General features: G+C 42.4%; 5 protein-coding genes across 22 annotated transcripts in view; 2 read left to right on the top strand and 3 right to left on the bottom strand.

Annotated features, from left to right (window-relative positions):
- Window positions 1-15,175, top strand: part of LOC104065246 (probable E3 ubiquitin-protein ligase HERC4) — a 24,725-nt gene extending 9,550 nt beyond the window's left edge. For 2 of the 6 annotated variants that reach the window (XM_054064326.1, XM_054064324.1), the window contains exons 12-22: window positions 1-157; window positions 488-666; window positions 2,202-2,300; window positions 3,880-4,182; window positions 7,558-7,695; window positions 9,286-9,455; window positions 11,085-11,151; window positions 11,356-11,429; window positions 12,460-12,643; window positions 13,008-13,107; window positions 13,785-15,175. The exon at window positions 1-157 is cut by the window's left edge and continues 27 nt beyond it. In XM_054064326.1, the coding sequence (XP_053920301.1) occupies window positions 1-157; window positions 488-666; window positions 2,202-2,300; window positions 3,880-4,182; window positions 7,558-7,695; window positions 9,286-9,455; window positions 11,085-11,151; window positions 11,356-11,429; window positions 12,460-12,643; window positions 13,008-13,107; window positions 13,785-13,999 (1,686 nt within the window). In that variant the 3' untranslated portion in view covers window positions 14,000-15,175. The remainder of the gene's footprint in view (window positions 158-487; window positions 667-2,201; window positions 2,301-3,879; window positions 4,183-7,557; window positions 7,696-9,285; window positions 9,456-11,084; window positions 11,152-11,355; window positions 11,430-12,459; window positions 12,644-13,007; window positions 13,108-13,784) is intronic. The other 4 variants (XM_054064327.1, XM_054064328.1, XM_054064325.1 and 1 more) reach the window with 4 other exon arrangements.
- On the bottom strand, window positions 5,808-6,631 carry PIGY (phosphatidylinositol glycan anchor biosynthesis class Y). The gene has a single exon (XM_009567434.2). It carries the CDS (start codon window positions 6,629-6,631, stop codon window positions 6,401-6,403), a length of 231 nt encoding a protein of 76 aa, XP_009565729.1. The 3' UTR covers window positions 5,808-6,400.
- On the bottom strand, window positions 6,661-7,297 carry PYURF (PIGY upstream open reading frame). The gene is made up of 2 exons (XM_054064330.1): window positions 7,110-7,297; window positions 6,661-6,802 (listed from the first exon to the last, which is right to left on the bottom strand). Exons 1-2 carry the CDS (start codon window positions 7,259-7,261, stop codon window positions 6,661-6,663), a joined length of 294 nt encoding a protein of 97 aa, XP_053920305.1. The 5' UTR covers window positions 7,262-7,297.
- Window positions 15,176-21,773: 6,598 nt separating the features above from the next.
- Window positions 21,774-75,455, top strand: HERC3 (HECT and RLD domain containing E3 ubiquitin protein ligase 3). 5 transcript variants are annotated; one of them, XM_054064312.1, is made up of 25 exons: window positions 21,774-21,906; window positions 27,414-27,671; window positions 43,803-43,962; window positions 45,382-45,458; window positions 46,040-46,261; window positions 48,642-48,733; window positions 49,733-49,863; window positions 50,459-50,619; window positions 51,142-51,218; window positions 51,976-52,100; window positions 52,649-52,708; window positions 55,048-55,159; window positions 55,865-56,054; window positions 57,527-57,690; window positions 58,180-58,293; window positions 59,573-59,596; window positions 59,682-59,771; window positions 61,596-61,766; window positions 62,371-62,514; window positions 63,954-64,120; window positions 65,255-65,321; window positions 67,110-67,192; window positions 70,405-70,588; window positions 71,337-71,439; window positions 73,662-75,455. In XM_054064312.1, the coding sequence occupies exons 2-25, from the start codon at window positions 27,446-27,448 to the stop codon at window positions 73,868-73,870; spliced, it is 3,153 nt and encodes a 1,050-aa protein (XP_053920287.1). In that variant the 5' UTR covers window positions 21,774-21,906; window positions 27,414-27,445; the 3' UTR covers window positions 73,871-75,455. The 5 variants fall into 5 exon arrangements, 3 of the variants coding, with proteins under 3 accessions (XP_053920287.1, XP_053920289.1, XP_053920288.1); XR_008449505.1 differs by lacking the exons at window positions 62,371-62,514; window positions 63,954-64,120; window positions 65,255-65,321; ... (2 more) ...; window positions 71,337-71,439; window positions 73,662-75,455 and adding an exon at window positions 58,658-58,806 and having other exon boundaries at window positions 61,596-61,610; XM_054064314.1 differs by lacking the exons at window positions 55,048-55,159; window positions 55,865-56,054; window positions 58,180-58,293; ... (8 more) ...; window positions 71,337-71,439; window positions 73,662-75,455 and having other exon boundaries at window positions 57,527-57,648.
- Window positions 75,456-79,859: 4,404 nt separating this feature from the next.
- Window positions 79,860-210,945, bottom strand: FAM13A (family with sequence similarity 13 member A). Of its 9 annotated transcripts, XM_054064315.1 has the most exons (23): window positions 210,893-210,945; window positions 207,868-208,057; window positions 204,852-205,061; window positions 196,371-196,551; window positions 188,228-188,387; window positions 159,955-160,127; window positions 132,701-132,742; window positions 121,738-121,782; window positions 119,983-120,162; window positions 116,988-117,174; window positions 113,994-114,070; window positions 113,234-113,276; window positions 108,340-108,490; window positions 100,421-100,634; window positions 99,912-100,050; window positions 98,740-98,821; window positions 98,380-98,600; window positions 96,967-97,050; window positions 91,893-91,988; window positions 89,761-89,844; window positions 85,688-85,884; window positions 84,619-84,720; window positions 79,860-83,607 (listed from the first exon to the last, which is right to left on the bottom strand). In XM_054064315.1, exons 1-23 carry the CDS (start codon window positions 210,917-210,919, stop codon window positions 83,481-83,483), a joined length of 3,012 nt encoding a protein of 1,003 aa, XP_053920290.1. In that variant the 5' UTR covers window positions 210,920-210,945; the 3' UTR covers window positions 79,860-83,480. The 9 variants fall into 9 exon arrangements, with proteins under 9 accessions (XP_053920290.1, XP_053920293.1, XP_053920291.1 ...); XM_054064318.1 differs by lacking the exon at window positions 119,983-120,162; XM_054064316.1 differs by lacking the exon at window positions 89,761-89,844.
- Window positions 210,946-240,756: the final 29,811 nt, after the last annotated feature.

Raw genomic sequence — 240,756 nt, forward strand, 5'->3', positions numbered from 1 at the left:
CCATCACTGTCTTCCTCTCCCATCTCACCTGAAAATTTCAGAGTCTACTTGATCTTGCCTGTTCTTCTGCAGGGAGATGATAACAGCTCTTACCGTTCTCTCAGGCTGCTAGCACAAGCCATCATGAAGCTCCAGCCAAAGGACCTGCAGACTCTTGGTAGAGTTTTCTGATGATAGAACTGAATGATTTGAACGCTTGGTCATTTTTGGATGCAGAGCATGAGTTAGTGTCACCAATGCAATTTGTTCCAGCGTTCAGTCTAGAAGAAATGCTTTTGGTAGAAGTAGAAACATAGGCACTACCCAGAAAGACAAAATAAAAAAAAAATCTCAGTCTGAGATTTACTGAATTTTGTAGTGCAAAATTAAGCATTTTTTAAATGTATTTAGTTCACTTGATAAAAGGAGAAAATGCAGTTTCATCCAGAAATTGCAGTTATTTGCACATTACCTGTGATGGATACTTCACTAGCTGTTTTCTTCGCAGAATGCCTGTGGTCAAATCTAGAAACATCCTTTTTCACGGAGCTGGTCATTCTATATCAGAGGGTTTCCCAGAAAAACCTGTCTCAATTTATCATGGAAGTCTGTAGTTGTCAAAGAGATCCCTTCGAACTGCACCCACATGAAACAGACGCTCTGCAAATACTGCAAATTCTTCACCGGGTGAGAAAGTGTTTGGATCCTGATTAGATAGGACCTATCAGTACAAGTTAAGAGTATTTTAACCCTTTTTAGTTGTTAAATTCTCTTGAGTTTCCTTCTTACAATGGAACATGGGGTCTTGTCATTTGACATTGCTTCAGGAATCTCTTTGGCTGTGCACCAGCATAGCCTTGAAGGAATCCTGCTCTTGAATTGTGCCTGGCTGAAATCATAGAATCACAGAATGGTTTGGGACCTTAAAGCTCATCCAGTTCCAACCCCCCTGCTATGGGCAGAGACACCTCCCACCAGACCAGGCTGCTCGAGGCGCAACCCAACCCAGCTTTGAACACTTCCAGGGAGGGGGCATCCATAGCTTCCCTGGGCAACCTGTGCCAGAGCCTCACTGCCCTCATTCTGAAGAATTTCCTCCTTATGTCTAGTTTAAATCTGCCCCTCTCCAGTTTATAGCCATTGCCCCTAGTCCTATCACTCCATGCCTTTATAAGAAGTCCCTCTCCAGCTTTCTTGTAGCCCCTTCAGGTGCTGGAAAGTCACTATAAGGTCTGCTCAGAGCTTTCTCTTCTCCAGGCTGAACAACCCCAACTCTTTCAGCCTGTCCTTGTATGGGAGGTGCTCCAGTACGCTACAGGTGCTGAAGCATGTTATGGCCTCTGACAGAGGGCAGGGATGTTTTCAGTGGTTTGAGGAGTGAATGCATTAAGGAATATAGAGCTATGGACGTGGTGTCCACTACATACCCATTCCCCTTGCCCTCACACCAGTACCTGCTCACAGCATTTAGAAGACAACCCACCTGCCCAACACATTGTGGCTGTCACAGTAAGGGTGTGGTGCTTTGAGAGTCTATTACCTGAGAAATTTTCTAAGACAATAGAATTAGAAAACCTCTAGCTGCATAAGAACAAGGGGAAAAAGTGGAGTAGTAACTGTATTCTTGACAACCATCCTTTCTCCTGCCAAGGTGTTCAAAGTTTAGAAAAGACAAGAGCTCAAGCATGCACTTAGTATGAATTAACGAGAGTCATTAAATTTTGTTTGGAATTGAATATCCTTTTGGCCAGGAACGCACATTTGGGCCTTGAAGTTTAGACCCTTGAATCTGTATTTATCCAGATAAAAAACCTCAAAAGTGCAACAGACCTAATTCTGGTTACAACATTTGGAGCTCTACATGTTCACCATCCCCTCAAAATCATATCTTTGCCAGGCAATAAGTATGAACACGAACAGGGAACTTCAGATTGTCCTGCAACACAAAAGGCACTCAAAGTGCAACACACCCTTCCTGATGGACTGCTGTAATGGGTCTTCATCGTAATGAAAATTGCTTTCATGCTAGTTTATACATGACTTTCTGAGACTTCCGTTGCATGCTGTGCTGTCTGTAGTGTTTCTATTCTTCCACTTCTGTGCAGGGGGTCTCAGGGCCCTTTCTGCAGAGCCTTGTTACTCCTTAGTTCTGTCCTGCCACGTAGACGCATAGCTCACTAGATCTGCTGACTCCCCTTATCCTATTGCATGTATGAACGCAGGTCAACTCCAGAACTGGTTTCAGAGTACAAGAAAACAACTTCTTTGTGCCTCAAGTGAAAGAGATTATCGGCTTGTGTTGGGTATTTAATGCAAAAGAAGTAAGTATGAAATCTGTTTTGCAGTGCAAAACACGTTTTTTTCCCTGTTTTATTTAAATGAAGTCAATTCTACACTCAGTACATCTCAAAGACAATGTATGTTCCCTAGTCCTCCAGCTGTTCTAAACAGTGCAAGCCATTTATCACCCCGGTATCTTAGCAGCTACAATAGTGCCTTTCCTGAGATGAGCCCCTGGTTCTGAGAGTCCAAGCTGCCCTCCAGCATCTTAAGCGGCTCTGTTTGCTCTGAACTGGTGATCGGTGTTGAATTGCACCATGATGGTTGCTATACTTCTTGTTGCTCTGGATTTTACGATGTTTAAATCAGAGAAATACTGTAAGGTCTCTTTAAACTTTTATGTAGAAACCATATGGAGCATTTCAATTCACCTACATCTGAAAAAAAAACCAAACCCAAAAATGTGGTAATAAAAAATAATCTTTGAAATAGTTCATTTCTTGATAACACGAAAGAGTGAAAATTAGCTGCCAAATATCATCAGTTTCACAGGAGCAGCACAAAATAGAAAACAGATAGTAGGGGCTTCCTTAGGCAAAAAAATGCAGTTTTCTGGCAACTTGGCTGGAATTTGCAGGGCGATTACCAAATTCCTTCTTAAGCTTTCATTTGCTAATATAGCAATTTTGTACCAGTTAACTAGAATAGAGGAGAAGGTTTGAGAAACAGTATAGGATCAGAAGCCAAACAGGACATTATCGCAGAATCATAGAATGGTTTGGGTTGGAAGGGACCTTAAAGATGACTCGGTTCCTACCCCTTCCCACCAGCCCAGGCTGCTCAAGGCCCCATCCAACCTGGCCTTGAACAACTTCCCTGGGCAACCTGTGCCAGTGCCTCACCACCCTCATTGTGAAGAATTTCTTCCCAATGTCTAATCTAAATCCCCCTTCCAATTTAAAGCCATTCCTCCTCATCGTATCACTCCATGCCCTTGTAAAAAGCCCCTTCTCAGCTTTCCTGTAGCCCCCTTCAGGTACCGGAAGGCTGCTATAAGGTCTCCCCAGAGCCTCCTCTTCTCCAGGCTGAAGCAACCCCAATTTCAAAAGTAGGTATCAGTATACCCCAACTCTCTTTGTGTAGTTGTTGTCTCATCTTACTAGAAGTGTAACATTTTGAATTAAGATTATTTTGTATACTGATACCTACTTTTGAAATTACAGATATTAAACCAAGCGGTCATTAACAACAAGGTACTATAATCTGAGTATCCAGGACATTTTCACTATATGTTTTGGTTTACCTGAATTATGGAAGATGCTATTAAAATACTATCTCTCAGTTTTGTCCTTGGGGCACTGGAACACGAGTGTCTGCCTGCACAGACAGATCAGATACCTCTCTGTCAGGGCTTCCCACTCACAGAAATGTTCAGAAGCAGCTTTTGGAAAGTGTACCTGTGTTGGTGTAGTCTCCATGTATGCAACAAGAGCATGTTTCAGAGATATAGGAGTTTGCCAGAGTAGAAGACTAGCAGTTCAGTCTGCACATGTAACCCTGAACTCTTGATTTTACAAAAGAAAATCAACACATCTTTTTCCTTCTTTCTTGTCATTTCAGACAGCCCTATGGAAGCTGACCAAATATCCATGTATCTTTAACATGCAAGACAAGGCCAACGTTCTTTATCTAGAACGGAATTCTCTGTCCAGCCCTTCTAGTGATGTAAGTATGGCCAATTTTTTTTACAATTTAGAAGCGATAAACACACTGCTAACAGACTGTTACTTCAATCTTCAGATACTCTTAATACCGATGGACCGGCAATGCTGGATTTTTCAAGTCAGAAGACAGTGTCTTCTGGAAGACATATGGAACAATTTAAATGGCGCAACAACCCAGCAATTCAGGATGGTCTTAAAGGTAAGATACTAAATTGTATTATTTGTTAGCTCTGAAGCGTTGTTTGTTTTTCAGCATTACTGAAGTATTGGCAGAAAGGTTTCAGTATTCACTAAGCATATAAAGAAACTACTCATCAAATTATTACAAAGCATGTTCTATGGTGTATGTAGAGGGCAGTATCTTACACTTGTATTCCAGGTAGACATCAAGCTTTGTTAGCATAAGTTAAATGCAAGTGCCAGCGCTAGTTACTGCGAGGTTGGTTTGGGGTAACGTAACAGGATTGCTCAGGAAACTGGTAATTGGCAAAGTCCATTACTATTGTTGCTAGATTGACTTTCAAGGCTCTAGGCTTGTTTGCTGTACATGAAAATCCTGGTGGCTGGGGAGCCAGCATTAGAGGCCAGCAAGCGACAGGCACAAAAGCCATTTCTCTCATGGAGATATTGCCTGAGGGGAAAAGAAGGATAGTGCAAGAAAGAGAGATGAAAAAATTACAGTGCTGCTGTCTCTGTGTGGTTTTAGTCTGTGGTTTCCACACAAACCCAAAGGTTCTGGCAGCTGTATTTTCTTCAGGTATTGCAACGCTAGCCCTGCCCTGCAGAAGCCATTAGATGACTGACGTAGGAACAGCGCACTTTTCCAGAGCGAAGCTTAGCACAGAGAGACACTAACACAAAGGCAATCAGAGTCTGGCAGCAGGAACTAACAAACCTAGCGCCCTGTTACCCAACTCTGATATATAGCAAGGGAGCCTTCTTGCCAGCCAGAGCTGTCAGAGCCTCTCCTTCCTATACACTTAGAAGATTTACAGATGGCTCTTAGAGCTACCTTTCCTTCCTCTTCCTCATTACATCAGCTGAAGGAGGCATTTATTTACAGAGGCAATAAGGCTCGTGATCTGTACTGTCCTCTAAATATAGTCTCTCTCCACTCATTGTACAAGAAGCCCTGACAAACAGCTGCACTTAGCTAAGAGTCAGCCTTCAAATACACCTTCTGCAGGCACTGCCTTTCCTACTTGTATCACAGCAGCATTTGCCCAGCAGCAGCCTGATCAATTTGACCGCATTATAAGCGTTCTACCAAGAGACATCGAGCTCTGCAGTGTTTACAACTTGGTGCTGCATCTCTGAATTTTTGACCAGGTAAAGGACATGCATGTGTCTGTGCTGCACATGTAAGTACATAAAACATAAAAGAAACCCTTGTAATAGATTATCGTAGCAGTAACTCGCCCCCTTCATAGCTGTCCCGTTAAGACATTTTGGCAGACAGTACTGAGAGCACAGTTTTTTTACAACTGACTGAGTGGTCTGTAACTCCATTCTCTAGCATTGCAGTAAATGAAGACAGTGCAGGTTCAGGCATTTCGCAGAAGTACCTTCTGTTCCCCCTCTACTGAGGAGGGGATAGCACTAAGGAGAAAGATACTCTGCATCGTTGAACAACATTTGTAGCTGCCGACCTGGCTACCAAATCCTGGATTCAGCTGGAGTTATTTTTCCTCTAACCTCTTGAATAATAGCCATGCTGGGTCATCTTTAAACTTGAGCACTCCGACACATTTAGCAAACAGTACAGGGACATACACCTCCTAACAAGATACTGGAATATATTTGAGGCCACTTTAACAAAACCCCCAAATGTACAACTACATCTTTTCTGCAGGGTTGTTATTTCTAGCAGTCACTGGATTATCCAAGTAAATGACTTCATGGGTATTATCCAAGCAAATGTCTTAATTTAAGTCAAGTTTTGTTATTAAATATCGGCCTAATTTATTTCACATTCTTCTGACAGGGAGACAAATACATTTCAATACACCCATTGGTTGAAAACAAACCCAAAGCTCGTAATTCAAAGAGAGATTCATATCTCCACATGTTGTCATTCCTTATTTAAGAGCAGTTATTTCAGTCAGGGTATAGTTATTCCTCATAAAAACAATCACCACCAAGAGAATTTTCATCAGTGCCACTACAAACGCACAACGCTCTTGAAAGGATACACTAGAAGTAATTAGTGCTTTGTTACTCCTCCTCTTTACCTGCCTTAGCAGTAATTAAGTACAGGCTGCTGCAGAGGACTTCACACAGTTCTAGATACCGCCAGAAAAATGATGACAGCCACCAGTGCCTGAGGGGAACTCCCTCATATCAACTGCAACACCTGATATTAAATGAACCGTGTTGCTTTAGAGAAGCCCAGGAGTTAACATTAGTGGGCACTGCACTTAGTTGTGCCTAAAAAGCTTAATCCCCATCCAGGTCCATAGATGGAAGAACACGTAAACCGGTATTGTAACAGGAAGGAGGAGACTGTAGAAGCAGAGGCTGCTTGTGCTGGTGCAGCCATGTGGGAAGTTTTCATCTACACTGGCTGAGTAAAACAAGCCTGCTAGGGACAGGAGGGGAATGAGTACAGTCAGTGTGGGCAGGGAGGGGAGCACCCCGCCCCCGGCCATCGGGCCCTTCTACCGCGCCAGGCACGTCCTCAGGGCTGCTGCGAGTGCTCAGCTGGAGGCTCCTTCCGAGTCGCCCTGGCAGCCTCAGGGATCATATGCGGGATGCCATCGATGATGGGGTACGCGATGCCCAGCTCCTCGTTAATGAGTTCGTTGGTAGCTTCTTCATACCTGTCCAAGCAAGTCATAGATTCACAGAATGGATTGGGTTGGAAGGCACCACAAAGCCCACCCAGTTTCAACACCCCTGCCATGGGCAGGGACACCTCCCACCAGACCAGGCTGCCCGAGGTCCCATCCACCCTGGCCTTGAATACCTCCAGGGGTGGGGTACCCACAACTTCGCTGGGCAACCTGTGCCAGAGCCTCACCACCCTCACGGTGAAGTCGGGTGGGGGAGAGGAAACGAAAAGTGGGCGTCAATGCCCTTGCTTCGCGCTTTGGCAGCGCCTCCCGCCGCCCGGCCCCCGCCCCTCACCTCAGTGGCCGCTTAGAGAGCGGGCACACCAGGAAGCGCAGCAGCGACGGCTCCGGCGCCTGCGGCCGCGCTGAATCCTGCTCTTGCCTCCCGCCGCCGCTCGCCGCCCGCCGCAGCGCAGCCGCCGCCCGGCACCGGCCAACCCGCAGCATGACCACCCCCCGCTTCCGGTGCCCCCGTAGCACCACCACTTCCGCTACCCCTGCAGCACCCCCCCACTTCCGGTGCTCCCGCCCTACAAATTACCTGCAGCCGCTCACGGTGACCCCTCTCAACATACCCCCTCCCACTTCCGGTACGTCCCGACCCCCACCCCGCAGCATGGGATTTCCCCGGCGCTTCCGGTGCTCCTGCCAAGCCGGCGCGGGCCGCGCCGAGGAGCGCGCACAGCGGTTCCGCTCGCCTTTCGCCGGTGTCCTCAGTGCTATGGGTGTCTTTGTGCTCGCAGGTGTGTTTCGTGGGCGAGGCGGGAGTGGACGATGGCGGGCCGTCCCGGGAACTCTTCAGCATCGCCGCCAGGACCCTGTGCCAGCCCAGCAGCGGGGTGTTCCACCGCCACGCCGAGCTGGCATGGTTCCCCAGCCAGGTACCTGAGCGCCGGCAGATCAGCTTGGTGGGCCTCGGTTGGGGGTCCAGAAAGCGAGGGGTCTTCATCAGCCCTGGGCAACGCGAGGGAGCGACCCCCATCAGTCGTGCAGTGAGGCCAGAGCTGGGACAGAATGCGTTTCCTACTTATATGCATATGGATACATTTTCCCAGAAATCTTAACCATCTTCTATCATTTCCCAAGGATTAATTTTAATGTTATTATGAGCTTCACAACAGTCAAAACTCTTGCTGATTTGGAGCTTTGGAACCAGGTCTTTGTTGACCTTGCCTTTGAGAGCAACGCTGCTACCAAAAATGCCAGCAGATCAACTCTCTAAGACTCAGTTTTGGAATTTCAGCGAATGTCCTTTATCAGCCCTGGGCAAGGCGAGGGAGCGATCCCCATCAATTGTGCAGCGAGACAAGAGCTGGGACAGGATGTGTTTCCTATTTATATGCACATGGATAAATTTTCCTGGGAACTTTAGCCATATTCCGTCACTTTCCAAGAACTAATTTTAATGTTATCATGAAACTTTGCAAGTCAAAGCTCTTGCTAATTTGGAGCTTTGGACCCAGCTCTGCTTGACCTTGGATTTAAGCTATGAAAGGCTGCAAACAGAGCTGGTCACAGAAGACACATCTCTTCAGCACAGATCACACTGCACACAAGACGTTATAATTTTCAAAGAGTGAGCAGTGTCTGGTGGTGCTTGAAAAGGCAAACTCAATAATCAATGCCAATTTGATTATTAAGGAGGTATCCTTTAATGCGGTACCAGGTACATAGGGAATAGCCGCACCTAATGTGTGTGCAATTATTGAGGCTGGGTACATGATTTTTATACTGGTTTAATATACATATTGATTCCGAAAACCACACATATTCATTTTTTTTCCTGGAATAGGTGTGTCTGTTATAATCAATTCTTGGAATTTATTTACATAAGTTTCCTCCCCTTAGTGCACGTGCTCAACCCTCTGAGGGTCTTCTTTGGGGGTCTCTAGATGAAGGCTGTAGGTCTTCCTCACAGCTGAACTTTTCAATTCCCCTTCTTGCATGTGCTCTTAGACTCCTTGTGCTCCTCTTCAAGGTTGCATCCAGTCTTAGTTGGTTCTTCTCCCTCTTATTGCCCTCATCCCTGTTATCTGGCTTAATTAGATACAGTCACATTCTTTTCCATTCTTTCCCATTCTTTTTAACTGCAGCCTTACTACAAGTCCTTACTTAAGCATAAATATCCAGGCACAGGCTAGCTAGAAGTTATTATTCAAGCTAATCCTACATTTTAGTTCTAAAATCACAAAATCTATACATAATATTCAAATATATAATAGGATAGCAACTTAAAATAGATAATTTCTTCTTTTACTGGGAAAACACCATTTGAAAAAAAACTTGCTATCAGAGGGACAAGTCTGTCTGACTTTCAAAGAACACAATTACTTAGAGGGACTTAACTCTACTTTAGCTTAAATCAAAATATTCCACTTTTTGTAATACTAACTGCTTGTATCGGGTGGGGGGGACACACCCTGCTGCCGGGACAGGCTGTCAGGGCTCTTTCTCACGTGTTTGTTTCTCAGCAGGTGCCAGGGGACAAGGACATATTCTCCCACATGGGGACTCTGTGCGGGATGGCGCTGTACAACGGCTGCGTTGTGCCCTTCCCCTTCCCCAGGGCTCTCTACAAGAAGCTGCTGGGGCTGGCACCCACCTTGGAAGACCTGGAGGAGCTGTTTCCTGCTGCAGGCCGGTATGAGCTGAGAACGGCCCTGGGACTGGCTGGGGAGCTGTGGCTGAGGCTGGTCACCGGGCTTGGGGATGCCCAGCACCCTGTGCGGTACTGCTGGGAGCTGTGGCCAAGGCTGGTCACCGGGCTTAGGGATGCCCGGCACCCTGTGCGGTACTGCTGGCACCTGTGGTTGCCCTTGTGGACTTGCTAAAAGCCACAGACTTTCAAGCTGGCCTTGGGCCAGAGTGTGGATGTCGTTCTTAAAGAGAAGCTGGCATCGCCAGAATAAAAAGCCAAGTCCCATGGTTCAGAAGGGGTCAGGTTTCTGCTCCACATGAGCTTAAGTCCACATAGTGAATATATAGTTCAAAACTACCTTTGTCACTGAAATTGGGAAAAGAAACTTCTTAACACCAAGTGGGGTCTTAAGAAGCACTGGATATATGGGGAGATCGATCCTCCTATGATATATGCTGGCGACTACAAGTAGCAGGTTTTTTATACGCTGAATCTATACATGTCTATTATATTTCTCACAAAAATCATGCATATTAATCACATTTCCCAATACTAATTATAATAGGTGTGCTCCCCCTCACGCATGCTCCCCACAGTCCTTTATTGAGTCTGAGGTCTGCAAAGCAGCCCCCTACTCTATTTCATTGGCATCTGGCCCCCTTTAAAATTTCCATATAAGGTTTGAAATAGGGGTTATCTTGACCTCCCATCTTCTTTGGCTCCTGAAGTGCTGGACACATATTGGTCTTCAGCAGCCTTCATTGTTTTATTCTTTAAATATCACAAAATGAGGACTTTTCTGTTCATTGATTTCTATGATTAGATTAGGCATTAGTACAGACACTGCGTTCTACGTAGCAGCTCGTACTAGTACAACACCTTGAGCTATAGTTTGGATTTGGAAGAACTAAGCACCCCATTACTAATGCTGGGGTTCTTTTCTGATTTACTAATCACCAGTTTCCACAATGATGTTGTGCATGAGCACAGTATTACTATATGCTGCAGATGTGCCAAATCTGAGAACCTGCATGCAGGGTTTCCACATCCTGGGAAGGGAGATTACTGGCAGATATAGCTGGGAGAGGTTCTGCCAGCACAGAGCTTCTAGGCCCTGGAAGCCCAGCATTCCATGGAATTGTTAGAAACAGCAGAGAAAGTGAGAACTCCTTCCCTGGAGACAGTGACTGTTGAGGTGCAAAAAAGCTTTCAGTGGCCTGAAACGTCAGGTTGCCTACAATACTTTGAGAGGTGCTGCACCCCAAAGCAGTTCTCCCAGATCATTCCACTGGTCCACAGTTAATTCCTCACTAGATAATGTTTGGAAGAACACGGCTATGGTCCTAGCCCGGTTGCCTCTGAACTTTGTGTAAAGTTATCCTCACAAGGCATGGGGATGGACTTGCCTGGAATCCTTTGTGATGAAGGCATTTGCCCTCAGCTCATTGCAGCGGCAGCACGCATGTGAGTAGATAAGTTTAGGGCCATATGTGCAAGTTCTGTGTGAGTATATGTGTTCTGTATGTATATGCAGTTAAATGCTGCTTGTCCAAGTGTGATTTTCAGTGGAACTTGAAAGTGCATTCAGTGATCACATTTCTTCTCTCTTTTTTCCACTTTGTTTTTTGAAAGGAATCTTCGGGGAATTTTGGATGAAGAATGTGATCATATCCTTGAGAGCCTGGACATGAATTTCACGGTAAGACGTTATTGTGCCATTCAGACATGCCATGTGTGTAGTCAGACAAGACAATGTCCTAGTGCAAGTGACAAAACTTGTCTGTAAACTCCAACTAGTAAGAATATCATGCCAGGGCATGCAGAAAGAAAGAATGATAGATGTAGCACATAGATATCTGTTGTATATAGCTATAGCATCCAATGTTTTCATTTATTTTTGCAGATAATGGAAGAAGAAGGTACCATAGTTGAACTTAAAAAAAATGGTGCCAACATTCCTGTCACTAAGAATAACAGGTTGGTTTTCATTTTTTATCCTGTTGTATTATTATTAGTGTATAAATATCGTATCTATGCCTGTATACTCGTAGAAATTATTGAAGATGAGCATTGTGCCACGAGTCTTGGTCCAACAGGTTGTATGCTTTTGGTTCTTGCTCTATGTGCTGCATGTATGCCAGATACTGGCAGTTTGTACAAGCAGTTGACACAAAGAGTATCCTTGGACATCCTGGCATCTGCATATACAGGGGTGCCAGGGAGATTCCTAACAAATGTATAAAATACCTATGAGCAATATTTTCAGGGAAATACAGACAACTTGGCTGGGAAATCCAGCTATAGGTCTACCTCTATAAGGTGGGGGTTTTTTTTATGAGCAAAATGTTTCCTGATAAGTTACGTATTTTGGATGTATCTTGTATGTAACAGAGGAAGAACAATCAATAAGGTATTGTGTCAATTCAATAAGTTATTGTGTCAATATTAGCCTCAGCACAGAGGACAGAGAGGAGTTCTGTGACCTGAGTTATGCAGATGATCTGATGTCCCATAGGGATGCACAAAAAGGTTGTTTATGGAGCTTGAAGTGTGAAGCATTTATATTGAGTTGATTGTACAAGCACAAATCTGCATCACAAACAGAGAGAAGAGCAAAACTGTACTGATTAACAGCTGTGCAAATTGATTTCAGTATAATTCTTATGCATTAAGTGTGAGTTTTGCTGAACTCACGCTATTAGGGTCTGCTACGTTCCGTCTTAATACTGAAGTATCTGATAGGATTTCATTGGAAAGTTCACATGAAGTACGAAGAGTATTATCAAAATGAATCCATGTTGACCAGCATTCCCTTTTATTTGTGATGATCTTCCCATCTTATTCAGTGAAGAAATAATTGGCCATTATGGCTGCTGTCAGTACAGACTGAGTCTTTACAGCAGAGCAAGTCACATGGAATAAAGGAATTAAGAATAAAGTTCTTTATAATTCTCCTTTTAGAAAAGCACCTATTGCATTCCTTGTTTGATTCAAAATATCTTTGCAGGGAGGAATTTGTTGACTTGTATGTGAATTATGTGTTCAATGAATCTGTACGGAAGCCATTTGAGGACTTTATGCAAGGGTTTTTAAGAGGCTGTCCAGCTAGGAAGTGGAAGATGTTTCTCCCCGTGGAGTTCCAGACGGTTCTTCAGGGACACACAGAAATTGACTGGCACATGCTGGAAAAGGTACTGGATACAAGAACAGTGTTCTTCTGCTATACGTGCTGAGCATAGGCTCCCCCTGGCCTGTTCTTTTGTTGAGTGCAGAGGTCATGAACAGAAAACCAGAAGCTCAAGAGCCTTTCTCTTTTCTTGATTTGTGTCTGTTTCTAATCTACATCAGGTACGAGAATAAGGGAGAATAAAAATCAAGTCATAGCTCAAGGACTGTCACATGAATCTTTGAAAAATAAACGTACAGGCAGATTCCAGAGGTTGAGGATTTGAATATCTATGAGCAGGGTTATAGACTTTATTGGATAGACTGTTGTTGCTTTAAATAAAAAATGGAATAGGGAAATGGCTAGTTTTATTGCTATCTCTTCGGCAGAACGTGGTGTACAGACAGTATACGAAGTTAGATCAAACCATCAGGAATTTTTGGACGGTGTTTCACAAGCTCCCAGAAGAAAAAAAGAAGATGTTTCTTGGTAAAGTATCAGGCATTTTAAACTTTTCATAGTCCTTTTCTCTCCCCCTACAACTTACATTTTAGATGCTTGCACGTGAATAATACTGTAGTTTAAAACTGCTTTTCGACATGTTTTCCCACCACCACATTTTCTTGTAAAAGTTACAAAAGAGTGACACCAAGTATTGTACAGACACAGTTCTGACCCTTCTCACATCTCTTGAGGCTTGCCCAAGTGCATCTGACAACCTGGAATCTTGCAATTACTTTATCCTTTAACATTGCTTTATCCAGTAACTTTATCAAGTTAACCCTAATAACCTACTTTTGTGGTTATCAGTTGTTGGTCAGAAGCTTCAACTTGTGTGAGCAAACTGTGCCGATGTAAGCAGTTTAGGTTTCTCAAAGGAACACAGAAGCTATTCTCATCCTTTTTAACTGTAGAAGATCAAACCCAGCGTGGCCTTTCTCATCCACAAAGTCTATATAAGAAAATAAAAGTAAAAGAGCCATTATAATTACAAATCAGAAAGAGACTTTATTATATTCAGTACAAAATCAACAATGCAGAATACCTAACTTATGGAAGTAGCCATATTTTTATGCAAATTTTCCCTCATGATTTTCCATCCTCTGATAACATTATCTTGTTTATTTTTTTTAATTTGCTAACATTTTTTTTTCTTTTTCATTCAGCTTTTTTGTCAGGATCTGATCGAATCCCTGGCTTTGGACTGGAGTATTTTCAGATTTTAATTGCAGATGCTGAAACAGAAAATCCAGATGAAGCCTATCCTTTTGCCAATACCTGCAGCCGTATTTTGTTCCTCCCCAGATACAGCAGTAAAAGAATACTCAAGAAAAAGTTGCTGTATGCCATAGAGCATAATGAAAATTTTGGCTTGCGCTGACTCTTGGTCAGAAGCAACTTCAAAGCACAAATAAGAAAATGAGTCTTTGTTTCACTTGCCATGTTTTCCTATTAATAATTCCAGTTTACTGGCTTCTACCCTGCCTTATTTTTACTGCACTTTATGAATACTTGAGTGTCTGTATTCACTGAGATTTTATATTGGTTTTAAAAATGAGCTGAGACCAGTTGCCTGGTTGTCAGATTATAAAGTTAGGAAAGAGGAATCCTATTTAACATGCTTCCAAGAAGCAAGCTGATAACCAAGTGTACTTACAGATAGGTGCATCCTGTCTGTGCTGTGTTAGTCTTGTTTAGTTGGTGAGCTTCCAGCAGCAGGGATTCTGTGATTTGTACATTACCAAACATACAGCCAGTATATGCTAAGCAGTTGTTGCACAAGGAAGTTAGGGCAAACTATTAATTAAGGATTCTTTTGGGGAGCAACTAATGCTAAGAAAACACGTTCTTGCAAACTCTGAACTGAAGGAACATTCTATGCTCACCTGAGTACAGTCTTTGACTTATCTGACAAAAGTTCTTAAAATGAGGATTTGATCACTCCTAGACTTTCTCAAAAGCCATATTTGTAGAGCATTAATGGTCTCATTATTTAGTGTGATAACACTGTGATATTTGTCATCTTTCTATCTTCTAAGGATGTTTGGCAATTAAATAAAACATAATTTTAGGCTTGCAGAACAGCTTTCTGTTTGGAACTCTGGACAGGAGGCTTGTGGGGCTGCCAGGCAGGATGTAAAGGCAGATGTGTATTTTTCTGTATATTTTGCTTTGTGTAAAAAGAGAGAGGCAATAATCATGATTTGTCAGCAGTCTTCGTCTCTCTACTTTGGTGTATTAAATTGCCAGTGAACATAGACGTATATAGAATTTTACTGTGCTAAATTAAATGATGATAGATTAAATTTCCATATCTCTAGTTGTGTTCTTCCTTCATTATGTAGCTGCCTATGCATGCCTATCTGTGTTTTCTGTCCTCATCGGTATGGGGAAGCCATTCACAAGAGGAGTCAAAGGCTGATGTGTATTTCAAATAGATGCATTGCGTAGGCTGAACAAGTCAAGGTCTTTCACTGTTGGTTCAGAATATATTTTAGGTTAATGTAAAACTTTTTACCTCCCATTCTGTCTTGACTTTGTGTTGGGTATCACAAGCACTCTCTCTTGCTTCCACCTCTTTGAAATGCCAGTAAATTATATAAACTTCTTTTGGAAGCAACCGTTAGGCTGGTGCTTTTTTTCCCTTTGATTTAGGAAAATAAATGTTTCCTAAAAAGGCATAGACATTATTTATGAATTGTCAGCTCAGTAAAAACAACATTGCACATTAAGAAGGAAGTTTCATTTTTAGTTACAGTATAGTAATCAGTAAAGAAAAACTTCAAGCACTCACCTCAAGCACCAGGGTGGTTGGTGTACAGGAAAGCCCGTGACACGGCAGTGGTGACAGGAAGAGGGGAACTAACGCCTAAGAGAATGCTAGCTGCCAGCCCAGGGGAGTGAGGGGACACATGGCCTGTGCGGAGCTAACCCTCAGCCACCTTGCCCACCTAGGGCAGAAAGGACACTGGAGGGATGCTTGCATTCTCTGGGAAAGGCACTACCTTGCTGCACATGGATTTTTGTGGAAAGAGGGAACTGGCAGAAGCCCAAGCTGTTGTGCCCATGGGACCAAAGGGCCCCAATCCCATGCCTGGCTGATGCTGCCACACCATCACAGTTGTCTGTCATGGCAGGTTAGCCTGCTGCTCTTTGCCAGCTTATTGCTGGCTGCTTGTTTCTTTTTTAATGTTTTTTTAAGCCTCTGTATTGTTTGGAGGGCAAAGGGAGCCCACGAGAGCTGGGCACTCTTAAAAAATGAAATCCTAGCAGCTCAGGAGCAAGCCATCCCTATGTTCCAGAAAAGGAGCCGTCGGGGGGAAAAAGCCAGCTTGGTTGAGCAGGGAGATCTTGAGATGCATCAAAAAGAAGAAGGTCTATGAGCTTTGAAGGAAGGGGCAGGCATCTTGGGTGGACTACAGGGAGGAAGTGAGATCGTGCAGGGAAAAAATCAGGAGGGCTAAGGCCCAACTAGAAATCAAATTGGCTAAGTCTGAAAGATAATAAAAAATCTTTCTACAAATACATTAACAAGAAAAGGAGGACTAGGGAGAATATTCAGTCCCTATTGGATGCAGAAGGAACAACAGTGACAGGGGATAAGGACAAGGCTGAGGTACTTAGTGCCTTCTTTGCCTCAGTCTTTAATAGCAAGGAAAGTTGTTCCCTCTGTGTACAAACCCAGGAGTTAGAGGAGCAGAATGAGGCTCCCATGATCCAAGAGGAGGCAGTTAGAGACTTGCTTGCCCAGCTGGATACCCACAAGTCTATGGGGCCAGGTGGGATCCACCCAAGAGTATTGAAAGAGCTGGCAGGTGTTCTTTCCAAACCCCTTTTCATCATCTTCCAGCGGTCCTGGCTGACTGGGGAAGTTCCACTAGACTGGAGGCTGGCTAATGCTGTGCCCATCTACAAGAAGGGTTGCAGGGAGGATCCAGGGAATTACAGGCCTGTCAGCCTGACCTCAGTGCCAGGGAAAGTCATGGAACAGGTAATCTTGAGTGCTATCAGGAAGCACATGCAAGAGAACCGGGTGATCAGGCCCAGTCAACATGGGTTTACAAAAGGCAGATCTCGCCAAACTGACCTGATCGCCTTCTATGACAAAGTGACTACTGGATGGGGGAAAGGCTGTGGATGTAGTCTTCTTGGACTTCGGTAAAGCCTTTGACACAGTTTCTCACAGCATTCTGCTGCAGAAACTGTCAGCCTCTGGCCTGGACAGGAGCACACTCTCCTGGGTCGAACACTGGTTGGATGGCCGGGCCCAGAGAATAGTGGTAAATGGAGTTAACTCCAGCTGGAGGCCAGTCACAAGTGGGGTTCCTCAGGGCTCGGTACTGGGTCCAACCTTGTTCAATGTCTTTATCAATGACCTGGATGAAGGCATTGAGTGCGCCCTCAGCAAGTTTGCGGATGACACTAAGCTGGGTGGAAGTGTGGATCTGCTGGAGGGTAGGGAGGCTTTGCAAAGGGATCTGAACAGGCTGGACCGCTGGGCTGAGGCCAATGGCATGAGGTTCAACAAGGCCAAATGCCGGGTCCTGCACTTGGGGCACAACAACCCTGTGCAGTGCTACAGACTGGGGCAAGAGTGGCTGGAGAGCTGCATGGAGGAGAGGGACCTGGGAGTAATCGTTGACAGCTGACTGAACATGAGCCAGCAGTGTGCCCAGGTGGCCAAGAAGGCCAATGGCATCTTGGCTTGTATCAGAAACGGTGTGACCAGCAGGTCCAGGGAGGTGATTCTCCCTCTGTACTCGGCACTGGTGAGACCACACCTTGAGTACTGTGTTCAGTTCTGGGCCACTCACCACAAGAAGGATGTTGAGGCTCTGGAGCGTGTCCAGAGAAGAGCAACAAAGCTGGTGAGGGGGTTGGAGAACAAGTCGTACGAGGAGCAGCTGAGAGAGCTGGGGTTGTTTAGCCTGGAGAAGAGGAGGCTGAGGGGAGACCTTATTACTCTCTACAACTACCTGAAAGGAGGTTGTGGAGAGGAGGGAGCTGGCCTCTTCTCCCAAGTGACTGAGGACAGGTCAAGGGGGAATGGCCTGAAGCTCCGCCAGGGGAGGTTCAGGATGGATATCAGAAAAAAATTCTTCACAGAAAGAGTCATTGGGCACTGGAACAGGCTGCCCAGGGAGGTGGTCGAGTCACCTTCCCTGGAGGTATTCAAGGAACGGGTGGATGAAGTGCTTAGGGACATGGTTTAAGGGAGTGATAGGAATGGTTGGACTCGATGATCCAGTGGGTCCTTTCCAACCTGGTGATTCTATGATTCTCTGTTAGGGCTTGAAAATCCAAGAGTGATCTCCTGTGCTGTGCAAGTGCACAAAGGATGTATTTGGTTTGGATTTCAGAATAACCCGTTAGAGATTAAATGATAATAGGTTTATTTAGAGCCTAAAGGAATTTCCTTCTCATCATGTATGATGCAATGTCACATGGGAGATTAAAGCCCAGAGTAACTTTCAGGGCTATTTTTAGTTTGTCCTCAAATAAGCCCTGCTTTTATTTAAAAAAAAAAAGAAAAGACCTTCAGAGGGAGCAGAGTAGAGTCCTCCTCTGTTTTTTTGTGGAATGAATTTGAGCACTGAGCTGTGTCTACATTTTCTTAAGCAGTGTTCATTATAAAATACGCAGAGGAATATAACATGAGTGAGCCTTGCACTAAGCTATGAGTTTAAAGGGCTTTATCTAGGCAGCAAAAGTCTATTGAACCTGCAGCAGGAATTTTTTTAAGACCACTCATCTGATCTGAACGTCACCTGTAGAGAGCTGCAAGAGCCTGGCTGGGCAGCTGATGTTACCAGGCTGGATCTGGGGTGACCAGGACTCTCCAGCAGCTTGTAAGCCATGAGAAATAAAGGAGGTAGCTTGGTGAAGTATGTTAGGGATAAGCTTCATCCTGCATTCGCTGCAGAGGACACCACACAGAAATACCACTTCCGTGGTAGCAGGACCTCGCCTTGGCTGGCTAATCCCTAGCTGAGCCTCTCTGAAATGTTCCTCCCTAATACGGGAAGGACTGAAAAACAAAAATCACAGAATAGTTCAGTGCTTCTAGAGCAACACTGATATTGAAAATGCTGGCAAATGAACTCTAATTAAGACTAATTTTGGAGTTTTACAAGGCAAGCATCCTTTATCAGGCCTGGGCAACAGGAGGGAGCGATCTCTACCAATCGTGTGCAGCAAGACAAGAGCTGGGACAGAATGTATTTCCCTCTTACATGCGTATGGATATATTTTCCCAGAAATGTTATGCATATTCTCCTACTTTCCAAGAACTAATTTTAATGTTATTTTGAACTTCACTGCAGTCAAAACTCCTGCTAATTTGGAGTTTTGGAGCCAGCTCTGCCTGACCTTGAATTTGAGATAGCGAAAGACTGCAGACAGAGGTGATCACAGAAGAAGACACATCTGTTCAGCACAAATCATACTTTACACAAGATGTTATGATCTCCAAAGAATGAACAGTGTCTGGAAAAACACTATCTGAAAGAAAGCATGCAATCAGAGGGACATCCTGTCTAACTTTGAAAAAATACAATTACTTAGATGAAACTTAACTCTACTTTAGCCTAAATAAAAAATATTCCACTTTTTGTAATAGTAACTACTTATTGTATCAACATAGACTCAGCAATGGCCATATAGAATGATTTTTTCTATTCACAACAGCTTTCTAGCTCAGTTGCCTGAAGCATAGATCCGTGGTCCACGTGGGCAGTTTCCCTGTGGTGGGACGCTTTGCAGCAGGCTTTCCTCCCCTCCTCATGCTGCCATATTGGTGAAAAGCTTTGACAAGAGGCATGACTTGCTAGGCATAAAGCACTACTACCTCTGCACAGCCCCAGTAAAAGTCTATGCCATGGCGCATTGTAGCAGAAGGCTACCAACAGCATGTAGTGAGGGACTCCATGGAGTCCTACTGGGAGGGTTCACAGGGCAGGTGAAAGCTGCCACCCTGTCTTCCTTTGTGGAAATAACTCTGATGACTAATAACTTGTATTACCACAACCTTCAGGAGACCTCAGCACACACTTGGCCATGTGGTTCTTGACTGGACTGCTGTTCAGCTGCTCTGGGGAGTAGTGCTTTGGAAATCAGGATGAGCTGCAGATTTTGGCATCTTTGGATATCTTCAGACCTGATCTCCAGATGACCTCACCCATCAAGGAAATGGTGAGCTACAGGGAGATGTGAACTCCAGCCTGACACCCCCCCAGGGGATGAAGACCCACGGTGCAATGAAACCTGGGCTCTTAGGAAGAGATCAGCAGAGGTAGTGCCCCCTCCCCCCCCCCGAGGGAGCTGTGCACAGTGGAGTGCAGAGACACAAATGGAACAGGTTTCTTTTGGTGTCTATATTTAATTTTATCTCTTTATGAATGATCAGCCTTGACAGTTGGTCCACAAACATGAAATCAAGCTAGTTATAAATCAGTTTCAACAAGAAACTCCTGTCTCTCTTGGGCAAATTCCGAGCTTTGCTCCCTCATCTAAGTCTTTATTTTCTGCTTTTTTTGTGTGTGTATCTTCTCCTCTTTGGATGCTCAATCAGAAATAAACAGAGGAAACAGTATAAAATGAAATGCTGACTATTTTGTAAAGATCTCCAGTGGCTGAAATAAATAAAAACAAACAAAGGGAAGACTTTATTCCTCTACTATTCTGGAAGCTGCTTGTAAAGCTGGTAAAGTAAACACCTTTGTCACGGGTGTGATTTTACACTGGAGAGTAGCTATTTTTAGGCTGAATGTTCCTGATCCATGCAAATACAGGTGAATTTTTCTCTGATACATGACTGCATGCAAGGTACATAAACACTGTAAACTGCCAGAGATGTAGTGGATGGGAGATGAATACTCTGTGCACAGGGCTTGCTTTAGGGACCTCTTCCCCCACCCTGAGCCCTTGCAGACATCTCTGTGTGTTTTGCTCAAATATTGCCTATCATTTTGATGGTCTGAGCGGGATCCAGCTTGTGCATTGCTCTTGTGGCAGGCAGAGTCTTTTTCTAATGGATGGCATTAAAATCAGAAAACGAGCACTAGGGAGTTATGTAATTGCTTGCTCATTGGCCTTCCCGCCTTCCCGCCCTCCCCCCCCCCCCCCCTTCTATCTCCCTCCTAAGGTTGAAACTTTGTATAAAATGTTTGAGTTCCTAAACAAACAAGCCTGTCAAGTGACTAGAAGTCATATAAAATGCAAGATGAAAACAAGGAGAGGGGAAATGAACTGACTATGAACTGACTATCATTATTAATACAGTGATATTTCATGCTGAACAAAACCAAGAATTTTAGGCAGTGGAAAGCTGGATTTCCCTTGAGATCCTAATTTAGTGTAGCTTACATTACAGAATCATAGAACTGTAGAACGGTTTGTGTTGGAAGGGACTTTAAAGATCATCCAGTTCCAACCCCGCTGCCATGGGCAGGGACACCTCCCACTAGATCAGGCTGCCCAAGGCCCCATCCAACCCGGCCTTGAACACCTCCAGGGATGGGGCAGCCACAGCTTCCCTGGGCAACCTGTGCCAGTGCCTCATTACCCTCATATTGAAGAAATTCTCCGTATGTCTGGGTTCAATCTGCCCCTCTCCAGTTTATACCCATTGCCCCTCGTCCTGTCACTACAAGCCTTTGTGAACAGTCCTTCCCCGACTTTCTTGTAGCCCCTTCAGGTACTGGAAGGTCACTATGAGGTCTCCTCAGAGCCTTTTCTTCTCTGGGCTGAACAACCCAAACTCCCTCGGCCTGTCCTCGTATGGGAGGTGCTCCAGCCCTCTGACCATCCTTGTAGCCCTCCTCTGGACCTGTTCCAACAATTCCATATTCTTCTTATGTTGAGGATTCCAGACCTGGACACAATAGTCCAGATGAGGTCTCACAACAGAGGAACAGATGTGCAGCACCACCTCCCTCGACTTGCTGGCCACGCTTCTTCAGACTCAGCGCATGAGCCGGTTGAGGCGGGGCCCGGAGCAGCTCCAGCGGGCGCGGCCAGGCAGGGGGCGTGACCAAGCAGGGCCAGGGGCGTGGCCAAGCGCAGCTCATGGGGGCGTGACCAGCTTTGCCTGGGGGCGTGTCCAGGCGGGGCTGTGGGCGTGTCCAGGGTGGGCTGTGGGCGAGACCAAGCGCAAACGCCCGTCGCTGATTGATTCTCCGGCGCCCACCCCGCGCTTCCCATTGGCCACTCTGAGCCGTCACTCCCCGGCGGCCCTGAGGGTCGGACTTCCTTGTTGCTGCGGCGGCAGCGGCGGGGCCGGCGGCAGCGGTGAGTGGCGGGGGGCAGCGGGGGAGGGCGAGCCCAGCTCCCCGGCGGGTCCTGACACCGAAGGGGTGCGGGGTAGGACGGGGCTGTCGATGCCCGAGGGGGAGGCTCTCGGGGTCATCGGTGCCCCCGGTTGGGGGAGAGGTCGGGGTTTTCGGTGCCCGGGGGTCGGTGTTCCCGCTGGGGAATCATAGAAGGGTTTGGGTTGGAAGGGACCTCAAAGCCCATCCAGTTCCACCCCGCTGCCATGGGCAGGGACACCTCCCACCAGACCAGGCTGCCCAAGGCCCCATCCAACCTGGCCTTGAACACCTCCAGGGATGGGGCAGCCACAGCTTCCCTGGGCAACCTGTGCCAGAGCCTCACCACCCTCATCATGAAGAAATTCCTCCTTATTTCTGGTCTAAATCTGCCCCTCTCCAGTTTATACCCCTTCCTCCTTGTCCTGTCACCACAAGCCTTTATGAATAGTCCCTCTCTAGCTTTCCTGTAGGCCCCCTGGGAAGCTCCAGCCTGAATATGGGAAGCAGGGAAATGCAGGAAGGCTATGTCTGCGGTGAATGCAGGGGGTTGTTCTCACCGGGGCTGCAAAACGGGAGTGATGCGGGGCTTGTTTGATTTTATTGATCTGTTTTTAGATGGTCTTGCTGAGTGTGGCTGCGCGGGGCAATGCTCTGCTTCTCATTTAACTTGTTCGCTGTCGCACCTTGGCTTGTAGTGATAGGACAAAGGGGAATGGGTCAAAACTGGAGAGGGGCAGATTTAGACCAGGCATAAGTCAGAATTTCTTCACTGTGAGGGTGGTGAGGCTCTGGCACAGGTTGCCCAGGGACGCTGTGGCTGCCCCATCCCTGGAGGTGTTAAGGCCAGGTTGGATGAGGCCTTGGGCAGCCTGGTCTGGTGGGAGGTGTCCCTGCCCATGGCAGGAGGGTTGGAACTAGATGGTCTTTAAGGTCCCTTCTAACCCAAGCTATTCTGTGATTCTATTATTCTTGCGTTTCTTTGCTTCATAGCCTGGTCCACTCTGGGCTTTGAGTTGGGGTAAAATGAAGGCAAAGGGAGAAGCAAGTAGGCTTGGAGGCTTAGTTGCAGAAAAAAGCAGTAAATTCCTTTGTTGTTGGGCAGTGCTGGTAGAAGGAGCAGATTGCATAGAACCGTAGAATCACTAGGTTGGAAAAGACCTTTGAGATCATTGAGCCCAACCGTACGTGTCTGTTACTAAGCCATCCCTGAGCACTTCATCTCCCCATCTTTTAAAATCCTCCAGGGATGGTGATCCAACCACCTCCCTGGGCAGCTGTGTCAGTGCCCCATAACGCTTTTGGTGAAGAAATTTTTCCTAATGTCCAGTGTGAACCTCTCCTGGGACAACTTGAGGCCATTCCCTCTCATCCTATCACCTGTCACTTGGGAGAAGAAACCAACACCCACCTCACTACAACCTCCTCTGAGGTTGTTGTAGACAGTGATAAGGTTCCCTCAGACTCCTCTAGGTTAAACAACCTCAGTTGCTCCTCATAAGACTTGTTCTCTTACTTGCTAGCTAAAATCTTAGAACAGGGAATGAAAAACCTTGTTTATTCCTGCCCTGCAAGCTGGTCGATCTCTCTGTTTAGAAAGAACCCAGCCTTAAGTGTTCCTTGTTGCGAGCACAATACTGACTTAACTAACTTTCCCAGAAAGGGTGCAGTTGTGGTCACAGCTATGGCTTTGGAATATGTATGATCATGTGAAGACATTGTGTATGTCATGACAGCTGTTAACAAAAGAAATAAAATAAAAAGGGTGAAATAAACCACATCCTACAGCGATTTTACATGCAGCATTATTATTTTACTGAACCACTAGGGCTGCTTTCTCACCAAAGGATATATACTTTGTATGCCAGCTGAGCCTAGCAGAGGGTGGATCTTCTGCCCACAATAAATTTCCTCAAAATATTCTCCACAGTATGACATTTTCCTACCTTTAGCTGTGCTGTGTACACCCGTCATTGTTCTGATGGTGAATTATTCCTGGAATGTCAGTATTAGAGGATGTTGGGTTATACCTTACCTGCCTCCACTTCCCGCCCGCCTTTTTTTTTTTTTGTTATGTATGGGGTGTCTCAGCAAATGACTAGCCTTGCTGCATTGCATCTGTTCTTAGCTCTAAAACATGAGTACCAAGCTGGCTGTGTTGTGATCTGTGAAGGACAGGAATAGGAGATGTGTTTGGATACTGCAACTCTTGTGCTTTTTGCAATCCAATTTTTAAAAGGGCCTGGGAACTTTAATGCTCTAACTGACTCATTTAAAAACACAAAACAAACCCACCACCTTTCCTAAGAGTTTATCCTCTGAAGATTAAAATTCAAGTTTTTTAAGGTGTATTGAGGTAGGCGCTAGGAATAATTAGTCACTTATAGTATTTCAAATAACTGAAGATAAACCCTATCTATTTTTATATAGAGATATGTGTCTGTATGTGCAGACACGCATCTGTGTTAGTGCCTGCCCACACTAGACTTATATATAATTGTGTTAGTATAAGGAGATTATGTAGCTTGTATAGGGTAGTTTGCAGTGTACCATGTGTTTTTACCTCCTCTGCTAATGTTAAAAAGGAATAACTGCCTTAGCAAGATCCGAAGCGGAGCGTGAAATTATCATTTGAAGCCTTGCTGTGTTCCAGGACACAGCTCCTACTTCAACACATCATGTATTAAGGCTGGTACCAGCTTCTCTGGGGGGAGGAAAAAAACTCAAACATTAAATCAGTTGTGGTTTAAAAAAAGTGCTATATCTTCAAAATAAGTACATTAAAAATGTCGCTTAACAGGCCAATGGAAAATATTTAGCAGCGCCCATACTTTCAAATGGAAGGTGGCTGTGTTGATTTTAGCTCTTGAGTGGGAAGTGCTGCTGTGTCCCCTTGGAGTAGAGTTGCACGGGGATTTATCAGCAAAATGTTTAGAGAATGGGATGCAAGGGAGATGATTTAAAAACAACTAACCAAGAATCTAGTTAAGACCAACTTTTCTACAGAGTCTGGCAGGCCTCATTGTCTGCCCTAGGGATTGCTAAAATTCAGGGTGCTTCAGAAAATCTGGCCACCAGCGTAAGTGAGGGTTGAACTCCTCTGAAATATTACTATAGTGTGCATATGAATTGCTGGGAATTTGAACTCTTCCAGTTTTAAATAGTATATTACCTGGAGGAAAAAAAAAAATCTCTTGCCAATCATGTCACATCTCCATACCCGTTACAGCAACTACTTTTGTGGAATATGAACACAAGGAAAGTAATTAAAGTATTTTTAGCATTTTAAATGAAATTAGCAGTAGGGAAGATGACTGTAATCTATGGGGAGCAGACTTTCAGGAACCCTTTTAGAAAGATATCCCAAATTAATATTTAGCTCATATTGTACAATGTCATTGTAGTTCAAATTGTACAGTGGTGAAATCTTTTCAGCTCAGAGGCAATATCCACTTATACTAGCAAGGAACACGGTCTTTGGATCTTCAGGTCTGCTGCTGTTGTGCTGCTTATATCTTCGTAACAAGGCAATTCCCTAGGCTGAAAGAAATGGCAGTCCCAGATTTCTGCTGTTTCAGATGTCAGTTTTGAAATGATTCCCTGCCTTAGTGTTGCCATCTTCAGGATGTTGCTTATGCTGATGTTTTTTGAGACAGAACATGAAGTTCACGATTAATATAGCAGTTGTGTAATTTAAAGCACACGCACGTGTTTCAATTGTACTGTGTCCCAGGGCATTCCTATTCTTAGTGTAGCCTGCACAGAGGGTATCTTACATCAGGCTTGTGCTGAAGGCAGCGAGCCCTCAGTGTGTGTACAAGGACTGATTTAACTAGACAGAGCCTTGTAACCTCCCACTTTTTCCTCTGGGTGTTTTGGAGCTGGCCAGTGATAAGCGTGTGTGTGGACGTGAATGAATTGAATTGTGCTATAAAGGAGAAAGGGCTGTTAGAGATAAACGGGATTCATAGCATGTTTTATAGCACCTAATAAGAGATCCTAGTAAATGGTTTGTGGTAGGAAATTGCACCGCTCATGAAGTACAAATGGAATTTGGAATTCTTTGGAATGGAATTCTTTTCCTCCACCATCCAGTTCAGCCCTGCCTTACTGGAAGGGATCACCCCTGACTGTGCCCGCAGCTGACAGGCAAGGATAGCAGGGTAAGAGATGAACACCCACTGCTTAGGGCTCAGATTAGGAAAAGCTTTATTAAAGCTAATACCTAGAGCCTGAATTAGCACCACGTTTTGGAAACAAACCAAATGTTTTCTATCCGCTCAGAGTGCGAGGAGTTTTCTCTCCTTGAGGAATCATTGTTGCTTCAAAGGTTACCTTTTTGCTTTTTGATCCTGCGCTAAGATAGTAAATGGTGCTGTTGTAAATTGCCTTGGTTTAGAACTTGGCATGGTGAGTCATAAGACTTGATGTCTCGGATATTTTTACTTCTTCTCTTCTTTTTCCTTCTCTTTGCAAAAAAAAAAAAAAAGAAGCTTTAATCAGTTTATGGTTCAAGCAGCGTAATTCTCAATGTCTCATTAGTATAGCATGTTTAGCAAATAACCCAAACCTATTGAGATTAGGGAGCATTACTAACATCTTTCACATGCCTTTTCTGGAATGTGAGCTGTTTCCCTTCCCACAGCTTCTATGCATTAGCATCCTGTTGTCATTATCAACATCAAGCAGAGTTATTCTTTGGCCCCTTTATAATTGCTAGGCTTTTTCCCTTCCCATGTTACCGCATTCTCTGAAATCCCTAACTTTCCCTTAGTGCAGCACAAAAGGTAACACCTGACTGCTGGCAAGCTGCATCAACATTATCTGTCCATAGCAATCAGGGCCAAGCTGTCAGCGTGCTGCTCCATGTGAGCTGCTGCTGCTTGGAAAACTCTTGCTGCAGTTACAGGGATGGGGGTGTATGTGTACCTGCACATATCTGGGTTACATGAATGTGTTTAGTTGAGCAAAATACTACTTAATCTGGATTTACTGGAAATAATACAATTCTGCTTTGGACAGTACACCATGAGTAGCTGGCCTGTTCAGGACTAGTTTGACTACCTTTGAGAACTTTTAAAGATTTCTTTAAGTAGTGGTCCCAGATGTGACAGTGTAAGAGTTCAGGTTTGCATGTTAGTCTAAAAAGCAGTACAGTTAGTTTGGGGAGTAGATTGATTTTTGAAGAAGTGTGATTTTTGCTAAAATAAAAGCTCAGGTCTCTTGGTTTTCAGAGCACTTCTGCTGCCTTAGTGGCTGGAGGTGGCCAGAGCATGAAGGTTCTGATTTAGTCTTTGACTTGAGCTGTCTTGATTCCTCTTTGTCTGTGTAATGCTAGAAATCCCTCTTTACTGGCCATTCACAAGGCTGGCAGTCATGCAGGAAATGCATAGGTTGTTTCCACCTCCTGTTTTGAGCAGCTTAACTCTGTAGCATCATTTGTTGAGTACTTGCTTCATTCACACTGCTTTTCCTGTTTCTCTTGTCCAGGAAGGATACATGACTTGCTGAAAAGAGAGAAAATGCTATGCTGGGGATACTCATCTTTTGGACAGCCTGGGATAGGTAGCAACCTCCAGGTCATCATTCCTGAACCACAGGTATATGGATTCATTCATGACAGAAGTGTCAAGGAGGTGGCATGTGGAGGAAACCACTCCGTGTTCCTGTTGGAAGATGGGGAAGTGTATACTTGTGGTTTGAACACCAAAGGCCAACTGGGGCACAACTGTGAAGGAAGCAAGCCAGGTAAATCCACTTTTTATATGTGCTTCAAACTGTATTGGGGCTGGGCGGGGCTGAGAAGATTATGGAAGCTGCTTTGTATTTGATTGCTCTGGAGGTGGAGCAGCTAACAGAGCTGAAGATCATGTGTAATAACACGCTAATGATACTGAATAATGTTTGCTGGCTCTGGAAAGCTAATGCTGAGCAGCATGGATGGGGAGACAGGTCTGCTCGGTTTGTTTGAGAAATGTATCAAAACAGAGATTAGCGCAGATGGCCTCAGGGCAGATTTTTGTTATTTGGCATTACCTTGCCTTTTTATCAGGGGGAAGAGAGGGCCATAAGTTACCAGGGTCTTTTGTTTTGTCTTAACAATCACACTGCATTCTTATGCCTACTCTTGTTCACTTATTATTGAGAATTTTGTCATTTACATCAAAGAGAAGAGATCTGTGTTAAGCATAGTTGTGGAGAAGGAACTTGGGTTTGGCCAAGAGGGTGTACAAATTCTGTTTTCTCCTCTTGGAAATCTCCTGTCATTGTGCCTTCACCCCTTCACGCTCTCGTAATCTAGAAGGTCATTATAGCCTTGTATTCCTTAGACTGAAAGTGCATTGTCTTGATTGTGTTCCAATGGGCAGATCACATGTTTGCAGAACCACAGGCAGCTAATACCTCTCCTTCTCAAGAGAGAATTGTGTATTGTTATTTTGAGAAGCCCTGAAGCCTTTCTTATAAACTTCCTTTTGAATGCTGGCTTTCCAATTCACCGTCTACTAACTTCTTGGTTTTGGCATTTGGTAAAGATACAGGTATTTCTATTCCCAGAATATAATGAAAATCTCTCCGTAGGTGATCAGAGCAATAAGACATCATCTTCCCTCAAAGTGCAGGCTAGCCTTTGTAGGACTTTTGGCTTGCATAGCATACCTTATGGAGGTGAGATGTGTACAAAATAGCCACAGTTGTTCTGATAGAATATGTGGAATAGTTCAAAGGGGAATATTTTGATTTAAGGTAAAGTACAGTTTCGCGTAAGAAGTTGTGATCTTTGAAAGTTAGACAGAATGTCCTCTGATAGCATGTTTTCTTTAAAACAGTGTTTTTCAGACACTGTTCTTTCTTTGAAAATGATAATGTATTGTGTGAAGTATGATCTGGGCTGAACACATGTCTCTTCTTCTGTAATCACCTCTGCTTGGAGTTTTCATCTATTTTAAGGCCAAGGTCAAGCAGAGAGCTGGAGTCAGCTCCAAATTAGCAAGAATTTTGACTGCTGCAAAGTTTCATACCATTAAAATTAGTCCTTGGAAAGTAATAGAATATGCGTAAGATTTCTGGGAGAATTTATACATATGCATTCAAGTGGGAAATATATTCTGTAACCAGCCTTTGTCTCATTGCACATGATTGATGGAGATCATCCCTGCCTGTTGCCCAGGCCTGATAAAGGGTGCTTGCTTTCTAAAACTCCAAAAACGAGTCTGGGAGAGTTTTATATGCTGGCATTTTTTGTATCGGTTCCCCACATAGTATGTCCAAATCTGAGCTGACTGATTCCACTGCTCCTGTCAGTGTCTTTTGCCCCTTTCTCTTAAAATGAGGTGGTAGATTTTTGGGATGTTTATGGTGCTGGATTAGAGGAGTTGACCTTGAATCTTGCCTTTCATGCTTCTCCTACAAGTGATTTCCAGATGGTTGCTAAAAGAGGTTGGGATTATCAGGGGCGCTTAAGCCCTTTGTGCACAACCACTGTTCATCTTCTGAGGACTTATAAATTTAGGCCTTGGAATAAATGAGATGCGTAGTAAAAATAAGCCAAGCCTGGTGAATATTACACCCAACCTGATGAGGATACTTCGTCCTGCACATTGCCTAACTAGCTACATGATTCTAGTACAGAGGCCCAGAAATTCAGTACTGTTCTGAGCGCTGTAAAGATGTATACTCTGAAAATCAACTTTGGCGTAGCCTGCTGTATACCTATAAAATAAAGCAAGCATCAGATGATCATCAAAATGGAGGCTTCACAATGATTAGGAGATCAGAGCTGGAAATGGAACTCGTGAGTCCTGAATGCCGAGGTGTAGAACTCTAGCAGCTGAGTAATATTACCGTAAGCTAGAGCTGTAGGAGGGGGTGGAGTTAGATTTGGAAATAGAAATAAACTTCTTTTGGGTTTGTTCCCAAGTATGCTGCTTCTATTCCTTAAATTAAGAGACTGTCACTATGGTGTGACACCAACTTCTACTTATCCTGCAGTTTTCATTTATTCTGGAAGAGGTTCTGCAGAGCTGCTCTCAGAGGAGCCTGTGATCATCCTTGAGAAATGGTTTCTGTGCCGACACAATGCTACCAGCTGTGTCTGCAATGGGGTTTCTGCTGGCTGGGGTAGTTGGGAGGGATGTGCTGTAAAGCAAGGAGCAGCTTCTCTTTTTAGCTTATGGTGAATAGTCACAGCAGTCTTTATGATAACAACAGTAAACTGAGGGAGAGTCCTATCCCATGCACTGCTTTGTGTGGGTCTGCTTTGGCTTGAGGCAATGGGAACTGAATTTCTTAGTTCTCCTTGCAAATAGGAGCAAGAAGGATCAAGCCCTCCTCTTCCACCCCCACCACCCCTGGGGATAAAGATGAATTAGACCACATTTATAGAAAGAATTGTCAAAAATAATCTTTCTTATTCTCCATTAGTTGTGGACCTATGAATGAAGCCATGTCTGATAGGATGCGAAGATATATGTGTGAGGCAGAGGGTCCTGAGCTGATGAAGATGATAGCGACAAGACTGTCAGGAGATGTGTGAGGTAGAGAAGAGTAGAAATGCCTGGGAGTCTTGCCGCTGCATCCCTCTGCCTCTGCTGAACAGGGCAGTGTGGGCTGAGGCCTCTTGGTTTTACTGCTGTATGGCTTGATTCTGCTTAGTCTGTGAGGGCAGCTAGAAGTGGCTGACCTCTGCCTAGCTCTGGAAGCGAGCTGCGTCTCCTGCTGCGGGAGGCTGTGACGCAGTACTGATTGTCCTCTCCAGGCAGCCCCTGGAGAGCCCTCTTGGGACTTCAGAAACGCTTACCGTGGCCTGCTGAGTGGGTTGGTTGTGTTTGAGGGTGACATCAAGCCCAGAAAATATACAGGGGGTCCTGAACCTTTTGAAGGCTAGATGACTTCAGAGGGGTGGAATGATCTTCCTGCTGCCCAGGTCTGTGCTCGCTAGAGAAGACACCCTTTTATCTCTCACACTTTGTGTGTGTACATAAGGCTTATGCTGCTAGCATGCTAAAAGCTTCAATTAGTGTTTTCAGAATGTATGGTCATGTTTTATCAGACATGGTTATTTCCCAGGATGCTTGTGAATAAAATTCTGGGACTTGCAATGCACTGAGCATGGATCTAACCCTGTTCTTGCAAAGCTTGCAGGTTTTGACTAATGACTTACAATGGGAGAAGAGTTATGTTTGCCGTGAGTGCTGCTGAAGACTGCCTCCCTTTCTTCCCTTATTATATATTATTTTTCTTGTTCAGCTGGCCATTTACACATCTGTAGTAGAAGGATTCAATTTTGCTTCTTATTCACACTTATCACAAAAATATTGAACAGTGGCACAGAGGTTTTCAGCGTTTCCTCTTACAGGAGCCCTTTAGAGACCACCTTTTGAAATGAAAAAATTTGTTTGTTAAAAGCTGTGTTTACTGTCACATTAGCTGAGGTTGTGGATGTAATGCAGAGACAGGACAGCGACTAGTGAAGTGATTTTTTTGCCTCGGGGAGTACGTGTCATTGAATGTGTCAGAGGTTGATTTTCTGGAAGTGCCCTTTCCTCAGATTTCACATTGTGATGGTGAAATGAAAATTTATGGTGTCTAAGTAGTTTATCCTAACTAAAAGAACATTCCTTTCAACTCAAAGCTAATGGCATGTGATTGTTTCTGACTCCCCACTTCTGAGCTAGGGTAATAATGTGTGTGCCTCTCCTATGGACTCCCCAATAGCCATCTCCCCTGCTTTGTCACATTTTATTTATTTATTGTTCTATTCCTTTAAATTGTACTTGGCTTTGTTAATGTTGAAATGATTGTTTTTCCTCACTTCTCCCCCAGCACCTCCTCTGAAACAGTCTGTAGTTTGTCTCTGCAATCACTTGGCAGGGATGCAGAGGGGAGACACTGTGCCAGTGCTCTCTCACCATGACCGTAGTTAATAAAGCTTCTGTCCAACCTGTCCTAATTTTTACTTGTATTGTTTTGCACTTCAAGACCCAAGAGTCTGACAATACCTTAGGAGAAGCAATTTGGCAATCTCTATTGTGAAGTATTGAGCCCACTGTTCTGCAGAATCATTCTGAGTTTGCATTAATTTCCTGAGCATCATCAGATATTAACATCCATCCTGTCTCTAGTGGGAAGTGATAATTTTCTGCTGCAATGGTTTTGGGAAACAAGAGACTTATCTTCTGTAGGTATGTCTAAATTTCTACTTCAGCCCAGCAATTTCATTTGGATTGATTTTTCTTCAAATCTGGCATGATGTCTTGACTCTCTGTGATGATTCTTAGATAAATGTTTTATCTGAATGCATGTGTGTATGTTGAGGGGCAAAAGACTGGCCTGGGTACCTAAGGTAAAGGCTCTTTTGGGGTTTGGGCTGAGTTATAGGGGAGTATGAATTAAGTAGCTGGTAGTTAGCAATTTATAAAGCTTTAGAAACATGCTTGAGTCTTAAATGTGGAACATATTTTCTGATCTAGAGATTTGTTCTCTACAAGTCATTCAGATTTCATTTGACTTCTAGTGAGAAAACCTAGGTTTTGGTAATTAGTGTCTCAAGGGAGTTACAGTAAAATGTCTAGTGTCAAATTTGTCTTGAACCTTTCCTCTGGTAACCTACAGCAGACTAACCCATGGTTTTTACCAGATTTCTTCTCTGGATGCAAGTGTGCAGAGTGCCATTGCTTCCATGTGCATTGTGGGATCCGTCTGCTTGTAACTGTAGGGCTAGAAATACCATCATTATGCTCATTCTCTTTCAAAAAGCAGGAAAAAAACCCCACTAAAACAACAAAAAACCCATTACATGATCCAGATCCCTTGGATCTTTCTGAACTTAGAAGCCTTTTCAAACATAGATCCGCTTGTCCTGAACTTCAGTGCAGGGTTACAGTGACCAGAGACCTTGGTGCTCACTGCAGCATGCCTGTTGATCATAAACCCTGTAACAGCTGAGAATTCAGATGCATGACTTGCTTGGAAGGACACCGAGTATGGATCTTTGTCTTTTAGCCTCTTCCTGGTGGCTGAGAAGTCAGCCAGGAGGCCCTGGTTGCTCAGGAGGAGGAGAGGTGGCAGGGCTTGTGTTTGTTGGAAGCAGCTGTGGAAGTGAGCATGTTGCAGGTGAGGAGGCATGGCTGCTGCATTGAACGGGTGAGAGCTGCTCACAGGTGGGGTGACAGTGGTAGGAGAATCATTAGTTGCTCCTGCTTTCCTTCTCTTTGCGTGGGGAGTGAAACAAGGAAAAACAGCTTACACCAGCAAGGGAGGTTCTACTAAGCTGGCTTTTCTCAAAGGATCTTGGACAGTTTTGACCTGTTTCAGCATGGAATTTGGGTTTAGCATACAGCTATTGCAACACTTCCTAAGTGCTGTGGTCTGGGAGAGTCCTGCTTTGCATTTATTACGCTTTCTCTACAACCCCAAGGCAGAGGCGGATGCCATAAAATGTGTGGTAGAGACAAGGCAATCCTCCTGATAGGCATTGGCCCTGAAGAAGCTTGGGAGGATGTGCTTGGAAACAAGCATGCTGAGCTGTCTGTGGGAAGAGGTGGGAGGCATCTAGGGGACAGAGGGGCCCTTGTGGAGCCAGGCCTTTGGTGCTGGCCTGTGGCAGCCAACTTTAAACTGGAAAAAATAATAAGGATTAGGACACAATGTATGCTTCGGCACCTACTGTAAATCTTACTTGTAAAAAGAGTCAGATTATAAAACGGCTACCCCTTGCAGAGTCGTGTATGTTCGTTGGTACTCATCCATTTTTCTCCTTTGGTTGCTTACAGGATCTAACCAATGTATTTGAGGATGTTATGCCTTCACTGGTGACTGCAACAACATCCAGCAATGTGGACTTCAGTTATGTTGTGTCCATCTCAGCTGAAGTGGTGCAAGTTGGGCTTCAGGATGATTTTCAGTTTCCACATTAGAAGGCTGTAATTAAAAATGACTGCATTTAGGACCAATATGTATATAGGTGAACGAGAAATAAAATCAAAGGAAGTGCTTTTCCTTAGGTATCTTAAATATGCATCTGTTGTGTTGAATGGGTTGGCTGAGGAGTTCTGAACACAACAAATATTTATAGTGGGCTGTTTGAAAGTTTGCGTGGTCTCGATCATGAGAACTGACCCCTAGCAATACTCTCTGAGATTACAGAATTAGGAGAGCCTAATTGAGGAGAGATGAGAGTCTTTAGGAGAGCCTAAACTAGTAGAAATCTGTTTTCTTGTCGGTAAACAAATTCATAGTCAGGCCCTGAAATGACTGTAATGTGTTTTCAAATGTAACTCTGAAGACCTGTTTCTAAAAATACATGTATTGTCACAATCACCAGATTTTTCTCTTGATTTTACTACAAGGCGTGAAAACAAGAGTGAGCCCAGGGAAGCAAGATACTGTTCTCTTAGAATTGGTACAGCCTATTTTACTGAGGCCACGAGGGACGGTTTTAGTGTCTCTTATCTCAAAAGGCAGCGTTGCAGTAGGAATGACCAGCTTTTTGCTCTTTAATTGGGGATTTGTGGGGCATTTTAGCAACCTAAAATTGCATTTATCTTGATTATATTTGTAATTCCTTTATCACGTGTACTATTCAGAGGCTGTCTGCATGCCTAGCTTGGAAGGAGCATGAAACCCTGAGACTGATAAAGACGGATGTAAACTTTTCTGTATAATTTGGTCTTGAGGGCTCGTTGAGAGTGTGTAGGGGCTTGGGATGAGTGTCACCTTTCCATCAGGGGGAACAAATTTGCCTTGGTTTTCTGTGTGTAATTATTATATGAAACGAGGGATGAGTGTCACCTTTCCATCAGGGGGAACAAATTTGCCTTGGTTTTCTGTGTGTAATTATTATATGAAACGAGTGAGTTTGATTCTGGCTCATGGTGTATGCTCTTGCTTGTTCTATCTGTAGACATCAAATCTGGGCAGAGGGTGTAAACTGGAGAGAGGCAGGTTTAGACTAGACATAAGGAGGAATTTCTTTATGATGAGAGTGGAGAGGCACTGGCACAGGTTGCCCGGGGAAGCTGTGGATGCCCCATCCCTGGAGGTGTTCAAGGCCAGGTTGAAGATGTTCAAGGGCTTTGGGCAGCCTGATTTAGTGGGACGTGTCTGTGCCTATGGCAGGGAGGTTGGAACTGGGTGATCTTTAAGGTCCCTTCCAACCCAAACCATTCTATGATTCTATGATTCCAAGATGGATAACTATGTGATGAGTTTGACTCGGTCAACATGAAACAGCCTGATATTCTTTCTTAAGCTGTATCATAAAGAAGAATTTATCTCTAAGATCTTTGTGAAACTTCTTTTTCTTCTCAGAAATCAAATATTTTTGACACAGCTGTTTTCTGCTTAGCAGCCTTTCCTACAGTAGAGCTGTGAAGAAATGTTCACTCTCTTAACACCTGACCTGCCCCTTAAACAGCTGCCTGCCTATGTAAGCTCATAAAAGAGTAATGTACAGATGCTCAAATCTCCTTTTCTCAGAATGCCCTTCAAATCTTACAGTAGAGAAAATGAATAAATAAACTTTTGTAAATGTTTAATAGGACTGCATTAATTACCTCCCTTTCCCCGTCACCATGCTTCTTTGCAGTGACGTATTTTCAAGCAGTGTTTGTGAACCTGATGGGGATGTCATTGAAAGCAAGGGCAAGGGTGCTGTACTTGCTGTACTGAGTTTGCACGGTGCAGACGTGGCTTTTCAGGAACTTGTGGCTTTGCCCTGCTCCCATGCAGGTCACTGCAGGATGGAAATGAATGGGAACAGAGTAGGGAGTACACCGAGTACTTCTGAAAGTCACATGCAGCTTTGTCAAAGCCTGGGACTGCCCCAAGTGAGACTCTGCCAAGCACAGCTGTGTAGAAAATGTAGCTTCCCTTCTAGAAGAGAATACAAAATGTCCATGTGAAGGCTAAATGCTTTATGTTGAGCAAGACTGCTCCAATAATATGAAAAGATGGCAAGATAGCAGTCCAGAGGCAAAAAGTGGAGTGAAGCCCTTGTGGCATGATTGCTGTGTTTATGATATACAGCAACACTGTCTTGCAGGGATTTGGAGGTGCTTCAGTTTGAACCCTCCGCTCAGACACTATCACCTGCTGTGGAAGGGCTCTCATGCAGCAGTGATCTGTAGGTTTGAGCACAGCAGATGGGTAATAGTAAACCCCTATCTCACCTCCTGGGGCAGCAACTTGCTGCCTGGAGCAACTGACTGAGTCACAAGGACAGACTGTTGATGTTCCTGGATCTTCGAGCCTCAAATCCATTGTAGTTTGCCAGCATGCATGCTAGAGGGGGCTGTGTGAAGGCAGCTGGGGAGGGCTGCAGGGAAGAAATGAACAGATCTCTCTTCCTTGCAGTGCTGGGAGGTGAAAGTACTGGGTTTTAAGCAGACCTTTAAATTTTATGCTGGTTGTCTTTTCTTTTGTGTTTGTAAGTTTGGCTCAATAGTTGCCGCTGGACTACATTAATCCCGCTGTGTGGCTCTGATGGAATGTAGTGAAGGGCCTAACTTTTGCTTTTCTCTGATCTGCTGTCCCTGCTTTATTGCCATCGACCTTTGTCACATCTCTCAAGGTTGTTGTGGCTTTGCTTGGGATTTCTCAGGCAGAAATATGGCTTTGCACTGTGTAGTACCAGCACTATTATTTGCACACCCAACTCCCTATTTCCTCCTTCCACCAATGATGTCCATCCTTGGCATGTGACCCTGAGATCCAGTGCATCCTGCCCGCATTGTATTTGTAGCCATGGAGCCATGGCATTTGCTGGGATGTGCATGGTGGGCCTTGGGGGTTTCTCAGAACCTGCGGCTGGGATGTGACTGGGGTGTGTTAATAGTGGCCAGTAAGCCTGGCCGACTGACCACCTTTACAGCTCTCTGCGGTAATCTGAAGAGGAAAATGGGTGCTGTGTAGGTTTCCTGAGCGTACATTTTTCTTATATTTCTTCCATGAGTCTTGGTGCCTTACCTGTCTGAAAAAAATGCATGTAATTGTTTACCTTCAGAGTCTGAATGTGGATTCTTCCCTCTGCCAGCTGATGCTTGTCAGAATGAAATCTTTTCTGCCTGCTCAGCTTTTTCAAAAGCCATCTCCAGCTGGCTGCCGGCTGTGCCCATGCCAGTCTGCCTCTTAGAGAGGCTGTTTGCCCTGTACAAAACGCAGTGTGATGTGTGGAAATAAAAGGCTTTCTATGACTATGCCTAAGGAAAGGGTTTGCTTTCTCAGGGTGAGTGTCTGCTTTCACAGCTGTGAGGGGAGTTGGTGTCAAAGTGTATGTGAAGTGACACCCTGGGATGCTATGGTGGCCTCTCACTTCTTGTTCTTATGTTCTTGCCTTGACATGACCATAGGCGGCTTTATAAGGTGAAGGCAGTGCCAATAACTAAACGAGCCTCTCCGATTTAAGCCTTTGAGTAGCCATGCTAAGTAAATTCATGAAGAGTACTGTATATGTTGTGCAAAGAAGCAGTCATTAGTGCATGAAAGGGGACTGCAGAATAGGCTCTGTTACTCAGAGCTTCTCAGTCTTGACCTGTGAACAGTGTTCTGACTCCTGTGACCATCAGTGTTCCTGGGAATGTCACCTGCTTTGGACTGACTTCCTCCCATTTAATGAGGGGAAAGCTCCTCTGTGTTGTTCACTCAGTCTACTCTGTTAAATTTTCCTCCTTTGTAACCCAATTATCAGAGCCTTATGAGCTCCAGTACTGCTGTTTTCAGTCTCTAATCAGGCTGCTCTGCTTTCTGCTGCAAGTGTAGTAGCTGTTCACAAAGTTAATGAAAGGAAGACCTCAAGATTTGGGAGTTGGACTTGTAAAACCCAGCCTCCTTGATGGGTGTAGTAAACTTCAGTTGTCAAAAGAGGAGGTTATGTGCTGATGTAAATGTTTGCTTGCTCCATATGTCAAAGCTTTTGCCCCATACTAAGAGAAGTTTGAGAAAAAGGTGAGCTGCCAAACATGAGTGAGAACAGCAGGCAGAAAGCCTGGGTAGCCATTGTACAGCAGGAATGTGATTTCCTGTGGTGTTTGCTCTTGTAGTCTAGTGCTGTGCATATGCAAAGCACAGTGTTTCCCACACCTTTGCATGCAGTAGTCTCACCTAGTCTGAATGCTAGACACAACAAGTGTGTAACGTGTTCTCAGAGAGGCTCAGCAAGGAGGAGGAAGGTAGAGGTGGTGAAATTGCTGGGCAGGACCATTCCAGCTGCCTACGTGTTGTGCGTGTGATATGCCTGGCCATGCCAGAGACTGTCTGCAGTCATGAAGGTGTGTTCCTGAAACTGTCCTTCAGCCCTTGCTGCCTCCTCCCTTTGAGTCTTCCTCTGGTGTTACTGCTGACAAACCATAACCTGCAGAGGTGGTGTGAGTGAAGCCACAGGAGCAGTTCTAGCTAGCTGGGTTAGACCCTTTTCAAAAGCACCTGATGGCTTCAGAAAGTCTGTATTTTGCTTAAGTGCTTGATAGAGTCTGATTTCTTACTCCCAGTCCCACTCTCCAGTTGTTGTCTATAGCAGCACAAGATGCCTATGTGATTGGAGTTTAAATTTTGCAGAGGGAAATCAGAGGCTCGTTTGTGAGGGCTTTAAGGGAGAAAGGAAGAGGCAAAAAGGCCCTGACAAACAAGTAATTTTCCCCTCCCAAGTTACCAATTTCCAAGGGGCAGAATCACACTTCCACTGGGGATGATGTTTCCTCAAAAAGTTGGCAAGTGTGCTCGTGCTGCTATAATACCGGTAAAACTGTTGAATAGCTGAGATGCTGTTGAAGTTATGCTGAAAAAATAAAGAAAAACCCTCATAAGAGGAGGAAGAAATCTTGGGTGTACTTCTTAATGCACTTTGGGTTGCGAGCATTTCAGTTGTTGCACGTTGTTTTTCTCTCTATAGTGTAATTAAAACCCTCAGATGTGTTTTAATGCTCAACTGACTTCATTAGGACTGAAATCATGAAGCTCATCACAACCTAGAAATACATCCAGGAAGTCCATGTGCCGAAACATCCCCAGGATGTGCTGGTGGAGGCTGGGAAAGTGGCAGTCAGCTGAAGTTTCCTACTTAATGTATAAAAATCTTGTCAGGGAGTTTGGTGTTCCACTGTTATTTACTTTCCTTGTGTTCAGTGGTTTAATGAAATTCTGGTGACTGGTAAATTTGGGCCACAGTGTTTCTCATTTTCGTGTAGTACCCTTTGAAGGCAGTAGCAAGTTTTTCATAGAGGTTTTTGGCTGTTGGATCAGGCTTCCATAGCGCTAATGCTGTTAGTGTCACCTTGCTGGATAGTTTAATGTGTTAGTGTAATTCATCTCCAAAAGGAGAGAATGCAGTTCCTTTCCTGTAAGAACTAAGGCTTTGCAGTACTCAGAGAACAGGAAGACCATATGGGTGAAGTTTAGTTTGCTCTTGGTGTCTGATAAAATACTCAGCTGCCTCGTGCAGTAAAATGTTGTATGTCACATTTGATCGTGGTCACATAATGCTCAGGGATTCTCAGTGTGGACGAGGCATGGGAACGTGAAGAAATTGGCTCATCCAATCTATCCTCAGACTTGCCAGCCACTAACACTTAACCCAGAGTAACTTATTGCCAACAATTGTTTCTCCCTTGCCTGTTTTTTTTTTCTACCACCAGCTCTTTCTTATCTGGGCAAGCTAGTAAGAGGTCTATATTAGACAGTCTGTGAGCACTTTCCTAGCAGACTGCAACAACCAAGATAAGCAGATGCTCTGAATTGCTTCTTGTCAGGATGGGGAGGCACTGAGGAGTCCAGGTGTCAAAGCAGACTGAAATCACTTGAAATTCTTCCAAACCACAGCTGGTTCTCACCAGGGAAGACATCCAGATTTTGCCACTGAAGGTGTAACCTCAGGGGTGGTCGTTTCTCTATGTCATTTTCAGACAGTAGAAACCATCTGGTGCTGTTTGTATACATCCCTGTGCACATATGGCTGAAGGGTTCTGCCATGTCCTCTAGCAAAAGCCTGTCTTGTGAGCAGCTGGAAGCTATGCATGGAAAGGGTGTACCAACTCTCTGATACTAGGAGTAGAAAGGCTAATTGATCATTCATTGCAGGTGCATCCTAATCAGTGCAGTATAACTGAGTGCTTTGTGCTTCCAGCGGTTGCAGACACTGAAGATCTCTTATAGCCTTCCATCACTGTGGGGACAAAATATAAGCCCTGTTTTATAAATAGTGAGGCTATGGGCTGAATGTGGGCTTTTCATTCTTGGCCCAGCTTTACTGACATTTCCAAACCTTCAACTTACATGCATTGACTGTCAGAATGTGGAGTTATAGAAACATATAGAACCTGTCCTCAACTTTTGCTGGACTGTCCCTGCAGACTACAGACAGGCAAGAAAACATCAGGGCAGTGCTGGGAACCAGGCCTGTCACAACTCAGAGAGGGGATGTCCTGAAGGTGCTTTGGCTGGACCTCATTCTTTAGTCTGATGTGTATTTTGTATAAAAATCTAACAAGGTTAAGAACCTTGATTGATATCTGTGTTTGTTGAGGTCCATGAGTTAAAGTGGACAGAAGAGAAATGAAAACTGGAACTCCACCAGATATGAAGAACTGATAAGTAACTTCTGAGTATTGGTGCTGTTTTGAGATACTTAATGGCTTCAGAAAGAAAGGATTGGATCAATGTGTATTTCTTGGAACCCGGGTGGTCGTGTTGTTTGTTTGTTTTTTGAAAGTTTTATGACATGTTGAAACACTGTATTGCATAACTCCTTCAGCCCTTCTGCTTAGCTTTGTATACAACTGTGTTTATTAAGGTCCATCGGACTGGTTTTATTACTGAAGATACAATGCTAACAATAAACTTTACCCTTTGCACCCTTCATCTCAGTGCATCTCTTCTAAGGAATGAATAATGCTCTGGAAATTAAAACAAATGTATACCAACCACTAAAACACCTCATACTTTGATGTGAAGAAGAGATGGGAGGTCAACAGAGAAGTAATTGTCAGATGTTTTTGATTTCACTACCCATGCTAGCAGGGAGACGGTACATTCAGTGGCTTGGCAAGCCTGACAGTGAACTCAGACCCTTGCTGGACTGCCCGGGCAGTCTGTGCCTGAGGGAAAGGCTGGCTTTTTTCCTTCTCTGAAAACAGATGTGTGAGCATGTGAAACCTAAACTGTTTGGCCTTTACATGTCTTCATGACTTTGCAGGCAAGCAACGTACTCTGGGGAGATGGGTCATAAGCATACATTTCTAAAGATAAAGGTCTTCAGCTCCAAGACAGGCACGTTTTTTAACTTAGTTGTCCAGTGAGCCAAGATGAGGCTGTACTCTGCTGCTTGGGTGAGCAGTGCAGTCACTGAAGGCTTTCAGTGACACAGGGCAGCCTTTAAAAACAAGTTGGTATTTATTAGTCCCCTGGGATGGTGCATAGACCAAGGTCAGTTTTGTATTGCCAAATTAAACTTAAATGGAGTCTGTGAGGACTGAAGCAACCACTCTGGATTTCTAAACCTTCTGGATGTCCTCTCTGTCCCAGTGTGAAGTCCTGGTTATGTAGTTCTTTCCACAGCCTCCTGCTACCTCAGGGCAGTTTTTTTCTTCAGTTGCAGTACTGCTGCGGTCAGAGTCCTGCCTCCTCCAGCTGCTGATGCTGATCTCTGGTCCTTGGAGTCTTCTGTCACCTCACCAGGGTGCTCTGATGTCTCAGGGACAGCTCACAGTAGTTTTTTTCACAGCAAATGATATATATATATATACTTATGACAAATACTGGTTTCCAAGGGGAGGAATTAGCTCAGTCGTGTCTGCAGGTAGCAAAACACATCTTCCATTATGGATGCCCCAGCTTCCCGTGTTATCCACATTTGTCTTTTTGTCAGACTCATGTTGTCCTCTGGAGTTTTTGGCAGGTGCAAATGGACCAGCTTTGGAAGAGAAGCAGGCTCGTGAGTTTGTGACCGTAAGGGCTCAAGTCCTCTGGATAGCGGCCAGTGTCAGTGCACGCTGGCAAGCAAGCTTATAGTAAAGCGATGGGTTCCTGAATCAAAGAGTCTTCCTGTGGAGATGAGGATGGCTTCATCACTCTCTTCTTTTGATGGTGGTATCCTCTCCAGCAGGAGATTTAGTTTTGGACCTTCAGGTCCCAGTACAGAAACATACTTGGCTGAACTTGGATGGTGTGTCAGGCATGTTGCAGTGGGTTGGTTTTTTTGTGTTGCTGTCTGAGTGAGAGAAAGACACTATAGCCACGTGTGTTGCCAAGATAACTTGTCTGTTGTTTGTGATTGACCTTAATTGAGCATACAGCTGCTGGTTGTTTGAAGCTCATGGATAAAAATAGACTTCTTCAATTATATATGCAAATGAACATAAAAAAAGGCTGCCAAGTAATGCTACAGTTGGATGCTTGTGGTCTCAAGTGTGGAAACTGCATGTGTAAATAGAGTTACTGCCCTAAAAACCTGTCTGTGTCTGTATAGGGTTGGCAGTAGGGTTGGGTGCAATTAGTTCTGCCGTTAAGACCTGCTGGCCAAAGGGTGTTATTAGATGGTGGGGCTAAAGTATGGCTGAATAGCAGGCAGGTCCAGTCCTTGAGCCCTCCTAGATGTTTCCATGCCTGTTACTTGTAAACTACACCTCCATTGCCGTTAATTATTTCAAGTGAAAGGGAACACGTGTTCAGGTAGCATTTTTCTCTGTTAGAATATGTATTTAAATAATTGTCACCTTTCTTTTCCATAACAACCATTAGGGATTCTTCTTCTCATTTTCTGACTCCCAGATTTAGAAAGCAAGCCCTTCTAGGGTATCTTACTTTTAAATCCATTTAGATTGATTGGTATGCAAGTTTTGGTGCTAAGTAGGTTAATGATTTCTGGATGCTCTTGATGCGGGGTATCATTTTCATGGAACAACATGTAACTACCCTTCCCTCTCATGTCACAGGCAACAGGGATTTTAATAAAGCTGATCACTGCCTTGTAGCTTACAGGGTAAAATCTTTCTTCATCTACCTGAGACATCTGTATTTATTCAGGGAAGGAAAAAGACCAACTTCTGTTTGGCTTGTGGGGAATTTTTCCGTTAGAGGTGTGGCATTTCCAACATTTTTGTTGCAAAGCAAGGCTTTTCTGTAAAACCTCTTCTTCACGTATAAGATCTGGTTGTTGGTGTTGTAAGAGTAGCTGTTAAATCTATTTCACTTGCTTAACATGACGTAATGATGGAATTGTCAATTGTGGGTAATCTTCCAGAGGACTGAGTGATGAGTTTTTTTCCCTTGTATTCCTCCGTAAGGCCTTCCTATTTTGCTCCTTTTTTATAGGACTTTTCATGAATGCCTGACTGTGGTGGTAACAGATTGATAGGTTCAAACCTGTTCCAAGCCAAGCACAGGGGATATCATAACGCATAGACTTCCATGCATCAAGCAATAAAGCAAGACGTGGGTGGGTTGATTAGCTTTGTAGATGACCCATCCTCACTTGGACATGACAACCGTGGAACGTCAAATATATTCTACAGGGTCCACCTGCTTCTGGGTCCTGGCTGATCCCCACATCAAAACTGAATGAGAAAACATCAAGTCTGGGAAGTCTGGTTGTTCTGAAGTAACCTGATAGGTTTCCCTGTATCTGTGAAGCTGTCTGTAGACTGTCATTGTGCTTGGGGGTATCTTCCTGCCTTTCTCCTGTGACTTACCGACTAAGCTTTCAGAAGAGCTCGGCAGCTATGTGTTTTTAATAAAACCCAGTGCTTTCCTCTTATAGGAAGTGTTTTAAAATTAAATTGTGGATCAGTGCACCTACCTGTATGATTTTCCAAAGAGACTTGCCTAGACCTGATGTCTGCATGACACTGTGAGGTGAACCCTGTGACTGAAGGGGTTTTCTGTTCTCCTCAGAGCAAATTGGAGCCCTGGCTGGGCAACACATCGTGCACGTGGCCTGTGGAGAGTCTCACAGCGTGGCGCTCAGCGACCAGGGCCAGCTCTTCTCCTGGGGTGCTGGCAGCGATGGACAATTGGGCCTCACCACTATGGAAGACTCAGTGACAGTACCAAGGTATATTTAATGGGTTCAGCTTTCCTTAAGGTGGCTCCTTGGAGGCGATGTGTCAAGGGATTCTCGCCTTCCAGCTTGGAGTTGGTGAGAGCACTTCTACTCAGAGTCAGTAATTGGGGACTTATGTAGGGATGCAAGCGTCATGATTCCTCATTTTCCAAATTGTACTGGTGCATCCTGAGCCCCTGTGGAATTCAGACTAAGTTCTTGGGAGGTTTGGACAGGACAGGCCTTCTGCCTGTGAGTGCTTGGGGCACAGAAAAGAAAATCAGTGTGCTTGGCTTCCTTAATGAAAAATGCCACTGCATTTTGTACAGAGCAAGGAGGTACAGGAGGGAAGACCTAAGAATAGAAATGCTGTGTGTGATACCCATCTATTTCAGTCCTTAGGAAGTCTGCTGAGATAGGAGATCCATTTCAAGAACAGGGAAAAAAAATATATGGCTGTGTGAACTGGCACTTCAGCTTTGAAACTCTTGTGCAGTGTTACCTGTTAGCAGCAAAACTACTAAGCCAGCTGACTGCAGTTCTGCATAGTGAGTGTTGGTTAGAAACTCTAGGGCACTGTTCAGTTTTCTTCATTTGCTCACTTATTTAATGTATCTTGCCCGTATCAGAGCGCTTATAGGGTTAAGTGCAAGGACTGTGGATGAAGGCAGTGGCAGTCATCAGGACACCACCATCCAAAGCAGTGCACAGATGATAGGTCTCAGCTTATCAGCATAATAAAGATAACTGGTCTCTTTGTACTTAATGATGTTGTATCATGCTATGTTAATAAGAGATGTAGTCTGTCTCTTACTGAGTGTGCCAGCACAGATTAGAAGTTGGGACATTTGTCTAGGGTGGCTGTCATTGTTGAAACAGTATTTAAAGGACAAGTTTCCATCACGAACATTAATACTTGAGTGGAAGGGCTCTCTGGGAAGACAGTTCTTTGCTTGCAAGTGGCTGCAATGTAAAAGAGACAGACAGGCTCACATCTCAGTATGATGGTGCCATTTTAAAAATAACATTTCTGTGAAATAACTTGAACCTTTAACATGCTTTTCTGTGTACAAATCATTGAAGATGTTTTGTTGCTCTAACTCATAGGAACTGCTAGGCCCCTGACAACATCTTGATATGTGAAAAAGTAGTGAGAAAGACACCAAGAACCAGCTATTTTCACCATTTCCAGGTAGCTGGATTCAGTGTTATGGCAGTAAATGTAGTTGGAGTTAGTAGTCAAGCGTCTAAGGTTTCCACAGATTTGAGTCTATTATCTATGGATCTGCATCACCTTCAAGATTCCATCCCTCAGTCTGAAAACCACAGGTTATATATGTGTAGAATGAATATCTGAATGGAAGTCATAATTTTAGTCTAAGTTGATACTGTATTTTTGGACACTTATTCTAAAATACTGTGTCATTTTAGGTTAATAAAGAAATTGAACCAACAGACTATACTGCAGGTTTCCTGTGGAAATTGGCATTGCCTGGCTTTGGCAGCAGGTAATTTACCATTCATTATTTATTACCAAGATTTGTGCTGTATTTTGCACAGTGTCAAGATTGTATATTTCTGCATAACAAACCAGGGACATCTCTGTCCCAGCTGCTTTCAGGCCAGATGGGAGGCTGTAAAATGGATCAGGTACCATGAATACTGAGAGCTTTGCCAATACTGTCAACAAAGAAGACATTATACACAGGCCACCCAGTGTCTGACTTGTAAATGATGGCAGCAACACTTAAAAGCTTTCCATCTTGATGCAGAAAAATGCGTGTTACTGATTTTGTGTTGAAATTATCCTTGGCTGTTACTCTTCTGTGTGCAACATGTTGACTGGTCTTTGTTATGCTCCTTAAGTTACAGCAGTTTGATATTGTGTTTTGCACTTAGTTGCATGTCTGTTTGTTTACCCAATGACTTCAGTTTGTTCTTTTATTTTGGCAAAGAATGTGCTGCTTGATTTTTCCATCATGAGGCTTAGGTGGGAGCGAAGCCCCCAGCACTGCTTCCTGTTAATTTTGTCAAACTTGCTTTTCCGTTGACTAGCTTTTACTAACTGTTCCTTCTTTCCTTATTTCAGATGGCCAGTTCTTCACATGGGGGCAGAACAGCTATGGTCAGCTGGGCCTGGGTAAAGAATGTCCCTCCCAAGCCAGTCCACAACGTGTGAAGTCTCTAGATGGCATCCCTTTGGCTCAGGTTGCTGCAGGTGGAGCCCACAGTTTTGCCCTCTCTCTCTCAGGAGCTGTGTTTGGCTGGGGGAAGAACAGCTCAGGGCAGCTGGGACTAAGTGATGAACGAGGTATTACAATTATGTTCTTAGGTGAAAGAAGGATGGACGTTTTGGACTAGTGTCTCTGTTCGCATTGACAGTATTTTTACTGAGCAGATAGGTAACCCTCAGTAACTTCGCTCAGGAGGACAGGGCAGCAGAACTGTCTCTGGACTCTACAGGCTTTTCATACTTATCAGGAACAGAAACATGTTTGTCTCGTTTTGGATGCTAGTGGAGGTGAGGAAGGTCAGAAAGAAAGGTCTTTCAAATGTGTCAACATGCAGATATCAAAGGAAGTGCTCATATTCTTTCTTTCTCTTCTCAAAACCGCTTTGTCTGTAATTTGTTTGAAGTTGATGTGGAGCAAAGGCTCTCCCTGCAGAACAGCAGGCTGAACTCATCCACTTTTTGGCCAGCGTGGTTTTGACTGTGAGCAACTGAACGCTACAAAATGATAGCAACAGAATATTTCAGTATTGTAAAACGTTGCCTAGTTTGTTGGTTGCAGTTTTGCAGACAGACATGGCCAGTGGTAGTTTTTTTCATGTAGCCATGTTCAGTAGAGACTAGCCATCAACAGGCTTGAAGATAAGTTTATAAGTGAGGCTGAAGAGTCTCACTTATATGACATTGCCACTAGTCTGAAAAGCTCAGATCTCCCCTGCTTGTTGTTAACACATTCTTAACTTTTTTTGCAAAAGTGAGTGAGTGAAAGATTTTCTTTGGGGGTTTAAAATCAGCCTCTTCATAGTTTTCTGCATAACTTTAAATATCTAGGTAAGTTACTGAGTGTGGATGTGATACCTACCATGCACAGATAATTTATTTTTGCATGAGCGAGTATATATTTGTAAATGCTAGGTTGCATAGTGTAGCAGCAATAAACACTGTATGTTGCAAGAGAGAAGCATTGCCTCATGTTTTGTGTGCCTATAATAGAATGATGCATTTTGACAACCATCCTGCTAACTGGAACATATATTTAAAGTACTTACTCAAAACCAGCCTGTAGTTTAGCAAAGGATGCTCAAATGTTTTATGTATCATTTTGTCTTGCTTTACACTTTTAGGAATATGAAACACAACTGTAAGACTTGTTGCATATCTTTTATTCTTTCAAAAATGCTCCAGGTCTATTCTCTTGTACTCTATGTAATCTAGAGCTGACCTTATATACGAGCAGCCATGTTCTTTCCATGTAGACTGGCAGATAAATGCTTCTAATTTCAACAAAGCTGCTGTTTATATATGAGAGGCTTACTTTGACATGGGAATAATCTTAGATGAACATGTAAGGGGCATTTACTTGTGGGGTTGCGTTGACCAGAGATCATACTCTGCTTGCCCTCAATATGCAACACTAGTAAATACTTGGTATTTGTGGTAAGTGAATCATGGTGAGACAGCGTGAATTATATTTGGTGTACGTGAACAGCAAAGTCTACAAAAATGAGTAGTCTACAGTGCTATTATTTAAACAATTATGCTGTAGAGATAAGAAGTGTCATTCCTGTCAAAATAAAGATCAGAGTGCTAAAACGTAGAACAAAGTAAATGAAAAAACTGTTGTCATTTCTAAATCCATGAAAATATGACCATTTTCCTTTCACTACCCAGAAAAAAGGACCTGTCAAATCCTTGTGTGAGTGTCTTTAAAAAACAGACAGCTTCTATAGTTAGGAATCTGTTTTTTTTGTTGGCATGAAGTAAGCAGCTACTCCTCTTAACACTGCTGTTCTGAGATGCCTACTTCTCCTTGAAATGCTTAGCTTTTATTTTTACATCAATAAAACATATAAACTTGCTTAGTGTACTCATCCTTAGGAGATCCACTTTTAATGATTAGAATGTCAGGGTGAATGAGAAAAGCATCATTTAATGGTTGGCAGAGATTAGCCTTTGGAAGTAGGAGGATCTTCTTAAAGGATGACAACAGAAGGAACGCTAGGCATTTAAATACGCATCGGGATTCAGCTTGTTATGTGTGTTGCGGTGGTAACCCCCACATCTCAGAATTGTTCTCTATGGAAAAGATTGAAGCAAAGTTTTGAATACAAATGTTTGCAGTTGTCAGTGAGGAGTCTGGAATAGAGCATAAGGCTGTTGGTGTAGCGAGGCTGTGCTCATCATACCTCCCAAACTGCAAATTCATGTTGAGTTTATACAAGATTCTTAATATTCGCAGTCTTGCTCTGGACAATTTTGTTTGAACCAGGACAAATCTTTTAGGAACTGGAGCAGGAAAGTAGCAGTGAAGTACTAAAAGGCATGGGTATTTTCCCACAGTTGTTAAAGCTTCCATTACACGTATAGACCACATGTAAAAATCAGACTGTCAGTGGTTTTCTGAAACATTTAGGTTTGTGTTTATGAGATGGTTCCTTTATTTCTTTTGTCTTCAATGCAGACCGAGAATCTCCGTGTCATGTGAAACTGTTGCGATCTCAGAAGGTTGTTTACATCAGCTGTGGAGAGGAACACACAGCAGTTCTGACAAAGGTAAAAATGCTAACCTGGGAACCCTGGCTGCCTAATGGTTTCACATTAGTTTTCTGGGTAATGATAGAAAAAAACAGATTGACTTACTGTATTCTGTCTGACTCCTCTACAATAAACTAAATGGGAGTTATAGTCTTATTGTAATTTATTCTGAGATTCATTACCAACACGACCCTTTGTTGTTTTTAAAGGTGTAGATGTTAGTAATCCATGACAATGAATAGAAAATCTCCGGTGAATTGTTCAAAGAAATTATCTTTGAGTGAAAAATTAACAAATGTGCATCCAAAGGGGTGAAAATACCATTTTGTTGGAAGATAAAAAGTGAGTGATATTGTGCCCTAGAATAAAATGCAAGTCAAAATGAATGGGCATTTAAATGAAATATTAGTAGTCCTTCACAGCATTTACAGAAGTTTTCAGTTGTAAGCTTGCTGTTTCCAAGTGACATATAGCTTAGTGGACAGAGAACAGGGCTAGGATTTGGTAGATCACTGCTCTGTTCTTGCTTTGTCTCTGCCGCTTCGGCTGTGTTGCTTCCGTTTTTTGGTGCCTCAGTGTTTTCCACTGTAAAATGAAATAAAACAGCTGACATTGAGATTCCTATGGGAAAAAATACTAGAAGATCAGTTATGTTAGAAGCTCTTGTTCAATGAGGATGGTCACAGTCCTTTTGATAACAGCTGATGGAGATGGGTGTCAAGTACTGTGGAAATGGGCACTACTCAGCCATATTTAAACCTGCTGGGATTTCGGACTCGTTTAGTGATGGTGGGGGAAGCTGGACTAGTGTAGGCATACCTAAAGACAATTCTGTCAGTCTCTGTGTGGCAAGGTAGCTATTTGGAAGCTGCATTAGTGAAACCCAAGTTGCTTTTCTGAATCCTTTGGAAATCCCCAGCAATCTCTGCCTAAGCTTAGGCTCGTATTGAAACTGGAGTCGGAGATACTGGGTTATAGGTCCCTAAATGGAGAATATGCTGTTTGATTTGCTAACAGAGTGGAGGGGTGTTCACGTTCGGTGCAGGTTCCTGTGGGCAACTGGGACATGACTCCATGAATGATGAAGTGAACCCCCGAAGAGTTCTTGAGCTAATGGGCAGTGAAGTATCCCAAATTGCTTGTGGCAGGTGAGTCCTGTGTACAGTCAGAATTTTTTTTGGTAGAGGTTAATGCTGACACTGAGCCTTTTAAATAGGGGAATAGCCTTGCTTCTGCATCCTGTGTCAAAACTAAATTAACTTTATTTTTAGTTCCTATGAGATCTTTAAGACCCTCTAAAGGTTGTTTTTTAATTGGGGTTGTTCACTTGCTGTAACATGGTAAAGGTTACTTTTTCATCTTTATAATTCAGCAAGACTTTCGAGCAGCAGCCCCTTTGGTCACAAATTTCCAGCATCTTTCATGATAAGAGAGTTAGTAACTCTGGTGCTGTGTGGTTGCCTTTTGATATGTACAGGCTTAGCAAATGACTAAGCTAATTCTGTGTGTGAGTTTGATACCAGCTGTATGCTGGCATCCATGGCTCTTTGTCACTTCTGCCTAGCCCATAAACTGGTGCCATCAGGTGGCAAAAACTGAGCATTGGTGCTAGAGTAAAGATGCTGCTTTCCACGAGCTTCTGGCTTAGAGGAACCAAGAATAAGTTTTAGGCTGTCTTTTTGTTTGTTTTTTTCCTTGTAGTTGTTAAACAAGGCCCAAACTTTGTACTCATCTCTGTTACAGACATCACACTTTAGCCTTTGTGCCTTCTTCAGGAATGATCTATGCATTTGGCTGTGGAACAAGAGGCCAGCTGGGAACGGGGCACACTTGCAATGTTAAGTGTCCCTCTCCTGTCAAGGGTCACTGGGCAGCTCACAATGGGCAACTCTCAGGGAAACCTGGTATGTACTATGTGTGATTTGGAGTGGCAAATGGATGTAAATAACTTCATTTCATCTATGGCTGTCTGAAGAGATCTTGACATTGTTCTGTGAAAGTTCTTGAAACAGCAAAAGAAGCCCCTGCTCTTGTCCCAAATACACTATGGAAATTACTGGGTGATCTCTTGCCCTCTCTGTTAATGTGAACCCTCTCCCTTTCTCTTTTCACAGCAGAGCTCAACATTTGGCAATCTTGAGCCTACATAAAATTGTACTAATATTGATTTCCAAGGGCTTTGGTTTCTCTTTAAAACACCCATAGCAGTTTAAACATTACAATTTTTCCCTCCTGCCAGGCTATGTATATATCTCAAAGTGCTACAGAGCTTGAGTTCCGACTGATTTCAGCCTGGCTTTTGAGGGACCTGGGTGCTTCTTGCAGTGTAAAGCCTGAGACATTGGCAGTGAAAATATGGGGGAAAAGGCACAGTAGGAACTTGCATTCATCAGCCTCTAACACAACTGCATCTCTTTGTTCAACAGATGCCTGTAAATATCACGTTGTTAAACATATATTCTCTGGAGGAGACCAAACATTTGTGCTTTGCTCCAAATATGAGGTAAAGTGAAGTATTTTCTCAAGTGCCCTGTCCCAGCCTTCATAATGCGTCTTTTGATTTTGGTAATAGTCTTGAAAATTAAGCGTTGCTTTGGAGTCCATTCTGCCTTACAGACCTTACCAATGATGACCGTTGTTACATGGATTAAGAACTTTGTAGGAGTGGCTGAAAGTTGCCTCCCTTTAGAGGCATGTCAAAGAGCCATTGGTAAGACATCGATTTCGATTTGATCAGCAGAGCGAGGAGTCCAGTTCTCCTTTGCAGATTGGGAATGAGGGGCTGCTTTCCTCCTGAGACACTGGGGTCTGCACGTAGTGCTGTGAACGATGTACAGTAGGGCTTTGTCAGAATATACTGAATGGAGGGCTGAATACTGAGTTGGATTTCCGGCTTCTTTATTCTTGTTTCTTTCAAGGAGTGTTTGACATACACATCTAAGGAGTGGAAATAGGTCTAGAATAAGTGTGCGAAGTCTATAGTTATATATGGTGGCATTTAAGAGGCCTTTGGTATGTTTAAGGAAATGATATCTTGTTTTTTTTCTTCTTTTTAACAAAGTATTTGGTGATGATCTTGGTTTTTTTCCGTACCTTTCCATGCCATCCCCTTTGAACTTCTTAGTAATGCCACAGCTTCCTAACGAAACCCATTCAGAGACCACACTAAGGAAGCTGTCTGTTATATATAGAGAAGATTATGAATAAGAAGAAATTGTTTTACAAGCCTTGTCTTTGCTGAAATTTGTATCTTCTCACAGAATTCCTTGCCTGCTGATGATTTCCGGACCATAAATGAAACACGTTACACCTGTTTAATAAATGATGAAACTATAGATGTCTGGAGGCAAAAGCTTTTAGAAAAGAACAGTTCTAATTCTGTCAAGTAGGTATTGTGGCACTGGACAAGCCTTTGGTTGAAAGTTTTTAAAAATAATGTTGTTGGCTTCCGTGCCGTGCTTTCACTTGAAATTTAGCAGCCTTTTCAAGTGTGGTTTTTGGTTATATCCAAGGGGAGGACGTTTACCAGTCACAAGGCTGCCAGCTTAGAGCTTCTGAGCAAAACTGGAGGAATTTGACACTACCTCAGAACAATGTAAACAGTGGGTGGGAAATGAATATCAAAGTTGTCTTTTGTTGTGTGCTTAGAGTCAGTGAAATGCAGCAAGAACTTATGAGCAGATTGATGAAATTTCTTCCCCTGTGTGCCTGCAATGAGAAGCACAGAACAGGTGGAAAGGAGTCACCGCTAACATCCCTCCTTTCAAAGAGGGATGTTACATGATCCTGAGTGAACCACTTACCCTCTGTGCCTCTGAAGGGGTGATCCTGACATTGTTTCCCATAGAAGGAAGGAAAAAGAGCTGAAGAGCTTTACTGGGACATCTATTCATAACATCCATCTCTTTTCTTTTGTGTTCCTGCTGCAAACAGTAACGTTGTTCAGATACTGTCCTCGGCTGCCTGCTGGAATGGAAGCTTCTTGGAGAAGAAGTAAGTGGCAAATAGAGTACAGAAGTGTGGCTTTCCTTTGAGGCAGACTGGAATCCTTTTTCTTCAGTCGCTGCTGCAGTGGGATTTGGTTTTTCTGATCAGACAGGAAACAGGGCGGACGGGGTCCACTAAAGAGATTTGTGGTCAGAGCTGAGTAAGGAAGGCAAGTGATCTAAGAAAGTACATGATGAGTGTACTGTAAGTGGCACGGATTCCTTGGAGTTGGCACAACTGTTTTTTTTCCTTATGAAGTTCATGTCACTGTCTTTAAAAGAATGGGATAGGAATGCAACATTAAGGGAAGTGAGTGATGCTAGATAACTAAATAGTCTCTTAACCCAGCTGAGCTGGCTGTTGGGGGCTGGTGTCTGCGGAGATGTACTTCGACACAGGCTGCTCTTGAAAAATATGTTTGGGGCAGTACTTTCCTCTTAGGTGACATCAGTTGTGGGAAAGTTTTGTGCTCCTACTTATAAAAGCAGGAATTCAAATGGGTGTAACCCACAACAGGTGATGACAAGGTTGTAATACGCATAGCTGAGTCAAAGGCTGTGGGTTGGAAAGGTCTGTGGATTGTGTTTGCTGTGTCTGTAAATGTTGAGGAGATAACAACATATGGTGAGGAGGAGGAGAATTTTTTTTCTGGTGATGTGATCAGTAAATGACCTGTAACTAGGTGAAGAAAAGCTTGGTTATTCTGAGTAGTCTTTGAGTAATGTTTTCCAAGAGCAACTTAAACCCCCCCCCCTCAATTTACTCATTATTTTGGCATTTTTCTGCTTGTCTAATGGTTTCTTCTGTAGTGTTGTTTGCAGCATGTTACTGTATCAGGAGAATTGTGTCATGTTAGTTTAAAAATTGTTGAGACATTCAAGTTGTTGAATCACTGTAAATAGTCCCACGTCTCATTTGAATGTGGAAATTAGTGAAGTTTGACTTCATCACACCAATGCAGATATCCTGCCACTTTAATAATTTCCTGGCTAGTGCAGGACATAACTTTTACAGAAAATCTTTGACCAAATGAATAATAAAATTTGAAGGCACTGTACACCGAAGTGAGGCTGTATTTAATCATATGTGAAGCCCTATGCTACAGCACACTTGATAGAAATACCCTAGTATGACCCTCCAGTATCTTTATGCCATGTAGACCTGTTTGCGATACAGCATTGTGGTACACAGGGTTAGATGGAAAAAGCAGCTTTTCTATGGCTATGTGACCGTGCACGCTCCAGTACTACTTCTGCACATCGCAGTTTGAAGCGCCCTGTACTTCGTGACTGTGACTCTGAGGAGCTATTTCCAGGCTGGTGCCCGTGTTGTTATGGAAATAGCTATTCTGTTACAGTAGGACATGTTTAGCTTCTGGTGTAGTTATTGTCACACCAGGAAACTGACAAATACATCCCATCTTTAATAGCTACCTTTTCTTCAGTGTCTAATACAGCTCACTCTCAGATGAGTAGTGACAGACTTGGGAAATCCTTGAGGTCAATGGAATTATAACAATGATCTTTTTTACTAGCAACTGCAGTGTTTTATGTGCAGCTTTACTACTACAAATGCTGATTGTGGTCTACACACTGAGCTAGGTAGCTCACCTGCTGCCTGGACATTCAATGTTGCTAGATTTGGCTGTTAGGCTGTTGTCCTCTGCAGGTTTGCCTTCATTATCCCTCTTACACAGATAGCTGAAGGAAATTACAACCTCTCCAAGCACAGCAGAAAGGACAGTGCACATTTGTTGCAACTAAAGACCGTGTGAAGATTGTTCTCAGCTGTGCTGTTTTCATTGTGGCCTTTGTTTAGTTTTAGAAAATTTAGTGGAATTGCCAAGAAGTTACTCTGAATATCTTCCTCGGTTTTCTTTCGAAAACCCTCGTCTGATGTTCCCTTGTGTAGCAGTCACTATATTATGCATAATTATTCCTTTTCTTACTGGATGTGATTAAGCAGTTTTTGTTGTAAAAGTAGTGTATATGAAGACAACACAGAGGATCCTGATACATATCATTGATACATATTTTATAGGTTTTTAAGCAATCTGGCCTGTCTAGGCATGCTCTTAGGTCAGTGAAAGAGTCCGGGGGAAATCAAAGACTTCGAGAAAGAATTTCTCTGCAAGAATCCCAGCCCTAACTGAGGCCCAGAGGAGTTCAGAAGGGAGAGTTGTCCATCTTGTCTTTCGCAAGAAGATTCCAACTTCTGCTTTGTTTCTAGTCTGATTAATTCCTTAGAGGTCATTTCTCCATTGCTTGCTTTCAGGCCATGCCAGCACACAGGTAATGGTGTTTCTTCCTTAAACTTAAGCTTGTCTGTCTGGGATTTTTTTAAAGAATTGATGAACATTTTAAAACCAGTCCGAAGATCCCAGGGATTGATCTGAACTCCACCAGAGTGCTGTTTGAGAAGCTGATGAACTCTCAGCACTCCATTCTTCTAGACCAGGTATCGCACTTCTGGGGTTTTGAGTACTGAGAGGGGAAGTAAAGGCTTTGTCCCTCTATAACATGCAAGTAACAGGAGGTTTTGGGGGAAGGGTTGTATTACAAATCTGCAGGCCAGATTCTTCATGGTCTCAGTGGATACTTCTCTGTTGACCTGGACTGATCTTCACCTTTTCAGAATGTGTCTCTAAGATCTGTTTTCAAGAATTTTCTTTCACAGCATTTGAAATGGCTGCTGAAATAAATTCTGTGTATATTGTACTTCTAAATAGTTACCATGTGCTCATTTATTGCCTGTCAGCAGTTGAATACTTTTGATTGTATCATTTATTTTAACTTGGAGGATTTCTTTCACAAGTATAGAGCTGTGAGATAAAATAGTGTGTGCTCCCCATGCCATTTTTAGCTATAATTTTTATAGGTTTGGGTTATTTACTCTGGGTTTGATGTTTAAAACAAGGATGTGACCTTAACAAGAGGGGTTAACTAACCTCTAACCAGCCCTGGAAAAACCTATCCAAACATTTATGCATTTTGGAAAAATCAAAGTTTAGTCCTGTCCTATAGAGTGTTAAGAGATCATCAGCAAAAGCTGCGAAGTCCACCCATGATGAGTGTACTCCATTTACTGATTTCTTACACATCATCTACATTGTAGGCGCTCTATCACCCAGGGTGTGTTGCCTTTTATCTTGTTTCCCTCTAGATACTGAAGAGCTTTGAAAGTTTTTTGATTCCTCAGCTGTCCAGCTCACCACCAGATGTCGAGGCAATGAGGATTTATCTGATTCTCCCTGAATTCCCTCCTTTCCAAGATTCAAAGTATTATATCACGTTAACGCTTCCTCTAGCAATGGCTATTCTGCGCCTCGATACCAACCCCAGCAAAGTTCTTGGTAAGAGGCTGGCATTTGAGGTGCATGCTGCTCTCAGTGTTCTGCTGGGACACAAAGTGTTGCCTTTAGGTTTTTCAGTCATGTTTTTGTGGTGTTTTATTTTTTCTATTACAACAGCTGTAGTGATACTTGAATATTATTTGTGGTATAGTATTTTTATAAAGCAGTCACCTCTAAAAAGCAGCTGGGAACCAAAAGCATTCAAGGAATCCTTCCTTCCTTCAAAACCAACATTCTCATGTAAAAGAACTGTAAACATAAGATTTTAATTTTAAACGTGAACTATGGGGAAATGAATAATGTGCCATGCAGATAAGATGTAGGAAGTTAGCTATAATAGTATAGCTATTTATATAGTTTAAATGATCTTATTCTATTAGATTTGTCCATATTAGAATATCCTTTCTGAATAAGGTAAATAAAAGAATATAGTAAACATAATATAAAGTTACCTTGTCATATATCAGGTGCAGAAAAAGCTATTGGCTGGTCTGTGACCAAGCTGAACACCTCAGCTTTTCTCCCACTTCTGAATCTTCTGATTTCTGCTAATATTTTGTATGAGTTCATTTTAAGCTGAGGAGAACATATGCTGCGTAATGATTGTTACTCATAATTACCACCTGTTACGTTTCTTGTTATCTTAATCTGTTTCTTAAGGTTATCTTATACTAACTCTCATTATCATGTAAAATGCTGTGTAATGCATTCAGATGTGCAGGAGCATTACTCCAGGGAAATTTATTTTGAGCTTTAGTAATTTATTTGTTTTAATTCATAAAGGCTTTGCGACAAAGTTCCCTTCTCTGTTCAGCTTCATGTAGCCTACTGATTGTTAGCATACAGAAGTCTAAAGGTTTCTTATACTTTTGCCTGCCAGAGTCTATTGTTGTGCTGACACTTGAGAGGATAAATTGGAGTTGTTTTCTAACAGATGACTTAATGATTTCCCAGGCTTCAGCTTCTATTTTGTGGGTTGCTCGGTTCTATCAAAGAAGCTAATAGTCAGAGTCCCTTTAGAGGGAAAGGTAAGCATTACTTGCCCTTGGCAAGAAAGAGATCAGCCTTTCTAAATAGGTGGTGATCGAGCCTTTTGGGCAGATGTGCCAGGAGACTGCTCTGAGCCTGTTAGAGAAGTATGTGGTACTATGGAGAATTGCCCAGGCAAGTGCTTTCTTATCACTCAGGAAAGACATGGTTTGTTCACAAGATATCTGAAACAGGTTCTCACACTGATGAGGAGCTTGGTAATGTTGGGGATGGTTCTATGATAGTGGTAAAGGAAGAGCTTTTGGTTCCTGGTATCTAGCTGACTCTTTGATCACTCTCCTGTTGCTGCAGTTAGGAAAAAAATAGGGAACTTTTTGGAACAATCTTTAGATGTGTTTCCCTATTTTCAGCTGTAACCCTTTATTTAGGGGTTACTCTGTCCTTTAATTCAGGATTTATATTGATGTTCCTCTCCTTTCCAGATAACTGGTGGTGTCAAGTGTGCCCAAGATATTTCCTCAGGCTAGTGGACCTCTATAAAGGCGCAGTGGTTTACCTCCTCAGTGGAAGAAAGACACTGTTGATCCCAGTCCTGTTCAGTAGCTACATTACAGCTGCTCTCAGACTTCTGGAGAAACTCCACAAGGTAAGAGGGAAATCTGGATGCATGTTGGTTCAAGATGATTCAGTCTGTCTGCCCTAATTTGTGGGCTGTGTCATTGTCCACCAAGACACCACATAGGGAAGTGTTAGTGGTTTTCCTGAATTCAAGGTACTTGAATATTGTTTAGTCTTGTCTTAAAACACTAAGAAAAACTTGCCCTAAAGAATGATGCTGCCAAGCCACTAGACTGTGTACACTGTGGCATGAAGCATCTGTCTCGTGATGCTCTCAGCTCCTACTGTGTTGATTGTGGTTAGTCTGGGAGAGGGGAGGCTAAAATAAGTCAGAAGGAGGTTTATCTCTATTCTTGGTTCATACTAAAATATAAGGGACTGTTGTGTTTATGCAAGACTTTCTGGAGCCTGTTGTTGCAAGCTGCTGTAGTTGGTTTTATGAAAGCAAACCTGTGTGTTCTAAGAAAAAATGCTGAATGTGTATTTATTTAAAAAAAAAATCTATTTTCTTCACTAGGTAAATCAGAAGGTTAAACACATAGAATATGATAAGTTTTATATCCCTGAAATTTCCAGCTTGGTGGACATTCAGGAGGATTATCTCATGTGGTTCTTACATCAGGCTGGAATGGTAAGAAGCTTTATGTATAGTCATGAAATAGTTGTCCACGTTTGTCTCTCTGGTTGTAGAGATATGTATTTTTAATAACTTTAATGAGTGTAATATATACAGTATAGGAGCATCTATATATTAAGTCTCAGTTTTGGGTACTCAGTGGCTTGACAAAATTGTCTTAAAATAAGGCTGTCAGAAGAGATGGAGCTAACAATATTTACCTAACACTTGCAACAATCTCTGTGACTATTCATGTGAAGCTCATTCAATCCTTGCACAAGGGGATTGATTCAGTCACTGGACCCTTTTAATGTAAACAAGACCTCAGGAGCCAAATCTTGTATTCTAAAATTATAATTTTTACCCTTCTGCTGTTTAGGCAGGTATTGTGAATAATATAGCCAGTGGTCTTAAAATGTTCCTCTGTAAGAGGAGGCAGTGTGGCGTTCTGGCTAGGGGACTGAACCAAGACTCAAGAGATTGGGGTTCTGTTCCTGGCTCTTCCAGTAACCTGCTGGGTGATCTTGGGTAAGACCCTTCACCTCTTTTATGCCTCACTTTCCCGTCTGTAAGAAAGGAAATAATTAAACTGAGGGCTGGAATGTGCTGTGTGGGAACCCAGTGAGATTACTTAATTATAGCAGGGAAAGGAATCCCAAGTCTGAGAAAATGCCAGAAAACATCCGCTGAGGGATGTTGCAAGTGTAAAACCTGATTGCAGCAAGAATTTTTGTGTGTTTTATGGACTTATAAATGTTGCGTGTACTGTGTCCTCTGCTCCCCCCTTTCCATCACTCAAATAGTGCTGCTCTGTGCTTACTTTTAGTGAACAGAGCAATAATTGACTCAAATTTATGTAACAGTGATAGTCAAAACTAGATAAAAATATATTGATGTGGCTAATGAGAGGAGTGATTTTCATTGTGAGAGTTGGTCTTACATTGTCATGTTATGGTTTTATGGTCTCTTCTGTTGTTTCCTATGGTCTTTGTCTTGGGAGTAAGAGTAAGTTTTGTCTTCCTCATAAGAGTAAATTTCACTTATGGCAGGCTAGCACAGGCCTCTGTGCTGGTTAATCCTTTTAGTCACCTGTGATGTGCAAGTTTTGTGCGTTTTCTTAAGAAGGAAGTTTCTGTGCTTTTCTTTAGAAGGAAAAAAAAAAATAGGTTGTTGGTCCCAGGGGAGAAAAATTTTCTTTTTGTCACCTTTGAACTAGTCATCCAAAAAAAATCATCCCACAAGACACAAAATCAAAAGAGTAAAAGATTTTCATATTTCTCTTTGTCATTCACAGAAAGTAAGACCATCCATCATGCAGGTAAGAAAATGTTTTTCATGACTGTTCTTTAAAGAATTGCTATGGAAGCTGTAAATAGGAACTAACCTGCCTGCCTTTCTTGCAGGATGCTGTGACACTCTGTTCTTATCCTTTCATCTTCGATGCTCAGGCTAAGACCAAGATGTTACAGACAGATGCAGAACTACAGATGCAGGTAATACTTTTCTGTCTGAATTTTCCCACCCCATTCCTTTTTTCCTGCCTTTTGCATTGGGCTTGCAATGAAAGGAGTTCACTGGGAGTTAGGTTATGCAGGACTTTATTTCCATGATATGGGAGAGCAGAGTAGCTGGAGAACCTTTTTGTCATAGCTGTTACAGAGGCAGTGCTTGGTGTTGTTTACTTCAAAATGTTTGGAACATCAGAACTGCCAGATGTGTGGGTTATGGAACTTTAAACTGTATAGGGAAGGAGTGCTTGTGCGTTTATAGTAGTCCAAGGATAAAAAGTAAGGTGGGGTTTGTGTTAGATGAGCTGTAAGGCTGTAAAAGCAGACAAGCTTTCAGGGAAGTGGGCACTTGTTTTCAAGTATCTGCCTGATGAAAGAGGGGTGAATGTCAGAAGTGAGAGTTGAAGACCAACTCCTGACACTGTGGTTGCAGGCAGCAGCTGTTGGTCAGCAACTTGCCCACCCAACTACAGCGAGAGACACAGACTCCCAGGAGTGTGTTCTCAGCAGGTAGTTAGCTGCAGCAGCATTACCCTCTAGGTGGCAGTCAAGCCAACTCACAGGTAGGCTGTGACAAGGACAGTTGTCCTCTGCCAATCTAAACCTTCGAGTGCTAGGTGTTGCTCATGTGGATGGCTTCTACAGGGGGCAAAGCGTTAGGGGTTGGTCCCTCATCCTAGTGCAGCTGGGGTCTAACACTAGTCCCATCCTCTGTGAAACAAGTTTGCTGAGGTCCTTGTGTGTCATGTTCCTTCATGGTAGAAAATTGGCATCACACTTACTCATGGTCATGGTGTTAGTTTCCTGTAATATCCGTCTCTTAGCTTTTCTATGGCTGCTTGAACACAGCCTACAGCAGGGCAGAGGCGGCTCGGCCTGTGTTCAGAAGCTGGAATCACCTTCTGCTTTCATTTTGCCACCCTCCTCTGTATATTTCCAGCTCCCCAGTTTGTGAGCAGTGCACTGCTGTGTGGAGGGCATCTACCTTATCTTGGCAGGACAGCAGGCTGATAAAGGTTTTGTTGCCCCGAGAGATAGGTTCTTTATGAGGGTGACCACTTACAGGTCAAAGAAAGCAGTGCTTTTGTGAGGGAGGAAGCCTGGTTTCCAGTTGACTTTTCTCTTAGGGTCAAGTGACTTTTCAACTGAATTTACAAATGTGAATTAGCCACTTAGTATGAATGATGCATGAGAATGAATATACTATGTGTAATCAAAGCTTTAACTGGACTTTGTGCCTTACCCAATGTCAGAAAATCCATCTAGGTGAGAGCTTTGATTTGCATGCAGTGGGTTCCCTTGTGCCTTACAAGGCGCAGTTATCAACTGACTCCTTGCCTGGTATGTTAGTAACACTACTCTCCCTTGTGAACTGTGATTCTTACCAAGGTTGTGTTCACATAGAGTTTTTTGAATCAACAAGAGCATGAATAAACTGTCTTTCCCATCCACCTGCTTAATGTCAAAATGTTCAGGAATTTATTGCTCTGTTGCTCAAATTCAGTGAATCGATCAGTGGACTCAAAAGGTGTTGGTATGGGAAATGGAGGGGGGGACAGGTAGGCACGCATGCCCACACACTTGTAGAGTGGGCACGTAGTCCTTGGACCCTGGGGAAACCACACTAAAAGATCAAGAAAGAAAAAAAAAAATCAGGCTTATATAGTTGTTAGCTTGGGAATCATAGAACGGTTTGGGTTGGAAGGGACCTTAAAGATCATCCAGTTCCACCCCCCCCCGCCATGAGTTTTCCCTCCATAGCAAGAACGTTGCTGAGCAGTGGCTATTTTTCACCTCTCTTATTTACAGGTTGCAATAAATGGTGCAAATTTGCAGAATGTCTTCATGCTTCTTACTCTGGAGCCTTTGCTAGCCAGAAGCCCTTTTCTGGTACTTCATGTTCGCAGGAGTAATTTAGTCGGTGATGCTTTAAGGGAGTTGAGCATCCATTCGGACATTGATTTGAAAAAGCCTCTTAAAGTAAGTTTTTTCCCACATCTTTAGCATCCCTTCATCCAGTTGACATTTCTGAAGTGTTTCACTTTACCACTTCACCAGTGTGCACTGGCTTCTCCTCCATGGGTATAGCACACAAGGACGCTTGATCTGATTTGGTGTGGGAATTGAGTCTTTCTCCTCTTCAACTGCCAGAGTGTTTTGGCAGTGGGCAGTTTACAAGAAGGCAAGCAGGGGTTTATTCTCTTTTCCTGGTGTGGGAGAGGAAACATTTCTATGATATTGTTAATTCTCAGTTTTGCTCCTCTGCAGGAACAGGCCTCTTTATAACAGAACACACTTTATCTCTGAGAGGTTGCTATAAAATGTAGCAACTGCTGTCATGTTGCTTTTCTCTTTGCAAAGGGGACAAATGTTTGTTTATGATTTGCACAGGAGTTAAACATTTTCGAAATTTCTGATTACCCATCCCCTGTTCCTTTTGTCTCCTTGCAAGCAGAGCACTGAAACATGCTCATGGGTTGCACAGGGTTGGGCATGTTAGGCAGATTGCTTTATGTGGCTCACAATCAGAAAGATGTCTGATTCATGCAGTCTCAGCTCTATTACTCACCTGTGTTTTCTACAGGTCATCTTTGATGGCGAGGAAGCTGTTGATGCTGGAGGAGTAACAAAGGAATTTTTCCTCTTGTTGTTAAAAGAACTTCTCAACCCCATCTATGGCATGTTCACTTACTACCCAGAGTCAAACCTGCTGTGGTTTTCAGACACGGTAAGCTCTTGCCCTTTATACACACAGGTTGAGAAAATAAGCTGCATTTAAATGACAAGAAGGTTAGTGGCAAACTGTGGGAAAGAAATTCTCTCTCATTGTTCACACATGATACAATATGAGCTCTATTTTCAGTCAGTGGATGTTAGTACAGGCCCAGTAACTTCAGCATAATGGTGATGATTCTGCCTATTAAGGAGTTGTTTCTTTTGCTTTATCATAAATTATTTCTTTATCATCATTTACTCATTATTATTTATCATTATTTATTATTATTTATTATTATTATTTATAATATTATTTTTATTATTTATTATTATTATTTGTTATTTTGCATAATGAAATTTGTATTAAGTATCAGATGACAGTTAATAGAACTCATTATCATAAATATCATAATAGTGCTGTTTCACAGAACCAGAGATTTCGGATATAATGGCATTGGAATTCTGTGCTTTTTTGCTGTTCACATAATTCCAACCAATTCACTTAGTCCATGCATCCCTATCACCTTCAGAGTCTAAACTCGTTAATGCCTTATGTGAGATGGCAAGAAACATGGTTTATAGTGAAAGCTGGTTGGTTTTGGAAAGGTAAGGAGTGCAAGTTCTGTAGCTGTCATATCTGATTATATCATATTATGCCAGAGATGGCGATTTATGGCCTTTTTTCTTCACCTGCATAGCTAGCAAGATGGAAAATGATGATGTCAGCCTTCCCTTAAAGTAGCTGCCCTGATGGAGGTTCTTTTAATTTATTAATTGTATTTTCAAGGAAGGAAATTACATGGCACCTTTTGTAACTTGTAAACATTATTACAAAGCAAGTACTCCTCATGTTAACACTATAAAACCAAGTCTTTTGACACTAAGAATAATGACAGTGTAAACACTGAAAATGAGTCACGTATTTACAACATTTAACAAATCTAGGCAGCCAGTGTGTAACTGATAAACCAGTGTAAGTTTACATATGCGAAGGAATGAAGGCTGGTATATCAACACCTACGTTGGTATATTTGCCTGGACAGCACTGTGGTTATGCATAAGCTTTTAACAGAAAATAGGATGAGTGACAGGGAGAGAATTGTTAACACGTTTTCTCGCAGTACGTAGACAGCAAACGTCAGAGCTCTGTTAATGTCTAAATGCAGAGGTATGTAGAAAGGAAATAAAAGGCAGATAAGATGGAAAGCAGCTGTTGCTGTTTCCACAGCTAGTTGTGGCTTACAAAAGTAATAGGGTTTGGTTTCCGAATCTTGATTTCTGTGCCATGCACCAGCAAAGGAATTCAGAACCAAACTGGGACCTGATGAGAGCTTTCTGATTTTGTTCTAGTTGGAAAAGCAGGGGCTGTTTGCTTTGTGCATGGGAGGAGAGGCTACTGTGCATTGCAGCTGTGACAGTGTCTCATCAGGATTTCTTTGTGTGGTTTTGCAGTGTTTTGTAGAACACAATTGGTTTCACTTGATTGGCATCATATGCGGTCTTGCAATATACAACTTCACAGTTGTAGACCTTCACTTTCCCTTGGCTCTGTACAAGAAACTCTTGAACGTGAAGCCCTGCCTAGAGGATTTGAAGGAGCTATCCCCTACAGAAGGAAGGTATGAAAACCAAAGTTTGCAGCCTTTCTGTGAAGGGAGATCATCCATCTGAAAAGAAATGCCAGACTGGGTAAAAGCTGTTCAATAAAACACTTCCTGATCCTTTTGAGCAACTGATTCATTTGGAGGGCTGTGATCCTAGCAAGGTTCATAAGCCAGGGGTGAATTTTGTGTAAAACTTCTCCCACAGGCTATCAGATCTATGTTGCTTAGATTGTAACGTCTATACGCACCTTCCCAACCCCCTGAAACTGGATATCAACAGACCCAAACCATACTTTTGAAAACAAGGGTGGGCACCTGTCCCTCTACTGTGTGATTGCATCCATGATCCCAGATTCTAGTCTCAGCCTTTGCCAAGCCATGCTTGGGTTAGCAAGCAGATCCACTGCATGTTTTGTGACAAAGCCCAGGATGGGGCTTGTGCGTAGGATTTCAGTTGTCCCTTGCCTGAACCAGTGTAAATCTGACCTGCTCCTACACCAGAAAGAAGTTGAATGGAGTGAAAGTATGAACTTTTCTAAACAGTGTTAAGAATCTTTTCTGCCTAATTGCATGGGGATATTGGTTCCCTCTGACACTGAGAGCCTAAGATCCCACTGTCTGCTGTGGTTTTTGTCTTCCGAGTTGCTGTCTCGTGTATCTGTAAAAAGTGATGGCTGTATTTAACAATAATGAGATAAAATGCCAGGAAGACAGCAGCAGGATTTTGAAGGATAGGAGAAGAATATTTTCTACATGATGGGGATGCAGATGTAATCCACCATCCTCTTTTCCTCCAGTCTCTCAGACTTTTGTGTGGTGGTAGCATAAATATCTAGCAGTTCTTAAGGACTAGAAATGTAGTTCTATTCTAAGGCCAGGATCATTAAAGGGGAATCCATGTGCTAGGTAGGCATAAACTATGTTTGGTAACTTGTGTGGACTGGCATTTATCCTGCTTCTAACAAAGCATCTCTCTATTTGAGGTGTATTTCTTTCTTACCCCTTCAGGTGACTTAGATTCTCTCTCTTGCAATCCTGTTACCCTGATGTATCATGCTGTTTACTGTTGCTGAATTTCTTTTTCCCTTTGATGTGTGTCTTTTTGAATCTGTGAATTTTTTTTCACATCTTTCCTTTCTTGTTATGTAGGAGTCTTCAGCAACTTCTGGATTACCCAGGGGAAGATGTAGAAGAGACATTCTGCTTGAATTTTACAGTAAGACACATTTAAGATATCAACTCTATGATTGTTATGGTATAGTTGAAGCCCATCTACTTGTTCATGTGTATTATGGTTTATTCCAAATATGCCTGTAGCACATACCTCATGTTAACATTCAATGGTAAAGTTAAAATATTAAAATTCTTTGCTGTCAACTCCCTTGTTCTTTTCTATGTGGTCATGAAGATGAGCTAGTAAGTAGATTAAGCAGATTGGTTTTCAAAATAGCTTGGTTGTCACCTTGTTGTCACTATGGCATGTGACTTAAATGCTGATGTCCAACTTCTCACACTAGACAATCCTCCTTGAAAATGGAAGTTAGGTTTTGCCATTGCTAGGTTGATTTTTTAAATGCTAACACAATTTATAACTTTCCTTGCTGTCATAATATTAATACTTCTTAACATAAAAAAAATATAGGGAGTGTACTTGGTCATGCTTTCTTAGAAACAAAATGCTGGAGGCTATTGCTAGAAGACACGCTGAGATAGTCAGCTTTCCTGTGCTGCTATGGCAGTAAAAGAATTCTTTTTCTAACTAGTAACCTAAAAGTAATAATTTCTCTTACATAGCAGAGATTCCCCAAAAGTAAGAGTTGGATCTTGATGTACATTGGGGTATCAAGTACATCCCTTGACATGTGCAAACATTTAAAACCTCACAAAGAGATATGGCATCATTATACTCTAATCTGTGTTTTCCTCTAACTCAGGCAGAGTAAAGATTTCCGTGTTTCAATGTCTTTGCTTTAAATTATTGATGCTCTAACAGGTTGTGAGTGATAGGCTCATCTTGAGCTTGATCTGGCTCTGTACAGGGCCTGCTTGGGGTGAAAACAAGATAACAGGAAATTCTGCTAGATACTGTGAAGAAAATCCTTGTTGAGCTAAGAAAGTGTTGTTAATTTCCTTGTTTCATAAGTGAGAGCACATAAAGCCTCTTAGATCACACATACCTCTGGAGTGAGTCAGACCTGGCTCTGAGTGTGTCTCATGCAGGTCTGAGCTGCAATTCAGGATGTGATAATGAAGCCATAATGATCATAATGCAGACTGTATAATAAAAAATACCTTTGAAATAACACAAGAGACGTTTCTCCAGATTATCTCTTTACACAAAAGAGCATTGTTACTCTTTTTCTTGCAGTATATACTTGCGTAATAAATAGACATGCGGACACATCTGCTAAAACTTCGAATTAACAAATAGCTGATATCCCAAAGCTTGAAATTAATAACTCATCTTACATATTGAAATCTGAACCTCTTTTTTACGTGGCGACTTGAAAATTGAACCTTCTGCATTTTCTTCACGTGACCGATTTTGTATGTACAGAATGTATGTTTGTACTGCTGCTATCAGGCAAAAGCAGGAGGCTGTATGTGATCACGCCATCTCTCAGTGAGAGTAGATGAATTAACCTACTGAGCTACTATTTTAAAAAAGGGAGTACTTTTTATTGCCAGAGCATGTGGGCTTAGTTAAATACAGTCTTTTAGGTATTGATCTCTTGTTTTGTTTAAAGGAAATTTACTGAGAAGAATAACTTCTTTTTTTCCTTTCTGAGTTTGCATTTGCACTTATTAACAGTCCTACAGCAATTGTAAATGATGGAAGGTGGTGAAGCATACAAGGCATTTAGAGCAGGGAAAAAATGTTCTGCATGCACCCTTTTTCTCTGGCACACCCTTCACATGCCAGTCATTAGCCTTGAAGAAGAACCCTCCAGGCATATGGCCTGAAAAGTACTTCTGGTAAAATTATTTTTCTGGTTTTGTATAGATCTGCAGAGAAAGCTATGGTATAACGGAGCAGAAGAACCTGATTGAAGATGGAGATAAGATTCTGGTGCAGAAGGACAATAGGTAAGTGGGGCATATGTGGTGAAGTCGGGTGCAATGCCACAGAAAATTCAGCAGCAGTGAAATGTTGGGAGAGACATAGAATTCACTGTGAACAAATTCTAAGACCGGTTGTTTGGAAACTGCTAGATGCTAATGACACTTAAATAGAAAGCAAGATTTTATCATCTTTCCACCAATGTTTGAGATATGTCCCACATCCTTTTGGATGGACATCTTCCTTATAAGAGGCCTTCCTATAGACTCTTGGTGGTTTTCACATGGTAGATGGAGATTGCAGCATGATATTGGCACTTGAAGGTTAATCTCTCAGATGGATTAGAGAGGAACTGTATGTGACCGACAAAACTGAGCCTAGCAAACTTGTTTATGCTATTAATTCTGGAGCCGGAAACACTTTCCCTTGAGTACGTCTGATAAAGGACCACCATCCCTGATTAGAGCCATAAGGCCTTACTGTACATAGATTCCTTTCCGTTTGACTGAACACCCGAGAGTTATTACCAGCACAGCTACCGTTTCCTCCCCCTCTTTTTTTCCAGTTGCTAAGCTATTTTCTTTTCATAATCCTGTAATTGGATTTCTACAAATGCCTTTGTTACTTGAAGCAGCATTCAAATTCTTTCTCTGCTGGCAAAACAGTGTGATCCAGTGACTGGTCAGGAGCATGGTTCGGGGCTTGTGCTAGGATTGCTGAAGACCTTGCTGGCAAGCCTGGGGATGAAGTCATTTCCTATTAATCTGATTATTTAAAAGGGTTCTGATTGTGTCTAAAGCCATCACTGTAACTAAAGCTTTGTCTGTGTAACCTTCTCTGTTACCGCCCAAAAAAGTGCAATTTTACAGCTAAATATCTGTCTCCACACAAAACCTTTGTGGGGATGGAACAGTGCAAGTCTGTCTCCTGGCAAATAAAAAATGAGCTTCAGGTAAATAGAGGAGAGTTTAATCTGCACCTGTGACACTGAAGTAAAGATGAAAGTGCTGGTGATGGTACCCTTTAGGATTTTAGGCTGGGCACGTACACTTAAAAGGAAAATAACTGTTTTCCTACTGTGTGCCATTCTGGCCCAGGGAAGGAACAAAGATTTTAGCTAAACAAGTGTTTTAGAAGAGCATGCAGGTTAGCTCCTGCACTTGTTTGTTGAGTGAGGACAAGAGAAGCAGGTCCTTAAGGGCTAGTCTGTGGCTGCACTGACTTAACACATTCCAGAATGCAGTTGCTTCATCTTGACCAGAGTTTTGAACTCGAGCTAACCTCTAAATCCAAGTCTAGACGTGACTGTCAATTCACGTGACTTCTATTCTGCATTTAGAGGCCAGGGACCAATTTGCTGCCCTCCTGGCCTGAGTAGTTTGCTGTCTGCATGTCTTTGGTCACTGCCCTTCCTGCCTGAGGAGCATTCACTGGGAACTAAAGAATGTACAGTGTGTCTTTGACTGAAGAATTCTGAGTAGGAAATGCTTCCATTTTCCCTTTCTGCTTTGGAGTTCATATTGCATGTCAGGATATAAAATCTTCTTGATAAAGGGTTCATGACCGTAACAGCCAGAGAGGTATTAAGCAACAGTTAAGTGCTTAATGAGCTTGGATTTCCCTAATGGTCAGGTGACTATCAGGAAAATGACAATAATACAAATGCATTGGAAAATAATTCCCCTTCACTGTATGATTTCTTATTCTAATTTTTTATATTTTGTTGGTCTGCTTCCTTATTTTTCTTTTGTACTTTCTCACTCATCCGTTGCTGCTTTCAGATAGCATAAGCACTGATAATTCCTCCACCAAAAGGTCAAAATAGTTCTTTCGGTTCTGACCGCCTCAGCTACAGTTTGGGATATTGGATTCCGTGGTGTTCCCTGATCTGCTTATCCTTCTGAGTGCAGGTGTGAGCTGCTCTCAAATGTCAGGCCAAAATGCACCTCTACTCACAGAACAGCTTTCTGTTCCACTTTGCCACAGTGGCTGGTGCATTATTGTCAGGTGACAAAAAAAAAAGTCGGTAAATATTTTAAGTCACTGCACAAATAAAATTCTAGCGCTGCACTCAGGTGATGGTGCTTTGAGAATAGGAAAGAGAGAGTAGAATAAAGATGCTTAACCTCCTAACAAAATCCAGAGATGGGGTTTGGCCAGGAGATGCCATAAGTTTCTTGCCAATGACTACAGAATGTTGTTTTTATTTTTATGCTGTTCTTGGGAACCCTTGAAGCAAAACAGGGTTGTCGTTCTGAGAGGAGTTATTCTCTTTGCCACGTAATCTGCATGCACAAGTCCTGTATTTATTAAACTGGAGTGTGAGGCTGAAGAGGAGGTTTCCTAAGATTATTTTCTTGCTCTGTAGTGAGGGGTGTTTCTTATTTCTTTTGGTTGCTTTCTCTTTGGAGCCAGGAGGGGAGGGAGTTTCCCATGCAGTTTCAGATCAAGCCTTTTCAGAGCAGGATTTCTTCAGTCTGCCCCTAGGCTACAGCGTTGGCTTTGAAAGCGCTGAACCACTGGCAGGACTCACTGGCGACTGAGTCAGTAGTAGCTGAAAATTCAGAGCGTGCCTAACTAGGTCTCCGGGAGGCTCTTGGTTTTGGAAGTGGTTGTCTTCTGGGCACCGTCTGTTTGATTTGGTTCCCTCTGCGTGGGTAGAGTGCTTACTCGCAGCAACCTGACAGTCTGAGGTCGTTGCAGGTAGGCCCAGAGCCCTGTGCTGAGTAACCCCAGACACCTGCAGACTGAGAAGAACTGGAGATTATTGCCTGGACTTCCTAAATGTGGGTTTGCAGGAGCTGGGCCAGGGGGTGGACACGCTCCTCTGGTGAATGAATCCTGATATTTGCTTAACACAACCGCTGTGTGGTCACAGGTTCCATAGGGAAGAGGGCTCCATTCTTCCTACTACCCCAACTCTTGGTATTACCATGGCTCTGTGGGCAACTGGATGCAATGCCGTTTGTTGGGTTTGTTGGTAGAACAGATCCTGGGCTGCTGGGGCATCTCCTATACTGCTACTGTTGGGGAATAAGCAGACATGTGGTAGTATTTGCTGTCTAATACTTTGTCCATGTTGCAGTGACTCAGCTTCTTGAGAGGAGGGCGGTGGGTTGAACCTGTTGACTTGTGTTTGCAAGACATTGCAGGCAGAAACAGGAAGAATTAGCATTGTTGCTGCTCAGGCGCATCATTAAAAGTGCTTTCCTTTGCCTGCTCTTTCTCAATGTACTAGGAAAGAATTTGTTGAAGCCTACATAAATTACATCTTCAACCTCTCCATCCATGAGTGGTACACTGCCTTTTCCACTGGCTTCCTGAAAGTGTGTGGTGGGAAAGTCCTGGAACTCTTCCAGCCCACAGAGCTCAGGGCCATGATAGTTGGAAACAGTAACTACAACTGGGAAGAATTGGAGGAGGTAAATCTTCCCTCTTGTTGTATTTTTATTTTTCTCAAGTACTGGGATTGCATGGTTGCATGAGGTGGGCACTGGCCTGGGACGTGAGATGTGATAAGCCACAGATGTAGGAATGGTTTTTTATGCTCCTTGTACACTTTGCCATCATTCACATGAAAAGTTTATTACTAGGTTGTCCTGCTACAGGTGAAGCTCAGGGAGGAAGTTCATGATGAGAAGAGACAGGGGAGAAGGACTCTAGTCTGTTCTTTCTAGGAATGAAACTAAGACTGAGGAGAATAGACAATGTCTAGACTGTCTTCACCTACAGTAAAACTCACTCCACTGCACAAACACAAAAAGTACACAGCTGAAGGTTCAAGAGGGGATTCTGGACACAAAGTAAGAGTTGTATCCTCTCAAAATGCACAGGTCAGCAAGTTACTTGTTCTGTCTCAGCCTTAGCGGTAAAAGTGGCTTTGCAGTGCAGAACAGACAATCCTGTTCATTCAACAGGTACTCTAGTGTTCCTCATGCCACATAATTAGCTGAATAGCTAGAAGCCAAATACCTGCCTTCTGCATATCACTAGGAAACTCTTTGCTGGGTCTTTGAGCCATGCTATTGCCCATGACCCATCCCATGCTCTGTTTCCTAACTGTCAGATATTAGTCTGATTTCAGTTACAAGATGAGATCAGGTCTGGTTTCTGCTTAGTCTTTGCTTTCTAGTGCCAGATGAAGTGATGTGCCTTTTTGATTTTTAATAGAGTGCTGTCTATAAGGGAGACTACACTGCAACACACCCAACTGTGAGAATGTTTTGGGAAACCTTTCATGCATTTCCCTTGGAAAAGAAGAAGAAATTTCTCTGTAAGTATCTTGGAGTGGTGCAGACAGGGTGCTGAAATTGAAGACTCATGGAAGTGTCTACAGAGTTTGAGGGCTATGGCACATCTACGTGTTAGAAGATGATCCAGCATGAAGGGCTGTCTGCTAGTCAGACCATCTTTTTCTCTCTCTTGTTTGTTTTGTTTTTGGGTTTTTTTTATTCCTTTTGTGTTCATTTTTATCTTCAAAATCACTGGGTGGTATCGGCAGTGCAAGATCCAATGCAGTCTCTCACAAGTATCCATCTGTGTGAGCTGGCACAGGTAGGATGCAGGAGCACCCACAAAACCACGGATGAAATGCAAAGAGTAAATCTAATATTTGTTACCTTGATAAGCAGGTGATCCTCAAAGCAGCACCCGGGCACAGGCAAACAGGGATGCAGGTGCCTTAGAGCTCGGCCTGTGTTAGAGGATCAAGGACCCTGCTGTTTTCACCTGTATTTCAGGGATTTGCACGGGCATAGTTTGCCACTGTGCTTGGATTTTTCCCACAGCAGGGCAGGAATCTCAAGCATGTTTGACAGGGTGCCTCTTAAGTCTATCATGGGCCATGTTATCTAAACATAGATGTTCTACTTGTCCAGCACACAAAGTTAAATGACAATTAGTACCACGTATGTGTTTTTCTACACCCCAGCTGCAAATTTATCTTGAGCAGATGCTGCCCCTCCTGATGGTGGTCTTGTGCTAGTAGGGTGGGTGGGTGGTGTGCTGAGACGGAGAGGAGATCCCCTGCAGAAGTGGCCTTGGGAAGTGTGTCTGTGTTTCTTCAAGTGTCCCAGCCACCCACAAACTGGAGCTGCTGTGTGGCAGTCACTTTACATGGGGGCAAAAGAGAACATGAGAAGTACATAGTTTAAGAGAGGGTGGTTCCAAGTTTGCTGCTACAGCCAGCAACTTTTGCTCTCCTGGGAGCTCTGGTGGGCAGTAAGTTGACCATGAATGAATAACGTGTCACTGCTACAAAGATGGCAAAGAGTATCCTGGGCTCCATTACACCGAGTGTTGCCAAAGCAGGTTGGCAGGGGTTGATCTTTTCCCCTCTCGCTGGAGTACTGTGACCAGTTCTGGACTCCCCAGTGTACAAGAGACACGTGGACATACTGGAGAGAGACCAGCGAAGGGTTGCTAAGATGACTCGGGGTCTGTTGCTGTTATCCTCTGAGGAAAGGCTGTGAGAACTGTGACTGTTCAGCCTGGAGAAGAGAAGGCTGACGGAGGATTTAATTAATGTACATAAATACCTGAAGGCAGGGTGCATAGAAGGTGAAGCCAGACGCTTTTCAGTAGTGCCCAATGACAGGACCAGAGGCAGTGGGCACAACCTGAGACATAGTAGGTTCCCACTGAATATGAGGAGACACTTTTTACCTGTAAGGGTAACTGAGCATTGGCATAAGCTGCCCAGGGAGGTTGTAGCATCTCCGTCCTTGGAGATACTCAAAAGCTGTATGCAGTACTGGGCAAGGGGGTGGCCCAGAGGATCTCCAGATATCTCTTCACCTTCAGACATTCTGTGATTCTGTGACTGCTGGAAAGTGTTTTCATGTGAGTGTGTTTTCCCCTGAAGAAACAAGCAGTCAGCTACTTGTCCTGCATATTTTGACTTGGAAAAATGACTTGGCCAAAACTCTCGTGCTGCAATTAGCAGCTGTGTAGAGAGGGTCCTAGGAGTGCTAGTTCACAGCAGAAGCTTTCGTGGAAACTCTTCTCTTGCCCCTGCTAAAATGGCTGCGGCAGAAATGGTACACAAGGGTCACGCTCTGGGGGAGCAGGAGTATGAGGGGCAGTAGCAGGGAGGAACCAGATCTAGTCCTGACATACAGGTGCCGTACCTCTGAGTCTTGGCTGCGGGGAGGGTGGTGGGGCCCCTTCTGCCTCTCCCCAGGGGTGCGACCCCTGCTGTGGGCATCAGACAACCCCAGCTTTGCTCCTTTTTATCCTGCCTAGGCATAAGAGACAGCTTTTTACTGAATTGGCTTTATTTACTCATCTGCATACCTGACAGTGACCTTGCTTCTTGCCTCTGCTCTTCTGCACCTCCTCTGGGAGGCCAGCTGTGCCCTGAATGGAGTTTATTCAATGTCTTGGCCCCTTTGGGCAGGATCCTGCCATGCGGTTGGGGATGAAGTTTGTTTTAGGCGCAGTCCTCAGCATGGGGTTGCCTCCCTAACTGTCCAACCTTCCCTCTCCTTCTCGTAGTATTTCTGACGGGCAGCGATCGCATTCCCATCTATGGCATGTCCAGCCTGCGCATCGTCATCCAGTCCACTGCCAGTGGGGAGCAGTACCTGCCTGTGGCGCATACCTGCTACAATCTCCTGGACCTGCCCAAGTACAGCAGCAAGGAGATCCTCAGCGCCCGCCTCGTGCAAGCTATCGATCACTACGAGGGCTTTAGCTTAGCTTGATCAGTGTGGGAGAGGCACAGACACTTGGGTACGGAGGAAGAGAACCATGGACTTGGCTTTATTTTTTTAAGGGAATGGATCAGGACATTTTGGGGAGAAATATAAGTAGTAATAATAATAATAATAATAATAATAGATTGAGATGATGCAGTCTCAGTCTGATGCTGCCAGCGTTTCGTGGGGCTTCAGCAGGGAGAGGCTGTCACTTTGAATTCTCATCTACTGAACAAAATCTGTTCAGTGGGCACTTTTGTTGTTTCCCTTCCAACTTGCCATCATTGCCCTCCTGGCAATTTCTTGTCATTTGCTTTCAATGCCCCTACACACACACACATACACACACACACTTACCTCTCCTTTTAATCCAGTTTAAATATTTTGATGTTCCTTGCATTTAGGCTGTGGTGGAAATGGAGGATGAAATAGTCACCTCCTTTTTGAAAAGCTGTGATTTTCCCCCACCCATTTTTCTTCCCCTTTTAAAATGCAAGCTGGTTCTTGCTTGCTTTGAATGCAAATAGCTCCTCTGCCCTTTGGTCCTGAGCGAATGGTACTGGTCTGGGACATGATTTGTGACTGCCAGGGCTCTGTGATGGTACATGCTCTGTCTTTTTGCACCAGGAGGTCTCATGGAGAAAATGATGGTTCAGAGGGGTTGGCTTGTTTTTCCTCACTTGTCTTGAATTTTGTTTACAAGCAACGTTTTCTTAAAAGAAGCCTCAGACCCCTCTGGAGTGGGATTTGTGTTCAGGCTTGTGGAAAGACAAACCCTACCTATAGTAACGGGTTTCTCAAATTGCATCTCTCCTGTGTTGTGTTTTTATCTTCATAAGTCTACACGTTAGATGGGTGGGCTTTGCCAAGCCATATTTTTCCACCTGAACAGACCTGTTATTCCAATACAAGGTGAGGTGGCTGCTTTTACCACTGCCACCTTTCTCCATAGGAGTCACACGTGAATGAATGCGCGCACACCTGTGTGCATGCAAGCTCTCCAGTCTCATCAGGTCAGAGAGCGTGAGATCCACATCTCCTCTCTTTGGAGATCGGTTTTATTTTTGCTGTTAGGGTTACTTTATTTTGCTGCTTCAAAGGAGCCCTTAACAACTGCTTTTCCAGGGGTGAGGATGAAAGATAATCTCTATAAATTAGACTGGGAATGTACATTAGGATTTGAGTAGACAAAATCAGTACCTAAATTTATCCTGTAAGATGGGAGGGCATTTACCCTCTTTTCACTACTCCCCTCCCTCCCCCCCATTAAATGATAAATTTTGAATGATCCCCTCATTTTTCAGGTCTTGTTGTAAATCTTATTTTAAGCCTGGGGTGGTTTTGACATGACTTGTTCTTAGGACACAGTATTTATGCACCACGTTCAATAGACAGTATTGAACTTTGCACCTCTTAACAAAAGGTTTTAGGCTTTCTTTTTTTTTAAGACAAGCTGTGGGCTACACAGAGAGCCCTCCAGCCTCTTTCTAATGCAGCGTTGAAGACAAATATACAATTATATCAAATGTTTATTTTCGATGTGTATGTACGTAGTACAGTATTATGCAATAAATTTGATGTTTAATTCTGACAGAGTGGTGGATTTAGTGTCGGGAAGCAAAGGAGTGGTTGCTCCAGGCAGTGGGGGTGCCTCTCCCACTGGTCTTATCGTACCTCTGAGCAGCTGGAAGGAAGGTCCTGCGTAATACCTCTGCCTTGGCCCTGCTGCTGGTGAGCGCTCCAGCCTCTCCCTTGGTCACTCATCTTGGTCAAATCCTGCCCCTCTGCTTCCTCACCTGGATTCAGCCCTGGTATACTGGTTGCAAACGAGAGCAAGGCAGCATCGAATGCCAGGGAAACGCTGTCTTCACAGACAAAATTGGGAGTTTTATTTGCCTCTCCTGGCTCAGCCAAAGTCAGGCAGGACCTCTGGAAGAGCTGGGAATTGAGACCTGATCTGAGTCTATTCATGCCCATCGCTTCATCCTCATGTGCCTGGTGTTTTTCCTTTCCTCTCACCTCGCAGCCAGCAGGTCGTAAAGCGTTGCCTTTCCTCACGGCACAGAAGGCCAGCAAGGTTTCTCCAGTCCCGTGGCCTCTCCTACCTCGACCCACAGCCCTGCAGGTATAAACAGGTGCCCTGTGTCAATGTCCCTTGTGGCAGCCCAGCGCTTTGGTGGCAGTTTTGGGGTAGAGATGTTCCCCCAAGTGCCAGAGCCTGTTGTCCTGTTTACTTGGGGAACCCATACCAACCTACCCCAAAATGAGCACGAGGAGGGGGTGCTCAGCACCCACCCACCCATCAGCCTGCAGCCTGGGGGATTCAACCAGCAATGATGTGGCCTCGTGGTGCTCACCTGGCTTCCCAACATGGTGGGACATCTTTAATGTATGCAAATACACTTCATTTACTGGTTTAATATGGGATTTCCAGTGTGTGTGTGCTTACGGCTTCAACTTCCCTGAGCTCATGAAGGAGGGGCGCTGCTCTCTTTTCTTTAGCTCTGTGGGTAAACACAAAGCACTGAGGTAGGGCTAATAATGAGGTACCATGTGCACGTGTATATGTATATATATGAAAAATGGTCCTATATATATGTTTGCAACATATAATTTGTCATTTATGTTACTGCATCTGTTACGTTTATAATCTATTTACAAATAATTTTTCTTGAACTAAAACTATTCAAAGTATTTGGGTTATATCAGCTCTGTGGGCAAGCTGAAGTGAAACGAAAAGACGACTCCAAGTTGGGCTGCTGGGTGTCACGGCACTGGCAAGCAGTTGGTGGCAAATGGTGGGAGGAGGGGAGGAGTGGAGTGGCAAAACCAGACCCACTTCTCCTCTCCTGGGTGAGATGAAAGGTGAGGGCACCAGGTGAGGGCTGCCAGGACACTGCTGCCCAGCCCGTTGCTCACCGAGCAGCACCAGGCACCTAACAGAAACTTGACCTGCAGGCAAAATAGTTTTATTTTCTTGTTTTACACAAAATACCAAACGTACCAAAATGTACAGATAATGTTTGTCCATCCATTTACATTAAAAAAGACACCATAGAGTTGACCTAAAGTTGCTTCTATGTGTCACATAAACATAGACCCAAGCCCACCTTTCCTACGGTTTAATCGGCTCTGGAATACACTGGCTGCACGACAGAGTTACGTGGTTGCTTTCATAGAGCAAATGCAGTCTGAAAAAGTCTTAGCACTGATTTATTTTTTTTTTCCCAGCCAGGCACCCCTTCTCCTCCCCTCTCCCCAGTACTCGCTTCTGCCCCTCATTCAACCTAAATATTCCATATATACCAAATTATTTGCATAAATATGTCTCGTTTCATGTCTATGCATATCCATGCACTAGGAGATGGTTCACTGCTGCCTGCAGGTGTCCAAAGGGAGGCACAAGGACTGCTCTGATCATAGGAAGCCCAGCACCCCATGCTGTGAGCAACCCTATGAGTTGGTGACTCAGTTGTCCCCTCACTAGCTGGAGGTGTCTGGCCACTCCTATCTCCAAGGGCAAAAGCTTTTACAAGTTTCACATGACTCATCTTAATGTGGGGCACTGAGACACACGGGGTGGAGGTGGGCAATTCACCGTCGGACTCTGGGAGACGGTTTATGTGTCTCACACCCCAAGCAAAGGGCCCGAGACACTGCGTACTGTGATGGTCAAAGGCAAAAAACACCACAGCAACCCCTGAAGAAGAAAGAGATCAGGAAATCCTGCTTAACAGTCAGCCCGGCTCACTCTCATTGTGCACCTCTGCTTGTTGCCTCTCTGTGATGCAGCCATCACAGGTAATGAACATTAACAAAATTAATTAAGCTAATGTGATACACCAGCTGCATTCTGCCCCACTTGTTCCCCTTCTACCTGCTGTAGGTCACTTTGTACTTTCCCAGGTATCTAAATCTGTGCAAAATTTATTTTTCACCTCATCTGTGACAATTTCAGTCCCATTTTTTTCCCAGAAGTGGTAAGGAAGAAGAGTTGGTCACAGCCAGTTGAGGCTGGGAACTTAATTACTCCTTTCTTATAAAAAAACAGGAACACTGTTGAGCACTACTGGAAACCCAATGGCGGCATTTGCTTGCGGTACGGTCAGGATTTCAACCACTGGGTTTAAGAAGAATAAGCTCCCTAGCTTTTTCAGTCGTTGCACTCTCAATTTACCATGTTATGGTTGGAAGAGGGGTTTTGTATGCATTGTTTAAATGTTTGCAAGGCTAATCCCCTGAAGAAATCCATCTCTTTTGCCCCCAAACATTTCCCTCAACTCTGCTTACCAGAATGTCATTGCATTTAGTATCAATACATCTCATCTCCTCCTAAGCAGGGACTACAGAGGCAGGAAATAAACAGCTACTCTTCAAGAATCAAGTGGAGGATTCAAGTGGCTCAGACATGATGGGAGATTTCTCTCTATGCACATAAATTTATGGTCACACCGGTACTACAAAATGCACAGCAAAGGGTGTGGAAGACCTGCCTCATGCCAAGGACTGTCCTCCTGCTGCAGCCCAAGAGGAGATGGCTGTTAGCTCCAGCAGCAACAGGATCAGGTTCTGACATGGTCTGTGCACGTGAACCGTTTAGACAGCATCCCAAGGGCAAACAAACAGCATCACTCTCCGTGCACAGCTATGAAATCAGCCCAGACCATGAGGCTCTCCAATGGGATCTGAACAGGCTGGACTGCTGGGCTGAGACCAATGGGATGAGGTTCAACAAGGCCAAATGCCGGGTCCTGCACTTGGGGCACAACAACCCCGTGCAGTGCTACAGACTGGGGGAAGAATGGCTGGAAAGCTGCCTGGAGGAGAAGGACCTGGGGGTGTTGATTGACAGCGACTGAACATGAGCCAGCAGTGTGCCCAGGTGGCCAAGGAGGCCAATGGCATCTTGGCTTCTATCAGAAACGGTGTGACCAGCAGGTCCAGGGAGGTTATTGTACCCCTGTACTCAGCACTGGTGAGACAGCACTTCGAATCCTGTGTTCAGTTCTGGGCCCCTCACCACAAGAAGGATTTTGAGGCTCTGGAGCGTGTCCAGAGAAGAGCAACGAAGGCGGTGAGGGGGCTGGAGAACAAGTCTTACCTTTTTCACAGAAAGGGTCATCAGGCACTGGCAGAGGCTGCCCAGGGAAGGGGTTGAGTGCCCATCCCTGGAGGTATTTAAAAGACAGGTAGACGAGGTGCTCAGGGATGTGGTTTGGTGGTTGATAGGAATGGTTGGACTTGATGATCCTGGAGGTCTTTTCCAGCTTAGTGATTCTGCGAAATAGCCCTGGTTCCGCTGATGCTCTCAGTGCTAACAGCACCTTTCGTAACAGCACCTTTTGTAACATGTGCAGAGGACATGGCTGGAATCTACATCCTGTCAGACCTGAAGGCACTTTGCAAGTTTACCCACTGAGATAAGGTTCTTTTTGCCCTTCAGGAATATGGCAGCTTCCAGAGAAATGAAAGAAGTGAACCACCTTTTCCACTGAGTTATCCCACACTAGAGGGTCATGAATGCATCACCTGTTACAGCTTCCAAATGTGAAATTAACTTCTCCCTGTGCTTATGTCCCCACCTATGAAGCCCTACAGGCTTAGAGAAACAAGCCTGGCCCCAAATTCCCTCCCCAACAGCCAGAAGTCCAGCCTCTGGCAGCTGTGCTTCTGTGCCTTTGCCTCCAACCAGCCGGGCCACCAGTGGCAAGGGCAGCAGCGCAGCACAGGGGTGGCCCAGCTAACCGGCCAGCGCTTCAACCCTGGCATGGTCCCCGGGCAGGACAAGCTTCATCTCTGGATACTACAGGGACAGTTGCAGGCTAGGGACTGGCTCTCACCTTGGCAGCTCGTTTCAAGCACCGGTGCCCGGCTAATTTGTGAGTTATCTCCAAAGAGGAGTCGGGAAGCACCACAGGATGGAGGAGGTCTGGCAGCACTTACCCTCTGAAACTAACAAATACCAGGAATAACAACGGATGTCTTAGCAGACTGATTAAAAGATAAGATGCTTTAATTTCACTGCCTTTAACATAAACATCCATTACTTGACTGTTTACTCAGGAGTAAACAGAATAAAACCAAATGCAACTTGTAAGAATGACGGGTTTTTCCTCCGCCTTTAACTCTCGCAATCTTATTTTGTCCACAACCTGTTCAGCATCATCATTTAAATAAACCGCAATGATTTATTATACCACAGTGTGGTAACACACAGACATGCGTGTCTGAAACGGCCCCAGCAGAGGGGAAGCCCAGCTGACTGTACTGCCACCCTACAGCAGACAGTTTGTTCTAGGACACGGAAACAGGTCGTCTTGTACTAACAGCTTATTTATATCACACAAAGTAGATTTTTGTACAGTACTTCACACCTTTTAAAAACACAGTCGTGTATTTAATGCTCTTCAGCCAACAGTCATCAATGTTGGCATAGACAAATATCAAACGAAGCACATTGATGTTGCTTGGATTGACTTAGAGGAGTGTGCTGTGGGGTAAACATAATTTCTGGCTATTTATGGTTAGTGGGAAGTCAAATCATCTGTGGGAGATACAAAGACAACATTTCAGTGCTCAGGTCTTGGAGCCTTTCTCCTGGGCAGGCTCGGGAGAGGGGAGTCACAGCATCTGCAGGATGAGAAATTTGAGCATTTGTATGCGTTTCTCCAGGACTGTAATTTTAAAATTCACTTTTCTACAACAGTCTTTCCTAGCAGTTACCTTTGCAATTAAGTGAATGATGAATTTTTCTTCCCCACGGAGAAAGACTTGATAAGAACATTTTAAAAAGAGAAATGGGCTGGTGTGTTTTTTTTACTTTTAATGTACAATCTCAGTTAACAGGTTTTTGTATCTTTTAGCTTTCAAAGTTCAAAAATATAAACTCTCTAAAGTGCATAATCGTACTTACATTTCATATAAACTATCTGAAATTCTAGCAATATACCATGTAAACAGCCGTAACTAAGCATCAGAAAATGCTACAATCTCATCAGTTTAAAAATAAAATGGACTGTTCCCTACATATCATTTATCAAGATTTGTCAGGGGCAAAACCCAGCAAAACAGATAATTTCAGTACACAGTGCAAACAGGCTTTTAAAAATAAGCAGAGAAAACATACTCCTGGGAAGCCTTGGCCCACTGGAAAAAAATGTATGACTATGAAGAAAGGACAGAAACTGCTTCTCTCATTCATATAAAGACATCTGGACCCAGATTCAGCAAAGCGCCAACTTTCAGTCCATTGTAATTCAGCAAAATCCCAAAGGCAGACCAGCTTGAGGCACACACTCACCACACACATTTTTGCTTTGCTGAACTGGGTATGAACAATACCAAACTGAGGCAGCGCTAAGGAATTTTTGGTAACACAAATCCTTTCTCATCCTATCCTTCTACTACTAGAGTGACATCACAGACAGTTTGGCTCATCTATTATACCTAAAATAATTAGGGAGAGCTGACTACAGACTCTTGAGAGAAAGAGTCCGTAAGAGCAGGCTGAAGGATAAAGGCACAGCTCATTTCTGGGCTGCCCTGTGTTCAAACAGCGGTTTACCCTGGTCAAGCTTCCCTTCCAGTCAAGCATATTGAAAAGCAGTTTTTGAGCCCGTTTGCAGAGGCACAGCCCCACATCTCTCAAGCAATGGAAACTGAGCATCTCTGAGAAGCCAAGCCCCAGGTCAGTATGCAAGTCCTGCAGACTCTCTGGAAATAGGAAATTCATTTTTCACTGATTTTATATATATATATAAGGGGCAATTCTGCAATCACTAAATACCCCCAAAAATCTGTGTGTTCCCTTCCTAAGTGCTTTCACTAATGCTCATCACTGCCTTACCTATCCAGACTAATAACGGGTATGCGCAAACCCACCCACTTTGAAGTGTTTATGGGATCCTAAAGAGACCAAAACACTCTCACCATCAGTTTTGGCAAGTTTCCACAGCAAGTGCAAGGAGGTAAGTCCAAGTACCACAACCCAAACATATCTATTTGTGAGCCCGCTTGTCTATACAACAAAGGAAGGGGGAGAAGTTGTTCTTGGAGTCCTCTTCTCGCCTCCTCCAGCATGATTTGCACGAGGCCTGGCTGCACCAACTGGCACTGCATCTGATCTCAGCCTTCTGGCTTCTGCATGTTAGCTCTCCAAGGGATCAACGCAAAAGAATGCACTATAGAAATGCTCTCCCTGGGACGTTAGGGTCAATCCCTGGCTTGGGGCAGAGCGAGATGGTGCACTCAAGTCTCTGCACTGGGAGAGTGAGAGCTGGTGGCCTGAAACTGCAGAACTGTGAGCCCTCAGCTGCTTGATGCATTCCCAGACTCGCTGCCTTTCACTCCTTCAGGCAGCATCTGTCTGACACAAACAACTGAATCCAGCATCCCAAGACTTTCTCTTCCAAAAGTCATAAACATTGTTGAAAATGTTGAATTGCCAAAACCCGCACCTGAGGCACAGGCCCTTTTTACAGGCAGAGCATGGCTCTAGACTTTCAGTTCCCTGCAGTATCCTCTGTGCTGATGTACCACCTATACACACCGTGAAGAAAAGACCATCCTCTGTTGCCACTGTCAGTGTCATTGCCGCAGACCACATTTAAGTCTGACCATGTACATAACAGAACAAAATTTAGGCTATTGAGTATGTACAACACCCAGAAGGACTCTTCAGCTTGGACTCTTGAGTTTGTATCAGATCATGAAGTACACGTCCTAATGGTGTAAGTTTTCCCGGTATCTTCCTGATACATCACACCAGCCATTTAATCAATCAGCTACCAGAATCCCAAGGGACTCTGACTTAAAGCTTTGAAAACCTTTTTTTCCTCCCAGTTGCCCAAACATGGTCATAATGTTACAGTAACACCTTTGAAGCAGAACAAGCTGGCAAGAACCTGGCTGCATGAGTCATTTCTTTTTTTTTCGCTATCCCAAACAGATGTATGTACTTTCTTCTACTTTGATTGGCCACCAAAAAAATGAGAAGAAAACTCAGCTCAAGCCTGGGCAAAATCGAAACTCAAACCAGCTCTCAGTGATGATTGTGAGATTCCAACAGCATTTATCTAGAGCAACAGAAGATGCTGGACTCCAAACAGTCACGTCAAAAGTCTGAGCGAATCTTTACTGTAGCCACAAGAGAACAGTCTATCAGACATGTGCCTTCACATGTGATCAGTCAGGACACTTGTCTGTTAAACTAAAGTAGAAGCTATTTGATGATTTCATCACTATTCATCCTACTTTGCCTCTTGCTATGATATGCTGTGAAAAAAAGAATAGCATGGCTGGCTTAGATATTCTAAATATTACAGGATCTGTAAGCAAATCAAAACAGAAGGATCCCTTCAGTGCAGTCACTCAGCGCAGCTCCATATCTCCTACACTGGCAAACTCCATTTTGGGCATCAGGCCTGGAGAAAGAATAGGCAACAGCAAGTGCAGAGAGTGATGGAAAGCCATCCTGCCTCCCACCTCTGAAAATGGCCCTTCAGTTCTCAGGGAGCTCCTCAGCTCTCCCCAGCCAGGCTCCCACTGCATCCACTTCATGCATTTGTCCATTTGGTGCTCTCTCCTCTTTGTTTACTGCCAAACTCAATCTCCTCCTTCACATGATCTTGGAGCTAATATCTCTTTTACTGATCAGAACCTCCAGCAGCCTCAGCTTGGCCTTAATCTGCTTGTATTCATTGTATTCTTCAGCCATAGGAGTGCGGTCTTCTTTCTGCACGTTCCTGATGGGAGTGAAAGCAGACCATGAGGATTTCTGTAACAGGATGCCTTCCCTCAGCAGCCTCCCTCCGTCCCATAATAAAATCTATAAAGCAGGTCCTCTCCTTCTCTCCCCATCGGGGAACAAACCCAAACTTTCAATCTTTGAGATTAAAAAAAGAGGGGCAAAAAACCTACACCAACAAAGCATGGGACGCTTCCATATCGAGGCTGAACACAATCGCATGGTTCCAATTCAAAGCATTATTTGAGGCATGCCCTACTTCTCTGAAATTGTCAGCCTCCATACAACAACTGAAAAACTTTTTTTTGGCTTTTGTCTGAACATCAGCCTGCTAGCATGGTGAAATAAAATACACCTTCTCCTGGCTTGGGACCACATTACTTGCAAGAACAGACATTTTCGTGATAAGGAAGAAGAGATCTGGTTAGATTTCTCTTTGCTTACACAAACCTCTCAAGATTTCAGTGATTTAAAAAGAACCTCTAAGGATGACGACTGGTGGAAAGAAACTAACAAGATAATTTGAGAGTCTAAACACATTAAGGCATTCTATCAGCGCATTAATGAGGGACATTTCTGAAAGTGATAAACTAGGCTACACATACGTGTTAAACTAGTGTCCGAATACCTCAGACAAGCAAGAACAGCACAGAAATCTAAACATATATGATTAGGAAAAACTCCAATATTCTATCACTGAGAGACTCTTCCACCATTCCCATCAGCTGTGCTACAGGCAGTTGGATTTTCACAATCTGTACCTTTGTTTGCCATGGATTGTCCTAAGAATAAGTTTTCAAGGAGGCTGTGGTCTCTGAAGTTCTTTGTGGGAGGTAGAGGAGTAATTAATTTTAATGGGCAACTATAATGAATGTGAGTAATACACTGATGATGATGATGAAGAAATGAATAATAGTGAATCCAAGGAACCTTCCATATTTGTACCTCTTTGTAGATGCTAAATATTAAAAGTAGCTAAAGGACAGAGAAACAGCCGAGAAATTATTACCTTCCATTCTGTCGGAAAAAATTATCTTCAAAGTCTCTCAATTTTTTTCTGATTCGCTTTTTCTCTTCCCTGACATCCTGGAGCTGCTCTAAGAGTTCAGGGCTGTTGGGTGTAAATATAAAAGAGATCATACACATGTACACAATTATAACAGGAAATCTACAAATATACGGTTGCACTTATGCCAGGCAATGGAGCTGCTTCTGAAAGCAGCTCTGGCAACTCTGTGTTACTTGCAACAAAAAGTTCTCTGAATTTAGTTCAGCGAAATGATCACACACTTAAGCTGAAGCACACCTGACAACCTCCTTAGAGGCATTTCACAGTCCACCACTAACTTCTATGAAACCTGCTTGCTGAAGATGGGGCTGGTTCTGGCCGCTTTCAAAGGATCAAGATTCAATGGTCATGACTCAAGGCTATCACCTATATGGGTCTGCATTAGACCTAGGTGCTTGCAACCATCAAAGCTAGTTCAATTTAATCTCTCCAAAACCTGGAAACCCTTTTAGAGTACAGGATTGTTTTCAGGAAAAAGGCTTGCCACTGGTGAAGTGGAGCTACTGCTTAGTGCTAGCATCCAAAGATGCAGAAGTCAAATAGCAGTATCAGGACAAGGTAGTTTCTTCCGAAACTCTTTCCTATGAGGGTCTACTGCATTTGAAAATAAAGAGCAAAAACTTCTGACTCAGACCATAAATGGGAAAAACCCCCCACAAACCTAGACACTTTTCTGCCAAATAAAATGCAGACTTAGCAAGAAATACCTTTTTGAAGTTCCCTATGAATTCAACATAGAATCATTGAACAGAATCATAGAGTAGTTTGGGTTGGAAGGGACCTTAAAGATCATCTAGTTCCAACCTCCCTGCCATGGGCAGGACACGTCCCACTAAATCAGGCTGCCCAAGGCCCCATCCAACCTGGCCTTGAGCCCTTCCAGGGAGAGAACACCACTACTTCTGTGGGCAACCTGCTCCAGTGCCTCACTACCCTCATCGTGAAGAATTTCTTCCTTATGTCTAGTCTAAACTTGCCCCTCTCCAGTTTATACCAGTTTATAACATACATGGATGCTTCATGGAGATTGGAAAGCCCCATATCCTGGTTGCTCCTAGATGACATTTTATCATCCACCGGGGAAACGAAGCCGTCAGCATCATCTTCTAGTTGATCCAAGAAGCTACGCACGTTGAAATCTGTTTTCATGGTAATTGTGAAATCTGGCTTCACATTGCTGTCCTCCTCAGACCCCTCCTCTTCCTCCTACAGAGAGGGACAGAGCACCCCCATAAGAGAATAGGTTACTGCTTCCAGTCTCAGAAACGGGTACCTCCTTTCACCACATGCATTGGGGAACAGATATGAAAAGAAGAGGATAGGCAGAGTAAGCACTTTAATTGCTGAGCAATACAGGACACCAGAAGACCATCAGTAAGACATTATACACAAAGCACGTCAAAGAAACTACAACCATCAACTCAGATTGGTTAATTAGACCCAAGGCAACAGAACTGAGTGAAAAAATACCCAGCCTTCTTAGCAACCCTTGCTTTAATTTATGTATTCTGATGTAAATAAAACCAGTTACAGTCATTATGGATACTGTCTAAAGCATACTGGCCATCCTCTACACTTCCTTACAAACACACCTGGTAGCATCCAGACTGCCAGGTCAAAATTTGAAATATTATCTCAGTAGATGCAGCTCAACAGCTCTCTCTAATGGCTGAATTCAAGACCTCAAATGCTCATATAGTGATATCAATGAGCTCAGATCAGTCTTTCAATGGCCCAAACGTGGGATATGATTGACTGTAAAAGGACTGCTGTTGCTAACATGTTCCGGATGTCAGCTTTGTACCATTTAGCTGGAATACACCAAAAATTGGAGAGGAAACACCGTGCCCAGTGCAATTTCCCCAAAGTATGCTGATGAATTTGTCATGCTAAATTTTTTTTTGCAAAATTTATAGGCACAAGATTTGACAGTCTCTGCTGCACTTGCTACTTGCTAATTCACAGCATTCTTAAATGCAGGACTTGTCCTGCAACAGTGTCCACAAAACATTTGGATTATCAGGGAACAGGGCCCAGTACTTGGAGACATTTCCAGAAGATGACTTTCAACCTTAATATGAGGAACAAAGCATGAGCATTAGAGGAAGATAATAAATGCCAGCGTGGACTGCATACGTGTATGTGTGTATGTGTATATTTATTTTACAACCACGTAACTCTGGCCAGGAAGGATCCAAGCACATGCATATCTTTAAAAGCTTCTGAGGAGTAATATCACAGAAGTCTTCAAATCTATGCAAAAACATATTGTTGCACTGGGTATCAAAGAAAGCCATTTTCTTCACTTTTTTTTATGTGACTCCTTGTGAATAATGCAATTATTCCTAAGACACTGCTCCCATATTTCAAGCAAAAAGAAAGAAAGTAACACTAGGACCTGGCATGGTCCCTTTAAATCCTCAAAATCAATGATTTATAAATGCATACATTTACATGAAATCAGAGAGTTTGCCCAGTTTTCTTTTTATGTTAGAGCTCTAGGCCATAAAAATGCATTGCAAGCCACAGGCTGAGAATTGCAACCACGATGGAGGCTTGAGGATGAAAAAAAGATTAGCTGGGGAGAAGTTTTCAGTAATAATAAAAGATACAGAGAAGTCTGAAAACATCTCAGAAAAATCTGCAGGGAACTTGTCAAAGTTAAAGCAATATTTAGCATATGATTAGCTAAGACCATTTCTCCAGGGTCCTTAAACCGTGCGAACAACTTCAGGCTAGGCTGGGAGGGGAGACCATCATTCACTACCGTTTACCAGTTCCCAGGTATTGTATCTTGCCCTGCTGGGTAAGGCAACTAGGCCTGAAGCAGGAGAATGCCGATCCTGCTGTAGCATGGAGGAGGATTTGCTAAGTCAACCTAAGCAGTAAAACCGGTACACTTTATTTTAGGGAAATCTCTCTGGCACCAAAGGAGGATCTCCAGTGCGCTTTCCTGGAAGAGGGAACTGCTTCCAGAGAAAAAGGAAAAGGACAATTTTCATAAGCAATGTGTTGAACTGCTCCTGAGGACAGATGCAAAGTGTCTTCCCACAGACACTCGTGAGCCTGTCTCGCTTGCCTCACTACAGGGCACCAGCGCACTGCCCAAGCCAGCAAGGATTGCTCTGGCCCAGAGTTCAGCAGCAAGCCTCCAGCCAACGGAAACCCATGGGAGGAAAAGAAAGTGTAGAAATAAACACTACCTCTGGCTGTCACAAAACCTCTTAAAACACTTCGCTGTTTAAAACAAAGGAGCAAATTAAGAAGACTCTTAGCAAGAACTCGAATGGCTGTCTAAGGCCTTTGCTTTAAACAAGCCTCACATGGGAATCTTCTTTTAAACATACACTGGCATTTACATCTTGAATCAGAATGATCATCATTGACTAGATCCATTTGGACTCTACCTGCTTGGGTCTTTAGGCAATCACGAGGCATTTACATTTTCCAGAGTTACAAATATAAAATCTCCAGAGCATCCCCCCACCTTCAGCACTTGCAGCAAACAAGCTTCTCAATGATTTTTTCAACACAGACAATATTCAAGATACTGTACTCAAATGTTTGGTAAGGTTTCACCTCAAATCACCTTACAAGCTTTTAGCCAACTCTCCCACGTGCTTCAAAAAAACCCATCAAAATAAAAAACCTCAGGGTTTTGTCAGGGGCTCATCAAGACAGGGAGTGCTCTGCCCATAGCAGACCTATGCAGGGGTTAAGTTTTGCAGCCTTTTGGCTCTTTTCTCTCTTCAGTTCAGTGCAAAGCCGCCACACGCAGCCTCTTAGGGTCCCATTTAAATTTTAATAGGCATATAAGTGTTAAGAGGGTCAAGACTGATCTTCAGTCAGAAACCTCTCAAGGTCTGTATTCCCTGCAGGACACTGGCTGAGCTTGTGTGATGCTGCCTTGCTGCAGCACCAGCCATGCTGGTCATAAGAGAGCACCATAATTGATAGCTGTAAGTTTTGACTCTGGGTACAAGCGTAAGTTAAAAACAGAAGACACACTAAAAGAAAAAACCAAAACCAAACAAAAATACTCCCCCCAACCAGATCTGATCGTACAATAGCGAGCTCAGTGATGATTAACCAGTTTCCAAACAGCAGCTTAACACCTTCAGTCTGCAATCTGGCTTTAATGAATATTTGCCTTGAATAGGCCATTAATATCCAATCTACTGTAATTGCCCAGTAATCAAATCGCCTTGGGTGCCTCGGTCATCAGTATTTACACTGTTAACCAAACTCTGGCTGGATAACACATAAAAGAACCAAGTATGCTGAAGCACTTTTGTCCCCTGTGACACTGCGAGAGAAATGAAAGCAAGCCAGGGCCCAGCTCCATGCTGTGTGCCCTGGTCAGATGCTGGACTTCCCCTCCTCTCAGGGGAAGAAGATCCAATATTGTAGCAGTCTTCACCATTTAGAATTACTACTTCACAGCAACATGAGAAAGAAATGTGACAATCCCACCACCTGAATCTGACCAGATGTTAAGTAGCAGAATTGAGTTATTCTTACTTCAATTCTCATGAGACTTGGTTAGAAACACCCTTCATGAGGTAGTGACAAAAGGCATTGGATAAAATAAGCACGTGAATGGGAGTGGGTAAGGATCTCGTAAGTGCCCCAGCTGACTCCACGTGCGAGTGTTAGTTTTGTGAGAACTCATTCCTGCCACAGTGCTGTGTGCAAGCCACAGAGCTTTGGAGTGAGAGAAACTACTGCAAAACAAGTTAGTGTCACTAAAAAGAAAGAGGAAAGCAAGGGGAAAAAAGCAAGGTACAAAGGTAATTGTGTTTTTGTTTTTTAAAACAAAATCTATTATTTGCCGGTAGAAGGGGAAGGAAAAGTTTGGGAAAGAATGCAAAGCCAAGGAAATACTGTAGTCTTATCTACAACAAGGGAAGAATTTGATCAGTACTGGTGAGGCTTAAAGCAGCTACTGATTTTTCACGAGGACACTGCAAAAAATCAACACTGATGAAAAAAAAAAATCAATCAATCAATCATTCTCTTTCATCGGTATAAGGGGAAAATTGATGCAAACTGAGCAATTAGTTAGCAGCTGGAGGTCTTCACCTTTATCTCCTTGAAGAAGGAAGCTGTTTCACCCTCGATAATTGGCTGCAGCAAAGGGCTTCTCCGCTTGCTGGAGGGGGAACCCTGTGACAGGTGTTAACAAGCACGTTACATTATGAACCCCTTTCTCCTCCACCACCTGCTCTCAGCTCATTCTCACCCACACATTCACTCTCAGCTCAGTGTCTGACCATCAGAAGAAATCTGTTTCTTAAAAAAGAAAAACATGCTTGGCAACCCCCTCAACCTTGGGCTGTTTTCCATCAGGATGTTGCTTAGCAAGGGACATCACTACCATACACTTAAGAAAAATGCCTGGATGCTGGAATACTAGCTGGGCAGGAACTACAAAGTAAAGGCTGGGGGAAAACAATTCCCAGCCCAAGGCCCATATGCACAGATTTGGTTGGCTCTCCAGAACCACGGCGTAAACCCAGCTAGACGCTCTAGGCATGCTTTCCAGGAGCCTGATTTCCCACTGAACTGTCTAATGATGTGAAGACGGATTTTCAAATACATCCTGCCCCTGCACGAGCCTCTCACTGTTCTTAGTCAAGGGGCTGGGGAAAAGTCAGTCTTGTTTCTCCTCTGCTAGCCACCATGCAATTTCAGTGTCGTGTGAAAACGGGACTCAAGTTTTCTTTTGAACGCTTTGTGCTAAACTGTCCATGCAGAGCTACATGGTTTTCTTCCTCCTTGATTGTCAGCACTGTCTCACAGCACACATTTTGGGGAATACTTTGCATATTCAAGAAGAAACAACTCTGTTTTGTTTTAAATGCAGGACCACCTCCTACTATTTGCAGAAAGCCCCCCCCACTTCTCAGTGCGACTGCACTGAGTAATACTGTGCCAGTCCATTCAATTCACTGACCTATGAAAAGTGGCCAGGACATGAGCGCTGCTTGGGAACAGCAAAAAAAGTAAAGGATAACAGACAGTGTAAACAGGAACCATGATAAAACAATTATCTTTCCACAGACAGGCTAAGTGTTCTGTGAGAGCCTCTTAGGTCATATAACTTTTAATTTTCAGTGCTGGTGAGACTGTACCTCGAATCCTGTGTTCAGTTCTGGGCCCCTCGCTACAAGAAGGATACTGAGGCTCTGGAGCGTGTGCAGAGAAGAGCAATGAAGCTGGTGAGGGGGCTGGAGAACAAGTCTTCTGAGGAGCGGCTGAGGGAAGTGGGGTTATTTAGCCTGGAGGAGGCTGAAGGGAGACCTTATTGCTTTCTACAACTACCTGAAAGGAGGTTGTAGAGAGGAGGGAGCTGGCCTCTTCTCCCAAGTGACAGGGGACAGGACAAGAGGGAATGGCCTCAAGCTGCCCCACGGTAGGGTCAGGCTGGACATCAGGAAAAAAATTTTCACAGAAAGGGTCACTGGGCGCTGGAACAGACTACCCCGGGAGGTGGTGAAGTCACCATCCCTGGAGGTATTTAAAAGATGGGTGGATGAGATGCTCAGGGGTATGGTTCAGTGGTTGACAGGAATGGCTGGACTCGATGATCCTGGAGAACTTTTCCAACCTGATGATTCTGTGAAACATTGCCTACATATACTGTCTAAAACTGGAGATTGTGCATTTACTCCCTAGAGGGATGCACTGGATCTCTTGCCGGTGGCGACACCTCCTTGCCATATTAAAGGAGGGAATATCCATCACTTGCAGGATCTCTTTAATACAAATGAAGTGTTAGGAGACTGTTGGCCCTTTCTCTGAGCAAGGAGACTCCTGTGGGGCCCCCACAAGCCTGTGGTCCTGACATACAATCCTGTGTAACCATGAAGTATGGAAGACCTACAGCTCAGAGTGGACTGGTAAGGAAAGGGAAATGAGGCTGTAGCCAAACACAAGATGATGAAATAACAGTAGCAGCCCAACGGAAAGAGGAGAAACAACAAAAAGTGAGATATGCCTCATGGCTCATGAGTGGGAACTAAAGTCTCTTGACCAGCTTCATCCAACTTCAGTTTATGGTGTATCATTGATTCACTCATTTGCTCGGTCTTTGAGTGATAAAGGAGGCTGGGACTTGGCCTTAGTGATTATGTTGTATTTGAAAGTGTAGTGATTCCTGTTTCCTCAGCTTGAAATGAAAGAAATAGCCCCCAAAGGAATGCTCTACTCACAATGATAGGGATGGCGTTGGCTCTGGAGAGGATCTGCTTGACCAAGCGATACCTGTCATACAATGGCTTCATCACTTGTCGTTCATTTTTGGTAACCTAAAAAGGAAAAACTAGTGAGATCCATGTAGCCTTCAGCAGACACTCCACTATATGATGTGTGTGCTGTGATCACTGTTAGTTAGAGGGGGCTTGAAGGGAATTTCATGAGGAGTACAGCAGCTTTAGCCCCGCAAATGGTAATGCAAGTGCTCATGTATGTCACTGCATCTCCTGTCCCAGATGCCAGATAAAGCAGTACCCGAGCTGTGGTGCATCTTGTAATGTGGTTGGATGAAAAAGGTGGTTTAAATTACAAACTTGGGTATCATATGTCCACAACACAAAATAACCAATACAGGCAGCATCCTGTGCTTGTAATCACGTCTACCATTAAAAGCCACAACGTGAAGTTCCCCACCCTTATTCTTGTGGCTAAGACCTCGGAGGCAGAGTTTACGACCCAGGAAGAGAGAAAGGAGTTGCAATGACCTGATACTGTAATGAAAAGAGACTTTCCCAGTACATTAAACTACAGATTTCACAAAAGCTGACTTTCTGGCTTCTTATTCCTCTTAATTTCATGTGCAAGTGTTGCAGCCCACTTTAAAAGAAAGTGAGCTCTTTTTTCCCGTCACGGTGCCCAAGTAATTCAAAATCACTCAGAGGTATAGGTGCACACTACATCTTTTATTAAATAAGACGCATGCCCTTAAAACACTGGATTCAAATGATCAAACAACCCGTACGGGCCAGAACACAGACAGGAAAAGCCGCAGCCACAAAAGTGACCGAAACAGCCCATCAGCAATGCTTCGCAGCAGTGTAACAAATTGCTTAACTGAGCCTGAAGAGTATGGAGAGTCCTAATGTTTCCTGGAGTCACACCTGAAATCAAACTAAACCTGCTTGCTACTGCTTGCTGCAGCTGCACGTGTTGCAAAGAGAAAAGGAGAAAAGAAGAAAAGGAGAAAAGATAGGAAAGGATAAAAGAGTTACAAGAGACAAACAGTTGCAAGAGATGAGAGACAGTCACCACCTTAGGAACTATACGTGTAGCAGCACATGTTTCTTTGTTGGGCGGGTCCAGAAGATGAGTGTCCACACACAACACACAAACACAAGATGAGACAAACAAGAGAGGGACAAGAAGACTCATAGAGAGAGAGTTGCAGAGAGAGAGAGAGAGACAACAGACAAACAGAGAGAGACAAGACAAACAAACAAACAAGCAGAGTTGCACAGAGAGAACTTCAGGTCTTTGTGGGTGTTTTTAAACTCCCTGTCCCTCACCTGATCAGGTTAGGGAAGGACAGGTAACAGGCTCACTCATGTCCCTTCTCCCCAGACAAGGCCACACATGCTCCCCAGCACTTCTGGCCTTGCTACTGAGGCTGGGGTCCATACACCTGCTTTGAGCCATTCAATTCCTGCCAGGCCAGGTCCACACAGCAAGCCAGCGATTCTTCATCTTTTTAACAATCTAATCTTCCCTTCCGCACCTCCTCCCAGCAACCTTACTCTGGAGAAGTTGCTACAGAGTTGAGAAGGGATGAACGCACCAAGGCTGGGCGGACTAGAGAAGACAGAACAGTGCAATGATGTCCACCCCATTGCTCTGTCCCTAAGTCCACTCCTCCTAGCTGCATGTCACACTCCCTTCTCATTTCGAGTGTTGTAAACTACAATTATTTGTTTCTGTTTTTCTTTCAAATCCAAGCTAAGCTGAAAATCTTGGTCGTACTGACAGTATAGGAGAAGGGAAGACTTAACAGACAATATTTAGTGCAGGAAAGCAAAGGTCTGTCCAACCAAGTACTAGCTGTAAGGACGCTGGCTCTTTTTTCTTCAATGTTTTGTTACAGCAGGGTCAGAAAACAAACAAATAAAATACTTAGCAGAATCTACCCGATCATCATCTTTGTATTCAGCACTGTCTGACCCACATCCTATGACTATCCTTCCATTAAATTTTTTGTCTAATTTTAAATTATAAAGATCATGTGAAGGGTAGCTTAAGGTGATTTTGATGCCATGTGTACCTTTCTCAAGGCTTTTTACTGCTGCTAATCACCAGAGCATCTGAACAGCTGCCATATAAAGATCAACATCAACAATGTAACCCCTAGCAGCCTTTGTGTAGTCTTCTGTTCTACAACAGAAAGAGGAGGACAGGGTATACAGCTAGAGACAGGGAGGAAATTTTAAAATAGACAGTCTTTTATTTTGTCTACAGTTGACTCTCACTGGATTAAGCTTTCCAAAGCTTTCACACCTTCCCTCCACAGCAGGAGGTGCTGTTGGTTTGCAAGGGGCAGAACAGCTGTGGAGTGGGACTGTCAGGGATGAACGCTAAGAATCTGGAGGTAGCATCCTCCTCTTGATAACTGAGCCTGTTTCCTGTGCTGGGGGCAAATGAATAGGGAGAAAGAAAAAGCCCTTTTTATTCCTTTCTGGGTTCAATGCAAACATCCCCCAGCCTGATAAAAGGCACAGAGATGGGCAGTCTGAGATCTAGGGTCTGCATGTCCCACACCTCCACAGCACAACTGGGCTCCTGTGGCTGGCAGCCTCAAGCTGGCTGTTTGTTGAGTAAGCAGCTCCCAGGGATTAGAGGGATGTGAGCAGCACCAAGCAATTCACTCAGCCCTCTCTGTACTGAGTTTTGTGTTGATGTGTCTGCATTCAGTTGCACTGGCTAGCAAGCTGCCTCCAGCTTTGGATGTTTCTCTGCAACCTATCAAGCATAAAATTGAAGAAACTGGGTAGCCTATATATATTATATTATTTCTAGCTTTACTAGGCTAGCAGTTAGTACAACAGGAGGCACAGCACTACTGTTGGCTCAGTCTGTTACTTTAAAAAAAAAAAAAAGACTATGCTGAGGCTGAGAACCAAACCTTCAATTAATGACATGTTAAAGTCAATAAATAGCACTATTTTGTACAGAAAAATAAACATAAGCCTCGGAATGGGCAAACAATCCTTAGGTATGCTGAAGAATGGAAAAAACAAACATCATGCTTTGGTGTCTGAATATCAGTATGAAGGAAGAACACAATTAATTTAGGAGTTGAAAGTGTATGGGGCCCAAGTCAGCACTGCAGATTTACACCACCACACTTAAGAGAAAGCAGATTCTGAAAGAAAATGTTTAGCACATGGGTAAACTGTCTCTCTAGGTAAACATAAGTAATACCAGCAAAATCCGTGTATATTTTGGTAGAACATCAAAATGCAAAAAGACTGCTGAAATAACGAAGCCTTTGACACAACTCTGGGGCACGCTCCACATGGCAAAAGAGCGGCAGCCAAGGAACAGATCATTGCTTGCACTGTTAAAGCAGCTCGAGAATTTCTGGAGAGATGGACTTCTTGGCTTAACTAAAACAGCATAGTTCCCTCTTCACAGGTTCATCTATCACTGGTGCAGAAAGACCCAGTTGCACAATAAATCTGAGCTCCATTGTTTTTCTTGTTCAGTTAAACATCTTAAGAAGAAAAAAACCCAACAACTTGGCTGAACTATCTCCATTCTCCTCAAGCTCTCAGTACTTTTCCACTGCTGCAGTGCCAGGAGCTGTGAACAGCAAAAGCTGATCAGCTGCAGTCTTCCTTGCCATGCAGTTCAGCGTTGCTAGGTATAGGCTGCTTACTTAAGCCCAAATAAATTAAAAAGCAGTTGCATAAATAAAGCATCAGAAGGGGGAGGTAAAAAAAAAAGGTACGCTGACAAGCTAGGCTCTGGGCTTGTTCTCTTTTTACACAGATATGAGTTTGCTTCACCTGTTGATTTATACCATTACAAAAGCAGCAAAAGCAGGCTCCATCCCATGGAGAAGACAGAGAAGGTTAAGTGAACTCCCTTGGGCTCGTTTTTCTTATTTTTTTTTTTACACAATAACAGAACTGCACATCCTGTCATGCAACTATTCTGTTTTCAGCTTCTAGTGTATGTGACTGTACAGTATTAACACTTTGTGAAGGCATTTAAACAAATGAGTAAGACTTTTTTAAAAACAATAGATGAAGGAGGAAATAATTCAGGAGCAAAGGGAAGGAAGAGATCAGGAATCCCATGCTGCAGCAGAATGACAGATTTGTTAGCAGTGCTAATCAAATACTCCTTATAAGCAGTAATTTGCTGCTCCCAAGCTGCTGCTCAAGGGATTAGCACCACTCTGATATTAAGTTACTTTACCTATACAGCTGGTAGCAAAGATTATAATGTCATCAGTGAAAGATGAGAAGGGATTCATACAAAGTGAAGTTGCTGGCTTGGAAACCACTGTCTTTCTACCATGGCAGGGATCAACAGTACATAATACTTAATTCTCTGTCTTCACAAAAAATTTTCCTTTGTTCAGATCAAGTGTGCAAGAAACCTCATGCCCTCCCATTCCACTGGCACATGGAAAAAAAACATGTGTTTCTCAGGGGAAGAATGAAATCTCCTCTCAACTGTGACGCCCAGGAGACAAACTATTTCATGAATCCTTTGTCACAAGAGGATTGTGCTAAAAGCTAGGTGCAAGTGACTTCCTGCAAACAGCAAGGTGCTGGGAGAAATACGCTGTAGCTCCTCTAAAAAGGAGCAACGTGTGCATACCTGCCTTTCCAGTTAGCCATTAATACTAGCAAATGGCAAAATTCCTGGCTGTGTGGAGGACTGTACACAACTATTCCCACACAGACTGTATCCCCAGCAATGCCAGTGAGTCAGCTGGGCCACAAACTGGATGTCCGTGGATCCTGGTGAGTATGATGCCAAATTAATGCGTGTTCAGCCTCATTCATTCTGTAGGTTTGGTCCTGGAGGTATCTGCCAAACTCAGTGCTGTATGCAGACATCACCTCGCTAAGAAAAGATTCTTTTGTAGCAGCAGCAGTGAAAGATCATGGAGGGGGATTAGACAATGCATGCGTGGTTTGAACAGTGAGAAGTTCTAGTGACTGTGACATCAGAAGGGCATTAGGAAGATAATTTACCACAAAGACATATAAAGATGCACTTTTTTCAAAGTGCTGCTGTACATACCGGTCTGCCATGAATGTTTTCATAATACAGCAAAGCTTTTTGAAGAGCCACTTTTTCAGCTGCTATCTGATCTCTTGTCATGTCCTATGGAAAGTGGCACAGAGAGAGGAGAAAGAAAAAAAAGTCAGGTTCCTAGACTCAAACAATATTGATACGTGGCCTGACCAAAGCCATGTCATTCTGCCATTAATGTTTTGGAGACTTAGCTCCTCATTCCAGTCCTCTTTTTCCAGCTATATTGCCAAAGACTGTTAACATAACTGGTGCCCCATGCACAAAGCAGGCAGATTAAATCCATACAAACTTTGCATATTAAGATATTTTATGTACAAAGGGTGGATTTATTGATTATCAGCATGCTTTGAAAAAAAACAATGGTATGCAACTTTCAATAACAGAGGCTTTTAAATTCTACAACAAAATACACGTTCTTTCTTTTTCTCCAAAACCAAGACAAGCTCCAGTACCTCTTGGAAAGCTTGCCATCTTTGCTTTGTCTGTCACAAAACACTTTACCAAGAACTGAAGTGCAGTCAGGCTCTCTCTTTTGCCAACTCTGTTACGGAGTGAAAAGCACTGGCAGACAGGCCAAGGCCACCAAGCCAAAAAAAGGGCAGACAGTTGGAGATGACTTGTCTCATTAAGTTTGCTAGAGTTCCCCCACTGAACTTGCCTGACATAGCCTTTTCTCTCCCTGTCACAGCATCAATACCATCACAGGCCGTCTTCAAAAGGCCAGGCTGTGGATTCTTGCTAGTGTAAGAAAACAGCCAAACACACACTGTGTATCACCTTCTGCAGATCTAGTAAACAAAGATAACACTGTCTGCTCCTCTCTTACGAAGTGCAGCACTATTTTCACGTCAGCAGATTCAAGGACTTCATGTACAAGGCTGCCCAAATCTCAGAACTAATAACATCAGACACAGAGACTTCCCTGCTGATAACCCTCAGAGATCACAGGAGCCAACAGAGCTAAATGTAACACTCTGAAGAGCAGGGATAAAATGCCCTGAGAGAAGAGCATTCAGCTTCAGAGTGAACTAGAAGAAAACAGACGATCCAACGCCCAGAATACTGGAAGACTCAGAATTTGCCAAAAGCCTTTGGACATCACAACAGAAAGAGACAAACACAGGGCAGGAAATACTGCAAGAATTCAGAAATATTACTTGGAATATAGAAGTATCAGAAAAAACCCATACAATGACATTCAATAGAAACCAAGGTCTGGAAAAAACATCAGACACTACAGGTAGAGGGAAAGAAACTAAAGCATGTGAACCAGCCAGGTGGAAAGGCTGTAGACTTTGTGACAAAACATAGAAGACTACAGGGCTTTCGCAAGTGGCTGTACAGCCACAACTTACCTACTTTACTTAAAAGCCTAAATCTCATCTGTCTACATTGTACCTTAATATCTTCAGGTCGGTTTGCCTCTGTTCGTTTTTCTTGCAGCTTCTTCTGGATAGAATCAAGGGTTGCTTCCACAGCAGGCTTGGCAGATTTATCTGACAGGTCTTGCTTCTTATCATCATCCTTTTCGAGTTGAGACCCAAAGCTCTTGGGAAGCGTGTTGCTCCGCTGACGCACAACAGGTCCAAGGTCTTCCTCCGATATCTTCAGTTTTGACTCTAAACACGGACATTTGAAATAAGACGAATAATTTTTCTTTTTTAAAATGTGATAGTGACAGGACTGCTACCTAACATCAAATCTAAATGAGGCAGAGTCTAGCTGCCCCCTGAAGGTGTACCAGTGGTGGTTGCTCACCTTTAAGCTGCTTTCGGAATTTGGCCAAATCATTTGTCCATTTGAGCACTTCAGGGTTGGCTGCTTTGTCGCTGTGGGAAGGCTGGGAGGAAAGAATAGTCAGGTTCAGTCTGTGTTAAACCAACAGGAGAGACCCACTGAAACAAGCATGTGTCAGAAAAAGAGGTACAACAGAGTCTGGACCCAGCACAAAGCATGGGCACTGGCTTCTGGCTGACTCCTGCATACTTTCGACCAGCTCATTTCAGACCTTGATTTAATTTCTCCTCCCTGTCATAATGCTGTCTCTCAGGGCCATCACAAGACTGATTTTCTTTTTAGAAAATACAAAACTTTTGACAGCAACCATTAAGTTGTAGGAGTGGTTCAAATGGCCACATGCACATTGGAATCCTTGTGCCTATTGCTTCCTAACAAGAGGGCACCTCCAAAGTAGAGGAAGCCTAGTATGAACAGTTTGAGAAGTGTTAGTATGCATTTATCCACACCAAATTTGCCTCACATCCGAAGACGATAAAATAACCCAAATGCTAGGCTACAGCAAACTCTGAACATTTATTTCAGTCTTTTCTACTGTGGGCAAGATCATTTCAGTACAATCCTTTGTGGTTTAGATCACCAACAAAGATACACACACGCAAAGCTTTAGTTCCTTAAAAAGCTTTCTGTGCATCGGAAGGGCATGTCAGGAATAATTAGAGTACAGTACACTGCTGCTGCTCAACAGCACTTAACTGTGGTTTCTTGCTTAGGAGTAAAAGTGGCTGTTCTCTCTCCTCTCCAATGCACTGGTGTCCTGGGATTACCATCATGCAAATGAGATGCACAATTTTGCTTCCCATAAGCTGAACTTGAATAAATAAACAAAGAGAAGTTTAACATAGTTATTCCTGCACACTGAGTGTGTGATTTCGGCACACTGTCTTAAGCAGTGATCAAAATCCCATGAGCTCATTAGGTTATTTCTTGTGCTGCACTGATAGTATGTAATTTGCTTGGTATGGATTCATGTTTTCTTTTTTTTGGGGCAGCAGCTTTTTCCTTTTTTCTTTTTTAAAAAATATTTTAAAAGCTTTTGAGCCTGTATCTGTTTGACAGACTTCCCTAATGTCCCTTCCCTTTGTTGTTAATGCATGTATCTCCATACAAATGTTTAACTCCTAGAGACTCACTCTGTATTTCCTCTCCTCTTCGAATTTCTCCTCAAATTTCCTAATCTTCTTCTTCAGTCCTTGAATCCTTCGGGTGAGTTGTGCAGGGGTAAGGTCTTCTCTGTCATCTTCGTAAGATCCCAAAGATGAACTCCGCCTCCTACCAGAGTAGAGATTGCAGGAAGAACTTATTCAAACAGCCACAGTACATCTTCACGTAGAGAAGGCCACTTAAACTTTGTGTATGTAAAGCCAAATTCCACAGAAGCGAGAATGCTATGTTGCTACTCCATAATGACAGATAGAAAAAGATGCTGTAACAGCCCCTTTCGGCAACAGCGACTCCCTAGATGTTAATTCACAAACCCACAAATGATTAGTTTCCAAGATATTTTCCAAAAATATCAGTTTCCTGTCAGTATGACCAGAAATCCCACACAGCACAGCTGTACAGCAGATGTGAGATGTTGCTTGATGCAACTGTGCAAACCTTTTACAACTGAGAGTCAGCACAGTAAATCACAACCCACCTCATGAAGGAATGAGCATTGGGAGGGGAAGGAGGCACTTCTGTATCATCCAGGTACTGTTGGCTCTGTCCATAGGCATAGAAGCGAGGGGACAGCATAGGATCGCTGTCTTCATCCAGAAGCTGGCGAATTAAGCGACCGGCCTGCGGGGAAAGGCGAGCCTCATCTGAGTCTAAGCTGTCTCGCTGCCATGAGGAAAGAGCAGGGATGGGCTCTGGGAACAGTAAGACAAAGGCTGGTTTTACTGTTTTTGTTTTACATGTACGACAGACTCCAGGCAACTTTTTCTAATGAACCCTGACCCATCTGTCCTGGACCACTACTCCTTGTTGTCAGGCATTCTCTGGGTCACTACTCGCATCTGCCCAGTGGGCAAAGCAATTCAAAACATTGCCTGGCCATAGTGGAAACTACACAAACATAAATATCTCCTAGGTGCAACAGAAAACTGCGCCTAAAAGCTGGCCAGTAATTACTACAGACTGACAACAAACGAGGCTATCATCAGCCAGCACCTTTGAGGAAAAAGTTATGCCTAACAAGAGAATTATTGGCACACGGCAGTATAAAGGAGGCAAGAGGGTTACAGGAGGATTTTTTTTTCAGTTGCAGGATGTACAAACGTAAATGAATAGCCTAGTAATTGTCTTCCCCTAGCCTCCAGCACTCCAATACGATGCTGCCACCTGCTATCAGAAATTCAAAGACTAAGAGGAAGCATAGTTCTTCCAGCCTGCAAGGAAAAGGTGTCTCACATTAATGCCTGTTCCACAGGGTGCCTAGCCTGTAAATTAACAATGATGGTATATGGTCTAAGGTTCCCCATTTCTCTTTCACTTGCAATCCTGCTGCTTAACAACATGGTAGAAAAGTGAGGATATCTTCAGTCCCCTGGATGATCTAATCAGCCAGAAGTAAAAGAAATGTTCTACAAGGAGGTGGTGTAGTGGGAGAGAAAGGGAAACCCAACTTAGAATTGCTGATTAGTATAGTGGCACCCACGGAAAGTAGTCACCTCAGTCTTGTGATTACTACCTCCAGATGCCATATTTTGTGTTCAGATAGTTTATTAAGCTGATTTGCATGCTCCTACTTAGCACCACAGGATTAGACAGTTTAAGAGCTAGGCTTTGAACTTCTAAATCTAAAAAATAGTTCTAGAGTCAAGTAACAAAATCAGCATCTTATAGAAAACTCACAGACCAGTCACAGAGCAATGGACTCCTTACTTCCCATGTCTACTGCATCTACTCTTCTGCCATGAAGAGAAGGGACTTTTGGAGTTACCAATTTTTGAATAAAAAGCAGTATTTCCTTTTGCCAAACACAGTTAATATTTTCACAGCCGGAACAGATTGCAAGAGTATTCCCTTACAGAACCTATGCATTGTTTAACGTTGCTCCCATGTACGATTTAGACAGTGCAAGATCACCCACAATTCAGTAAAGACAGGTTTAGTGGTATTTAGCCTATATCCAACATCAAACAATGCTCTCCTCCCTTCCCTTCTTCCTTAGCTCATGAATATAAACAGCGCATCTCTACTTAGAGACTGGTGCTGCATGCAAACCGATGCATTGCTCTGAAAGGGATGGCTGGAGGTTTTTTGCATAAAAGCCTCTCTCAGGTGTTGTGATAAGCAAAGCACATTTTGTACACAGAAGCCTGGCCTGCAAAGGATACTTTGATGAGGGATGCAAGCCCCAAGTGTATGTAGGCTGTTTTGTGATGGATTGGAAAGCTTAGGCAGCTTACACTTCTCTCAGTTAATTTCTGGAACAATAGGTTTTTCTAAGCTATGTTCAACCTTGGCAGTTCTTAATACCTGAAGTATTTTGCTCAAGGAATCTGATAAGAAGGCAGGTGAAATGAAGGGCAAACCCTTCAGCCAAACTGCAACACTTCAGTGTCACACAATTCCCCAAATCACTCATGATTTCAGGAAGGTCCTCACAAGATCTCTTGCAGCAAAGTAAAGGCTAATAACACAAAAGAAATGACTTTTATATATCTGAGTAGCAGGAATGACTAAGTGATGCATATAATTCTTCCAGACATCTCTTCTTTCCAATTTTTGGAGTACACTCTCACCTGACAAGCAGAATTTGCTCTCAGAAACTGTTAAATCACACCCCCATGGGATTTACATAGATGGAATAAATTTATAAGAAATCAGCTGCATATTCAGCAGTAACCAAATTAAGCTCCTACCACGCTAGCTAACAAAACCATTATTAATCATGCATGATGCATGTGACTTGTCCCAAGGTGGATTTATGTACCAGATAGCATGCAACATTCAGGGACTGCAATGGCTCAAAGAGCTTCTGAACAAACTCCAAATGACAGCAAAGCACTTTATGCAAGCTAGTGGAGACTGGGGTTTGTGTACTTTCTATTTTCTTGATTTCAAAATACTGCCCCAAAACAGAAAGTCACATTCCAAAGGAGCAAGTGTCAAAAAGGAGAAGGAAAAAGGTTCTAAAAGAAAAAATAAAATTTGAGCCTCGACAGAAGAAATCAGCGTTATAGAAAATCAGCTGGTTTTAACCCTCACTCCTGGAAGGCCTCTATGGGTAACTTGCTTCCCTTGCTGATTGTAAGCACTTATAACAAAAACCTCATCTGGACACAAAATAGATAATCTCCCCAAAAGTAACATGGCAATTAATTAGGGAGCATATTTAGGTATTTAAAATTATGGATTTTATCTACATCAGATTACAAAGTGGACCAGAGCTGTAGTCCGACTGCCTTGCTTTTCATAGTGGCCAGGCGCTCCAGCTGGAAGCACTGGAATTGTTAGATTGCATAAATGGACAGAAACCTTCAAAGGGTAAGCTGCTGCTTTATCTGACAGTGCACAATCAATTCCCATTTAACACAAGATATAATATCTTCTGTTATTAATTTCTCCAAAATAGCTATGAAAGTGCTGAGTCTTTTCTGAAGGCTGCTGGATTCCTGGATTTAGTGGTTCACGTTTTGAAGTATCTGATACCAGGATTAATGTTGTCATCCTTTCCCCTTTCTGCTATTTGACAAATAAAATCTCAGTAAAGAATGTAAATGTTCTAAATATTCTTTGCCATTGACTTGACAGAGCAGTTACCCTTATTGACCTTCTGTCTTGAACAGATCTCTCTTCCTCAGAAAAAACTCTCAGTTTTTCTACTCATCTCCACATTCTTTCTACACACTACTTTGCCCCACTTTCCATAATGACATCTTTTGTACCAGGGCACTGTACCAGTGCAGAAAAGGGGTGAACAAAATTTCTTGGTCACACTCTCAACACATTTCTTCTAGGTACGCCTTTTCTGAGTTGGTGCAGAAGCAAAATATGCTGGTATTGAGCCTGCAGCCCTTCAGAAATGCTGCACTCTTTCTCAAAATCCCACAACCAGCTAGCTCATCTTTCAACAAAGCTGTCACCCATCTGCCAGGTGTTGCTCTGCAGAACTCTGTAGGCACACGTATGCCTATGGCTATATAACCTCTCTGCCAATCTGCTGCATAGAGAGCTGGAGATATTAATAAACCTACATCATGTGAGAAGAAAGAAAGATTATTTGCATCAAACTGGTCTATTATTGGTGAGCCATAAGCTGTCATGCTCACAAAAACTGACTTGATCATTATATTGCGTATTTGCCACAGCGTTATTGGGGGCTGCAAAGCTAACACAGTGCTAGGTGCACACATCCCACCTCAGGTCCAGCCAGCAAAATGCTGTGGGCATCTCCTGTTTCCTTCTCTGCAGCCACACAGTTGATACCTATTTCAAACATTGCTTTTACACTCACCTATCTGACAAACAAGGGAGGCCAAATCTTAGCTACTGTAAATCAAAGTAGGTCCAGAGGAATGAAAAAGCCTAAACTAATTACAAACACCTAAGGTCCTAGCATTAAATTCCACTTGAAAGATCCCCCAAAGACCTCTGATCATTAAGTGAATAAAGCATTTTAAAACCCCAAACCAGTCATCAGGTAAGTAACAACCTATTTTACCCATCTTATAAATAACTGTTTGAAAACATCCTCCTTTGAACACATCAGGTGGCATTCTTCTTAAGTAAACCAAAAAGCATAGCCCAAATCACTATCATGCCTTTTCAGCTAGTGAGATGACACACTTCTCAACCAGTAAGCCAACTTTGTAGCCTGTTTATGTTATAATAGACAACGGAAAAAAGAATTTTCAAAATATTGATGTTACAAACTAAAATAAGCGAATAATGTATTTCTTTTCTATGTATAGTAATAAAAACGCAGTGTGTTTCATCACCTTCTGATTTCTTATGCTAAAGATTGTTACACACAGAGAGTGATGTATCTAAGTCTACAGCGCTGAAAAAAAACCCCAAAATCCAGCTTCTGTGTTGCTATACTCCTTATATTTTTTTTTTCACATTACTCCGTTTTTATTTTTCTGTGGAAAAGTATCAAGGCAGCATCAACACTATTTGTAGATGAGCTTCACTCTCAGGGTCTCAGTGCTGTAATACTTGAATTCTCAACAATGAGAACTCAAATTGTGTGTTGAACTCCTGCTTTCACTTGTTTTTTTTTTTTTAAGCTTAAAAGATGTAGAAAAATATCTGCTGGTTGTTTCCTAAGTGCTCATTCCTGTAAACTCTGCTTGAAATCTCATCTACAGAACTTTTTTTAAAGCATTAGTAACCAGGTGACGTAGGTGGCAATCACACACGTCGTATCAATTTACTGAGCTCCCTGTTCAGCTCTAAGCCACTGCCAGGGCCAAGCCTCCGTTACAGAAAGCAACGTACTTTCAGATTTTCCTTGAGGGCGGGATAGCAAGTTCTGGGCCTGAATTAGAAACATTTGGTAAGAAATCTGAACAATAATCCTGGACTGTGGGAGAACACACTGTCCCACTTGATTCAAATCTAATCCACAATTAAAAACCTGTGCTATGCAAGTAGCTCCGAAAACGCTTGCTCGCAAGCTGTCTCAGCTGGCAGCGCAGAACAGCTTAGCAGGCAAGCCTAGCAGTCAGGCATCCCACTTCAGAGACAGCTCGACTCACACCCAGACAGAGAATAAAACTATTTGATCTATATCTGTCAAATGCACACTGTAAAACACCTCTCTTGGACCATGGGTATCTAGCCTAAGAGCTGAGCACCTGAATTTGGCCAGGGCATTTTCACATCCTGCATACTACATTAACAGCCTGACCATTACTACACAAATACCCCCATACATAGCAGGCAAGGTGGACGCAGAAGGCAGGCTTGTGGCAGAGTGTGAGCCTATGCATTGGAGGAAATGGGAAGCAAATTTCTCTGTCACCGCTCCGCTCAGCTTTAGGTAAAGGGAACATAGCCTGGAGAAGCACAGCATGTCTCTCCTCTTGTGTACACAGTTAATCATGCAGTGAGCCTTGCCGGGGGCGGGGAAACTGGTAAAAATGAATTCTAGCATAAGATAAAAGGCAGTGGGTCCTACTAGTTCACCTGGCAGCAGTTATCACAGTTCTGTGCCCCTGAATGAGGGTTTTTAAGGCAGCTCTGGTCATAACACGATGGAGAGTCAGCCTGAATGACAAATAAAGATTAGTCAATGGGCAAGGTTTTCTTGTATAATTTAGTGCCCATTCTTCAAGGCCCTTTCCTGACATTTGACTGGAGACAGTGACAGCAATGGCTGAAGGCAACCCCTGAACCTGCTGTTGCTCTCACAAGCCATTTGTGAAAGGCCTAACAGTTGCCCTGGGCACCGGATGCTCTGCACCTCCTGCAGTACGATATAGAGGACCCCGCCCCCCAAAATCAGCTCAACTATGTTCCAGAGGAATGGGTAACTTCCTGAGAGGTGGACCTACTGCATTTCCTAGAGCAAATCAATAAATAACTCAGCATTGCAGCATCTCGAAGCACAGCCCTTTCCCTTTTCACTGAGGATGCAACCAGAGCTGTAGCACAGATCTCAAACAGACATGTGAAGGTTTGAGTGACACACGCAGGCAGGGGAAGGGAGGATGCTCTCATTGTTAGAGCTGTGGATGGGTGGTACAATCCTGCCTTGCAAAGCCAGTCCGAATAACAGGACTCCGCTGTTAGCTCCAGAAGCAGTCCGAGAATTGATGTTAACATCTTCCCTCCCTGGCTGCTGTGAGCTTGATTTCACATTCACAGCCAGGAGAGACTTGGCCTCTCCTTGCTGTGACACACAAGGCACCATTTTGCTGCTCTTCCATATGTGCCAACAAAATGGTGATTCTGGAATGTAAGAATTTCAGATGACATCTCTCTCACCTCAGATAGCTAATTCCGCTGCAACTGTCCACCTCCTGCTCTTGTGGAATACATGTGAGCAGAACAGAGGAAGGAAGAATCCAAGAGAAGCACTCTCCAGGCACAGCCATATGTGCTCCTAAGCCTGTTTCATATTTGCAGGGCAAGAAAGCCAGAATCCAAACATAAGAGCATGCCCATGAAGAGGGAGTTGTACCAAACATGTAAATTATTTCACACAATGGGAAAGTCTCTGGCAGACAGAAAGAAGCTGTGTTCTCCCCTTCATGCATTCATATGACTCCCATTAGTAACCCAGGAAGGAAAAAAAGAGTCCTTATTTCTGAAGGTTCACATGACGGCTGAAGCCACACATCAGCTCTGAGAACACAGACATGCTCACCCTGGCTCGAGACCCTGCAGGGCAGTGGTAATTACCATCTCAGTAAACACATAAGGCAGCCAGGGCCTCCTGGGAGCCCTTCAACAGTGCTTTGATCAGCCATGCTGCACTTACGGTGATACCACCCAGGGAATCCCTGCCTAGCAAGCAAGTGGAAAAATTCTCTCCCATCCATGGTGACTAGTTGCCTGGCTGAATCAAACGCAGCCACAGCTGTGGGTTTTCTTTACTCATGTCCAAGTATCATAACTACTCCCCCCTCCTAGAGGGAAAGGCAAAATATACTAGGTCATGTACACTGTGGAGGCATGAGCAGAGAACTTAACTTCTCAGTGTTCCTCAGAAATTGCTTTTTTAGAAGAATGAATTAGTTACATATTTTCACTCTCTTGCTTTATTAAAATACCATATTGGCAGGTTCCTGTTTCTTCCCTGTCAAAGCCTCTCTTTCACTCCTAAAGCACAAACAGAAAGAGTTCTTCCTTGTACACAGACACATACTCAGTAATTGGAAAAGGGTTTGATCCCAGATGTACTGGACACCTTCAGTTCATCTCAATTTCAAATGAAATTGAGATTTGTGGCATCCACAGAGTTCCCCCAGATTTCCCACTTTTAAGTGAGTCAGTGCAAACAGCCAAGCAAGGACACGGTCTGCAGACGAGTTAAGAAACAGTACTAAAACAATTTAAACCATATGCAATTTGACACCGCTGTTTGAGCTGGTGACCAGATTTTTATTCATGGTATACATAAAAAACCAAAAAATTGTTTGGAAGAGCCATCAAAAGAGACAGACAGACAGTCTTTTTTCCAGCTGTGCTTTTCAAATCCAAATCATCATTTCCAAACAGTGACTGAAGTGGAAGGAAAGGGAGAAAGAAGTCCATTCCTTTTAGGCTGTGAAATACCCAGTTTCTTTGAAGTGCAGGGCAGTCTAGCTTAATACTCAAGTGACCAGCCACCAAGAAATAAGTTATCCCGAAACAGCCAATCTTAACAGTACTAAACAGCACATGGAAGCAACTTTGTGCACAAAACAACTGATTTTCTTCCTCTAAGTAATAGTTAGAATTGGTACCCAGCCAGTATTTAGCTTCCAGTTTCTCCAAACTTTCAGTTCCCCATTCAGGAGAAAATTGCTTTCCTGTTGTTTTTGGCAAGGGAACATGATCACATAAAGATACACCCAGCTCGCTCAGATTTCGTTCTCTCTGGTTTCACTCATACAACCAGCCATCACACAATCTTACCTTCCCAGTTGTTGTCATCACACAGCGCTGTCAAATCCAGCCGAGGCACTTCTGACACAAAGCTGTTTTCCTGATCATCAGCATCTTGATTTCTTTGCAACTTGTTTTCTGGAATGCTTGGATGCTCTTGAATCTTCATACTTGAAGTCAGCTATATTCCCATACACGCACAGAGATGAGAGAAAGAAAAAAAAATTTTTCAGGAGGCAGAGGAAGCAAAAAACCCCTGCAGTGTCAACAGCAGTAAGCTCATGCTTTCAGCTAAAAAGATCCAAACAAACAGACCCGGACATTTCCAGCTCCAAATCCAAGTCCCCTGCTTGGTGATCCCTATGTACCAACTGCTCACTCACATCAGTGAAAACATGCATCCGACTGCCTTCCCTGAATTTTTCCTTCCTTAGAAAGCCGCTGTAAGTTCCCGAGACTGCCTGCCCTGACAACTGCACGCAGCTGAAATAGCCTCTAGTAATCGACTGGGATGCAAGGGGAGGGAGGAAAGCAAAGAGAAACAGGGAGAGAGAGAGGGTGGCCACGTACACTTCCTACAGGAGTGCAGCTCCTCGGAGCAACAACAAAAATGCTGCTACTGTTGTAAGGCTGTAGCAATATGGTATCTTCTAAAAAAGCAGGCACTGGAGCTCCTGAGGTAGCAGCCGCAGACAGCAAGCAGTGCAGGTTACGTACATGAATGCTCTCATGCAGGCTGTGCTGGCTCAGATCAATTAGTGCCAGCTAAGTTGTGCTGGCTGCACATTCCCCGATTTCCTGTGGTTGTTTTCTAGCTGGGCGTGGGGAGAGCAGAACTATTTATGGAGGAGCTCTGGGTAGTAAAGCAGTGTTGCGCAAATCCAAATGGCAGTGGAGTTTGGCATCTCAGCTGGAAGCAGTGTGGACTCTGGGAAAAAGCCAAAAAATTCACACAAGCATCGAATGACTTAGGAAGAAAAAAAAAAAAAGGCTTGCTGTCAAGTAAATGATTCATCCTTTAGCACTGCCTAGAAGCAACCGCTGTTTGTCTCACCACTCTTCACCCCTGCACATACCACACATCGTATGCGTTTATGCAGAAATCACTGCCATCCCCACAATCCAGATGCAGTGTGCCTGGGTGTAACAGTGCCTGATGACACGAGCAGTTTTGTCACTCTAAAGTAAATTAGCTGTAATGCCTTGCAGAGGGCAGTAGGAAGTGTAAAGAGTGAGCAGAAACATATACTGTGATATGTACAAAGCCCCAAACAAACACAGAGCTATCTGAATAGGCAGCACTACATTACTACATAAATTATATGATCTTTGTAAGAACAGTTTAATAATTATCTCAAATACAGTCTAGCAGGTAGTCAACACGCAGATTTTCCCTCTGCAGGTATTTTGATAATCTAGTTAGCAACCTGCATATGCTGATGTGTGAAGAAAATGAGCCTAAAGAAAAAAACTGGCATGTTTGGATGTATTTTACTTGCAAATCCAGATGTGCGGTCAAACTGTGCAAAATCAATATCCTTAGTACATACCACTAAGGCACATTTACTTTTTTTTCATCTGCATAGAGCTAATTACGTATATGGTGTTTTTCGTGGTTTTTTTTTTTGTAAAGAATGTCCTGCATTGCATGTTTGTAAGGTTTATATTTCCTTTTCATCTCAATAAATTGCCTTTTTGAAGCAATCTAAAAAAAGGAAACATTAAACGACAGTTTGCCAAGCACTAATAACTTGTACAGCTTGATACTAAATCTGATTACAAACGTGTTTATTGTTAGAGCTGTACATGGAAAAATGCTAATTCACGTTCAATATCCTTTAAGCTGCTTCCAGGTTGGGAAGACTTAAATATTTCTTTAAGGTCCGGTAACAAATTTCTTGCCAGGCTCTAAATAGTCAGTGTACGTTACAAACAAAAAAATTGGTCAGTGGCCAGAAACAGCCCGTCTTTTACATTTACTAAGGAACAAACTGTACCAGTTGATAAACCACATTTAAATTGCCAGCACGATATTCTAAGGCTGAAAGGAATAAAGCAATAACTTTAAAAATAGGCCTTATTTTTAAAAACATCAAACAGTGTGAAGAGAGGAACTTATCTAGATTTTAACAATTTCAGAGGAAGCAACATGTAAATACCATCACTGATAATAATTACAGACTTAAATGGCTTCGTATGAACATTGCACAATCTCTTGACTTACGAAGACTCTTAAAAGATATAAGAGCTCTTCCCAGATGGGTAAACATTTCCATCATGGATATGTTAGAAAGATCACATAAATGTCTTCTTCCTTCTAAAGTCACTTCAGTTTCTGGAAATATTTAAAAACTGTTTAAACAACAAGCCTGTGCTGTGCCTGCAGCCAGTTTCTCTCCTTTCCTTGCTCACTGATGTAGACTCTAACACAATGAATAAATCATTAGGTGTTCTGAAGAACAATGGTGATACAAACCCAGGAGACACAAGAAAGCAGATATTAAACTTTCTTTGCATTAACACTCAAAATCCATAGACTGGTAAGTAATTCAATACTCTCAACACTTATTTTCCCATTTGGTTGCCTGATGCCACCAGATGCCAAGCTCCAGGACAAAAAACAAGTAAGGGAGGACTACTGTGCTTTAGGTAGGGATGTGCCACAATTTCTTACAAACCAAAGGGGCAGCAAGTTGCTGATTTTCACAGCAGTTGGCAGTCACAGAGTGCTGTGGATATTACACTAATGACCACACACAAAAAAAGTCTTAAAAGTACACACCCGAATTCTGCTTTTTAGAAACTGCTTCTGCAGCCGTACCTCATAGGTACAAGTAAATACACACCGAAGTAACTTGGGATAAGTCAGCTGCTTTCATTCTCCCTGCTCCAAAGGAGATTCAGCATAAAGAGTAGCTCAATCAGCTACGAATAAACGGCAAAAGAAAGATCTTTGAATTCTGATCAGGAAGTTTTAAGACGTTCAATTACATGTGGATTCAAATACATTTTACTTAGAAGGCTTGCTTGCTTCACATCTCATCATCCTTTACAATCACAAGCAGGAAGCATCCCCGAGCACCTCTTAGTAATAAAATCTGATGCAAGAACGCAGTCATTTGGCTGCCTTCCTGGGTACTAGAAACCCGTGTTTTTCAAATCACAGTCTACATCCTGGAACTTAGCTACTTCCAAGGGCAGATTATGAAGGCTACAAAAGCACTGAAAATTCATTCAGGACGTGTTTCAGGGTATTTTTACTGCCTAATGAACATCTGACTCTGCACAACTGGCAGCTAAGGCAAATTCTAAACACCCTTCCTAATACGTTCTTACTGGAGACAACAAGGGTGAGAAAGAAGAGTACCAAAGTCTCTGTCTCTTTCTGATTCTAAATGAGTTGTTTGTTCCAAAAAGAATGTCTTTAAGCTGCCCTACGGAGAAGGCTTATAAGGGACAAAGAATGTAAAACTACCCTGCAGGAATGTAACATTTTCTTGACCTTCTAAGTCCTATATAAAACAATCTCTGGGTTTAGGTTGTGTCTTCTCCTGCAGTTAAAATTCTAAATCTTAAAACTCTTGCTACGGAGAAGTTTATTTTAAGATTATGATTTCATATGCAAATATACATCCCCCAGACTAATTTAAAAGCTTAATGGGAGCATGGGAGTATGGCATGGCAGGTGACAGCTCCTTTTCTGCATGCAAGCAGGCACATGACGAACAAGGTATTGCAAAATCTACGCTTTGGAAAATGCAACAGCTCATGATCAAGTGAAGGACCACAGGGAATTAGTGACCCTTTGGGAGCAAACAAGGAACATGTAAACTAAGTCAAAGCAGTCAAAGTCAGCATTGACCACCCCTTGCAAAGGTTACATATTTCAGTGTCCCATGAACTTCTCCAGCTACAACACAGCTGGTCAGAACTGTCAGCAAACAATCTCTTCTACCTTTCCTGCTAAATGGAAGTTACACCTACCAGAAACGAAGTCTTTCAAAGGCAATAAATGCATAGTGGCTTTCATTAAAAAAAAAAACCAACAACCAAACAACAAAACAAACACAAGAGGAGACTAGTTTAAAAATATTGTCGGTCCTCAGTTCACACCAGATGGCCAGAGACGCCCTACACTGTCCACAGCTATTTTACTGTGCTCCTCTAAAAAAGGTGCACAACTGAGGGGGAGATGCCTCAGATAACTCTCCCAGGTATTTTAAATGCTTAGCTGTCTAGAGATGTTTCAGGCAAACCCCAAAGTACCAGGGACTGCAAAAGTGTTTGCCCAAACCCAATCTTTGTTTTGCTCAACAGTTAGATGAAAAACACCATAAAATGATTGCACCAGGTGGGTGTTGGCCAGACACGGGATGTCAGAGAAAAAGCTTTGCCATCAATGTCACACCTACTCTCCCAACATCCATCCCAACCACCTTCTCAGAGAGAAGCAGGAGATGATCCAGTTTTCTGAGACAAATGATCAGACAAGTACTTATGTTCAAAGGCAAGAGGCTGCATTGTGAAATCATAAATAGAAGACCAAAATAATTTTAGAGAGACCAAGAGAGCTAATCTTACTACCCTAGGAGATAACCAGTCACACACCCTGTTCACCATGATTAATAAGGGAACTTAGCGTCACTTAAACCAAAGTGCTGACGACTTCAGTGACGCTTCCCTTTTTGGCAAGGAGCAATTGAAGGGACGGAAGCAGATGCTTTCAGACTCCTTAGTAGTTGAGAGGCTCCCTATATTATGTAAATAAAAAACAGAAGGGAGGGAGAGAAAAATCAAATGCTAACTCAATTTCTCTGGGAGAACCAAATTTCACAGAACTATGTGCCTAACTACTTGTTTCTACTCAATAAAAAGCTGATTTAGAGCCCACAAAACTGAAACACAAGCCCCCCAAAATACCAACCTGAGAGTGCCCGAAAAAAACCTCATCGTTTTCGCTTTCTTTGCTACAAAAGAACAAAAAACAAACCAGCATATTACAAATACAAAACTAGACTTGTGTGGTAACAAAAGCAAGCAGGGCTTCTGCACACATAGATTTTTCTTTTAGATTCTTGCTACTGCTGCACACTTGCTACTATATTCAGTAAATGAAGGCACACTGGGCTCCAGCACTTCAGGCTGCTACACTCTGCCTTTTGCTTCCTCTCAGAGCTATTTGTGAAAATTATAACATCATTCAGTTCCAGTGCCCTTAATCCAAACCCTTACAGCTCTCCCAATAAACATAACTGTGGAGAGAAATAGTCATTTCAGGCAAACAGAATGGGGCTGTACAGCAGAAGAGCAAACCACAATGAAGAGGGCTGGATTTCCAACTCAGAGGCCAGGTGAGGGAAATTCTGTTGTTCCCTGTGTGGAGTGTGATGGTTCAGGTGCTTCACAGCTGACTTCTTTTCAAGCTTCCACCATCAGCATCTTCAGTGCCATTACTAACAGGCTGAGAGAAGAGTCTTGGTGGCGTATGGTGCTGGGTAGAGCCCATACAACATACACAAAGCCTCCATACAGTTCTAATTTGAACTGTTTCTAATTCGGTGGGTAATGCTTTTCTGCACCATTACTAAATGTCACCCTCAGCCTGTGACACCTCTTAGGCTGTACCACAACCACAGGCAAAATAAAACATACACATCTAAAAAAAAAAAAAAAAAAAAAATCACCTTTCTTCAGATAAAATTTCCATGTCATCAGGTCCTGATCTGTCTATAGGCCTGGACGAGCTAAAGCTTTCCATACTCTGTAATACAGTAAATGTTAAAGCAGTAAGATACAGAAGAGAAACAGATTCAAGCTGCAGGCCATTAAACAGATCAAATATAGAAATATCCAACAAGACTTCTAGAAACAAGACAACAATCAGACTACTGCCCGCTGCACATTTATAACAAAAGAAATTCCACACTTTATTGCCAGTAACCTGGAAAAAACCCTCCAATAACTGCTCACTGCTTAGTTTCTTTCATCAGATGATCTCAAAATGACTAACAGAAAAATCTGCATGGTATCCTGACAGTTCCCATTTCACAGACAGACAAGCTGAGCTTGAAAGCAATTCTGTGCTGTGTACAAGTCCTGTAAGAGTAGTTACCAAATTCCACAGCATCTTCCCAGCAGGACTCGTTATGCTCATCTTAGAAAACACTCCCTTTTCTCAGCCAAACCCTACCCTAGTTTCTTCTTAAATGGGCAGAAGAATGCAAAGAGACTGCACAGGGGTAATGTTGAATTGTGCTAATATGAATGCAGGGCAAGAAATTCAACTGGTTAGGACAACTTGTTCTGAAATTTGTCTTGGCTACCACTAGGAATATTAAAACTGCTGTCTTCTAACAGCTTGAGAAAGTGTTGTGAAGACAAGCCATGTTGCCACTTTGGGCACATGCCCAGGAGGCTTTCTAATCTATTTTTTGGGGGGGTCCCTCTTAAACAGGAGCAAGTCAGTCAGCAGACTGGAGCAGGGTTCTTGCCCTAGCCCCGGGAACTACATGCACAGACTCCTTGGCACAGTCACAGCCCTTTCTCACCCTGGTACACGTCCAGCCCCATAAGGTGACACAGCACAGTCATTTCAGCCTTGCTTAATGTGATTCTTCAAGTCCTACTGGTACCTGGCTACCACGTCCCTGAAACGCAGCTACAAGCTTTTAATGCTTCATGGTTGGTTTGCTCGGGATAGTAAGTGGAACTGACAGGTTTTCTACTGCTGACTTACACTTTTGAGTCAGATGCAATTAGACAGCTAAGTGGAAAGCTTCCACACTGTCCTACATACTCTTTCAGGCTTTGAAAAGCAGAAAGGCTCAGAAAATAGTGGCTATGAAGATACAACATTGTGAACTTGTTTACATGATGAAGGTAAATGCTAAGGTGCAAGTTATGCCCCTTGATATTCCAAGCTGGTCGTTTAATTTGATTTATTATTTGAAGGGTAAAGATGTAGCCAAAAGAATGCTAAACCACCACACATCCTGCTGGTAGTATCTGAAATGCAAGCATGAAATAGCACACTCATGAAAACTTAAAAAGCAGCCTTGGCTCTTCAAAAAACGAGCAGCACCGTGCTCTCTGCAAGCTGTTTCATAACAATACTCCTATACTCCCAGCTGACAATTCCACTGCAACATCCCCTTGAGCAACACAAGCAAGAACCACACTGATGGTCATCTCGGTTGAACTGTGTTTTCTGCAAGGTTAGTCCATTTTATTTTCCTTTCAGCTTTTGCCCCTCAAGAGATCAAAAAATGAAGGGCTGGGCAAAGTCCAGTGGACACAAGTAAGTTTGAGGACATTTCTTCTGGGCACTTTTCAGGACTTAACGAATGTTTTTCAGGCCCACAGCAAAAGTGGATACTTCTGTCAGTCTTCCCTTCTCAGACCCTGAGTCAAATTCTCACTTACATTTAACCTGCTTTACACTCCACAGGTATAGAGAAGAGATGCAGAAAAAGCTTAAGCACTTGACTTTTGCCTATCTTAAGTCCATCCCTACAAGTAAAGACGCAGAGTTAGAGTGCGTGGATTGCACTGTGCTCTTTCATGAAGTATCACACGAGTAGGTTATTGATATTGAGCACTAAATCTAAGCACAGCCCACAATTTTTGGTATCTTGCCTTCTTTTTATCACAAAGAGAAGTCCAATCTGCCTCTTTCTAAAATCTCTGCATAGGGTAAAGAGCATCAGATCATTGCAATTTTGTGATGTAAATGAGATGAGTCCCAACACAATGTTACGTTAAGAAGGAACTCACAGCAGGCTCTAAATCTTAATCAAGTAAAACTGAAGGAAATGCCCTTTAGCTCAGAAGGACAGTCTTTTCACACAGCTTTCACTGTTACTAGTAACTGCCAGGCACTGGGCTGCATAGCACTTCTGTCACTGTAAGCAGACCCTGCATTGAAGCACAGCAGTTCCTCAACTGCTGACAGAATAATCACTGTCTGGTTCCCCTGTCAGTGCAGGAAAGGAAGGTGCATCAGTTTTATTCTACAGCTTGTACAATTCGGCCAACTGTTCTCTGCTGTTAAGATCACACAACAACATGCTGGGCAAATTCTACAGTAATCCAGATTTTTAGGATGTTCTATCACTGTCATCTACTGCCTCAGTCAAAGGTAGCTAGAGGGATCATCTTTGGACCGACACACTCCAAAGTGGTTTGCAAGTTGCAAACACCACAGTAATGCACAGACTTTAGGGAAAAGGCATAAAACATCTCGTTATCAAGAAATCACTTGCGATCTAGTGTTTCAGAACATAGCAGGAATATCAAAATAAACTTGACCTAAACATGTGCACCTACACCTGAGCTTCCAACCTCTTTGCAATACTTTTGAAAGATGGGAAAAAGATTTGCTTCCTTTTTCTCTTTCCAAAATGTTTCCCTGAATTCAGAATTAAAAAGCAGTAAGTTGTGGGAAAAGCAAATAGCTATGGACAGAGTAAGAGAATCATAGCAGAAATATGGCTTCTCAGCTGTCTCGTCTCAAAGGTTACAAGTGCTAGATCTAGTGTTCCCTGTAGCCCAAAGCTGCCACTGATGCTTGTACTCTAGTAAAAAATGGCTACCCAAGGGAAGGGATTTGCATTGAAATTTTAAAAAAGACTTTTTCCACCCTAATACTCCATGTCAAATAGCGCAGCATGCTGGCTTACCACAGGGCTGTCCTGGTTGTCATTGAGCTCTGAAAGCTTGGTGCTGGATTTCTGCCGTTTTGGTTTACTCCTTTCACTAATATATCCGGAGCTGTTGTCTTGTAATTTTTCTACTTCTTGAGCAGCTAGAATACAGTCTTCAAGATTGCTGAATCCAGAGGGAATATTTTCTTTGTTGACAACTTCCCTAAAAAAGAAAAGGGACATCACAACAAGAGGTTATTTAAAACACTCTCCCGCTACTTCATGGTAGCAATAGAGAAATGCACCATGCCGACTGGTGCCGTTCCGGCAACATCTCCTACACCCTACAAAACCAGTATCTCTGGTTTTTCCTACTGCAGCAAACACACTGTGCAATGCTAAATGCTAAAGCCAGGTGTATGCACCTCAGGTGAGAAAGCAGTGAGAATTAACATTTGGGACTTAGTCTTACTTCTGACTAAAGCCAATATAGAGAATCCCATTGACTTCACATGGAAGATGGACTAGTTCCTGACTGTCTGCGGTACTTTTATAGAGAATATGCAGCATATTTTCCTTTGAGATACGTGCTTTTAATTTAGAAAAGTGATTCACAGCTGCGGTTGAAGGATCTCCTTTGGTGCATGACACCACATAATTGCCCCTCTGACTCATATTCTCAAATGCAAGAGCAGGACTGTGGTGCTTTAGCCAAATGCTTGATCCCTATTTGGGAACTACACAAAACAGAAAAGGGGATGCATCTCTGAATGGAAACACAACTGCTAGGACAGTGGACTGTTCTGCTTTGTTGGGAAATGAATGGGATAGCTAGCTTTAAGTCAACACGTTATGCGCTAGCTGGTACTCTCCAGGCTAGCAGGGTTTCAGCATGTTTTCCAGAAGCCTGGCATATGGTTTATCTTGCCTTGCACAATTAGCCTGCTGGGTCCTTCAGCGTGCAGTCTTCCCTCTACTTTGTGCTATAATGAAGATGCACATACATGGCAGTTCACAACAGGAGAAACACAATGTATCTTGTTTTTCACCATCCTACCTTGCCAGAGGCTAATGGCAGGCCGCTTACACTTGACACTGAAACTGGCATGTTTGCTAACTGTATTGTATGTGCATCTGCTTTATACAGTGCTGCGTGACTCCAAAGCCTGCTTTCATAAACAGCAGGAGAATCTCCCTGGGCTTGCTCTAATGTGACAAGAAAACAGTTACTCTCTAGTATCTGGACAGTAACAGCACAAGAAGGTATTCAGATCAAAAACAAAACCAGAAAGTTTCAGTGATTTTCTAGATGATGATTCTCTAGGTCTGTTGGTAACAGAGCTACACATCTACGATTAAACTTCTAAGATAACACATTTGCCTTTGTGGAATTTTCTACAATCCCCTGAGCAGACCAATTATGTATAATATAGCATGTAGACCATGTAGTCTGCAAAGCGTGGGAGTTCCTATATGTGTTCTGCAATACACACTGTTCCTAGCTGAAGTCCCATCTTGTGACATTACAAATCCTCTTGTGATCCACCACAAGGAAAGGGATGAAGTCACTGACCATCAAAACAACAGCAGAAAGAAGTTTTGAAAGGAATTCCTGGATTTTCATATTTCACCCAAAGGAGTTCCAGCAGTCTGACCCAAGTGAATCAGGGAAAACAATTTGAACCCTAGCAGGTATTCAAAACTTCCCATGTGCTTTAAATCCTTGGCTCTAGCTTTATGGTCTGAACCTGAACAACTCCGTCAACCCTGTCTAAAGGCAGGTCTGTCAAACAATGTTGAAAAAAAGCCCCGCAGTACTATATGCTTCCAAACACGTACGCTAGCCAGTCTCTGACCTACTTACCTGAGAAGCCAGTCAGTGGGGCTACTAAACAAGAAAAACTACTTCAGCGCTGCCACCATATACTTCAGTGACTTGCAAATGCTAATTTCCAGTCCACTTTCACAGCATTTTTTCAGTAACGATTTTTATTTTTGGAACTATGGATTTTTTTACAGAAGTAGCCTTGATGCATTTCAGGAAATAGCATGGCTGCAATATTGACACAACATACTGCTGGATATGCACTTGTATAAAAGTAGCTTTGTATAAAAAGGTACTGATCCAACAGCATTTGGGAAATTCAGCACCCAGGAAAAGATGACGAGAGACTAGTGTGTATTTCAGAATCTAACTTAAAATCCAGCAACGCAATACTACATCAAGTACAGACATTCTTTACAAGAACTAGTGCTCTGTTAAAGCTTGACATTATGTGTAAGCACTGATTCAATCATGGCCTTGAAAATCTGTAGTTACTGCTCCTCAAAGACAGCTACGCCTTAGGCAAGTGTTTGTTAAGGCTGTAGTGGTAAATAAATTTGTACCACACAATATATGGTACAAGTAGAAGAGTATGAAGGGAAAAACAGTTATTATTATTTTTACTCTTTGACAGACATTTAATGAAATTCACCAATAAATCATCTTCAAGCTTTGTGTAACAGGGTAAATAAAAATTCTCAAATTCCACTTAATCAAAAGGATGACTTTTCTACTTTCAGAGAAACTTCCAGGGCTTCTCAATAAACCTGAACATATGCTGTGTCTGCACATAGAAAAGAGGAGGACTTCATCTCATTTTTTAAGACATTCTAAATTCAGAGAAGCAACTAAACCCCATGTTTTTATCTAAAGAAAGTACAGGCAATGGAGTCAGCTGCTTGGGGATTTCCACTAAAGCAACAAACGCTGTAATTGAACAATTGCAAATATTGTAGCCAAGAACTCTAGGCATAAAATTAATGGATTATTATACTTTGCCCCACTCCATGGCCTCTAAATAAACTCTACATTTCCTGGCTCTACTTGATGCAACGGAGCTCTGCACAGGCACTGCAGTCTGTTCTGCACTTCCAACTTGGGACCACTGCATTTCATAACAGAAATAAGTATGGCCCTGATAAGAGGACATGACTAGGGTACACTTAAGCAAATATATTTTCCAAAACAAAGAAATGAGGCTCGTACATGTCTCTGTTTCTCCGGGCTTCCTCCTGCTCTTTGTGGTGTCGCCTCCTCTGCCTGGCAGACACATTAGAAGAGGCTGAAGATGTTCCCGATTCAGAGTCCTCTGAACTCTGGCCGCTTGAGCCATGAACATCAAAGAGATGCTGCTCCACGGCTGAGCGGATTGTCTTCTCTAAATACCTGTCAAGCCGAAAAATAAGGTCAATTGAGCTCAAAGACTCTGTGGAGCTCTCTCTCTGCAACAATAAAGCAAAGGTATCTGAGATTTGCTTTATTTTGATGGCAAGGCAGTATAAAACGTCCTAGGGCTGTGATATTTGCAAAGAGGTAAGACAAAATCTTCGGACCCCAACATTCAGGTCCCTCAGAAGAGCTGAGCTTCCCAATTCATCTTGCTCTTTTCTATTTCTAGGGATGACTGAACCTTCAGTAAGTTGTCTAGTTTTACTTACTGCAGCTATAGACGCTGGTGCCTAACTTTCACCCTTCACTTTAACAGTCCTTGCCCTAATAAAATTGTATTTGATAGCCAGCCATGCTGACACCAGTCAAGTCTCTTGTGCAATCCAAGCTCAGTAAGGCAATGGATCATCTGCATAAGGTGATTCACTGTTGTCTCACAGAGGGATGAGAATGCTTAAACAGTACTTCACTGCAAACAACTCATGGGCTTAACTCGGTGACCAGGCACAGGTTTGGTTCTGAGTTCATGTTGTTTTCTCACTGTTGTTGCCACGAATGCACCCCACAGGCACCCTTGACTTACACTAGTGCGAGATCACCATCACGCCCGCCAACTGACAGTAAGAGGGCATGAACTACTACTTGAACTTTCAGAGCAATCAGACCTTCATTTTGGTACTGACATTTTTTGTAATATTTCCTTCCTTATCAGAGGGAGTTTTTAATCTAAATCTAAATCAAAAATCTAAATCTAAATCAAAAATCTAAATTTAATCAAAATCTAAATTTTTCTTTTGTGAACAGACCATTTGGAAAAATTTTTCTACATCCCTGCCCCATCCCTGTTTCTTGCAATGCTTTAAGTAGCACGCTGAAGAATGAGTTTTTCAAACATGCCCATCCAAAATCCATAAATAGCTTCTAGTGATTTTTCTATAATTAAAAAGAGTCATTTGCAAGATTTGCTGTTCAATTTTCAGCTCAGTGACTATGAGTATAGGAACCTGTGCCTGGGTTGACTTCCACAGAGAATTTACAAAAGTCATTGCTAAGTTGCTATAGTTGCAAGTCTGCCGAGACTGGAGCTCCCAAAAAAGTCAAAAGATCTTAGCAACTGCAAAAACCCACACAGTTTAATTTGGCAAGCATGTCTGTGTTTTGTGCATTGACAAGAATTAGTTTTGCAAACCCATCAGCCATTGGGAATTTCCAGCTCCAGTGAGGGAACCAACTCATTAGTTCTGTTGCTCCCAGTTATGGTTGGGGGTCCATAGCCCCATCCTCTGCTTAAATGCAACAGGGTGCAAACAAGAGCAAGAGGATGACACAGTCCGAATAGCTTCTCTAGATATACAATTCTGTCTAACCAAAACATCACAGGCACAGTGCTAGGAAAGAACCAAGTGCCTGAGAGTTTTTCAGGAGGAAGTGATTTATTATCATTGCAGATGCTTTGGTTTGGGAAACACTGTCTTGTTTTGTTTGTGTAAGAACAAACCTTAAAGAGAAATATCCTCTAAAAAGCTCCAATATACAAACAAATAGCTACAAAATTGTAAAAGAGACACTTACTCTCCTGTAGCAGGAATATTACTACTGACTTGTGATACGTGGGCACTGTGTAAAAGAAAAAAAAAAAAAGGAGAAAGTTAGATCTAATTATCACAATAAGGTCTTAAAACTCTTGCTCTTTGCAGCAGTAAGATTTAAAGGACTGAGCTGTCTCAATAACAGTTACATGTGCATGCCACAAGCTTTTCCCATAAGGCATTTTCTCTCCCATGGTGATAGGGAGCATTTGCACCATGCAAATATCCTCAAGAATTAGTTTCCCTGTCATTCTCTTGCCATAGGCCAAGGTCTAACAGAATGTACTTCAACTTCAACACACTGCACATCTTTTTACTTTCTTCTGAAGTTTCCTTCACTGCAGGTTGTTTTAGTCTGATCATGGAAGTCCTTGCCTTCTGAGGCCAACTTGAAAACGTATACACTGTGAAAGGGGACTTAATATAAAAATCTTTAAATAATACCAGAGGACAAAGGCAAAATACAGTCTTTGCACAGTTCTCCTCCTGCTGCTCTCTGGTATTCATGTCCTTCGCTTCATATTTTTAAAAATAAAAGCCTATGCACTCTTCCTTCTCTTTTCCTTCAATCTGTTTTCAGGCTCAGGAAGAGCTGACACGATTGTAGGTGTCACTGCTTGCTTGTTATAGCCCTTGGAACAAGCTGAGATGCCACCTTGCACAGCTGTCACCGCTTTCCTCCCTCTGCACATGGCTAGATTCAGCCTGTCCAGAGTTCTGTCCTGGTCACTCTTCCCTCTGCTGACTTGTCTCTGCTGATAAGGTGACGCTTTTTGCCTATTCATCACTCCTGCGGATCTTCTTTACATCAAATAAGTCACAGTTCTAGGGGTTTCATTGGGATTTATCCTCATATCAGCAGAGGAATTAGCTGTATGATCAGTTGCTATATCTCTATAAAAGGGCACTGTGTGGCCAAGGTACGAGACAAGCTGGATGCAAGATTTGCTTCCTGCCAAAACAGTCAGTTGTTGCTTTCAGTCTTTACCACTTTCTCCCAGTTTCAAGGCAGAAGAATCAACAACAGCTGACTTCCCTTTACTAACCAAAGGCTTCCTCCCCGCTCCCCTCAAATATTTTGCATTTAATCATACAGATCTTGTGCGAGCTAAGAAGCACTCTCAACTCAGAAGCACTCTGTGGCTTTGCTTTGTGACTTTGTGGTTTGAGTGCCACTTGTGGTGGAAGGAAGGTGACAGAGGAAGAGAAGGGTAAATGAGGGGCCACTAAAGCCAGTTTAACAAAATCAACGAAACAGCCTAACTCCTGTAGTGAAGTACCAACCCCACAAGCTCCGAGCTGCAAATCAGACTCACAATAATCTTCAGCTTCCTTAGACTGAGCCAGCACATTCACCTTGCTGTTGGTAAAGCAGTGAATCCCAACCACACACACATCCCTTCTAGTCCTGGCTTCACTCAGTGCTCATCTCCAGTCCAGGCACATGTCACTGCAGCGGTGACACAGCATGAAAGCAGTTGCAGATTTGCCAGTATATCCCACATTACTTGAACAGCACCTGAGAAGCTGTACCATCCAGACGATTTCATGAACAGAATGTTGGGAAATGGTTAAGTGAAAAAGGACATGAGAATGTTGAAAAATGGACTGGGAAATGGTTAAGTGAAAAAGGACATGATTCAATAGAAAAGCTTTGTGAGACACGTATTGTATAAATGGAAACCTTGTTAAACTCTGAGTGTGGATATGGACTAAAAGAACAAGAAGGCATGCAAAGAGGAATCTCTAAGAAGAAACTTCTGAAGGACAAGTGAATCTTTCTCAAGGGAACAGGATGGAGCACCGAGCCCAGCTGCAACTGTAATATAACTGCAAGTAGATAAACTTGCAACTATGTTGCAAGTAGCAACATAGTATTAATGAATTAACAAAGGACAATGAATCAATAGAGAACAAATAGTTTTAAGTAACTAATCATGTATAAGGTGTAACAAATTATAAAGCACAAAGCATCTTTTGAATGTTAGGGTATATAATCCGGGCTGATTTTGAATAAAGTCGAAGCTTGCTTTATCACTCATATTGAGTCGTCCGCTTGCTTCCCTCGCCGTCGACAACAGAAGACATACAAACAACTATTACTGTATTTATTATTCCAGACATGTAATCTGCATATAGGAAAAAAATAAATGCAAGATCCCTCTCTTCCCACATGTAACATCTTGACTACCAATGATGGATGGCTTTGCAATTTGAAGTGCACATTTCAAGCACCCTACTTGCTTTCCTGTTCACTTACATAAACTATTTGACCTCTTGCCAGCCCAAAACTGGTTTTTAAGGCCTTCCATAGGATATGGATTAGCAAGTAAGATGCTAGTGCGGTAGGCTAAACAACAGCGTAAGACATGATTCATGTGCTGGCTACCGGAGCAGGAGTGAATTAAAACAATATCAGCTTTCTATAACATTTACATGCAATCCATACTTAGCAGGGGTGTTTTTCATGTCACACCTTTCCTCTGTTTTCATGTCAGGGCAGTGGTAGTGGAGAGGGAGACAGAGTTGTTTGGATTCTAGTTATTTTTTTTTTTAAAGATCTCTAGGATGTAGGTGTACCTACTTGTCACACAGGACAGAAAATTATCAGGAAAATAGCTCTTCCCTCTATTTCCAGCAGGATTAATACTGTGCAAAAATGCAAACTTTTGTTTCACACAAACCTAATGAAAGGCTAAATACTGCATGTGAGTAAGACGACATGCTGTTAACCTCATCTGAGGTGCTCAAGGCCAAGAGTCGCTATCTGCAAACCACTCACATCATTACTCAAAACATACAGTCTTCTTTATGCAAAAAGTAGTGAAAAGAAGAAACAAAAGATAAAGCTGCCAAAATATCTAAGTAAAAAGCAAAAAATTTTTGTAATCACCCCCGCCAAGACATTGTGTATTTGTCCAATTATCAGTGAACTGTGTGCTTTGCTAACACCTATTCAGTTTTAAGTCCATCAACCTTGCCAATTCAAGTCTGTGTAACAGTTACTTTGTGCTGTCTAGAAAAGACCTACCCAGACAACACAGATTCTGTCATATCGATATAGTGATTTTCAAAGTACTGACAAATAACAAAGAAACACATATACAGACATCTACTACCTGTGTGGATGACTATAAAATGAAGCTCTGACATTCTGATTTTATTTCCCCTCCAAATACTGCTTCCTTGTATACTGCATATAACTTTATTCTAGGCCCTGGGATATTGTAATGCTCTTTTATTAGCACTTCTCAATAAGGCTGAGATTTTAAAGCAGAGTTTTAATAGATACACTACATTTCTTTTAATTCCACAGCTGGTAGCTTTCCTTGCTACTAAATTTTGAAACTTAACTTAAACACATTCCTAAATTGCTTGATTGCTAAATTGCTGCACCAACCTTTTTTTACTTCAATGAAGTTCATATCCGTAAAAGAACAGTGTGAGGCAGAGAGTTATGCAGTGGCTTTAGGATACCGGCCTGCCCTGGGACAGAGTGGGAAGTGCTTGGGTGTGTTAGCAAACTCAGGGAAGGCACAGCCCTGTAAGGATTTCACAGCCCAGAAGAGCAATCAGGCAGCCGGGTGGCATCCTGCACGGTTTTCCAACTTTCTTGGGTGGCAGAAGTGGCTCTGCCATTGGATTTATGCTTCATGGAGCAGGTGAGGTGAGCCGTGCCCAGAAGAGCCCTCTTGACACGTGCCTATGCAGGCAGCTGCCTTGGAAGGGTTGCTTTGCTCAATAAATTATCTGGACAATGGGAACTCATGTTCTGCTTTGGTTAATTATTTTCTCCTCATGTCTGCTCCACTTCACTAATATCTACGGGTAATTATCTCCACAACTAGATTATCTTTATTAAATTATGCAGTTGCTGCAGAGCACGCTGAGAATAGCAACTTTTAATAGAAATTAAAGGTTATCCCTGGGCAACAGGAAGCAGGAGCAGAACTTCCAAATGCAAGGGAATTTTACTTGCAGAGAGCCAGTCACAAAACCTGCACCATGGCACACAGCTGTTTTAAGTACTACAAACTTTTTAACTGGCTTCTTATGACTCTCACACTTTTCCTTTAGGAAAGTCTGACCTGTAGCACTTCCTACCGTTGTCCAACTTGTTCACCAAAGTCTGTTGCTCACTTTCAGAAGTGCCCCATCAGCTCTGGACAACATCTTCCTTGGCATGTAAGGTAAACTCTTACTGCATGGCCTCTTCTCAAATTCTGTTTCATCCTTAAGAACGGGAGGCTGGTGTTTTCTGCTGGCTTTAAGCACATTTAGTCTCCCCTGCCTGCCCTCCACTGAGTTAGCACTCTATAGGCTTGAAGATGTGCATCAGAGCGAGAATTGTCTCATGTGCTACCTGCACTCTGTTTGGTCCGTCTTGGGCATCTGGCTATAGCATGCAAATAAGTGAGCTGGATATTGAGCAAAATCTGTTAGCATCCAGGTATTAAAAGAGCAAAGTAAAAACATCAACCAGATCAAACTGACTTATGGGCATAGTATTTTCCTAGACTGAGTTTTCTTCTATGAAGTCAATTAATTCTTGATCATATTTAATGGCCTAAATCATATACTTATACTTGCAATCTGAACTAAGAATGCTCATTGCTGAAATGTATTCACAATCCATCTACTACATTGAGGAAGCAAAGCTATTTTTTTGGTTTTGTTTTGAAAACAGTACGAAAGCCTTAAGCCAAAGGCAAAAACTTTTTGCCATTCCAGCAAAGCAGAGGATGTTTAAATGGCTATGACATTTCAGATGGGAAACTTTTGAAGTCCTCTCAAAAATACATTATTCCAATGTGTGACCTAGGAAATTCCTTTTCCATAGGTGGTTATATGGTCTAAACACTGCTCACTCTCTGCAACTGTTGCACACTGCAACATGCAATACCACAGACTCAGACGGAATCTATTTTAAGACAGTACTTCATTTGACATACATATCCCAAAGGGAAGTACTGTGTCTGCATATAAAATGTGAAAATAATAGTTTAAAACCAAAGAGATGTACCTTTAGTTACTAGGATGTCCCATCACACAGCACACACTTCCAGTGTTTTTTTCAGCACCTTCACAAGCTTGGATTCAATTATCCCTCCTTTAAATGCAGTGCATTATATTTGACACTACCTTCTTACTGTGCAGAAACTGAACCTCACTAAAAGCAAGTGTTTTGCCTTTTTCAGGATTCCCGCTGTTTTTCAGCGGCACTAGGATCGCCCTGTATGATGAGTGCACACTGACACCTACTGCTTGGAGCAGAGAGAACCCTGAAGGGGATTCATACATGCCACCCAATTTAGTCTGGTGAATTTGGATGGCTGTGTCTGCACAGGTTCCTCTCCAGTGAAGGGAAATGCTGCCCTGGGAGCCTCAGACGTGCACAGTAGCTGGACAGTGCGAACAGGGGCGCCCAGCGTCCTAGTGTCTGATTTCTGCCAGTGCTGACGTGACACAGGGCATCAACATGCATCACACAGTGTAATCATAACACACCAAAGGGCCCAGTATGCCTGTGGGCCTCAGGAGCTCCTATGACATGTCCCACCAAGGAGGAAGTGTCCAGTGGGAAGGTGGCTGAGCAAATTTCTGAGCAGGTGTGAAATCTACAGCAAGATTTTTTCAGTTTCTTCAGAAAATTGACCTGAGAACAAATAGAGTAAAACATTTTACCCAATATTCTCCAGGCTAAGAAAACCTGACTTAAAATAGATTTTTATTGTATGAAAAGACTTGTCTCAGATGACAACTGTTAAAAAGAGAAACTGGACATTAGAAATTCAAAAGAAGTACAAAAACTACCAAGAAGAGAAGTACTAAAACTGTCCAAAGCCTTGCCCCGCACTCATGGGTATCTAATGCAATTTTTGGTGACAGCTTCTGATGTCAGCTCTCATCCCAATTTCACTTTAATACTCTGCACGTTAACAAGGAAGCTCCACACTACAAAGCTTTTGCTTTCCCTCCCCGTAATATTACTCTGGTTTATCTCAGGATGCAATCATCAGGAAACTCCTCTGAAACCTTCTACGTGACTAGTGTCAAATGTAAAGCATACACGCCAGCATGAAGCACATCTGCAGATTCCCTGTCTTCTAAGAACTTATTGCACACACTAAGTAGAAGTGTGCTTACTGGGGATTGCTGTTGCCAGATGCTGCTTCACTACCGGAAACTGCACAGTGAGTTTCAGTACTGATTACTCAGTGCAGCTGGCATTCACCATCTTATTACAGAATAATACAAGGAGCAGTCCTACCTTTTTTTTTTTTTTTTTTTTTTTTAAACACTTTTAGCTCCCTTTACCACAGGGTTTTGTTAAAAAAGGTTTTGGAACATAAATGCTCCTCAGGGTCTACTCACAATCGATCAGCCAGAGAGGTCTTTCTCTTCCTTTAACAGTGCAGAAATCTCGAGGTGCCTGGTATTGACCACAGCTGAGTCAACAAATTGTCCTTCTTACCATGAAGTACAGAGAGGGACAGGATAACCCTGGTCAGCAGCAGGTGAATACATTCAAACCCCATATCTCGCAAACTGGTTAAACCCATCTTGTCACAGAATCACAGATGGTTTGGGTTGGAAGGGACATTAAAGATCATCCAATTCCAAATCCCCTGCCACAGGCAGGGACATCTCACTAGATCAGGCTGTTCAAGGTCCCACCCAACCTGGCCTTGAACACCTCCAGAGATGGGGCAGCCACAGCTTTCCTGGGCAACCTGTACCAGTGCCTCGCCACCCTCATCGTGACGAAATTCTTCCTTATGTCTAGTCTAAATGCGCCCCTCCCCCATTTAAACCCATTCCCCCTAGGATTATCACCCCACGCCTTTGTAAAAAGTCCCTCCCCAGCTTTCTTGTAGCCCCCTTCAGGTACTGGAACGTTGTTATAAGGTCTCCTTGGAGCCTTCTCTTCTCGAGGATGAACAAGCCCAACTCTCTCAGGCTGTCCTAGTACGGGAGGTGCTCCAGCCCTCTGATCATCTTTGTAGCCCTTCTCTTGACCCGTTCCAACAGTTCCATATGCTTCTTATGTTGAGGATTCCAGAACTGGACACAATACTCCAGGTGGGGTATCACAAGAGAGGAATAAAGGGGCAGAATCACCTCAATCGACCTGCTGGCCACACTTCTTTTGATACAGCCCAGGACATGGTTGGCCTTCTGGGCTGCAAGAGCACATTGCCAGCTCATGTTGAGCTTCTCATCAATCAGCATCCCCAAGCCCATCTCTGCACAGCTGCTCTCAATCACATCATCTCCCATTCTGTATTGGAACCATGGATTGCCCCAACCCAGATGTAGGACCTTGCACTTGGCCTTGTTGAATCACATGAGGTTCACACAGGCCCACTTCTCCAGCTTGTCCAGGTCCCTCTGAATGACATCCTGGTCCCTCATCCTTGTGATGCCCAATGAAAGAGGGCTCCAGCCACAAATTTATTTTTTCTGCCCAAATTTATTCATAGCCTGCTTGTACATATTTTCTCTTGCATTGGTATTGTTAAGTAATATAAACAACCTCTCCTATCTGTCTAAAACCCAGAGGAAATGTGTGCACTCTGGTTCATTTCTTACAGTAAATAAGCCTTCCCTGCTCTTTCCTCCATCTTGTAATAGGGTCTACCCAGCTCTTGAATCACCTTCACAAATCTAACATCATTTGAACATGAGTTACTGAATCTGTATGATGCCTCACCTGACTCCCATACAAGGGTACCCACACTTCCTCTAAGTATACTGAAAATACTTTCTATATCCACTGTCATGTGATTACATCCACTTAAATATTTCTATCCCATGTCTTGCCTCCCCTCCCTTCCATCCCTCCAAAACCAACTATGCAAGCATACCTTTCTTCCTGGCATTTCCAAATGTGAGGAATCCCCCTTTCATGTCACAGATTTTCACTATTAGTCCTCAGATGTATAACTTTATTACCTGTGTCATTATTCTTCATCTTATATAAGCACGAAATATATGTACATCTATTTCAATCATCTTGTATCATACCTTACTGTCATGTTTTATCCCAGAAGACTATCCCATCTCATTCACCTCTTCTAAATTTCTGCTATAAGCCCAATTACGTTTCTATTTTATTATGCCAGTGGCTATTAAAGAAAAAAAAGTCTATGACACCAAAGGAGCAACACTAGCAATTTCCTTCCTCTCCTACCAGTAATACCTATAAGTCTCACCTGCTCCCTACAAATCTCTAAGCTCTAGTATTAATGTTCATTTTGTCCTCACAGATGGCACTATAAAAAGCATTTTGTGGATGGACAGGTTAGGTATACTCCTCTTCTTCCTCTCCCTGAGAAGTTTTATCAAAAATCGGTTGTATCTACCAGTTTCATCTTTCTTGATGAACCTACATCACCTTTTGTGTCATTCACCACTTACTCTCATACTGTTAATGGCTGCTTATTCCCTTACAGAGCATTAGAGGTGATTAATTCCATACTTGGTCATGACTTGTGAATGTCTAAAGAAAAAAAAAAAAAACCCAAAAATTCACAACTCTAAATCAGTGCCATTTTCAGATATAGTGTATTGGTGGCATTTTAACAGCTCAGATGTAAAGTTAAGACCTTGAGCATTTGCCTTACTGCAAAAAGTAATACTCAGGGAAACATCTTCATCATGAGCTGATGTGGCACAGCACTGAAGTACTAAGCCTCTGGTTTGATCCTAACAAAACCAGTTTACAGATGGACACAATGCTCCTTCAGTCTGGCAAAAGACAAGTTGTTATGCAACCTTTAGAAGATAAAGGGCTCCTGTTCCATTTAATTAACTTGTTGCATCATTATCTATATGGAACTACTGTATAATGCAGCAGTGACCGCTCTGTACATACACATTCATGATTCACTTGAAGGACTACTTGAACAATATTTCAAACTCTTTAAGTGTGGCTGGTAGTGATACAAAGAGATCTGACCATCAGATGGCTAAAGCATGCGGCCTCCCCTTCCTTTCCCATGCTGTGAAACGCAATTCCTAAACGTCATGCACAGCTCTGGGGCAACAATTAGAACATTTAAAGTTGCACAGAAAAAACTGGTCACCCACTCAACTTTTCAGTTGTTGAAGCACCATGAATTGCCCAGCCCAATCCAGTTCTCCTGCCAAATTAACTGCACTCAGGAGTACACATTTTTGATGTCTGGTAAATAGCAGCAAGACTTACAAGCCGTTAGCTTTATTTAAAAGTAATTGTGTCTCAGCAATGTCACAAAAGACACAAGCTTGGCATGAAGCCTTATGTTGCAAGGCGTGCTGTCCCTTCTCTGCTCCTACTAGCCATTTCTTTACTTTACAGCTACATACTTATTTCTGATTCTTCCCTTCTTATTTGTAAGATATACTCCCACTGAAAGCCACCCCTTCACTCCAATGGACACACTCATTCTTTGTTCTCCATCCTAATAAGCCCACATCTCTTCAAAATTTCCAAATATGCTTCTTTCCTCTCAGAAATGTCCTGCTTTGACATCAGTTCCCTCAAGTCCAGTCCTTGCTCCCCCTGTCCTCAGTGATCCTGAAAAGGTCAGCAGAAGTTGATCTCCTTTCTGGATCATTTTTCCACAATCCAGGAAAGGGTTTGGAAGAACAGTTTTAAGCAGTAAGACAAACAAAAACGTAATGAAAGTCTACAATCACTTGAAGGTCACATCTAGCCAGAAAAAAAAAAAAAGAGGACTATTTTCAGTGGAAAGACAGGATGAGGATTTAAACTGGGTAAACTTGTGACGGGGGAATGAATGCAGATACAAAATCTTCTCCCAAAGGAAAAGGCAGAAGGTCTTTGAACAGTCTGGAGCTTCTGAGGCACAGACTAGGCAACATCTGCACAAATGCACTGCAGGGAATGATGGTTAATCAACAGGAAGGCAGACAAGATCATGCAACCAGGCTATTCCATGAATCATTCACTGACCCACATTTCTGCAGTTTTAATGTGAGTCTTCATATTAAGAGTATGCATGAAATGCACAATTTCTGTAGTTTATGTTAGAAAAACTCCCTAAGAAAAACCCCAAGCAATGCAAGACAACTAACAAATTGAAGAGATCACTGTAAGAATTCCAAATATCACTGCTCTTGCAAAAAACACCACAGGGTTTTCTTTTTATTTGTTTAAACTCCATAGAGATCAAAGAACCCAATTATAATATCTGGCCCTTCCTCATCGGCAGCCCTCCACCGTTGATTGCTCTGGCTCCTGTTCATTCACTAAGTATAAATGAAAGCACTGGAACTGAGCCTGCTACTGAACCAAGCAGAGCAAACTTCACTGGTGTCAACAGAATTAGGCCACTTTTACAAGCAATGACTTTGCTCTCCAGTTGGCAAAACAAGAAACAAAATTTGTTTAAATGCAGTGTGAGTGCCATTCCCTCCAGGCAGGCACGCTGTGGACCCAGGCACTCTCCTGCTTTTCCAGGCTGCAGCAGAGGAACGGTTGCTGTATGGGCTGCTGACTCACCATCTGGTTCTTGGTTTCCTTCTGAGCAGCACATGCTGCTAGTTCCTCAAAACTTGTGGCAAAAATCTTTCCTGTACCCACAGATTATGAGCTACTCATAACGGGCATCTAAGCTACATAATGAACTGAAAAGTGGAAATGAATGTCCACCTTCTAATTCAGATATTACGAGACTGGCATTAAACCCTGAGCCCTGTCTCTAAATAATAATAATAATAATAATAATAATAATAATAATAATAATAACAACAATAATAAAATTGGAGTTTATATCTCTGAAGACTCATTCATCCCACTAGTTGAGCAATAATTATGAACTTAACATTAATCTTCAGTTGGGTTACAGTCTGTTCAACATTTCTGGTATCACTCCCCACATTTAATTCCAATAATGAATCAATCGCAGAAAAATAAATTAAAACAATTGAATAAATACCTGACATAGAAGGGTGACATAGGCCGCTCATCTTCTTGGGAGCTAAAAACAAAACATATTTTCAAAAGTTAGTAGACAGCCTTGTCTTATATTTACAGTTCATTTACAGCAAGATACTCACTCTTAAAAAGTGGAGATAACAGAAGTAAAACAGTACACCTGTTACAGAGATAATGTGCACATCTGTTTTGTCCTCTGGTTGTGCTCACTGAAGAGAGCTCTAAGTTACATTCCTTAAATCCTGAGAATCCAACTTCTTTCTCAAGTGTCCTCAAACGTGGTGTAACAGATTTGCTAGACAGCCAGGAGTCAGTTCAGCAGTGCTAGGACTATTCCCATAGCAACAATAAAGTATTTTGCCAGCAAAACCACCAAAGCCTTCTGCCGTCTGCTCTTCCAGAATTAAACCACCTGCCTATTAAAGCAAAAGTTGAGGATAAAACCAAATGACATCTTGACAAACCAAGGAAATGGCCAAGGGTATATGCATGATGCTTATGAACTCCCCAAGTTTTACTTCTTCTGCCAAAAGCTGATTTGATGCTGCTGAAATCTCCCTAGGCTTGACATCAGGGACTGTCATTGGCTGGTGTGGAGCTCCCCTCTAGAAATGGCGTTTCATTGGCCAGCTGACCTGGCCCAAATGTAGCTACCTGGTGTGTGGCTGACCAGTTCCCTGATCCAGCTCATCACACCTATGCTAGCACAAAGGTATGGATGAGCTGCTGGGGCACCGAAACTTAAAGGTGTTGTGGACTCATTGTTTAAGTCAATTTAAAACTATGCTGCTATAAGATCTTCAAACAAATTTCATCCAGTCATTCCAATCAGATAAATGGTTGGCCTTGCAGGTCATTTAAGCCTTGTAACTCCAGAGCAGGACACTTGCCGCCTTCTAAGTATGCAGGAAATTACACCAAGGTTGATTAATCCAAAAAGGACTTTTAATTGGGTCTGCCAAAGAGCACACCAAGTTCGGCAGAAAAGATTGGAAGCTGCATAAATTACTTTAAGAAAACCAGAAAGGATAACATCCCACCGGCACTATAAACTAAGCATTTCCCTGCTGCTTTCCCACTGTTCCAGCAGCCTGGGACTGCATCAGCACTCAGTAATTTGCCACACGTACTCAACAATAGGTCCTGGGGTACTGCCATGCTGTGAAGGCATCCATCACTTCCAAGCTTGTTCAGAGGATGAGAATACAGAAGAACACTAGGGGAAGCGAGCTCAGCTTCAAGCTCTGTCACTGGAAGCCTTTGATCGCCCCGACACCTCAACCAACTTCAACAGGGATGTGAAGTAGATCAAGCCTCAACAGTTTTTGAAAACCCAGTCTGAGTCCATTAATCTCTTATTTTGAAGGATTTCATTTGTCATTTTATGAAAGCTTCCCTGAGCGCAGAATAAAGGGGAAAGGAATATCTCCATGAGTTTTGTAGCTAGGAGATCAAATACGCACAGATACCTTTTACAGCTTCCACTGGAGCCAGCAGGAAGCTCTCACAGCAAGACGACCTGAAACTGGCCCTAAGCCAGGTAAGCACCCTGCTCTCACACCGAATATAGCCAGAGGCAGATTTGGCCCATTTTGAACTCAGCCAGTGTTAGAAGAGAGCCACAAATACAAACACCAAATTCATCTACGTGGGCAGAAGCATAAAGGAAGAGGCAGAATGCAAAGGACTCAGAAAGGCCACAAAGGCAGGCAGACAGACAGACAGATGAGCAAGGCAGTGTGCCAGGAAAAAAAAATAAAAAAATCACAGGGGTTTAATTCTGCACCACTTCAAAAACACTACCACAGTACGCAGAAATTCATAAAGTGACAACTATACACATCTAGAGGGAGACCTTCCAGTTGTGTGGGTAGCCCAACATAGTGATTCAAGGGTAACACGAGGCTGGAAAGGATAGAAGCCACTTCCAAAATCAGCACCATCTGCCAAAACTTCCATCACCTCTGTAACACAACAGTGACTGGGCAGTTTTCGGCAGCTCCCCAAGAAGAACAGAAGCGCAGTGGCTACTGGAAACTTTGCTGCCACTTCCACAAGCCTGTCTTCAGCTGCTTGAGCAAGTTACAGTTGGCCACTGCTGTGGGACTGGCAAACACCACTGCCGTCCTCCTCTGAGACCTGTCGGAGCCCAGAGCAGCACAAGACTGGCTGACAGGGCTCATCTGCAGCAAGGGAACGCAGCTGTCTATGTGTGAACTGAGACCAAGATCACCTGAAGGGTCTTTGCAAGAAACTGCAGTGGCTTTGAGAAAGGCTAGAAAAAGTAGAAGGAAACACGGAAGTGTCCACTGTTGCCCTTCCTAGAAGATGACCTGCAATAAAGGCACAGGTAAGAACCTCTGCCAGATACAGGCTCCTCTCTCCCCTCTGACAGCATGCGCAGTCTCTCAGCTTGCATACATAAGCTATCTCTTTATTTAGCACTTTTTTTAAAAAAAAAAAAAGTATATTCTGTGAGTGTAAAGAAGCTACTTTAAAGTTAGAAAGTTACTGGTAAAGTTCTTTGCTATGCGCAGTTCATTGCCTTAATGCCTGTACTTGCAATCTCAATGCAATCAAGTCTTGGTGGTGCACACAAAAATTGAAAAGTGTTTTGGTTTTTTTTTTACATAGAGAAAAGTTCACAGTGCCATCAAGATTTCTCTGCATCAATGCAACTTCAAATGACAACACCAAATGCTGTGTTGGGCACAAATAGCAATTGTCAAAGCCACACCAAACGTACCTTCTTTTCCAACATAAAAACCTTTTCTCAGGGTCTGTAATTAACTTCCAAGTCACAGAAGCACAATGATACTGAAAAAGCCCAAATAACTTTCTTATATTCATACTCCCACTAGTTGCTTTGACAGATCAGATTGAATAGTAGTATTCAGCAGGGATGCTGAAATCTCTTGCGTTTCCTTCCTTCCACAGCAAGTACAACTGCTGCTCCACAAGTCTGAACAAGTTTTACATCTATACAAAACCCCGTTATCCACTCATACAAAGTGACTCAGGAGAAACAAATATTTAAAAACACTAGCTAAGAACAAGGAAGAAAGAAGCTCTAAAGAAACCAGAAATCAAGCAGTAGTTTAATTTAGATCATCATGTTCAAAACTTCACATGGTTGATGATAATTGTAGCTGTGCATAACTCTTTCATCCAATATTGCTTTATAGTTTTAAACGTGCAGCACTGATCAGTAGCTGCATCTGGGGAAGAGCTACAAACTAACTAGTATGAAAACTACACTTCTGAGAAAACCATAAAAATCTTTTAAATTTCAAAAGATCCCCTGCATCGGAGTAAAGCACATGTTTCCCATCTGCTAATTATTAAAAACAATGTATCCCAAACATCCTTCCCTAACTTCATGCACCTGAGTCATCTGTGTGCACTGCAAGATAAGCTCTGTAAAATATGAGTAGGTTTAAACCAGCTATTCCAAATAACTCAAAATCCTTTGAATTAAATGTGAGACCACCAAGCCTCACTGCAATCACTTAGTGCACAAGGATTCTGTTTTGGTTAAAATACTTGAAGTAAGAATGTGTTATTAATGTTGTAAGGTAATAAACTGATGTGTTTGTATTTTACACGCAAACAGATCAGTTCAATGAAAGCAATGAAAACTGTGTCAGAGGTTTTAATTCTGTGTATACCTAACCACATGATTCTGAATATAAGAGAGGCAAGCAAGAAAAACGTATGAAATATGAATCATAAATGACCATCGGTTGATATTACACAATAAACAGGCTAGAATTTGGTTTAAATTAGTTCCATATACGATTCTTTGTCACTATCACTCACACTATGTCGATTAAAACCCAATTACTTGCTTGTTTTTGAATTACCTTGTTCTGAAGGGTTTATTAGTATTGCTGGGAGGCTCCTTCTATCATGTATCCTTTCAAAAGAAAATGCTACAAGTCATTAAGACAAGTTTAACATTTAACTGTACCGTACTTTGGCTGCATAATTCTTAACTGGTTAAAGGGATACATGACCCTTCCACAAAGAAAGGAAAGCTTAAAAGTGACCTGGCAAACCAAGTCAGCCATCCATAGTATGGATGGGCAAGTTATTGTCTTCTCAGACACATACACAGCTCCCCTAAGAGAAGAGATTAACAGAAATGAATTGCTCTTTCATGCAATACTTGGGAGAGCAATTTCTCACACTCCTAAAGAACATCCAAGTATGCGATCACTTCCTTCTTGCTAAAAACCAAAACAAATACCCGCCAAACTGAAAAAACTTGTTCTCTTTACAGCTAAAGAAGTAATACTGTTGTGTATGTGACCTCCACTGAGCTAATAAAAAAGTCTGTCAGACTGGAAGGAACGCCAGTATTGCCCACCAGGTAGCTTAGCACATCTTAGGATGTTTCAGGCATATCTATTTTACACCATTGATGCAAAGTATCCTTTTTCTGTCCCTAAAGAAGGAAATAGGAAAACTTGGATGAAGTCCAACTGTTAAAGGATAAATTTCCATTACAGAACCACAGTTACCTTCTTTTGCCTCTCTCTTTTGCAAAAGGAATGTTACAGGCAACAATTCACTCACTGGATTCTCAAATAAGCAATGATGGTTTTTCTTTTTTTTTTTTTTTGGTGACATTTCATCATGCCCTTCAGAAAGAATAAGGGAGCTGTTGAGCCTGTTCCAGAGCTGAAGTTTTAAAGCACCAATTTAAATTGAGAGTTCTCAATTTATTTACATGCATATGGGACACTCCATATGGTATATGGACACCCCTGGTCAGAGGGTGCTTCAGGGGCCTTCCTCCATGTTTTATTTGCACTTAACTATCAGCAGTTCTCTCCTGGCTTGCTGGCACTGGAACCTCCATTGTCGAGCTACCACTGCTTTCCTACTCCACACGTCTTTACATAAGTTAAATGGGACATTATGCCAATTAAATAATAATTTTCAAAAGTTTTTTTTTGTTTTTTTTTTTTTCTTTTCTCTTTGTTTTTTTAACAATCATGAAAACGTACTTTGACTCAAATGTCAACATTTTGCACCAGAGATGAAGGGCCTAGACACTGGCGGGGTCAGGCTGCTCAGCCAAGGTCATGTTTTCCTAATGTCTTGCCATAGGTTCTATTTGTTCCGACTCAAAAGTTAGATAAAGAAATGGCTTGATTCCTATTCCACCACAAATATTCTGGACTTCAAAACCCCCCTATTTTTTAGTGAGAGTACTTTTTGCAGGCATTGAAATTGGCGTTTCTAATTTTAATACAATCAAAACTAAAAGGCACTGAGAATTCAGTGGCATCAAATGACTAATGATATCTAAAGTTAATGAAACTTTTGGGGAGAGGAAGGCTGATCTTGGGTGACTTGTTAAGACTTCAAAGATATCTCTTGTTTTCTTCTCTCCACTTTTTTAGAACATCATGCCACCTCAGATTAAACATCAGGCTGTTTTCGCAATTATGGGGGATTTTAACAATGTTGTTTATTTACTTATTCTGACATTCAACATTAACTCTAAAATCAGCTTCAAGGTAACCCCACTTTTGAGGCCACAGTAATATTTTTTGCTGAATGTCTTGTTCTATTCACAAATTTTCAGCACTTCTTTTTTCCCCTCCAAGCCATTTCCCCATAAAAGTTATTTCAAGCTTGCAACAAATGCAAGATTGAAACTGCTCATGAAAATTTATCACATAAATATTTTCTCAATAGAGTGATTTACTCATAGTTTGTGCTTCACACCAGTAGGTAAAAAGTGATGTTTCTGCAAATGGGAAATAGCAGGCAATATAAACGTCTTCCTTCAAATAAAGGAAGTAAATTGAGGTATGTTATGCAAAAGAAGAAAGAATAACATCATCCTTGATGCAAGAGTAATTGTAAATTTAATCTAACACAGTAACACTGTGGTGATACAATGGTCACCATTAAAAGCCAGCACTTAGCGTCAATTGTTGAGCAATGCCACTCTTGCTCTATACCCTTAATCAGAGGAGGAGAGAGGAGGAATACAATTCATAGTAACTGTCTAAGAAACAAGTGTTTAACAGCTATTTCTCTGTTACAGTTATTTCCATCCAAACATTTGTGTTTTCCCTGAAGAATAATTTTTATAGTCAAAACCATAACATGTAATTTCTGATATTTATCTTCAGTCTTCACGATAGGGACACTTACCTAACCATGCTAACCACTGAAACCAAGTTAAGCTCATGCTTAAGTACCTGTGGTTAGCTACTCGCCAAATGAGCCATGTGTCAAAATACTAGGTGGACAACCCAGCTTCTTTATTCTGAATTCATATACTCTGCAAAATATCTCAAATAACTTGGACGGGGCTGGATTGGTATTGGTTTAAACGTTAATGTCCAAAGGATCCCATTGTCTTCTCTTTTCTTCAGCAGTATTCTTCCGAAAAGTCTCTCAACTAAATCTTAAGCTACATATTAAACCTGTGAGATCACAGTGTGCACCAATGTAACTGTGGGGCTCTGAAAAGCCTTCCAAAAGCACAAGTTTCTGCATTCAAAATGTCAATATTACTATTTCATAGAGACAAGCTGAGATGAATATGAAAGATCACTCTGTCACATATCTATTTCCTGTTCTATTTCCTACAATCAAGATTAAGGCACAAGTACCCAAGCTTAGAACAGGAGTCTTTTAATTCCAGGAAAAACTAACATACAGCACAGACATACACATTGGGAATATACTGCACGGCCCACAGGCATAACTGTGTGAGAGGGGTCACTGAGATTGAGGCATGTTGCCTGAATGGAATAAAAAAAAAAATAAACTGAAGCCTTTTTGTACATGTCCTCCCACTTCAAAGTAACATCAGGGAAGTACAGGCTATCCCATGGCAAGCTGAAATGAGCTGAACTTCTTGTTGATTAAATGCCACTGTGAGTGAGAGGCTGATTTTCCATTAATATTAACATTTCCGAATCTACTGGAACCCTTGAGAGCATAATTTTGTTATAATTATTTTCTATTCACTGTGCTCCTGGATTGCAAATATGTTTATGTTCTATAAAATGACATCAATGTTAAACAGCTTGCTTTGTCATTTTATTTCTGAAAGCAGCTGGGGCTTAATATTATGAAAGATGGTGTCTTGTCTTCTGCTTGTGGTTTGGCAGTAGTCCTCACTTGGATAAAACTAGAAAATGGGTCATAAAGAGGTGGAATGAATGTACTAGCCAAAGTCTCACCTCTTCTCAGAATTTAACAGTGTGAAGTTGCATAACGCACACATACCTGTTCCATTACAATGGTGAAGAACTGTTACTAGGTAACCAGCAATTTTGATTTCAGGATTGTTTGTTACAAGTTCACACACTTCAAATAAAGTTATATAAGAGCTCATTTTTTTAGACAAAAATTCATATTTTCTTGCCTAAATCAGGTGGACACCCCAGAAGCAATCACTGCAGAACATTTCCACATCGATTTCCTCTTTTAGTCAAAGCCCACCCCATGGTACCCAGGAAGAGCTTCCACAGGCTTCTACACCCATCACGTCAGCTCTGACAAGACCAGGTACCCAGCTTTGGGTCAGATGTGAGCCTGAAAGGCCAAAAATTCACATAGCATTTTATAATAGGCTATGATTACAGCTTGAGGAATATAAGAACCACAGGTTTGAATTTCTCTTCATTCTTCTACCAGAAAAAAAGAAAAAAACCAAACGACCAAACCAAACCACACACACACAAAAATTAGATAAAACTTCTCTCCTCCCTCAAAGAGCATACGTCACTTCACATACATATTCCTGAACATACTTCACCAAGGCTTGTCAAGCACTCCCAGTACCTTGCATAGAAAGTGATAAAGTCCAAGGGATCAGATTTATTTACAATATAAAGTTACATACACAAAGGCTCACTGACCCCTTAAACAGAACACAGCAGCCATTCAAAAAAAAAAAAAAGAAGAAAACGCGTTGGAATATAAATGGTGTTCTCAAGCTATAACACTGAGTATTTGTGAAAGACCCCAAAGCAGACCTCTGCCTTGATGTGTTTCAGCAAAATGCAAAGGTGGCCATGACAGGTTTCAGCTTTCCACAGCTTTTACTAAATCTGCAATAGACTGAGCTTAAATAAATGAATTAAAACATACATTAACGGCATTAGTAATGCTCTAACTAGGACTCCAGGTTACTAAACTAAGCTAATGCTACTCAGAAAACATGTTAGCCTGTTAGCAACAGAAAAGACAATTACTGGTAGGAAGGCTGTTGGAAAATCAGAAATATAAACCATGTGACATCCACAGGTAGCTTTTACAGTGCTTGGGCAATACAGCACCTATTGCAGTGGAGGTTTTCACCACCTTCCACCTCTTCCCATGCAACGAAACACAACTCTGATGTTCCTATTGTCACTCCCTCGCAGCAGGCCACCATATCCCATCATGTGCCATTCCACAGACATCTATATATAGAATGAAACGACACCACAAAGTACATATGTCTTCTATGCAAGCACATTATATCATTTTTAGGAAAACAGACTCAGCTTACAGATACCTTGATAGCTACAATACTTTGGTGCCCTAGTGACAAATGCTATTTAAATGTCACAGCTTCTTAGAGCTTTTCTCCCTCTCCCAAGTTTTATACACCAGTAATTCAGAGATGCATTTGTATTGCTTCAGCACAGGAGGGTTCCTGGGGCAGATGCAGCACAGCCAGCTTGTGGCCCAGAGAGAGCACAGAGCACAGAGAGAGGACACCTGCAGGAGACAGGCAGAGGGGAGTTTTATCTGCCCAGGAAAGGAACCAAGTGTGATTGTTGCTGGCAGCTCATTCCCTGTCTTGAGAGAGGAAGATGAATGCTCTCACCTTGGGAAGTGCCCCAAGTCAGAGCACCTGGAGGTTGCCACTACTCTGTTTCAAATCCCAGCAACAGAAATCATACACTAGAAATTCACCATGCCCTCAGCTGAAACACCAGCATCAGCCTGTCCCACCTCACAGGAACAAGCATATTGCTACCTGTGCTGTTTACTGACCATTATCATGCATCACCTTTCCTGAAGCTGAAAAAAAAAACCCATCCAAAGCCAGAAAGATCCTCTTCCACAGCAAAACTGCACCAAGAAGGGAGAAGACAATGCTCCAAGGAGAAGAACAGGAAAATAAAGGTGCAGCCTAGAGAATGTTACTGTTAAGAAATCAGGAATCTGTGCTTGCCAGCCCCTAGGTCCAAACAAAATTAGATGCTAGAAGTGCAGTATACACATCCTAAATATAGATCAAGGAGATGGAAAAGAAGCCAGAATTTCATGATTTTTTTTTTTTTAACTGCAAACCTCAAACAATTCTGTACCATGCTCAAGGTTTAAAGGGAGCCTGAAATATTGAAACGCAAAGTGTATTTCTAACTGACTGAGAGTTAATCCTTGCAGCAACAAAAAAACAAAGTCTAAATAGAGCTACCTTGCGAAACCTGTCTTCCCCTGGGGTGAACAGTCAAGGGCACCGCAACAAGCACTTTTTATGACCTCTGCTAATACGGTCACAGAACCTTGGGAACACAAAAGGGTTAAAACCATTACGTGACAGCGGTCCTTGAAGCAGGAGCACACACTATAACTACTTATAACTACTTAAGACACTCAAACTGCATTTTGATGTCTCTGCAGTCAACATGGAACCCCAAGGACTGCATTACCACAAAAGAGACTTCCTTCACATCTATCTGCAGAGGACCTCATGCTTTATCAAGACATTAACAGTTGGGGCAGCAGTTTCGGTTACTATTTCATCGCGCCCAAGCAAGCAGCGACTCTGCAGCTTCTGCTGAAACAGCACCACACAGCACTGAAAAGGCACGGTAAATTACTGGTTTGCAGATTAAATAAAGATTAATAATCAGGTCGTTTGGATAAGGCTAGAGGAGTTAAGGACTGCTTACTTTGAGAAATGAAAAAGCAATTACAAAAAATAATTAATGACTTAAAAGGGCTGTAAAAGGGCTGTGTACACTTCCCTCCCTCCCTTCCCTCCGCAGTGGGTCTGTGCCCTGCCATTTCCAAAGCCTGCCTGCAGCTATCCCTGCCGGAGCACAAGCAGGCACAGGTAGGCGCTGGAGGGAGGTGTGTCCCGACACCCTGGAAACCGAGGAGCCCTTCTCCCGGGAGCCTCCCGCTGCCGCAGAGGCCACGCCGGCTCGGCTGCGGCTCTGCCGGGGCGCAGGGAGGGGATGGACCCGCAACAACTATAAACCCCTGCAAAGCGGAGCTGCTCCCACCCCGCGGTAGGGTCCTGGCAAGGAGAGGGCTGCCTGGATTTCGAGGAGCTACATCGCGCTCCTCCCTCCGCTCGAGGAAGCCAGAGATCGCCGCAACCCCCCGAGCCCCGCTAATACCGAGCCGCTACTGCGCAGCCCCGTTAGTAGGGAGCCCCAATTAACGCGGAGCCCCATTAACGCATAGCCCCAATTAATACACAGCTCTATTAAGGCACAAGCCCCACTATTATTGCGCACGAGCCCCAAATAACTCACAGCCCCACTATTTAATGCACAGCCCCACTATTAACGCACAAGCCCCATTAACACACAGCCCCAATTAATGCACAGCCCCACCATTTAATGCACAACCCCACCATTTAATGCACCAGCCCACCCTATTTAACGCACAGCCCTAATTAATGCACAAGCCCCACTATTAACGCGCAGCCCCCCTATTAACGCACGAGCCCCACTATTTAACGCACGGCCCCAATTAACGCACGAAGCCGCACTATTTAACGCACAAGTCCCACTGCCAAAGCGCAGCCCCATTGCTGCAGCGGGGCAGCCCGGCACACGCACCTCTGCAGGGGCAGGACTTCGCAAGCCATGCTGGCCATGGGGCCGTCTCGCCTCGTCGGGGCCGCAGCGCCTCCAGCTCCTTCGCCGGGGGGGAGGAGGCGGCCCGGGGCGGGGCGAGAGGCGGAGGCACCGGATTGGCGGCTGCAACACCCCCCCGCGCCGGGCACAGCGAAACCTAAACGGGGCACGATGGGTGGTGTGACAGCGGCAGGGGAGCATCACCACGCTGTACCTTTAACCAAACCCACACCTTTTAGTAACCAGAACCCGCCGCCCTTCAGCAGCTTCGTTGCCCTTCTATAGAGGAACTTCTTCCCCCAGGAATGGGCAACGAAGCTGGTGAAGGGGCTGGAGAACAAGTCACACGGAGAGCAGCTGAGGGAACTGGGTTTGTTCAGCCTGGAGAACAGGAGGCTGAAGGGAGACCTTATAGCCCTCTGCAACTGCCTGAAAGGAGGTTGTAGGGAGGTGGATGTTGGTTTCTTCTCCCAAGTGACAGGTGTTGGACAAGAGGGAATGGACTCAAGTTGTGCTGGGGAGGCTCAGATTGGACATCAGGAAAAAATTCTTCACTGGACAGGTTATCAAGCACTGGAACAGGCTTCCCAGGGAGGTGGTTGGGTTATCATCCCTGGAGGGGTTTAAAAGATGGCAAGATGAAGTCCTTAGGGGATATGGTTGAATACTGGACAGGTATGGTTGGGTTCTATCTCAACTGTCTTTTCCAACCTAGCAATTCTATGATTCTCCTTCAATGTCACCAGGGTGCAATCATGTAATTACTGAGGTTGGAAAAGACCTCTAACATCATCATGTCCAACCATCAGCCCAACACCACTGTGACCACTAAACCACATCCCCGAAAAGCCACATCTACATGCCTTTTTTAGCACCTCCAGGGATGGTGACTCCACCACTTCCCTTGGCAGCCTGGTCCAATGTTTCCCCACCTTTTCAGTAAAGAATTTTCTCCCGATATCCAACCTAAACCTCCTCTGGCACAATTTGAGGCCATTCCCTTTCATCCTATCACTTGTTACTTGGGAGAAGAGACCAGCACTCACCTCGCTACAACCTTCTTTCCTGGAGTTGTAGACAGTGGTAAGGGCTCCCTTCAGTCTCCTCCAGGCTAAACCATCCCAGTTCCCTCAGCTGCTCCTCATAACGTTTGTGCTCCAGACCCTTCACCAGCTGCATTGCAATTTTCCAGACATACACCAGCACCTCAGTGTCTTTCTTGCAGTGAGAGGCCTAAAATTGAACACAGGATTTGAGGTGCCGCCTCACCAGTGCCAAGTACAGGGGGACAACCTTTTCCCTACTCCTGCTGGCCACACTGTTCCTGATACAAGCCAGGATCCTGTTGGCCTTTTTGGCCTCCTGAGCACACTGCTGGCTCATGTTCAGCCAGCTGTCGACCATCACACCCAAGTCCTTTTCTGCCAGGCAGCTTTCCAGCCACTCTTCCCCAAGCTTGTAGCACTGCACAGGGTTGTTGTGTCCCAAGTGCAGGACTTGGCACTTGGCCTCATACAATTTATCTAGACCCATCGATCCAGCCCGTCCAGTTCTCTCTGTAGAGCCTTCCTACCCTCAAGTAGATCAACATCCCTGTTCAATTTGGTGTCATCTGCAAAAATACAAAATATAGTCACCCCCAGACTCCTTGCCCAGAGGTGCGGCAACACTGGGTCCTCCCAGGGTGGATGGGTGGCCACAGCAGGGCACTGGGCAAGCATCTGGCCCAGCCCAGGCTCCTTGGTACCATGGTTGGGCTGCTCCCCCTCTGCAAGCCGCCTACACCATGCCTTCCCATATAAAGTGTCCACAGGTGCTAGCACCACCAGGCCTTGGACCTTGCCATCCCTCTGCATAGCAGTAGATGCTACTGCGGTTCAGAGGGTTTGTGGAGCAGCTGGCCAAACCATTTGGACACACAGTGAAGAGGAACTCTTCCTTTGACACTTGAAAATGAAGAGGTAAGTGTTGCAGAAGCCAAACTTATTTTTACTTAGGTTCCCAGTGGGACACCCTCAAGTATTCCTGCTTCTACATCTGTGGCTGCTGACCAAATACCGCTCTGAAACAACAAATCACACCATTCCATTCAGTGGAAACTCACGGCTGGGAAGAGTGGTAACAAAACAATCCCACACAATGGGTGTGCCACTTCCTAGGACATGGCAGCCTTGGAAAAGGAACAACACACAATCTGTCAGAAGGTCTTGCACTGAAATGTTTAATAGCTGCTGAAGGAGCTAAGTTCAATCTTTTTACCTCTGCACTTCCTCTGCCCAGAACACCAAAGGAATCACCTTCAGCTTCCCCCGACACTGGACAGAAACACGTCTGCTACTGCCCTAGATGTGAATGATATTACTGCATGGCACACTTTATGCGACGGAGAAGGGGACAACATCAAACTGAGAAAGGGGCGTGAAAAAATGGATCTTTTCGACATTTGAGGTGGTAAAAGCCTAATGGCTAATTCTGGCACAGCCAGACGTGACAGTTTTCAAAAATTCAGGTCAATATTAAAAGCTCCACCACCTTCGACCTTGGTGAGGACTGGCACTAGGTTGGGAGAAAACTGTGGCAAGGGCTTAGTACCTATATATTTAAGACTTTCATACAGATGTAGGTCATGTGAATTAGACACAAGCCACAGCTGCCTTCTGGAGAAGCAGCAGATACTCACAGGTTAGCAGAAGGATATCAGACACTTCACAGGGATGCCTAGCAGATCCTGGCCTTTCTCTGCAGGAGATGGTGGTGTTTTCTATCTTAGAAATAAAAGCAGTGTGCAGCTGCAGCCTCAGAAAGTGGTGTCATGGAGTAGAGATGCAGAGGTCAGTTGAGAAGTGGCTCCGCTTCAGTACACTGAACTGTTTAATATTTGCTCCTGTCAGCAGGCTGACTGGAAGAGGTGCATTAGTAATGCTTCTGCCCGTTGCCTCAGCACAAGCCTGTTCTGCTGCGCCAGAGTCACGCCAGGCACAGCACAGAGCCCCTTTTTAGGAAAGTCAGCACTCTGCCATCTCGGAGCTGGACTGCTCTTACCTCTGGCAATTAAATGAAAATCCTGATGACTTCCTGTTAAATTAAATGTGCTGTATGTGCTTTTAAGCAACTAAAACCATGCAAGAAAGATTTTACTCTGATAGATAAAACTTCTTCAGTATAAAATAAAACACCATTTCACAATCTGACGAAAATCAAATTTCCTGTTCCTGGCCTTTTTTTTATACACACAGAATTATTAATAGTTTATTACACTTCCATAAACTGACTGTTAGCATCAGGATGCCAAAAAAAAAAAAAAAAAATTCCACATGTCTATCTACATGGGAAAGGAGTCAGGGTTCTCCATAGCAGCTTGCTGAATAAACAGAAGTGGAATAACTCAAATAGCAGTATTCTGAATTTACACCCTAGCTATTTTGTTGCAACTTCCATGGGACTTGCCCATATAAATGAGCTTAAAAGTACTAAGATCTCTGACAAAGAATTCACTAACAAAACCAGATGCTGTAACAATCAGAATAATTAGTCTACGAGTTAGCATCAGTGAAGAAGGTCAGTTGGTTGCACTATGCTAAAATCAACCAGATGCCTTGGGAGAACATTGAAATTGCCTAGGGATCCCTGTGCCCTCAGGACCTTCAAACCCACCTTCTGTTTCCATTCTCTTCTTTCAGAGTCCCCTCAATGAGGTACCGGTTTTCTCCTCTCCTTCCTTGCCTGCCTTTTTAACTGCCAAAGACATCACAAATGAGAAGAGGTACCCTAGCTCACGTTTCCCTGTACACCCACAGGTCTGCAACTTCAACACGTACTAAAATAAAGGAGATCAAAGATGAAAAAATGCAGCTGGTGGACTTTTGCTAGCACTGTTGGTTTCCTAAGGTTTAATTATTTTTGGAGCAGCTGCAGATATTGCAATAAAAGATTTTAACATGTAGAGATGTCAGAGTGAAATTTCCAAATGTGCTTTGAGGCACAGTGGTCAACTATCGCCAAGAGCAGTAGCACCTGCTACTCAAACAACAGGAGACTGCCCCATATTGTGGGTCACCTTACTTCAGTTCACATCCTCTCAACGGGCCCTTTGAATCTGTCACCCTGCTAAATGAGCACGTAGCTCCTTAATTCTTCACCTCCCGTGTTCACGGGTATGGATCACAAGCAATGTGTTTGTGACACAAGGCAGGTAGACAAAAGCTGCCAGAGAACTGCAGTCTTATTTCCAAACAATTTCACTTTCTTCTCACAGATGTTTATGTTAAAGCCAACTTGCTACTTGATGGAGGGAGGAGTTCCTACCCTCTACTGCCCTCTTCCACCCTTTTTAACTTGCATAATTCAAGTTGGGGTAACATGAATAAAAGCCTGGGACTTTATAAGATCTTGTTTTGGATTTGTTTGTACTCGTTCAATTTGTTCTCTCACTTTAAACATCAAAAGCATGTTTTCTGCAAGCATCACACAATTCTTGCACTCCTATTGCTCAGAAAGACCAAACTCATCTGTTGGCAGTAACAATGCATGGCAGCGGCTATTTATGGTACCACCAAACATTTGTACAGAGAATGGAGGAAAAAACCTCTCTCTCAGCACAGGCGTAGCATCCTCTCCACTAACTGTATGCTTTTTAGTGTATTGCAAATACTTCAGAAAAATAGACAGCAAGTAATAGTTAAATAATACAGTTCCCTAAAATACCAACACATTTCAGTACCTATGCCAGGGCAACACCTGCATTCAAATTATTTGATTTGCAAATTCTGTACTGAGGTTCAATAAAGAAAGCTGGAATTAAATATGAAAACCCACCTTTCTCCATCACCACTGACATTTAAAGAATGAACACACATTTGGAAATGAAGTCTCCTGTCAGTCATCATTACAGAAGTGCTTTCTCCTCTTTCCTTTTTATTCTTAGTTGCCCACCAAATAATTTGTTCAGCGTATAAAGGAACGAGAGAAGATGATCTGTGAACTGCACTAAAGGATATGAGAGGTAATCTAGATAATGGATTTTATGATGTTGTGGCTGTGTCTGCCTCCTGTAAAGCAGTTATCCCTTTCCTCACTGACTGTCATACATAAATTATGTACCTTTTTTTTTTTTAGAGAAAAAAAGATCTTGCCTGGAAAACATCCCACAGGCCAGAAGATTTGTGTGCACACATGAAATAAGCAAGTTACATGTAAATAGAAACCTTATTTGGAAACTGTAGCCCTTCACTTACAAACAAAGCTAACAGATGACTAAATAGGCCCTGTCCAAAAGAGCTCAAGTAGGAAGAATATATCAAAAAACTAATTTAGTAAAATGGGAAGCCTCAGAAAGTGAGTACCAACAGTGACTTTCCAAGGTTGGTACTCACCGCTGTATCACTTAATGCTTTTTCATCAATGACCTCAAAGGAAATGTAAAATAATACCAGGGGTTCTTTTGTATGCTGTGTGAAGCAAGCATTAGAAGTTTCAGTACAGTCACAGGAGAGTCAAATCTGGGAAAGATATGCAAGATGATGGCTAGTACCAAGGGATACAACATCACACCAGATCAGCACTTCTACACAAGCTCTTAGTGACTGTGGTTAAATGATTACCATGGTCCTCAAGCCATCAACATGGATATTGCATGGAAAAGGAGTATTATGTCTGTATTCCCTACTGGGGTGGTTGCTACAGAAGACACTGATTAGTTCAGGAATTCCCATTCTCAAGGAAGTTATGAGAAACTGAAGAGCACTCAGAGACAACCCATGAAGGGAATACAAGAACTAAACACCATGTTTAGTGCTTTTTAAAGAAAACAGCCTGTGCTTGCAGGAAACATTAGTATTTGACCTAATACAAGCTGAAAAAGATCTAATGGAGGGGAGTCAAAGATGGACAAATTATGACTAGAAATGAGAAACTTTCAAATGGTGAGGGTAATTAACTGACAATTAATCAAAAGACAGTGTTGAATTTTTAATGTTCGTAAAACTTACTTGACTCTGCTTAGGAATGCCAAGCCTTAGACAATCTGCCTAGAAATAATTTGCAGGATGTCTTACTAATTTTCTTAACTAATATTCCTCTTGTCCAAAAGGGAAGCCTTTTGCTGTCAGTTGACTGCATTTTACCCCTTTTATTTTTTGCACTGGCATAGAAATACAAGTATTGTTGTCATATCTGTGGGGAGTATGCTGGTTTTTTTGCACTATTGCTCTTCTGTTCCTTCCTGCAACCTGCAGGCCAAATTACCTTTCAAACAAAGCGAGTTAAAATCTATTAAGAAGGAAACATATTCCAGAAGTGTTCCTTAAACTTGCTGGGACAGGAGAAAAGTAAACACCTAGCTGAAAGCTTCTCAGAGCTTAAGGTTCTCAGAGTTCCTGATCTCAGCCAACAGATAAGCATGTGAAAGCACACTTGCCATCCAGACGGACACCGCAAGCTCCCAGGAGGCCTGGATTAGCCGCTGTGGCTGCTCTTCATTAAGCAGCGGTGTCCTTTGCAAGCACTGCCACACCCATTGTCAGCCGCTTTAACTTGTTCCAAAGGCCTCTTGCCCCATGGGATAGCCCAGAAATTATTTCTTGGCCTCCCTCCTGAAGAAGGGGGAGGACTGGGAGTAGGTTCCGAAAGGGTTTTCTGGGAAAGCCTCAAGTAATGAATGGTTGTGCCAGTTAATCTGCTGTGGGAACAGGGTAAAGCATGCTGTGCAACAGGTCACTAGGTTCTTCATTTGCACCAGTTAGTTCAAGTGACAGAGCATAGGAGAGCAAGCAAAGAAGGAATCTGGTCGCATACAAATTATTTTCAAAGCAGGCTTTTTCCAAAGCTGTGCTAATTCTAATGAAATTCCTAAATGTAAGTGTCTAATGAAGCTTCTCCCACTCCTCTAAACTGTTATTTTTATAAAACAGTCTGCACAAAGACTCCTTAAAAATTCAGCTGTGTCCAACCAATGAAAGTACTTGCCATATGAAACACTGGGAAAAAAAAGCATTTTTTAGCAAAAAGATTCCAAAATTTTTAAATGAGCCCTGCCCATATTCCCTACCAAAAATGTCACTGGTTTCATGCTTTCTCACCCTCCGAAAACATCCTTCCAATCCTTTACAAAATTACTGTCATTTGAACCCCGTGCCTCTGCATCCACTGTGCTTCCTACTCTCTAAAGAATCTTCAGCTGAAATGCTTGTAGTTCACCCTTAGCCTTGCAAAACCAGCAACCGTATCAAGAGGTGCTGAGCAGAGCAGAGGAGCACCACACCAGTCACGTTTGGTGCATGCAGCTGTTACTCCGTGAAAGATAGACTGCCGTCTGTGTTGGCAAAGAAGAGACTCTGACAGAATTATCCTCCAGAAAAAATCTCTAGGAATAGCTCCTCTTTATCAGCTAATGATGTGACTGAAAGGAGTCCTCATTTTGCCCAAGTGCCCCAGCAGCTGGCCTGGCTCCCAGGAAAGGTGGTGGGAAAAGATGACTCGATGGGAGACTGACTCCAACTAGAAGGCACTAAAAGAAGAGTGAGCTGAGCGAGAGTAACTCCATCTCTCTACATAGAGCTGGAAGATGCATCTGACACGGAAGCAAGGGAGATCCTGACTAAAAGACATGTGTGTCCAGATCTCTTAAAAACCTGATTGTTTCTGATCAAAGCACAGCCCTCTCAGGCCAGTCCCAAGGCTTTCTCCTGCACCTAGCTGGGCATACATCAAGAAACACCAATTATTGCTTATGCGCAGTCAGTTACAACTATGCTGGGCTCAACTAGCACGGCTCATTGCTGTGCCCCTCATTTGCAACATCAGCTTTGAGACTAACCACTCCATACGTGTCCAGGCTGCACAAAGAAGCTCCAATCCTGCTGCAGGCCAGTCTGAGCAACGTTAGGAGTGGTACAAGTGGATACTGAAGGGGAAAAAAATTTCAGCATAAGCCTACATTTAGTTATCAGGAACATTCAGAATGACAAGAGAAAGTTCTATAACCTTCCAACTTCTCAACCTACCTCCATGGTCCTGGGAGAAATCCAAGTTTTAGCACTGCAGGGGCATAAAATCAGCAAAAGCTATCAAACAGTTTAGAGGAAAACTTATCATTTCTGAAGCTCAGTAGCCCTCTCAGAATGGTGGTCACTTGACTTCTTTGCAATATGACACTTTCTGGAAGCTCAGGGTGTTTTTTTTTTTAAGGAAACATGTATAAATTTTATAAAACACAGTGCACTGTTAGCAGTGCTTCCAAGAGAGTAATAATTTCATGGTGGTTTTGTGGTTCCTAACTGTAATGCAGCAGGAAAATAAAAACGTTATTTTATTAGATATTAATTCCTCCCCTACATGACTCAAACTTTCTGAATGCAGAGAATTTGGAGACTGAAAGGGCCTGAGGAATCGGTGGAGGAATCTCTTGTTTCCAGGAGTCCTGTCAAAACCTTAATGACTGGAAGTCATTACCATCCAAGCTGCCCTTAGTAACTTCTTCGAAATTACCTAGTGGCCTCTCTTTGTAGTGCAAATCCACTTCTTGCAGCAGGTGAAGGATGAAAAGGAAAGCTTTGGTACAGAAAGAGGACTATCTTCAGCCTTTCTGACTGCAGACCTGAGAATGCCTGGAGGAAGGCACTGAACCAAGGTGAGAAAGTGCAATTTGCAGATAAGCAGTCAGCTTGGGATCACTTTCCTCACAACAGATAAAATGAGAGGAAATCTCATGGCCACTGACCATGAAAGAAGAGGATTTTACAACACTGAAACAGCTCAAAGACAAACAGATGCAAGCAAAATGACAAGAGTACTGAGAGACAACTTTGCTCTGCCACCTCCAGCCTTTTCTTATTAGACAGGCAGTTGACCACTTTGAATAAAAATATACATGTGTGTCATGGGAAGTCACGGCAACGTGCTGAACGCAACGTCCAAATGAACAGTTCTTTCAGCTGAACTGGGAAATTGCAGCAGCAAAAAAAGCCTGGCTGAGAACTCAGTGACCTCTGCCCACTGATCTTCCTGTGGACTGCCTGCAGGACACCAGGTCCCTTCTGGGAAGCTGCACGGGAAGGAGTACCTCACAGCTTCAGGTGGTAGAAAACTGCTTGCTCGGCAAAGCAACCGGAAACAAGGCACGCTGTGCTGAACCTCCTCAGCTGAACAATGCACCAGGCATTTCAGGAGAAAGGCTAAGGAAGTCACAGGAGAGGGAACTACTCTTTTTTACTTGGCAGTAAAAACAAGCCAAGTCACTGTGCAGAGGCTCCCTTTTCCCTAGTTGCTGGTAAGAAAGGTCAGTGATAGGTGTCTTGTTTTTTTTGTAAACACAAGTATTAAAATACAAAGATTTCCAAGGCTGGTTTAAATTCCTTATTATCCACTGTGCTTTCTCCCATAAAGGGTTACCAGTTCTTTTGTTTGAAAATTAATTCAAAATGGTCACAGATCTTTGCAGCTTATTTCCTACAGCAAAAACTATTATCTGACCCGGTTGGTACCAGGAAGACCTCAGCCTCAAGAGATGAAATGACCTTCTTCTCACAGCAAAGGAGATTAAAAAAAAAAAAAGAACAAGATGACAAAATAAAGAATCCTTCTAGCTGAGAGGGCAATGCTTGAGATACAGAAAGGGAATAATTTTTTTTTCAGCTTTATTGCTCAACTGCTGTGAACTTACTGTAGTCTCTGGTTTCTAAGGCTGCTGGATACTGTCCCAGGAAAGAGGAAAAGCTAATATACTTGGCTCACGGACTAAAAGAAGAACTTTTGTTTCCATATGCATGGTAAGGCATTAAAGTGCTGCTTTCTACATCAAACAGTCATCAGATCTGTGTTTTCTTTATGGTTCTTGTTGCTTCCAAAATGAACTTCACTTCTGTGGCACAGGTCAGGGTATAGATTCAAAATGCTTACCATCCCACAAGCGTTAATTTGTCACCAGGTAGATCTTGCATAGAGAGGCAAAGATAAGATGGCTAGAGGTAAACAGGAAGGTTAGAATGGACAATGCCTAATCTAAAGGAGTAGCCTGTACAGTGTGGAAGACAGAGGGCTAATACTTGGAAAAGTAAACTGAAATCCACCCAGATGACTTGCATGGAAAAAAAAAAATCTACATAATTACATGTTCCTGTGACTGTCATTACGTCTTGGCTACAGACAGCAAAGAAGAACCTAGGAAGAGCTGAGACTACACCCTGACTCTCCATTTACAGTCACCTGCATTGGAGAGACACAGAAATCACATGTCTTTGCGGCCGTGTTTTTAAAAAACTGAATGCTTTTCTTAACAACTCATTATGTAAGGCAGTTCCTAGTGCCAGCATCTCACAATGCAAGAAAGAAGGGAATTGATTGCATAGGAGGGTGGAGACAAACGTACTCTCAAAGTTAAATGAGTCAGCTTGGAAAAACTAACTCAACACAACCTAAAGAGAGAAAGGGACAAACAGCAACAATATCCTACATGAACTGTTCCCTCTGAGGGCTCAGAGAAGGGCCCACCAGAGGCTGCTACTGAACAATGCACAGGGCAACCATCCTCACCACTTCCCCACTGACTTCACTTCAGACCTTTGCTCCTTTCCTGAGCAGTTTTCTCGAAGAATCCATGGCTGTTGGAGGGCAACTCTGCCTGCTGGCTGGCTGCAATCCCTTATGTAAACCTGGCAGCAAGGCTCCTGAGTGATAAGGCAAATTATTACTTTGGATAGGGACTGAATGTACTGCCATGACAGACTTCAAAAACAAAAAACCCCAAACCTAAACAAAAATAGTCAGCTAAGCAAACAACACCAGCCCCCCTGCTTGATTTGTTCTAGCAACAACAGGCACTAAAGTTCTTGCCACATGCCAGAGGAAAATGGTAAGTTTTGGCCTGCCTTGGTTTTAAACTGCAGCTGCTAAAAGGAAAGACAACAAATAGGGAAAGTGTTTATAGTAAGCACAAATTTCTCAGTGTACAAATATATGTGTTTTCATACCTCAATAATTAACAGTGAGAACATGCAGTGCCTTTAAGAAGATGGTGCAGCAGGGTACATTAAACCACCCCTCACTTTAGGGAGGATACTACAGCATGTGATCACTTTATTTGCAGGATATATGCCAGATATAAGGATCTTTGTAAACAAAAGTTTGATATAAACAAACCTTCTCTTTGAGAACGTGCACGTTAGAAAGCCAGCACGGGGTATCTGTGCTGGCAAATCTCACTGCAGCTGTGACTGCAGCCACAAACAGGAATTTATGATCTTTGGCACACAAAGACATGGCTAGAAAGTACTGGAGAAGGCGGCTTGCTTACTGAATGACTGCTGTGGTTGCTCTAAACTTTGGCTCTTGGAAACTGCACAATGTTTTTCACAAAGTTTGGCTGCCATAAACACACATTCCTCAGCACCTGACCACCACTAGCAAGGAAGTCTGCATATCTTTGATTAATATTTCCACCTTGGGACATGCACTGACCCTAACAGCACCACAAACAGCAGGGTGGGTATCCTCCCGCTCAGGGATCCTCATTCAAAACAGTACCAGCACTCCAAAGAGATGCAGCTCCAGCAAATGCTAAAACAGTCATATACAACAAAGACCACTTCGGCACCCTTTCCTGGGCAAAAGATCCAGGATGGTGACAACTAAGGTCTGCAGACAGCAGGCATCTCTGCGTCAGCATCAGGTAAGACATTTCTGCTCCCCATCAACAATCCCCTGCCTCACAGTTTGGCTGCAGGAAGCATTTTGGCCCTGTGGGCCTGTGTGAATCTCATGAAGTTCAACAACAACAAGTGCAAGGTCCTATACCTGGGTCGGGGCAATATGCAGTTTCAATACAGGATGGGGGATGAAGTGATTGAGAGCAGCCCTGTGGAGAGGGGGGTGCTGGTTGATGAGAAGCTCGACACGAGCCAGCAATGCACGCTCGCAGCCCATAAAGGTGAGCGAGGTGATTCTGCACCTGTATACCTTTCTTGTGAGACCCCACCTGGAGTACTGTGTCCAGTTCTGGAATCCTCAATGTCAGAAGGATACGGAACTGTTGGAACGGGTCCAGAGGAGGGCTGCAAGGATGATCTGAGGGCTGGAGCACCTCCCATATGAGGACAGGCTGAGAGAGTTGGGATTGTTCAGCCTGGAGAAGAGAAGGCTTGCAGAAGACCTTATAGCGACCTTGCAGTACCTGATGTGGCTACAAGAAAACTGGGAAGGGACATTTTATAAAGGCATGGAGTGATGGGACTAGGGAGAATGTTTTGATACTGGAGGGGGAAGATTTAGACTAGACATAAGGAAGAACATTTTCACAAGGGTGGTGAGGCACTGGCACAGGTTGCCAAGGGAAGTTATGGATGACCTACCCCTGGAAGTGTTCAAGGCCAGGTTGGATGGGGCCTTGAGCAGCCTGATTTGGTGGGAAGTGTCCCTGCCCATGGCAGGCAGGGTTGGAACTAGATGATCTTTAAGGTCACTTCCAACTCAAACCATCCTACGATTCTCTGATTTTCCTTCCTGCCTGAAGGCTGCCCCTTTTCTTTGCTTGTATATGAAGTTTACAACAACAGGCTAAAAGCACTGCTTGCAAGAGGCCCTCCTACCTTTGTATCCACTTAAATCTTAGTATATCCTATCACTGAAGTAAAATCCATTTGAATCCATTAGCACCTCTAGGCACATCCAAAATCTCTCCAGTTCCTACTGCATTTATGTATGTCCTTTCTGAATCAGAGTTTTGATCAGACTTTTTGCTTCTAGAGAATAGAAAGAGGTACCCAAACCAGGACGCTGAGCTTCACAGAGCTGCAAGCCTACTTTAGACCCTCTTGCCAAGGGTCTCTGAAGGCCCAGGAAGCCCCATTCCCTCCTGCCAGTCCCAAAGCTACTGACTCACCTGGCTCCTGAGGTCTGTGGTGTGGGTCATGAGGCTCCCAACCAGGTAGAGCTAAAGTATATGTGTGGTTCCCAGGGTCAGGAAGTTTGGCTGCCCTGCTCTGACACTCTGCACAGGAGCTCTTGCAAAAATGAGATAAGCCTCACAGAAATAGCCTGTGTATTGTCTGCAGACTTTCATCCTTCTTTCAGAGGACCAATTGTCTTCTCTCTTGCCTGCCCCTCTCTCTCTCTCTCCTTAATTTTCTTTTTTCCTCCCTTTCTTTCTTCTCTTTCTTTCTCTCTTTCTCCTCTGTTTTTTAATTTACCCAAAGACTTTTGGATTTACCCAACATACCTGCATTACAGGTATGTTTTTCTGCTACTGCATAATTAGCAGTTTACACTTGGCATGCAGCCATAATAATGAAGCAATTTTCAAGAGAACACACACACTATGTGCTCGTGGGGATTATGAGTACATATAGTTAATCCATCCATTTGCATAAGAAAAAAGAACATATCATATATCAACTTCACAAATACCATTTTCTTAAGGTAACACTTGAGAACAGAAGGTGATACAGATGTTACGCTCTGCAATATGTTTTGACTGCAACTGATATTTCATGTTTCAAATGACAGTAGCCCCTTCAAAAATTCCTGCAATGAGGAATATTATACCTGTAAGAAGGCATAAAGTGTCTTTCAATATTTAAAAAACTAGTAAGCCATTCTAGAAGACATAGTCACAACCGTAGCTGCTGGATGAAGACACATATTAAGAGGTGTTTTATATAGTATAAAAAATCACTGATCAACCAGAAATCTCTCATTTCCTTCCTGAAGACATCTGTTCTAATGTCAAATGAAACTGACTGAAGAGTTATTAAAGGTTACAATCCTTTCAGGGGGTGGGAGGAGGGGCTTATAGGCTTAGCATGTGGTTATTTTTTCACTGTTACACTTGTGAGTCTGTAAATGGTGGAGTTCTGCATCTACCGTTCTGTGTAGCCCTTTGTTCTCTTCTAATCCACCCATATCACGGCATCTGAGCATGGAAAGTGAACAAACCACAGGCGTTTCCATGAAACAGCAAATAATTATCATTGCCAAGAACAACCTTCATTCTTTTCTAACAAAGATCATACGATAACTGAGCAGATACAGTCATTTCACTAAAATGTATCTGATAATTACCTATAATTAATGATAACATTTATTTAAGAACTGTTAGTACTTCATGACACAAAACCTCTCCACAAGAATAGCAGTGTGTTTGCAAAGCACTTTATAGCCTCGGTCAGATGTCAGAGTCCTGCAGCTGAAAAAGGTGAAAACTTCTAATGTAGTTTTGCACTGAGATAAAACCTGGTAATACCTAACCGTGAGCTTAGATTACACAGGAGTGACACAAGGCTGCCAAAAGCATGTTCAAAACAACTCCTGATATATTAGAGCACTACATTAATGCCAAGGAATCAGGATTTCTGACTGTCGCACAGGCAGCTGTCCCTCAAGCGTGCTAGGTCTACTAGAGACCTCTCTACCCTCTTCCTCTTAGTGGTGGTCCAGGTCCTCCTTTCCATCCCATCCTGCCCAACAACCTGGCATCCTGGAGCTGGGTAGAAAACAGCAAGCGCTACCTACTCCTCCAGCAGCAGCGGTAAACCACTGACAGAAAAGTACTGGAAGCTAAAAGCAGTGCAGACACTCAACCCAATTAGGTAAATATGTACCAAAGTGTGATGAGGGCAGAAATCTAGGGCATTCTTGAACAAAATGCGATTACAAGGGAATTCATTTCTACAGCTTATTAATTTCCCAGATAAAATTAGAGATGCAGACATCTTTCATCTCAAGGCCTGAGCATGGAGATTAGGCTTCTGCCTAATTACAAACATATCTCATTTGGTGCTTGATGTCCCGTGCCAGCATTGGCATAGCTGTCCCATACTTCAACAGTAGTCTTCTGAGGAATTACAGTGACAGGAAAGCATGAATTCCTACAGCAAATAACTAATGCTTTTTGGGAGATTTTCTCCTAAAAGAATCAAATTTTTTGGGGCACCTCATGCAGTTATCAACTGCACACACCTTCCCAGACACAACACTCCAGTCCTTTGTTTCAGCCCTTGAGCAGTTCATTTCCCTTTACACCTTGCAACATGTAGTGGAGTGTAGGCAAGGGCACACTCTTTGCTAAGCTCCACCATACCAGTTCAAGAGGCCACAACTTCTGACCCAGCCCCACTTGCATGGCCCTGTCTAGCCAGTAGAACTGTATTGCCTTCTCAGTTTTGTCAGCTGACCTGCTTTGGTAATTGTTTCCTAACTCATCTCAGTCAAAAGGAGCTGGATCAATGAAGACGTGCAAATGAACCTGATGTCCTCTGACTGCAACTTTAGGAGCAGGCTTGGGGACAGCAAACTACACAGCTGACACAGTTAGAGAACATGCGTGCCTGCAAAGGGTAGAAACTGGATTTGACATCTATGCTTAACCACCATCATAACTCAAAATGTGGTGTTAGTGCATAATTTGCTAACTCATCTCATAAGCTGAGTGCTGTCTGTCTGTCTGTGCTAGTGCTGAGAATAGCACTCGTCTCCTGCTTACCCAGTGAAGTCACTCAGTTACGTGTCTGGCAGCACTGCCTCTGCTTTGTGTTCTGCGTTGGTATGCAAAGGCACTGCAGTGTCATGTTTCATGACATGTAAATAGCACTATTTCCCACATTAGGCCAGCTCCATATTTCAGTATACGGCAATTTCCCACAGTAACCTGAATCCTTCATGGGCTGTACTAGACACAAGAAGAAAGGGAATGACAGACTCAATTTAACACACTGGAAATGAAAAGACACTGGTTCATTCTGATGTTCAGGGAAGGACTTTCGAACAAACCAAACTGCCCATTACCTGTCCACCTCACTGACAAAGTGCCAGTAATCAAAACTCAAGGTACTCTTTTAAATAGATACTCTTACAGATGCTCTAGACAGACAAACTCATAGATAAATTCAGACAAATACTCATACTGATACCTTATAGATAACTCTTTTATTTTCTATCTTGTCTGAACAAGACTAGTACTATCATCATTCCTGCTGGAAAGATAAAACCTGTGAAAAGTCCCTTTCTTTTTGTATTGAGAATGGGACTAAAGTCAGACATCTGTTAAAACTTGAACTGGACAGATCAAATAGGACTAAACACTCAGAGGGGACACTACATTTTGGTTGCATCTTTTACTCAGTGTAATTCCTAGTGCCTAATCTTAGATCAGTCCTGTCCATCTGCACTGGTTCACCAATCACGCCACCTTCATATGCTTGAAAATTTATATTGGAAAGGCAAACTAAGGCACCAACTGTTTTTTTAAGGAACCTGTTGGAATGCATGTCTTCATCAGGGATTAGGCACACTAACTTGCCTTACACCCCAGAATTCTGACTTTGTAAGTGTTAATGGAAAAAAAGCATTCAAAATGCTCAGAGCTGGAGGTGAAGGCATAGAACAAAGAAACAAACAAACACAATTACAAAAAAGGAGCACTAACCTGGAGAAAAATGTATCGTTCTTAATGAAGGAGAGTTCATCTGTTAAATCCATCTCCTTCCAACATGAACCATCATCTGTTAATCGGAGGCTGACTTGAGGTACTCCACCTGACAGGCCTGGTTGTGGCACTAAGCACGTTTGGCTGGATCCTTCCATTGTGGACTTTGCCATCTACAGAAGCAAAGAGAGAGAAAAATCAAATGCGAAAGGGCAGAGCAGCCTTTTCAGATAATCTGTAACACAAAGACCTTCCACACCACTGTACAAACAGCAAGGGACATAACAAAGTGCAAAATAATAATATAAATACATAATAATATAAAATACATATCAAACATTCTGCTTGATAAAGACTATTTGAAGAAAAATAAAGGTTGACTTAGAGGTTGCACCTGGTTTAGTGTGTCTAACAGCAAACATTGAACATAACCTTTGTGATTGTGTTCACTTCTATCTTTAGCCTTTGCAAGATCTGGGAGTTTCGCAACATTGTTACACATTGATTAAAATAAGAAAAAAAAGTACTTCTATTTAGATATGATAACAAATAATCCTACTCTTGTTTTTGAAGATGAGAATTTGCAAATAACTGTTCCTTACCCATCTTCCCTGTACCATTCTTGACTTTATACTACTCCAGCAATAGCGACCAATGAGACAGAAAAGTCTCAGTTTATATAAACTCTCTTTACAGAAGTCACTCTGATGTGTTTGGTCCTTTTTGCTGCTTTTCTTTACACCTTTTTACCTTCTACTAAGTATCTTTTGAACTGTAGCCAGAACTGCAGGCACCACAAGCTTCTAATTAAGCTCTGAAGAGAATAAACTGAAAAGCAATATGTGTATCAGAGGCAAAGGGAAACAGATACGTTGAGAGAGTTCCCTGCTTTCAGCCTCTGGACCGCACGCTCTCGGCAAGATCCTGCCTTCATTGATGTCAACGGGCATTTTGCCTGAAGTCAAGATCTCACCTTGGGACCACCACTGTTTTCCAGCAATAATCTGTTAACCTGTCGCCTGCAGTGGTCATTGACTGCTGACACCACAGGAACAGGGCACACAGCACGTGGACACCAAGCTGTGGCTTTCAGCAGCTGCAAAATGGCAGTGGTGCTGTGATTTAAAAGGGGAAGACCATGTCTGCAGAGAGAAGGGGAGGCAGGGAGCTACACATCGGCAGCATTATAGGAGAGAAGCATAATGGGAAGCAGCAGCGTCTGGGATCTGGAGGCACTGACTTGCTGTATTCTGCTGGAATGGCTGTTAAGCCTTTCTTCTGCACTGAAAACTTGCAGTTACTCATTTAGATTTTTGCAGCTGGAAGCGATCATTGTCTGTCATACTTGCACAGGGACGTCTCTCACCAGGGCCTTTTGGTGCTACTTCAACACCACCTGCTAGAGCTGATCCTGTGCACACCAGAAAAGCTCTCCACCAGAGTAACAAGGAAGAGTGACGATAAATATGCACAAGCCTCTAAAATAAAGCAGTTCCTACACCGTCTTACTAGAACTTCACAGAAGCACATATTTGTGCAAGCAAAACAGGCAACTTCTACAAGGTACCACACACAACAGGAGGGAGCAAAGCCTGGAAAGCAGCAGGAAGCCAGCCTTTCCACCCAAATATATCGTTTGCACGCTGATTGTAAGAACACAATTAACAAAGCTAAAAAATTTTGCTATCAGATGCTGCATTTGTAGAATCTGCCTTACCTAACAAGAAGCGCTAGGAAATGGGCAACATCTGCCATACAACAAGTATCATGTTCCCCCATGAACAATGCAAATTGTTCATGAACTTTACACTGATGTATAGAAGCTGCTTATACTAGGGGATTCCATAAAAAAATCCCAAATTACTATTCTGGTGCTCTAAAAGGGAAAAAAAAAAAGCTTTGGCACAGTCTTCAATTCTTCTGCAGTCACTTCCAACAACAGGCATAACAAACAGATGAGATTTGTAGGAAAATTCTGTATGAAACAACCAATTCAAATTTAGTATTATTACTGCTTTTTAGGGCACCTGAAAATCACTAAGAAGTGGAAGGAAACAGTGTTCTCCATCCTCTATTTAAGATGATCTATATCAGTATCTTGATACCTTTGGAACACAGTATCATAGCATTTTAGTTATTTCTTTAGCAATATAGCCTACAAGTAATGGTAATTTGTATCTGAATTAAACTTATATTTACTTTCTTGCTGTGCAAAACTGGTTTCAGTTGCATTGGTATAAAAATGCATGTAGAATAAAGTATTTCTTGAACTCATACGTAGTGAAAGTTAAACAAACTTTTCCATGTAAGTAATATCTTTAGTCCTTATTAACAACACAAAGAAACATGGTTCACTATTCCATTCTACAGTTGTTAGCAACCTTGTGAAAAAGCCACCTGAACAACTACTGTAACAGCAACACTTCACCAGAGTGCCACTGAGATGAAGATATGCCTGTGGGCAGACAAAGACTTCTGTAAATTGAATTGCTCACAAAGCAGATTAGAAAAATCTGGATAGAGGCACCTTAGAAGTTTTTGAGTGATGGCGCTCTCAAGAGAAAAATTTTGGAAGATTTCTTTGTTCATGCATATTTTCCATGCAATGAAGTTTGAGAGAACAATACCATACAAAGTGAGGACAATACCTTGCAAAACAGCAATACCGTTAAGTTATACGTTATCAAGACAATATCAAAGTATTTAGTTCTTAAATGATAGAAAAGAGAAAAAAAACACCCAAACTATAATTCATGAAGGATATTCTAATTTTCTACCATGCCCCCCGATTCCTGATCAGCCTAAAGTGTAACCTTACTTTCTGGAGGGGGTGTGGAGGATGGCCAGAGAAACCCCTGGCAGGGCTATTACAAAGGCACACAAGAAATCCCTAAGACGCTGAGCATTAGTTTAAAAGGAAACAAAAAAAGGCCCTTATAGAAACTTGTTGCATGTTGTAACACATTTCTACAGGCTGTACCCTGTTACACTCCATACCAAGTACATTGCAGGAGTTTCATAGTTACCTGTGCAGCACTTTCATTTGCCTTTTGCCTCCAGAGTAGGAAACACACCACACCACAAACAAAGATTCAAGTGAGTTTATAAAGGTCATGAGTGGAAGAATGCCTCTGTTCTCCAGGTAAGGACCACCTGTAGCTACAAGGCAGTTGTTTTCAGCTTATTGTGTACTTGAAACTACTAACAAACAGAAAACAAAGCCACTGCCTATTCATTAAAATGCCATCTTGTACAGCAACTGTTTTGCTTCTCTGAAGAAGACTTTTGCAAACAGTATCATGCTTTGTGTTTTAGTTTACAGCCATTCACATTTGCTTTATGATGCTTTTAGTGTTTTTTTCTTTATATTTAACATCATATCATCAAGCAAATGTTAACCTGACTGCATTGCTTATGTGTTTGATCACTGTTACAAAGTCTAGTTGGAGGCAAGTAACCAGCCTCAGTGATGTGGACAACTGGGCAGAGCATATCATCAGCAAGTTTTGAATGACACAAAACTGGGAGGAGTGGCTGATATCACAGAATCATAGAATGGTTTGGGTTGGAAGATCATCTAATTCCAACCCCCCCTGCCATGGGCAGGGACACCTACCACTAGATCAGGCTGCTCAAGGCCCCATCCAGCCTGGCCTTGAACACCTCCAGGGAGAGAGCAACCACAACTTCCGTAGGCAACCTGTTGCAGTGCCTCACTACCCTCACAATAAAGAATTCCTTCCTAATATCTAATCTAAATCTCCACCTTTCCAATTTAAAGCCATTCCTTCTCATCCTATCAATCCAGGCCATTGCACAAAGTCCCTCCCCAGCTTTCTTGCAGTCCCCTTCAGGTACTGAAAGGTTGTTATAAGGTCTTCCCAGAGACTTCTCCAGGCTAAGCAACCCCAGCTCCCTCAGCTTGTCCTCGTATGGGAGATGCTCCAGCCCTCTGATCGTCCTCATAGCCTCCTCTGGACCCATTCCAACAGTTCCAGATCATTCTTATGTTGAGTATTCCAGACTTGGACACAGTACTCCAGGTGGGGTGTCACAAGAGAGGAATAGAGAGGCAGAATCACCTCCCTTGATCTGCTAGCCACATTTCTTTTGAAGCAGCCCAGGACACAGCTGGCCAGAGGGTTGTGCTGCTATCCGGAGGGACCTCGACAGCCTGGAGAAATGGGCTTACAAGAAGCTCATAGAGTTCACAAAGGGAAATTACAAACTCCTGCACCTAGGGAGGAACAGCCACTACACAATGGGGGCTTCTCAGGTGGAAAGCAGCTTGACAGGGAAACACACAGGAGTCCTGGGGGACAAGTTGCCTGTAAGTGAGCAAAGTGTCTTTGCCACAAAGAAGACAAATGATGTCCTGAGCAGCACTAGAAGGAGTTTGGCCAGCATGTCAAGGGAGGGGATCCTTCCCCTCTACTTGTCATTGGTGAGGCCGCACCTGGAGTTCTGGGACCAGTTCTGGGCTTCTCAGAGTTGTACAAGAGAGACATGAACAGACTATAGAGACTCCAACAAAGGGCCATGAAGAAGATGAAGGGACAGTTGCGTCCCTTCTCTCAGGAAATGCTGAGAGAGCTGTAACTGTTCAGCCTGGAGAAGGAAAGGTTCAGGAGGGATCTTATCAACGCGCACAAATACCTAAAGGGAAGGTGTAAAGAGAACAGAACCAGACTCTTTTCAATGGTACCCAGTGACAGGATCAGAGGCAGTGGGCACAACCTGATACAGAAGGCTACCTCTGAACATCAGGAAACACTTTTTCCCTGTGAGGGTGACTGATCATTAGCACAAGCTGCCCAGCGATGTTGTAGAGTTTCCATCCTTGGAGGAAAACTCTTGGAGATATTCAAAAGCTGTCTGGACATGATACTGGGCAACTGGCTCTAGGTGACCCTGCTTGAGCAGAGGAGGTTGACAAGATGACACTCAGAGGTCTGTTCAAGCACAACCCCTCTGTGATTTTTATTTCCCCTTTGACATTCTCATCTATGCAGCAAACAAACTGAAGATAAGCATCTCAGTACACGCAGTTTATAACGTGGTGTGGCTTGTGCCAAAGAAGCACTTTGCCCAGGCAAAATCTAACCTATATATGGTCTACCTAAGAGAAATCTATAAATCTTTGTAAATTCATAAAAAAGCTTCACTTTGAAAGATGACACCAGCGAATCCTAGGACAATCCCAAAGAATAAGGTTGTTTTGGTTGAAGAGCAAATAATACAATATTTGTCTCCTGGAAGTTTTTTATCTGGTGAAGCTTAACCTCAAACTGCATTTCACAAAGATCAGATGCAGTCTGAACCAGGTAGGTTGTGGGCTGCTACATTATAGTTACAGCATGTACCCGCTGAAAGCACAGGTTGCCAGTCTGCTACTCTGTAATTTAAAATACACCTTCATTCTCAGCTAAATACAAGTAAAATAGTATTAGATTATGAAGATTAAAGAGATCAACCCAATAAAGGACAATCAAAACACCAAAGAGCAGACAACTGTGAGGAATAATTACATTATTCATCCCACATTTGACTTTCAAGTTTTGCTGTTTCAGAAATCTCAGATGAAAGGAACTGCATTTGCAGTTCAACAGAGACCAGTCAGTTTTTATGACCAGTATAAACATATATCATGATGGGAGTTGAAGAAAGTGCAAGAAAACCTTTCCCCTAGAGGCACAAGCCAACCAGTCAAGGTGGTGTCATCCCACACAATGCCACCACCAAGATTCTTCATAACTGACTGGGTGCATCATAAAGATGTTTCACCTCCCAGGAGTTCCTGGGTTCAAAGATCAAAGATAAATATGCCATATATTCCAAAGATCTGGTCTGGCATAGTGACTCTGATCTTTCTGTGGTTTTGAAGAATAGGGACTGCTCCACACCAAGATGAGCCTGGAGAGCTCTGCGCATATGCATCAAGATGGAGTAAAGATACAGATCCTTAACACGGATCCTCATGCTTTTCCAAGTACCTCACTCATCTTCTCAAGAAGGAAAACAGAAAAACTTCCACTATCCCAAGTTATGCACGAACATGCAAATAATTAGGGCAAATCATGCTCATTTAAGTAATTATGAAGTCTAGATGCAGAATTTTTGGATGAAGCTAGCTGTGAGTTTACATTTAAATGTCATAATTGAAAGGATGATAATGATGTTTCCATAAGGTCATAATCAAAAAACCCAGGAGGTATTCAAAACATACACAGCATATTCTTTCATTTAATATGCATGAACATAATACCCTTCCAGACAAAAGAAAACCTCACTCAAAAACTTCCTTAATAAATAAATTGTACTCTTCTAGTTGTCCACTACAACAAGGAAGTCCATAGTTACCCTTCAAATGGCTTCTTATTTTATCAGCCTAGGGCTCTTTCAGCTTAAAGGCTGTGTATATCAATACAAATACTCTGCAGAATAGAAAAAAGGCACATTTCTTTGCAAAAACCTAGGCACAACTGTGCAATGCAGAGAAATTTAGAATATTTTCTTTCTCACTCTAGTTGCAGTTGGTTATGACAACACAGCTAGCTATCAGCAGAAACCTTAGGTGTCAACCCATCCTTCATCAGCATTACTCCTGCTTCATGAACACCATTAGCTAAACGTACCTCTTCCCCAACAGCTAGCCAACCTGATTCAACCAGTTCTGTCCAGTCAAGTAGCCAGAGAATGAGCTACTTGCCAAAATGATCGGACTTTGTATTTGGCCACTGATACATCTTGAAAGAAATATATCACATTCACTCCATTTAAAACACTGTTTCAATGGTAATAATAATCACAAATACACAGAGCTGTAAGCTCTCTACCAGCCTTATGTAACAGCAGTGACAGTGAATAAATATCAGGCCTTGTTTGGAGACACAGATACTAGCTGGAGGGTTAGCTCATCCTAAGTTGTCCCATGCAATCCTGCTGAGAGAGCAAAGCCCTTGAAGTCATTCAGACCAAGTATTCATGCTGTGCTTGCGTTGTCCTCCAAAGCTTCATTGTGCAGCCAGGTCTCACAGTACCAGCTTCACCCCTGCTCTGTTGCGATCAGTGACTTCTGGGATGAATCTGGAAGGCATGAAACTCCTGCAGCTTTGAGGATTGCATATCAACCAGGTCCAAAGGGCGTTCAAAGACAATGATAAACTGGTAGCAACATTTTTCAGTTACAGTCCCTTCACAGTTCTTACAATAGTCTCTTACTTTCTAGTCCTATGCCCCAAAGGAGCGCCTGAGTCATGTTATTGGCCATTGCACAGAACTTCTGTTTAAGAGAAAGCAACTGCCAAAGTCACAGTGTGAATGCTATGTGTACTACACTAGCAGGTGACAAAGATGTCAGAGAGGCTGTGGAACAACATCATCTAAACATACCTGAACTATGCTGGCATTTTTGTCCATAATAGCAGAGTTTAAAAGTCCTTAAGCCTGGACTGAACTTAAATTTTAATTTAAGAAAAAATCACCTCTAGTAAGACTGTTGTACGAGCTAACAATGGGCTTGTGCTCAAACATTTGCTGAAGCATAGACTCAATTCAGAAAGTAATAAAACGTAAAAAAGTAACTAAAACCCACACTCCTTCATCACTTCACCTACCAACTACAACACTGATTTTAAAACCACATAGGCATATTGCAGCTGAAAAGTTCTTCTCAGAGAAAAAATGCCTCTTCATTTTAAATTACACTGGGAGACAAAGATCAATAGTTGTATAATTCTTACCAGGTTTGGCAGAGTCAGCACACATAACATAAGCTATAATGTGTACTTGCAAAATCCAGTTACCATCTCTCTTCCCTATCCAGAACCAAGCCCGAAATCCTTCCTTGATTAACTGCCACACTGAAATCATAAAGTCATGATGAATGCAGTCATCCTTACAATCTGTGCAGCTGCCACTGCCAAATTTGGATTTCTCTTACTCTATCTGTATTTTTAGGCATTAGATCACTAAAACACCTCTTCTGTACTCCACCCTACTCAGATATCAAAGTTATAAATTCGATGTGATCCTGAAGTGTGTGAAGCTTTAAAGTTCAAGCAAGTTCTGATGTTTCATGCAAATTCTTGTGTCTTGATGAGGACAAGACCATTTGGATTGAAAGAGATGAGTATTATCTTCCTTTAAAGCACATTACCACAGCCTCCATACTTGACAGAAGCTACTGCAACAGCAGAACTGCTTAAATGCTTTGAAGTAAATACACACTTAAAAACTTTGTTAACACTGCACAATTCTAGAGGTAGAGAGTTAGCAAATCCTCTCAGAAAGCCTACAAAATTCAAGCACAGCTATGCAGATACTGCATTTCTAGCTCCAGAGTTAGTTCACTTGTCACTGGCTGTGAATTCCATAATTTTGTTTTAGTAAAGTTTCTCAGAGTTAAAGTAATGTCTGTTACAGATTGGTGAAAGCTCATGAACTTCAAATAGTACAGGAATTACTTGTATCAGACTTAGGACCATTTTTTTGTTTGCAACCATTTTATGAAGTTTTGTTTGTCTTCAATGAAGTTTTAAATTAAGCTGTAACAGCAAGATAATTACTAAGTGCAGCAGATATCCAAATCACAATAAACTCATTGTCTCCAACTGCACCAGATTCACAGAGCCAATCTAAATGAAGAGCTGTAGACACTTTCTTGCTTATTAAAGTGAACAGACTGGATTCTGAACGTAGACTGAGATTCACCGAGTCGGTAACAGTTTTCCCCAGTTACTTCTATACCAAACCAAATTCCTTAAAACTTTAGAAATGCTGCTGATAGAAAAGTCTCAAGAAAAAGACATCTGTACAATATGGTTGATTCGGGTCTCAGGCCACGTGAAACTGCTCTAGGAGACTGCACCAATGGTTCATCAGAGCTGTTTAAAGTATGATGTCTCAGTGGACGTATTTGAGCTTGCTACTCACTGTTCTTTGTACCAGGAAGATGAAAAGCACATGCACAGAGGAATCAGTTCCAGCTACTCTCATCTTTACACAAGTCTACGGAAATGGGACATCCCAGAACTTGCATACTTTGGCTACATAATTCAGAACCCTGCATTAAATTTTAGGCATCAATTAACATGACTATAGTGGTACCTACCCTGTGGACCCATATACTGTTACCCCTGCCTCCAGCTGCGTTAACTGGAAAATGTTTGGTCAAATATATCTTCTTCCCAGACTCCCTTCGCAAACACTAAGTCAAATCAGCTTACTTGGTGAATCCCCTGATAGAGAAAGGCACAGGAAGGGAGGAGCCTCATATGTGCTCACTATGTGTCTTCCTTTCCCAGTGTTTACCCATGCTACCTGTGCTTCCATATTTTCTTTAGGCAGTCACTGTCTTGGGTTGAACTGTCTGTATATGACTAAGAATGCTAGACTTAATGACAATTATAAGCTCCCTAAAAGACTTCAATACCGACCTCATTTCTTCCCCATAAGCTCGGTTCTCTGAGACACATCATATGAATTACCAAATTATTTTGCCACCAGTGAAAAAGGCCTTTTAATGTAAATATATTGCTGCATGACACATAAAAAAAATAAATTCAATACAAAATACTTTGATAGCAAAGTGACCATTTATTATGATCTGGGAAAACACATTATTGATATTTAAGGAAAACAAGCTTTGTGTGTTTTCTCTGTGCAACTGGCAATTCCAAATATTGAAGACGTTGATTAAGTGCTTTATCAAAAATAATTGGCACTCTGGTGTTCAAGTAAGGTCTGGATGAACACTAGAAACACTTCCACTAAGGTAGGTACAGTGAAAAAATCCCAAATTCCCCCTGAAGGCTAAACATAAAAAATGTCCACTCCAGGAAGATATAATTTGAATGCAAAAGCATTCCTGTCCTAAAAACATCCAAATTCAAGAAATAACTCAGTAATAAGATTATCCTCAAACCTGGGATTCTCCATGGTACACAACGGGAGGTTGTTGGAGTGAACCAGCAACACCTTAAGGCCCTTCTTCTGCAGGAGGTCAGGTGCGTTTTCCTAAAGGAACCCCTCAGCTTCCTACCCTGTGCAGCTCTACAGAAAGCTTTGTCGAAGTACTGCGTGTGTGTTGAATGCATGGGATGGAGGCCAAAAAGCAACAAGATGTATGGGCCTCTAGCCAGAAGACACAACGAGCTCCCAGTGATCACTGACTGCTGTGTGGCATGTTTGCAGAAGGAAACCTAGCACAGGCAATGTTCCGAAGCAGAGTGGAGAGAACTTTTTCCAAGAAGAGAGGAATGAATGTGACTGATGTAGACCTTGCAAGTCGGGGGTCTGCAGATGTGGCAGAGAATAGCAGCCTGCAGCTGAATGCATAGCCACTTCACTGAAAATTGAAATGAAATGTTTAAGTCTCTGATTTGGCAACTGCACCCATCAGTGGATTCCTTTTGCTGAGGAATCTCAGCAAAAGGTACATTGAGGACTCCCTGGTGAACAGGAAAAAGAAAAAAAAAAAAAGCTCAAAAGCAAAATAAACATACATGCCTCTCATCAGGGAGATATATTGTCTGGTTTCAAAGTAATATTAGGGGAAAAAAACCCATACAACAAAAATACCTCCTTCTTCTTGAGGTAATACCAAATTCCTTAAGTGTATGTTATCTGGGACAATATGAAATAAATCTCTCTTGCTCTTCTCCTTGCTGGCTAACGATTTGTGCCAAAGACTGCTTAATGCACTGAGAAAGACTCTAGCCTTTGGTAGGCTTTCAACCTAAATCTGGCCCACGTATAAGCATGGTTCCACATACTCAAGCAAAATCACTCACAAGTATTTTTTTAACTCCAAGGACCCCAAATTCCCCCTTCTCAACTCCTGTGTTTGCACCCCCAGGCAATGCACTAACATATCAGACAGGCTGTGTTTTTTCTCTTACGCTCTGGGATTGAATCTCTGTATGTGTGAACATCATTACGTACAGAGCAGAGACAAACCAGTCTCATAAGTAAAACCAGTTAATGGATTATAAACAACATCCATCTTTTCCCTTTCATTTCTGTTTCATATATGGAGACTGGAAAGATGGATCTACCATTGCTTGGCCGAAGCAAGTAATAACTGAGTATTTCTCACAACCTTTGTTCCATACTGGTGGCTATCTTTCAGCTTCGGTATTTTTAAGCAGTACCAAACACAGCAGAAATGTTGATGAGATTACCAGGCATCCTGCTTATCTCAAATTACCACATGAAGCTTTGGTAACAAGTCCCAAGGTTGCTTTCATAAGCAGACACCATGCACCAACCAGGAATTCTATCACAGGCTCCAACAAAAGCAAGTGGACACTATAAGTGTCAAGAATCAGTTTCATCCTCTTTTGGGCAAGCTTAGGTGCAGACAGCACTACAGGTCAGGAAACTAGTGCTTAACAGTCGGGTCTGTAGCAGTTCCTTGTGTGGACATATCTATCCCACAGTCAGCATGCCTCTGTGCAGCAACAAAACATAAAAATCACGGCTCAGTCAGTACCCTGAATGCAGAGTCAGAGCATGCCTGCAGACAGCAAGGATTACATGAGTATTTGTACCCAAATTTCAGAGTTGTCACCTGACTACAGAGACACTGTTCCCCTAGGAGTCACTTCTGCTTTTCATTCATTTGGTTTCTTTGGACTCTCATAGCTTGAAAAGATGATGAATCAAGCATAAGAAGCACAAATATGGCCAGCTGATCACACTCACAGGAGAGATGTAGGAATGAACTTTTAAGGTTGACTATAGTGATGATTTCTGTTTCCAATTTTCCACAGGGTAAACTTTCTGCTCATGTTTGTTTCCAGATGCTTCCAGTGATTCTCCCCCTCTACTCTGCTCTCGTGAGAACCCACCTGGAGTACTGTGTCCAGTTCTGAAATCCTCAATGTAAGAACAATATGGAACTGTTGGAATGGATCCAGAGGAGGGCTACAAGGATGATCAAAGGGCTGGAGCACCTCCCACATGAGGACAGGCTGAGAGAGTTGGGCTTGTTCAGCCTGGAGAAGAGAAAGCTCTGAGGAGACATTACAGTGGCCTTCCAATACCTGGGGAGTGACTTTCTATAAGGGCATGGAGTGATAGGACAACAAATGGCTTTAAATTGGAAGGGAGAAGATTTACATTAGACATTAGGAAGAAATTCTTCACGATGAAGGTGGTGAGGCACTGGAACAGGTTGCCCAAGGAAGTCGTGGCTGCCCCATCCCTGGAAGGGTTCAAGGCCAGGTTGGAGAGGCCTTGTGCAGCCTGGTCTGGTGAGAGGCGTCCCTGCCCATGGCAGGGGGTTGAAACTGGATGGGCTTCCAACCCAAACCATTCTACGATTCTATGATTTTATGATATTTCAATATATTTTTAAAATAAATGTGCCACTTCCAGTGAAGAAATACTAAAGCAAATGCTCTGTAAATATAAGCTATGCTATTGAAAGGTAAATGTTAATAAGACCATCAAAAGCCAAGGAACAGAGGTAAGTCAGTACAACACCCATCACATTCCTCCATTCTTCCTGTTGAGTGTTTGAGGTGTAAACAAATCAGTGCTTGCCAAAGGATTTCTGCATTAGAAAAGTGTGAAGCTCTGCCAAAATTCAGAGTTGCTCGACTGAAGTCCATGTAAGTAGGTTGGAGAGTCTCAAACAAGCTGCTGAGAAACCTGTCTTTCTCCATGTATGGTACTCCTCCTGTTCACAGCTTGAATTACACAGCAATGAAAGAATTTGCTGCCCAAAAGACACTGCTGGCACTGGCCTCAACAGTACCATATCCCATAAAGTGCAGACAGAGAAAATCAATTAGTTTTACCTCTGTTTTTCTCCTGCCAAGTGGCCAATGCATTAACAAAGGAACCCAAAGAACTGAAATGATGACCACAAAGGTTCACTCCAGCTACCCACCCTTCAAATATTTTTCCTTCTCAGCAATAAAGAATGCTGTTTATGAACTCTTTAAAAAAATCAGGTTTGGGCCTATGGGATTTTGAAGAGAAGGGGAGCAGCACTTTCAAGCATACCAATAAACTGGCACTACACGCGCCTGAACTCAACAAGTACGTTTTTTTATGGCCCTCTGAATCAACACTGGGTAATACAGATAAGCTAAGACTCCACTAGAAATTCCACTAAACCACGTAACAATCCATCAAAAAAGGGTTATAAACTTCCCATTCTTGGAGCATTCACCTCTGAACTAGAAATAGAATCAGAAAATACATCCTGTACTGTAACACGATCTTCAAGGTGATCTCATAGGTCTCTTCCACCTCCCATTTTCATGGCACTGTGTCTTCATTATACCTATAATTTTAAGTACGAGTCATTGCAGATAAATGACTGAAGTGAGTCATATAGGTGTGTTCAAATTCTTCTGTCACTCGCCAGCAAAGTTAGAAATTAACATTCCTGCCAGTCAGCGTAGGACCAGGCTTGCCACTCATTGAGTACTATTAAGACAAGCACGCAACAGTCAGTGATTGCAGGAATCATGTGGTACAATAATTGCTTTCATTATGTTGAATAGAGAGAGAAAATGAGAACAGAAGTGTGTGAGCTAAGAGCAGAAACTCCTTTGACAGCACATTATTAACCGCTCCATCATGGATTCTGTAATAGCACAGGTAGATTGATGTGTTTCAGTATAAAAATGCATTTAGTTTATATAAAATAATGCTTCCAAGGGAATATGAGATCTGTCGGCTGAGAACACAGCAGGCAGCTCCAGCTAAGAACTTATTAAACATTAATCTTCACAAGTCTGCTCAATACAGGCTGTGGCAATAGAACTTATTTGCACTGGGCAGAGTGCAGACAAGTATATTTTTGTGGTTCTCTAAAAAAAGATCATATTTACAGTTTATTACAACATTTACAAACCCCTTCTCCCCTCCCTATCGTCCTCCAATCCATGCTGGATTTTACAAGGCAATAATTAGCACAAGATAATTGTGCTCCTCTTACCAACTGGCTGTTTTGTCTAACTTTACAGCATATCTTTACATTATTTAAGACAAGTGGAAGGGCCTAACAGTCACATTTTCAGGCTGCTGAGGTTCCTAGGCTACTTGGAAACCTTACAACAAACAAAGCAAAACCAGAATCTCAAATACAGTTCAAGCTGAGAATCTGCTGTTGTCAATGTTTTATTCGTACATATGAGCTACTAAAGGACTGGCAGTCTGTTTGATGTTATCCTTTAAAATCCAGAAAATAGAAAGAACATATGCTCATTTCCAATAATACATCACACTTCAGTAACTAAGCATATTTTGGAATGTATTTTGTTTTTTAAACATTGTATGAATTTCCAGCTAAAAAAAATTAAGTAATTTGAGATATTTTTGATTCCCAACTCTACTAACAGAGATGAAACAATTGTACATCTTCACAAACCTGACCCTGGCTCTCTCCGAATACTTTCTGGTATTAGGATTCAAACAATGTATGTAAGTAATAATTTTCAGACGTGAGTCCTTAAGGTCAGGCACCTGCAAACCACATGGAGCCCTAAAAATGCAAAAATTTAGTCAAGCCACATTGGCAAAGACTTAAAGAGAAGATGCCTCTCTGTGTTTCTGACCAGAAACATTACGCAGTTACACCATCTTTTGTACTTGCATAAAAAATTAATTTTATTGTGTTATTACCTATATACATCTCCATGCATCTCTTCGTTACTGAAGCTTGAGAATTCTTTGGGCTTTTATTCATTCATTTTTAGTGTTGCTTGTGAAATTCATGAAATTACAGAATGAAATCTGTTGTACTTTAGAGGCCAATTTCCTTTAAAACCAATGAAATGGCTATAATACAGCTGAGATAAATCAACTTGGAGCCATAAAACAATTAGCATGCATCCCATGCAGAAGTACTGCCTGAGCAACACTTGTCTAAACCATTACAGGTCTCCAGAGAGCACTGTGAGGAGTAAAATTTGTTAGCAATTGAATACTTTCCATTCTCACAGGAGGAAAAAAATCTCCAGTACAGCATACTGGATACAAAACAAGCTCAAGCATTGATTTGCTCAACTGTGTGTACTCAATGATCAGTGTAACCTAACTGTTTACATCTGAAAAATAACCCAAGTTACTCTCAGCAGCTGCCAGTGACCACTACTGCCAAAAAAAAAGACAATCCCACCTAGAAAAACTGCCACCTCCCACCAGTCAATTCTGAATGAAGAAGCAGAGTTTCTCCAAACCCTGCCCAAAGCAGAGCACCTGCTCATCATGGCATCAAGTCCTACCACCAAGCTCCACAACTGTTACCAAGTGAAATTTTCTACTATCAAGAATATTTTGGCCAAAGTTAACAGTCAGCATCTGTACAGTACAGAACTTGAACTGGTTTTGAATAAGTTTCTTTAATGATTTCTAAGCAAGAATTGAGAGGATCATGGGGAAAGCTTGAGACTATTAATTTAATTTCACAACTTTGATAGCCAATATTTATTGGCAAATGGCCCAGTCAGAAGCATGTCAGTATAAAGCAAAGCTTCTAGTCATCTCTTACAATTGTGAAAGTAGTGAATTTAAATACTTTCAGATCTTCCTAATCTTACACAATAATAACTTCCACTGGGCTGTTCTGAATCATGGACTGTTGATTTCAGATATACTACCATCATACCAAAACTCCTAAATACTTTATATTGCTCAAACAGCTCAACAAGCCTGTAAGCTCCCTCAGGCATGCCCGAGACCATGTTTTAACTCTAGATTAACATAGCAGTGCTTCCTGCCCTTGAATAAGATTCTTAGGAAAGACTCTGCTACAAACACTAACAATTATCAAAAACCATTACAGAGCACAGTCGACTTGTTCATACTCCCCCAAAAGAGAAAAGAACTCACTTCATTCAAATCCCAGCCCAGCCTTCTTCCACCTAGATGAGATGAATTACACTGGCCCAAGGAATAGGTCCTCTTCCTTACGAAGGCTATTGTGTTGGCAAAGGAATTTTTCTCTCTCTGACAGATTCTTTGCAAGTCATAACAAAATGCAGATTTTATAATGCATGAGACTTCACCTCAATAAAAGCTTTAAACCTGTTAACTGTGGATACCTCAATGATTAGGAAAGATTAGAACATCCCTGGAACACTCTTTGACCTATTTATTCTTCAGGAGAATAATCCTTTAACGTCAAGAAGCACTGACGCTAATAAAGACAGGTGGGTGAGTACTCCAGCTCCTAGCTTCCTCCCACATGAATGAAGAAACATGATAGGTCAAGGGCATCCTTAAAGGAGAGACTAAATCACAGGCAGGGGATAAGATACTTAGCAATGTCTCTTACTCAGCTACTCTTTCTGCACTTCTTTCTCTGTTTATCTCTCTGGACAGACAGATCAACAGGGATTATTGGTGGATGGGTGAGAGTGTTCAATTACGTATTTGTTTTCAACTATATACTAATTTTAGGGAGATGACAAACATCAGAAGAAAGACTGAGAAAGACCCTGGCACAAAAAGACCTCATCTCCCACATCCTGAATAGTTAGCACTACTACCTCTTGATGAGAACCTTGACAAACTTTGGGTAAATTTCAATGGAAAGAGAAAATACTTGCTATGATAGGGTCAGCTTTAGTTATTCATTATACCTTTTCTTCAAACAGACTAAACAATACTGGTTTCTTTATCCACTGCCAATACTAAGAGGGATTCATAGAGCATATCTGCATCTTGCACTGTTATCTAGCTGGGATGCAAAGTTCAAACTGAACAGACTACTCTTGCTTTTATCCTTTTCAACAAATTGTTGAATGGGCATAAATATTTTTATGTTTCAGCCTCAGACAATCACAGCCTCAGAGACAGTGAACTGCACACTGAATTTACAGTCTTCTGCATTTGCAGTACTCTACTACTGTAACACAAGAGTTTAAATGCATCTGATTACAATTGCCCCAGGAAGGAATTAGGAAGAAGAGTTAGTAAAACCAACAATTAAATGTTGTGCCCTATTTCAATAACAGAGATAAAGTTATTTGTTGGTAACTTGGTATTCCAAGGTATCTTTGTAACAATCCCACTATTACTGCTGTGCTAACCCTCTTTTTCCTACTTGGTTCAGTGATTAATCACTTTTTGGCCTCACAAACTGCCTAATCGGAGGAAACTGTCCTGTGGGATTTTCAGCTCAACTTTTAAATGCTGCTAGAAAGCATCAAATCTATTTTGTTAGCTGTTAATACCTAGAAGAAGACCTTAATTAAAACAAACTCAAACCTATGTGAAGATTTTTCTTAACCAAGGCACTTTTTACAGAAACAAGGCATTAGATTCCCTTCTGATACAAAGAAGGTACAGCTTTAAATTTCACCAAAATGTTATCCAATTTACTGCATCATATTTGGCCTTGTGCACCCAAAGGGAAGAGCTACTACATGACTGTTTGCTCACTGACTCCATGCAGTGGCTTTGACAGAAAGTACAGTTGTCAGTGCAGTGATTAAGGCTGCAAATGTCAGTACTAGTTTCTCATTAGAAAAAAAAATCATGGTTGCTTGTAGGGAGGATCTGACAGATATAAAAAAGTCATGTGTGGTGGAGCAAAGAAGGACTGGTCCATATCTCCTTCAGTAAAAAAAAAAACCAAAAAAAAAACCATGAAAAAAAGGGAAAGAAAAATATGAAAAAAACCCAGGTGACCTTCAAATGACATTGGTATAAGCCACATTTATAACAATGAAAAGAAGTCAAAAGTAAGAAGCAGCAATTTGTGGCACTCTTTGCCAGATGACATGGTGAAAGCAAAAAGCTTACATGTGTGCAAGTGGTACACAAGTCAATCACTTTCGACATCACTAAATACACAAACCACATCAAGACCAGGAAAGTCTCAGAGAATAGTCACAAACTGATACAGTAATCGAAGGAAACACCTTGGCCTATTCTTATTCCTCCCTGGACACTGGCTTATGGCCAGGGTGGGATGCAGGACACTAGGCTAGACTGATCTCAAGCCTGAGCCAGTACAGTCACTCTTATGTGGGATGAGCAACCATTAAGAGGATTATCCAGTGAATTCAATCCTGTGAAGGATTGCAGAAATGATGCATTAGCTGATTGCACTGGGATAGCCTGCAGCAGCTGAATCTTTACTGGGTCAGCAGCTGTACACCACAAAGGAGGGAATAGTCTGTTTCTCTCAGCAACACCCTATGCAACAGTGCAACGCAGCCTCTGCTTCAGGTAGGTATCAGCAAGGTCACACCTGATTTTCCCTGGGCTATAACAAAGGTGCACAACATTATTCATGGAGCAGTCCAGAAGAAGCAGTAAATTTCAGAGTTCCCTTCATTTGATGTTGGAGCAGGGAATATTAACCAAACCACTGCTGTACCCTACACAAAGTTCCCTGGAGCACGGTGGTGCAGACGTGACACACAGTAGTGCTGTCAAGGATGCCAATGCAGAAGCAAAAGGGCAACAGTAATTACAGAGCTGTGCTTCCTCCTACTCACAAGAAGAATTATGGAATCTCTTCCCCTCTGTGATCATGCTGATTAAGGCTCCATAAGACAGGCAAAGCATCAAATAATCTATGTTTTTAAGACCAAAATAGTATAGCCAGTAGCACGGGGATTTTCAAAGGCACTTTTCTAATTCATGCAGTCACAGGTATTTTCATGAATGTTAACTGGATTGAATAACTAACTTTTAGTCAGATATCAGTTCACAGATCCAATATTCAACAGCACAGATACCTTCAGGAAAAATACTCACAATGATTGAACATGAATAGTAATTAAGAAAAAAAAATCTCTTTGCAGTTAGGTATCCTTTCTGTTTTGTACTCAAGAAGTGATGAAAACATCCTTATTAGAAGGCATAACAATGTTAGCAAAGCTGTTAAAGCATTCTCTTACCTAACAAACTACGTAACAAAGATTGAAATGGCTAGTATTTATATATGGGATTTTTGTCCGGTTGCTATTGGCATACAGGAAGAAAAGTAAAGCTGACTCAGATTCTATCTGCTGTTCTACCTTGTTATCATTTACACTATAGTTTAATAAACAGAATTCTGCAGAGTTTCAGACAGAAGTAATAAAAAGCAAAATTTCATGATTTGCAAAAAACGCATTACTGCTTTTCAGTATAAAACTAATACCCTACTCAGTTCCCTTCATTTCCTTTTGTTCTCCCAAGACTATTTATATATATGACCTTCTACCTGAGACCATATCGCTTAATAAACAGCTAAAGGTTACTCGGTTTCGCTTCAGTACAACCTTAACCTACTGCAATTATTACTATGAAACACGTACAAAGGTCACGAATCATGATACAAAAGCAAGAGAGAGATGCGGAAATCCATTATCTTTAGACAGGATTGCAACATAGAAAAGGAAATGACAAACATAGTAATAATCCCATGATATATCTCAATGCTGGAACTACAGCTGTGGAATATTATGGTATTTTCTAGGAGGAAAAGAAATATGTGTTTCCAGCCATCCAAGAAGACTGGTTACTGAGTGCTGTAAAAAGTTAAGCTGATAATGCCGGGATCAAATATAATTCCAGAACTTGAAAAAGGTTATAAAGACTTCACAGAGTGAAAACATTCATTTTCTGTGCCCATCCCCACAACCTGTATGTGCCCATCATATATTAGCTGTCAAGGTTAAGGTGTCATGCAATAGGTTAACAACCACAACTCAGTTTCTCATGGCTGAGGTATAAATAAGCGGCGTGTAGCAGAACATAAGATGAAAAAAACAAACCAAACATTTGCAAAGTGACATAACAACATTGCTCTCTTGCTGTGTGTACCCAAAATGTATGTGTGTTTTCAATAACAGAACTACAATTATTTCCAGGGGAACATTTTATTCTCCCTCGCAATTTTGAAAACTGGAGTCTGATATATCTATTTACTGAAATGTTACTCATAAATCGAGAAAGTACAATCTAAAAGAAAAACATGACCTAGCTACAGGAGACACCCGGGCTCTCCAGATCTGCATCTCACGTTACCATTGCTTCAACTCAGTCTTGGAAAAGCTAAACTGCACTTTTGATCTAAAAATCAAAATACTCACCAGGAAAAAACTTTTTCACACGTGGAATTTAGCAATGCCTGAATCTGCTGGATAGAGCAGATTTTCAAGAGCCTAGGTATTTAGACACATACAGAATGTCTAGCCTCTTGTGTCCCCTGCATCACATATCCCTGCTGCTCTTAGACTGCCCTGAGCCCTGTTTATTACAAGTCAGTTTGGGGGCAAAAAAATACCCTGCAAAGCAGTGGACGTTACAGGCACGTCAGGTTGTACCACACAGCTTCTCCTCGACAAATCAATCTTCACAGACCTCTAAGAAGGGCTTTTCAAAAAAATGCACTGGACTTATACTGAAGTCAATGAACATTTCACTATTATTTTATAATGGAAAAAGAATTAACTCAGTGCTGAGCCCTTCTGAAGCTCCCACCCTGAAAGTACTACAGGTGAAACTAATGGCAGAGGTCAGCAAGAATTAAATCCCCACAGGCTGAAAAATGTCTTGCACCTCATCACTTTGGATCATTTCTGACTGCCTGCAATACGTTGTTGCTACAAAGACAGAATATGGAATAAACATTGGAGAATCTGAACAGGAGTAACTGAGAGATTCCTTTTGACAGAGGAATTCTCCTCCTTTTTTTTTCTGGCTAGAACAGAGGCTCACATACTTATTTTGCTGTACCTTGTTACTTGGTGTTGACTTTGATGCTTTCCTTTTGGAAGATATTGTACTCACCAAGAGGGACTGATCCCCAAGTGCTACATCATGATGTCAACCCTTGTCACTCCACCCCGACCCTCCAAAAAACCCAACCCTCAGCCCACCACAAAAGAACAATGGACAATGAATGAAAAATATTTCAACTAAAACATGTGCAAATACAGATGGACACATACACACATATGGATCTTATTTTCTCTACATTTTGGCTATGCGGTATTATCATGGAGCAGTGATAATATTACTGGGTATTTGTTTAAACAAAAAATCCTGAGAGAGTAAAACCAAAGTTCCTAAGCATCTCAACTGCAAAATTTGCCAGTTGGGTTCAGAAAAAATTATAGTATCCTAGAAATATGGACAGCAGGACAGAGAGATGTTTGTTATATGCCCTTGTACCCTTTAAAAGTGCTAAAACTTAATGTGTTAAAGTGAAAATGTTGTTGGCAAAATTCGAGCTAAAGAAATAGCAGCATACTCGTTTACTACTTTTTAGATCTTAGCATTAACATATTTGTGTCAATACGCAGGATAACACCACAAGTGACAGATTTACAATCTCACGAATGCTTTAATAAACCTCAGGAGCAGAAATATTCTAATACTACATACACAGAGCTGTCAAAATAGCAGAGCTGAAAGCACTGGAAAGCCATTTCAAAATTGCACAAGGAACTGTTTAGGGATCATCTGATTTTTTGCTTGTCTAAACATAACCATTCTCCTCACTCCAGACTGAATCTGCTATAGGTGAAGGGTTTGGAGGCTTATAAACTTTCACCTACATATCTCATCTCATCTCACTCATTTCCTGTCAGCTCCCATCTTAAAATGTCATTCTGGCTGAATCACTATATACTCTTCCTATAAACATGCCCATCTGCTCACTATTGGATAACTGTGAAGTGAGTACTAGCTAACGAAATACTAAACAGAAAACCCAAGACAGACTTCCACAGGTGCTCCTTCTGATGCACTTCCCATCCATTTTCACACCTCTTATGCGAACCCACTCCCACCCTTAGATGTTCCCTGGCCCAGCTAGGAGAAAACTGGTATGACCTATCCAAGTAAGGGAATACTGAACAAAATGGAAACCTTTGTTGAGATCTTCAGAAAGGATTTGCAAAGGAGATCAGTTCCTGCTGCCTCCTGATGGGAAAGAATTAATCCAGTACTGAAAGCTGATCATTAACATGATGCTAAAATGGTCCCAGACATGCGAGAAGAATAAAAGGAAACTATCTAGACCCTGCAGGCTTAGCCAGGGTAACATAACATGGATTAGATGCGCATGCCTTTTTTTCGTGACGTAAATGAGGGATTGCTCTCATGTCTGCTGAATGTGTAACCGTGGGGCCAGAGCACTGAGGTGGCAAAGAAGGACAACTTATTTACCGGGAGTCCCAAAAATGGAGTTGGTGAGTTTTCAGCAGTTTCTCCTGGATGTTGTCAAGGTATTAGATCTTCACGCTAAGGTATTTAAGTGAAAACAACTGAGGAAGGGAAAGTAACATTTATTATTGATGATCTTGCTTTACGCATATGGGTAAATAATCCAAATCATTGTGGCTTTCAGTCTAGATAGAGCTTCAGAACTGACTGCAAAGGGAGCAGAAGTCAAGCAAAGATGGAGAACTTGCTGACCATCTTATCTTTCCTACCTCTCCCCAGAGACGAAGGGTGCAAATCCTACCAAGGGCCAAACGATCTGGTCTGTGTCCAATTGGAATAAGCAAGCAAGCATTCCACTTTAAAACAGTGCTGCCAAAGTCAGCTGGAGCACTCTCCTTGACATAAAAAAAAAATGCACTTTGGGGCTTGCCTGGCTGGCTTGGGCACCACATGCTTAGCACACACCAAGCACCAACAGATGCAGTTACATCTGGTGGTTTGCTTGTCTCCTTGGAAATCTAAGGGCAGGCTTGCAGAACACAGTGCATGCACTTTTGCTGCCGTGTAAAGTACGAAGAACTATTTTGCCAACTAATCCTCCCAACTAAAGTGGCAGCTTTCATTAGAAGACTGGAAACAACAAGGATGAAAATACAAGAAGTTAATTGCATCTAACATAAAAGGGTTGTTTTGCAACTATTAGTTTATGAAAAAGCCAGCAAGAGACCAATTCTGTAGCTTTTCAGGGAGTGAAATCTGCCTGTTTAGAGGTCATCGGAATGCACCTACACTATATTCATAATATTGAAATTGCACATTTATATTTTTATTTGACTTTGTAACTTCAATTTTTAAATTTGATTTTAATGTTATAATTTTAATTTTATAAATACACTTTCTTTGTCTTCTGCCTCAGGTGAGCAAAGCTTCGTATTCTACCACCCATCAGGTGAAGAAAAGGAAAAGCTTTTTGCATTCCTGTCAAATTAATTAATATGTAATTAAGCCAGGAACAGCATTACATCCTCATCATGCCAGTGCTTGTGTTCCAGTGCAAATATTTATGTGCTCTGAGCTGACTGGTTCTTAAAACTAGAAGTGCTCCATCAAGAAGGCATGAGACAGAAAAGGTGAAAAAAATAGAAAAAAATCTTACAAGACTGTGTGACTAGTTAATACGTTGTATGTTTTATTTAAAGACAATACAGAGCTAAAAAACATCATACTACTAAAAATGACATATTTTACCTGAAAACAGTGGAAAGGGTAATTCCAGAAGACTTCCAAGAGTGAATCTCATAATAGTCTACTGCCCAGATTTCCCTTGTCACTTGAACTATATAAATCCTCTTCCCTGCCAATCTTTGATTATCAGAGAAACCTAATCATTGTTATTTAAAGGTCACATTTCATGTCAGTGGTAACAATACAACACTGGCTAGCTATACAACACAGAAGCTGCAGTTTGAACAGCGCTTTAAGATCTTTGGAAATGAAAGGTCCTCATTCAAAATTATTATTTTTGTTGTTACTGTAGGTTTTGTAACCTATTTAATCAAGACTGATAAAACTGGCAATACTACAACTCAAAACTGACTAATCTTTCGTTACATGAGTTATCACACAGTTTAGTGCCACAAAAATGCCAGGACCACACCCATACACACCAGGAATTCTGTTCCAAAGCCAAACATAACAACATTTTATTATAACACCCTGACACTTATAAAGTGATAAATGCACAGCAGTGCAGAGATACTGTCAGAGAATTAGCTGTTTGCACATAATACTGCCAATTAAAAAAAAATAGCCATTTATGATCCTGAAAATCTGAACACAGAGCAGATAGCTAGTCAGAACACAGCTCGCTTCTCCACCTACTTGCCTCTAACTAGCAGAGCCTACTGATCAACACACAGATTCTTGCAGACCTTTACTGGGTTAGGAAACTAAACTGAAGCTTGGATAAAAGTCTTAAGGACTGTAATAATAGCTGGCTGCAAATGACACCTGTAAACCTCAACAAACTCCAACTTATTCTGGAATTAAAAAAAAAAATAAAAATGAAACGCCATAATTCTTTTATGAGAGGGAATTTCCAAATACACATACATCTTTCTAGAGAAAGTACATCTTACACTTCCACCTGCTGGCCACCTTCCTGGATGATCATATGGATGTCACTCTGTTAGAAGCAGTGAGCATCTAATGAAGTCCTTTCAAGCAAGTCATCAGGAACCTGACAGCTTGATTTCCAATTGAAACAGAAGTTATTCTAAGACAAATCTTCTATTTCATGAACACTACACTTTTTTTTTTTTTTACACTTGGGTTTCAAAAGAAAAACTCCCCACTGCTTATAGCTATAATCCTACCATATGCCTAAGCAATGAGCAATATGAGGCTTTACAGTCCTGGGAACAAAACAGGGACTAGAATGCATCTGGCAGAGATTTCTAGCTCCCTTATGTTCTGAATTGTGATCTACTGAGAAAGCAAGCTAAGAAATCCCTTTACCTGGTACAACCTGTCTTTCCCAAAGACCTGAGTAGTCTGTGACAGAAGAAATATAATTGGGGTGAAGGTGTTCCTGCACCTCCTCAGTGCACATATGCAGCAAGAAGTTCAACTACCAACAGCCCTACAGAATCACATCTCTTCTTCCCGCCTCTAATATGGCTTCTTTTGACTTCTTTAAAATAGACTTTCATTAAGGGGCTGCAATCTGTACCTGACTCCTTCTCAAGTTTGTAGCATCATGGATTTCCCCTGGGTATCACTCCCATTTGGGGAACCTTACCTTTGGGTGAGACTAACAGTAGCAGCATTACAACCAAAAGAACGTATTAATGCTTGTCTAGGAAAAGCATCTCAATAAGCCCTAGCCCCAAACTACACACTCAGGAGAACACACAAGGCGGGTCACATTACCATAAGCACTCTACTAACCTAGAGGAAAAGTTATCTACATATTCAAGAACATAAAATAAAGGAAGGCAAAGAGAAATACGGGCTGTGGAGGGGCTACAGCATGTGTGCACAGCAACTAGAAGTGATGGAAGACCAAGTATCCAGAGTGTCAGAGCTTTTTTACTTCACTATAGACTGCCAGCATCTTCTCTGGATGGGAATGAAGGGCTACCAAATTTGAGTACAGGAAGAATAGTGGGATAGGGCTTTGGGAATTCAGGAGAAAAATGGAAACATGGAAAAGTGAGAAAAGTGAGACAGTGAAGGCAATCATGGCAAAGGTAGCAGCGTAGTGACTCAGGGTGAAACCTTGGCCATAGAGGGAGTGATTGTGGGGAGTGAATGACAGAAATACCCCCGAAGAAAGTGAGGTCATCTAAATTCTTCCTCTACATCTTCTTGCTGCTAATAATGTTAAAGCTAAAAAAGCCACTTAGATAAATGCAGCTGAGTTTGGTAAAAGCCCTCATTTTCTTCTCTTTCTTTGCTGCCTGCTCCCCCATTCCACAACAACTCATGCTTGAATGCAACACCCTTAAGCCCAACAGGGCCTCGGTTTATGAGAGCTTTGTCCTGAGCATCCTACGTTCTTCACTCCTACCAAGAGTATTACTTGGCAAATATCCTTCCAGCTACCTGTACACATGAATTCATCAATGGCTTTTCAAGAAGCAGTAACTTTGCTTACAAATGGTTTGCTATTTTCTGGACACTGTGACCCAGGTCGTGCCAAATAATTCTCTGACATGGATCAGCTAGCTCCTACTGCATCTAACAGTTCATGCATTAGCAAACTGACAATCGCTTTTCTCTACTGAATCTTACTTATTACCATTTAGTTTTCTCTTCAAGTGCACCACTTCTAATTTATTATACAAATTGGCTAGGACAGGGGATATGTTAGGATACAAGAAAAGTAACCCTTGGGAGCAGTTTAAAACAGTTTCAAAGAGCCACCTGAAAAATTTCAACAAGTACTTCTTTTTTATATCTATCTATCTATCTATCTATCTATCCATCCATCCATCCATCCATCTATCTTTGCTACATGATGTTAGATGTTTGTATTTCTTGTGTTCGAGTATTTGCTTTGGTTAAGCTAGCAAACTTCCCAATTAAATAGACAATGATCAAGGTTAAATCTTTGCAGCTGACTGACAGCAGAATTTGGAAGCTATGAACAAATCCAAATACACAAAAACAACATAAACCCTTGTGTTCAGTCATGGCTCATTCCTCTCAGGCAGTCATCTGTCTCCTGAGGCAAAGAGATGGGCAACATCTGTCATCTCACTTGAGTAACTGTATCTTTTAGGCTATTTTGTTGGAGTAATTCTGGTTGTCACCCTGTACTTTGATACCTCAGATCTCTGAATTGCTGTTTGGCATCTCCGGTCTCTAACTTGTGTGTATTCCCAAGTACTAATATGTCCTTTTGCAACTGGCTGAGGCCTGAAGGAGATGAAGACATACCCAAAGCTCTTCTCTTGGGATCTTTAAAGTACTGTCTTTTTTACAATTATGTTCTTCCTAACCTGTTTTTGTTACTGAAGTGACGACCAGATGCTAAACATCACTCTTATCTGCCATTACCCAGAAGTTACTGCGAGTTCAGCAACACGTACTAGGGAGGGCACTGCAACTCATCAGTCATTCCATCTCCTTCCACAGAAGTGAGCCCAGAGGGTGCCACGAAGATGACCAGAGGGCCGGAGCACTTCTGCTATGGGAATAGGCTGAGAGAGTTGGGGTTCTTCAGCCTGGAGAAGAGAAGGCTGCAGGGAGACCTTACAGCAGCCTTCCAGCACTTAAAGAGGGCCTAAAAGAAAGATGAGGAGAGGCTCTTTATCAGGGAGTGCAGTGACAGCATGAGTGATAATGGTTTTAAGCTGAAAGAGGGTAGATTTAGATTAGATATTAGGATGAAATTTTTTTACTGTGAGGGTGGTGAGACACCGGAACAGCTTGCCCAGAGAATTTGTGGATGCTCCATCCCTGGAGGTATTCAAGGCCAGGTAGATGAGGTTATGAGCAACTTGATCTAGTGGGAGGTGTCCCTGCCCATGTCAGAGGACTTTGGAACTGGATGATCTTTAAGATTCCTTCCTATCCAAACCATTCTATGATTCTCTGGTTTTAGCTCAATATTAGAAACAGCTACAAGACTAAAACAGCTAAATTCACCACACAATACTGACAACTGGCAGAACTTGGGCTGACACCAAACTTCCTGTTCTGTCAAGGTCAAAACCACTATTTTTTTATAACTTACTTTCTGACAACTTCAATTTCAGCCATTTCAGGCTACAGTGATTTTATCAGTGAGCGCTCACAAAACTCTATCAAGGGAAAGCATGTAGTTCAACCCTCTCAAAATCAAGAATTCATACCTTGGAAAGCAATAATTATCTACACAACTAACAGGCAAAAGGGAACAAGGCATCTGCAAACTATCCTGAAGACTGTTTCCTGCACAGAGTTGAGGCTGCTTCCTGTAGTACAAATGGCACTGCCAGAATAGGACACTTTTGGCTGTCCTACTTATTTGTGTCAACATTTTCAGAACTTCATAATCCTCTGATGTTACACACATGCTCTTTTCCCACCAAAGATTTAATACGTTGATTATATCACTTTTCTTTAACAGCTCCAATATATTTCCTTTGAATAGTAACTACTAATCCATTCTTCTTTTCAAGTGCACTCAGAAATGGTTGTTCTGAGTCAGACCACGTGACTTTTAAATTCAGGTATGTTTTTGAGATAAGCAGACTTCACAGTGACAAACACTAGAGACCTCATACTGTCTGAAAGCATGAAAGTTCATCATCTCTAATGTACACCACGAACGATCACCATGTCAGATAACTTCAATGCTCACTGTAATTATTCTGCTTACTCATCTAAAAACATTTAATTTTAGTGAATATATTTCCTATATAAATAGCCATGAATAGCTAACAAAGAATAAAGATGTTTAACAGAATCAACTTCCAGACCAGTAATGAAAATTAGCCTTTCTTGTACAATCAATTTGTAAGCAGTATACTAATCAATAACACAGAATATTATTACAACAGTGCCTATCTCCCATTTACCTAAAAGATTTCTGAATTGAAGCCTACAGTATTGATTTGCTATAATAAAACGGAATACCAGAGATACTCACTTTGACCAAAATAATTCTTGCTAGCTCTTCACATACAGGCTTTTCTTCATCCTTCTTCAAACTTTCCAATTCAAACAGGGTATTGTAATTTTCCAGTATTTTTGTCATTATCTTGTTGCAGATTTCCTGTTCTTTTATACCTTCAAATCCAGAGGGCACACTAAAATTGGATAGAACACAAAGCAGACTGTTACAGGTACTCAACATATAAAAGTTCCTATAGAGAGTTTATAACACTTCAGTTGTGTTTGGCTAGCAGGCATAGGAAACCTTTTCTTGGAAAGGAGGATTAACTTTACGGTGGTAACAACTACCACAGTTTGTTTGTAGTTTCTCTTACCAACATTAAAGAGCATATCTGTTCGTCAAACTATGTACTCTATGGAATCTAGGCAGAGACCTAATCGAGACAACCACTGAATGAGATACCACCAACTTCAATAAAAGTTGCGTTCATGACTACCACACAGACAAGACAAGGCATTTAAATGCTCTGAACTATTAATTGGAAGAGTCAGATTCCTCCCAAAGGTATACAAGAAGGACGTGTCAAAAAAAATATAAGAAAACCCATGTGCTGAGCAGAACACTAAAAGTAAAAGTTAAGCAAGATTTTCTCAGTTTCAGGTGACCCCATGTTGTACACCAGATTTCTTACTTTCATTTTTGAGCTGCCATTTCTTTTGAAAGCAGGCTGATAACTCACAAAGTTTTTCAAAACACGGAGATGGAGGCTGCCTTCTGCAGAACTGCCTACGAGATTCATACAAACAGAGGTTCCTCTGCTTTCGGGGAGAATAACCAACTATTTGAGTGCAGAAGAAGCAACTTCTTGGTCTCTTGAACCAGGCCTCTGTGCGGCAAGGAATTGCTTGCCACAGACCTTAAAGGCACACACAAACAAAAAGGCAAGATACTGATTTGGAAGAAGCTCTGTATTCCAGTCTATGCTCCTTTGCCTTCCTTATTAGTTTCATACAATGCTGTCATGTGGTAAAAGCCACGTATTACTCACAACAGAGCACACAATTCATTGAAGCATCTAATGATCATCTGCTGGAATGTAGGCTTTCTACACATTTTATTGCACTTTGGTGCCCCAAACTGATTTAAACTCTGTTTTAATGTGAGAGTAAGATATCTGAAGAATCTTCTTCGGCATTTAAAATACCTCTCCAATCATTCAGTGTTTCCCACCATGCCGTATTTCCAGCATACATACTTTCCTCTCAATAATCCACAAAGTGGCTGCATGGATGTGAATTTTCTAAAGGCTCATGAAGCGGCAGAGACTGTAGATCAGAAGCTACAGAAAACATAGCAAAGATTTAAAGGGAAGAAGCAGGGGAGCAAAAAAAAGAAACAAAAAAAAGCTTCAAGTATTTTTTGGCTGAGGACAACTCGTGGTTGTACAGAGGGAAAACCAACCCAAACAGTTAAACAAATGTCATCTAAGCTATTTTACAGGGAAGTAACATGAAAGTAAAACATTGATAACTACAACCAGCACATTAAAATTTACAAATAACTATCTACAGTAAAACTGCAACCGTCATTTGTTTGGGCCAGGTGCACATTTCAATGAGAATGGTCTGAAAGCACATGCTCCCAGAAAAAAGTGCCTTCTTGTAGGGGTTGCATGCTACCGATTCTTCTTAAGGTTTTTCTCTCTGCAGTGCCTCTACATGGCAACACGGAGAGGAGATCCCACGGCAGCAGCACACATTGCAAACTCCAGAAGAAAATCTTTACTGCTACCATTTCAAGATTCAATGCATGCCAGAGTCACAGGACCCAAAGTTCAAGGGAACTGGATTATTTTACACTGCAGAACGTTGCCAGCTGTAAAATGGGTCAGTCTTAGCTGGCTGTTTTCATTAATGTGGGACCGGGCCTCAGACTAAGAAAAGAAAAAACGAGACAACTACTGGTAGACGTGCAGGTATACTTGGAACAATTCACTTTAAAGAATGTCATGTTTTCACTAAAGGGCAGTAATAGGCCAGAATAAAAGAAAGTGTATGTATGCAACAGGCCCATGAAACCATCCTGATTTAAGGAAACTCCTCTTCCCATGCCAAATGATGTGTCCCCGAGTTGCCACAGCACAGTTTGCTTGATAATCCGGGCAAATCCTGACTGTTACCTTCCTGATATGTTTCTCCAAAATGTTTCAATAAGCCTGGCACCCCTATGAACCTCATTCCTAGGAAATATACTGAAAATGTACTAGAATGAGTTCAAGTCAAAAAAAAGGCTCCAGATAACTTCAATGAGTTTTAGAGCTGAACCTTCCCTAAACTACATCTGCTGGGAACTACAAATAACACCTACCTACCAGCAACTGCTAACACCAAAAACTCTACCTGGTTGAAAAACAGTTCAGCCCATAAAGTTTCCACAAAGCAAACAAACAATAAACAATACTTAATTTCTGCACAACGTCATGGCTTTCTTGCCCTACCTTCTGCATGTTACTTTGTCAGTTGAATTTTATTAAATCAAATCTGTGAAAAGTTCAACATTTTATTCTGAACAATTCTGTCTGTGTATGGTGAGATGCATATGCAGAACACAAGGTTAAAGATCATGGCTTCAGTCTTTTTTATCACCTCTCTCTGAATGTAACCAAGCAGAGCAGCATGAATAGTTTTATTTTAATGGCAGTGTAACATACTTGATCCATTTTCATCTCTGTGCCACTTAACACAAGCATATTTTACAGAGTTTCTCATTTATTTTTTCCTTTAATTGCTGTTATTAAACCTCCATCATGGCAAGGACTATTATACTTCTTGAGCTATCCATGGTGACCTTTTCTTTGCAACACATCTTCAGCTCAGCATACATAAGAAGTTTAGATTATGAGCACGTATCACCTCTCCTATTTATATAAGTGAAATTCCATCTGTTGCCACGCTGCATCTTACTTTAGCTTTTCTTAGTCTGAAAAGTCGTGATATCTACAAATTTCACTTAACTGACTTGAAAATCCAGTCCCTATGAGAAAGTATTCTCTCATCATTTTAATGATCCACACCCTATTCCTTGGAATTTTTTCAAATTCTTTTGTGAAGACCTTGTTAAAACATTACTGTGAAACTGCGTTCATATTCATGGTTCCTTTATGTCTAATAGCCATGTTAATTAGACATTTTAAAACTGTTACTTTTAGAGTCACACACACACACATCTTACTCCAGTTACAAAATTCTCAACCGTGGGACTCAATCCCTTTCTAGCCACGTAGGTAAAAATTACTTCAGTAGTAGCACCTGAAACAGCAGCAGAACATCAGTTTCACTACTAGAAATACATTTTCTAGAATTATAAGCACAGGCTTGTAATTTCCGTGGTCATTTCTAGGACAAAAAACGTTGATGGTTTCAAGTCTGTCTTGAGCTATAAAACTCCCACTGAGTTCTCACAACAGCTTGTGAAGTCATGAACAGATACACAGCACAGGCAGAAGCAAATTCTCCAGTGTCCTCATCTTATATTCCTCAGACACCCTGCCCTTCCCAGAGAGATGCTCAGAGTGATGTGTGTGCAAAACACAGTGGTTCCACCATAAGTATTCGGAAAACATGTGCTTTGTCTAAACAATGCACCAGCATTAACAGCATCTGACTCGGTCAAGCAGGGCTAAGAGTAAAGGTGCATTATTACCACAAGTTTTATAGCATATTAAACACTGAAATTATTGGTGAAGCCACTTGAAAGCAGAAAAAGCAGCAGTTCTCAAAGTTGAAATATTACTTGGGAACAGGATCAAGTTGTCGGCCCTTCATTTCAAAATAAGGCACCCAGCAGTATTTCACACTTCTGCACAACATCCTACCAGCATGCTTCTCACCCACTGCTGCTCCACGCCATTTCTGTCCATGCAGTCCAGTGCTCACTTGTTTCTTTCAGTTCAGACCACTTTAAGTCAAGTGTGTCTCCTTCCATAAGGATGCTCTACAAAGCTAATCTCAAATGGGTTAAAATAAAAAGTCCTGTGTCACAACGCTTACTCAGAACTGAAGCAAACCTGAGGTCAGAGTAACGTACTGTGAAAGAATTACTTGTATTTCAAGCGTTGGTTAATTGAGTTTACCTCAGGGTCCCTGTAAACAAAGTGTAACAGGCTAAAAGCAGAGTGGACTTAGGAGAGAGCTCTATACTGTGAGTGGTGCAATTACACGTCCAAACATGACCGCATCTGGCATGAGACAGACATCACTACAAGGCTCTTTTATCAACCACCACAGCGGAGAAACTGGCTTCAAGTGGAAACGGGGGCCAGGAGGACTTGGGATGTACTCATCCACCTGTAATGAGCTGGACTGAGATCACTAAGCTGATTTCTCCACACAGCAGTTGCCGACAGCTCCCTGCCACCACTGAGAACCAGTGATTTCCATGTGAAACGGAAATCATGAACTCCCAATGGCGTTCAACCCCATCCTGTCTGAGAGGAAGAATGCACATTTCCATTTTCATATGTGGCTTTGCAGAAGCAACTTGTGTGGAATGACAGCACCGAAATCGTAATTTACAAACCACCAAGGGCTGTATGCTCTGTCCTCTCCAACTGCTAATTTTGCTGTTTCTACAGTATCTTGTGTAGAGGAGCACACAAAGTCAACTTACTTTTCTCCTAGGGGATTCCACAAGAAATGAAGGGATTTGGAGGACAGGGAACACTACATGGCTTTTTTGTTTCTCCAGCCCTCAAAAATGAGTTTCATTAGTAACTCAGATACCCACGAGCCACTCAACAAGCACGACTGAAGGTTTTGAGAGCAGAGCTGCAGCAATCTTAAGAGGTTGCAAGTTCAGGCAGTCTACTCTGCTCCTCTAGACAGATGTTACTGTGACTGTAAAAGATGGGACCTCATGGCCATAACTCAGCCCTGTATTTCAGCTAATGAAAGTGATTTGTCTCAACACACAAACTGGTACAGCTGAAAACTTGCACTTGTGTCTGCAGACTCAGATACAAGATCAAAGGCTAACATGCAGCTAAAGACAAACAGATTAGCCCAGTGACAGAAAAGACAACCCTTTAAGTTCCTACACCTTCATGCTCTTTGTTCCTCAAGGGCTGTATTTCTCTGTATATTTGACCTTTGGCTTCTGTTACAATAAATCTTAACAATCCAAGTTGGAAGAAAACAGTGAACGAAGTCTCAAACTATCATATTTTACTTTTTTGAGCTGTTCGCCCTTACCCTTTACATTTTCCTACACCTTGCATCACATTGCATCATGAGAAATGCAAATAGCCATTTTCTCCCCTCTTCTGTTTATTAGAAATACGGAAAGATAACCTTTTATTCAAATAGCACTAGTGCAGTTTGTCAGACAGCAAGTAAGGAAGCAGAGGAAGTAGTGGATAAGATAAAAGCAATAAAGGTTAAAAGTTTAGGACTAAGATAAATTACAGAGAACACGACATAGAAAAACTGAATGAGATGAAGAGAATTGAAACAAAGTCTAAATGTCTGGAAAGTGGCTCAGCAGTGAGAATTACTCAATCGTTAAACAGTTTCAGCTATGAAGAGGAGATAATATGTTTAAAAGGCTAAAATGTCACTAAAAGTACCTTGGAGAAAGAAATCCTTCATTATCAGCAGATGGGCTTTCTCTTCTCTGACATTGCGCATTAACTACCCAGTGATGCTGATTTTAGACACGAGTGTGAATTTCTGACAGAAAAATGCCAGATCTTCCTGCTTCAGCACTATAATTGCTGACAAGCTGGAAGCTAAGCCTTCCTTCCTGTTCCCAGAGAAACACTCATACACAGCTCTCAACAGACAACTCAAAGTGAGAGGAGTGTTTCCTTCCACCACCTGCCGATACTTAATTTCTGCAGCTAGTCTCTCTAGATGCCAGTAGCCAGTAGTAAAACAGCCCTTGCCAAGAAGACTTCAGGCAGCCTTACTCCAGAGGTCTTCGTTGCACTCTCAGGATTCTCATGCTGGCTGCCTGGCCAACCAGCTGGCTAAGCCCAATGCCTAAAGTTTGATGCTGCAAGTTCTTTCTTTCTCCTATCAAATCTTTGCTGATATAGATGGTCCACAATTCCAGCAATTTAAGACTGCATCCATTAATATAGGACAAAAAGCATATTTGAACTGTTGCTCACAATCATTTCCTACAGTACTTAGAAAAGATCAAGATCTGATGAAACGTATAGCTGAATTACCAGATGATGAAACTCAGTTTAACTAAAAAATTACATCCATAATTCTGACATATTTGGGTCTTCTAAAAAACACATTAGCCATTTGTTAAGTGTCAAGCCTTGCTTTCACTGCCTCTTTTGCTACACAAGCATTTATTTCAATGCATGTCACAACTGCATGGCTGGCTGCACTCACATGAAGCCACAAGAGCCCCCGTGTCTTCACCTCCACTGATAACCGCCTTTCTCAGTCTTCTGCAATGGAATCATCTGATTCTGCATCTCTCACTCACACACAGCTTTTAATAAGTATGCTTTGCTTTAATCTTAGGAACGCCAATAGCAATTCCAAACTGCAAGTCTCTGCATGCTGCACTAAAAAGTATGCAGAGCTAACTTTCTTGAACAAAGTGATGAGTAAACTAAAAGTTATTCTAATAGCCACTTGGAAGTTTAAGTCTCAGAGATTTAGCCATTAGACACAGATTCTTCTAATTTTCTTTGGGTTTTTTCTTAACTTTACTAATACATTCAGACAGAAATTCTCAAACTGCTCATACAAATGTAACCTTTGTTCAATTATTTTGCTTTTCCTTGTCAGAAATTTGCAGTATTGTGCTTTTACTAACTCTCTTATTCATACCTTTGAGTCTGCCTTTTGGGTTTTCTTTCTTTTGAAGAGGAAGACAATTGTTTTCAAAATGTGCTTCATCTTTTTGTTCTAGCACCACAAATGCTTTAATCCTGGCATATTCACCTTCATCATCCATAAGCAACATCTTAAGATGAGGCAGTAGTGTAGACACAAGGACAAGCTTTCATTTAAATGTCTCATGTCTGCATGTTCTCTCCCTAACCAAGGAGAAACATATGTTCCTTTAAAAACGAGGCAGGCAGCAACCAGCCTACATACGTGGAACTGGCTCAACACATTACAAGAAGCCTAATTTCTGTTTCCTCTCACTGAAGTCTACTTCTTTTCACTGGCTATAGAAGATGCCTAAAGAGATATCTCATTAGGCAAGTAATCTAATCCAAGCCTCATTAGGCAACTCAATGTTATTCCAGAGCAAAATTTTACAATGACCAATACAAATCCAACACTTGCTACAAGGAACTCGCTTGTTTCTTTTTGCTAATAGCATAGGTGTTTCAAGAGTGATGACTGAACTCAGACGTCAGCCATTGGATGTATTGCAAACAAGACCAGGGTGGAAATGCTAATGGTGCACTGCATCATAGCAGTGACTCAACAGAAGCATTCCCATTCAAGTGTGTTCTTGCACTTGGAAATAACTCTTCTTGCTACTATTGCAAGTTCCACTAGCACGTACAACATCTTGTCTTCACCACAAGCACCAAGGCATTGGGCTCAATGAAAGAAACAAATAAAACTAGTGAGGCCAGTAAGAAGTCTCAAGAGGCCAGTGGAAACTCACAACCTCCAGAGCAGTTTCTGAATAACTAGAAGGTTAAAGAGCCCATAATCATTATCATCTTGAGGATAGACACCAGATCAGGAGCCCAGACCTGCAAAAAGTATGCAGCATCCATCTCTAGAAACCATACAGCCCCTGGGCGCTGCACAGGAGTCCTTTATCCTTCCTCAAAGCCTTCTCCAGTGATGTATCCATACTACCTGATAGCAAAGGAAGAAAACCGTATGAGCACAAGCCTCCCTGCACTTACACAGTATCAAGGCTTTTCATTGTTATACTCTTGCTTTGCTGTTGATAAAGCAACAGAAAGCTGACCAACTGTTTAGAAAAAGAGCAAGAGGAGATGGGAGAGCAACTCAACTCCCATTCAGCTCAAACAATTACTTTAGCACTAAAATTTATCACAAAGCCCTCGTCATTGCCTCCATTTGACCACCCTAACAAATTAAGGTTCTGAGCTACATTTCTAGCCGTCTGCTCCATTATGCCCTCCGTCAGCATATGGGGAAAAGTGAAAACCTCAACTTACTGAAAGCAGTTTGGTCCAAATACAGTGGCAAGATTGCAAAGGTTCATCCTGTTCTCTACATGGTGTTCAGCAACCTTTATCAGGAACTGGCACAGATACTTCAGCAGGCAGTAATGAGCTTCAGGCAGTTCTTTAAGGAGTTCTTTCAAGTTACTTTCCTTCTGCATGTCATTTCTAGTGTCTAGAGAAAAAAAAACAGTAGGAAAAAAACATATGTATATGGTTCTCTACATTATTGCCAATTTACTTACGTGAGTGAGCAAGAAGTGGGATCTAAAACTTAGTCATACTTTTTTTTGGAGACAGAACCCTCCAACTCCCTCATTTTTCCTCTGGGAACCTGCACCTTTCTCCAGAGGCTCACTCTGGCCACCACTGGCACCATTTAAAGCGCACCTTAAAGTTGTAACTGTTTTCCTGAGCCGCATCAGCAGTGGTCATAGCTAACAGCATTTGATCATATTTATTCCTACCTAGTACATAGCTATATTTGGTTCAACTCCAGCTCTACCAGACCTTCTGCTTCCATGCTTCTTCTGGATGTTATCCCTACCTTCCAAACCCTCTCTCTTCCTTTGTTTTAGTTTCCACTCCCATGAAAAACTTCAAAAAGAAGGAAGCAGGAACGGTGAAACAAAGAGTCTCCTGAAATGCAGGTGTTGCCACAATAACAGTACTACAGTACTTTCTGCCGGTACATAGTTCTGTGTCTTTTGTCAGAGTGACAGCTCCGCACCAAGTCTTAGGCAAAGAACCCTGACTATGGAAAAAAGGCTGTTCAGGGCAGTGTTACACTCCATAAGAAGCCAAAACCTGGCCTAATATTAGAAAGCTTATTCTTGTAGAATTTACATATGGATAAAAGTTTTCCATGCTGAACTGAGTAGTAGTACCAAGATATGACTAAGGTACATTTTCTTTCATGCAAGTTTTTGTTGTTTGGTTTTTGTTTGTTTGTTTGTTTTTTAAAGTAAAAATTCACAGATGCTGTGTTTACATAGACCCAGACACAGGGTCTGGCCTCAGACACAGCTTCTATTCAATTGTGTTCTGCTTCTAGGATTGAACCCAGACACTGCAAAATTCTTCTTTGCTCCCCTCTTCCACTCCAAAACAGTTTCCAAAAAGTAATTCATACCCACCAAAATCTTGTGGTTACATGTTAATAAAGGCAAAGTTCTGAAAACAATTCGGTATTTCCTTCCCTATATGTCAAATCAGGATGCATTAACACTTGGAAATACTGGTTTCTACAGTCCATCAAAATGAAATTTTACTGAAACCCTCACAAATGCAGAGTTCTTGGGCTTCTGTGCCTACCAGAAGACCACACAGAAGATGTCAGGCCCTAAAAGTTTTCTTCACTGATCTAATTATAAGCAATGTCCATTAACATGAGGACGTTATGATCCCTAGCAAGGAGATTCACGCAGCATTCAACCAAAACCATGTTCAGTCTTCAAGACTCATATTTAGTCAAGAAAATGTAATAAAACAGGCTGCATCTGAAAAGGTTCAAAAACTCATTGCTGCCTTTGCTGTACAAGCTGCTGCCAGCATGCAGGAAAACATCCCACGTCTGTGTGCAGGAACAAGGAACATTTTACATTTCCCCAACGTTTTGGGAAGGGAGGAAAAAAGCTTTGAGCACAGAGTAAGGTATGCGTAAACGCTTCCTAAGTTTTAGCTTTTATTTTCCCAGAAATATTCTAGACTGGAATCTTATTTGATTTTTTAAGGCAAGTAGTTTTTTCAAAAATTTTGTTTAGAGCTATGCAGAATAAAAACAATCATGATTTTGCTACTATGATTCAGCTTGGTGGCAGTAAGAAATCAGATTTATTACTTTTATTTCTGCAGCAAAACTCAGGATGCTTCTGAAAGCTGTATTATATGGAATAAAACCAAGGAATTTAATTGGATTTGTATTTGCACTTATCAAAGCGGACTGGACAGTCTCTGACTTGATTACCAATTGTCTTTTCATGAAGGTTAAAGAAAAAGAAAACACGACTATTTTCCACATAGGCAGAATATTAAAATTGACCTCCTAACATACTTCTCTTCAGATAACAAAATAACTAGCACAGCATTTTCTACTACACATTGCTTACAGTTATGATAAGGAAAGTCAAGGCCATCTCTCAGAAAAAAGCACCTCTTCCATCACCACCACCCCATCACCTAATTAGGGAGCGCCTTTGAAAACTAATTGCCTCTCTGAGCCTCCCGCTGGGGCTTTAGATTGGCAGGTACTTTTATGTTTACTGAAAGTTTTTGCTTGCCTTCCAAACCAGAAAGATGCTAATAACCACCACAAACATTCTGAGCACAGGTTTGCACTTTGACAACAAACAAAGCTGTTGGCGTCATGGCATCAAGTTGTATTTAGTGGGCAGGATGTCCCTGCTCATTAACCATGATACATTATGTGCTGTGGAACAACATCAGAGATGCTTATCGTTGGGCACAACCATGCCTTTGTTCATTTCTGTACTTTCAAGAACAGAGACATATCAGATCATAAGATCTTGAGAAATTACTCTAATTGAAGGATACAGAGACACTGAACAACATGTGGCAGCAAACCCCTTTACTGAGCCATGAAATTTCTTGTCCTTGTGAAATGGGGGAAAGAAAATACGGCATTCCTCCCTCTCTTCCTTTTTTTACTTAAAAAACAGAGGAAGGAACTCAAACCTTTCTCTCCATTCAATCAGAAAAATCAAACCTAATTTAACTCCTTCTGTTGACACTTCATGGATTTCAGCTTTATTTTCAGAAGTTACTATTACAATTTGTGATGAATTTAGAGAGTGGCATGCATACACAGTATTCCATGCACTTTGTATATTTTTTCAGACAAATGTACCTCTGCTATCCATGACCATATTACTCCAAGTAAAACAGCTTTTCAACTTAATAGAGAGCAAAAATAGTCTTGAGTCACAGCATCTCATCGCTTGGAGCATTCCTCCTCCTTTTGTCCACCTGCTAGACAGTTTTTCAACTTGCTTCAGAGTCAATCGCTAAGGTTTACTCAGCTGGTACTGACCATCAGAGAAACATTAGCAAACAAGAGCTGTTAATGCTATCATGCAGACAAGCATCATGTGTACCAAAGCCCTAAGCTTATCTACAAGCCTACTTTTGTGAAGTACAAGCTGTTCTGTGGAAGTCAAGACTAAGTGTGGTCTTTCTTATTCAGTCAGATTAAAGAGGGTGGCACAAAGCTAAGCATACGCTTCAGCATCCTGAAATGGCACAAACAATAATGGAAAGAGCAGAGTGCCAGATTTTCAATGGCAACTCAGGAACCTATATTCAAGCCATACTTCCAAACATGTCCAGCTAACAACACACTTGTGATTTTCAAGCACAGCACATGAAGCTCTTTTGAAAAGTTTGCCCAATACAGCACAGAGAAGGAGAAAGGAGTAAAAGAATGAAGACTGAGGGGAAGGTGCTCTCAAGGCACAGTCAAAAGCATTTGCTCTTTTATTTTGGGAGCGTGCCAGAAGCCATATGAAACAGACGGCATGCCAGTAAAGTTCTGCCAGGGAAGCCTAAATTGATGAGTAGCCAGGAAGGGTCTGAAACCATGGATGAGATGGTGGTTTCCGGGCTGAGGAAGGGAACAAAACTGGCAGCCTCAGGCCACATCTAGGCTTAGCAGCCAGAGAACACGGAATACAATGTGACAGGCAGAAAACCAAGGAAGCCAGCCAGGGCAGCCTGGTGCCTCAGAACTGAGCGAGGGACTCACTAGCGAGGTACGTGTCAAGGAGACAACTGAAAAGGGCAGACAGTCTCTTTAAAAATGTTAATCAACTAGAAACAGGAGCCTCAACAGTGTAGGAGGCACAGACACATTTGCAAGGGTGTTTTTGGTCTTATTTAATTTCAGTATACACCCACAGATCAGAACAAGAGGGACGTATTTTCCAATGGTTCATCCTATTTCTGAACATATTGAGTTTCTCTGACATGTTATAGACACCATCTAATTCCTCTTCATGCTACTCCTTCCCCCAGCAGAACATGCTGCCTGAACATCACCAAAAGTATGGATGCCAGCAGACAGGTGTGTGTAATTGCTTTGCTTATGTCTCAAATGATCTGACCCCAAACAACTCCAGCCTGGAAGCACTGAAACCATATCAGCACTGTGCTATGCCCTATCTAATTATCTCTGCTGTGAGGCAAGGAAGAGAGTCTAAGGCTCAGTGTCATGCTACCACGTCTGCATAGCTTTCAGCTGCCTTGCATACTACCAGCTTGGAAAGCAGACATTAAAGCCTGCATCTGTTTATAGCTATCAACATGCTCTAGGAAGTTAATCTTCAGCACACAGGCAGCAGGTTGTATATCACAGCACCACTGTGCCCACGGGGCTGCTGGAACAAAGTATTTCTTTCCACTTCCATAATTTACAGGAAGTGGGACTCCAGTCTTTCTCTGCCAAGAAGAAACCTGCTTCAGACACAATCCTGTCCCAGAAGGGAAAAAAAAACAAGCCAAGACCATGCCTTGTTGCCATCAATAGCAGAAATGCTGGAAGACCTCATCATAAGAAGGTTGTCATCATAATCCACCTTGAGACCTCTTGCTCTGCATCATTATGGCACTTTGCAGCTCTTTACTTAAGCTTCACTCCAACATACTGGGAACAGAGCACTCTCACTTCTCTTGCAGCTCTACTGAGCATCATCTGTAAAGGAAATCCAGTTCCAGGAGTTTTTACTGTGCAACAAACATCTTCTGCATGTGGAAAACAGAAGTTATTTCTCTACTTTGGAACTAGTCTTGATGACACTAAAATGACAATAAAAGCCAAAACAAAGGGTTAAAATCATGCCACAGGAGCCTAGAGAATCGCAGACATCTACTGAATCTCATTTGCTGTACTGCTGCAAGTCACTGTGGTTAAAGAGGGACTCTCATCTACTCATACTCACACTCAGTAATTTTTCACTGTTCAGCTTGAAATTTGACCTCTAAAATCCCCCCAACAACCTATGTTTTTGGTTCTGCTTGTTTATATAACTAAAACAGCTGCTGGCTACTAAGTATTCCTTAAAGTGACCTGTCCATCCAGAAGGGAGCTGCTCCTTCCCTTCCACTACCTCCCATGCCTCTTTCTGAAACCAGCAGGACTCTTCACAACTACCAGACAAAACCTTGCCAGCCATGGCAGGCTGTGAGCAGGAGGAGATATGTGAGACAGAATTTGCATCTAGCTCCTGCCCACCAAGAAATATAAATTCTCTAGGATGAAGCAATGTCAAGAAGCCAGAGTGATCCAGTAGCATTCAGCTTAATTAGACTGAATGCCAAAGGAAGACAGGAGTGCACATTTCACTCGAGGACAAACAACAACAACAAAAAAAGAAACCTACATAAGGGAAAAGCTTTCTGTTTGCTAAAAAAGAAAAGTACAACAGCAACCTGTCTTTCTGAAAGCAAGTGACCTGTGAAAGGGGACAAGAGCTGTGCATACAGTTCCTAGTATGTACAAATATCATAAGGGTCAGCGATCATGATATAAAAGATAAGGAACGAAAAGCCAGAAGGAATAAACAAGCTCAAGCAGGGACTGCTGATTTATTCCAGCTGAGCTTTCTAAAAGAAACCTTCATCACTCTGTGAGCACAGCACTGGTCTGCAGTGAAGCCTCAGTCATGAAGAGATTGCAACCGACATTTTTTAACCCAGGACTCCCTGCAAGGAATAGCTTTCAAATTTGCCAGGCACTCCGAGGAGACCGGCCAACACAAGATCACTACCAGCGTGTCCCTGGCCTGCACTCGCTACACACATCTCTCATGAACGTCATTTACCGAGGGAGGCCCTTCTCAGCTCCCACCGTCACTGCCCTTCTCCAAGGGCACAGAGAGAACGTTGGAACACACCAAACGGCCTTTAGGATACGCTACGTGATGTTTTCTGGAACGGAATAGTCTTGGCATTACACAGAATATTTATATAAACAGCAGTGCAGCGTGCAGAGCTCCATTTCACACAACATTGCACAAGCTGCCGACTGCATGCCAAACCAGCTGTGTGGACTTCCTGAAGTACCAATGGGTCAGGTTCTCTACTTTTCATAAAAGGGCAGTTTATTTGCTCTTTGGTTTGGTAACAAAGTCTATATCTGAAATCAAAACCGGTTACATCTGCAGGTAAAATGTATAATTTTCAGTCTAGCTATTTTTAACCCGAGGACTCACGCCTAACAATTTTTGTAGTAAGTAAAGTAATTGTGTGTTATTTTCCAGACAAGATCTGTCGGCTTAAAAACTGCTGATACCAATCTCTGAAAATATTCCAAAGGAACTCTAACATAATCCTAAAAGACCATCTCCCAAGAAAAGCTTCCATGGAAGGAAATACAGAGGTTGTAACAGAGCTTGTAATTGCCTTCACTGTAGACATGCAGCAAAGTGGCTCCAGATTAGAAGTTATTTTTTAATAACTTGTTTTTAATAACCTGTTGGATCAGAAACAGCATGACCTATTTTCTTCACAGCTTACAAAAAGAACACCCAAGCATGCACTCTCTTGGCACTATTTTGCAACAAATACCCTTGTACATACTTTGATAAGTGAACAGATAACTCCTTCAATCCTGCACAGCTGGTTGATCATTTAACTGTAAACAAAGGCCCATCCACTACTTAAGCTAATCTAAACTCGATGAAAGTCATCGGTGCCTTTCATAGCAACTCATTTATGCTGTATTTTCTAGGGCATGAAAAAGCTTTTTATTTTCTTCAAGCTTTACAAAAGCCTCCCCCCTTGCCATAACAACCAACCTGGCATTTTTCAAGTAAGATTTTTTTTTTTCCTAATTGAAATTATAATGGGACTATAACTGAAGCTTTCTGTGCAACTCTGGCAAACTCAGCTAAGACACGTCACAGTTGGACCAACTTCTGCAGAACTGGGTTCATAAGTAACACCAGGAACTTTTTTTTTGAAACAAGAAATCCTTAACTTTACCCACCAAGATATCTATCTCATTTCCATAGAAAGAACTGGGGAGATTTTGCATTTCCCGTGCGAAACAGGAATGAGTGAAACTTTCCACAAACAGCACTGGTCACAAAGTACATCAGCAGTTCCTGGTGCACGCATTACACAGATATGACCTTTGTGGGGACATGGATGCAGAACAGCAAAGGTGTGACTTAAAATTTCCACTTAAACAGTGACCTATGAGAAAGACTATAATTAAATACAGCTCATGAGTCAGACCTGGTGAAATCTAAAAGACCCAAAAGAAAGCACAGTCATGACTAGAAAAAAGGGACTTTCTAAAACCAGGGCATCTTCCTACACAACACTTCCTGAACCCTATCCTTAGGTTCTAGACAACTTTAGTAAATGAAGAAGGTATTTTACAGAGCCCACGTAATTACAGCTGAAATGCCTGCCCTCAAGGGAAGGCACGGAGCTCCTCTCCTCAACAGCGCATACAGTCCCAAAAAGGAAAGACAGACACGGTCCTGTTCTCCTTCCCCCAAGCAATGGCTAAGCTTCTCCTCCACTGCAAGTGAGAACAGTGGAACCTCAGGACAACTGCGTGACAACTTTGCACTGTCTTCTTCCATCAGGGATGCATGTTGCAGCACACATTCCTCCTCTGCACCATGCATCACATTTGCCTGCTTTACTGTGAAGAGCACATCTCCAGCAACATTTACTCACTCACAATGCAGTTTCTTAGGAAGAGAGCAAGAAGAGGCATTGATTGCCTGCAGAAAGAGAAAATAACTGCTGCTCACCCGCATAGTCGAGGAACAGGGCCAACCACCACATAACACCACCACGGATTGTCTGATACAGATGAATTAGATTGAGAAATCATATGACAGACAGCTGTGCAAGTTTCAACTTCGTAAAGTGGAAATGGTGTTCTTATGGTTTACCCACCACTTGAAGGGGGGAAATAAAAGGTAAGCTCTGCTGTTGCAAACTGGCTCATTTTCTGATGGGCAATCACATTATTTAGTGAGTAGTAGAAACTGAAGACAACTTATGCTTTGGGCCCAATAGGAATTGCATTTGATTAGTTGAAGAAGTTGCTATAATTTTTCTAAGTCCATTAGAATGAAATTGCCAGAAATTACCCTAGCAAAACAGAAGCAAATTTGCTCCCTAAAGAGAGTGCAGCTGTTGTCTACAAGCTTGCTCAAAGAAACTGGCTGATCATTTCCATTTATATTTAGCCAATATAACTGGATTAGAAAATCATAAGCGGCCCAGACTTTATCAAACCATAAGAAGCAATTTTCTGTGTCTTGTAACAGAACTGGACATCTGCGATCACGCTGGGAGCAGGTGAGAGCTACAGTCAAAGGAAAATGCAGAACAAAATACGCAAAACTAAGAAACAGAGAGCACTGGTTTTGCTCAATGCATAACCAATAATCCAGAAAGAAGGCGTGTTGAAGGATGGAGATTTTACTTCTCACTTACCCTGGTAGAGCTGAATGAACCTGGGATGTAAAGCTGAGGTGATAATCCCATCTGGCAGCTCTCTCAAAAATAATTTCAACAGACTGGCTGCGGAGTATACATCACCATCTTTAACAAGTTCCACCTCTTCTCCACGCTCGTATTGCAGACGCAACTGTTCTACCATTTTCATGCTGCCATTTACCCTGAAGAGGCCTTCCTGTGTAATACCTGCAATTATATATTGCATATGAGACATCCCAGTGATATGATGCAACAGATATTCTAGTGTGAATAATATGCTTGTAGTAATACAACAGAAGGCAGTTAATAAAGTAAAATACTACTTCCCCCAGTAGAAACTCCCTCTAGTCAAGTAATTAGATTATGATAATTGGCAAACGTTAGTGACCAGAGCTTGAGGCCTGGGATACTCTTTGAGAGCCCACAAAACTCACTGGCATTGCTGTAACCTCACACCATGCAGAAATAAAACGAAACAGCCACATTTTGCATCGGTATATTTCAACAGAAAAGGATCTAGATTCTATAAAACAGTTCTGCTGTGTCACTTTTGCAAGCAGCCTGCTACCTTGAGCCAAACTCTGCCAAATTCACACACATGACTAATTCCAGCTTCACATTTGAGGGCAACAGCTTCTTGCCTGTGACCATCACAAAGCATAACCACCTGAATACATGCCTGTTGCAGCAATAACTCCATAACGAGCCCTGCAACTTTACTACAACAGAAAATCTCAGTGAGCAAACGTGTATCTTGGACAGCATGAAGCTCAAAGTATTTCACAGTGAAAAAGAAAAGGTATTGATCAGTTCAGGCCAGACACCTCACATCCAATGAAGGAGATGCAGAAAGAAGGAGGTTTCCAAGGAGGAAGTCAAATGAATCATACTATAGTAAACCGCTTTCTAGGCATATGCTGACATTCAACACCAGTAAAATGCCTAAAGCTTAACTCAGTAACTTACTTTTTCTCTAGAACACACGCACCACAAAAATTCTGCCTTTTCTAATACCTTGCTTATTCTTCTTAAGAAGCAGAGCACTGAAAGCACCAAAATATGTATGGTTTTTATCAGTTAAGAGTAGACATCACTGGAGTCTGACAGAATGCTTCTAGTCTAAGAAACCAAAACTGATGCAGTAGAGTTTGCAGAAAGAAAGAATCTCTTTTATTGGGCCAGAAGACAAACTGATCTAGTAAGGGAAAAAAAAAATAGACAAGCACTAAAGTATTTTACTTGACTATTTATATGACTAATACAAGATGCTGCTTACAGATCCTGCAATCCTGCATGTACAAGACATTCTTATGTGACATGCTGTACTGCCATCTTGGGGACAGCAGCAAACTCCACATCTCAATGATTTTCATTTCTGCAGCATTAAGCAAGCAAAGGACACAGTCCTGACAAAGATAAAACTTTCTTTGCTTCTTCCTCAGTAATTTATGGAAGTAAAGAAAGCCTAAAACATACTTAGATACTACTAAATTCAGCACAGGAAAACTTGGCTTCATCTATAAATTTGAAAATAGGCAGCTTGATGCACAGGTAGTTCAAGGATGTAGACATCCAACAGTCAGCTCAGCTTTTAGAAATGGGCAGTCATGTCCTCATGAGTTACAAGAAAGACTCTGAAATGGCCTAGTTTTAAAAAACCCTACAATGTCTACTACTGCATCTTTACAGAATACAGTTGTAAAACAATACTGAACAAACAGTAGCCATGACTCACGGAACACTCTGCCCCCAAATAGTTTGAATTCATATCTGGATCTCTGTTAAAAACGTCTTCACAGTTAACTTCACCATCAATCCACAAAACAAACTTTAGGCAGGCACAGGACACCCATTTCAAGAACCTCCTTTTTAAGAGGGCACCTTTCAGATCTTGCTTACACTTTTGAGAAAAAGAATGGATGGCATTTTTATTGTGGCTGGATAATCACCTCCGCATCCAGAAGTCCAGCTAATCTTGCTGCAGAGTAGAGGACTTGGCTTGTTTAGTTCATATTTGAGAAACAGTTGTGTGGGATTCAGATCTTTTTATGGAACACAGAGCAGAGCCCACAAGCTGCAGTCCTGAGTGTTAGTCAGCTTCTGGTTTTGATTAAACCTAAATGGTGCAAAAACATCCTTGTTCTTTCAGTGTTCTAGCAGAGCACTTTAAGGCAAGGCAAAGAAGATCAAGGAAGATGCTGCTGTGTAAAGGTAGGATCATAGCTTTAATTTGCACTGTATTTTAACCAACCTAACTTTCAAGCTGTGTTTGCACCTATCAGCTTCTAATGGCCTATCAACATACAGACATGGAATCTAAGGCTCTACAATTGCATTATCATTACTGAGTAGCTAAAAGAAAAAACAGAGTAAAACCAGATGCAGCTTCTTACAAGATGAAATTACCTCCATAAAAATCTTTTCCATTGCTGAACAACTGCCACGGGATACATCTGTTCACCAATGGTGCTCAGATTTGTGCAGGGAGATGTATTTCAACAACAGGAACTAAAGCCCTACTAAATGAATGCAAAGGGATGCTAAGAACTGGATACTTCCTTTCCCAAGATTAATAGTAACTGGAATTTATCTGAAAACATGTAAGAACATGTATTCCTATTCAGTAACTTACTCTGATGGAGTGTTTGTGTGCGCTAAATATCTACAGAGATATTTATGTTTTCTCACTATCGGAAAGCATTAAAGACAATTGTTTTGCAACTAGAAAATCACACAAATCTTCACAAATTAAATACACTCCATTTACGATCAGAACAGCTTATTTATGCTGCTTCACAACACTGTAGTTTACCCTTATAAACATCCTATTAAAAAGTAAACTTGACATCAAGACAGAAAGAAAAAGAAGCAAACCACATACAGTAATATTCTTTGCATGTGGCTAGTGCCACAGCCTTATTCAGCCCCTGTACCACCAAAAACACAGAGCTCTCCTGTTGAAGAGTCTTACATAACAAGTCCTACTAAGCAAAAGTGACTCCATTAAGCTTACCATGCTGGGTGAGGTACTCAACTATATTCCACACAACTATTGGGATGCCGTTCTTGCTTAGTCCCTGCTGCTGAAGCTCCAGAAGACTCACACCAAACACCTTTGGACAGGTCGTGTCCCTCTGCTTGCTCAGTGGAAGTGTGGCTATCTTTCTCATGTCCTCCTTCAATCTCGCAGCTGATTTGCTTTGCTTAAAGGAGCAGAGGAATAAAAGCTCATTAGTCACATTTGCTGCAGAAGGTTGCATAGTTACAACATAAGCATACCCACCCATACCCATCCAAAACTGTCTTTCATGCTCCAGAATAAGGTTTTGGTCTTCCTTTTAATCCACAGGAAAATCTCGGTGTAGTAGGAAAATATAAATGAATAGAGAAAAAACTAGAAGAGTATCCAACAGGGGAAAGAGTGTAAGTAGGCTGTAATTTAAGGAAAGAGAGACACGCTTATGTGTGCAAGCTCGTTACTAGAGTAACAACTAATACAACTCCTGACTCAAAGGAGATTGTTTTTGTAATTCATGCAGTTCAGATGGGCTACAAAAGCAAACCGACCACAGGATCATGAAAAATCCAAATACACCACCATCAGTTCAGGTTGTCTCCAGGATGCCTGTCACAAGTCTGGGAGAGTACTCTGGGGAAGGCTTCCCATACCCTTCTTCCAGTTGCTATTCCCTAGGGATTCATTTTGGCCACTGTGAGGTGAGATAGATCCTTGTGAAAGATTTTATGTTTTGTTTTGCATCTGCAAAGTCTGAAACTTAATTACTGAGGTTTTAAAGTTAGAAAGGGACTATGCAATCTAATCACACATCATAACAGCAGGTGTGGAAAAAACACAATAAACCCTTAATTGCACACACCCCAAAGGCTCTTCTGGAGGCAAAACGCTCTCACAAGTTTTGAGTTGCAGTGGCAGAAAACATGAGAGCAGAGCAAATAAGACCTAAAGGAATAACATAACATAGGATTAATACAGAGGATCAATAATAGGCAGAAATCTAAATGAGCATACTGCCTTGCAGGTTTGGAAAGACCAAGGTAGAGCAGCACCATCATCTACTACAGTTGTTTTCCAAACAGACCTAAGCATTATTTCATTAATATGAACAAGCATGGAACAAATCAGCAAATCTCACTCAAAAAAAGAAAAAGAAGAAATGAGAAAGTTGTTTTATTTATGAATTTCCTCATGTTTCCAACATCACACTGCAGGAACTGGGGGCCACTGCTACCACACAGTTCAATCTGTTTATGACATCCACTACTAGCATGATGCTTAAAAATGAACTTATTCCTATTGTGTTTTATTAACAAACAGGTAGCAGAAACCTTATGCATAGTACAGTAACATAAAGAAGTGCTCAGACTCTTGTCTAGGTCTTGACACTTGACTGCATTAAGACAGATTTTATCAAGGCATACACCTCCTGTTTTAAACAGACCTGTGAAATCTTTTCACCTGTGAGGCAATATTGTTATTGCAGTCTGTAAGCAACATGAACATCTGCACCACTGCTGCTATTAAGAGTGACTGTCCTTTCAGACATAAAATGATCTGGCAGTTAATTTCACTCACTTTGCTGTGTTTTCCCCATTAAACACAGCTATTTGGAGCACATGTGTTCTATAGTTCCAGGTCTTTTGCAACACTTGTCTGATCTTTACAGAAGATGTTGCTTGTAAATTTCATAAATATTTTACTATTTTTTGAAACAGAATTGCAATATATAATTAAATCCAGCATTACTGTCACCACCTTATAAATATTTACAATAAACAGTATGTGAGCAAGTGAACTAAAATTTAGCTGCTTTATTAAAATACCAGATCTCTTTTAAAAAAGAGATGCTCCAATTCAGGATTAAATGAGTAACAGGCATTTTTCATTCCAGGCAGACACACATCAAAAATAATGTAGCTGGGGGTAAATTCAGAAGACAGCAAAAATCCTTTGAGCAGTTTATGAGCAGCTGTGATGCTTAGAGAGCTTTTCCAATTAAGGCCTCCAATTAGCCTCCCAGCCCTGCTCGGTTACAGGTTTCCAGCCTGTTTCCATTTCAGCATTCAAAAACTTGAGTTACGGAGCTGGATTTAATTGGGGAAACTTACAATTTAAATTTGTGAGAGAACCAAGAGACGTTTCCTGTGCCCAAAGGAAGAGAAGAGGAAGTTTTTGAGTTTGTTTCAGGGCGTGAAGAGGATGCGCTAACACAGAATTACGCACAGTTATCCAAAACTTACACCTAACCAAAATCGAAATGAAATCACCCCCTCGAAGCAGCTCCGAAACAAAGAGTTCAGCATTTTATGGTCTTACAGATGGGAGATCTGATTTTACACGGGGAGAAGCTGCCCAGACGGTGGCACAACTGTAAACGGTGGCAGAGGCGGCAAAAAGCACCTTCCCCATCCCGTTCTCCTACCCTATCACCTTTTCCCATACCTTCCCTATTCCCATCACCTCCCTCTTCCCCATACCCTCCCCCATCCCATTCCCCTCCCCCTCCCCCATCCCATTCCCCATCACCTCCCCCTCCCCTTCCTCATCCCCATCCCCATCCCCCGCTGGGAAAAGCTGTTCCCGTGCTCCAGGAACGCACTTTGGCGGCTCATCCAACCCCCTCCACACGGGGCAGGATGCAGCGCAGCCGCAAAAATGCAAAAAAAAAAAAAAAAAAAAAAAGGGCGGGTGAAAAAAAAATAAAAAATGCCTGGAATCGCCCTTATTCATCTTAGAATGGTTTGGGTTGGAAGGGACCTTAAAGATCATCTAATTCCACCTCCCTGCTATGGGCAGGGACATCTCCCAACAGACCAGGCTGCTCATAGTGAAGAAATTCCTCCTTATGTCTAGTCTAAGTCTTCCCCTCTCCAACTTAAAGCCATTCCCCCTCGTCCTATCACTCCGTGCCTTTATCAAATGCCTCTCACCTAAGCCTCCTCCCCGCCCCAGACCCGCACGGAGATGGGGGCAACACCCGCAGCTCCTCGCCTCCCCCCCCAGCCCCGCTCCTACTCACGCGATGGGCGAGCGCCCCGGCCCCCATGGCCGCCCCCGGGCTGCGAGGCACGGCCCCCGCCCCGCCCCCTGCCCCGCCCGCGGCCGCTGGAGGGCGAGGGGCAGCCCCGCCACCGCCCCGGGCCATTCCCGGGCCATTCCCAACCCCTTCCCTCCGTGTCACCGCCCTCCCGCACCCGCGGGAGGAGGAGACATGCAAGACCCCCCACCTCCAAGGCTGTGCCCGGGCTCCATCAGAGCCGGGGAGCCGTTCTGAGCTGCTGCTGGGAATCTCCCGTCTCCAACTTAGGTGCATTCCCAAGTACTAATGTGTCTATATTGTCTTTTGCAGCTGGATGAGGACGCAAAGAGATGAAGACATATGAAGCTTCTCTCTTGGGCTCTGAAACTTTTCCTCTTGGGCTCTGAACTTCCCTTTTGGGCTCTGGAGCTTTCCTCTTGGGACCTATGAAGCATCCTCATCTTTCTACATTTAAGTTCTTGTTTTTGTTACTGAAGTGACCATGAGCTGCTAAAGCATCACTCTCATCTGCTGTTACCCAGAAGTTACTGTGAATTCAGAAACCTATTCTAGAGAGGGCACTGCAACTCATCAGTCATTCTAGCTCCTTCCATGGAAGTGGATCCAGAGGAGGGCCATAATCTGAGGGCTGAAGCACCTCTGCTGTGAGGACAGGCTGAGAAAGTTGGGGTTGTTCAGCCTGGAGAAGGCTCAGTGGAGACCTTATAATGACCTTCCAGTACCTGAAGGGGCTACAAGAAGGCTGGGGAGAGACTGTTTACAAAGACATGGAGTGAGGACTAGGGGGAATGGCTTTAAATTGGAAGGGAGAAGATTTAGATTAGACGTTAGGAAGAAATTCTTCACAATGAGAGTGGTGAGGCACTGGCACAGGTTGCCCAGGGAAGCTGTGGGTGCCCCCTCTCTGGAAGTGTTCAAGGCCAGGTTGAATGTAGCCTTGGGCAGCCTGATCCAGTGGGACATGTCCCTGCCCATGGCAGGGGGGTTGGAACTGGATGGGCTTTGAGGTCCCTTCCAACTCAAGCCGTTCTGGGGTTCTTATAAAGCACCACCACGAAACCCACTTTCAGCCGAGTAATGTAGGCGGGCCCTTGGCATTGCTAATGTGTGAGCATGGTGGGAGTCCCAAGTGTCTCTTGCCCTCCCATGCTTAGAGGTTAACACAGAGCTGGCCAGCACGGCGCAGAGTCAAGTCAGTGAGGCAAAACAAGGCCCTGTGCCAAGGCAGCCAACGACAGCACAGCCAGACGTGCCAGGGCCCAGCAGAGCACGGCGCGGTGCAGTGTTTAGCCTGAATTTAAAAAGTGTGAAGCACTGTAAACATAACCCCCCTGTGATTTTCCATCTAGGGCTATGTTGGTGAAATAAGAGAAAGGTTAAAGCCAAAAGAGGAGGGGAGGGACACCACACGCAGCTAGGGACTGCCAGAAGTCACGTCATGGCAGCAGCAGGAAGAGGAAATTATTCCCCCAGCGCCCCACTCCCTGTCACCGCAGGCTGGAAGCAGAGTTTGTCCCAGAAATTTAAAGTGTGTTTCAAAATAGCACTGTGGAGTTGTGATGTTTCAAATATTTGACACATTTTGTGGAGGAAAGGCACATACAGGCATGCCTATTTCTGTATGTGCTCGGAAGCATTGCTCAGCAAGGGCTTAGCATCAGAGTAGGAGCTAACTCCCAGGAATGCCTGCATCTGGTACGCAGACAAAAGAAAGCCTGTCCTCATAGAGAAAAAGGGAGCAGGAAGCACATTTTATCAAGCTCTCCATCAGAGGGAAAATGCTACCTGTAGATTTGAGTTTTCATTCACAGTTTTGTTTTTAGTAGGTGTTGCAATCAGAATCTCCTTTGTACTCAGTTTCTGTTTTCCTCTCTAATCCACTCTAACCCAAAATGACTAATTGCCTAGTTTGTGAGTTTACAATAGAAAGTTAGACTATGGCACTAGTGTTTCCTTCTAAGTCAATTATGGAACTGTCGCAGCAAGTTGATTTAACACTCTCCTCCTCCTCTAACCTTCTCTTTACTGTAAGCCTCTAGCCCTTTTCACATAAACCACACACAACTCTCTCTTCCTTTGTCCTAATTGCAGGTCCACAGTAAAACACAATGGCATGCTTCAAACTGTAATCTGGAGAGTGAACGATGAGAAACTACAACTCCCTAGAGACTTTGAGGATGAAGAGCTCAGACATGGACCCACAGTGAACAGCAGCTATGGCACTAAGGCTTCTATAAATCTATGTTGAGAAGCAGCAATTATGGTTTCATTCTATAAAAGCAAGACCAGAAAACAAGCACCACTAGCAGCAGCAGCCCCAGAGACAGTACTCTGGCTGGAGTACAGTATATTTTCACCATACTTATTTATCCGATCCAGGTAACTCACACTTCTGTTAAGTCACTGAAGCACTTGGGGCTGTGACATACTGGTAACTTTTCTCTAGGTTAATAAAGACACTTCTGTACTTGCTTAAAGCGTCAAGAGAGCTGAAGGCCTGTGTGCTCATCTGCTTTGTGGCAGAAGAACAGAAACTGGGCTAAATCTTCCTCAATGCCTTTGTTTTGCCCTAAGTTTCCCTCATCAAAGCCCAACAGGGCCAGCACCCCCTGAGCAGGGCGGAGTAGGATTTACCTGAACTTTTCCTTAACCCCAACGTGGAAGTAAGTGAATTCGTTCTTGTACCTTGCACCCTTCCCACAGATATATTTCTATACATTCTGCTCTTCTTCCTTTCCATTCAGTGAGCCACTGCCCTTGAGGATAGCTGTTCAAAAGATGGGTGTTATAAATGGGGAAATTCTGGCACCACAGAAATCAGCTAAGACATGCTGTGGTATTTGACTGTAGGTTGCACCTTGCTCAGGGAAGCTTCGCTGTCTTCTTGTAAGCAATTCAGAAAAACCCTTAGAAAACAAAAAATCAGAAGCAGCCATGCCTATCACAGAGAAACAAAAACCTCTAAAACCCAAACCACAGAAAATCACACTTCTGTATAAGATCCTCATTATTTCTCTGGCTAAGGTGTTGCATCAAACTACTACATCAATCACACACACAAGCAGAAACAGCAAGTTCCACCAGAATAATTTTGTGGTTTTCAGTGTTGCTGTCAAAGTACTGTCTTTTGCTGTCTTTTCCCTTTGCTACCTCTGAGGAATGTTATAATGCATAGTCAGTACATCTGCAGAACAAATATTTATACAACTTATCATTAATATGACTAGAGTAGTGAGAGCTCAAATCAAAGCAAATACCTTGTGACAGATTGATGAAGTCTATGAGACCTTCAAATTGGGTATCACTAGCTTTTCTGACATATCATGGCTACCTACTTTTGGTCACGCAGTTGTTTCCTATAGCTCTCAGATACTCTGTTGTCATCTGTGTGCAGGAAGTGCTTGATGGCTTTTAACAGGGCTAGCTTCTAAGGAGGGTCAAGAGAATATATTCTCTGGCTGAGATACAGACCTACATAATCTATTTTCTAAATCCACCTAACAGCTAAAAGATAATGTAAAACCACTGCAAATGATAGGCGAATAAAGTCATGCAATGAATCAAACAAGGAAAAACATGTAGGTTTTTTTTCCCTTCCACTTGTTTACAAATAAAGCATTTAACCTCAGATGTTGAAACAACATTCCCAGAGGCGATGAAGGGCTGGGATAGTGTTAAAAGTTCAAAGGAACTTCCTCGTGCCTCTTCTGTGAATTATCCCACTATCTCTGCTTTGCAATATGGTGCTTTAACCTGATTATCATTCACCATTTCCACTGTGGCATTAGAATTCGACACTCGTTTCAGAACAGCTCACATAAAAGCAGGCTGCTGTGAAATAAATGTCTACTGCCAGCTTGAGCATCCTTGAACATTACTTCATTCTCTCCTGGCTACTCTAAGTGGCCAGCCACAGGACACTTGCTGTTACCTTCCAAGGCACTCATGAGAAAGCTAGTCCATCTAAAGGTGGGACACACTCCAGTGACCAGCATTGTGTAAAACCTGGCAGCTGCAAGTGAGAAGAGGAGACAAATCAAGACATCAAGAAACATGCAAGAACGGCTGGGAATTGCCAGACCAACGACAGGTTTCTCTACTGTTGTGTAACTAAGTGGAACTTGTCATCCAAAAAAGCAATGACAAGACACCTTTTCTAAAAAAAAAATAATTAAAAAATAAAAAGAGAACAGGATAAAAAGCATGTGATTCACTTAGATGAAGATATCTCTATGAAATACTGAAGTATGAAGCCAGCTGCTGAACTGGCTTGGCTCAGTAGAATAGAATAAGGAACCAAGGAAAACCAAATAGCTATCAAATAGCTGAGTACAAAATTAGTGTATATTTAAGCAGTTGTGTTACCAGCCTACTGAATTAATGAGATGCAGGCAGTCGTACTAATTACAAAATTGTTTAAAATACTACCATGCTTCTTCAGGCTTACCTAATTACACAGTTAAACATGTCTGTGCAAAACCGCTTGATATTTGAGAATTTGGTGATCTAAGTAATTTTGCTTTGCAGAGAAACAGTACCACTGCAGAACTGTGTGATAATTGAGGTTATGGTCTAGGGAAAGCTGTGTTTTAAAAACAGCAATAGAGTGCCAGGACCAGAAGTGCTGCTGCTGCCATCATGTTAGCTCCCAGCTTGTAGCACGTTAACAACATGCGAAAGTCACCCCTCTCCCCAAACCAAAACTGCATCACAGTAATTAACTTTTGCACAGGCAAATTGCTATGTTTGTGTGAAGTAATACTAACAATCATGGTGGTTAAATGCATGTGAGAGACTAAAATCATGATATGTGTTACACAATTTTTGCCTAAATATGGTGCAGGCTGCCTGACAGCCAAACTTCTCCTGAGGATTTCACTCCTCAGTAAAACAGCCTATGTCTGCCAGTGGTCAGGACTAGCAGCAGGGTCCCACATCCCACTCCCCCAGGTGCCTGTGTTGGAGGACATGAAATAAATATAATAAACAAACCAACTTCTCCAAGCAGTCAGACTAAAAGCTGCTTTCTCCTTTGTTAGCTCCAATTCAACAAGATTTCCATGTATCTTTGCTCATTAATGATAGTGCCTGCCCTTTGGTAATACTAGATTGAAATACACTTGGTTTTGGAGTTACGAGAAGGATAACTTTCCACGGGATGTTGTTCTTGTAAACAGATTAAATGCCTTGGATATCTAAAATGAATGTAAATACCTTTTTTAATTGTTTGCTTTTGTGAATAAATACGTCTTTACCTTGCACTTCTGCGTGAAATCTAGAGAGTGAAGGGGACTAGTAGCTAGCTAATTTTCACTTCATTGTGTTGTCCAAATGAAGAAACACCAAAAGCAACCAGACAGCACATGGATGATAGAAAATTAAAAATAGCATTTTCGAGAGGTCCTTCACTGAAAGATGGGTCTGGGCTTTGTTGTGTGGCTCTTTTTCCACTGTAAACCCTACAGAAGTCACAGGATGAATGTTAGATGTCTTCACAGCACCTTTGCCCTTTGAAACAGGAGAGGACATAGGGAGAAAGAGAAATCTGACACAAAAGTTATGATTGTAAAGTAAAAAACCCAAAATTCTTGTTCTTGGGACACAATTTGTAGTTTAACGAAGCCTGAATAAAGTCATTCTGCTGCTCAACATTATCTTGTTTTCTATGACATCCCACTTTATTCATGCAAAATTTCCTTTATAAAAAGTTTGTTGGAGGCATTCATTACTATATGTAATTTCTATGGACATAGAATATTATGAATGACAAGTACTTCGTCATATAAAGAGTACTGTAAAAGAAAGCATAGACATAATAATTGGTGATAAATAGGAAAAGGATTTATAAATAATTTTTTTTTAAATTGTAGGTAAACAATGAAGAATGTCCAGTACCTACATTTTGATAAAGTGTTGGTGTAGAAGAGGGGGAACTTTTTAAAAAATTTTATGCCTTCTGGTATTTGAAGTTTCATTTTCCTCCTCTCCTGTCCTCCTTTGCTTTCCTTTGCCCCCTGCCCCAGGTTACTGTAAACACAAATTTCAACAAAGTACTGCAGTGTTTGATCTCTGTAGAGTTCCAACATCCTGGAGAAGATCTGTGAGAGTGATTAGAGCTGTTCACAAAGATATCAGTGGTCCCAAACTGATGATGAAAGGATGTATTGGTTCATAATATGGATGATGCAAGATGGGGTTTTGGGTTCTCAAGTCCCTTTCAATATTTCTTGTGTATTCAAGGCCTAAAAATGCTGGCTGAATAGATGGCTGAGTATGCTAAACACTTGCCCTTACCTCAGAAGGAATGAAAGGCTTCATTACAGCAACATAAAGAAAAAAAATATATGTGACATAGCATTTTTTATCAGAACCTTTCAGGGGCTGCCCATTGCTGTGTTATGAAATGAAGCCTGTTACTCATTTCAGCCGACCTGCCAACCACTGCCAGGTAAACATACACTTTAGCCTGTATTTCTTCCCTTGGCTACTTGTGACAGAACATTTGTGTGTATATAGTGACTACTGAAGTTGAAAGTAGAATATAAAGAAGCTTATGTAAGTTTAGAATTGATTTAGCTGACTAAATGGTCAGCTGTTAGCTGACTAATGATTAGTTCACAAATCTCTGCTTAGTGACATAAATTCACATAGGTATTTTTAGGGAGAAGTTTGCCTCTTGCTGTTACTGCAATGATTCAAAAGTTGACATGGAGTTGCAAGCAGCCCATATGGTTTACAGCCAGCTACATCATGGTGACCTTTTAATTCCAATGAAGATAAGAAACAGAATTGTTTCATACCCAAACATCCTTCAAAAACAGCAGAGCAGACTACCAACTATTATTCAAGAACTAGTATATCCTGCCAGTATGTGTGGTCCAAATAAAAACAACAAATCAAGGTCCCGGAGCCGGCAAGGATCATGGAGATTCATTCCAGGGCAAGAAGTGTCTTCATAACTGGCCTAAACTCGTTCCTACATCCCCACCTTGTGGCAAAAGAGAATGGTTAAGAGGCAGCAAAGGAAAATTCTACTTTGTGGCCTGGGGCAGCTGCGGTTTCACAACCAACCAGCAGGATGCATAAGGCATGTGCTCTTGGCTCGGTAACTGCTGTCATGCAGTTTCTAACCTCACACCAGGTCCCCTGCTTCTGTTTCTCCTGCCACACCAATAAGAGAGGCAAATCCTGTCTTGGTTAAGAGAAAGAAAAAACAACGTACTTGCTTCTAAAATCTCAACAAAATTGTGTTCCAATGGCTTTCTTTGGATTGATGTAGAAAGAGTCTCCATTCCAGTACTGTGCCAACCAGTTTAGGAACTCTTCTTGCTGTACTTTAGAAACAACATCCTATTCTGGATCCTATCTTAGCAGCAGAGACCTGAGTTAAAGTCCATTAATTTCACAGGCTGCTGATAAGTTTTGGATCAGGGCTATAAGTAAAACAGGAATTAAGAGGTGTGGGTTGCTGTGATGATCAGAACAGGGAAGAGATCTGTTTTACCAGAAGGCACTTGTGTTTGTGTAGCAAAGCCCTCTTGAGCAGGGCTCGCAGGCTCAGGCTGTACAGGCAGCCTCCTTATGAAGTTTGCAGGCACACTGTTTCTCTCTTAAGCTAGTTTCAGTTATTAGAGGTTGTAGCAAGAACTGACACGGATGATCACATGATGTTGCATTTTCACAGTGTGCAGTACATCAAAGCACCCAACATTATTTTAGAGATAGGCTACCTGGCTATTCCCATCTTTTCTTTTTTTTTTTTTTTTTTTTTTTTTTTTTTTTTTTTTGTCCTTAGCTTGTAGTAAAGTGTTTTCTGTCCTTGCCAATATGTTTTTACCAAAGTTCTTTCACTTTGTTTTTTTCCAAGTCTTGATTTGTGAGACGGGTACTTAAATGTACCTATCAGTTTGGGAAAGTTAATCTTAGGGTCTACAAAACCGACCAAGAAACCAACTGAGAATTGCCAGCAGAGTCATTGGCGCACTGCTGCTACGGCAGTCTCAATACACTCATTGTTTGTGGGTGTCTCACTTAGAGCATACATTTTAATACCTCCACTGCATGGATTGTTTCACCTCCGAGAGACTGCTGTATTTCAGAGTAGTTAGTACTCATGCCCGGTTGTGTATGTGGTCACACTGACCCAGAGCAGGGAAGTACAGCATGTTGTGTCCCAAACATTACGGAGTTATGTATTCTACCCAACATCAGCTGCTAGGACATTTTATAAAGAACTCTGAAGCAAAGGAAACAGTTGAAACATGGAGGCATGGGAAGGTTACAGTGCCAAAAAAATGTAACAAGCCTACAGCAGAACACTACTACTTTGTTAGTAAACCCTGTAAGAATACAGATAAGCTTTACAAACAGATAAGCAATGTTTGTCCCCTCTTTCTCTCCTCAGGTCATCCCTCACCTCAAGTTATGAGTCAGCCTTAGCAATTAAACTGCTAAAGATCAACAGGTCTACAAGGAGAGAGAACGGCATCACTACCCTATCCCACAGTGAGCAACATGGTCCTGAAAATGATCCTTGAGGAAACCTGCACACACTTTAAAACCAGGCAGATTCAGGCAGAAGCTGCAGCATGCTCAAAGATACGTAGGAGCCCCCTGGGACAAGATGAGTGAGGAGAAGCCTGTGCTGCTCGCTTAACACACTTCTGAAGATATCAGTGGGATGCCTACCCTGTTCCAAAGCCTTCAGAATTCTCAGCCTGTATTTCCTGTCCCAATAAACCAGCACAATCTAGCCTCTGTATCTGGCTACAACTTCATGCCCAGTGCAGGCCAGAAGCACTGGTTTAGAGGGATTGAGACCCCAGTGGAATCCAGTCATGAACCAGGCAATGTCATGCGAGCTCAGCTGACGCATGGCAACAAGGTAGCCTTGGGCTGAAGTGAAGATTTAGACTTAAGTCATCTGAAAAGAGACTTCAAGTTCTTGAATCTGAGCTGGGCTTTCCGAAAAGGTTGCAATGCACTCCAATGTGTTTGGGCTGCTGTTATTCTGAGAGCAGCAGTCACTCCAGGTAAGTGTCAGAAAGCAGGGAAGAGTTTCCAGGATTCCCCAGGGAGAGAAGTAGTAGAGGGGAAAAACAAAATGTGAGGGCAAGAACTGGTTGTTTTGTTGTCATATGATGGTAAGGGAATTATCTCCAGTATTTCATATTAGAAGTGTTCATCTTCTGATGATGACCAGCTACATGCAGCAGACCAGGTTAATTTTTTATTTTCCTGGAATTTTCATTTGTTGTGTGTGAACCTTATCTCACAGCCCTTTCTCAGGCAAATCTGGCAACTGCGTCCCCACTTCTGCCTTCCCAGGAAATAGCTGGCAGCAAAGGCAACACAAGATAGCATGGCTGACTACTCACAGCACCCAGGATTTTCTACTGTTCAGTAACTTTGTGTTTTTCATTATGTCTCTGCAGTATAAATGTAAAAGCCAAGGCTTTCCCTTCAAAGAAGCTCATTCTCATCATCTCTGGAGACTTGCCTGATTTTGCTGACACAACTAATGCTCAAAACTCCCTAAAACTCTGCCAAAACTATTCAATTAGTTTGCTGAGGATTTTGCAATGAGGAGAATGGAGCCACAAAACACAGACTTTTGCCCTGACACTTGCAAGTCAACTTGGTGGCCACAAAGATGAGGCATCAGCTGGCAAATTATGATCAGAGTAATTCACCCCCTTTCAAGTGTAATTGAGGCAAAATGGTACTTGCAAATGTCTCCCAACTCAAAATACTGTGAAGTCTTACCCAAAGTTAACTGTGGCTCTGAGCTTCTATTAGTTTGTCAGATAACTTTGTTCTTACTGGCTTTGAACATTGCAAAAGGTGTGTTACGGGCAGATGTTACCTCAGAAGAGGCAACATATGAATCATACTGGAATCACATCACAGTTGGCTGTGACTCATACAGCCAAGCCAAAGAGGCAACAGAAATCACATGTCCTTTATTGCAGGGTGAAGTGCAGCTTGATGAATAGGAGAAATGTGTGGGGTGGGCCTAAGTACAACTTGTACACATTCTGTGTTTTATTTCTGTTATCTTGAAAGGACAAGTCTTTGTAAATAATAAAAAAGTCTCCAAGTAGCAGACTGCAGAAAGCCACATCTGATACTGCTAGAGGATCCTGCCCATCAATTTGCATGCACAGAGAAATCCACTAGCCAGGATTTGGACACTGGAGACAGAAACCACTTAACAGGGAATTTGTCCTTAGGCTTTGTGGTGCAAACATATAATACTTACATTAAATCTGACCTTGTTGTAGGAATCTCCAGTCTATCAAGAGTTTGTTGTTGTCCACAAGGAGAGCAAAAGTCAGCCTTCATGGTAAAGCTCTGACGCCGTATTGTGGCTACCCAGCTGCTCTGTAGTGGAAAGGAAGGAAGATCTTGTGCTGGCTGCCATTGCCCTGTGAGTTATTTTTAGTTTTATCTTTAATTTATCAGACATTTACCAAGTGTGTAAAATAAGCACTTTGAGAATGAACAGCATTTGAGAAGTCAATTTACTGTAAAAATCAGCATCCCAGCTGACACCTGCTCAGATTGCCTTCAAAAAGCAACTGTAACAAAACTATTTGTTACCTGTTCTGGTTGGAAATTCTGCATCCTGGAGCCAAGCAAAACTCTAAGTCACAACAGAGGGAAGTTTTGCTAATCTAATATCTAATTTCATCCAGGTTTTATAGACTTCTTTACTGGGCTTGTTCACTGTCCAGAAAGATAATACCAAGGAAAGATCTGGAGCTCAGCAGAGATGATCAGGGAAAGAAAGTTTTCATCAGAAGGAAATGTTGATTTTTTTTTTTAATTTTTTTTTTTTTTGTAAAATGCTAGCATATGCCATTTTGGCTGAAAATCAAATATTTCAACTCTGAAATTCTCCCACCATGTCTCATTGGCATCCTGACCAGCTAACTCTTGCTCCTATCCTTTGCTTTAGATGGAGGTCCAAGACCTGCTTTGGCTGCCGTATAATGACGAACCCTGGTGAAAATCCTAAGGTCTGTTTCCAGCTGAATCAAAGAAATACCAGTTCTGCTGTTTGAGGCACTGGCATAAGCTCATCTGCAGTCGTGTGTTCAGTGCTGCTTCATGAAGGATTAATTGAAATGAAGATAAATGCAGAAAAGAACTAGCAGGATGAAACAGGGAGGAGAGAATTCATTTTGATGTTGCAAAATGAAGACTGAAAACAAATCTGATTGCTTCCTGCTGTAGCATAGTAGAGGTAAACATCAGAGAGAGGAGAGAGCTATCACGTATGGAACATTAACAAAACATCAAACTGGCATATATGGATAACTTCAGAGTGGAAAAAGTATATAAAACCTAGAAAAGATCTGCAGTTGTTTTTTGGATGGAGGAGTAAAAGCAAGAAACCTAATTTGTTTGAAGGTGGATTATATGATGGGCTACTGTTGTAGCATGAAGTGACCCTTGGGACCTAGCAGATTTTTTCCTGTCTGTGGTCCAAGGGAATGCTTGATAGGGAAAGACACAGAACATGGCAACCCCAGGTCACAGTGTTTTACAGGAACTGAGTTTCAAAATTGAAATTTATTTGAGTTTGGGACTTTCCCTTTTTCAGCAAAAAAAGACTTATCCGTGGGAATCAGACACATTCCACAAACATGCTCATTTAGTCCAGAGCCATTTTCCACTGAAAAGCAGTTAATCTGAAAATTTTCAAGAAGCCCAAGCAATAACATCTGCTTGGACTGTAAACCCCCTGAGGAATGGCCTTGTTTCCTTGTTTCTTCAGTGCCAAAGACCTTTGGCAAGATAAATAAATAAAGGATGGCCAGGCAAGGGAAGCAGGGAGTCCATCCAGCTTCTGCCTAGCATGCTTTTCCATTATCTGTCTGTGAGAGGAGAGGGCAGTGAGCAACCCTAATGCATTGGGATGGCAGCCAGGCTGGAGCAGGGACTTCTGCAATGATGTAAACCATAAAATGAACCTGACCATCGAAAACTCAAACACAACTACAATGCACAAGCTCTTAATGGAAAAAAGCTGAATAGAAGGATAAAATAATAAATAACAATAAATTGTTTTCAGTAAATCAGCCAAGGATTTTGTCAGATGAAACAGGAGGCGTTTCTGGAACCCAGGCTACAGTAAAAAGCATGTCATCGTTTGAAAAATAATTCTATTCCAAGAGGATAAAAACGGAATTGAAGAGCCTGTTTTTTAATTATTCCATTACAAAATTGTTCTGTTTAAGAAGAAATGAAGTTTTATCCACTGAAGCAGAACCCTTCACTCCTACCTGCCTGCTCACTCATTCTGAGAGTCACACAGAGCTCTGTAAATCTTACGCATCTGTAATAACAGATTTTATTCCTGGAGAAGATGCATCCTCTGACAGATCTTCTACATTTTTGCCACCTACAAGTGTCTTGGGAAACGTAGTTCAATAACCTTGAGTTAGCACAGAATTCAGCTCAGGTCTTTGATGCAGCTCTTACAAGCTTGATTATCAGCAAGCTTGATTATCAGGGAGTGCTCAGCCACAGATTTCAGATTCATTCATGATCTCATATTGCCCATACCTCAGAAGTTGTTCAAGTACAGTTCATAATTTTGAGTTGCAACCCAGCTTCTTTGCCATGTCAGCTAGTCAAAAAAAAGCATGCCCATGTGCACACATACACACACACAGTGCGTGCTTCCTGCTGCAGAAACAAAGAAAGGAGGAAACAGAGAAAGAAAGAAATAAGTAGGATTCTCCATGCCTGGGAGTTTCTTTGGGAAGCAGTGGAGGCAGCAGCCTTCCTCTAGTGCAGTCCCACTTGTCAGAGCCTGGCCAAACAAAAAAGGACACAACCAGATTTGACTCAGACATGATTGAGTGCTCTAATTTACCCTTGTGGTTTGGTTCCCCTCCCCCCCACCCCAGTCTTCCTTTCCTGCTGTATCTGCCAACTGATTTTAGTGTCTGTGCTGGCTTGTGGAGGCTGTAAGGTCATTTTTACTGCATCTCTCCCACACAGTGCCTAATGATTTGGAGTCACAGCACTATTGCCTATAAAAGGGAACATAAAGCAGTGGGGATTGCTGCCACTTGCTGTGCCTGTCCTCAGAGGAGAAAGGAAAGTCTCTGTGCACAGCTAATTCTGTTTATGTTTCACGGCCCATAGGGGTATTGAGGGTCATACAGGCACCAGACAAGGTTAATGGAAACAGTAGAGCTTGGATGTACATGAAACACAATTATCACCTTAGGGCACTGTAATTATAAAGCCCGCTTTCATTGAATAGTTGTATTCACCATGACAGGAAAGTAGCACAATGCCCATTTCACTGCGAAGATAGATTCTGCAGTGCCCTTCCAGCAAGGCCTCCATACGCGTCATTTGCAGCTCCAGGGGGAAAACAGTGGGGAGAGAGTATGCCCTGTGAACACCCAAAACAAAGGCCACCGGTGGGTCTGGCATCCCAGAGGGCAACTACTGCTGTTCATCACCATCCCGCACACAACAAAACTATGGTCAGTCAGAGACAGGAACACAAACAGCCTGCTAACATTTTGACTTAGTGCTCTGAGTTGCACGGGTTACCCACTGCTGGTGGTTTTAGGACAATTTTCAAAGACAATGGCGGAATTGCAGGGGAGTTTAGACTTTCCAAATAACTCTGCTCTCAGAAGTGTGAATTCAAATACCCTATACATGCATGTAACACAACAGCTTTGGCACTGTAAATGCCAAACTGACACTAAAAACCCAACACCACATGCAGAGGTATGATAACGAGCACAGGGATGCAGCTACTTGCTGCATTACCGTGTGCTACTTGCTGAAGGACCCTACTATGAACTCAGCTCCTTGGTATCCGTCTTGGTGACTCCCCTTAGAGCAAGGTCAGGATTCAGAAAAGGATAAAGCATAAGCAAGGTAATTTTCATGGGTCTCTGTGGCTCATTGCCTGTTGTGAACACTTGCTAATAATTGTTTTCATGCTGGGTTACACAGCACATGGTGGCACACGTTCTCATCTATCCAACCTCATGGGTTTGCTCAACTCACTATTTTTTTCCTACCCAACCCAAGCAATTTCTTTCACGGTATTCAGACTAGGGTGGAATAAAAGATCCCTCCTGACTATCAGCACAAGACATTTCAGAGAAAACTTACAGGTCATTGCCAATGGGCTGAAGATATTTTCATTTTTCACCTTGTCTAGAGGACAAAGAAGGGGCTCGGAGTTTGCCTTGTGGCAAGCAAGCTGATCTTTGCTGTCAATTGCTTTTTACAGAGGTTGCCAATGGACAGGAACATGCACCCATTCAGGACACATGGAGGCTAACGGGTTCCAGAAGCATTCCAATTAGATGCATTTGTGATTAATGCCCTGGCAATACAGCAGCAGGGGGGCTGGAGAAAGGCACTGAGTTGAAAAATACTCTGGGTATGCTGATAGGGAGGAAAAGGAAGTGCAGAGTGGGGATGCAGGAGAGGTGAAGTCTTGACAAGCCCAGAAATTACTCTGTTAAAATGGCCTCGCGTTGCCTGCAGTGAATGCCTGACTGCTTCAGCAGTGATTAGCAGCGCTGAAATACTCCACAAGCACTTGTCAATGTTTTAGTGATGTGGAATCCTAGGTTGGCCAATTACTTGACTAGTACAAGTAGCATCCCTGACATTCCTACGGACTAAGGTGCTTGTTCACAGCATCCCTGATGCCCCATCAGAGTATTACTACAATTAAGCCCATTAAAGCATCTCAGTTTTTAAGTTAGCCTGATAATTAATATTCTAACACAGTCTTGAATGTCTTGTAAGCACTTGATTTTTTTTATCTCCTGTTTGATATTAGCTGTGAAATTATCTAATCTTCAAATCCAGGGATGACTGATATGTTCTTCGAATGGTTTTTTTTTTTTTTTGCTTGGATTTGTTTTTTCTTTTTTCTATTGAGCAGCTCTTTAAACTGTTGTCACTTATTGACTTTCTCATGGTATAAATTTACACAGCACCCACAAATCCTACAGCAAAAGAACACCATTTAATATGCATTTGCAAATGCCCAGCAGTTCAGAGGAGCTATAACAAAGGCTGTATGTACAGCTTTAACTTGACCCCAAAGGCATATACATCAGTATACAACCCTTAATGACATGATCGCACAGTATTTTTTTCTCCCCATGAGAACCCCATGCCAGGTTTACCACGTGAGGAGTGACCCCAAGCATCTTGCCAGGCCATCAGGCTGGCTTAATTGTTGCAGAAGGTTCAGTCAGAGGAGCATGAGGGAACAATCCCTCTGTTCGTCCCATCCCAGCTCCTGCTCCTGACAACAGTCACTGCTGAACCCAGTTGTTGGTTTCTGCTGGAGTCTAGAGATGATTAGAAGCCCCAGAGACCTTAGGTTCCTACAGCTGGCTGAGGAACGGGAAAGAGTTTTTTTTCATGCCCTCTTGCTGGGCTGATTGGTAGGCGTGTGGGCTCACCTCTTTGCAGACACCAGAGACTCCCTCTGAAAATCCATGTCCATATCCCGGGTGTCCTTGGCTCAGCATTACTGGGAGCAACTCCTTTTTTTTCTGATACTCTCCATTCCTCTTTTGATGCTGGCCACTTCTAGTTATATTCTTTCCTTGCCTGTGATTTTTTTTTTTTCTTTCAGTTCCCTGGAGCAGAGCAGTGATTCTGTGAATGCTGGAGAGCAACTGGCAGCAGTATGAGAAATTGAATTCCTCTTAAAAAAAATTAGATTTCTAAGTGAGACATCTTGTCCTGGAACAGCACACAAAAAGGCCAAACAAAGAAACAAGAAAACTTTGTTCCTTTTTACAAAGGGGTAAATTTGGGGTGAATAATAAGGTGGTAGCTTTCCGTAATCAAATCACAGATATGGAGCATCCAGGAACGTGGTAAGGCTCACACTGGGATAAAGCTCTCTCTTCACAGACTAGATGAGGGATTATGACTCTGCAGAGAACAAGAGATCCCAAGTCTTTTGGCATCCTGCAAGGGGAAAAGAAAATAGAGATTGCATCATTTGCAGGTCACCATTAATCTGATGTGCAAAGGACAGGGACCTTGTCATCTCCTGATGCTCAGGCAGCTGTTCAGATTGTGAGCTGTGTTATGGCCTCCTGTGTACTTTTTATGGTTAATAAAACTCGTAATGCCTTGTATCATCTCATGATTTTAGTTTGGATCAGCCATATCTATGTTTCTTCATTTGTATTCCCTTGCTGGGCTTAATCCCAAAACAAAGGTTCTTGAGCATCCACAGCTTATATCTTGAGGGGAGAAGAAAGGAAATCACGTTGTGATAGCCCTGCAAAAAGGCAGATGCAGTAGCTTGGCAAGGAGAAGGTGATGCTGGCCCCTGAACGGACTCAAGGCCTGACAAGGAGAAGTGGAGAAGAACAGTAAAAGTGATGGAAGAAATAGTATTCCTGGCATTTGTTACCAATTCAGATGGGATGCTTTGGTGATACACATCTGAAAAGAGGACCCCAATAGCTTGAAAACAGGGCTCTGACGCACTGACAGAGATTTGCCATACTGGCTCACAGCAGATTGCCTGCATGGTGAACACAGGTGGATGCAGTTGCCCTTCAGCACTGCTGCTGCCAGGAGGTGAGAAGGACAAGCTCTTTAGATGCTCTCTTCTCATTTAACTAATCATCTCTGCTCTTATAGTGCAGAACTTCTGTCCTGCTACCTTGAAAGCAGTAGATGGTGCTATTGATAGCACTATTGATGCATGCTAATCAAATGAAAGTATACTTAGATTAACAATATCAAGTGCTTATATTTTCCTCATATTCCTCCTCTCAAGGAACCTCAGGGCCCTTGCAAAAACTAAAACCCTGCATTTTTGTCAGCTCCTGTCTGACTTCAGTGCAGCCACTCTTCTGTGTGTGTCCCCACAGAGCTGCTCCGGAGAGAAGGTAGAAGAAGATAGTAGACTTATGCTAAGTAGAAAAGAGCCTTATTACACCAAATTTCACTGAGACTTCAAAGATAATTTCAGGAAGATGGATGCAAACAGCCAGCTTGGACCCTAGCAGGACTAATCAAAGCGAAACTAATGCCAGTTTTACATGAAAGCCCTTAACAACTGGAGGTCAGACTGTCTATAATTCCTTGGAAAGACCTGTTCTCAAAAGCCAGCACTGATTACCCTGTTAGCACATGGTAGCTGCTCTGCTGCTTTTTAGAAGAGGAAATTGTGATCTCGGTTCCATTACAATAACTGAATACTGTTACTCTCAAAATAGCAGATTAGGCAAATGCCGTGGTTCCAAATGGGGCAGAAAATATGCAAAACCACAGCTCTTGCTGGAAACAATTTATTACAATTAATACAAAGGCAACTCCTCCACCCCGAGAAATGAAATCACATCAGCAGTATCACAAAGTTGAAGACACTTATTGCTGACTCCCAGATCAGTCATATTTACAGGAACCATCTAAACCCCTTTTCTGCTCTTTGTCATTACACTAAGTTGTCATTACAATCGAAAACCATGCATCGTAGCAGAGGGGCTAATGAAGGAATGGGCCAAGATACACAGACAGAAAAGTGTCTCCAAGGTTGCTGTACTGGCACACTCAACAAGACACTCAGTTATGCACTTTCTGTTACCAAGCTTAGAGGTCCCATAAAAGCAAGACTTGAATTATCCATTGGAAGGGCAGCTCCTTATCTGAGGAACAGAGGTGCTCAGAGCTGAGGAGAGTTTAAGTTTTCCTACCCATCTTAAGTCTTTTGTCCTTTAAGATCAGTGTTTCAGGCTTTATGCAGCCCTTTTCCAAATGCATCTAAACAAACATTCAGCTTTGCAAAATGCATACCAAGCATGAGAACATTGGTCTGGTCCGGTTCCTAGCCCTCCTTAAAATCACCACTTTTGGCTGTTCTCTTATTATCTATAATTTTTTTTGCTAGCAGCAGTTTTTTTTTTTGTTTTTAAATTGATCTTTGAATGTGTACTGTTTCTTACTCTGTAGATGTCTCAGACAAGATTTAAATAGCAGCAGACTGTGTTTCAAGCATTTCCCATAGCTTTTAAATGTGTGCTTAACTTTGAGCACATGAGTAATGCTATTGACAGCAAAGGGATAATTCATGTGCTTTGTTATACTGCTGCCCAACAGCTGTACAGACAATACAAACTGCTTAAGTAATATCCACGGGGTTACTCTACATGCTTTCTTAAAAGTAACCCTACAGGAGGGTACTTGGGAATATCCTTTAGCAAGTGCTAAAGGGCCTGGTGAAAAAGGACACAGAAAAGGCCAAGGTATGCAAGTCTTCTTTGTCTCAGTCTTTACTGGTAAGACTTCAGCAAGCCAAGACCCACAAGACCAGTAGGAAACTCTGGAGCAAGGAACACTTATCCTTGGTAGGAGAGGATCAGTTTAGGGAACATTTAAACAAATTGGACATGCATGAAATCCATGGGTTTTGACGGGATGCACTTATAAGTGCTAAGGGAGTTAGCAGGTAGTATTGGGGAACCACTCTTGCTAATCTTTGGAAGGTTGTGGTCTTTGGGAGAGGTTCGTGAAGATGGGAGGAAAGGAAACACCACTTCTACCTGCAAGAAAGAGGATCTGGAGAAATGCAGTCTGGTCTCCCTCTCTTTGATCTCTAGGAAGGTGATGGAGGAAATAAACCTGTAACCCATTTCTAAACACTTGCAGGATAAGATGAAGGAGTAGTCACCATGGGTTTATGAAAGGACAAGCATGCCTGACCAGCCTGAAAGTGATGAGATGACTGGCTTAGTGAAGGAGGGAAGAACAGCAGATGTTGTTTGTAGGCTTTTGTAGGTGGTCATGGTTTAGCCCCACCTGACTTGAATCAGCAGCTAAACATGAGCAGCTGTGTAACAATCTGCCCTTCCCCAGGGAAAGGGAAATGAGAGAAACTTGTGGGTTGAAATCTAAAATAGGTTTAATGGAAAATAGTACTAAGGAAAATACTATTAATAAGAAAATAATGAAATATATAGAAATACTCAAAATTGCAACACACATGCTCCCCCGCCCCTGCATGATGACTATAGTCACCACCGATGCTGCAGTGCAGACAAGGGGAAAAGATCTTGAAGTGGATTCAGCTGCAGATAGGAACTGGACTCAGGACTGCACAAATCTAGGATCAGAGGCAAAAGGATGGATGATGTTCTTACTGGATGCCAGCCATCAAAGAAGAGAGCTTGACCACATTGATCCCTCAGTTTTATACATAGTACATTGTACACGGAATGGAATAATCTTTTGGTCAGGTTTGGGTCACCTGACCTGTCCTGTTCACTCATCCCTGCAGGTGTGGCACTGTTTCGCCCCTTTGACTCATAGCATTTCACCAGCTTTGGCATGACATTTGTCTCCATAGGACAGATGTAAGCAATGGACTTCATGCATACCAATGCCCTATTACTTTGGTGATAATCATAAACTTGAAGGTTTAACACTTATAGACATAGGCACTATCTGAAAACATGTTGTTAATTTTCAGAAAAATGAAGTTACTTAGATGAGGCTTAGCTGAGAAGTTAGAAAGCCAATTCTACTTTTGCTCAAACCAGAACAGTAGGCTTTCAGTTCTGTTTCCCAGAATGTCCTCGTAGGCAAGCTAATGAAGTGTCAGTTAGATAAATGGACAGTCGGTTGAAAACTGCCTGAACTGCCAGAGTCAGAGTTGTGATCATGAAGCGCAGATCATGAAGTTGTGGCATGAAGCCCAGCCGGGGGCCACTGGTGGTGTACCCTAAGGAGAAGATATTGGGATCAGTAAGGTTAAACATCCTCAATAACGATCTGGATGATAGGCAGAGTCTACTATGAACAAGATTGCAGATGACAGAAAACTAGAAGGAGTGACTAGTATGCCAGAGGGTTATGCTGCCATCCAGAGAGACTCTGATGGGCTGGAGTATTGGGCTGACAGGAATGTCACGCTGTTCAACAAGGGAGTTATGCAAAGCCTTGCACCTTAGGAAGAACAACCCCATGCACCAGTACTTGCTGGGGATCTGCTGGTTGTAAAGCAACTTTACAGAAAAGTATCTGGTATGATGGATACATTCTGCAACTCCCCATCCCTCTCCCTTCTTCTCTAAAAAACCTACAAGGCGCAGAACAACACAGTAAACACCGGTAAGGAGCCTTGTGCATAGCCGTATTATATGCAATTTGACTATGAGTCAACCATTTTTATCTCATAAATATGATAGCCTAAGTGAACTTCTCTGAGCTGTCCCTGTTAGGCAGTGTGGCTGCATGGCAATGATCTCGTCTTGCACTGGAATGCCTCTTGAGAGTGTTCCTTTAAGCAACAAGATCTTTTACCCATGACAGATCACTGGTGAGCTCCATTTGAATCCTTCCTGGACAGCAGCTGGGCTGCATGCCAGGCAATTCTCCTCTCTAACAAAGATTAGTGGTTTAGCCTAAATAAGTAAAATTTTAAATAGAATAAATCATTTATAGTTATAATATTTTATGATTTAGTACGCTACTCGCTTAGCTGTCTTAGCATGAGTAACAAGACTTGTTTTGAAGCATTAGACCACAAGCTGGGAATTTCCAGATAAAAGCTTTCCCAACAACAACTTATTTGGTCAAAAGAAGGCCTCCATAGTCAGTGAAAACCAGGAAAATACAGAGGCTTCAAGGATGTAGATCACTGACACTAGCTTCACCAAGACAAGATAGTGACCTGTCTGAAAGACAGTGAAGGAATCCAATGAGGAATAAGGTGACCTCAGATCCAAATATTAGCACTGGACTGAACCACATGAGGGGCTGGGTAAATAGTCTGTAAGGGTGTAATTGCCCAGGGTGTTCTTTGTTAATGTGGGCCTCTGTCCCCAGAATCAACCATGTTGCTCTATCATCTATCCTTCTGCTTCTACTGAATTATTTATTTTATAAAATCTGATGCCCTACAGTCTGCTTTGTGAAACCTCCTATTTGAACTGTGGAGTGAACTCAATGCCAGACACCCAAATGGGAATGCAACTGAATGGGGTATAAGTGCTACAAAACTTTGAAATCTGAACTAAGTGACATAGAGAATAGAGTATGCACAAATAATCCTTTGACTACAAGAATATATAATTCTTTAGCTATAAACACACATGACCCCATTCTCCCTTATACATTTCTTCCATACAGTAAGTAATAGTGTGACCTTATCACTGAACTCTATGAGGTTGCACTTTTATTTAAAGATGAGTTTTATCTAAAGAAGTAATTTGTGACACCTGGGAGCCCCAGTGGACATCAAATTGACCACATATGACCTTGTGACAAGGAAGACCACCAGCTTCTTGGGGGCATTAGGAGAAGCACTGCCAGCAGGTCAAAGGAAGCAACCCTTCCTCCAGCACTGGCAAGACTCAAACGGAGTGCTGAATCCAGTCCTGGGGTCCCCATACGAGATAGATATGGATTTACTGGAGAATGGGTCACAAAACAATTAAGGGACTGGACCATCTGTCAAGGAGAGGCAGAGAGAGCTGGGACTGTAGGGCCTCAAAAAGAGACAGCTGAGGGAAGATCTCATCGATGTGTAAAAAAATCTTTGGGTTGCAAACTGACTTTGAACATTTGCTTTGTGATAAATCATTGTTCTGACCAGGAACGCTTAATACCATTTGTTCTCAACATTTATTCTAGCAGCAGCCACCACAGACACCATGGTAAATTCATATTTACATTAGACTTTTCCATATTACTTTTCCTGGTGGATAAAAGAAAATTTTTAAAGTCTAGCAACATAACTGCTTTATTCAGCCAAGTCATGAAATAATGGTCATTGCAATATACTCAAGCTGAATGCACCAATAGCCAGTTATTCCACAAGTGGTGTTTTTTTGCAGAGCTATGTCTTCTTTACTAGATCTCCTCCACAGTTGCCAGAGTTGCTGTGTTAACATTATAATCTAAAAAGGTAATATCTATTTTCACTTTGGATCCAGACAGGAAATTCAGTTTCAAAATGCCTAAAAGAATATTACAGCTTAACACAACAGGGTTGCATCTGGTTTCCTTTCTTTTTTTTTTTTAACTTTTTGCCTGCAAGGTTCCAGCAACACTTTAGAAACACACCTGCTCTTGTGCAAAGGTCCTTTCTGTGGCCAGCTGTGCTAAGCATTGCTCCATAGTCTCCTCTTTTGTCACAAAAGCAGCAAATGCATTTTAAAGTTGCGGGAAATGCCAGTGAAGCTTCTGGAATACTTACAGTTCCCCTAGTGTAGGCTAAGTCATGTTAGCACTAAGATGCTGGAAAGCCTGAAATGCTCTTCGAACTATTGTCTCTGTTGGCGAATCAAAGACCAAGTTCTCCATGTGTGACTTGACTAATTGTCCACTTTCTGCAGGCCTAGGAGATTTGCTGGCCTCCCTCACCATCTGGGGGAAGCATTAAACTGAGGGAGCTGCCCAGAATCTCAGGAGAGAAAGCAGGGAAGATTGTTATACAAGAGAACAAAATATTAGTATGTGGCAGATTTTAATGACTATCCTCAAACTCATCTCAGTCACATGCCAGTCATACCTATTCAGTTCAGTCCCTAATTCCAACATCTATAGTATATGAAGCGGACGCATATGCCATTGTCATCAAGGCTGAAGTTTGCTGCAAACCTTCCCAGCAGCAAAAGGAAATGCAAATCCTGCATTAGCAATAAATAACTTGAACCAACATCTACCTCTCTAAGAATTAAAACCAGGAAAAAAAAAAGAAACAGGCAGGGGGAAAACAAGGAAAGTTGCCAACAGATATACAGAGAGGCCAGCCACACAGTAACCGTATGAGTAGCCTTCAGATTGAGCTTAATTTTTCCACTGGGACCTGACACAGGATGGTCCACCACTATTTATTGCAGAGACATGCAAGATTTTGCCGTACTACAAACACAAACTAGAAGCTGAAAATGTCAGTTCTCACTTGTACACTACATAGATGACCATCCTACAAGAAGCATAACGAGATTTTAACTGGCCAGTGTGAATGCTACCTCTGCTGTGACCAGTGCAATTGGTTTCTTGTTTGGAACCACAAGCACTGTTGAGAAGTGGGTCAGTAAACCTGGTTGTCTCAGGCTCTGGAGTTTACAGACCAAAATTTGAGGCATAGTTTTAAGCCACTCTTCATTTTAGAAGATATTTATGGGTATGAATACTGCTGAGCACTGCCCTCATTTTCCACTTAGTTAGAAAGAGGTGAAAATTAGAGACAATTTCTGCCAGTTTCTTTTTTCTCTTCTGCATTCCCAGAAACAAACCAGAGCAAAAGGAAGGGCTAGGCTGAGACTCACTCAAATTCCAAATCTTGCAGTTAGCACACAAACATACTCATTAACAAAATGATCATAGCCTGACTCTGCTGACAACCTGGATCAGCAGCTGAGCAGGGCTAGATAGAGCCTGGATTTGATGCAGGAAGCATTTGTGGAGTAGTCCAGCAAAAAACTCCTATTTTCTAACTCTGCATACCGTTTAATTAGCAGTTTGACCAGAGTAACCTGCCAGGGAATAAAGCGCTACCGAGGCTCATAATTGGAAACCAGCAAAATTTCTACTCACTTGGGGGGAACCTTGTTGGTTTGGTTTTTTTCCCCCCTTGTTAATTTGTTTTAAAAGTTTTCTTTACTTTTTTGTTTCATTTTCAGCTGGTTGTCTCTGTAGAAAGACAAGAAGGACCAAAGTTTGCTACACTGAATGAAAGAGGATTTAAGGAAGCGTAACAGATTACGCATGTTGACCCTTCACAGAATGTGAACTATTATTTGACGGTATTTGAAGTGTTCAAAGTGACTTTTCTGCCAGCTGCAATATTTTACCACCTCTTGATTACAAGTTTCTGGATTGCTTTGCTACAAGCAGAAATCCTAGAGGCGTAAAAATTAGAAGACAGATGACATGGCAATATGCATTGTCATGAAGATGCAATCATTTTCTGATGATGTTTTAACTGTTCGGTGTAAATGGTACCAATACAAAGTAAATAAATGAAAAACAATACAGGAATAGCTAAGATTATTACCTGATATACATTGGACACTGTTTCTGCTTATCACGAAGCTGATCTCTACATAGCTATTGTACATCTTCTTATCAGTGCTGCTTTATTACAATTTTTGCCTGCAAGTGCATGTGCATCAAGCAATAAATCACAGTAATTTGTGCCTCTTCCACAGCCAAGCCGAAATACCAAGTTTGGATGACACTGACCTGCCACAGCTGCTGTCAGATATTGGTGTCAGTTAAAAAAACAGGCAACTTGTGAGGACCAAGTAAAGCTTCAATAACCTTGGAGAGCTTTTGCATCAATCATTTAAAAAAGTTTAAATGCCAAATATTTGAAAATCAGAAATGACATGCCTCCGTAGCAGGGTAAGTAGGAAGAGACTCAGTAAAAAAGTGCTTAGAATATGCCTGCAAAAAGTGGCAGTATTTAATGAAGTGAAGATTTTGCCTCAAAATGCTGCTTGAATAGCACAGCTCCTGTTCCTAGGGGTGGAGGCAAAACATAAGTACCACAAAGGTATACTAGCAAAAAATTTTAGCAGTTCTTGACATCTTGTTTCTGTAACTCATTTGCTTGTTTCTAGAAAGAAGAGTTTTTAAACACTACCAGATCATCATTTTTTGTGGACTCACTGGTTTGGTGGCATTTGCAATCTGTAGCTAAATCATCCTTCTTTCAGTAGAGACCAAGTAACTTCTGTCTACTCAGTTTGTGTAAGAGATGCTATTGCTAACATATATCATCTAGCTCAAATACAAGTAACAGGACATCCAAATCCTGCACACCTTGGCATTAGAGCCAAATACTGTCTTAAAAACATTCTTGGAAACAAATTTGGAAACTCATAGGAAAATTTAGGAAAACCATACCAACAGAAAAACAAACTGAAGTGTCAAGTTGAAGTGAGGAGTCAGATTTAGGGATGCTGAGATGAGGTCTAAGCTCTATTTGTAATGAAAATGTATCTGGTTCAAATTATAAGAGATTTTTAATTTTGCTCTGGGTTCCTCTGTCAGAATATAATATTTTATCTAGTTTTGAAGGCATTCTGGATACAGCACTAGTCAGGCAATGCTGATAGATGGCTCCCGTGTTATCTGTTACAGGACATCTGTCACACATATCCCTAGGCTGTTTCTCATTGCTGTTGTTTTAAATATGACAGACGTTTTCATTCAGAAAGGTTGTCTATTTATATCTCCTATACACAGCTTCTTTCACTGCTCTGTAGAAGCTTTATCCAAACAGGAATCCTTCCTGTGCAATCCGAAGGATGAAATGATGCATATAGGCATGTCTGCCTGGGAAGGCATGGGGACCAAGGGTAAAGTTAGAGCCAATATATAAATACTGGTTCCAGCTATATAAAATATGCTGTTTTTAGCTGAGGACATCTCAGACACACATAGACTTATTTTGTCAGAAGCAATGCATGAAAAGTAGCACCTATATACCCAATGGTTTATAAAAGTGTTTCAACACTGAGAGGGAAAATTGGAAGGTGCTGTCTGGGGCACTGCATTAAAGAAGAACAGTGTGAATGGCAGATAGTCTTCCTGAGTCAACAATGTCCCTAGTGTCCCAGCAGCAAGAGGACATGTGTGCATGACACATCAAAGGTGAGTGCTTTGCAACATACCCAGCAGCTGGAATAACCCCTAAGTTATGGGACAGGGCTGTCACTCCACTTTGAGCAGACCACAGTGATGGCTTTTTGCTCTGGACACCAAAAGTTGTTCTGAATTTATACCAAAGGCTTCCTGCAGGCTTAGCCCACTGCTGGAGAACTGTGTTACCCAGGCAATGTGTCACTGCCCACCAGCTCATCCTGCAGATATGAGACAGACATCTGAAAACTGTCCCTGTAGGAAGACAATTAGAAGATATTCTGGTGTTCAGCCAGACTTTAAGATGGCACAAACTTGATTCTGAATTTTTTTTTTTTTTATCTCTGCTGGAAATTTAGAAAGACAATGTGCTCCCTAAGGAAACAAAGCTTCCTATATCAGTAGAGCCTTGCCAGTGACTTCAGAAAGGCCAGGCTTCTACAACGATCTGAGGGTATAAATATCAATCCTAAGCAAAAATTTTGGGTCATCGCTCTTGTATCCCTTTCTGGTCTTTCCCGGCCCAATCTACCTGAAATGACAGTATTACAAAGTAGTCTAAATGCATTTGTCTGAGCGCACAGTTTCAGTTTCAACATAATGAAATTCTGCCTGGTGAAAATTATGGACTTGCTGTTACTTTAGCCCTACCTAAAATTACTACTTCAATAGTACAGTTTCACTACATGACACTTATTCTTTATAAAGATTGGGCAAATGAGAATCTGATTAGGTATTAAAACAGTAGGATAACTTCATTAATTCACTGCAGAAAATGGCACAGAGGAGACCCTCACAGCTTACGCTTTCAGCCCAACAATAATAAAACTACACAGTCTTAGCTTGTCCATTTAAAAAAAAACAAACCAAAACACAATGGCCTGTCAAGACTCAGTCAATTTCCTGCTGTTCTCATAATTTTTCCCTGAATTTAGATACATCTATGGCCTTAAAGATATACTATTAATGCCTTGAACCAACGAATCTTCATTCATCTAATTATTTCTCCATTTCCTTGAGTAGTACGAAGAACAGTTACCCAGTAGATTTAAGGAGTGTTGAAGATATTACTTAGAGCTAAGGCAGCAGTGTGCTTTTCCCTTCTCATAGTGGCAAGCTGTAAAAAAGTGTTCACTGATGATCCAACAATATTTGCTGTGGGTGGTGATACAGTTCACTCACAAAGCAGTCTCTTCTATACACCATCATGGACCACGGCTATTCCCCTGCAACAAGCTGAAGGCCCACAGTAAAAGACAGAATTCTTTAGAAATCAGTGTATTCTAAATGAAGTAGGAGATACTGAAAGACTCGCCAAAGAAACACTTGGTGTTGGAATAGGGGCTGCTTAGCCTGGTGTTGGGTTCTTTAGTACCTCTTGCTTCCACATACAAAAATCCCCCGTTTAACCACTGAGGCCCTGAGCTCTTGTCCCCTCAGGGCTTAGGGCTGCTGTTAGAGCCTGATGTTCTCTATCACGCTGCTGGGTGTAAAAAGTACCCAGGAGACAAGATTGGAGCTTCAGCATCTCCCGATCGTGCTGTGTTCACAGAGACAAAAGCCCCACTGGTGTAAACTGAATGTTTTCCCCATCTGTTTCAAGTGTCTATACAGGCTATGCCAGCTCCACCTCCACAATTGGGCTGTTTCTTATCGGCCCAGCTGCCTCAAGCTGTTATTAGCTGTTCATGCTACTGATCATCATTATCTCTCAGACACATCTTCAGAGAGAAGCTTGAATTTGCAGATGCTCTTTGCCTCCCAAACCATCTCTTCTCGAACTGAACCATAAGATCTGTGATGCTAAATGCCTGTTAGCTTTGACATTTCAACCAGAAAAAAAAGTTAGTTAGAGAAAGCGTGCCCCAACTGATGAATGAAAATAGTGACCTCATATCAACAGATGAAGAGAAGGCTGAAGTACTCAACAGCTTTTCTGCCTCATCTTCACTGAGAACTGCTCAGAAGGTTTCGTGGAGACCGTATAGCGACCTTCCAGTACCTGAAGGGGTACAAGAAAGCTGGGAAAACATCCGTAGAAGTGTTCAAGACCAGGTTGGATGTAGCCTTGGGCAGCCTGATCTGGTGGGAGGTATCCCTGCTCATGGCAGGGGGGTTGGAACTGGATGGGCTTTAAGGTCTCTTCCAACTCAAACTGTTCTGTGATTCTATGATACACACTGCAACAGCATGCTTAAATCCCTCACGACACCTGGTGAAGAGAAGGAGCTGCCCTCACTGCTGGTGATGCAATGTGCTCACTGTCAGATGAAAAATTAACCTAATACACCTCCAAGGGAACGGGATTAAAAGATCATTGGGTGGTGATCAGCAATACCCCAAGCCTTCTGTTTAATGTTGTTAGCAATCCAGCATATGGTAGCTATGAGATGTTTCCTGCAGCTTCCTGGCAGAGGCCGCAGGATCGGACTGGGCTTACACAAAGAAGTGCAGGTATTAACCAAGCACTAGACTGCAGTCAGGCCTGCAGAACTTCTGAGAGCAGAGGGGGAGCAACAGACCTGTGTGGCACTGCCACAGCAAAAATTTTGGGCCCTGCACGTGGCATGGAAGGAAATCCCCAGGAGGCTTCAGGCATCAGAGGGAGCTTAGGGACCAGGCTCTGGCTCTGCTGGCTACCATTGTGAAGATCATATCCAGATGTGGCAACAGGTACAGTAAACAAGAAATCCCTCTCAGTCACTTCTGAATAAAAGCGCTATGATGATGTGATGGAGAGCAACCCTGTGGAGAAGGACTTGGGAGTGCTGATTGATGAGAAGCTTGACATGAGCTGGCAATGTGCGCTCACAGCCCAGGCGGCCAACCGTGCCCTGGGCTGCATCAAAAGAAGCGTGGCCAGCAGGTCAAGGGAGTGGATTCTGCCCCTCTATTCCTGTCTTGTGAGAACCCACCAGGAGTGTTGTGTCCAGTTCTGGAATCCTCAACATAAGAAGGATATGGAACTCTTGGAACAGGTCTAGAGGAGGGGTACAAAGATAATCAGAGGGCTGGAGCACCTCCCATATGAGGACAGGCTGAGAGAGTTGGGGTAGTTCAGACTGGAGAAGAGAAGGCTCTGATGAGACCTTATAGTGACCTTTAAGTACCGGGAAGGAACTACAAGAAAGCTGGGGAGGGACTGTCCACAAAGGCTTGTAGTGATAGGACTAGGGACAATGGGTATAAACTGGAGAGAGGCAGATTTAGACTGGACATTAGGAAGAATTTCTTCACCATGGGAGTGGTGAGGCACTGGCACAGGTTGCCCAGGGAAGCTGTGGCTGCCCCATCCCTGGAGGTGTTCAAGGCCAGGTTTGATGGGGCCTTGGGCAGCCTGATCTAGTGGGAGGTGTCCCTGCCCATGGCAGAAGGGTTGGAACTAGATGATCTTTAAGGTCCCTTCCAACCCAAACTATTCTATGACAATTGGATAACTGATTAAGTGAGGGCACTTCAGTGGAGGAACTAAATGCCCCTACGGTCAGCACTAACAGTCCTCCCAGCTTCCCACAAATACTCAGCAACTCTGTGTTCAGCTAATAGCAAGAAGGTCATTCAGGAGGCAGAGCCCGTTTGCAACAGGCATTGCACAGCCTGGAGCAAGGAGCGGTTTCCCTACCTCTCTGGGTCTGCAGTCCCAGTCTTTGAGGACTGGAACAAAATGACTCAGGGCCAGGACGTGAAGAAATTGTCAGTAAACAGGGCTCCATCAATTCTTAACACTGAATCTCTGGCAATGTCTCAGTTAAGGTAAGCCTTGAAATGTAACAGTGTAGTGTGCCTAACCTCCCCTCAAACATGCAGTCTCTATCTACAGGACAGCAGCTGTGCAAGTCAGATTCAGGTCTTAGGTGCACTGGTGAATGGAGCTGTTCAGAATCAAAGTCAATTCATCAGCTGCTATAAAATGACTGATGGCTTTGTTGTAGTCGATACCACTACATTCATTAACTCCAGCTTATAATCTGGCCCTTGGGGTCTGATTCAGACATAAATCTTTAATCAAGTAAAGACCAACATGAGAAACCACAGATGCATTTGTGGACAGCCCATCGATTAGAACAGGAAGGAGGAGATGGTTTTTCCACGTATGTTTAACAGCTATGGTGTTTTTCTTGTTTTCAAATCTAACATCAGCATAATTAAATACATCTTTTTAGAGCAATTTGTGTAAACCAGAGTCCCTGTCCTTATGCATAAAAGCG

This window comes from Cuculus canorus, chromosome 4 (genome assembly GCF_017976375.1).
Source record: "Cuculus canorus isolate bCucCan1 chromosome 4, bCucCan1.pri, whole genome shotgun sequence".
Lineage (NCBI taxonomy): Eukaryota > Metazoa > Chordata > Aves > Cuculiformes > Cuculidae > Cuculus > Cuculus canorus.

Coding starts and splice junctions, on each gene's coding strand:
- PIGY (XM_009567434.2), bottom strand. CDS start 6,631: ATGGCCGGGGGCGGGGTGCTCCCCTCCCTGCCCACACTGACTGTACTC.
- PYURF (XM_054064330.1), bottom strand. CDS start 7,261: ATGCTGCGGGTTGGCCGGTGCCGGGCGGCGGCTGCGCTGCGGCGGGCG. Junction 6,803..7,109: donor CTCTCTAAGCGGCCACTGAG/GTGAGGGGCGGG, acceptor TTGCTTGGACAG/GTATGAAGAAGCTACCAACG.
- HERC3 (XM_054064312.1), top strand. CDS start 27,446: ATGCTATGCTGGGGATACTCATCTTTTGGACAGCCTGGGATAGGTAGC. Junction 49,864..50,458: donor TCCCAAATTGCTTGTGGCAG/GTGAGTCCTGTG, acceptor TCTCTGTTACAG/ACATCACACTTTAGCCTTTG. Junction 71,440..73,661: donor AAAGAAGAAGAAATTTCTCT/GTAAGTATCTTG, acceptor TCCTTCTCGTAG/TATTTCTGACGGGCAGCGAT.
- FAM13A (XM_054064315.1), bottom strand. CDS start 210,919: ATGGGGGCCGGGGCGCTCGCCCATCGC. Junction 100,051..100,420: donor AATGCTCATTCCTTCATGAG/GTGGGTTGTGAT, acceptor CTACTCTGGTAG/GAGGCGGAGTTCATCTTTGG. Junction 97,051..98,379: donor ACCGACCTGAAGATATTAAG/GTACAATGTAGA, acceptor CACTTTCCATAG/GACATGACAAGAGATCAGAT.